General features: G+C 49.1%; 83 protein-coding genes across 83 annotated transcripts; 46 read left to right on the top strand and 37 right to left on the bottom strand.

The window, feature by feature from the left end:
- Positions 1–8,579: 8,579 nt before the first annotated feature.
- N7473_004482 (uncharacterized protein) lies at positions 8,580–10,310 on the bottom strand (the record flags this gene model as incomplete). The annotated part of the gene is made up of 3 exons (XM_057150422.1): positions 8,580–9,519; positions 9,574–10,033; positions 10,103–10,310. The coding sequence occupies 3 exons, from the start codon at positions 10,308–10,310 to the stop codon at positions 8,580–8,582; spliced, it is 1,608 nt and encodes a 535-aa protein (XP_057010532.1).
- Positions 10,311–10,432: 122 nt separating this feature from the next.
- Positions 10,433–10,840, bottom strand: N7473_004483 (uncharacterized protein; the record flags this gene model as incomplete). Its single annotated transcript, XM_057150423.1, has 2 exons — positions 10,433–10,618; positions 10,721–10,840. The coding sequence occupies 2 exons, from the start codon at positions 10,838–10,840 to the stop codon at positions 10,433–10,435; spliced, it is 306 nt and encodes a 101-aa protein (XP_057010533.1).
- Positions 10,841–12,432: 1,592 nt separating this feature from the next.
- N7473_004484 (uncharacterized protein) lies at positions 12,433–12,729 on the top strand (the record flags this gene model as incomplete). Its single annotated transcript, XM_057150424.1, has 1 exon — positions 12,433–12,729. The coding sequence occupies one exon, from the start codon at positions 12,433–12,435 to the stop codon at positions 12,727–12,729; it is 297 nt and encodes a 98-aa protein (XP_057010534.1).
- A 6,325-nt stretch (positions 12,730–19,054) lies between these two features.
- On the top strand, positions 19,055–19,354 carry N7473_004485 (uncharacterized protein; the record flags this gene model as incomplete). Its single annotated transcript, XM_057150425.1, has 1 exon — positions 19,055–19,354. One exon carries the CDS (start codon positions 19,055–19,057, stop codon positions 19,352–19,354), a length of 300 nt encoding a protein of 99 aa, XP_057010535.1.
- A 5,214-nt stretch (positions 19,355–24,568) lies between these two features.
- Positions 24,569–24,901, top strand: N7473_004486 (uncharacterized protein; the record flags this gene model as incomplete). The annotated part of the gene is made up of 1 exon (XM_057150426.1): positions 24,569–24,901. The coding sequence occupies one exon, from the start codon at positions 24,569–24,571 to the stop codon at positions 24,899–24,901; it is 333 nt and encodes a 110-aa protein (XP_057010536.1).
- A 7,842-nt stretch (positions 24,902–32,743) lies between these two features.
- N7473_004487 (GAG-pre-integrase domain-containing protein) lies at positions 32,744–34,885 on the top strand (the record flags this gene model as incomplete). The annotated part of the gene is made up of 1 exon (XM_057150427.1): positions 32,744–34,885. The coding sequence occupies one exon, from the start codon at positions 32,744–32,746 to the stop codon at positions 34,883–34,885; it is 2,142 nt and encodes a 713-aa protein (XP_057010537.1).
- A 65-nt stretch (positions 34,886–34,950) lies between these two features.
- Positions 34,951–37,539, top strand: N7473_004488 (Ty1/Copia family ribonuclease HI; the record flags this gene model as incomplete). The annotated part of the gene is made up of 1 exon (XM_057150428.1): positions 34,951–37,539. The coding sequence occupies one exon, from the start codon at positions 34,951–34,953 to the stop codon at positions 37,537–37,539; it is 2,589 nt and encodes an 862-aa protein (XP_057010538.1).
- A 17,520-nt stretch (positions 37,540–55,059) lies between these two features.
- On the top strand, positions 55,060–55,381 carry N7473_004489 (uncharacterized protein; the record flags this gene model as incomplete). The annotated part of the gene is made up of 2 exons (XM_057150429.1): positions 55,060–55,269; positions 55,331–55,381. 2 exons carry the CDS (start codon positions 55,060–55,062, stop codon positions 55,379–55,381), a joined length of 261 nt encoding a protein of 86 aa, XP_057010539.1.
- A 77-nt stretch (positions 55,382–55,458) lies between these two features.
- N7473_004490 (ankyrin repeat domain-containing protein) lies at positions 55,459–56,670 on the bottom strand (the record flags this gene model as incomplete). Its single annotated transcript, XM_057150430.1, has 1 exon — positions 55,459–56,670. The coding sequence occupies one exon, from the start codon at positions 56,668–56,670 to the stop codon at positions 55,459–55,461; it is 1,212 nt and encodes a 403-aa protein (XP_057010540.1).
- A 2,006-nt stretch (positions 56,671–58,676) lies between these two features.
- N7473_004491 (DUF3435 domain-containing protein) lies at positions 58,677–61,873 on the bottom strand. The gene is made up of 5 exons (XM_057150431.1): positions 61,259–61,873; positions 60,953–61,202; positions 60,575–60,897; positions 60,085–60,476; positions 58,677–60,020 (listed from the first exon to the last, which is right to left on the bottom strand). The coding sequence occupies exons 1-5, from the start codon at positions 61,585–61,587 to the stop codon at positions 58,861–58,863; spliced, it is 2,454 nt and encodes an 817-aa protein (XP_057010541.1). The 5' UTR covers positions 61,588–61,873; the 3' UTR covers positions 58,677–58,860.
- A 3,758-nt stretch (positions 61,874–65,631) lies between these two features.
- N7473_004492 (uncharacterized protein) lies at positions 65,632–67,032 on the bottom strand (the record flags this gene model as incomplete). Its single annotated transcript, XM_057150432.1, has 1 exon — positions 65,632–67,032. One exon carries the CDS (start codon positions 67,030–67,032, stop codon positions 65,632–65,634), a length of 1,401 nt encoding a protein of 466 aa, XP_057010542.1.
- Positions 67,033–67,638: 606 nt separating this feature from the next.
- Positions 67,639–68,735, bottom strand: N7473_004493 (uncharacterized protein; the record flags this gene model as incomplete). The annotated part of the gene is made up of 2 exons (XM_057150433.1): positions 67,639–68,588; positions 68,651–68,735. 2 exons carry the CDS (start codon positions 68,733–68,735, stop codon positions 67,639–67,641), a joined length of 1,035 nt encoding a protein of 344 aa, XP_057010543.1.
- Positions 68,736–70,467: 1,732 nt separating this feature from the next.
- Positions 70,468–71,826, top strand: N7473_004494 (glycoside hydrolase family 43 protein; the record flags this gene model as incomplete). The annotated part of the gene is made up of 1 exon (XM_057150434.1): positions 70,468–71,826. The coding sequence occupies one exon, from the start codon at positions 70,468–70,470 to the stop codon at positions 71,824–71,826; it is 1,359 nt and encodes a 452-aa protein (XP_057010544.1).
- Positions 71,827–72,317: 491 nt separating this feature from the next.
- On the bottom strand, positions 72,318–73,666 carry N7473_004495 (TauD/TfdA dioxygenase family protein; the record flags this gene model as incomplete). The annotated part of the gene is made up of 5 exons (XM_057150435.1): positions 72,318–72,622; positions 72,684–72,888; positions 72,989–73,225; positions 73,293–73,387; positions 73,441–73,666. The coding sequence occupies 5 exons, from the start codon at positions 73,664–73,666 to the stop codon at positions 72,318–72,320; spliced, it is 1,068 nt and encodes a 355-aa protein (XP_057010545.1).
- Positions 73,667–74,106: 440 nt separating this feature from the next.
- Positions 74,107–76,585, top strand: N7473_004496 (putative MFS transporter; the record flags this gene model as incomplete). Its single annotated transcript, XM_057150436.1, has 8 exons — positions 74,107–74,679; positions 74,778–74,873; positions 74,928–75,045; positions 75,108–75,194; positions 75,255–75,460; positions 75,526–75,621; positions 75,699–76,101; positions 76,224–76,585. The coding sequence occupies exons 1-8, from the start codon at positions 74,437–74,439 to the stop codon at positions 76,583–76,585; spliced, it is 1,611 nt and encodes a 536-aa protein (XP_057010546.1). The 5' UTR covers positions 74,107–74,436.
- A 520-nt stretch (positions 76,586–77,105) lies between these two features.
- On the top strand, positions 77,106–79,395 carry N7473_004497 (uncharacterized protein; the record flags this gene model as incomplete). The annotated part of the gene is made up of 4 exons (XM_057150437.1): positions 77,106–77,494; positions 77,587–78,090; positions 78,220–78,703; positions 78,796–79,395. 4 exons carry the CDS (start codon positions 77,106–77,108, stop codon positions 79,393–79,395), a joined length of 1,977 nt encoding a protein of 658 aa, XP_057010547.1.
- Positions 79,396–79,527: 132 nt separating this feature from the next.
- N7473_004498 (glycoside hydrolase family 13 protein) lies at positions 79,528–81,607 on the bottom strand (the record flags this gene model as incomplete). The annotated part of the gene is made up of 5 exons (XM_057150438.1): positions 79,528–80,035; positions 80,105–80,443; positions 80,543–80,945; positions 81,022–81,289; positions 81,389–81,607. 5 exons carry the CDS (start codon positions 81,605–81,607, stop codon positions 79,528–79,530), a joined length of 1,737 nt encoding a protein of 578 aa, XP_057010548.1.
- Positions 81,608–82,235: 628 nt separating this feature from the next.
- Positions 82,236–83,936, top strand: N7473_004499 (Sulfite oxidase; the record flags this gene model as incomplete). Its single annotated transcript, XM_057150439.1, has 1 exon — positions 82,236–83,936. One exon carries the CDS (start codon positions 82,236–82,238, stop codon positions 83,934–83,936), a length of 1,701 nt encoding a protein of 566 aa, XP_057010549.1.
- Positions 83,937–84,766: 830 nt separating this feature from the next.
- N7473_004500 (uncharacterized protein) lies at positions 84,767–86,139 on the top strand (the record flags this gene model as incomplete). Its single annotated transcript, XM_057150440.1, has 5 exons — positions 84,767–84,864; positions 84,940–84,962; positions 85,018–85,084; positions 85,137–85,782; positions 85,918–86,139. The coding sequence occupies 5 exons, from the start codon at positions 84,767–84,769 to the stop codon at positions 86,137–86,139; spliced, it is 1,056 nt and encodes a 351-aa protein (XP_057010550.1).
- A 696-nt stretch (positions 86,140–86,835) lies between these two features.
- N7473_004501 (uncharacterized protein) lies at positions 86,836–87,686 on the top strand (the record flags this gene model as incomplete). Its single annotated transcript, XM_057150441.1, has 2 exons — positions 86,836–87,111; positions 87,186–87,686. The coding sequence occupies 2 exons, from the start codon at positions 86,836–86,838 to the stop codon at positions 87,684–87,686; spliced, it is 777 nt and encodes a 258-aa protein (XP_057010551.1).
- A 528-nt stretch (positions 87,687–88,214) lies between these two features.
- Positions 88,215–89,400, bottom strand: mep20 (uncharacterized protein; the record flags this gene model as incomplete). Its single annotated transcript, XM_057150442.1, has 3 exons — positions 88,215–88,234; positions 88,305–89,114; positions 89,172–89,400. The coding sequence occupies 3 exons, from the start codon at positions 89,398–89,400 to the stop codon at positions 88,215–88,217; spliced, it is 1,059 nt and encodes a 352-aa protein (XP_057010552.1).
- A 1,299-nt stretch (positions 89,401–90,699) lies between these two features.
- Positions 90,700–91,179, top strand: N7473_004503 (uncharacterized protein; the record flags this gene model as incomplete). The annotated part of the gene is made up of 1 exon (XM_057150443.1): positions 90,700–91,179. One exon carries the CDS (start codon positions 90,700–90,702, stop codon positions 91,177–91,179), a length of 480 nt encoding a protein of 159 aa, XP_057010553.1.
- A 2,999-nt stretch (positions 91,180–94,178) lies between these two features.
- N7473_004504 (A4/G1 family peptidase) lies at positions 94,179–94,994 on the bottom strand (the record flags this gene model as incomplete). The annotated part of the gene is made up of 1 exon (XM_057150444.1): positions 94,179–94,994. One exon carries the CDS (start codon positions 94,992–94,994, stop codon positions 94,179–94,181), a length of 816 nt encoding a protein of 271 aa, XP_057010554.1.
- A 3,446-nt stretch (positions 94,995–98,440) lies between these two features.
- Positions 98,441–98,686, top strand: N7473_004505 (uncharacterized protein; the record flags this gene model as incomplete). The annotated part of the gene is made up of 1 exon (XM_057150445.1): positions 98,441–98,686. The coding sequence occupies one exon, from the start codon at positions 98,441–98,443 to the stop codon at positions 98,684–98,686; it is 246 nt and encodes an 81-aa protein (XP_057010555.1).
- Positions 98,687–99,182: 496 nt separating this feature from the next.
- Positions 99,183–99,564, top strand: N7473_004506 (aconitase family protein; the record flags this gene model as incomplete). Its single annotated transcript, XM_057150446.1, has 2 exons — positions 99,183–99,191; positions 99,262–99,564. The coding sequence occupies 2 exons, from the start codon at positions 99,183–99,185 to the stop codon at positions 99,562–99,564; spliced, it is 312 nt and encodes a 103-aa protein (XP_057010556.1).
- Positions 99,565–100,343: 779 nt separating this feature from the next.
- Positions 100,344–100,749, top strand: N7473_004507 (aconitase family protein; the record flags this gene model as incomplete). Its single annotated transcript, XM_057150447.1, has 2 exons — positions 100,344–100,407; positions 100,541–100,749. 2 exons carry the CDS (start codon positions 100,344–100,346, stop codon positions 100,747–100,749), a joined length of 273 nt encoding a protein of 90 aa, XP_057010557.1.
- Positions 100,750–101,364: 615 nt separating this feature from the next.
- N7473_004508 (uncharacterized protein) lies at positions 101,365–101,748 on the bottom strand (the record flags this gene model as incomplete). The annotated part of the gene is made up of 1 exon (XM_057150448.1): positions 101,365–101,748. The coding sequence occupies one exon, from the start codon at positions 101,746–101,748 to the stop codon at positions 101,365–101,367; it is 384 nt and encodes a 127-aa protein (XP_057010558.1).
- Positions 101,749–103,610: 1,862 nt separating this feature from the next.
- On the bottom strand, positions 103,611–104,571 carry N7473_004509 (copper homeostasis protein CutC; the record flags this gene model as incomplete). Its single annotated transcript, XM_057150449.1, has 2 exons — positions 104,412–104,571; positions 103,611–104,283 (listed from the first exon to the last, which is right to left on the bottom strand). Exons 1-2 carry the CDS (start codon positions 104,489–104,491, stop codon positions 103,611–103,613), a joined length of 753 nt encoding a protein of 250 aa, XP_057010559.1. The 5' UTR covers positions 104,492–104,571.
- Positions 104,572–107,108: 2,537 nt separating this feature from the next.
- On the top strand, positions 107,109–107,480 carry N7473_004510 (MlrC C-terminus superfamily protein; the record flags this gene model as incomplete). The annotated part of the gene is given in 2 exon segments (XM_057150450.1): positions 107,109–107,353; positions 107,372–107,480. The coding sequence occupies 2 exon segments, from the start codon at positions 107,109–107,111 to the stop codon at positions 107,478–107,480; spliced, it is 354 nt and encodes a 117-aa protein (XP_057010560.1).
- Positions 107,481–107,578: 98 nt separating this feature from the next.
- Positions 107,579–108,675, top strand: N7473_004511 (M81 family metallopeptidase; the record flags this gene model as incomplete). Its single annotated transcript, XM_057150451.1, has 2 exons — positions 107,579–107,686; positions 107,737–108,675. The coding sequence occupies 2 exons, from the start codon at positions 107,579–107,581 to the stop codon at positions 108,673–108,675; spliced, it is 1,047 nt and encodes a 348-aa protein (XP_057010561.1).
- Positions 108,676–108,944: 269 nt separating this feature from the next.
- N7473_004512 (F-box protein) lies at positions 108,945–110,805 on the top strand (the record flags this gene model as incomplete). The annotated part of the gene is made up of 2 exons (XM_057150452.1): positions 108,945–110,405; positions 110,467–110,805. 2 exons carry the CDS (start codon positions 108,945–108,947, stop codon positions 110,803–110,805), a joined length of 1,800 nt encoding a protein of 599 aa, XP_057010562.1.
- A 3,800-nt stretch (positions 110,806–114,605) lies between these two features.
- On the top strand, positions 114,606–115,835 carry N7473_004513 (pepsin-like aspartic protease; the record flags this gene model as incomplete). The annotated part of the gene is made up of 2 exons (XM_057150453.1): positions 114,606–114,925; positions 114,980–115,835. 2 exons carry the CDS (start codon positions 114,606–114,608, stop codon positions 115,833–115,835), a joined length of 1,176 nt encoding a protein of 391 aa, XP_057010563.1.
- Positions 115,836–116,768: 933 nt separating this feature from the next.
- On the bottom strand, positions 116,769–117,706 carry N7473_004514 (Endoglucanase-5; the record flags this gene model as incomplete). The annotated part of the gene is made up of 3 exons (XM_057150454.1): positions 116,769–117,404; positions 117,490–117,555; positions 117,635–117,706. The coding sequence occupies 3 exons, from the start codon at positions 117,704–117,706 to the stop codon at positions 116,769–116,771; spliced, it is 774 nt and encodes a 257-aa protein (XP_057010564.1).
- Positions 117,707–118,564: 858 nt separating this feature from the next.
- On the bottom strand, positions 118,565–120,010 carry N7473_004515 (putative endoglucanase; the record flags this gene model as incomplete). The annotated part of the gene is made up of 1 exon (XM_057150455.1): positions 118,565–120,010. The coding sequence occupies one exon, from the start codon at positions 120,008–120,010 to the stop codon at positions 118,565–118,567; it is 1,446 nt and encodes a 481-aa protein (XP_057010565.1).
- A 2,607-nt stretch (positions 120,011–122,617) lies between these two features.
- On the bottom strand, positions 122,618–123,031 carry N7473_004516 (uncharacterized protein; the record flags this gene model as incomplete). Its single annotated transcript, XM_057150456.1, has 2 exons — positions 122,618–122,953; positions 123,020–123,031. The coding sequence occupies 2 exons, from the start codon at positions 123,029–123,031 to the stop codon at positions 122,618–122,620; spliced, it is 348 nt and encodes a 115-aa protein (XP_057010566.1).
- A 2,463-nt stretch (positions 123,032–125,494) lies between these two features.
- N7473_004517 (uncharacterized protein) lies at positions 125,495–126,307 on the bottom strand (the record flags this gene model as incomplete). The annotated part of the gene is made up of 1 exon (XM_057150457.1): positions 125,495–126,307. The coding sequence occupies one exon, from the start codon at positions 126,305–126,307 to the stop codon at positions 125,495–125,497; it is 813 nt and encodes a 270-aa protein (XP_057010567.1).
- Positions 126,308–127,957: 1,650 nt separating this feature from the next.
- On the bottom strand, positions 127,958–130,415 carry N7473_004518 (fungal specific transcription factor domain-containing protein; the record flags this gene model as incomplete). Its single annotated transcript, XM_057150458.1, has 2 exons — positions 130,127–130,415; positions 127,958–130,000 (listed from the first exon to the last, which is right to left on the bottom strand). The coding sequence occupies exons 1-2, from the start codon at positions 130,196–130,198 to the stop codon at positions 127,958–127,960; spliced, it is 2,115 nt and encodes a 704-aa protein (XP_057010568.1). The 5' UTR covers positions 130,199–130,415.
- A 3,247-nt stretch (positions 130,416–133,662) lies between these two features.
- N7473_004519 (glycoside hydrolase family 28 protein) lies at positions 133,663–134,924 on the top strand (the record flags this gene model as incomplete). The annotated part of the gene is made up of 3 exons (XM_057150459.1): positions 133,663–133,899; positions 133,988–134,407; positions 134,466–134,924. The coding sequence occupies 3 exons, from the start codon at positions 133,663–133,665 to the stop codon at positions 134,922–134,924; spliced, it is 1,116 nt and encodes a 371-aa protein (XP_057010569.1).
- A 551-nt stretch (positions 134,925–135,475) lies between these two features.
- N7473_004520 (putative flavin-containing amine oxidasedehydrogenase) lies at positions 135,476–137,168 on the top strand (the record flags this gene model as incomplete). The annotated part of the gene is made up of 3 exons (XM_057150460.1): positions 135,476–135,532; positions 135,601–136,956; positions 137,010–137,168. 3 exons carry the CDS (start codon positions 135,476–135,478, stop codon positions 137,166–137,168), a joined length of 1,572 nt encoding a protein of 523 aa, XP_057010570.1.
- Positions 137,169–137,221: 53 nt separating this feature from the next.
- On the bottom strand, positions 137,222–138,929 carry N7473_004521 (uncharacterized protein; the record flags this gene model as incomplete). The annotated part of the gene is made up of 4 exons (XM_057150461.1): positions 137,222–137,422; positions 137,481–138,542; positions 138,614–138,707; positions 138,766–138,929. 4 exons carry the CDS (start codon positions 138,927–138,929, stop codon positions 137,222–137,224), a joined length of 1,521 nt encoding a protein of 506 aa, XP_057010571.1.
- Positions 138,930–140,054: 1,125 nt separating this feature from the next.
- On the top strand, positions 140,055–141,649 carry N7473_004522 (M20 family metallopeptidase; the record flags this gene model as incomplete). Its single annotated transcript, XM_057150462.1, has 6 exons — positions 140,055–140,150; positions 140,246–140,429; positions 140,484–140,682; positions 140,752–141,144; positions 141,203–141,330; positions 141,414–141,649. The coding sequence occupies 6 exons, from the start codon at positions 140,055–140,057 to the stop codon at positions 141,647–141,649; spliced, it is 1,236 nt and encodes a 411-aa protein (XP_057010572.1).
- A 462-nt stretch (positions 141,650–142,111) lies between these two features.
- N7473_004523 (Zn(II)2Cys6 transcription factor) lies at positions 142,112–144,079 on the top strand (the record flags this gene model as incomplete). Its single annotated transcript, XM_057150463.1, has 4 exons — positions 142,112–142,145; positions 142,258–143,197; positions 143,262–143,568; positions 143,636–144,079. The coding sequence occupies 4 exons, from the start codon at positions 142,112–142,114 to the stop codon at positions 144,077–144,079; spliced, it is 1,725 nt and encodes a 574-aa protein (XP_057010573.1).
- Positions 144,080–144,226: 147 nt separating this feature from the next.
- On the bottom strand, positions 144,227–145,048 carry N7473_004524 (DUF3237 domain-containing protein). The gene is made up of 3 exons (XM_057150464.1): positions 144,796–145,048; positions 144,665–144,745; positions 144,227–144,610 (listed from the first exon to the last, which is right to left on the bottom strand). Exons 1-3 carry the CDS (start codon positions 144,975–144,977, stop codon positions 144,394–144,396), a joined length of 480 nt encoding a protein of 159 aa, XP_057010574.1. The 5' UTR covers positions 144,978–145,048; the 3' UTR covers positions 144,227–144,393.
- An 892-nt stretch (positions 145,049–145,940) lies between these two features.
- On the bottom strand, positions 145,941–146,804 carry N7473_004525 (formyltetrahydrofolate deformylase; the record flags this gene model as incomplete). Its single annotated transcript, XM_057150465.1, has 1 exon — positions 145,941–146,804. One exon carries the CDS (start codon positions 146,802–146,804, stop codon positions 145,941–145,943), a length of 864 nt encoding a protein of 287 aa, XP_057010575.1.
- A 1,320-nt stretch (positions 146,805–148,124) lies between these two features.
- Positions 148,125–149,741, top strand: cbhB (putative 1,4-beta-D-glucan-cellobiohydrolyase; the record flags this gene model as incomplete). The annotated part of the gene is made up of 1 exon (XM_057150466.1): positions 148,125–149,741. The coding sequence occupies one exon, from the start codon at positions 148,125–148,127 to the stop codon at positions 149,739–149,741; it is 1,617 nt and encodes a 538-aa protein (XP_057010576.1).
- A 3,237-nt stretch (positions 149,742–152,978) lies between these two features.
- On the bottom strand, positions 152,979–153,917 carry N7473_004527 (putative catechol dioxygenase; the record flags this gene model as incomplete). Its single annotated transcript, XM_057150467.1, has 1 exon — positions 152,979–153,917. The coding sequence occupies one exon, from the start codon at positions 153,915–153,917 to the stop codon at positions 152,979–152,981; it is 939 nt and encodes a 312-aa protein (XP_057010577.1).
- Positions 153,918–154,679: 762 nt separating this feature from the next.
- On the top strand, positions 154,680–156,035 carry N7473_004528 (lactonase family protein; the record flags this gene model as incomplete). The annotated part of the gene is made up of 2 exons (XM_057150468.1): positions 154,680–155,040; positions 155,206–156,035. The coding sequence occupies 2 exons, from the start codon at positions 154,680–154,682 to the stop codon at positions 156,033–156,035; spliced, it is 1,191 nt and encodes a 396-aa protein (XP_057010578.1).
- A 536-nt stretch (positions 156,036–156,571) lies between these two features.
- On the top strand, positions 156,572–158,233 carry N7473_004529 (putative alpha/beta hydrolase; the record flags this gene model as incomplete). The annotated part of the gene is made up of 1 exon (XM_057150469.1): positions 156,572–158,233. The coding sequence occupies one exon, from the start codon at positions 156,572–156,574 to the stop codon at positions 158,231–158,233; it is 1,662 nt and encodes a 553-aa protein (XP_057010579.1).
- A 279-nt stretch (positions 158,234–158,512) lies between these two features.
- On the top strand, positions 158,513–159,894 carry sitA (TOR signaling pathway phosphatase SitA; the record flags this gene model as incomplete). Its single annotated transcript, XM_057150470.1, has 4 exons — positions 158,513–158,666; positions 158,734–159,148; positions 159,211–159,542; positions 159,605–159,894. The coding sequence occupies 4 exons, from the start codon at positions 158,513–158,515 to the stop codon at positions 159,892–159,894; spliced, it is 1,191 nt and encodes a 396-aa protein (XP_057010580.1).
- A 4,307-nt stretch (positions 159,895–164,201) lies between these two features.
- Positions 164,202–165,404, bottom strand: N7473_004531 (retrotransposon gag protein; the record flags this gene model as incomplete). The annotated part of the gene is made up of 1 exon (XM_057150471.1): positions 164,202–165,404. One exon carries the CDS (start codon positions 165,402–165,404, stop codon positions 164,202–164,204), a length of 1,203 nt encoding a protein of 400 aa, XP_057010581.1.
- Positions 165,405–167,485: 2,081 nt separating this feature from the next.
- N7473_004532 (uncharacterized protein) lies at positions 167,486–167,909 on the bottom strand (the record flags this gene model as incomplete). The annotated part of the gene is made up of 2 exons (XM_057150472.1): positions 167,486–167,633; positions 167,695–167,909. 2 exons carry the CDS (start codon positions 167,907–167,909, stop codon positions 167,486–167,488), a joined length of 363 nt encoding a protein of 120 aa, XP_057010582.1.
- A 1,018-nt stretch (positions 167,910–168,927) lies between these two features.
- On the top strand, positions 168,928–171,079 carry N7473_004533 (putative phenol 2-monooxygenase; the record flags this gene model as incomplete). The annotated part of the gene is made up of 6 exons (XM_057150473.1): positions 168,928–169,437; positions 169,519–170,403; positions 170,465–170,639; positions 170,698–170,814; positions 170,881–170,956; positions 171,028–171,079. 6 exons carry the CDS (start codon positions 168,928–168,930, stop codon positions 171,077–171,079), a joined length of 1,815 nt encoding a protein of 604 aa, XP_057010583.1.
- A 2,925-nt stretch (positions 171,080–174,004) lies between these two features.
- On the bottom strand, positions 174,005–175,252 carry N7473_004534 (uncharacterized protein; the record flags this gene model as incomplete). The annotated part of the gene is made up of 1 exon (XM_057150474.1): positions 174,005–175,252. One exon carries the CDS (start codon positions 175,250–175,252, stop codon positions 174,005–174,007), a length of 1,248 nt encoding a protein of 415 aa, XP_057010584.1.
- Positions 175,253–180,991: 5,739 nt separating this feature from the next.
- Positions 180,992–181,940, top strand: N7473_004535 (aromatic alcohol reductase; the record flags this gene model as incomplete). The annotated part of the gene is made up of 2 exons (XM_057150475.1): positions 180,992–181,021; positions 181,080–181,940. The coding sequence occupies 2 exons, from the start codon at positions 180,992–180,994 to the stop codon at positions 181,938–181,940; spliced, it is 891 nt and encodes a 296-aa protein (XP_057010585.1).
- A 42-nt stretch (positions 181,941–181,982) lies between these two features.
- Positions 181,983–184,870, bottom strand: N7473_004536 (flavodoxin and radical SAM domain protein). The gene is made up of 2 exons (XM_057150476.1): positions 184,678–184,870; positions 181,983–184,584 (listed from the first exon to the last, which is right to left on the bottom strand). The coding sequence occupies exons 1-2, from the start codon at positions 184,703–184,705 to the stop codon at positions 182,258–182,260; spliced, it is 2,355 nt and encodes a 784-aa protein (XP_057010586.1). The 5' UTR covers positions 184,706–184,870; the 3' UTR covers positions 181,983–182,257.
- Positions 184,871–185,561: 691 nt separating this feature from the next.
- Positions 185,562–191,424, bottom strand: N7473_004537 (putative pectin methylesterase; the record flags this gene model as incomplete). The annotated part of the gene is made up of 4 exons (XM_057150477.1): positions 185,562–187,408; positions 187,462–187,558; positions 187,611–188,584; positions 188,646–191,424. The coding sequence occupies 4 exons, from the start codon at positions 191,422–191,424 to the stop codon at positions 185,562–185,564; spliced, it is 5,697 nt and encodes a 1,898-aa protein (XP_057010587.1).
- Positions 191,425–193,929: 2,505 nt separating this feature from the next.
- On the top strand, positions 193,930–195,586 carry N7473_004538 (uncharacterized protein). The gene is made up of 2 exons (XM_057150478.1): positions 193,930–194,481; positions 194,542–195,586. Exons 1-2 carry the CDS (start codon positions 194,054–194,056, stop codon positions 194,975–194,977), a joined length of 864 nt encoding a protein of 287 aa, XP_057010588.1. The 5' UTR covers positions 193,930–194,053; the 3' UTR covers positions 194,978–195,586.
- Positions 195,587–195,633: 47 nt separating this feature from the next.
- Positions 195,634–196,797, top strand: N7473_004539 (uncharacterized protein). Its single transcript, XM_057150479.1, has 3 exons — positions 195,634–195,741; positions 195,795–195,887; positions 195,942–196,797. The coding sequence occupies exons 1-3, from the start codon at positions 195,694–195,696 to the stop codon at positions 196,689–196,691; spliced, it is 891 nt and encodes a 296-aa protein (XP_057010589.1). The 5' UTR covers positions 195,634–195,693; the 3' UTR covers positions 196,692–196,797.
- A 288-nt stretch (positions 196,798–197,085) lies between these two features.
- On the top strand, positions 197,086–198,731 carry N7473_004540 (putative dipeptidase). Its single transcript, XM_057150480.1, has 3 exons — positions 197,086–197,333; positions 197,445–197,657; positions 197,735–198,731. Exons 1-3 carry the CDS (start codon positions 197,108–197,110, stop codon positions 198,640–198,642), a joined length of 1,347 nt encoding a protein of 448 aa, XP_057010590.1. The 5' UTR covers positions 197,086–197,107; the 3' UTR covers positions 198,643–198,731.
- A 53-nt stretch (positions 198,732–198,784) lies between these two features.
- N7473_004541 (NUDIX hydrolase) lies at positions 198,785–199,435 on the bottom strand (the record flags this gene model as incomplete). Its single annotated transcript, XM_057150481.1, has 1 exon — positions 198,785–199,435. The coding sequence occupies one exon, from the start codon at positions 199,433–199,435 to the stop codon at positions 198,785–198,787; it is 651 nt and encodes a 216-aa protein (XP_057010591.1).
- A 734-nt stretch (positions 199,436–200,169) lies between these two features.
- Positions 200,170–202,406, top strand: N7473_004542 (putative FAD monooxygenase; the record flags this gene model as incomplete). The annotated part of the gene is made up of 4 exons (XM_057150482.1): positions 200,170–200,307; positions 200,364–201,381; positions 201,439–201,675; positions 201,739–202,406. The coding sequence occupies 4 exons, from the start codon at positions 200,170–200,172 to the stop codon at positions 202,404–202,406; spliced, it is 2,061 nt and encodes a 686-aa protein (XP_057010592.1).
- A 360-nt stretch (positions 202,407–202,766) lies between these two features.
- N7473_004543 (putative nonsense-mediated mRNA decay protein Upf3) lies at positions 202,767–204,831 on the top strand. Its single transcript, XM_057150483.1, has 2 exons — positions 202,767–203,137; positions 203,215–204,831. The coding sequence occupies exons 1-2, from the start codon at positions 202,890–202,892 to the stop codon at positions 204,719–204,721; spliced, it is 1,755 nt and encodes a 584-aa protein (XP_057010593.1). The 5' UTR covers positions 202,767–202,889; the 3' UTR covers positions 204,722–204,831.
- Positions 204,832–206,973: 2,142 nt separating this feature from the next.
- N7473_004544 (Zn(II)2Cys6 transcription factor) lies at positions 206,974–209,285 on the top strand (the record flags this gene model as incomplete). The annotated part of the gene is made up of 5 exons (XM_057150484.1): positions 206,974–207,367; positions 207,433–207,638; positions 207,705–208,090; positions 208,143–208,733; positions 208,802–209,285. The coding sequence occupies 5 exons, from the start codon at positions 206,974–206,976 to the stop codon at positions 209,283–209,285; spliced, it is 2,061 nt and encodes a 686-aa protein (XP_057010594.1).
- Positions 209,286–210,630: 1,345 nt separating this feature from the next.
- N7473_004545 (FAD-dependent oxidoreductase) lies at positions 210,631–212,148 on the top strand (the record flags this gene model as incomplete). Its single annotated transcript, XM_057150485.1, has 4 exons — positions 210,631–211,038; positions 211,093–211,816; positions 211,874–211,952; positions 212,016–212,148. The coding sequence occupies 4 exons, from the start codon at positions 210,631–210,633 to the stop codon at positions 212,146–212,148; spliced, it is 1,344 nt and encodes a 447-aa protein (XP_057010595.1).
- Positions 212,149–212,929: 781 nt separating this feature from the next.
- On the bottom strand, positions 212,930–214,600 carry N7473_004546 (Aldehyde dehydrogenase; the record flags this gene model as incomplete). The annotated part of the gene is made up of 3 exons (XM_057150486.1): positions 212,930–213,159; positions 213,228–214,429; positions 214,542–214,600. 3 exons carry the CDS (start codon positions 214,598–214,600, stop codon positions 212,930–212,932), a joined length of 1,491 nt encoding a protein of 496 aa, XP_057010596.1.
- Positions 214,601–216,498: 1,898 nt separating this feature from the next.
- Positions 216,499–218,500, bottom strand: N7473_004547 (acyclic terpene utilization AtuA family protein; the record flags this gene model as incomplete). The annotated part of the gene is made up of 3 exons (XM_057150487.1): positions 216,499–218,016; positions 218,079–218,413; positions 218,467–218,500. 3 exons carry the CDS (start codon positions 218,498–218,500, stop codon positions 216,499–216,501), a joined length of 1,887 nt encoding a protein of 628 aa, XP_057010597.1.
- Positions 218,501–219,089: 589 nt separating this feature from the next.
- Positions 219,090–221,500, bottom strand: N7473_004548 (MRX complex nuclease subunit; the record flags this gene model as incomplete). Its single annotated transcript, XM_057150488.1, has 2 exons — positions 219,090–221,416; positions 221,488–221,500. The coding sequence occupies 2 exons, from the start codon at positions 221,498–221,500 to the stop codon at positions 219,090–219,092; spliced, it is 2,340 nt and encodes a 779-aa protein (XP_057010598.1).
- Positions 221,501–222,187: 687 nt separating this feature from the next.
- N7473_004549 (F-box and WD domain protein) lies at positions 222,188–225,667 on the top strand (the record flags this gene model as incomplete). Its single annotated transcript, XM_057150489.1, has 2 exons — positions 222,188–222,530; positions 222,600–225,667. The coding sequence occupies 2 exons, from the start codon at positions 222,188–222,190 to the stop codon at positions 225,665–225,667; spliced, it is 3,411 nt and encodes a 1,136-aa protein (XP_057010599.1).
- Positions 225,668–226,303: 636 nt separating this feature from the next.
- On the bottom strand, positions 226,304–227,984 carry gel2 (1,3-beta-glucanosyltransferase gel2; the record flags this gene model as incomplete). Its single annotated transcript, XM_057150490.1, has 4 exons — positions 226,304–227,503; positions 227,568–227,667; positions 227,770–227,900; positions 227,976–227,984. The coding sequence occupies 4 exons, from the start codon at positions 227,982–227,984 to the stop codon at positions 226,304–226,306; spliced, it is 1,440 nt and encodes a 479-aa protein (XP_057010600.1).
- A 1,213-nt stretch (positions 227,985–229,197) lies between these two features.
- On the bottom strand, positions 229,198–229,923 carry N7473_004551 (TOM complex receptor protein TOM20; the record flags this gene model as incomplete). The annotated part of the gene is made up of 3 exons (XM_057150491.1): positions 229,198–229,412; positions 229,492–229,737; positions 229,866–229,923. The coding sequence occupies 3 exons, from the start codon at positions 229,921–229,923 to the stop codon at positions 229,198–229,200; spliced, it is 519 nt and encodes a 172-aa protein (XP_057010601.1).
- A 673-nt stretch (positions 229,924–230,596) lies between these two features.
- Positions 230,597–232,891, top strand: N7473_004552 (exocyst subunit EXO84). The gene is made up of 3 exons (XM_057150492.1): positions 230,597–231,026; positions 231,113–232,391; positions 232,464–232,891. Exons 1-3 carry the CDS (start codon positions 230,633–230,635, stop codon positions 232,837–232,839), a joined length of 2,049 nt encoding a protein of 682 aa, XP_057010602.1. The 5' UTR covers positions 230,597–230,632; the 3' UTR covers positions 232,840–232,891.
- Positions 232,892–235,782: 2,891 nt separating this feature from the next.
- N7473_004553 (NAD(P)H-dependent flavin oxidoreductase) lies at positions 235,783–236,835 on the bottom strand (the record flags this gene model as incomplete). The annotated part of the gene is made up of 1 exon (XM_057150493.1): positions 235,783–236,835. The coding sequence occupies one exon, from the start codon at positions 236,833–236,835 to the stop codon at positions 235,783–235,785; it is 1,053 nt and encodes a 350-aa protein (XP_057010603.1).
- A 411-nt stretch (positions 236,836–237,246) lies between these two features.
- On the top strand, positions 237,247–238,197 carry N7473_004554 (class I SAM-dependent methyltransferase; the record flags this gene model as incomplete). The annotated part of the gene is made up of 3 exons (XM_057150494.1): positions 237,247–237,268; positions 237,357–237,470; positions 237,530–238,197. The coding sequence occupies 3 exons, from the start codon at positions 237,247–237,249 to the stop codon at positions 238,195–238,197; spliced, it is 804 nt and encodes a 267-aa protein (XP_057010604.1).
- A 459-nt stretch (positions 238,198–238,656) lies between these two features.
- On the top strand, positions 238,657–239,472 carry N7473_004555 (uncharacterized protein; the record flags this gene model as incomplete). Its single annotated transcript, XM_057150495.1, has 1 exon — positions 238,657–239,472. One exon carries the CDS (start codon positions 238,657–238,659, stop codon positions 239,470–239,472), a length of 816 nt encoding a protein of 271 aa, XP_057010605.1.
- A 127-nt stretch (positions 239,473–239,599) lies between these two features.
- Positions 239,600–241,851, bottom strand: N7473_004556 (putative ABC transporter; the record flags this gene model as incomplete). The annotated part of the gene is made up of 2 exons (XM_057150496.1): positions 239,600–241,077; positions 241,137–241,851. 2 exons carry the CDS (start codon positions 241,849–241,851, stop codon positions 239,600–239,602), a joined length of 2,193 nt encoding a protein of 730 aa, XP_057010606.1.
- Positions 241,852–242,540: 689 nt separating this feature from the next.
- Positions 242,541–244,239, top strand: N7473_004557 (acyl-CoA synthetase; the record flags this gene model as incomplete). The annotated part of the gene is made up of 3 exons (XM_057150497.1): positions 242,541–242,823; positions 242,884–244,016; positions 244,075–244,239. 3 exons carry the CDS (start codon positions 242,541–242,543, stop codon positions 244,237–244,239), a joined length of 1,581 nt encoding a protein of 526 aa, XP_057010607.1.
- A 1,394-nt stretch (positions 244,240–245,633) lies between these two features.
- Positions 245,634–247,348, bottom strand: N7473_004558 (uncharacterized protein; the record flags this gene model as incomplete). The annotated part of the gene is made up of 5 exons (XM_057150498.1): positions 245,634–246,230; positions 246,286–246,540; positions 246,595–246,992; positions 247,057–247,101; positions 247,159–247,348. 5 exons carry the CDS (start codon positions 247,346–247,348, stop codon positions 245,634–245,636), a joined length of 1,485 nt encoding a protein of 494 aa, XP_057010608.1.
- Positions 247,349–248,969: 1,621 nt separating this feature from the next.
- Positions 248,970–255,873, bottom strand: N7473_004559 (bifunctional carbamoylphosphate synthetase/aspartate transcarbamylase; the record flags this gene model as incomplete). The annotated part of the gene is made up of 3 exons (XM_057150499.1): positions 248,970–249,026; positions 249,084–255,070; positions 255,168–255,873. 3 exons carry the CDS (start codon positions 255,871–255,873, stop codon positions 248,970–248,972), a joined length of 6,750 nt encoding a protein of 2,249 aa, XP_057010609.1.
- A 1,300-nt stretch (positions 255,874–257,173) lies between these two features.
- On the top strand, positions 257,174–260,578 carry N7473_004560 (uncharacterized protein; the record flags this gene model as incomplete). The annotated part of the gene is made up of 2 exons (XM_057150500.1): positions 257,174–257,474; positions 257,547–260,578. 2 exons carry the CDS (start codon positions 257,174–257,176, stop codon positions 260,576–260,578), a joined length of 3,333 nt encoding a protein of 1,110 aa, XP_057010610.1.
- A 970-nt stretch (positions 260,579–261,548) lies between these two features.
- Positions 261,549–264,272, top strand: N7473_004561 (uncharacterized protein; the record flags this gene model as incomplete). Its single annotated transcript, XM_057150501.1, has 1 exon — positions 261,549–264,272. One exon carries the CDS (start codon positions 261,549–261,551, stop codon positions 264,270–264,272), a length of 2,724 nt encoding a protein of 907 aa, XP_057010611.1.
- Positions 264,273–264,836: 564 nt separating this feature from the next.
- N7473_004562 (synaptobrevin family protein) lies at positions 264,837–265,573 on the top strand (the record flags this gene model as incomplete). Its single annotated transcript, XM_057150502.1, has 2 exons — positions 264,837–264,874; positions 264,946–265,573. 2 exons carry the CDS (start codon positions 264,837–264,839, stop codon positions 265,571–265,573), a joined length of 666 nt encoding a protein of 221 aa, XP_057010612.1.
- A 1,710-nt stretch (positions 265,574–267,283) lies between these two features.
- On the top strand, positions 267,284–271,589 carry N7473_004563 (putative C2H2 finger domain protein; the record flags this gene model as incomplete). Its single annotated transcript, XM_057150503.1, has 2 exons — positions 267,284–271,187; positions 271,288–271,589. 2 exons carry the CDS (start codon positions 267,284–267,286, stop codon positions 271,587–271,589), a joined length of 4,206 nt encoding a protein of 1,401 aa, XP_057010613.1.
- Positions 271,590–272,004: 415 nt separating this feature from the next.
- Positions 272,005–272,226, bottom strand: N7473_004564 (dolichyl-diphosphooligosaccharide--protein glycosyltransferase subunit 4; the record flags this gene model as incomplete). Its single annotated transcript, XM_057150504.1, has 1 exon — positions 272,005–272,226. The coding sequence occupies one exon, from the start codon at positions 272,224–272,226 to the stop codon at positions 272,005–272,007; it is 222 nt and encodes a 73-aa protein (XP_057010614.1).
- Between the last annotated feature and the right edge of the window lie 80 nt (positions 272,227–272,306).

A 272,306-nucleotide genomic window follows, 5' to 3' on the forward strand; every position in this document is an offset into this window, starting at 1 on the left:
CATTTAAATCATTTCAGACGAAGCCACGATATGGGTTATAAAACAGGACCTTGACCTTAGGTTGGCATCCCAGCCGCCTCAACTATCCCATTTCCATCATTTGAATCGTTTCTCATTTCCACGTCTCACCAAGTTATGTCTTATTCCCAAGATTGGGATCGTTTTCCGAACGGGATGGGTGTCAATCTCGCTACCGAGGCTCGAATCTGCTGCGGAACTACCAAGGCGGCTGCGCCATGCAAGAAAACTCCATCAAATTCCAAGATTTCAAGACTGGGCAACAGCAATTGGCAAATCTCGCCGCACAGCCATTAGAATTCTTGACATTACGATCCACCTTATGTGATATCGCGAGGAACTTTCTCTGTGCCAGATGGCACCGGCAGCGACAGGCTGACCAGCTTGGTCAGCAGTGGTATGAGGCGGTCGTGCGGAGCCGGGAACATGCCAGACACACGTCCAAAAGCCGCGTCGGAGCTCCTGGGGCCACATAGGCCATAAAATCGGTTCAAATTAGCGTATCTCATATAAGTAGCACTGTCGCATCCTGCTTGTCCTTTGCAGGTATTTCAATCTGTGAACAGATGCTTACTCCAAGAAGTCAATCTAAGCAAGCAACAGAAACTGCTTATACGTAAACAGTTGAGAGTATCACTAATTAAATCGCCATCGTGGTTATACTAGATTCTCATTCAAAAAATCTCGGGCTCATTTGAATATGCAACAGCATCATTGTGACTAGTAGACGGCTGGCGAGACTAGCCCATCGTATATTCGACAGATTCTATCGCAAGAATGGAGTCTCAGTCCGTAGCGGTGACGCTCGTAGCTATATTCCCTTCCCAGGCGCAACTGTTTTGTTTTAAGTTTTCCATTACAGTACAATAGTGCACTCATCATGTCCACCCATTTTGCAGAGATTCTGGGAGGAAATACCGGTGGAGATACAAAAATGCATGATATTCGAGATGCCGCTGGATTGACTGAAGAATCATATGCTGTGCGGGAAGCGGAACCCCCTCTGGTTCCGAGGAGAGAGCAAAATGCGTAAAGTACTTCTGGTCAACCAGTCAGTCAAAAGACGTTGGCATCATCCGAATTTGTGTTCTCACCGGACACTGGTTTTCCTTCGATCCTGACCCTCAACATGCGTCATCCATCCTCGATGCCCGCAATTCGCAACCCACCACAGACAAACAACTCCTGCCGCCACCGCTAGTCGGTCTCTGGACAAGCCTCCACACCAATGGAGACTACTCGAGTTGCAGACATCACCCAGATTGGCCCACGCTATCATGCACCGGATAATCATTGCCCTAATAATCCAATATACTTTCTACATGGCATCCTATGGAAGAGAATGCCCATCCTCGAAGCTCAGCGGGTGATTGAAGGCTACAAAATCCTTTACGCAAACAAGGAATACGAATAGGGAACTCTACGAGCAAGCAGAACCATATAACACACAAAGCTCTTGAGAAGATTCTAAATCTGTATGGATTCTTTGGAGCAGGTCTTGGCTTCTTCGAGTAACTCCCTCGAATACTAGTCTCTGACACCGCGAAGAGGTGCCTGCATGTGGTCAGAGGATCAGGACGAGCACCGCGGCGCCGCGGGTCACCTAAACGAGCACAAAATTGATAACGCAGGGCTCAAGGCTGCATGGAAGCTCAAAATTATACAATCACAGGGCTCAAGGCTGTGAGGGAGAACTTGTTGACGCAGCGGTCTCCTGCGGAGTTCAATTCGTGACGCAGCGCCCCCCTGCGGAGTCTCTTGGTAACGCAGTTGTCACTGCGGAGTCTCTTGGTAACGCAGTTGTCACTGCGGAGTCTCTTGGTATCGCAGTTGTCACTGCGGAGTCTCTTGGTATCGCAGTTGTCACTGTGGAGTCTCTTGGTATCGCAGTTGTCACTGCGGAGTCTCTTGGTAACGCAGTTGTCACTGCGGAGTTCACTTGATAATGCAGAGCCCGTCCTGCGAGAGAGCGCTTTTCTTACTTCAATGGGCTCATGCCAGCGAAAGCCAAGACTAATTATAAGTCAAGTCTGCAGGCAGACAAGATGACCGTGACTGTCTCGGAGGACGAGGATGGAAGTCCTGACTTTCCTAGACCGGCTGAAGAGCGTCCTTTTATGCATTTTCGCCTACGGATGCTCGTAGCTGCCAGGTATGCAAAATCTATGGGAGAGGTGGTGGACTGCATTGTAATTTCGTTGGAAACGCTTGTTTTTGCTGCCAGTTGAGGTTCAACAGCCGTTGAAGCATGCTTTTTCGGCCAACCTCGCCAATCTCGCCAAGCGCCCCACTTCGAACCGTGGCGTGCATGAATCTAGACGGGACCACCCTTGGAACCAAATCTTCGCAGTTGCATCTCATATTCAAGATGTTTACGGTGAATCACCTTCAACAGTCGTTGAAACGAACGTTGAAAAGTGCAAATAAATTTTGAGAAAATCTTGAGAAAACTTTGAGAAAATTTTGGCAATCAGAGTTTTTCCTGGGTCGTTTTATGGACTACCTGGATGGCTACACAGGTACTCGCGGATGATGTGTGGATTGGACGTTTCCCTCTCGGAATTATTGTCAGTTTATACCACTCTCTTCCGCACGTCTTGGCTGACTGTCCGGCTGGTCAAAAGATCAAACCTGCGAACAGTCTAATAAACCCAGTCTTTTGTTATCCACCCGTGACGCCTGAGCCACAGTCGCAATAGCAAACATACCATGGCACTTTCGGCGGCGATAATTCAAATGCAGCGTTGCGGCGTGTAGAAGTTGCCTTCGATGTTTCATAGGCCGTCAGCGTCATCTATCCGGCCATTTGGCTGAAAAGCCGCATGCCTGCTGGTTCCGGACTGTCGGCGCGGCTTCTCGCGCCGCGATAACCTGAAAGCCTATCACAAGGAGACGGTAATCGCTACGTGGTTGCCCTTGATCGGATCTCTTGTGAAGGCAGATCAGGAACCAGGTCGAATTGACCAGAAGATTCCAGCATATGCTTGCTATTTGAATTCTTTTGAATATTTACCAGGGATGTCGTATCGGGTGACCTCCAGCGTCCTGACTGCCAATTCAAAACATAATTCGAATTCGATAGAGATTTCAGTACGGATATCACGATCAAAGGATGTAACAATGACTATGCTAAGCGTATAACAAAACTCGCGAGCCGATACCAGCCGGCCGTGCAACTTGTCGCTGGTAGGACGGCCGATGATCGCACCTTCGCCCAAGACGAGACGAAGAATCTCCACAACGGCTGGTGCTAGCTTGGTTGGTGATTGACGAACTGGGAGCGCCGATTGAAATATCGTTATAGAGAGCAATTTCAAAACTAGCCTTTTCATATTGTGTCTCAGTATGCCCTTTTTCAGATGTGATCTATTGACGCCGGTTCCTTCTAACACCCCTTTTCTTTTTATGGGACTTTCGACATCACCCAGAACTTATTTGATATGGCGAGGGTGGAGCTGTTTATCACCGGTTTGCCGACGACGCTCGCGCCGTCTCGACACTGATCTATCTTGCGTCAGTCACATGATCATCCTAGCTTGTTGCCCCCAAAATAATGAAAAAGACTTCAATACTCACTTCATTCGTCTAGTCGGGCAGCTCCTTTCCTTCTGCTCCTGTCTGATCGGTCTGCCCCTTCTGTTAGGAATTGGACTCGCCGAGAACGTGGTGTTGCAACGTATAGCGCAAAAAGGCACTCACTGACTGCTTACAGACTGAGCCTGATTATTCCGACTGAATTGAGTCGGTTCCGGCGACCGGCTTCTTTTAATGGGCTCAAACCGAACCCTCCGATTGTGTCTGCTCTTAGGCTTTGCAGCTGGAGACGATGCCCGACTATTTTCTGTGGGGGTGGATCCTAGCTTCGTACGAGATGAGCGCGTAGGTTTCGAGGAGCCTGTAGGTTTCGAGGAGCCCGTGGGGTCTGAGGAGTAGGTCTTTCCCTCTAAACTGTCAACCCTTTTTTGGTAATCCCTGAAAATTTTGCGGCAGCGATGTTCAGCGGCTTTCCTGTTATACTACGCTATTGTTAACGAAAGAACTCTGACGTGGTCGAGGATGGGGGGCTGTCAAAAAAGAGGATTTCTGAAATAGATTGAGGGGAAGGTCCTATCTGCTACTTGAAAACGTGCCAGCAGGAAATTTATCAGTGGCCACTCGCTCGAGTAGTGCTATATTTATTCATTCCCTGAGAATGGCTGAAGGTGGAGAATTGAGTTGAAAGTGGGGCTCTGCGGCTGGGGAAGCTTGCAAATATCAACGTTGAGCCATCCCTAGTGAATGTCCACTCTTCATAGCCGATGAATTGTACTGTACCTACGAAAACTTTTCATACCTTTTCGCCTTCGGCCGCTCGTAGCTGCTAGGTATGCAGAGTTATGGGAGAGATGATGGACTATGCTGTAATTCCGCAGAAAATATTTCATTTTTGCCGCCAGTTGAGGTGATTCAATATCTGTTGAAGTATACGATCTAGAGGTTGCAGCCAATCTCACAAGGCACCCCACTTCGAACTATGGCGTGTGTCGATCTAGGCGGGGCGCCCCTTTGGATCCATAACTTGATAATTGCCTTATATAGTGAAGATGTTTAGGGAGAATCACCTTCCACAGTCGTTGAAATGAACGTTGAAAAGTGCAAATAAAGTTTGAGAAATGCCTGGCGAGAAGAAAATTCCTAGGATATTTGGTAGGCCGCTTGGATGGCATTACGGTATTAGTTGGTTCCATTTTGACCACACCAATGCATTAACTGGAAATACTTCGTCACTGTTGTTCACCAGCTTCAACGGTTATACGCATCACTGATATCTATTTACGTACTGGAATGCGGACTGACAGATTTTCTAAAATAGGTCCGCAACTTTGCGTTAGCTATACTTGGCTTATTCTGGCGTCGGTGATGAGTTCAGCGTTGGGTCGACAGTAAAACGAGGGCCTTTGTTTGTGCTGGCAGGCCGAAGTGTCCATACCTATAGGTTCATGTAATCGAATTAGGGATTATTTCTCGGTTCTTGAAAATGTGATTGTTGAGTCAAATTTGAACTGTGAACAGAAAGAACCGGGTAAACCCTGAAGCTCCAATCATTTCATTGATCATAGCCCTCGAAGAGGCATTTCGAGGTCAAAATTTATTCGTCAATCAACCCTTTTTTAAATGATGCCATGTCCATAAACTCATCGCGGCTATTTCTACACTACATGAGCTTGGCTACTCTGGCGAGAGTCTCAAGTTGGTATTCTAAGCGTCACTCAAATTAACGAATATTGAAAGTAAATATGATTTCAACGGGCCTCAGATTTGGATAGCTACACGCAGAATTACGATAACGGTTGCCACTGCTAGTAGAAAGTCAAACTGGTGCTATCAACCATATGAGGAACGGGACAAGTCGAGATGTCTATAAATACCCTCTACTCCTCCGGTCCTTTGCTCTAGTTGTTCGGACTTGACAGCGCCACACACTACTATCAGCAGACAGGCGATGAGTTCTCCTTCCACTATTCATCACCCCTTAACTCTTCCATTACAGTATACTGATACAGACAGGACTGTCGGACAGTTCCTTTGACAATACCGCGTGAAGATACACTCCTCTTTATTGACCGTCTGGTTATCATCTTGCGTTGTCCTGTTTGAGCTGAGAAAGCCAACGAGAAGAAATTTGGGCCTTTTGAAAAAAGTCCTGTTTACTCGAAATGTCGCGGCTGCCCAGTCAAGTTGACCCCTTCGCTATCAAGACCCGCCTTCATTTTCAACAGTGCAAAAACGGGACTATGTTCGGGTATGTGCCTCGTTCCCCTTGCCTTGCCTGACACTAATCTCGAAAACTCTTTGTACGGCCTAGAGTAGTGTGCATATGACCTGAATACACAAGTGCATGGTATGTGGAAATCCCAATTCCCGACGACCACCAATCAGTTAATGACTGGCAGAAATCGTATGTTGTGCCTCAGAAGGACATCGCAAGCTTTCGAGCGCCGCCATAAATGATCGATATCACAAAGCAGAAGCTTAGACACTATTTTCTGGCTAGCGGCACTGGTAGTATGTGACATCGCGTCACCCGTTCTGCCAACTGTGAAACCCTGCGACTGGGAATGTGCTCCAAGAACGGGACCGGGATAGAGCTCGCCCCGGTTTGTGAATTGTTTGAAGCCACTCAAAGCCCCATGATCTGAAACCACACTGCAGTCAGCTGACCGACCGAAATAGGGAAACAACCAAAAAATGCCGTCGTCGTCGAATCAGAGACGTGGCAGTTGGTCTAATCTGTTATCTTCCGAGTTGCCCCAACAGCGTACGTACGGCGGACTGATGGCGGATCGTTCCTGAGCGCTGCCACACACTCCAACGCAACAACACATTTCAATGAACTTCGAACCGTTAATCGTTTCTCGCACCATTCGCAAAAGGAGGATCCCGCGCCGTGGAGACAATAGGGTGCAGATCACCACCAAGCAGCTGCGATGGCTCGTCGACAACACCACTCGAAGCCCCGTCAGAGAACCCACGAAATCAGAACTGGGGTCAAACGCGAATAGCACGCCTTCAAAACTGTCAATGACAAGTGGAAGAAGTGTGAGCGCATCGGAAGCAGATCGACGCGCTTCCCCTCCTTCTTCCTTGTCGCGATCGCCGGCCGCTGCGGGAGCTCGCTCTGCGAATCTCGGACTGCGGCGAGCCGCCAGCGACTTGGCAAAGACCGCGACTGCGTTCGATTTCCTCCGTTTATCTTCAAAACAGTGAAGACGAGGATAAGAATGCCTTCGGCCGGTACCTCCGTTAGTCCTTGGTCCAGCAAACAGTCGCATCCGAACGGCCTCATCGAATGCGGCTGCTACCAGGATGTGCAATGGCTTCCACTGGCACCACCAAGACCAAGTATGGCATCTGGTTCGAATACTCGGGGCCGACTGAGCCCGCATCAACACGAGTAGTTACACGAATCGGGTAACAACACCAAGCGGCCAAAACACAGTCGGAATCATTGTTCACCCTATCCCAATAATAGTCTTTGATCGGGAAAGCGTTCAGGCGCAATCCATCGAGAAGATCGTTGACAAGAACGAGCTGCTGGAACGAGACTTCAATGGCATGGTTGAAAGAGGGGTACAGCGTTTAGAATTCGGGTCGCTGGGCAACTGGTTCGGCTCAAATCGAGGTAACAGAATGGGTCACGACAACCGCATCTAGTAGGCTAGGGGTACATTGGAACTGTTCATCGCGGTCATCAAACTGACGAGGTTCATTCGTTGGTTCGCAATTCAACCACCTGTCCTTGCCATGCAAGGCAACACCATGAGGTTGACACTATGCCGGTCAAATGAACGTCAATGCTGCCCGCCAGGCATGGGGACGCAATAAGATGTATCGACCAGCATCCGACAATAGTCCTTCCGCCAACTCGACCCTCCTGAAATGTGAGAGCTGAGCGTATGAATGCTTCAGCTGCGCGTGACGAAATCGCGGGCAGGAATGGAGGCCCTCATTATCGATCACCAGACTCAGAAGCTGGATATGCCGGCTCATCCAAGGAACCGTCGAACCCCGCGTACCGAAGGCATGTCCGCCACAGTGCGTGACAGATGTCATAACAGACTCTGCAAAGCGGCTCAGTCCGATTTCGAAGCCTAATCCATGCGAACAGAGGGATCTCGACCTTGTCCAACCGACAGATCCCATGGACCTGACAGCAGTCGAGATCTGTGCAGCCGACTTCCAGATCCTTCTGGTTGAGTCTACCTTCTGTCAGTGTCGCTTCACGCCTCGGACGAGCGTCAGCGGATTGGCGTGGCTACCCTTTGGGACACCGTTCTCAACCCCAAGTGCTTGCCAGGATCACTTCTTACCACCCAGAACGTGTCAGTGGTGAATCAACTCTTTCAATCCCCTAGCTAATGACTGGCAGGGAGGAATGAATTGGAAGAACAGTACCAACACATGGAGCTCGCAACGTTCTGCGAGCTGTTCGCCTAGCTTCGCGTGACCACGGTTACATCTGCACGCCATCAAGGCAGAGCGGAGTGCTTGCGGCTCACCAAGACAAGATGAAGGACAGCAGAGCCCGCTGACTTCCAAGAGACCGAGAATCGATATCGTGATGGCGAGGAACGCCCCTTTACCCCCCCAAATCAACACCACAACCGCCGTAGATGCCGGATTCCACCGCCACCAGTCACACCTGTTAGGGCCGGAACTGCTTCAGCAGCCTGCAATCCCACCGCGGGATATAGGGCCAGGCGGGAGGTCCAGTGACAATGTCGAAATGACGCAGCTTGCACCCCAGTGGAAGTTCAACCAACCTACGGTCTTGAACAATGTATATTTAGCTCCACGCGCCGCGGGTAGTGTGTGAGAAAAATCTTTCGAACAACCAACAATGAGCAACTAGCTGCCGTTGATATTGCAGCTGCCACTCCCCAGCATCTAAAAGCACTACTCAACGTCCAATACCTGTGCGTATTGTTCGTGAGAGAGTACTCTCAGAAACAATGTGGTGCTCCGAGACAGTGACACACCATGCCAATGACCAATTAGCTTCAAGTTGGTGCCTCTGCTTGTCAATTGCGGCGAAGGCCAAAACCATTACGGTCTGGACGTCCGCCGCGACCGCCGCCAAAGCAGTCTGAGTTCCGGCCACGCTTGCCGCCAGTGCTAGCCGCAATGCGTCGACTGATCGCCTTGGATGAGGAGCCAGCACCAATTTCGATGTCTGGTTCCTCGACAACCATTCCCGACTGAATGGGACGACCTCCGCTGCCACCGTACTTCGCCGTGAGGAGCCATTTGCGATCCACATTGGTAAGTCGCTCGATCGGAATGACGCTGATGCCAGTCTGATAGTCGCTGCAGTCACGCGGGCCGAAACCAACGCCCCACCGGGTGCAGAGTTTCATCTCGCCTGAACGGAATGATTCTCTTCCTTCGCGAGCTCTCACCGCATCCTGGCGGCTAATCATCTTAACGAACGCATGACGCTTCTGAGTGTTGACAATACAGGTCTGAACGACGCCGAATTTGTTGAAAAGGGAACGGAGGTGAGCCTTAGAGGAGATGCCACTGACGAAGAGGGTGCGGCTCAGAACCTTGATGTTACCCGGGCCGATGGAATAGTCCCACTCGACGAGCTTGGAGCCAGGCGAGGGGAGATTATGGTCTGTCCGCAGCGGGGACTGAGACAGGAGCTTCCAGTGTGGAGGGCTACGTTTACGGTATTCGTTACTCTGACGACTTCCAGCATCGCGAGTATCGCCCTGGCGCCTAGTGGAATCACTGTAATACTGGTCGTGCACTGGCCTATCGTGGCGGCGAGGCGGCGAGGCAGAGTGACGTCGGTCCCAACCGGGCAGGTGAGAAGGACGGCCGTACCCAGCGGGAGGAGAGCTAGAGTGGTCACGATCCCTCCTGCGAGCACGATCGACACGGTTCTGCACATCCGGGTGGCCCAGGCTACCAGAGCCCTGGCAGGGTATCGCGCTAAATCCAGGAAGCTGAGCGGGGCTGGCAGCACCTATGGTATCGGCTATAGTGACGAGTTGCAGGGCCGCAGCCTACTGGTCCTGCGAGATGCCCTGCTGCGACAGTAATTGCAGCAGGGGAAGCTGCCGGGACATCGCGTTTCTATCTATCGCCGGAGCGGCGGCTGGCCACTGCGGAAGCATTGCTCCCAATGGGCTCGGGGTCTGGCTATGGCCCCGGGGTTGCGGCATGGCAAGGTTCTCGCCAACACCACCAAAAGCGGCAGATGGTTTGACTATGGCGCCAGCACTAGCACCAGCACCTGTGTATGGGTTAGCCGTCGAGGGTGGCAGGAGAGATGAATCGACAGATGAGGCGAGATGCAGAGCCGCGGCTGATGGGGTTAGGGTAGCGAGCGGGTTGGTGGGAGAAGCAGACGTCACCGCGCTCTGTTTAGCTATATCGGCCAGCGGCTTGAGTTCGCCGATGGTATCTGTTGCCGCGGGCGAGCTATTGGCAGGCTTGAAGCTGCGCGGTGAGCCTTTGGACTGAACGTCTATGAACCATGCCAGAAGCGATTGAATCAGAAGACGATGAGGGTAAAGATCCGAAGGTGGGTACTTACTAGTGGAGCGTTCAGTTTCTCGCGGAATGAGTTGAGCATAGAGGGCGGGAAGGAGCAGCAGCACTCCCAGATGTCGACAAGCTTCTTGATCTTTTCCTACAGAGTCCAGAAAGGCATACGTGAGTGATAAGATCTGCAAAGCAATGAAAACGCAAAAAACTGCCAGCACCATGTCCAAGGTTGAGCGGTCGCGGGAGAATACGGTCATTGGGCGCGATTGGCACCCAGAGGCCCAGCCCCAGCCTGAACATTCACGCCTAGTGTATGCGTACCTTTTGATCTACGGGGCATTGTCGATGATGTCGGTCATTAACACGGGCAACAACTTGGTCAATCGATCGACACCACCAGCGTAGTCCCATCCGGCGCGGCGCTTCGTGGAGGCCGGCCAGCCTTGCGAGTGGCGTCCACCCAATGCCGGGCTATAGAGTCGACCACATAGAGAACGCCCAGCTTGTGGGTGGCTGGAGCCTTCTTGAAGTGGGTGTAGACTTTTTGGATGAGAGCGGGTTCATCCTGGGGTGCAGGGTTAGCATCTCATCAACTTCATCTCAGCCATCTTCACAGTCTCAACCATCTCAACAATCAAATATCTCAGGAGTAGGGAACGTGTCCTACTTGAACATTGGCGGTGCACAGTCTGGTGATACTGTGAACCTTGGAGCCTGTAATCCCGGGAGGCTTCAAAGCCAGCATGGACCGAAGGTAGCTATCCAGCTCCGCTACAGCCGACGACATGATGGGCTCGCGCGAGTCTCCGCGAGACAGTAACGTTGCAAACAGCGAAGATCCTGGCTATGTGTTCTTCGCGGGGCGGTGTTATGTGACTCTCTTAAGGCGGTCTGTAGCAACCAAAAACAGAAGACGGCCGGCGGCGGTTCTTCTTGCGAAGCGAGCAGAAGAAAGAAAAAGTCAGTTGTCCAGGGGAAAGAAAATCTGTAAGCCATTCGGGTGTTGATTTGCGACCATGTTCCATCGAGCACGAAATATCTTGTCGATCGTTGCAACTCCTTCAAGCTACAGCACGTGTATTCACTGTCGAACCAGAGAATCTGCCGCCTTCAGCTGGAATAAAGCACAAGCAAGGAGAGCAGAGACTGCCGAGGGGTTGCTGAAACAAATACGCCGGTCGCGTGAATTACGAGGACAAGGAGTGTATGAGTGTAGAGGTACGACCTATCGTTTACTGTAGAGATCTCAGGGAGGTCCGTCCTGCCTGAAAGGGGCGAATCGGCGACGTATTTACGGTGTAGGCAACCCGTGGACGGGGCGATAAGAGAAATTATGGAAATGAGAGGAGGGGGACTCCGTCATAACCCCAAATTCTACTAAGTACTTATCACGTGACACATGAGCACAACCTCGATCCTGCTGAAGACAAGTTGATTCTGAGCTTCAAAAAATGCACACCTATTTTATTGCCGAGCAGAAAAGTGCAGAGAATTCTGTGTCCAGTGATATAGATTTCACCCGAAAAATGGTTCTGGGTAGCTGTGGGAAGCCATGAAGAGGAAGCCATGATGGTGCAAAAGCTGGCTGTCCTGAGGGAAGCGAACACAGACTGTTTGCTAGTAATATATAGAGCTAACATGGATGCTGGGCCAAGGCTCATGAACACCAAAAAAGATTCTCCAGCTTTTTTCAGCCGTTCCAAACCTGACATTGGTCCCAGGAGCCCAATGCTGCTTCCAGGAGCATAGTGAATTGTCGCGAGTGTTACGTGCCAGAAAGCAGATCAAATCAACTTGTGCATTTCAACGAAAGTATCAAGACTGGAGAGGGAAAGGAAGAGAAGAGAAGTATCTAGCTGGAGTTTCTCTCCTGAAAACTTCCTGTCTGCCCGATCGGGCAGCCTTGCCTGCTGTGGCCATGCCTCTCAGGCCAACGCAATTTCAATCGCATGAACATCTCAGATCGTCACAGCGAGGAACAATCCTGTTGGGCTACAGGAACGCAGCGGAGACCAGGATTCGCCACGCAGACTCCAGGGAGCCTCGCCTACCCCGGGAACATCTAGTCTATTCCCTCCTGTTACCAAATTGAGGGTTGCTCCGTGGCAAATACGTTTTATAAATAATCTCCGACCTTTCATAGATTTAGCTTAGGAATGGAAAGGCGACATGAATAATTATTACTCTTGAGGATTTCCTACCGAATAAGTCACAGGTGGTTACCTAGCATGAATAGCGTGCTCTAAATTGGTACTGTACTGGCAGGTATTGTGAAATTTTAATCCACCCAAGCTTCTTTGTTGCGTAGCCAGCACCGGTAAAATGTTGGAATTGAGGGCAATCAAAATATGTGGTATAGTCGGAAATCCCAACGCCGGGATGTCCACGTTGGCTAAAGCATGTGGAACCGTTCAACATCAAAACATCAACACCTTCAACACCATCAACACCATCAACACCATCAACACCATCAACACCATCAACACCATCAACACCATCAACACCATCAACACCATCAACACCATCAACACCATCAACACCATCAACACCATCAACACCATCAACACCATCAACACCATCAATACCATCAGCACCATCAACAACATCAACACCATCAACACGTCAACACATCAGTACCAGTATCAACACATGACCAGTCTTTCCCGCTATTCATAATTGCGTGTGAAATAAATTAGACTGCAGTAGTCGGGTTTCTCACCTACTACTGCAAACGGAGGCTGTTGACCGAATTCACTTGACACTTGACAAACCGGAAAAAAGTCATTCCTGCTGGCTACTTTATTATTCTGTTCACGTAGTCCGATGGATCAGAGCGGTAAATGGGATGATAATGGCCGTAAGCAATTAGAGAAGTACAGCAGTGTACCCTGCATAGTTCAAATTAATATACAGCAACTTCAGACACTCGCCATTAAAACATATTGAGCATAGTAAAATTACGTGAATTGACACAATAGGTGCGATCTAAACGGATGGCGGAGCCCCAAGCATTTCATAGCAAATGCTTGTGGCCCTATGCCATGCTTTGGATGGTTGGACCTTGGGTTATTGCAAAAGACCGCCTCGCTATCGGCGTGAGAAGGGAGCACCTCGTGTTGTCTCCAAGAGCCTGTTATCTCGTTGGGCTGTATTCTGGTTGAGCAAGACTAGATATATTACCACGTAGGCTTTATGATGAAATCATATGCTGAATAGTATTCAAAGTCTTTGAAATGCCTTGGCTTTTCCATCACCCAAAGCGTACCTGAAGATTCAATCACTAACATACATTGTTGATCGCATTAAATAAGCCGTCTTTGCTCACAGACCCAGTGCACATAGTTCCAGAGCTTGGAAAATGATCGATTCTCTCGTCCATCGCGACTCGGTGAATATGATTCATGAGCTGCAAAATAATAAGCTTTGAACCAAAGAAAAAGTGAAGGTCTTCTCATACCATATGACGATGCTTCGGCCGACGGCAGTTCTTGACTCTTGACGCCATCTGGCGCACCCTCAGGAATGTCATAGAGCCATCGTCTAACATTTCCGCAGCTGCTAGAATCACTGCTCGAAAGATTGCGTCGTGTGGTGGCTCTCAGACGTCGGGATTTTCCCCGGCTCTTTGAGGTTGTCGCCCGCCGCGACGGTCTAACGCGACCAAGGCGACGTTTTCGTAGGATATGATATTTCTTCCCTCGTAAGGATTCAACCGACCGTTTCACCCCAACTTGTTCCAAATAGGCATCAGGGCGAGCGATCCATGGCAGTTCGCTGTTCTCCTTTAACCAGGGAAGAAGGTTATCTTCCTCCCGTTTAGACCATGGTGTTGCACTGCGCGAGTATATGGTGATAATCTTGATCGCGATGGTTAGAGGCTGGCTGGTTATGACAACAAATAGAGGCAGGTAGGTAGGCTTTGTTGAGCTTTAATCCACTCGTTTCGCATAAACTAATGCCCGCTGAGCAACGGAGCGCCGCACAATTAGGTAACATATTCCGGCTGTTTGATTTAGGCCAACTAAATTGATTGACAGAACCCGTTTCAACGTTGATAACACAAGTAATTCTTATCATTGCTGAAAAGAACCGGGGGGACGTACTCCAAACGCCTTTGCTATAGAGGTGGAGAATGTAACGTTAAATATACTTTAGGTCGAACCGTGGGACTGAGAACAAATCATTTGTCATGTTGATAATTGAACATCTCAACGGTGAAACGAAGAGTTTCAAGTTGGTGCCATTCGACTTCATGCATATATGGCTCTGTACCTTGTGGACACAATCTGGTTGCTGTCTAATAGGACGAAGTGCACGTTGAGTTTGTGGGACTATCAACGTTGACCTGAGAAAACTTCAGACGGTCTTAAACTGATTACAATATGCGGTGCTGGAAATGGAAAGTTTGGAAAACCATGGGATTTTTGGCTACAACTCAATGGGCAAGAGTTGTGAATTAAAATCAAAAAAGTCAAACACTGTAGCTCGATTTAAGAATCTATATAATGGCCCTCATCTCAACAACGTGAAACAAGAGCCACGCGACCTCTTCCCCGGTTCTAGACGCCAACATGGGAGCAGTTCGAAAGTCTACGTATTCCGCTCGACGGCCCGATTTTCGGAGACAACTACAACGTGCCCTGAGCCTGTCCTCTTTCGAAACAGAGGATACTTATAGTACGTCTAAGTCATCCGCTGGTGACACTGCCGAGGACTAGCTATCAATTCACTCGGAGAACGATGGATCTAGCGTGCAAAGCGGCAGTGTTGGTCGTAACTACGAGGCCTAGATTGATCCTGCGTTGTTTTCGACTGCTCGAGATGTGGAAAAGATTGAAGGTCAGAGAGATCTTCCTGAAGATCGCGATATGATTGCCTTGGAATGTGTTGCAGAGTGAGTATCCCAGCCGTGACCTTTGAATTACTTGCGCTAAGATTGCATTTGGCAAAGGCTAGATGTCCGAATGAAGTAAGCCAACCTTGGGTGCATTATCTGAGGGAATTTGTGCGCTAAATGTTGATATAGGAATGTGGAATCCTCCATGAATAACCAAGAAAGCTTGAATGAATTGGTCCGCGGCGATTTGGCGAACATCCTCAATCGATTGGCTATTATGGAGGAGAAAATCAGCAAGGCTGATCCAGACGAGAAACAGGCTTCTTCGGAAAATCGTCAGACTGAGCGAAGACGGGTTTCGAGGCGATGAACGAGACCTGTTTCAGTCACCAGCCTTTTGCTGCGCCAGGGATTGATCTCAATAATGGTGACCTCGCTACTTTGTGATTATAAAGGACTATCATACATTTTGCTTCCAGACAAATTCGAAAACAGTTTCCCCCCAGACACATTGACTTTCCTTTCTTTCTCAGCGCCCCACTCAGATTGCGCTAGTCTAATATTGGCTAGACTAAGCCCCTTCCGTGAGGGATAACGCCGTATCATTGGCGGCAGGTGAGTCTAGAACCCGAACTAGACGCCCATGTGGGTCTTTGGGAGAGAAAGCGTCTGTCTCTGGGGGGTAAACTGTTTTCGAATTTGTCTGCAAAAGACTAGTAAAAATCGACAGTTTAAGTGAATTGACGTTCTGAGTATGGTATTCGCCGATAGCTGATCTATAACAATATTGCGAACTCATGCACTGCATCTAGAACACGAACCCTTGTAAAAAGGGTAAAGGATGAGGTATCCGGAGAACGGCGAGAAATGCAACGGGAGTGAGGAAACTGTATACTGTACCACAAAACTTTTACGGGATCGTAAATCCCGGCCGATCATGATTACTGTCGAAAGTTTGAAAGTGTTTTAGGTACTCTGCTGGGCGGGGAAGGCTGGACTTTGCCTATGATTTCTGTCAGTGCTGACCCACAATGTGCATCGAACGCTCTGAGGAGAATCTGTGAGCCTTAGCATCTCGGTGGGCCAGACTCAATTGAGTTTTTGGAGTCATTTGATACGAGGGCCAGACCGCGAACCTTGATCGGCGGTGGCGCGGAATATCCTCTGGGGAAGAATTTGTTATTGCGGAAGAAGTCTAACCAAGGATGAAAAAAGTATGGGTACGGGCCTAGCGGACCCCTTTACTAAGTTCCCCCCGTGCGGCCCGAAGGGCAGGCTTTTTCAAACGTGGGGTGGTACCCACAACCAGAATGTTATGCGTTATGCATTGTCTCTACATAGTATAGTTCTAGAAGGACTGTGGTCTATGTAGATTTCTGATATCAGAATATGTCGGCTTTCTGCTAGATAAATCACATTCAAACCTTGGAAACTGACTCAACGGCAAGATACAATCGCATCACAATTTTAGCTATTCACCCTAAAGCAAGGGTGGTTTTTTAGTTTGTAGTTGTTGGCTCTTGGTGGGGCAGAATGGAATATTCGCTCAGTCCAGAAATTTCCGGTAGTGAAGTAGAAATCAGAGGCTCTGGTGCGCTCCCTTGACCAGGCCACGCCCTATGCACCACTCCGGCACCTGGCAAATAGGTAGCTAGCTGTTGGTTTTGAATCGTTTCCACACTCCTCCAGAACTGCGTGGCAGCTGATACCAGGTCACCGTGTGCCTGATATATCGCCGGCTGGATATCATTCTATGCCACTTGGCCCTGCATGGTGGAATTGAAAGACTCAAGCTGCTGTTGCAACTGACCAACCTCCATTTGTAATTTTTTTGCTTCGCCCGAGACTTTCTCGTTCTCCGCCAGTACCTTTCTCAATTTGGCTATCTCTTCTGCCTTTTCTATTTGGAGCTGCTGAATTTTCAGTTCGCTCTCGGTCCTGGTCCTCCCAGGCCTTGCAAAGCTCCTTCTGAAAATTGCTCGCCTGCTTTAAGCATTGTCTGTGAATTGACCAAATGTCTTGGCTGTCGTCTTCTCGAGGTCTTTTGTGTGGGGATGACAACTTGTAGTCAAAGTTAACATGGGATCAAATATTGTGAAAAGGGCGAGCAAAAGGCTACTTTTAATTGAAGGATTCAAGAAACCGAAGAAACCTACCTGATCCGTAGCTGAGCGCTTGACTGATCGCAGTACACGGTGTTCAGCGGTGTCAGAGGCAACCGATCGTCGCGAATGAGCTCTTGCTAATTCGCTGATTTTGCAGTCTGAGTTTGATCTTAAGCTACCATTCTCACTCTGCGTAGACTTAATGTGGGGTCGCATCGTGGAATTTCAGCCCAAGGACAATTGGAAGCTCGCGAGTAAGAGAAATAAAGACGATAGTCGCTCCCCTTAATGGGGAACTGATCGATTATATATAGGCGATCATGAACAAAATATGAAACATGAGACGCCCCTGGCTAGAATTCAGGTCCTACAAATGCTGAATTAATATCAAAATGTTGCGCCTTGGTGCTATTGAGACAACTCACCGATGGCTAAGAAGACGTTAGTGCAGAAGCTAAATTGATGCTAGCTAAAGAGAAATATGACCCGCCTGCAGAAACATACAACTTGGGGGAAAAGCATGCAAAATGCACACTACTATTCCGAACCTGATGGGGAAAATCGCTACACCTCACTTTCATTGTGGTCAAAATGACCTTACAATGTTAGCAAAATGACTCACTAAAATGATAAAGTCACAGCAAATAATTCCACTATAATGTATCTCTGTTTGAACCATCCGTAATATGGAGCCTGGCGTTGAATTCACCTAAGTTCTTTGTTTACAACAGGAACTGTTTCAGATTAATGCTACACTAACCTAAAGCTTAACACCCGCAGGCCTATCTAGAGTATCTGCTAGATTTTGACTCTTGAATGGAGGTAAGATAATCAAAGGTATGATGTTTCCTCTGTGTATCTGGTTATAATGTGATGATCGAGGGACCTGGCGTGGCAAGAGAAATAAGGAACCTCTCTTAATTTAGGAAATTCCACAGCAGCAACTTGATTTATCACAAAGCGTATTGCTAAGATTCGGTTCGTAAACTATTGAAATGCCGTAAAAGAAGATTTCCTTAATTAACGTGCTGAGTTCACGTTAAAGGGCATGACTATAGCAACGCCTACGTAGCCACAAACTGAAAGCCCCTGGCCCGGGGTAAAAAGCTAGCTCCCTCTATTTTGGCTAGTAAGAAGTAGATTTACCGCAAGCTATTTTGCAGAGGCTGCGCGCTGCCTGGGTCTTGCTGGCTGTAAAGGACTAGAGTGGGTCAAAATGCAAAGACCTTCGTTCTAGAAGTTTCCTTCCAGATAACAGCACCCCAAAGCCTAAAACTGTCAATAGGAACCAAATTGACTTGCCCTCTAGGCTATGTAATCTTTTTTAGTTATGAGATTTCCTTAGACAGAATGATTTGTTTCGGAGAGTCTGGGACGGCTATGACCAGGGTACCAGTTACCCACCTTGAGAGGCCGGAATAAGTAAGAGTCGTGCGTGCTTGACTTCTCAGGACCTACTGGCATCAACCAAGACGTACAAGTCTAAATTCAAAGCCGTTAATTCCTGGGAAATATGACTTAAAACAGCGTGTTCCGTGGATCAGCTGTAGGGATTTGTACCTGCATTATTTGTCTATTCTATTGTTGACTTATGGGTTGTTGGAACAGGGGCATTTCCGCCCACAAAAGTGCGAACACCGTCATTGACAAATATAATTCCAATGATTGCTCACCCATGGATCTCCAGGAAAAATAACTTTTGTGGCTTTACTCAGGCAATTCCCTATCAGGGTCACCCAGCTCTTTTTCTCCAAACCAAAAAACCCCTTAGACTCGGAGTTTTCACAAGTACTGATTCGCAGAGATTCGATAGGATGCGGAGTAAATTAATCGTACTTATTCTCATTCATCTTGTTCGTAAAGCGAAATCGCGCGAATAGAGGACATCATGACTTTTGAAGGTGAACTCCCGTCGGATATTCTACAAATTGAATTCCCTTCTTGTCGGATTATGTCACACAAGCAGGTATAATAATAATCTGGCCATGACATGATATTTCACTTGATCTCGTTTGTCTCAGTTCACAGCCCTCGTCTTTTCATCCCGTCCTACACTGCCATGGACACAATCATTACCAACTTGCCGCCCAATGTGGGAACCATCCTCATCGAGAATATCTCCATTATTCAAATTATATCCATGCTTTCTATCGGTGCCTACAACGCCCTGGAGACGGGAATTGCCGTGTTCGACTTGTTCAAACACTACCGCGGGCTATATTTCTGGAGCATGCAGGTAGCATCATGGGGCATACTGGTCCATACGATCCTAGCTATGATACGATTTCTATCTCAGTCATCCAACCTAGCCATGTCAATTCCATTCATTTTGGGGTGGTATGCCATAGTGACTGGATAGGCCGTGGTACTCTATTCCCGCCTGAATGTGCTCGCGACTGACCCTATGAAGCTCCGCTGGGTGCTGTGGATGATTGTTATAAATTTTTTCGTACTGTATATTCCGATAACGGTACTCTTCTACGGTCTGAATAGTGGTCAAAGCGTGTTCGCTCGACCGGCAGCTATCTATGATCGGATCCAGGTGACCGGATTCTGTATACAGGAATTCGTTCTCTCCGGGGTCTATATTCATCAAGCGCTAGAACAAAGGAGCATTAAGCGAGACCTACATCGCCAAGACGACCGGAAAATCATTCGTCATTTACTTTGGATTAATATTCTTGTTGTCCTGATGAATATACTGCTGCTCGTGGCCGAGTACAAGCTTCATTATATCGAAGTCAGCCTCAAAACCGTGGTTTATAGTATCAAGTTGAAGCTGGAATTCACGGTCTTGAATCGCCTGAGAAAGCTGGGATTTATATCACCTCCTCCTCTGGCTCATCAAATACCCGAATACGCCCGGCAAGAGAGCGACGTCAATCTAGTAGGACAATCACGCCTCTACTCACGCCAAGAATCCAACTCCGAATTAGTGCATACGGAGTGTAGGATCAAGGTGCTACCTCGTGTCTCGCAGCGACCTAGTATTTATGCCAATCATAAGGCTAAGTGCGATGCTCAATCTGACGATACGAGAGTCCGGGGTGCGATCCCGTCTTTAAATTAGTTGACGGCTCCCTCAGCCTACTCCTCAGATTAGTTAACCACGTCCTTGTCTACTCTGGAGTTGAATCTTTCAAACTTTACGTCAAAATTTAACGTATAGGTCTTGATTTGACGTAGTTAGAACTTTTCTCCGGGTAGAGACTCATAACCGAATAGGTCTTATGTTAGAAATTTGATTAAAGGATGCTCCTTATACCAGGTATTTGACGCTACATTATATTAATTCTTATAGCATTGATCAATATGAACGAGGCGTTAGATCATAACTCATTCTCGAAATAGGTTTTCTACAACGCCTGGCGTATTGGATTCTGTGAAGATATATAGAAGCGGGGTTTGCCGAGTCTTATCCCGTTGATTTATCGGGATCGGAGCATACATAAAATAGCCGGGAAGTCCTTAGAGACAAAGTATATTTGTTTCTGTTGAGGTTTCAGCAGTCTTCGATACCACTGAGGCTTCCTTGATATATATTATGTGACTGAGAACTTCTGTCGAATCTCAGTCTTCCCTGAGACACGCTAGCTTTGTATAGTAAAGCGGATATTTAGGAAGCGTGTAATAGCACGCTTCCACTCAGGGGTTATCTTAGTTTGATGACACCTTCAATATTATTCAATTGCTAGTATATGCTATTGCTCCTCCTAGATCCTATCCCTCATCTTCACAGTTTCTAACAATATGAATTCATCAGGGTACAGCCTGCTATAACTAGTAAAGATGAATCAAAGTCAAATTTCAAAAGTCGAATAACAGGCTGTGCTTGTCTTACAATCGGCGGTTCTTTTCCGGTACGCGAGAGTACGTCCGAATTATTTCAGCTATCCCCTGTCGTTGCTGCTTTTGTAAAACTTTTATGTGGAGTGGCGACAGGGACTGACAGTGAATGCGACTTGATTGTGAAGCTTTCTCGAAGAAAGCTATGTGGCATTCCTCCGCCTCATCGCAGTTGTCACCTGCATCGGGATAGGCAGAGAGCGTAGACACCCCCCAAAATGCTATATCCTGATTGACGGAGACTATAGCGTAATATTTTTGAGAACAGTCGAGATTAGCAAACGTGACAGATGTCCGGCTATTTGAAACTAATTGTTGTCGACAGCCACAGAGTGCCTTCTGATCCGGAAAGCAAACTAAGATAGAGTGATCAGCCATGGAGTCAACCATTGGTCAGGTGGAAACATGTGTCTCTTGGAGTACCTACCTGAGTGTCCATGAAATAGCGATGAATCGATAGCATCGCAGGTGTCTCTATGAAGTACGATATGATACTCGGGTTTAGAACGATGCGCAAAAACCGGGAATTCGGACCCTTTGGTCGTCCAGATGACTGACAGTTGAGCTTTTCCAGATTTGTCAATCGTCACGTAACGGGGCATATAGCAGAGACTGTTTCTTATACACCGAATAACCCAATTCTGAGTGGATATCGGGAGAGGGAGTTGAGTGTGCATCACAATAAGTGCCTTCCGGCAGAGCTCTTCCAGAAGATGATCGCATAGGCCACTGGATCGGGGCAAATCCTCCTACGCTAATTTCGACGCAGTGCAAGGAAAGATACAATGCAGAATAACAGAGTTTTGCCAAATCGGGTCGACGTAAAGGATGTTATCGTCGGGGTGGTAACTTATTGGTACCAAGTTATTCCGTCTCTCCAAACGGATCTCTATATCAGGTAACAAACCGGAAAGGACAACTATGGTATGTAAAACCAAGCGTATCTGTTGCGTGGACACGTTATGGGGATCTATTGATTCGTCGCTTTGTTTCTTTGGCTTCCTGGGTGTCGATGTGGTTGAGATCTGACGGAGTCCACGAGAGGGTCTGGGAACTCGCTTGAGAGAAGTATAGCATAATAATGGTTCCTGTCAAAGAAGCATGAGCTGAAGGATTGACTAGATTACTCTAAGCCGTGATTGCAATCTCACCGTAAAGAACGCATTTTTTGGGCCGAAATGCTGTGCGATAGATAAGTGAAACGGATAGGTTAGGAGCAACATAACTGATGCACTCGGGGACCTTTTGATCAAAAGTTGCCACATTAATGATAGCTGATCTCGGTGTAGCGCTCCGAAAGACTGAAGAATGTTGATACGGCGGACTAAAATCGAGAACGGATGTTCTAGCCTGTCATTAATGGTGCCAATAAGATTGAAATACACGATCACAGACACTAGGGGTGGGTACTTTGTCTCGGCTTACCTCGAGAATGGTCCTGGAATAGCAAGCGTTTTTCCGTGGCCTGGTTGGACTGAATAATTCTTCGGGGCAGGATTCTCAAAGTATTTCGGAAAGACCCTTGCTTGTACCTGTTCATCCGGCAGAGAAGACCTTTCACTGGGTTGGAAATAGCGGCTTTTATGGAGAGGCGGTCGAAATAAATCATCATCTTCTGCTCTTGCGTGAACTAGTCGAGAGAAAGAAAAGGGTGTTCAGAGCGGCACACTATTCCTAAATCGTAACCCCTTAGAGCTCTATCACTGATCAATCGCTCTAAGTAGACTGTCATTTGGAACCTTCCGAGGATTGAACGATACATCCAATTTTGTGGTTGAGAATCGGTAAGGGGAGCACTCAAACTAAGGAGATTAATATAAGATTCAGTTATCCGGCTGCTCAGGGTCTTACTATATATCAAGAAAAGAAGACCGTGAATAATGAATAGGCCGAAATAATAATTCGTCCAATCCAACGCGTGATTAGAGATTTGCGGTATGTCTTGTCCACGGGGGGCAACAGTTTTCAGAGCCTATTCTGCCTGTTAAAGTTGAATCGGATAGAAGAGAGCTGAATATTACTTGATCACCTTATGTGTCGTGAAATTCCAGAGCAGGGTTCCTATAGGCGTCGGCTTTATCTAAGTTCCAGAAGTGCTGTGTAGGCGTGGGAATTCCGTCAGATAAGTGCGGTGAAAAGTTGTTCACCGTATCTTTCAACGCCCGATCAGTGCCGTTGAGGAATAACAATAGTTTATCGCCGTTGAATATCTGGGGCCGTCAACGTGCAAGAAGTACGACAGGGCCTTAATCCAAAGTGATCATAACCAAAAGCTGATTTGGAATTTCACGGGATAGCAGATTAGAGACGGTAAACCTCAACGGTGTGTACAAGACTGACTATTGCCTAGGAGAGCACTAAGTACGGACAACATCTCTCCTTTTCGCCGTTGCACCTATACGTTATTGTCGATTGTAATTTTCTAGGTGGGTTAAAAAGGCAAAAATAGTTCTTGGGAGACTCTAATTACAGGGATACGGCTTGGATCAGTCTTCCATCTGCAGATCCTCTGGACTTTCGGTTGCTGTCTTCCCCGCTGTTACTTCCAAAACTTGAATTGCCTTAGCAATTCTGACTTATGAACTCAATAGCTCGTTCCTCAAATTGCTGTTTTCGAATGTCGAATTTTCTAGCTCGTTGCGAGTGTGAGAGAGGGCTTGTTCTAGTCGGTTATTTTCGGCCTGTGACTAGTTCAGATATTCATAAGCGCAGCTCAACTCTTCTTTCAGCTTGGAAATTGCAATTTCAAGCCGCAAAATCGTTTCTGTAAAAGAACTCGAACATAGTCCTGCGATCTGACCCTAGATTTTAAAGTGTTAGAAACCACGCTAACCACTCTGGAAGAATCTGGGTATGCCTTATTCGCTTTGTCCTTTGCCGTGCCCTTCAAGACCTGCACAGGCACCGCTTCCAGAGAGCGCCCTAACTCCTCGCAGATAGATTGATAGAACCAAATGTTGCCGCTACTAAGACTTTTTTTCAAGAGTGCGGCACTCGTGCCCGTGGCTGACCAAGAGTAACTATTACCTAGGAGGGGTTGCAACCGGACCTGGCCAGGTGCTATGGTGAGACCCAGTCGCTTATCCACGAAGAGGTTAGCAGTAATTTGAGAATTATTATGAGATCGAAGCTTACAGATATGGGTGGACATGGCCTCGCGATACCTGATTCTCAAGAGTGCTCGCTTAGAACTACTAGCTCTAGTCATTTTGGCTTTCCGATGTAACTGATGCTGTCGATGGGTAGCAGGCAAGAGCAGCTGCAGGAACACATCATAGTTTTATAGAAGCTTGAAGCTATTAGATTGGCTCTAGATATGATAGTGGGCCTATAATCTTACCACTTACCATCGCTTTTCCTGTCCCAACTAACGTTTAACCGTTGAATACCCGTACTTTCCTGACTGTCGGGCTGAATGGCCCTCCGACCTGATAGCCCCTATCTCTAGGTAGCACACCTCGAATGAATGAGGGTAGTGTACCGCATAAAAGCCTGTTGCTCTCTGGTTTGAGACGTCATTTTTATTGCTGAAACACTCGCTATATGTCACAGTCAGAAATGATATTCGGCAGAATTGGAAGCAAACAATTCAAGCTTAGCTAGGTTGGGTGGTTTCCTGTCTCTCGAATATATATAGCAAGATAATTTCATCTTCGTCTCTTCGCTATCGATTCAAGTCGTGATGTCTCCTAGTACTCGCTAGGCGCTTCGAAAGAGCGTAAATAATATGTCCGACCCGGAGAAAGTCCCGCTACTGGAGCCATCCAATAACGTGAAGGAACTGGAAGCAACCGAAGATGAAAACCTTCAGAGTCGGTATCGGAACAATGGACGTGACTCCAAGTCTTCCTACTCAAACACTCAGACGATGATTCGAATGCGCCTTCGTCCAGGGCCGAATGGGCCACGTCTCTCCTTTCCGACCGTCTCTAAGGAAGGGACTAAGAAGAAAAGTGGGTTTCAAAAGATCCGCAGTCACGTCGAAAATACGAATCCCGAAGAAAAACGACACGATTGGATGAGACGACTGCGCCCAAAGCCTCATCGCTGCGCCAGCTAGCGACCGACGTCTCCCTCGACACACAGTCTATCCTCTCTTTGAGTTTGGATGTATTACAGAAGATAGTTTGTATTGGTATGTGTACACAGTTAAGACAGTTTATGCTTCTAAGCAAAAGTTGATTGATTCGTATAGGATAGATGTGTCTTCCAAGTCCTCATCCAAGGCCCCTGAATCCATGCGGCGGGAGCCGCAGCTAGTAAGAATACGTACAACATGTCTTTGCTCATTCTGATGGGAGGATATGCCCGACATTTTGGAATGGTCGATTCGACCCATATGATAAATATGATTGGATTGCTAGTCTGGAATTTTAGAAAAGCTCTTATGATTTGTGTAGGTCATGTTTTGAAGCTAGCTAAATTGGAATCATTGCTTGCGCTTTGACTACCTTGCTTTCATCTTGAATAAATGTGTGTTGCTCTACAGTTTTTAACATGCTGAGCGGCCAGATTCTGCACTTTTTCCTTTGCAAAGATCCATAGGACGACTTTGTGAAATTCATGACAAAATATGAAAGTGATCACAAGGTATTTCAAGGTGGGCAAATCACCCGCACGATGAATATAAACAAGCTTTCCAGTAATTGAGATGACCGCAATCAAGAGAGGTTTTAATTGTGGTGAGAGGGTGTCAAACAGAACAATCTATCAACTTCGCCACGTTGTTCTACCCTGGAAATAACCCACCCCACTTGTGCCCACAGTAGAAGCACACTCACGCGCATTATCCGAAGAGGGGGTGCTGAAAAATTGTCCAAATGGCGATTAAGACAAGTTGGACCTGGTAAAATCAAAATTAGAATCACGTAGACCAAGCATCCATTTCAAGCGAACTTACCTCCAGTGCAATAATCCATAGCTTCCAGACGGTCCCAATAGCTGCAGTAGTGAGCAAAAGCAGAACCATGACAGAGACATACAGCGCGATCAGTTGTACCCTGGCTCGACCGTCTAGCGCTTGGCCAACCAACCACCAATACCAAAATGCCACCCCCAAGTAGTCTAAACACAGAATATACAGAATACCCCAGTGTAAGCGGTCCCAGTAAAATATTCCAGTGATAGCCATAGCCGCCTTTACAACACTAGACAATGTGGCGAGTATTGGGCATATGACGAGAACACATCCAGGCAGAGTTGGGAGCCGTCGTTGTTGGAAATCAATTCGAAGAAACTATGACTCGATTAGCCCGCGATTCAAAAGTTGATAGAATGGTCAGACATACCATTTGCAGGGTTGGGGGTATAGCGCTCATCTGAAGCAGGACTTCCCGCCCCACCGGCGCTTTGTCGGCCCAAAAGAGCCCTGCTAAAGTCGCAGACATAATGCAGGATAAAGTGTTTAAGCTCACATCCGCCTTGAAACGTGTCCAATTAGCTTTGAAATGGAATAGAAGGTATAGTCTGATCAAATGCATCAATGTCAAGAAAGTCACTAGGCTCGACGCGGTAATGGAGAGGGATATCATGGCGCCGTGACCACAGATCTAATGGTTTCAATGGGAACTGACTGTATAGGAAAACTGGATGCATGGCTGCAAAGCTGTGTTATTTATCCAAAGGAGCTCGACAGTCTCCTAGGAGGACGATAGTCCCATCCATGATCAAATAGATGCATTTTAAAAACTGCTGGGCATCTCATGACAGTCTTATTTGCGCATTCCTCAGGAAGCTGGCTGACGCATTATCCAGGATAGAAGCCGCGGGAGATCAATTTAATACTATGCCGCAAAAATGACAGATAGTGAGCAAAGTGAGCAGATCATTGAGATGAGATTATTTAAAACGTGCTGCTCCCTGAACATTCCCATCCATATATTTCGATCCGATGATCCCGTCTCCCAAAAATATTTGTAGCCATGAGGCTGGCTCTTTCAAAGATCAAAGAAGCGATTATATCATTATCGGTTCCCCAGATTTACGGTGCTGTTTCTGTCGCGATCTGTCTGACATGGCTCTCTTGTGCATACGGGACTCTTCTTGTGGGGTGGTGCTGGAGGAAAGGGAAATACATCCTCTGGCCCCGTCTTCTCTCTCATGTCCCCGAGGCATGGCGCCAGACAGGGTATTTCATTGGGTGTGTGTGTCTCAGATGGATTGACATCAATGACACGGTCCAAGGCTTGTTTGTGGCTGTGCTGTTGGCTACAAACATTCTGGTTTTGGTCTTTGGTGCTGACTCTTGGCACACCATCATGAGGAGAGCTGGGCCACTCGCCGTAATCCACCTGGTCCTATTATGCTTTGGAATGCATTTTGGTCTACCGGCGGAAATTCTCCGTATGGAGAGAAACACATTTGCTTGTTTTCATCGTTGGATCGGCTTCCTTTCAATGGTTCACTCGATCCTCCACGCATGTTTCATATTCGAATCCCCCGAAATCATGACAATAATACGACCGAGCCAAGTTGTGGCGATACTTGTGAGTGATTGTCCTGTAATTGAGAGGCCCCTTTCGCAGCGCTTACTAACCTCAAGTAGGCTACCGTAAGCTTTATCCTAGCCGGAATCGTCACCTCCAGGTTTATCCGAGCGCATTATCCGCAGTTTGCCTTGAAATGTCACTACCTTTTGATATGCTTTATGGTCGCTGGAACGGGTCATCACCTTATACAGAAAAATTCACCTTACCGTTGGATACTGCTTGGGGCTATTTGTTGGTGGTTAGTTTGCACGGTGTTTCTCGGCCTACGAGCACTGGTTGCATATCTACCCTGGAAATCCCTAAGCACGGCAGTCCGCCTCTCTGCGGCTGACGGTATTCTTTGGATGGATTTATCAATAAAATCGAATCGACGATTCAGTCCCGGTCAATACATTTACTTATGGTTTCCACTGGCCGGATGGCGAGCGCTTACCTAGTATGTCCTGTGTTATGTCTCTGTTTGCGAATTCGAAGGTCTAAAAGAAAAGTGGAACATCCATATGATCGTTCGACCCCAACGCAAGCTCAACCGAGCCCTTTACTATCTTTACCGGCTGCAGCGGACACAAAAGGCTTTTCGGAGGCAACCTGTCGCGGTCTTTGGGCCGTACGGACGCTCACTTAAGCTGTCCTGTTATGGAACAATCATCTTCGCCTTGGAAGACATTGGTCTTTTCCGAGCACTCCCCTACATTGAGATGCTTCTTCGCGTAAGTTGCCAAAGAAGAGCTATGGTGCGTCGGGTTGAAGTTCTTTGGAAACGTGAGAGACCTTTTCGTAAGTCAGGCGAAGTTGACGAGAGTTTTATGGGAGAACTCACAATTTGAATAGATAATCCCGAATGGTATAAGCAGTGGAGGCAGCGGATGTTTGATACCGACCGGGATTATTTTGATGTAAGTAGGCCTAGACACAGACCTTGGGTTCACTACTAACGAAAGCCTACGAAGATTCTGCAATTTCGAATTTTTTGCGAAAAGCCCAGCTTCGAGAGCCCGTCTAGTTAATGTCGACGAATAGGAAAACGATTATGGATATATACTGGTGCAGTGGACTTTGAGATAGAAATGAGGCGGTATGTTGACCAGCAGCGTGGAAAGATAGCAGTCATAGGTGTGTAACTTGCTATGCACTTTGCGATTTACTCGGTTGGTTAACAATTGAATAGTCTGTGCTGGTCCAGATACTAATGTGGCTGTTCGAAATGCAGTTCAAGTGCACTTTCGGGGATCTGCACGGATTTTTGATCTGGATATGGGACCGAATCATAGCTGGTCGAAGGAAGAACATGCTGGGAGAAGCAAGTCGTCGGGTCATCGTTATGGAGAATCTGCTTAATCCGAGTTTAAGGTGGTGTATGGCTGGGGGAGGGGGGTCATTGTTCGCAAAAGTTCGACATAGTCTTTTATTTCTATCTAAATGATTTTATTACTTGAAGTTCAGATATGCTCTGCTTTATTTGTTGGCGAAGTCTCCAATAAAGTAAAATATGCAATTATAAATCTTCTCGTATCATGATGTGTGTAATAGAGAAGTGAGTTACTTGAACTAGCTGGCCATTCTTTGGCCACGCAAAATGGCCTAAAACAGTAGGAAAGATGAAGTTCCTCAGACAATTTATCTAGAACTAGTCGAGTTGGATAGAAGAATGATACTTATCCAAATGACATACTTCTCAACAGGTGACATTCAGAGAAAACTTTCAATAGAACGTGACAAATATAGCTAAATCAGGATCACCTTTGTTTTCACCCATTTTGAGCCTCCCCTAAACAATGCCTCTTTTTAATTGCCCTGTAGTGGAAACCAATTTCTCCTAACCAGTATGTGGACCATTGAGTCTGCTGTGGCTAATAAAATCATTGCTCAAGACATTCGCGACGCCATTTCATCGAACACCACCCTCGAATATGAAACGAGACTGAACACGAGAATCAAATGCATGATATGAAGACTTGGGTTCGAGTTTGGCGTAGCAATAATTCTCTCGAAAGGTTCCAAGAGGTAGACAGCAGCGCCCAACGTGTTACTGAGCACGAAACGCCCAAAAGCGGTGGCTAAAGACGAGCTCTCGGTCACGGGCTCTGCAAGCGCGTGCATTGTTGGAACTAATGCAAATAGAACGACGCAGACTATGTGAAACGGCAATCGATTTGGGGGGATTTCGGTGGCTATCTCCTCTGTGGCTGCGTACTCTGGCAAATTCCCGAGAGCCATTATGGTGAAAATAATCATATATCCCAACTGCAGAAGAGGCTGTGCGGGCAATAAAATCACAATGGTGGGAAGAGCTGCTGTCCAGACGAGAAATAATAGGCCACACCATGTGATGTTCTTTTGTTCTTGAGCTGTGCGAACGTTAAATAGGTTAAACGCTCGGTGACAGAAAACACACAAGCTCTAGAGCATGACGCCACTGCCAAATGCAATCATTGATAGCGCTATTGGGATGGATTCTTGACTGGTAGGAAAGCGAAAAATAATGAATTGACACAGGAATATGGAAAAATAGCCCAAAGTGAAAATGCTTAGCATACAAGCTAAAGCAGAATCAAAGAGGTTCTGTACGTCGAAAGTTTTTATGGTGGAAAGAGTAATGACAGGAAGGAGTGGCCTTTGATCGAGATCAGAAGTTAAATCGCCCAGATTTATAGAAGAATTTGGTAGGCCTCTGGTATATTGACAGAGGAAAAGATGAGACTGCGGACCGCAACTTTTGAATCCACATCAACGTTGGATTGGTGAAATAAGCAATCTCTCTGAGATACGTAACTAGTTAAACAGTTTTATTACCTACACTGTTGCTCAACTACATGAGATATTGTTGTATGGCGCCCCTTCTGGGCGACAACTATGTATTCAGGGTCATCTATGGCACATTTGATATGTCAGGAATCCGTAAGACTGATTCTCCTCAGTTGATCAACCCGACACGATGGAAGATATTGAAGAAATCGTGCGGAGAATGGGACGGCAACAGACGGAAAATATATACTACCGTGAATGCTACGCGCTCTTTAAACATCTTCAAGATGCCACGCAACAGACCGTCAACAACTTGAAAGAACTCTACGACGGCTATTATCACTCTTCGTCAAATGTTCATGAGCGCCTGGCAGATTTGAGAAATACAGTTTGTGTTTTAGTGCGAGATGCCTGTTAAGCCCAACGAGAATGTGAAGATCTTTGCCGAAAGCGTCTATCTCTTTCCGCCTGTGATGCATTCGGATCAATGGCAAAAATGTGTGATCCGTCTGAATCTCAAACTGGGCGATCAGGAGACGACCGAGACCGCCGACAGAAACGTGCAAACTAGCGCGGTTGGACATTATTTACGCTTCTATGTACATTCTTCTCCTGTACTATTGCCTCAAAAGAGCAACCAGTTATGTAATGCTCGCGCTCGGTAGTACTGATCATTGGAATCGCAGGGCGACTTTTCTTGTTTGAGAACAAAGTGCAGAAAAACAACCGTTCTGTGACGTAGAAAAGATCAGATCCCACAAATAGTATTCGACAGGGGCATTGGGTGCTCAAATACAACAGCAGTATAGCTGGATCAGCCAAATGACAAGGGCCCCAAGAGAGAAAGCAGTTGCTAGCCATGTGGCCACATAATTCTGTGTTCCAATAGATATCTGTACACCAATATCCGCCACCGTCATCTTAGCACACGCTACGATAAGAGCGTAAAGAATGGACGAGCCCACTGTGGCTGCTAAGATAAATAACGAAGAAACCTGAGTCAATTAGTAGGGGTCAAACAAGTCATTAGAGGAACACCTACGAAGCTAATGACGGCAAGAAGTCTTCCTCCTTTCAAAGAATAAGCTTTGCGACAAGCAACGAGGGCTGTGAGTGCGTTTGTGACAAGTGCTGTGATATACAGCCAAACGATCGTTCGTGATAGTCGATGGTAGCCTGAAACCCGTCCCCAGTCGACCGTGGGCATGAGTCTGCGTACATCCGTCATAAGAGGACCAAAAATAGTTGAAAAGTCGAACGTGAAAGCTGTGCTTGGATGTGAACATTGTATTTTGGACCCTTCTCGCTTCATGCAATAGCCCCAAAGACCCACGGAGTAGTATTGGAACAACTGAGAGGACAACTTCTGAGCCTCTTCTTTCATCTTGTCATCTGCATCATGTATGGCAGCAGTCGTGGTTGTGGATGCACCTTCGGCGGCGGCAGCTGCGTTGTTAACCGCGCCGCCCATGACATTGTTGTGACTGATAACCTCGTCTGGGATTTCGGCTTTTGGTCTCACATCAATATCATGCCGGACGAAGTTTGTGGCGTGTTTCAATTGTGGAAATCCGGTCGTATTCACCTGGGCTGGTCAGCCTATTGTAAACTTTGGCAGGAGGAAGTTTGCTTGCCTTCAAAAAGTATAGGGATTCCGGGGCAGAGGGAGAGGTGCACGCGATAAAGACGACAATTAGGCATATTAGAGAAGCAGTCGACAGGGACAGTGCCAGGGATGAGACCGCTTGGTCAAGTCTTTGACCAGGGAGCTTCATCGTTTACAGATCTCCCAGACTACTGTAGCGGCAGGTTATCACGTTAGGCTTTGCTGGTCGTTCTGATGTCTCTGGGCTTAACTTAGATAAGTTCTCAAGCAGGGGTGGTTACACAGATGATATTTAGATATTTATAGTCTTATGTGCTGGCTACGTTTGCTCAGCTCGCAGTAAATTTGAAGCAATTAGCTTCCTCAGTAAAAGGGGGTCGGCGTTTGGTGAGCATACAGTACAGACCGAGAGCCAGTTCCTGAATGCGAGGATATAACGAGTGAAAATTGACTGTTAGAAGCTTGTCAATTTGAGAATATGGTTCATTTATAGATTGCTTTAGGAAGCAGGATTGTCTCATGTTATGAAGATAGCCTCGTTTAACTTTGTCTAGAACTATGTGTCGAACTTGGGTGGTATTTTACCACTAGCAATATGCTTATTCATCGAGTACCCACATTTCTTTGGTCTTTTGTATGTAGTCGCAGGTATATTGACAACATCGGAGTTACGGACGTGAAGTCTGCTCCGTCGCTGATCCCATGGGGGTACTTCAACAGAGCCCCCCGCTCATGTTTAGGGAAGAAGAATCAATCCACTCGTTATCTCTCAATTCGCTAGTTCTCATACGGATGCATACCCGTAGCTGATAGTTCGTCAGTTATGAGCCCGAATGCACACTGGTAGAACCACAAGATACACCTTACCGCACGAAAGCTCTGTATCTTGCCAGTGAGAGGCTTTCATATACCCCTGATCGTTCTTGTTCCGCCACGCGGTCGGTCGCACGAGCTCGAAACGAATCCCTGAGGCTCCACGCGAGCAAGAGAGCCCAGACTACACGTTTCCCGCCTCAACACGACTTGAGAAGCCACAAGAACCCATACAAAGTTATATGCGAAGATGTCAAACGACAAGCAAGGCAAAGGATCGGATAGTGTCCCATGGGACCAGCGTCTTCGGTCAAAGCCACAGTGGAGGGTATGGATCGATTATATCAAATCGGCAGCGGTCTCGGAGGGAGTTTGGCAGTACATGGACCCGGACCTATCAGACGACGAGGTTAAAACACTGCCAAATATAGAGGACCCTCCTACTCCTGAGATGGTCAACCCCGACGTCTCGGATATCGCAGAACTTACCGATGAGGAGTACAAGAGATTCAACCGATACACTACCCAGTGGACCTTGCATCGGCCCATTTGGAAAGAGGCATGGAAAGGCCTGAACCGACTCAACGATAAGATCACCAGCAGTGTCGCCACAGAGCATCACTCTCGCCTGGTTGGTTGCCGTACTCCGAGGGAGAAGCTTCTGAAACTGAAGGAGAACTTCGCACCAGAGGAAGATACACGGAGAGAAGAACTTCGCCAGGCATGGAGAGAGATGATCCGATACAAGCCGCGAAGCACTGTTATCGATCAGTGGCTTGACAGCTGGACGAATCTATATGATGAATGTAAGGCAGCTGACGTCCCTGACGTGGTATATCGACCAAAAGACCCTATCCGAGATTTCCTCAGGTCGACGAGAACACTCGATGAGTTCTTCTACTCCACTTGGATGAGGCAGGTCAAGCTCGAGACTCCTACCTTCCTGCACGTTATCGAGGAGTATCGGAGAAGGCATGAGGAGCTTAGCGAATCCAAGAAAGGTGGAAGCAGTGCACTTGCTATGTATGCGAATACGACGCTCTTCGGTCGAAAACCTGGGCAGTCTGGTCAAAACCCTTCAAGAGATGAATACCGCAAGAGATGCCCCTGTGGAGGGAAGGAGCACCACTTCTCGGAGTGCCCTTATTTCGTCAAATCAAGGAGACCAGAGGGTTGGAAGCCAGAGGGTCGCATCGAGAGGAATATGGACCGTTTCATCAAGATGATGAGCCCGTCTGATCAAGAAGAGATCAAGAAGCTACGGGGATCAACCGAAACTGCCCTAATGCCCTCGTCAACGCAGTTAACGACGACATCACCGACACAGGCGAAAGCCGTTCAGTTCGCTGCAGCAGATGAAGAAGACTTCCCACACATCAATATGGCTATGTTATCCGTGAATATCTCACCGTATGTGTATCACGCTGCTTCGCTGTATCCGCTGAAAAATGCCTGGATAGTTGATTCAGGAGCGAACGTTCATATCTGTAACCGACGTGACCGTTTTGACTTCCTGGAAAACGATCACTTCAAGATATCCACTGGCGACGGCGAATCCTCGATTGAGGGCGTTGGTTCGGCGAGACTCACAGTAAGGAATCCTTGGAATGGAAAGCAATCGGTTACCAAAATATCCAATGTGCTGTATGCCCCAGACTTCCACACGAATATCCTGAGTGTCTCGGAAATCAAGAAGAATGGGTACTTCTTCAACAGCGAGATCCCCGCGATCACTTACCGCAGAAAGGCAATAGCGCATTGCGCAGAACTCTATGGCCTATATCTCTTGGAGTACAGTAAGGCCTCTGCACTGGCCTTTCCCTCTCTCAAACCGTCTGCGAAACCCCTAGTATCAACTGCAACACCGGCGCGGTGGCATCGAAGACTCGGACACATGTACGACCAGCGTGTTGAGCGCCTCGCAGAGATGGTTGATGGCATTGATATCAAGGGAAGAACTGAGGAAAACGCTGAGAGCAATCCAGAGAAGTGTGAACCCTGTCAGCTAGCAAGAGCCAGGAAGCAGATCTCTCGTCGTCCAGCTGGTCGTACCCATATATATGGCAAGTTCGGCAAGGTTCATTTTGACCTGATTGAGATGGATGAAGCGTTCAACGGTGATCGATGGGTATCGCACCTCTACGTCGAAGGGATTCGGCTTCATCTAGCAGCGTCACATCGGAAGAAAAATGGCTGTCAGCAAGCGATCAAGTACTTCGTTGCATACCTGATAAATCACCTCAAGATGCCCCTCAGGGCGTTTCATACCGACAACGAGCGATCCGCTGGCGAAACGGTCTGGGACTACTGCAGATCGATGGGATTCGTCGTTGAATTCATCGTCGTTGATACCCCTGAGCAAAACAGCTTCGCTGAGCGAGCTGGGGGGTGATTATCGGTGTGGCAAGAGCTTTCCTGACAGATGCGGGCTTACCGAAGAATCTCTGGCCAGAAGCGATGAAAGCGGCGGTTTATATCATTAACAGATCGCCCACGAAGCTGCCAGACGGTCGGTGGATCATCCCTTGGTCGGAGGCCTCGGAGATCGATGAGAGCAAGCCAAAACCTCGCCCAAACCTCGCTAACCTCCGGGTATACGGTTGTAAGGCGTATGTGCGTCGTTACGGGCTACCGCGAACCGAGAAGATGCAAGAACGCGCAGAGATCGGTTATCTTGTCGGTTATACCGCTTCAAATATTTGGAGGGTGTGGTTTCCACAGAGAGGTGCTGTCAGAGACGTTCGCGACGTTGTATTCGATGAGAACGCTCGCTTCGACCCAAAAGACCTCGAAGCACCGCCAGTTAGAGATGTGATCGAAGCTATGCCATGGTCAATTGGGGATGATGATGAGGAGACTTACCAGCCATTCTCTATACAAATGGGACTTGAAGAGCTCCCACCACAGCAGCAAGGAGGCATTCAGCAGCCTCAGCAGGAGTTAGCGGACAGGAGCACTGCGGCAGGAGCAGGGAAACCACAGGAAGCAGTTTCCTCACGCCCGCAGGCGGATCAACCGATAACACCCTCGCCGACGCCTTCGGTGGGCGTCCCTCTACCCCCTCCGGCAGTAGGGAGATCGACTGCATCAATTCAACCACCTGGAGCGTTCCCTCATGATGTCACGCCTACACCGGCGTTAAGAGAAACGCCAAGGTTAACAGCAACAGATCTAGCGACCTCTGTAGCACTAGACCCGGCTACACAGTTGCAACAAGAGCTGGAGACCTCTCAGACCACAGAGATTGAAGGGTATCGCCCGATCGGTGCCCTTGCGCCTAGAGATATCAGTTCGTCGATCTCGAAAGGGAACATCGTCACCGGCAAGAGGAGAAGAGGCCGTGAGGACATTGCGCAGTTCGTATCGCTCGAAGCACCTGAAGAACACCATTATGGCGCGTTAGCAGCGTTCGCAACAGGCCTAAATCCTCCACAGCAGTACCGAAGACCTCACCGAGACGACTTACCCCCAGAGCCAGAGAACTGGTATGAGCTGATGAAACACCCTCACCGCGATGGATTCGTCAATGCAGCGCATGAGGAGGTTAAAACACTGGAAAGAAAGGGCACCTACCAAGAAGTGCAGCGACCAACTGACCGTGGCGTCCAGGTCTTGCCGCTGAAATGGGTGTTCACGTACAAATTCGACAGCGATGGATTCATGATCAAATACAAAGCAAGAATCTGCGTGCGCGGAGATCTCCAGGCCATCACCGCCGAAGAGAAGTATTCCGCTACCTTAGCAGTTCGCACGGCTCGAGCTATCTTCGCCCTCGTTGCCGCTTTTGATCTTGATACGGCTCAGTTTGATGCTGTTAACGCATTTCTGAACAGCCTGCTTGACGAAGAAGTCTATGTGGAACTGCCTCCTGGACTATTCTCTGGTAATAGGAAGATGAGGTGCTGGAAGCTCCTCCGAGCACTGTACGGTCTGCGGAAGTCTCCACGCCTCTGGCAGCGAGAGGCCTCGCGGATACTCACGTCTCTTGGTCTCACAGTCGTTCAGGAAGATCTCTGTCTCTTTGCCACCGATGGAGTTATCGTTTTCTTCTACGTGGACGATATCATCGTTGTCAGCCACCCTAGTCAACGCCAGAAAGCTAGTCAAATCTGTCAACAGCTCCGACTGGCCTGGGAACTCAGGGAAATGGGCGAAGCTCAGTGGTTTCTGGGTATTCGAATCGTCAGGAATCGTCAAAAGGGCGCTCTCTGGTTATGTCAAGATACGTACATCACTACTATGGCTAACCGGTACCATCTCACTAGCGAGAGACGTTACGAGACCCCTCTACCGGCGACGACCCTGGAATATTTCGATGGAACCGCCACCGATGGCCAGATACACGAGTTCAGTGAGAAGGTCGGATCTGCACAGTACGCCACTACCATCACCAGGGTAGATTCTGCCAAATCCACCGCGGCGCTAGCTCAGTTCCTGTCAAATCCCTCACCTTCCCACATCCACGGTATCAACCGTCTCATCGCATACCTCTACCAGACGAAGAACCGAGCGATCTGCTTCAAAACGCCTACACCAGGGGAAGAGACGCAAGCAGTGCAGTTCTTTAGCGATGCATCATACGGCGATAATCCCGACCGGAAAAGCTCAGAGGGATACATCTGCCTATTATTTGGAGGACCGGTTGACTGGAAGGCCTCTAAGCAGAAGACCGTTACTACCAGTACTACCGAAGCTGAGCTGCTCGCTCTATCGGAGGCAGGAAGGTCACTTTGCATGTGGGCGCGTCTCTTTCATACTATCCGTTTCTCACCTGGTCAACCATTATCTCTGCGCTGCGATAACCAGCAGACCGTTGGACTTTTGACGAAAGAGACTCCCCAGCTGCGCACGAAGCTTCGCCATGTGGATATACACCATCACTGGCTCCGTCAAGAGGTTCAAAATAAGCGGATACCAGTTGAATGGGTACCATCAGCGAATATGGTGGCCGACGGCCTTACGAAGCTTCTTCCCCGGCAGAAGTTCGTGGAATTCGTTCGCCAGCTAGGCATGGAAGATATCGTGATGACCGCCAGCGAGGTGTAGCCACTTTCCACCTGTGGGCACTCGCTGAGGGGGTGTGTCGAACTTGGGTGGTATTTTACCACTAGCAATATGCTTATTCATCGAGTACCCACATTTCTTTGGTCTTTTGTATGTAGTCGCAGGTATATTGACAACATCGGAGTTACGGACGTGAAGTCTGCTCCGTCGCTGATCCCATGGGGGTACTTCAACAGAGCCCCCCGCTCATGTTTAGGGAAGAAGAATCAATCCACTCGTTATCTCTCAATTCGCTAGTTCTCATACGGATGCATACCCGTAGCTGATAGTTCGTCACTATGCAGAAATTAAACAAGCTTTATCTGCTCGGCCCGACTGGGAGAGCGCATCCCATTATTGATCTAAAGTGGATGGAATGGAGCGAGATATTCAACCGTTCTTTGTTATTGAAGTTGTCACACAACAAAGGCTTGCTGGATTTCAGTTGATTGAAAATCTTGCATTGTAGCTGCCGGGACAATTCTCAGCCGACCGATGCTCGATGTCGCAGACGCTTCCCGAGAGCCGATCCGTCGTCTTGAATCAGTGCCCCGGGGGATCCAACGGCCGAAGATTGCGCTCATAACTTGATTTAGTACATATGTTGTAAAATATAAAAGGAAGCCTGATTGCTTTTCTCAAAAGGGCCCCGGTAGAGGATGAAGCTGATTGTAAATCAACCTAACGGGTGGTATGAGCCTATTCTTCGGGATAAGAGCGCATCCCGCAGCGAATACTAAGACAGTGAGGTTGGAGAGGAGAGAGAAGGAAGAAGCGCTGGAGGTACGATCAACACTTCGGCCTCCGCCAACCAGATCGCTCAAAACTAACTAGCCTATCTCGACGCGGTTCCCCAGTGTCATATAACGCTACATATAGGTACTCGAGAATTGATTCCGGTGATGCGGCTTGGTTCCGGATCTGCACAAGCCTCAAAATCACAACAGGACAAAATGGCCGCCAAGGTGACAGGCGGGCTGTCGCAACTGAATGATCTTGTCAGAACATGGAGCAGCTACTTACAGCTGCCTCCTATTGGTTTCCTTCGTCCCCCGCCTTTCTTGGTGTTTTGTATGTAATTACGGGGTTCCGAGACAACACTTTCAAGTCACTCTCAAGTATCCCATGGATCCTCTAAGACACGGAGGAATTAGTCCCATCCACATATCAACTATGGACTAACTCTGCAGTTGTGTATTTAACATGTCCTCTGCGTGCCACTCATTTTATCAATCAATCATTTTAATCTTGAATTGGTTCCGCTGGATCTCATTCGCTAAATATGCATACTAGTCCATACACTTTTAGCTTGTGCTGATAGATCTCAATGCCAACGTATACCATGTATCACACCCTAGGTGACGATATACTTTCAGTAGGCTTCTTGTCTTAAGCTACCGGAATATGAACGCGGAGGGATTCTGCCGAATAGATCGTGTATATACGTAAGAACATTTATGGTGAGCATGAACACGCGCAGAGAGGTTATGAATGGATCTTTTTGAATATACGTCGGCCTGTACTGTAGTGAAGGGGGTTAGGTGGGGCTTGATAGTGAGGTGAAAAATGTTAGACACAAAAGTCAAGAGCAATTCCTAACATGTTCTTGAATCGATGACCTCACTATACCAGCATGTACTTGAAGTCAAAAAGCATGGGTAAATTCAAGCACGGTGGAAATCCGGTATCGGCGATCCGACGCCTGTTGCGCCTGTTTTTTGAAATCCGTCGTATGGTAATTTTTCACATTTCTTCAAAAAACACAAAAGCGGTAGGACTCAATTGAAATACTTTAGTACGGCCTAAACATAAGCGCATCGCAAGAAAGCCTCTGTGCACCACGGCACTTCCTACCCGCCTGTGACCACCCCAATGTAGGCCACGGAAATATGAAAGTGTAGAAGTGGCTATGCAAGTCACTCTCCAGTATAGTTGAAGCAAATCGTCAAGCTTTATCCTACCAATCTAACCAAAAAGATTGGACAATCCGCCAAAAAACGGCCTAATAGGATAGTGTCGGAGCAAGCTGCGACAGTAATGGCTAGTAATCCTAATAGGCGAATGAGGTCGAGGATAGGAGCAAGCGGAACCAATCTTGGATGCAAAGGTTGATTGATTGAAGAAAGAACGAATGTCCTGGGGTGAAATACCCCATGTATGGCTAAGGTACGCGGTGTTACGACGTCCGCAATGCCGAAGATACCAAATTACTATACAAAACATACGAGAAAGTGGGTCACTGAGTATAACCCCTGTTCAGGCGGTAAGTTACCACTCCATGTCTCGACGGATAGTAGTCGGGATCGCCCCACTGAATGCACAAAGAAGCTCCCAGTTGCCAATGGCAAGCAAGTACACGATCCAGTCAAGGCTTCGCAACATTCTGTGAAACCGCCTATTAAGAGAACGAACACATATCGATGAATTATCGCTTAACACTTTTTCATTCCTGAGTTTGAGTCATCTCTTTCGGAAGATGTTGGAGGAGGCTGCAATAAATAATCGCTGTTCATATGATGCAGGATGTGAAGCACCAGTCGTTGCATGTGCACTTGGGTGCCGGTTGGGGGATTTTTTAACCCTGCAGTAGATATATATCGGAACAACAGTAACACCGCCGTATATCCCAAGCCCGAACGTGGTTTGTGTTTTATGGAATCGCTAAAATGTGACCTGACTGCGTCTGTGTTGTTCGGGTCATCTAATTTCAAATGCGAATCCGACGACGAGTCTGCGTAGAGAACCATCGATAAGAATCGCAGGGAGCTTTGGTGGACCGTCTGAGCCAGTCGCCTCAGAGCTACTTGCCTCCCCGTTCTGAGAAAGCGTGACCAGCTAATTGATCGACTTTTGTGAGGATATGGCCAAGTAACACCAGGAACTTGTCTTTGAAGAGACGTATTCCCATTCCACATGCTGGTATGATTCGTGGTCAGCTCAAATTTATCGGGGATCGAAACTCGAAAGGGTGCTTGGGCTGTCGGTCGGGTGGTGCAGAGTGGGTCTTCCGCCATCCTCCACATCACGCATACAAGGAATCTCAAGAAAGTAATTTCATCACAACCAGCCTGCATTGAGAAATACGGGGCCCAGTCCATAGTGTTAGGTTTGACATAGGTCGAGTTGCGCACAGACGACGTGGTGCAAGATTTTGTGAACTTGTAAATGTGCGAAAAACGTCACGGTGTGAAGTGAGATGCGACAAGCCTTTTAAGGACGCGAACGAACCTAACCGTCTACCGCCACATCCGCACAACCATCAATATCGCCTATTTATACTAGACTTCAATGACGGTTGGATCTAGCCTTCCTCAACATTCTTTGAAACAGGCAACGTGCTAGAAGATAATCTTCCGGCCTGCAAATTCTCGCAAGAAGCCCAGCTGCAAGTTTAATCTGAGGTGCCTCCAGTTAAGAAAGCCATCATGAAGGTGAGAGCTGTTGAGGCGTTGAAGCTTCAACAACAACAGGATTGACGTGTGTTGAAAGTTGTTTCATCGGCCGGCATTTTAATGCTGGTACGGGGACTTAGAAAAGGCCCAAGCGCAAATAGACATTTGTTGGCACCTGGAGTCTCCACACATAAATACGACAGAGTCAAGACATATGGTCAACTACAGAAAACGACTCCCCAATGGCTACTTCTCTGAGTCGCGTTAAAAAAGAACAGTTGCGGAAACGTCGAAATAATCTCTTGCGCCGCCATAATGAATTTTGGCTTCTATATGCGATAAAAAGCTGGCTTATCATGGAAATGCCAGACGGGCAGATATTCACGTACCATTCCCATCCTGATAGTGCACCTCCTAGTCGTGCGAAAATCGTAAGATGGCCACTTTCTAGGGTTGATTCGGCCTTACCGCTGAAGAGATTATAGGAGCAGCAATCCAAACCAACAGGACGGAAAACACCACGCGATTATGAAGCTGTGGGACAGAATTCGCCGCTAATCGAACAAAAGCCTTCCACGATCGAGCCGCTGATCCGACCGGATAGCATTTGGGACCGTCTGGCCTGGTACATACAGCAGAATGGTATTTCAAAAGGGGGCTGATTCCATTGGAGTAAAGGTGTATGTCTTTGACATGTTTTCAGAGGCAGTGATACTAAACATTTCAAATGTTTGATGGATCTTGGCTTTGTTTTCTATGCTGAATTGGGAGTCGACTTATCTTTCTGAGCTCTTTTAGATACTAAGAATATTGAAAATATTTTCTCCTCCAGACGCACGCTTTCTTTCCTAGTATCCCACTCTAATTATTCTAAGCCAGATAAGCAGAGGCTAGACGTCTCTGAGTAGAGGCTAGCTGGGTGGCTGGCCAAAGGGCCCTCTTGAGGTTCGACGATCCAGGCCTAAACTGTTGGTGCATCCTGGGGAATCTTTTTCGTGCAAGATTTTAGTCGAGATTCAATGTCTATCTAATTACTGCCCTTTAAAGCAGGTAAATCCAACTAGTTTCATGACAGGAGTCCTCTATAGTCTTAGCTGATCCATTATGCATCACTCGAAATCAGCTACTCGTGGTGGCGGTGTCGGGGACGAATGTGTTCACTTCGCGACAATTGAGAAGCTGGATCGTGTCCCAAAGAGCGTTATGTAACTCGGTCAACAGATATGATAAAAGTATGACTAGTGGACCTACTAGAAAACCCATGTGGCTCTCTGACCCTTGCATATCTCGAATGGGAATAATGTGCTCGCGGCGACTCCTGAAATTAGCATATGGCTTACCTAGGTCCGAGATGTTCATACCCGATGATGCAGATGCTTGCCCGGCTGTTTCACTGGATAGGAAAGCTAATTGGCGGTTAGCTTGCTATATGAGAGAGATCAGATTCACTCACCGCAACGATAGCAAGAAGCATAATTCCCACAACCAAATTCAAGACAATTGCTATGATCTACTACCTAGCGGGTCTCTGGGAAATGGTATAGGCTTGTAGGGGCAGACCTAGTGAATTTATACAAAGCCGCGCAATAGATTTCGGATTACCGGCCTTATAAAGATGCCTTCAATATCTGGGTGTAGTATCTTTAAAGAGGCGGAGTTATAAAGGGTCTAGTAAGGATGGGCTGTCCTATAAATATTTAGCCCTCACCTTCACGAGGAGCTTTCGCTTATAAAGAGTAGATTCTCTATGAGACGATGACCCTTTGCAAAGCTTCCGATCTTATCTCTCAACTCTAGCAGATTGAATCAGTACGGTCTCTCTTGTACGATATAATATAAACGATGGTAAGAGATGGTAATGACAAAGATGGCGCGAATGCGACTGTGTTACACTAGAGCAGTGCTGATAGCCGACTAGGGTCTCCTCGAGTATCTCTCCTATTCAAAGCCCAGCATCTTATATTACGAGAAATGCAAGGTCTTTTGGAGAATTGTTGCTTCCACTTCCTCCAGCAATACCTGCCACAAGAATCTCTCGCCCACGGATGGACCTGTCCAGAAGCTGTTAAGCTACATAAGGCTTTCTGGTTCTTGGTAAGACTGAAGAAAAACCTACAGTCATAGTCACAACCTATTTATACAATCATTGCGACGATTCGAAAATAGCGATATGTGATCCCGAGCATTAGACACGCTGCCGTCTACCGCACCTGGTAAGACTCCGCAGCGTTGTTAAAAATGTGCCGAGCCGCAGTGCTTTTCACTAGGTCTCTTGGCAGTTTCAAGAGCTCCAATTCGCTTCTGAAACTGTGTCATTTTCTACAAGACCAGCTAGTATATCTAGACTTCCAGTCTACGCAACTGGAATGCAAGATCCAAAATTTGATATCTCTGTATCATAGGTTATCGTCACGATTAACTTCTCGTTAGTTAGCGCTACTTCCTGAAGCGGCGAGAAGGATTTTGCAACGCTATAACGAAGATTCTACTTTGAAAATTGAGAGGTATTTACATAAATCTTTCTTGAAAGTCGGATGTTTTGTTAGCTTAGATTAGTCTTCTAGCCGGGGTACAATCAATGGAATAACAACGTAATCTGCAAAGCTAAGCCTACCGGTCGCTTATGTTCGCCGAGATCTGATGCTATCCCTGAATCCCAGATTCCAGACTCAGCGATTTATCGAAAAAACCAGCTTTCATAGCTATTCAGTTAGTGAATCGTTATTCGTCTGTATTCCGTATTGTTCTTTCTATTAGTTGATTGCCTCGGACTTATTCGTATGAGATTTGTTAAGCGCGATCTGCAAGAGAATAACGGCTCAGATCAAGCGCGGGTCTTTGGCAGGGACAGCGGCGGGATTGAAATAATACTCCAAAGCTAGGGTTTGGATAGTGTCTATTACCGTATCGGCAAGTTAGTGAAAAATCTGGAATAACTTCCTATAGAAGTCGTTCTTACGTTCTTATTAGTTGTGTTAGCGCAGCTTTTCATCTTTTAACTACAACAGAGTTTGCGGAGGGCTATTTTTCTAGCGCCGTAAGCGTAAGTGAGTAGTCTCTAAGGCTATCGTGGATCTACGGTATTTGGCTAGGTGATAATCTAATACAGTAATCTCAGGCCTTATACCGGCGCTAGGAAAGTTGAGCGGCGGGGGGTTTATAGGTAGTATCTTAACTAAATTAGTATTCCGGCTGTAGATGCTAGGGGCACTGTATCTATGATCTGTGATTTTTGGAGTGGACATTTTTTGCTATAAGAAAGCGTGCAAGTAATCAATTAGATATAGTGGGTAATAGCGTAAATAAAATGTACTAGATATGTTGAGCAGCGCGGACAGTCTTTATAGATGTTTCAGTGCGCCTATGAAACTGCTAACTAAAAACAGTTAAGTTGTTGAGTAAGGTAGAAGGTTTATTAGGATCTGGAATATTATTGATAACAATCGAATTAACCTTTTGCGAGATAGAATATTAATAAACCCTCGAGACGTTAACCACTAAAGACGGGGTTTTGCAGTGGGAATATGCATTGTCGCAGAAAGACCTTCGGCGTTGAAGCAAAACAAAAAGAGCGTCTACCCTCCCCCCTACCTACGTACTGTGATTGGCCCGCTACAAACATTACGGTTACATTTTTCTTCTTTTTGATAACAATTCCTTAATTTGTATTCGGCGTTTCTGGCCTCGCATATAGTAACAGCGCCTGTTCGGAGGCCAAACGGGCATTTAATAATCGGGACGGCTAAATAGAGTGTAGGCTTTCTAATTGGCCAAGAGGTTATGCACGGATTTTGGCATACCCCTAATTCGATGATGGAAATCCTTATCAGCAATTTCAATCGTGATTTCTTCTTCTAGGCTATACACCTAAAACGTAATTTCCTTGCGGAAATACCCACAGCCTGTACAGCAGTCTTAGAGGTCTACGTTGCCTAAATGCTCGCCTATCCTAGTTTGAAATCTCGCTGCCCCGGGAAATTCCGTCAAAACGTGATAGACGATTTCTGCCGACCGTGGGTGGGTACACAGCACGGAACCTCGACAGTAAAGCATCCCTTGATTTTTAGGAAACTTATCTATTTCAAAGAAAAATGTTGCTAATACGAGCATCGTTCTGACTAGCTCGTCCGACACGGTAAATACCAATAATAACAACATCGGCAGCTGCGTGATGTCGTCTAAATCAGGGAGCGGGCCGGGGATGGCTTGATCTAAGTGGAGTACGTCGGATCGGGCGGACAGTGGGAGATAATTCAAGGCTTCCGCAAATCCCTGTGCCCTATCCATATATGGTGAGTGTAAAGTGGCTTGAATCAGTCGAGGCAGAGCACCGTCATAGAGTTTTCGAAAGCGACTTTTTAGGGGCCGGGCCGAGGGTGATGAAAACCCCGTTCCCACCGATAGGAGCAAGTCGTGCTTCTTGGCTGTAGGCTAGATAACGCTGGATTCTCGAAGCGCGATCGCCAGGGGATTGTTGGCTCGCACCCCTCTATCCTGCAAACTGCCTAGGCCAGGTAGGGTTTAGGTGGAAAAGTAACTTGGTTTAGTTAGCAACATATCCGTAACATTGTGAGGGGGAGGGGCTTACAATAGTGCGGCTACGCTAGATGCTGCCCTGCAGACTGTGTTAGCGGCTTCCTTTATAGCAGGTTCGTATAGGGTCTCAGTGAAAGCACTTACGCCTGCTATAGAAATGGGTTTTCGAGCTCGCCCCTAGGTGTCCAAAACTGGTAGGCCGCATTAGGGTCTCGCTAGCCAGGACCGCGATAATTCGCTATAACGCAGGCTTTTCCGTCTGCAGTACGACTAGCTACAACAGCGACTCGACATCTAACCGGCGATGCTCTGGAGACATCAAAGATCCGACGGTCTGGTCTTACGGTATCTTGAAGCACTTCAATCAGCCCCTGAGCATTATATCGGCTGCCTTTGAAGAGGTTGAATGCTGAGCTAATCTAGTGTAACCAACGGAGCAAGAACGGTATGCTATAGCCGCGAAAGATCTTTCGTGCTAGTGTCGGAAATTTTTGGAAACAGTCGGTGACAGAAGACTAGTTAAGGAATATTTCTATGGCTGTTAAGGCCCCTAAGAGGTCTTGTGAGCGTTACTTGTGCAGATAGTGAAACTTGGACCTACCGACACTAGTTCCAACACAAAGATCGACTATTTCCCTAATGGAAACCCCTAGACGAGTCTTAAGAACTATAAGAAGACCAGGTTGAATGATACCTCGAACTCCGCCGCTATCGAGGCTAAGGATGATGGGATGCTTGGTCGGTGGGAGTTAGCGGAACACAATACCACACTCGTCATTGCAAATCGGGCACCGACTTAGCTCGATATGGTACTCGGCTTGGTGACTTGGCTTACCGAAAATGGTCAAATAATTCTCGCAGATACTATGCTGATATAGTAGTATATGCTCTGGTGGGCGAAACAAGCACACTAGGCAGACGGTTGAAGAGACCGATTGCCTATATTGCTGATAGAATCGCTGTATACAGTCCCTCCGAATTATCGCAGACGACCTCAAAGGGGTTATTTGTGTGACTAGATTCTCAAAACAACGAGTAATTCCTATAGAACCCTCTGCAGAGTAGTGGCATAATAGCGGTTTGTATGTTTCCTCGTACAAAGTCGCAAAGACAATAGCCGGTAGGAACCCTAGAACAGTTAGCATTTACACGGCGAATATAATCACGAGATAGAGACTTACTATGTATACCCGGTGGATAAGCATCTATGAGAAGCGCCGAAGCAATGAATTCATTCCTTTGTTCCTGCGACAACGAAGGGGCTGTAAATTGATTAAAGTGTCGACGGACGTGGTTGACTTAGACATAGGCGGGAGGAAAGCCTTAGCGGGCGATTGCTAACAGATCCAAAGAGCCCCGATTAGAGAATCGGGCTTTATCCGTGAGGTTCGCTTTCTAGAACGCATTCAGATAAACTGCAGAGAATAAGCGCCTTTCCCTTTCCTCCTTATCTCGAATTTGTGTCAGGCGAGCTTAGAGGAGCCGGCGAAGAGGCTCGAACATAGCGATATCTGACAAATCACTCCTTCGTCTCAGATCGAGAAAGATAACTTCTTTAGTCTCCAACCCAATCTCCACTATATTTAACTCTATAGTTCCCGAACTTGAACTTTCTTGCCTCGTCAGGACAATAACAACGCGCATAGATGATATTACTGGCTGTTTCCCAAACGCTAGGCGCCGGCCAGGTTCTGCCAGGAACTCTTGTGCGGCCCTCCTGTCTAACACGGAGTCGATAAATAAACATATAATCTAAGTCTAGGGTAGTAGAAGCTACCCTTAGATGATTTGTTGCAGAGCTTCTAAGGATCGCGATAAGTCTCCTAGTAGGACTATATGCCTTTTGCACGATGTCTTAGTAGATTAGGAAGAGGGTTTGCTACGTTGACCTTTGTATTTGTGAAGCCCTAGATTGCTTTCAGCGAAAAGAATAGGGTTTTTGGAGCAGGTCGTATTAGTACTAATATAGAGATTCACGAGACCCGTACTACCTTATCGAGTCATATTGTTTAGAGGGAAGAGGGCACGCAGAGCTCGAATTCGACTTGGCCCTCCGACAAAGTAAAGGAGGTACGGACATTGAGATTTAGGGTGCGGTAATCCCTAGACAAGCTCTTCGAGTCGGGAAAAGTCAACCAAAGACCAAAGTCCGTCATCATTAACAAGATCTAGCCACGCCGCCATAGAGATTTATACATAGATTATAACGGGATATCGTCTCTGCTTTATAGCAGCTATAAGTTTCTAAGTCAGGTTATAACTAGAAGACTTGAAGAATCAATTTTTTAAGACGGCTTCAATAGTGACTTCCGGAGCGACTATTGCGTTGCACCCGTTTTCTGATATTTGTAAAGTCCTCATAAACCCTTCCATAGCAGGAATCGCAGATTCTAAACATAATCAAAAACTTGCTTACATATAAATTCTGGATTCCGTAGGCCTCCTTGTGATAAATATCAAGCTTTGTGCCTAGAATCCTGACTAAATAACTTGTATATAATAAGGTCTTCATCGGAGATCATAACACGCTCCCCTACTATCCGCGATATCTCGGTGCAAAGAACTGATAAGCACTGCATTGCAGAATCTCGGTATATAAAAATGCTTGAAGAGGAAGAAAATATGGAGGTGCGATACAACCTTACGATCAGTGTCGCAAACTAGGCTCTTCTAGCTGGGTATCTTGTGGTACCTGGCACTTTTACCACGTTGTAAGGGTCGAGCCAGATAGAAAAAGTATTGAATACTAATAGCACCGGTCGTGCAATCCTTCACACTATACAGAATCCTCCGCTATTAGTCATTGTATATATTCTATTTGCAAGCGGGTTTGCGGCTTTAGTTTAGCTATTGCGTCAGCCTAAGCTTCGGATGAATTACGTATAGCTAATCAACAAATTATTTATATAAGTTTACTACCGATCGGTATATTGAGTTAGAGCTGAATTAGGTCAGGCCAATATCCTTGAATACTGCTGCTAGGTTGCTTACTACGCTTATCAACGTGTGCACATCTAAGGGCCGGAACTAGTCAGTCATAGCTATAGCAATAGTCGTCGTGACAGGGTCGACGATAGTGATTGTCTTAACCCTTTTTGTATTTTACAAGTTTTACTTGTTAGAAGAGGTTAAAAAGCAGCATAAGATACTCACGCACTTTCAAATTCAGAACCGTCGGAGTGTTCTCTAAGGCTAAGCGGACGAAGAACGAAACTTGGCGGTAGAGTCTTTTCCGTTTATAATGTCTATTAAGAAGCGAGAGAGAAATTTTAATTTAAACTTAAGACAGCAGTACCTCTAGTAAACATATTGCATTACACATTCTTATAGCTTTCAGTATCTGTAGTGCTGTATTCGATGCTCTAAACGTGATATCGTTCCCGGTCTACTTTATAAAGTCACGTAAATAATCTTGAAAACACACGCTCAATAAGAACTCCAACTGCGCAAATTTTAAATAATGAATTATACTAAACTGTACAATGCTACTTAAGCTAAGCATTTAACTTTTATGAATCTTGAATCTATTTATCGGGTTACAATTTCGAGTGATCGCAGTGATAAAACCGTCTAGAGGAGCATGTACTTTCCGTCGTGTACGAATCGGGCTGTACAAAATCCTAGCGACTAATACGAGTGCTTAGCATTTGCAACGGCGATCTTGTGTAGCGGTACAAGAGTAAGTCATTATTTTTCTAGATTAGCTGTCACTTCTGAAGAGTATACCTCAATATTTCTGGTAGGGGTGGCAGAAGCTTGACGGGTTATGAAGGACACGGAGCTATGTTTAGATTATTTGCACTGTCAGGTTACAGAGATGTTCTAAAAACATCTGGAGGAGGTGGTATGCCTCAAGATTTGCTATATGATGGGGATGTCAATTTTCTTGAGTTCATCTGCTTACAACAGTTCCATTTGAATTGCTAGCGATCTGTGGATAAGATATAAGCCGCAGCTACTTGTATTGCAATGCGTGTTCACCGATATCAAGATCTTGGAGTTTGTACACAAGAGAGATATATGGACTTTATGATCACCTCACATTTGATTAACGAATTGGATAAATTACCAAGAGTCCGAGCTAGCAGCAACAAAGTATGTTCGTACTACAGTATTCTGTAAATATTTGAAGCGACTCTTCGAATATATAATATGCTACAGAAACCCAATGAACATTTGATTCAATCACTCATTTGACTATCGAGGTTCTCATCATGCCACCACCGCACAGCTCTATAAGCGGTATCAAAAAGCTAAGCAAAGGGAAGCCGAGAGATTCAGGTCTTGAACAGATCGAACTAGCAGTAAATGAAGGAAAATTACACCCCGCAAAGGCTGCAATGGCTGTGGATCAAGCAGTTTTGTCTGATGCTAGCAGCCGACATGAACAACACGACGACGTTGGGCACGAAGGTCAGAGCAGTTCCTATGCTAGTGAACAGTCATCCTCTACAGCGCACAAGGCCCCTACCGCAGCTACTATAAAAGCAGGAGACGACAGTGATACCGATATAAGCGAAGTAGACTCACACTCGGGAGCTACTGCCGAGACATCTTTGAGGGGGGTGTCTCGTGATAGAGTTAGGACTACCCTATATAGCCAAAGAGACGACACTTTGCAGAACCACGACGATCCAGCCTCTGAAGACAGTGAAAGTCTCGGCCGCTTAGATCCACTGCCGGGCCCTTTATCTAGTCAGCTATCCAACAGCACCCCAGTCCACGACGATCTTATTGATAGATGGGGAACTTTCCGCGGGTCGACGTTTGTGATTATCCGATCTAGACCACGTCAATCGGCTATGTATAGATTTAAATATCGCCCTAATTACGAAAATAAGGAAATACGCAATATCTCAGATAAAGAATCTCGCATTTCGTCACTAAGAGACAAGGATAGCTCCGGCAAGAAACACTAGCGGTATTCGCGCGATAACGTCGAGGACATATATAGGGTGACCTCCGAAGTGCGTAATCCGTACAAAGAGTACAAGAACCCTCCCTGTGTTTGGGTGAAGATCAAATAGAAAGGACTGATCGATAGGGACTAGGGGAAGGTAGTTCGCGGCTGCTCTTGGATTCCACAATTAGAGTTTACCCGGTTCTGTAGCGGCAAGCGCGCAACTATAGTCAAAATACACAAGTTTTGGGATAAGCAGGAAAAACGTTATCAAAAGTTTCTAGAGAATGCCGATAGTGGGGTATATAAAGACCGTTCTCCAACTCCTTGTCTACTAGGGCTTTCGTCGAATAGTTCCCACACTCGGCGATCCACCTCACGGCTCTAAACACCGGAGAATCGCCCCGAAGATCCCGGCCGGCATCAAACTCGGACACTATCGCGCTAGAGTGTCCCTCGAAGTTCCTAGGTCAATCAGACGGATTCTCACGGGTCCAGTAACTACGAGGGTCTTTCCCTATCCAGAGAGACCACTGCTGCTCCGAGTTCCTATATCCAAAAAGTAACAAACGAACCCGGAGCCGAGTCCCAGGAAAGTCGTTTTGTACAGACATAGGAAGAGTTTGTGACAGAAATAGCACAGGAAGAGAATTGGCAGGAACTAGATAAGAACGATAGAATAACAAAAAGGGCCATAGCGAAGGGTTCATATTATATCTACTATAAGACAGTTGCAAGAACCAGAAAAGCGTCTCCGACCGAGCGTGCCCCCGTGACGGGAGCCCCGCAAATCCCTGTGCATTGAAAAAAGAGCCTACGCGCTGTGCTAGAGATCTAATAAGTCGATTACTTTTTCTGAGCAAACTTTTGCTTTCAGTTTTGATTCTGTCGCTTTTGTGCACAATAGATAGTTTAGCTAGATTGACCTAATACGTATATGTTACAAGTGATTAGAAGATCTACTCTGATTGATGAATCCGATGTCAAGTGATACGTAAGTTTTTTGGGAGGAAATCTGCGCCGCAAAGCGCGCTTTACCCAAATCAAGGAATAGGCATGATAAACGTAGGAATATTGAGATGGTAGCGAGGGTGGATTTACGCCGCAAGGAGTATTTCGAGCAAACATCAGAGCACAAAGTCGTGAAGTTGTGAGTGATGAAATGGTGAAGTGGTGAAGTGGTGAAGTGGTGAAGTGGTGAAGTGGTGAAGTGGTGAAGTGGTGAAGTGGTGAAGTGGTGAAGTGGTGAAGTGGTGAAGTGGTGAAGTGGTGAAGTGGTGAAGTGGTGAAGTGGTGAAGTGGTGAAGTGGTGAAGTGGTGAAGTGGTGAAGTGGTGAAGTGGTGAAGTGGTGAAGTGGTGAAGTGGTGAAGTGGTGAAGTGGTGAAGTGGTGAAGTGGTGAAGTGGTGAAGTGGTGAAGTGGTGAAGTGGTGAAGTGGTGAAGTGGTGAAGTGGTGAAGTGGTGAAGTGGTGAAGTGGTGAAGTGGTGAAATGGTGAAAGTACGCAACTCCCTGATAGTAAATCGATATTCCAAGGTGTTAGTGCTAGGGGATTTTCAAATTGCTGCTTTATGTCCCTGATAACAAGGGCAGAACCTCTCATAGTCAAGCTCGTGGCTCGAACGTGTAATAGTATCTCTTCATGTTCGATATATACATTCAAATATCGTAGTAACGTTAAGTCACAGTCTTGGAGGATCTTACATAGCTTAGTAGTACCGCACTACAGACAATTTCGAAATCGGTTTCCCCTCCACACACGCGCTTTCTTTCTAGACGCCCCGGAACCCGCTAACGGTCTGGACCTAAATCGTTTAAGTTCACAAGGTCCTGTCCAGCCAATCACGCAGCTAGACTCTGCTCAAAGTGGCCTAGCTTCTACTATATCCGGCTTGGAACTATCGAGGTGGGAAAGAAAAAACCGCGTACTTGGTCATGGTATGACCCGTACTATTCCCTCTGGAAATAGCTGACGGGTTTTAGGATACAAAAGTTCCTAGGAACCTTTATTGATTTTCGAAGAAGGATTGGCTGCTCGAGATGAGGCATTTATCTCCGAAATAGATTGTTTTTGGTGGACTTTCAATAGACGAGAGCAAAGCAAAATATAAAATCATCATCAAGTTTTGAGAAATCCAAACACGTGTTCGTAAGTGTTCATTGTGTGTTGATATTAAACAATATTGAATCCTTGCGCATTGTATTCTTAAAGATCCTAGGAATCTGGGGGCGTAATTTGAGCTCAGGTTGTTTCAGGTTGCCTCCTAGGAGCCAGAGGTTAAAGCCATCCCTGGATCCGCCTCTGCTTAACGGACCGTTGCCGAATTTGCAGTATATAATCCTTTATTCGCAATTAGTTGCGGTCTTTCTGACAACATGTTTCGTTTTCTTTCGTTATCTCTTTAATCGGAGTCACATCTCATCAGATCACATCGACAATGCTCCTTCGACTACCCCTCGAACTATTATTTCGTGTGGCAGACTATCTCCAGTCATCATCTGCTATTTTTGCACTAACTGGGTTGAACAGGTATTCGAAGGCTGTGTTCATACCAATACTACTGCGTTTCAACGTCTCTCACCAGGAAAGCTCAGCTTTGATCTCGGCCAGTCAGCAGAATATACCGCAATTAGTCGCAAGCTTGCTGTCAGATCATTCTGGAAATGTGGACACGTCGGACGCACGATTTCGCACTCCAATTTATCACGCAATCCGAGCAAGCCACGGTGAGGTTGTCAAATTGTTGTTGGGACATGGTGCGGATATTGACTGGCTCAGAATAAGCAAAGACATATTGTACGTAATCTTGCTCAGCTGCGGCTCCCGCCGCACAGATTCAGGGGCATTGGACGAGGACCTGGAATACCCATCTATCATACACGAATCAATCAACTTTTGCTTTGGCATAAATACTGTCCACTTAACTGTGTACACAGTGCCTAGCTGGTGATACCAACAGCATTAATTTGATCAGATCGCCGATTCTACAACAAACGCAAACCAGAGCAAATCAAGCTTAGAAAATTCAATATCAAACTGCGCTTATCCTCTCCCGTTGATATTATCAACCGCCTCCTAGGAGAGGACGATAGAACAAATTAATCCAATTTAAACGACTCTTTATATAGAGATATGACACTCAAGGTACGCTTTCCTACCGTTCGACTAGAAGAAATGCAACATGATCAGTAGATATAAATATGATACCTTCTTTCACCAACTATTTGTGCAAACACATCACTTCCCTCAAAGCGTCATGAATATGATTGTATTCTAACGGCAGCAACAATTAGGGAGGTGGGGAACTCCTGTGTACAACGCGCTTGATTTTACATTCGAAGTAATCATTCCTATAGAATGATCGGACAAAGGCGCAGAAGGCACAACTTCCGTTGGTAGACCGAAATGAAGGGTTGGAATACCCACGCACGGGGGCTCGTTCTCATCAGCAAGATTGATCACATGAGGTGGAATCTCAACAAACTTCCCGGGTTCTGGGAAACGAATAGCCACCATCTCTCTAGTTTTGCAGCCGTTGATATTGGCGATAAACATGGGCGGGAACAAGGCTTCAGGCTTCTCAAGCACCACAGGCTGGTCGTTGCCAATTACAGTAATCGGCGCACAGTTCATGTACATTTCTCGATTGCCGATACGATTGAACCATGTCCAAGCCAATGTATATTTTCCAGGTTCAATCCCTTCAGGTATCCTGAAGGGAAGATGGAGGAATTGTCGGAATCGGCGCCCCCAACAAGCTGTCCGGCTACATTTGCGGGGCACCCTCCCTCGAACGACTTAATAACTTTCCACTCAGAATCTTTTGTCGGAACACGATCCTTGGTAAGACTGATTTGGCACGAGCCGCCTCCATGGGTTATGCTTCCTTTGAGTTTCAGTACCTGATCGTCCCCGATGCGGTAGGTTGCTTCTCCAGAGATTTCAAATGCATTTGGACGTAGCTTACAGGGGAAGTCACTTCCATCTGCAGCAAGAGGCGAGTTGTTGAGAGTATCTTTCCCGTAGGGTTCTGGCTCCATTACTAGCAAATGGGCATTGGCCCAAAGAACAACCACCCCGAGTGTGAGATAGTGTTTAATGATCATGGGGGAATATGAAGACGCTGGGAGCTTCGAGCAAAGATTTTCCCAGTTTTGTGAGAGTGAAAGCACTGGAGGTAGAACCTTGCCTCGATTATATAGGATCTCACTGTAATCCAGTGGATGTCGGAGCGGGACATTCTCCATCAAAGAGAAAAACTTTTCAAGCCATCATTTGTCTAATTCTGAAGGTCAATCAATATTGAGATCATGTACAGTATTCAACTATTCGAACTACATGCGTATTAACCTGTTGACTTCTTTGGTTCAACGCCGGGTAAGTTGATGAAACGGTGAACAAAAAGCTGTTAATACAGATTGCATGACAGGCTAGCTGAGACACGTTGAGCAAAGTTTATCAACGCATGCCCGAATGAAATCTCGAAATATTGAGCTTTATGAAAGAAACTATGATCTATGGCAAATATCGATCTTTAAACGGTGTTCTTCTCAACCGTCTAGCTACAGAAGATACGCCTGTAGAAAGTATGGTGGCATCCTCACGATCCAGTTGCAAGTTATTTCCAAATTTAAGCACATAAGAACCTTCTGTGAATGTCCTCTTGATTACATCTACCGTGGATTTGCTATCATAATGAACGTCAATTTCAAGTCAAAGACCGTTTCCACACCCTCTATTGATCAAAAGACACGGAGAAGAAGAAACACGCTCTTCAGGAAAGCTACTGAGTACTGCTCAGAATGCTTTGCAGATATCCAAATGATTATTCGATTGAAGAAAACCGGAGAAGTTTACATTCTGACATCGAAGTCGAAAGGCTGGCCACTTTCCGAGACCCAATTGGTATGAATACTATATTCACTCTTCTTACAGACTTATTGCATTCTCACTAATAATATCACAGGAAAGCTATTACCCAATGCCCAAGGTGCAATTCATCAACACGGAGTCGTGAATGTGGCAGAACATTCTCAATTTCTGATCTTTGCCTTGTTTTTGTACAACCTTTTTGCTCAAACATGGGATCTCTGTCTAGCTTCTTCTTTCCCATTGAGCATACCTAACTGCTTGATTGTTCCAAGCCTCTGCAATTTTTCGACTGGCCAAACTGCGGCCCATCATTTTTATAATTTCGGTCCTTGTGACCCAGCTGCAACCACCTGGACACAGCGCGTGATCTGTGGGCTCTATCTCCGTCCACTCGATTTTGAGATAAGTCCTTGGTGCTCGTTGGTGGAAATTCTCGGTTAAATCTCCCATAGAAACAACACCGACAATGTTTTTGATGTTCTTCCATCCATACTTGCGGCGCTTAAATCCGCGTGAATCGAGAACCTTTATGTTGGGGATTCGACTTTGAGGGTCTGAAACATCTTGCAGCGCCGTAACATGAATGCACCACGTAGGATGTACAACGTACGTACACATATCGATTGGACCGAGGCGTACAATGAGCACGATAGCTCTTCCGACAAGAAACCATGCATCGGTTCGTCGATATTCATCCCTTGAACATACACAGGCCAGACGAGTGAGAAGCCTGTCGTCGCTCTCTCGCCGTTCCCATGTTCTCTGAGGACTAGACTCTGTTGAAAATCGGTGTGCGATCTCAATATGTTGGTTATCCGGATCGATGTCTCCGACGCGCTGTGTAGGATTACCTGGGACTGGTTCGGAAGGCTCCGTTTGACTGTCCAGGAGCTCAGACGTATGTAAATGGGAAAGGTAATGTTCCGTTTCCAGACCCACGTCTCGAGGATCCGCACCACACTGCACCAGAATCGGGCAGAATTCCTTTGAGGTGTTGAAAGCATGTAGAAGTGCTTGATTAAGCTGTGGTTGGCTTGCCAAACGTCCTAGTTGCCGCAGTAAATCATGTTTTTTCCGGCTCTTCCCGATCATGATGTACTCTAGCGCAGATTGACCAAAGGAGTTACGGATGGCAATATCGGCGCCGCAGTCCATCAAATATAAAATGATTTCCTCATCGCCTTGATAGCACGCGTCCATGAGAGGCGTGGAGAAGCGATCTCTGCGATTGATATCAGCCCCGACACGGACGAGGGCTTGTACAATGGGCAAGGAAGCCTTTAATATTGCATAAGACAGTGCAGTATTGTCACACTCATCACGCTGATCTATGTGAATCAATTCTTTTGATTCTTTCATGTTCTGAAGAACTTTGCAGATGGTTTCAACAGTTTTCGTATCCTGCTTCATAACAGCGATGTGCAAGGGGGTCATTTTCATGCTATTTGTGTCGAAAATTGCGCATGGGCAGCTTCTCAAGTAATGATCGATCGCTTCATGGTGGTCACGAGTGAGCCAACTTTGCAGTATTGGCCAATTGCATTCTGCACAGTCACGAACAGTCACTCGGAACACATCTTCGGGTAACAGATTTCTTGCGTGGACTGCCATGAGCGTATCGATATCTCGAAGTATTGGCGGTTCACTGGAGATGGCACGCTGGATTATGCATTGTAGCCACCTTTTCGGCCATGGATAGCGCATGAACAGTTTTGTGAGAGTCTCAAGGTTCTCAAGGCTTGGTCCGACTTCATGCTTGAGGAAATCCGTAGATGCCAAGAAAAAATCCCATCGACAGAATACGAAAGAGATAACATCTTTCACGGGGAGATAGTCTAAGATATCGTAGTTCGGCAGGAAGCGACAAGATGTGTGCTCTTGAAGAGTCTTTGGCCCTGCCTTGCGCTGTACTGCTACCACATTCACTCGGCGAGAACATGGCACCCTCACCGTCTTTGTGAATGGAAGAGACGGTTGATAAATCCATAAACTTCAGAAAGAATTATGAAAGATCTTCGGGGGAGCTGAATGTTATAAATATTATGAGCCAGCAAAAGCGCAAATATTGTTGATCGTCCGCAGAGTAGGGAGGCATTCCTGGCAGCTAAAACCGGAAACTTTACCTCAGATATCTATCTAACATGGACTCAACTTGACGCAAATAATTAACCCCAATCTTGAAGGTAAACAAATGGTTTCCTTTCCTTTTTCATCTAGCTCATGGCTCTTCAATCGACAGCTGGCGATAGCGGTACGTAAGACGAGGTCTTTTTTAAAAAAAGTAAAATATGTTGAAGCAAAAAATGTATCGATCAATGGCTGATCACTACTTTGATGTTAAGTCGTAGTGCTGAAAGTTAACTTACACAGCATCACAAATATACGGGTGATGTAACAATCTATTTCATGTACGGCCATGAGAGAATATTTTTCCTCGAAATGCTCAGGGTGTGCCTAGGGTGTGCTCGGGGTGTGCTCGGGGTGTGCTCGGGGTGTGCTCGGGGTGTGCTCGGGGTGTGCTGAGGGTGTGCTGAGGGTGTGCTGAGGGTGTGCTGAGGGTGTGCTGAGGGTGTGCTGAGGGTGTGCTGAGGGTGTGCTGAGGGTGTGCTGAGGGTGTGCTGAGGGTGTGCTCGGGCTGTGCTCGGGCTGTGCTCGGGCTGTGTCTGGGGGTGTGTCTGGGGTGTGTCTGGGGTGTGTCCTGGGTGTGCCTAGGGTGTGCTCATGGTATGAATTGTCTTAAGGCGTGAAGTTTTTCGTGCGCAATGTTGTTGCTAAAATCCCCGAGAACACCCGGAGCCATGAAGGGTGTGAAGCTTTGAGCCACGCCGTTCTGGTCGACAATTATAACATAACTAGTCAATGCGGAGCCTCGTAATGGCAATCAATACCGATGTTCATATGACATTCAGTTGATGCTGCTACAATTTGAATCAAATTTGGAACCCTGCATTAGGTTTTTCTAACACAAAATAGATTTGACTCATCTGTGTTCTTTACACGGCTTGCGGTGGAAAGTTACGCAACTAATAACTCTGGACCTGGTATTCAAAAGACACTGCTATGAAATATTTGCTCTCTCTTCAGACTCCGAAATGTAGTCCAACAATTACCTTCTCTCAACGTGTCAAGTACCTCCAAGAAAGTACACCGTACCTTCGAAGTGAACATATACGATCGATTCCAAAGAGCACATGCCGAATGGGAGCGGGAAGCCAGCACAGTGGAGATCAACCACCAATTTGAGAGTCATAAAGGTAGTTCTCAGGATTGCAAGAAGTGTGAAGTACCGGATGAACCGCTGAGAAAAGACTACTTTCCTGAAGAGCCTCGCAGTAGCCTATTGAGTGAAGTTCTGGCCTCCGTGATTGGCGTGGGAAACTTGGATGGAGTAGGTGGTGATTCAAATGCTCGCCGTCTCAAGAAGATTCGGCGCAGCTAGTGCTATAATTTGCCGGTCATATTATTGCTTTGATTTTATTACTACAAGTCGTTATTAAATATCTTGGCTACGAGTGGTCATTGTGGACTTTTCTCAAAATCAAGAAGTATGCGATCAAATATCAGTATGCTGTTCACGCGTGGCCTCGCTTTGCAAGACATATTTAACCAAGAAACGTCTAATATTTATGGGAGGGGCAGGCCCAGAGCTGGTAGGGGTAAGCAGGAGACAATTCCATGCACTCTTTGCGCGTGGTTCAGGAGTCCTGATTTGGACAACAGCTTTTCCCCGCAAATGTTGCACTCACAATGCATGTCATTTGGGAACGGCTTGATATGCTGGTTGACGAAGTGTCGGCTGAGGGACCCAGGGTTCTTGTACGTTTGCAGCCGTTTGCTTTCTGGCAGTTTAGCCTTACCAAGACATATAAAGCATATCGTTGGTCTCTCTTCTCGAGATTTGACGCAAACAGAAGCGATGGCTTGAGAAAACCTATCGTCACTCTCATCTGAAGGGGTAGACTTTTGTCTCTTAGGCAGGGGAGAAGCAGGTGGCGTATCAACAGCATCGACAGAGCGTTTTTGCGACGCACCAGGCCGCGAGGGAGCACCCTCTTCCGCATCACAGACTGCAATCACTGCATTGATTGCAGCGATGCGGCGTTCGTATTCTTTCGTGACCGTTGTACCCGGCATAGTCAGGATACTGTCAATGAGCGTCATATGCTGCGGTGTCATGTAGCCAGTTCGCTGCAATGCACCCATGACTTCTTCGTCGACAACCTTTCCAGAAAGTTGCCGCTCGCTGTCGATTACTGGCTGCTCATTCTTGTACCGCTCCAGGTTCTCACGAATCAAGCGGTGCTTTTGCCGCCTCTTCTCGTTTCGTAGTTGCTTCACTGCGCGGTCATACTGCTCGTCTGCATGATCGAATTTTTGACGTAACTTTTTCAAGCTTTTCTCCTGAGCCTTCCTCCGCTTGCGGGCGGTTTTGGAAAGAGTCGCACTCTGCGGATCATCACCGAACTCTCCTTGAAATGCGGCCTCTGCATCTTCATAGGTGCGCATCTTAACGTCACGAATCCGCTTTCTCGCCTGTTTCGTGTCTTCCAGGGCACGCACGCGGGGGATATCGTTGATACAGCTTGAATCCTCAAGCCGGTAGGGCCTGCGAGGGTCGATGGACCGACTCATCGAGCAGGCAAACCGCATGAGTTGTTTCTCAGCGGGCAAGCCCCGGACAATGGCCTGCGCATCTACGTGGATGCCCACACTGTAGTGCCGCACAAAAGTATCAATGCTTGCGTGCTGCAGCATGACGTTCTGCAGTTCATTCGATACATCCGCTGATTGAGAGGACGGCATTAGCCCAAAATTCTCTTAATGCACTCTTAATGCAGGGTCACTCACGACTATCGTTGAACGCTTTTGCTGCGCCGTATCGGAGGCAATATGGCTTCGCGACTTCCGCAAAGCCAGTAATCTCACCACCTCTTTTCATTCTGTAGCCCAGCCATCCCCGGGTAAGTGGCTTTTCTGGTGCGAATCGAATCCCATCCGCTTCCCGCAAAGCTTGGCAAAACACATGCTGATCCATGATTTCGTCTTTCAGCTTTAATTCCTGTTCACCGAGACCATGTAGGACCCGAAGACGGTACAATTTCTCAGGGCAGTCCAGCACAGGGCTATCGGTGGACAGACTTTTGAATGCGCCAATTCTAAACAGAATACCCAGCAGAAAGACATGAGGACTGAGGACCAACGTGGGATCAAAGATAATTTCCGGAATTGGAAACGCCTCTCTGGTTGAAAAATGATAAGCAAACGGAAGCAGAGACGTATGTAACTGAACGGGGTAAGGCAAGCGCAAGGAATGGTTTAGCGAGTAGATGTTACTTACGATTCTTTAGCACCAAGAAATGCTTTTGTGAATTCCGGTCTCAGGTAGATGAACAGTCGAGGACGTCCTCCGTTTGGATCCCGAATCAACGTCAATTTGAGATCCCGGAAGCGGAGTTTCAGTAGCGCCCCCGGACGGTTGCCGGTGATAGCGGCCAGCTGGCAGAAAAGGAGGAGTTGTATCCGATACCAGCCACAAGGAAAAGTCATCTCTGTCGTGGACAGGATCACTCGGGCAAACTCAGCTACATCCTCCACAAACATAGTCGCTTTCGGGCGTTTTTTGAGGGACAGTTTCTTCTCCGTCGCAACTATCGCGAGCACCTATGGAACGTCAGTCGCGTACAATTGCCGATATTTATACTCATCAGGATCTCACGTCATGGATCTTAACTTGAATATCTTTGCTGAGGCCATGTCCAACCTCGGCCTTGTAGATCAGATGCCACCACTTCCAGAATGCGTTGAGTGAGCTTTTGGTTTTCAGCCCCGGGGTCCGACGTCCATCCTTTCCCCGTCGCTGGTCACACCGCCAGGAAAAGAGAGCCTTAAGGAAGCGGACAGTCTCCTCTGTATCGGAGACCCAGGATAGACATTTCACCGGATCGCGCTTTGCGCCCTCACAGAACCTAGAACAATCAGCGACTTGATTCCCGTACGCGGGAATGCTGCAGGGATGCCTCACCTATCCCAGAAATCTTGCGTCTCATCCAACCTCTCTTGAGTCTTCGGGCTGTACCGTTTCTGTCGGAGCTGGGAGACATCAAGAGCCTCGGCCTCCTGGAGGTAGTATTCTGGTGAAAGCTGCTCCTTTTCATCTTCCAGTGCCAGTTCATCTTCGAGCTCATCGTCCGATTCACTGTCAGGGTCTGACTCCGATTCGCTGCTATCGTCGAAAACGCTAGGTGCGGTGGAAGAATCAGAGTCGGACGCGCTGTCCGAGAAAATCTCGGGCAGGCCTGAGGTAGTATCGCTCTCATCGTCGGACGGAATAGGACAAGGAGGAGAAGGCATGGTAGCGGAACGCCGTGTGCGATCGGAGAGGGGCAGAAGGAGCAAGGACGAGTCGAAGCACGAGAGAATGATCGAGGCTGATACGATTTCACCTGGAGCAAACCACCGTTGGAAACCCAAACCGGGGACTAGGGGAGTTGCTGAAGAGCGAGGGAGGACTGTCGGTCGGGGGCCATGGTGGTCGATATTTATGGAAACTTGGGGAAGCAGAACCGTTCAACAGAGGAGCCAAAATCGCCCCCCTGTGCCAGAAGGATGGCGGAGGGTGAGCGAGGATGGGTCGCTGCGGCGGCTGTGGCACGAAGGGACATCAGTCGATCAATGGGGCCAGGCACCAGGCACACCAACGCGAAGCACGGGTGGCAGTAAAAAGGTTGGCCGTGGGCTTTGGCACCCGTGACGCCAAGGCCGCCCACGGTGAGCGAGCGGCCTAAAACGGCGTCAAAAGCGGCCGTTTCTGGCCTCCCACTCACCGTGTCATGCTTATTTGTAGTAATACTTTTCGCTCCTATAGTTAAAGTATTAGTTACGTTTCCTGTCCTCTCTAATAGGGTTTAGGTAATCCTTCGTAATTATATTCTTATTAGTCTAAGGCTTTTAGGACCTTTTATTATCTTAAGTTCTCTTAATTAAATTCTTTTTTCGTAAAAGTTTATCTATAATTTCTGTATACTTTCGCTTTTAATTCGTCTTTAATCGCTATAAGTCTTAGAAGTAATACACAATATTAATTATCTCCTTACTTGTCTCTAGGAGTTTTATAATATAGTAGCGGATATCGTTTTAGAGATCGTACAGAAGTTTCGCGAAGAAGGAAAGGGCTCTCTCTTTTTTAGCTACCTTAAGAAGTAGCGCTGTAAGGTATCTAAGTAGGTATAAAACTCTTATAGGTCCTTATCTTTTAGCTAATAGGCCCTTTTAAGCTAGCCTATTACTTTAGATTAGAGGCTAGCTACGTTTTTAATAAAGGTTAAGGTCTAGTCCTTAAAGTAGGGCTAATCTTCTTTAAGGTTTTAGTTAGTAATTAGTAACTTTTCGTTAATATATCAGTATTATCTCTACTAACAGGTTATATCTATATAGCTTAGTACTCTAAGAATTTAAGTCCGACTATCGTAATAGCGCCTTAAATCTCCTTCGAATTGCTGTTAAAGGTGTCGACATGAGTGGGTGCATAAGCCCCCAAGAGAGTGGGTGCATAAGCCCATGAGAGCTATCGAACTTGACAGAATGCGACGGAACGTCCACGTGACGACGATCTTCAACGATTGACATCAACAACTTGCACACATGACGAAAGAGCTTCAACACTCTATATTTCCTCTGATTTCTATGAGATTCTAGTCTGACGTATTGCCTTGATTTCATGAAGTTATAAATATTGCCTGTTTTCCATAGCTAGTTGAATCAAGTTTAATGATTGTGATGAAATTGGAGCATTCTTCTATCATAAGTTAACTTCCGATTCTGAGCCGAATCGTACGACCTGACTTGACCTATACGATTCTTCGCCAATCGTATACTGATTTGACCAACCGTGCACACTCGCTTGCTTGTGCACGCCGAAGGATTTATGCTGACCTCGTAAATCCGACAAAAGGTCTAGGAGCTATTCTTGTCGTTATTGTAGTAAAGAGTTAAGAGTAAACGTAGGAATATTTTTAAGCTTAATATCCTAACCCTTTCCTAATAATTCGTAAGGGTCCTGATATAGGTTCGACAGAGTTTCGTCTAGGTTTCGTCCTATAAGCTATAATCTGAGCGTTTCGGCTTAGTCTTGTAAATCTTTGAGCCTCTACAGCTTTTCTATAGTAGCTTAAGTAGCTGCGAGGTTGGCATTAAGGTCAGTCAGGGTTAAACCCTAGTCGGTCGTAATTAGGATTTCTTCCGCGATACGGGGAGGGTTCGTGCCCCTTCGGTAGAGGGAGTAGAACGGGTCCTTAGTGCCATTTCTCCTAGGTGATCGAAGAAGAAGAAACAGAAATTGTAAAGATATACTCTATAAGTCAGGATAGAGGCCTGTCAATCAGGTAGGAGAAATAGAGCCAAGTCAATAGTGTAGAAAGGTCAAGAACTGTTTCTTGAGGATCGCAAAACCTCTTCAACATAGGTCAATTTATATACAGTCTCATCACTCAAACAGGAAGGAGATGTATCCTTAATAGGGAAATGGGAGCGGGGTGAAACACGAGGCTTGTGTAACCTCTGTCAAGGGTGTTCCTTGCAGGAGTTCGTACACGTACTGAAGCCGAAGCCCCAGCGAACCTCCACAGAAAGCCTGCCGGCTTATCAGGTCCGGGAAGCCTGATGCACCAACACATGGGGAAGGCCCGCCGGCTTATCAGGCCCGGGAAGCCTGAGGCACCAACACTTGGGAATAACCTCATGCCAGGATATATCATAACACACTTCGTGATTGACTTACTTAGCGCGCACTTCTGGTATATTCTATAAGATACTTAACAGGACCCGAACCCGACGTAAGGCTTTGTATAGTATCGGTACAGTTGCGAGATACTCTTGGAATCCGCAGTTAGAATCAGGCAAGTATAACCCGTGGACATTCTAACTCATAGTGACCAGTCGGCAACGCGTAACACGAAGCCCCAGCGAACCTCTACAGAAAGCCTGCCGGCTTATTAGGTCCGGGAAGCCTGAGGCACCAACACTTAGGAATAACCTCATACCAGGGTATAGCATAACAATTAGTAAGCTCTGCGCGCGCTCTCTTGCGCCTAATTAAGCTTATACAAGAGGATTGCTGCTAAAGAATAAAGCTAGTCTTATCGAAATTGTAGATATTATACGTTTTTATCTGTTTGATTACTAGTTTAAGCGCACTAAACTAGTTTTGCATTATCGCTATAGACGCCGTTGCTCTATCTAAGCTAATATGCTTATTAGTAATCAGGCAGATTTTAGGGTCAATTCGCCTAATAAACGAATAGACCTATTAGTAATTAACTAGCTTAAGCCGAGGAGGAAGGGTTTTAGCGTTAGCTAACCGCGGAAGGATTACTAAGGTTTTTAGTACGGTCGTATCGGGATAATCCCTTTCGTATTAGCGCCAAAGAAGCAGGTTTGCAAGATCCTCGATATCCTTGCCGTTTAGCTTGATATTATAGCGTCTTAGGCTATCAATTATACGTATAATTGCATCCTCTTGAGCTCTAGTAAGCAGGCGTAAGCGGTTCTGGTTGCCAATCTTTGATGGAAGACCGATTAATCGTCGCCGCAGGCGTTGGTAGTTTACGCGATACTCGCGCGTTAATGCAGATAAATTTTGATTTTTACCGCTGGTATAGTCTTCTAGAGCGCGACTGATGCGAGCCTCTTGTTCAGCGTACGAATCGGCCATATTGGTGGTTGGTAAAGAGAGTAAATTGGTGGGAAATTGGAAGATTTTTTCATTGGAAATTGGACCACCCTAACCCGTTAGGGCTCAACCACGTATCGAGGTTACTAATGGATGTGCCTCGGGAACCGGTAGGGGGTGGTCAGTGCCACGGGTACCCTGTAAGTAAACAGGATAGTAGAAGGGTAGATGGGTTCTTGAGGGAGGTAAAACCTCTTCAACATGGAGCAATTTATATACAGTCATATCGCTCAAAACAAGAAGGAGATGTATCCTTGGTAGGGGAATGGGAGCGGGGTGAAACACGACGGTTGTGTAACCTCTACAGGGCCTTCCTTGCATGAGTCCGTACACGTACTGGTGGCGAAGCCCCAACGAACCTCCACCGAAAGCTTGGCGGCTTACCAGGGTTATTGTGGCCTGAGGCACCGGCACTTGTGGATAACCTCTCATGTCAGGTATATCGTAACACGTGAGCAGGCTATACCGTATAGGATGGGATAATAGGAATGATCCAAATAAGATGATATGATAGAAGGGTAAGAGTAAGATAAGATGAAATTAAAGGGTGGTAGGCAGTTTGTGTGATGTGTGTGATATCGTGTGATTGTGATTTTTTATTTTGCGAATATCAAAATCAGTATCAATCCACCACCATCATCATCAGCAACTAGTGAGATGGTATCATTCTATAAAATATATGAACGATTCTGCTCGATAATATACTCAATATGCAAATCACGCAGATGAAAACTAACCCCCACAGCCGAACATAAAGGCTCAAGTTCCGCCTTAAAGTCCGCAAACTGCTCTAACATGGCAGGTAAAGGACGAGGTTTAGCGTTAGATTCCTCAGTCGACTGATGGGTATGCATCCAGTTTCCCTTGACCTCTAAATAAGCCAGGTTTGGACAGCCGTACTTCTGTCCTAAAAACAGGTCTTTGAACGCCTCGACTAGTCCAGTTGTATGTTGCGTCTCAAGACCATCAAGAATGAGTCTTTCCAGCGACAGAGGCAATACATCACTGAATTCCCTCCCTGATGTCTTATTACGGTCACTCCAGCCTCGATCACAGTCTAGTAGATGAGATAACTGCAGCCGAAGTTCCTTCAGCGCACTGAATCCCGCGAATGATCCGACGTATCCATAGTCGTGACTCTGGTGAGCGGTATAATAGTTGGTGCACTCGTCGGTAAGTGTTAACTTCCGCAAGGTCTTCTGATGTCTATTCAATGGCGGGCAGTATCTCGACACGTACATCCCCTCCTGGTCCGCGGAATTCGGGTTATCGGAATGCTCCAAGATAAAAGATTCGAGGCTCTTAGGTGCACCAATCAAATCCGCAAAGCCTCGTCGAGAACAACTGGACTTGAGGTGGATATGAGTGATGTTGGAGTATCGAAGATTTTTAGGCACATAGCTGGCAGCATTGAAAGCTTCATCTTCGGCATAATCGTCATCAGACGTACCACCATCGCATATCACGTGGCCATAAAAGCGGCGTAACGAGGGAAGTCGAAGGATTGGAAGAAAGTGCGATGAGCTAAGGCCACCATCTACCTCAGAACACAAAACTGTGAGATTTCTTAATTTAGACAGAGCAGAGCCCTCTTCGTCGGCGATCTGAGCCATCCACTCGAGAGTGTGGTTTGAAAATTCATAAATCTGCAGGACCAGATTCTCCAGATTAGGCAAGAGTCCTAGAAGCAGAACATTCCATGCGTCATTCTTCTCTCGATTCTGTAGTTCCCAGTCCCATGCGGATAGGTCGTCGGCGGGTCCCAGTGCTGATTTCAGAACCGGCAGGATCACCTGCCGTTCATATCGCACGCCGGAAGTCGGCCGCCAGCCATAGGAGACACGAAACGTGCGCACTTCTTGCGCTAACTCTGGCCTGGATGAGAGTGTGTGCACTAAATGACTTAAATGGCCATTGCGATGCTTTATCAGGTCGAGCGAAGTAAAAACTTTGGGTAACAAAAGTGGATAGAAAGCACGACAACAGGAGGCGAGCCGCAAAGTATCTGTGTGGCTGTCAAAATAGCTTGCTATCGAGAGCAGCAGCTCTGCTGGTAATGTAGGGAGCATCCTTCTTTCTGAAAGGGGGGCTTCTCAGTTGAAAGCCAGTGAACATGGTATTTATGGTTAGTTAGAACAGGATTTTAGAGATTGGCCAGCAGGGCAGCACCAGGCGTCCGATCCTTCGCCAAGCCTCTGCCCTGCAAATTTTCGGTCGCACGTGGATCTGGGGATGTTCGATTCCCCACCAAATATTAACAAGTGGGAACATCTGCTACAGATATTGATATTCGCAAAACACTAACTCCCTATTCGTACCACACGCCAATTTTTCACCCTTTCAGGCAAGGCCCTTGAAATCATATGACCGATCGCCGTAATTAAATCCAAACATCATGCGAGCCTCTCTTATAAGTTCCTCCTCGAGACTTTACAGAGGATAATTAAAGTACCCTAGAACAACTCTCGGCGCCTTGGTAGGGCTGTGCCTAAAGTTCACAACGACTGGATTAAATTTACTAAATATCCATACGGAATGATACACTACGTGTGGTTCCGTGCAGGAAGAATATCCGAAACAACTATCCTCAATCAGCTGCTAACACGATGCGGTATTCCGTGATGAATTCATTATTAACATTGGATATTCTCTCCACTTGGATCTTGCCTGATAATTTAGCTGAATTGGGTAATAAATTTCCACAACTCCCCAGGAGTCCACGATGAGCTAGAACCCGCATCGTTAGGCAGTGGCACATGATCACCGTCAAATGGAATCCACCAGACAGGATGTCCCGATGAGCAGCCTGAATACACGGTTTTGATGTGTGTCCCACTACCAACCGCTGGCTCCGGAGGATTTTGTGCGGTACAATGATTGTCCCGCACAAACGTATCTCGAATGCCACGACCGAGGCCGATGTTGAGCACCGAATCGTGGACTCCATGCTGCGCATAGTAAGCCACTGGCTGAGTGCCTGGACTGCATCCACTGAGATTGGCCCCAGACATCACAGCAACTCCACGGAAGACGTTGGGTCGGGCACACGCAAGTGCATATGACATGGATCCACCATAACTCCATCCCATGGAGTAGACTTGATTTTTGTCGACGCAGAGGTTATTCTCAACATTTGCCACAATTTGGTCGTTGAAGGTGATGTCCTGACCATTGGTGTTGGCCCAACCGTTGTCAATTCCTTGCGGGGCGACGAAAATTGCAGAGTTACTAGATAAGGGCAGTACCCCATAGTAGGATCCTCCTGCAACAGCTTGCATGTCGCCTCCAAGCCAGTGGTAGCCGAAGATGAGCTTGTAAGGCTTGTTTTGATCATAGCCCGAGGGAAGAGTGAGGATGTACTGACGCTGTTGGCCGTTCACAGTGGTAGTATACGTCCCACTGTTCAGCGTCGGGACCCTACCGCATCCCCCGGAGAGATTAGTTGGGAGACTCGTCGTGGTGGTGGTGGTCTTTGTTGTCGTTTCCGATGACGTGGCGACAGCGGTCGTCAAAGTGGTACTTGGCATGCAGTTTCCAGCGAGACACTGGGAATACCATGCATTCTGAGCGCTGCAGCATGCCCCTGCGACGCATTGGGTTGCCCCAGTCCAGCCATTGCCACCACCTGTAGATGTAAATATGAGATTACACGATCAAAGAAGTTGATGAAAAGCTGGGATCACTCACATTGGCCATAGAGGGTTTGTTGAGCTAGCGCAGGGGTGGCTATGAAAAGGAATCCTCCCACCCAACTGTTTCCCGTAAACTTCATTGTATCTCTATAAAGTAGTCTGTCCTGGTATTGTGCAAGAGGGAATGAATGTCAAGAAGAAGTTGGGGAAAATACTCTGTCTTATTTATGGCCACAAAAGTTTGAGGGCGATTGACTTTATACTTGATCTTTCTCATCACACTTGGCAATTAAAATAACGGCTAAAGGGAATGTCTTAGAACTCTCTGTATATCTTTTTGCTCTTGCATCTTTGTCGCTCACGGTAGGCTCCATTCTAAGTCGGCTGAATATGTGTTCCTGCTCGGAATACTCAGTCTTAATTCCGGCGGGGCATACAATCGGACTAGAAGCCACAAATCACTTCGTGAAACATGTATGGATATTTTGAACAAGGATTAGTATCTCCTCTTCGTGTTCGGCAATACAGATAATGACTGAACTGCCGCGTCAAAACTTTCTGCAAGCTACAGCCAGTCAGCTAACCAATTCTGCAGCTCGGGCCGAAACGCCACAGGGGAAGAGGGGGGGGGGGGGGGTTTCAACTAAGTGCAACGCTACGAAGACCACTGTCAGATTTGTTCAGGGGGTGGGGGTCATCGTGATTAGTTAGATTAGCCTCTACCAAGGATTTAGTCCTGTTTACCACTGTTCCGGGAAAAAGGACTTGTTCGAAAAATTATCCATTTCCACGTATCGGTTTCACCACTTGGAGTTCGATATGGAAATATGCTTAAACTATATCTATAAGCCACGGACCAAATACTCCGTGGCTCCGGGTAGAACTAACTAGTGCAACGGCTGCGTAGTCCATTTTGGTTTGACTCGTATATGCGATGTCAGACCCATTTGCAAAGAAGCCGAAGCTCATCTAGATGTAGCTTCCACTTTCATCAACGGCTGATGCGTAGAAGATAGGCTGTGGCTGTGAACCATGTGAGTGAAGCCTTGGACTGACGTCCATCCGGACTTGGGAGTGCGTGGGAAGTAAGTTATCTTAAATTCTAAGTCAATCGAGGCACACATTCAGGGCACAATCTGGCAGCGAATTAACCTACATTAGCCAGAAAGAATTACCCACCGGACTATTGCCTCTCTGGAAATAATATTGAAATGGTCTCCACGTCAATTGAATCATCCTACTTCTCTCTCTAGATTACCACATCTTGTAGAATACCTAAGAACTTGTGGAGCTGAATCTTAAGAGTAGGCCTCGGTGTCCACACAGGGTATCAATGAAGCAACCAATTGGAGTGATTATTGAAAACCTTTCCGGGAGATCGACATCATGAGCGTCTCTGCTTGGCCGAGCGCTGTGCGGAGAACCCTGAATGCCAAGAATGTGGAATGCAACGGTCATTGTTCCGCGCTTTTCGCGAAAGATGTCAGCTGCTCTCGCAAATATAAGGGTCTCGGGGGCCGAGCGTTTGCCTTGCCTGCTCTTCACAATCCATTACTGCATGACCCGGCTAAATGAATATAGACGAGGCCACTGACGGTACGTGACACTTAATACTGCTTGAAAACGGCGCTGTCGGGTCTCTTCTCGATGTGAGTACATGGCAGTCAAAATTGATTCTGTACACATAGCCTGAATTCTTAGCCTAATAAGAGAATATAAAGATGCCAGTCGACTGGGAAGAAGTGTGGGTTAGAATAACAAGTTCATTCCGACTGGAAACACTTGACTCTGAGAAGGGCATTCGATATGAACTCTAATATCTCATCTTGCTGCATATCCTACAAAGTTAACGCGAAAGAGAAACATATTTCAATGGCACTCAGCAGTGCTTTTAAAAAATCTTCCCTGCTGCTCCTCGGATTACTTTCGTGCGCAGGGTTGACCAGAGCCGACAATCCAATTGTCCAAAATATTTACACAGCGGACCCGGCACCAGTGGTTCACGATGGTCGCGTTTATCTCTTTACCGGACATGATGAAAATGGATCAACGTATTATACTATGAAAGATTGGCGTCTGTTCTCGTCGGCAGATATGGTCAATTGGTGGCACCATGGCTCGCCGATGGGCCTGCCCACCTTTAGCTGGGCTGATCTCAATGCATGGGCTGGACAAGTTATTGCTCGGAATGGAAAGTTCTACTACTACGTACCAGTTCGCCACAAACAAACTGGCACCATGGCCATCGGGGTTGGCGTCAGTAATAACATCACTGGTCCGTACAAAGATGCGTTAGGACATCCTCTTGTCGAAAATAGCGCGATCGACCCTACAGTCTATATCGACGATAATGGTCAAGCCTATCTATACTGGGGTAACCCTGGTCTATGGTATGTGAAATTGAACCAGGATATGATTTCCTATAGCGGAAGTGTCACCCAAGTCCAGCTTACAGTCGGAGGATTCGGCAAGCCAAATACCGGTTCCAGCGCTGTCAGCTCATTTGATGAGGCACCCTGGGTTTATAAGCGAAACGGCCTTTACTATATGATATTTGCTGGCAATTGCTGTTCCGAGAACATTCGATACTCGATTGGTTCTAGTATCACTGGACCCTGGACGTACAATGGGGTCATCATGCCAACACAGGGTGCCAGCTTTACCAATCACCCGGGAATTATCGATTTTGGTGGCAGGTCATATTTCTTCTATCACAATGGGGCCCTTCCGGGTGGGAGCGGTTACACGAGGTCTGTGGCGGTCGAAGAATTTACCTACAATTCAGACGGCACCATACCCCAAATCACGATGACTACAGGTGGTCCGAGGCAGATTGGAACTTTAGATCCGTATTCCCGCCAGGAAGCGGAGACAATTGCTTGGTCCAGCGGCATAGATATCGAAAGTGCCAGTGATGGCGGTATTCATGTCGCCTTTATCAACAATGGTGATTATATCAAGGTCAAGGGTGTTGCATTTGGCAATGGTGCCTCCGGCTTTACTGCTCAAGTTGCATCCGCAACGAGCGGTGGAACTATCGAGCTTCACTTGGATAGTAAGAGTGGTACAGTTATTGGAACCTGTGTTGTTCCCTCAACAGGAGGCTGGCAGGTGTGGAAAACTGTGAATTGCTCGATCAAAAATGCGCAATCCACGCACGACCTGTTCTTTGTTTTTACCGGCAGTGGTTCGGATTATTTGTTCAACTTCGATTGGTGGCAGTTTAGCTAATACAGGGGTAGTGGGCTGATGAGAGAGGAGGTCTAAACAACTTCGCGTGCTCTCGAAGGGGTGCTTCGAGAGCCATGTCACTACAATGATAATGAAACGGGTTTTCATCGTGGACCTCATTGAATAGGTAATTACCAATAAATAGGAAACGTCACATGTGTGTACATGATAAGTAGATAATTAGGCGGCAAGGCCAATACCTGTCTAATCGGGCTAAAGACGTTAGCGTCGGAGGCCATAGTTATCACCGGAAGCAGCGCTCTTTTTACACTACCACCACTTTTTGATAGCTATAGGTCTTTCTCTCCTTCACTTGTATTTACTATTTGAATTCTAAAATGTGCCATTTCTTCGGGTTTTCTGTTGTCTAAATCAATATATACATGAAGATCACGGCAGGGCGACAAAGTTGGAAATGAACGACCTCAGAGCCCAACTAAATTATCCGAAACAGACCAGAGCAGAAGACAAATCGACCGTTCCTCAGATCCTCAAAGTCCGAGCGCCTCGCGTCTACTTTTGCTTGTGAGATCCAAGTAAGGTGCCTCTCCCAGCGAGGCGACTCGGTCGCCTGCTCGAGCTTCGACGTAGTCGTAGGTGGCGCAATGCCACATGCTGCGGTTATCCCAGATGGCCATGTCGTTCTTACGCCACTTGAACCGCACCTGGGCGTCGTGATTTTGGGTCACAAGGTTGAAAAGGTAGCTGAGGAGCATGTCGGACTCGTCCTTGGTCACACCGTTGATGCGCTTGGTGAAGCCCTTGTTGACGTAGACAGACTTCCACCCCGTCACAGCTGTCAAGTGTCAGTTAATGGAAACGGTGCACCGCAGCCAGAGGGGGAGACAACTACTCACGATTTGTTCGGATCACGGGGTGAATTGCTTGAAGGTTCTCGCCAGTGTTCAGCGGCGAACCTCGGATATCCTTTCGGATTGGGTTGCCGAGACGCCTCGCCTCCTCATGGAAAAAGCTTGCATCGTGCGTAGCTGTCAGGCCCTCGAGGAACTTTTGCATGCTAGGGGACAAACGGTCGTAGATTTCATAGCCAGATGCCCAGAGCTGTTGACCGTTGGTTAGAATTCAAAGCAGAAGTCTATTGCCAGGCGACCAGTGATCTGCCTTCAGGCTCAGGAGTTTGGTATTTGGGTTGAAAACATACAGTGTCACCTCCTGTCTTGGGAAGTGTGTGAATCTTCAGCATCGCATAGTCTGAGGGGACCGGTTCGAATGAGATATCAGTGTGCCAGCCAGCACTGGCAAAGCGGCTAACATCACTGAGCTGATGAGTGAGACCACCGCCCTTCTTCTGCTTCTCACTGCTGATAACGCTGATCTGGTCACCGAGCTCACTGCCCTCCTCCGTCAGCGGGTGGACATGTAGGCCTGACGACTCGGGCTATGGAAGAGTGATTAGCGAGGGTATCTCTCTACAGATCAGCTCTACTGGGAGAGGGGCTCCTTACACATCCAGCAACTTCTGTCAATCGGAGACAGAATTGTTTCATCTCCTCCGGGGTCACAACCTGATCACGAAGGAAGACAACTCCACGTTGTGAGACTAGTTGCAGAATAAGTCAATGCTCTCAGGAGTATGGAATATGGAATACTTACTGATGCTGGCGAGATCCTTGATCACGGCGTCATCTGCCGAGAGCAGTTCAGTCACCTGGAGACCTTCATACTCGCGACCAATGACGGGTGTGATGTCTGCATGGGTGAACCTCTCCAGCAATCCTGAATACACCAGCGGCTCGAGGCATCGGGTCTTGGCCGCGGGGTTACCACCCAGGATCTTAGGCTCAACTGTACTGGTCGAAATGGTCTCGGCGGAAGGCATAATGTAAGAAAAGTTGCAGACAATTGTATGATAGGGAGTAGTTGTTGTGATTGACACTTTTCTGTCTCTGTCGTCTAGGTGCAACCTTCTCAATTTATCAACGAAGCAGATTTCTCCCCAAACTGACTGATACAGATGAATCCGGATGGGAGAAGCCGATCATGGGATGCAACCTTTGCTCTTTGTCCCTGCGTTTCTACCTCCCACTCTGACGAAGTCCTTGGCAAGCCTATTTGCCTCATGCCGGAGAAATTCTCGGAGTTGAAACCGGAGCGTGCGATTGGAAGGGATGAATGGGCCTCTGGTGCCTGCCCAATGGAAACTCTTGGCCTGGAGGTCACGTTAGGCCACGTGCCATCAAGGATATTAGTAATCTGTGGTTCGGCCAATAGAATCACAGGCGGGATGACCTAGGCCAACTTTCGCATAGGCTTGGTAAGAGATTCGCCAAAAAAACTTACACTAGAGGGTCTCTGGGGCCCCGGATTTCCATGAGGTGATAGATGAACCCCATGAGGTGATGTAAGAACATTGAGGAAACTGAGCATCAGCAGAGTTCAAGAGGCGGGAAGTGGATACATGCACTCTGAGCTGCCTGGAATGTGAACTTCCTTTAATGCACCCAGATTCCTCATGGTAAGACTGTAATTCACCAGCATCGCAAAGAAAAAACTCTCTCTCTCTCTCGCTCTCTCTCTTCGGTCATCAAGATCGGGAATCCTTTCTTTAGCCTGCCGCTCAAAGCCTCCCGTTAGTGTGGCAACCAGGGCATGGAGCAGAGAAATATCACCGAGAACCCCGACATGGACAAGGTCTCCGTCGCACACGTCTTAGACGTCTCGCATGTCCTGAAGGCAGAAGTCGGTCGGGAGAGACTTTCCGATCGGCTGCCTCCGCACGAGTCCTACGAGGGCCGCCATCGGTGGGATCCCGCCCTGACCTGGACCGCCGATGAAGAGCGCAAACTGGTCCGGAAGACGGATTTCTACCTTCTATCCTGCCTCTGTGTTATGGTGAGATTTTTATCGTCGCTCCTTTGCAGGGTTTCTTTTGTCTTGCCACCAATGGAATATATGCAATGCCAAGTTACTTACAGTCTTTGGAAATCTAGTTCTTCGGTCTCCAACTCGATCGAGGCAACCTATCTAATGCTCTGGCCGATGACCTGCTTAAGGACTTGAAACTTACAAGCGATGACTACAACAACGTAAGAGGTTTTCTTCTTACTGCTGCGGGCAGGGGGCTAATCTATGCAAAATAGGGCACCACTATTCAGCTCGTCTGTTTCCTGGCGGCTGAATTCCCCGTCCAGATGATTACAAAGAGGCTTGGGTTCAAGAGGGTCCTGCCCACGATGATGTTTCTGTGGGGTGTTGTTTGTAGGTCCACCTCCCTACGAAGCACATGACACGAGAGGATACGGTGCTAATTCGATTAAAAGCTTGGGGGCAGGCATGGATCACGAATCGCGCCAGCTTCTACATCACTCGGGCACTCATTGGTCTCTTTGAAGGCGGATTTATTCCAGGTACAATGAACACCAGGTAAAACGTCAAACAATAGATACTAACTCATGGTGAATTCGCAGGTGTTATCTTGTTCTCAACCTACTTTTACACGTCTAAGGAGCTCTCGACCCGTCTGGCCGTTTTCTGGTCAACTCTGAATGTTGCTCGTGTCATCTCAGCGCTCCTCGCAGCTGGGATCCTCAAAATGAGAGGCATTGGGGGCCACCCAGGGTGGTTCTGGCTATTCCTTTTGGAAGGACTCCTCACCTGTGTGATTGCAGTGGTGGTGAGTGTTACTTTTGTCAATGGCATCATGATATGGATACGTATCGCTCACAACATACACTGCAGGCCTTTCTATGGCTTCCTGCCAGCCCGACCCAGACCAAGAGCGTCATCTGGCGTAAACCCTGGTACACCGAGCGAGAAGAGGCCATTATGGTCAACGTAAGTCTCTTGTTATATTACTCCATACTTTACAGGATTGTCAATATGAATAGCTCTCTGACGGCATTTTCGCTTAGCGCATCCTTCGCGATGACCCGGCTAAGGGACTGACGGCCCTCAAAGAACCCGTCCGTTGGAGCAACATCAAGGAAGCCTGGATGGATAAGTCCATGTGGGGGCTCTACTTCATCGGCCTGGTCGCCTACATTCCTGCGACACCCGTCCAGGGCTACCTTACCCTTACGCTAAAGCGCATTGGCTTCACGACCTTTAACGCCAATATGCTGACGGTCCCGTCGGCAGTCCTGCAGATCTTCACAATGCTCGCCATATCGTTCAGCAGCAATTATTTCAACGATCGGGCGTTTCACGTCATTTTTGGAGATTTTTGGATAATGCCTCTTCTCGTTGGCCTCCTCACGCTGCCTAACGGCGGCAGGGACTGGTCGCGCTTTACGCTCGTGACACTTATATCCGGTTGTGAGTTTTTTTTTTTTCTTTGAACACCCCCTCCCCCCCCCCCCCCCCCCCCCCCGGGTCCTACCAGAGGACCCGCCGCCGTACTTTCAAGTCCCAAATTGGCTGACCGAATCCATATACAGATCCTTACTTCCACCCCATCGTGTCCTCCTGGATCTCCGAGAACAGTTTTGACGTCAAGAAGCGGGCTATCACGGCCGCTACCTACAACGTCATTGTCCAGGTCGGCTCCCTCATTGGCTCCCAGATCTACCGGGCCGACGACGCGCCGTACTACCATCGCGGCAACTCTGTGCTACTGGCCATCTGCGTTTTGACCCTAGTTGTCGTTATTACTCAGCGTGAGTTTTTGCGACACCTGAACCGGAAGAAGGATGCGGCGTGGAGCGCCATGACCGTGGAGCAGCAGACGGCGTACCAGAACGACATTCCAGCTCGGGAGAAGGATGGAAACAAGCGAGTGGACTTCCGCTTTTCATACTAGGGTCAGAGTAAAGATCACGGAGGACATCGTAACAGGGACTCGGCTGTGCCATATGAATTGGGTCGGTCGATTGGGGGCCTTGGTGAAGGGTTGAAAGCGGCAACTGTAGATAGCTAGTCGGCATTGATATTTATAACCGCAGTCCTCTTAACAATTTCTTGCATAGGAAAAACATTCGACCTTGGTGCCCATGATTTGGGTATTCTGTGATGGCCAGTATTAGTGGCATCTATGAAATTTTTGTATCTCAAAGTATCTATATCTCTCTCTCTCCTCGGTGGTGCGGAACCACACGATTTACACCCCTTTAATTCATGATTTTCTTGACGGGCATGTCCTGCTGGGCCTTCGGCTTCCATTTTCCACTTGATTGAAGGGCTTTGATAGGTCGCCACCACTCGGCGTTCAACTCTTCCGCGTCGCACAAGGCTAAGCCCTATTTGTGCTAGCACTTCCGAGTGGCTAGCCCGTTTCTACCCTCCAATAATCTCGCCCTTCCCCGCATCCGCTAGAAAAGACAATGCCGCAACCTACAAGAAATATAATTAAATGGGCCTGCGACGCCTGCAAGCTCCGCAAGGTCAAGTGCTCAAGTGAGTCGCCATGCTCAGGCTGTGTGGCTGCTGGCATCTCATGTACCTTCAACAAGCGTCCGTTGGTGCGAGGCCCAAGAGGCTTGCGTGCTAAGACGATCCGGCGGATCACTGCGACTCAGCAGCAGCAGCAGCAGCAGCAGCAGCAGCAACAAGAGCAGGATTATGGCTGGTGTGATATCGCAGGGAGTCCTAGTGGGAGAAGGCCGGGTCAGATAACACCAGCGAGGTCGTCCAGTACACCGTCGCCATCCAGTGATACCCACGAAGTCACAACCCCTGGTTCAAATGCTCTATCCTCGACAAATCGTACTAGGTAGGTGGCATCCTCTCATATGCCTCTAGACAAGCATGATCTTGCGAAGAGACCTAAAAACGAAAGAGGGATCCTGCTAACCAACCATACAGCGACGAGCCCAGCCGGACATCGACATCATCCCTAGTCCTGCGACTTTGCGTCTACAGACTGCGCTTGTTCCCGGTATGGCCCATTGTTGACGTCGAAGAGGTCATGGGAAACATTCACCGCGATCCGAACAACATGGACGCCTATGCCCTGGCGAATGCCATTGGGGCTGCAACCATCGCCCAGCTCAAGCTAGATAGCCCCGAGAACGGGGATATGGCGACGGCGGCTTCGATGGAGGCTGAGTGCCAACGGGCCATTGAGCTGCTCCGAAAGGATGGAGGGGACTCTACTATGAATGTTAATGCCCTGCGCGTGTCCTTCTTCTTACACGTCTATCATGAGAACCGATCGCCGGGTGGGTCGAGATCCTTGCTTTACCTCCGGGAGGCCATTACTATTGCCCAAATAATGGGCTTGCACCGAGAGGCAACGTACTCTTCATTGTCGACCCGCGAGCAGCAGATGAGACAGAGGATCTTGTCCTTGCTATTTGTCACCGAAAGGTAAGGTCGATCCACGTTTCGCTGGTCGAAATTGCCAACTACGCGAGGTGTCTGAGTACCTGGCCAGGCCTGACTCAACTATCTCCCTTTTCTGGGTTGGCTTTTTGACTGATATCATCTTTTGCTTAGAGGGGTGGCGATGCTTCATAAATTGCCCGTCATGCTGCGATACAATGCCCGCTTCATCAACCTCGACGAAGCCGACGACGAGTCCCATGTCTTACCTGCATTCAAGAAGCTCGTGAGTCTCTTCTTAATGTTTGACCAGTCTGGCGCTTTTGATATTCTGCATACCTCAGACGAGATTCAGCTCCCCCCATACGAAGGCATGCATGCCCTGAACCGTAACAGTTTCAGTCTGCTCCAACATCAGCTACGAGAGGCCTCAATTCAATTGAAGGAGACTAATGACGTTCAGATGGCGGACATCTGCGTCACGACCCAGTGGATGCAGGCCATCTTATGGAGGGCATCGATGCGTCGCAGATCTACTCTTGACTCGTCACAGCAGCATATAACCTCACTCTCGCATCCAATCCAGATTGCCAAGGATTTTCTCGAAACAATGTCTCACCTTCCTAGCTCTGCGATAGAGGCCCACGGACCAGCCATGGTTAGCAACAAAAACACCCTGAATGAAGATGAGAGCAAGCTCAGCGTCAGATGACTAACTGCAAGGCGCACACATCTGTTTCGTATATATAGGAGTACAAAATTTATGAGATTGCGAAGGCCGTGACTGACTCGGTCACGACCGAATTCAACGGCCAGCCAATCTCACTCGATATCCCCAGGGAGATCCTCCTCCGGCTCCAGAGCAAGCTGGCCTCCTGTCGTGGAGGTAACAAGGTTCTCCTGCCACTGCTGCATGCTCGCATATCAGAAGCCCTGCTTCGTCCTAGCCCGCGCATCTACAAAATCTCCGATTATGACCCCTCGTCGAAGCCACTATCCGGAGAGAGAATGCTATATTCAAGTCAACAGTCCCAATCCGTACCTCTATCAAATCCACCGTCATTACGACCCGCAGAAATTTATGAGCAGCAGGTGAACACAGAGGGACAAGAACTCTCACAATATACCACTGATATTGTCCCGACATTACGAGTGGTGAGCTGGGACCACAACATCCCCGACATACTGCTTTCCTCCGATCAAGATCCATTCAACCAGGCGCAGGTTTTTCAAGGATCTTTCGGCAATATTGAATCTGCGGGGACTGTGGAATTTCTTTTTGCCAATAACGCAATTTGGGATTCTAATGAGAGCTGGGACTCGCAGTTCACTGGCGCGGCTTCGGGGTAGAGAGAGCGTACATGTGAACAATGTTAGTGATATACCCACTCTGATCGGGTTTTGGCTGGACTTTAAGGATATGAAGCCATGTAATATAGTCTTGGAGTTTTGGTCATATGGAAGCTAGAGAATACGGCTTGGCTATTCCGTTACCAACAGGGCAATGGCCTCAAAGGGCTCCAACTGTACCTCGGGCCCCTGAAGACCCTCTCGAGATCGACCAGTCGTTGTCAGAATCACCTCTTGAACGGTAGCTGGAACACCAACCCATTCAACCTTCTCAGTTGAAAAGTTGCACACCACTAGGACCCGACCTTGAGGCGCCGTCCGTGAGTACGCAAAGATCTTGTCGTTATTCTCGTCTACGAGATCAAAGCGCCCGTACACGACAATGTCCTTATACCTCTTCCTTGCCTCTAGGACCGATCGCCAGCAATTGAAGACCGAGTTGGGGTCTTCAAGCTGGGCAGCGGCGTTGATGATGGTGTAGTTGGGGTTGACCGCCATCCAGGGCTTCTCAGCGGAGGTAAACCCAGCGTGCTTGCTTGAATCCCATTGCACGGGGGTGCGCGCATTGTCGCGAGACTTTTTCTGATATTCCCGCCGGAACATTTCCCGCGTTTCATAGTCGGCGTCTTGACCTTTGAGTCTTTCTGAGGAGTCAGCATCTACTTCAATAAAACCGGTAGCCTGGTCACCAGATAGCTTGGTCACGAACCTCCAATGATTCAAGCAGTCTATGTCCTGGTATTCCTCCATAGGCCAGTCTTTTGGCACGTTGTGCATGCCTAGCTCCTGGCCCTGGTAGACGAAAGGAGTGCCAGCCTGTAGTCCGAGGAAGACTGCAATCATCTTGGCGCTCTGAACGCGATGTTTGGGGCTGTCATTGGCGAAGCGGCTCACGGCCCGCGGCTGATCGTGGTTTTCCATGTACAGGGCATTCCAGCCATTGTTCTGGTACATGAATTGTTGCCACTTGTTGACCGTTCTCTTGAGATCCAACAGAGACCACTGGCCGGGGAAGAACTTGCCGTCTGCTCCGTGATCAATGTCCATGCTATGTCAATTAGCATTCTGACATTTTCAACACTGAACGTGGGCAAGGCCCCGCGTTTTTGTCCTTGCTATAGGAGTGATAGGGGTTGACAGCACTTACAGCTCAAAATGGAAAATCATGTTGAACTCGCCTCGGTTTTCCTGAACGCTCTTGATGATCTCCTTCGTATCATGGACGCATGGCATCTCGCCCACGCTGAAAGCATCATACTCTTTGAGGATTCGTCCCAGCTCCTGCAGGTACTCGTGGAGTCGCGGCCCAGCGGCATAAAACTCAGACCCCGGGAAGAAATCGCTGGATGAGTCTGGAAACTCCGTGCCCTTGCTGATGAAGTTGATGACATCGAAACGAAAACCGTCAATTCCACGGTCGAGCCAAAACCGCATCGTCTCATGCACCTCTTTGCGAACCGCAGGGTTCTCCCAGTTCAAGTCCGGCTGTTCCTTGCCATAGAGGTGGAGATAGTATTCTCCGGTGCATTCATCCCATTCCCACGTACTCCCTAAATATGAAGATTAATTTAAATAACCCATTTTCCTTCGTGGCCCTTGGAAATCTTTAGGATAAACTCGACGTACCTTGAAAATGGCTCTGCCAATTGTTAGGGGGCTGTCGGTTGCCCTGAGCATCAAACCGGGCAGGCTTCCAGATGTACCAGTCACGGTATTTGTTCTTGACAGAACTCCGCGACTGTTTGAACCATTCATGCTGGTCACTAGTATGATTCATGACGAGATCCATGACGAGCTTCATGCCTCGTTCGTGGAGCCTGTCCCTCAGCACAATTACGTCCTCAATGGAACCATACCGTGGATCAATCACACGGTAATTACTGATGTCGTATCCCTGGGAGTGGAAGAGTTGCATTAGTCAAGGCGAAGAATGGAAGACTGGCTTTTTGCGCCGCAATCGTGTTTCCGTCTGACGATGGTATGTGAAACTAACCATATCAACTTGAGGGCTCTCGAAGATGGGTGACAACCAGACGACATCGATGCCCAGCGTCTTGAGATAATCGACCTTGGAAATGACACCCTTCAAATCTCCTGTGCCCGACCCCGTCGAGTCCTTAAAGGAGGCAGGCCATATCTGGTATACGGAGGCCTCCTTCCAGCTAGCCCGCCGTTGCTCGGTCGGGGGGTCTTGGACTTGATGTGGTGACATGTTTTCCTCTACTGTAAGACTGATCAAGGCACCATCAAAGTTTGGAATAAGTCTTGTCTTCTTTCGTGGTATGCAAACACGGACTTGAGAGTCTTGAACCGGCGAGGTGGTTGTTACGGGAGAGGGGGGCCGACCTGAGATTCCCTCTAAGTAGTTAGCCTCAAAAATGACACATCTTATGAAATGTCGACCGATGTTTTCTCCGACTCGTCTTTGGGTGGGCATGAATTGTGTGGGTTTCGGCGTGAATGAAGATGGGCTGTTAATGTGGAGGGCTACATTGTGTCCGAGAATTTCTCCGTTCAGAGCGTTACCCCAGAATATTGAGTCTGTATGTAGTGGACCATAGAGTAGAATGTGGGGTACAGAACTACACGCCGCCAATAGCCGAGCCCGCAACTGCTTGCGTCTCACGTGGGTTTATGAAGTATGCCCCTGGGTGGCAATCGCCGATTGTTTCAATCGCCGATCCAATGATCTCCGAAGGCGCGAGCTTCCATCCACGCGAGAAAATATTACAACATGGAGGCGAGAGACGCTCAGGAATGTGTCTGGTGGCTGAATACACTCTTCGATACTTCAACGGGTTGCGAGAGTTGAGATCTGGACATATTGCAACTACTCACGGATGCTCACGATCATGCCGCTCAAGTACACCATCTCCAGCCGTCTGCTAGCACGTTTAGAAAGCTCCTGCTGGACAAGCTGTGCCCACCATACAAGAATCCCTCGTCACCTACCCCGACCAACAGACCTGGGAGGGATCAGGCACTATTCGCATCATGCACGCCCCAGTCCTAAGCCCAGTAGGTCGTGGGCTTTCCTCGCAAGCAGAAGTGCCATAGCTGTTGGGATCGCTGCCGCCTCCCTCCAATTATTGAGCGACGACACATACGGCAAACCTCAGGGCAAGGTCAAAAAAGCCAAGATCAAAACATTTCGTTTGGCTGAGGTTAAGCAGCACGACGGATCATCCAAGAATCCCTGGGTTATCCGGGGGACTTCGGTGTACGACATTACAGACTGGGTCCAGGCTCATCCCGGGGGTGAAGTGATCTTAACCGCCGCGGGAGGCAGCCTGGAACCCTACTGGGACATCTTCACAATTCATAAACGGGCAGACGTCTACGAAATCCTAGAGCAGTACAAGATCGGCGAGATAGACGGTCTTGATTTGAAGGATGGCCGGGTACCCCAGGACGCCATCATCGACCCATTTCAAAATGACCCGGAACGGGATGCGCGACTCTTGACCCTGACGCCATGTCCAAGAAATGCAGAGACGCCAGAGGGAGGTCTCAGAGATTTCATTACCCCGAATGAGTTGTTTTATGTCCGAAACCATTTTTGGGTCCCCGCCGTGGATGGAGAAGAACACAAGATCACCATCGAGCTGACGGACGGGAGTGAGAGGACATACACTGTCAAGGAACTAAAAGAAAGATTTCAGAGGCACAAGGTCACGACTACGCTCCAGTGTGCCGGGAATCGCCGCAAGTCCATGACGGACGGTGCAGGGCCAACAAATGGCCTGCAGTGGAAAGCCGGTGCCATCTCGACTGCCGAGTGGGGAGGAGTCAAGCTTGTCGACGTCCTCGCCGACGCTGGTCTGGATATTAAGAAGCTGCCAGCCGATGCTCAACATGTCCACTTCTCGGCCATGGAGGCGTACGGAGCGTCCATCCCTATCCGCAAGGCCATCGATCCTTGGGGGGATGTCCTGTTAGCCTTTGACATGAACGGGGCCGAGTTGCCGCGAGATCATGGCTACCCTGTCCGGGTCATTGTTCCGGGCACGGTTGCAGCACGCAGTGTCAAGTGGCTATCTCAGATCACGGTATCCGAGGACGAGTCTCCGACCCAGTGGCAGCAGCGCGACTACAAGAGCTTCTGCCCAAGCGACGTCAAGAATCCGGACTGGCAAAAGGCTCGATCGATACAGGAGATGCCCGTCACGTCAGCAATCACACGCGTTGAACCTACCAGGGACAGCAAGGGTGAGGTGGAATCCATCTGCGCAGAAGGCTATGCATACTCGGGCGGAGGGCGCGAGATTATCCGTGTGGATGTCAGTATCGACGAGGGCAGGACATGGCACGAGGCTGAACTGTTGGATGATGAGGCTCAAGTGAGTGGAAGTAGGGCATGGTGCTGGAAGCGTTGGAGGTACAAGGGGCAGGTTCCCTATGATGGCAAGGCATTTTCTGAGGCTGTATTGGTGGTCAAGGCCACTGATGAGGCATACAATACCCAGCCACACACTTACGAGAGCATTTTCAATGCGAGGGGCAATCTGGCGACGGCATGGGATCGCGCAAAGCTATCGTGAGAGAGATGGATCGTACACAGCAGCATTGAGCGACCTTGACTTTTTTTTCTGATTCATTGTTCTCCATCGAAATATCTTAGCTTTGAGTCACCCTCTAGGCTGCTTTCTGCGTCAGCATTCATTTTTTAGCATAATAATACCTTTGTTTTGAACAGCATTTTTTACTGAAATTTGCATGAAATTGTTGAGACTGCTTTACGTGGAGGCCCAAATTTCAGGAGTTCTACAGAACCCGATTGTAAATCTTTGTCGAAGCCATACTCCGTCAATTTCCACCTACCGCCATTATTCTAGGGGGCTGGGCAATCTCTCCAAGACAGCTTTCAGAATGGAATGTATTCTCAGGGCCTTTGCTGCCTGATTTTCCAGGCTTATTTCTATTGTTCATGTATTCTTTAATTTGTTTTAGAAGTTGGTGATTACTGTAATCTAGACCTCGCCACCTCCGCCCGTTGAGCAAATTAATGGCCACGTTGATTAGAAGCGTAGTATATCCACAACCATATTCCTAGAACGTATTGGCGTGCTTCTTTCTCATCACGACTCATGAGTGGAAATCCTACGATGGGCACCCCGATACTCCGCTACTCCGAGAATTTCACCGGCGCACTGGATTGGCCTAACCGCTCTCGGCCCCCGCGTCGCACGGCCCGATGTTTCTTTTTAACCAATAACCTTGGGTCTTTTTTGAAGCTCCGTACGTCGCCCTTTTTTCTTTTTCTTTCCCTTATCCTATTCATTCCACAGCAAGATTTCCAGGCTTCACTTTGCCAAGTGCTCGAATCTCTCGTCAATTTCATTTCTTAGCCAACAGCAAATCCCAGACAGATATGGCGTGGTCGGAACCTAGGAACACGGGTATGCAATACCGCAGGCTGGGGAATTCGGGTCTCCATGTCTCGGTTCTAGGCCTCGGGGGGTGGCTCACGTATGTTGACTCTCGCTTGGCGCTGGCTGTGAATCGCAATTTTCAAATTTCAAAATGCTGACGAGATTGTTCTAGATTTGGAGGGCACGTTGAGAATGGTTTGTTTTGAGTCTGATCCTCCATGATGCGCCAGGCGGAAGCTCACTGAAATAGAAAAAACCATTGCTTGCATGAAGCAGGCCTACGACTGCGGTATTAACTTTTTCGATACCGCTGAGAGGTGAGTTTGACCGTGAAATCGATGTCGATGCGAGTCAACTGACAGCTTACAGCTACGCGGATGGTCAGTCTGAGATTGTCATGGGCCAGGCCATTGAGAAGCTCGGGTGGAAGCGCAACGACATTGTCGTGAGCACAAAACTCAACTGGGGCGGTGCCAATGGGGAGGTGCTCGTCAACAACCACGGACTCTCCCGCAAGCACATCGTCGAGGGCCTCCAGGGGTCTCTGAAGCGTCTCAACCTCGAATACGTTGATATCGTCTACGCCCACAGGCCCGACCGGCTGACTCCGATGGAGGAGACGGTCCGGGCCTTCAACCACGTCATTGAGCGCGGTTGGGCTTTTTACTGGGGAACATCCGAGTGGTCGGCGGACGAGATTGCCGAGGCCTGTGGCATCGCCCGTGAGCTGCGCCTGATCCCCCCAGTGGTCGAGCAGCCACAGTACAATCTGCTGGCTCGAGAGAAGGTCGAGGGCGAATTTCAGCGCCTGTACAGCCGGTTTGGCCTCGGCCTGACCGTCTTTAGCCCAATCAAAATGGGCTTGCTCAGCGGCAAGTACAACAACTCGCCTGATCAACCTCCCCCAGGATCGCGTTTTGCCGAAAGCAACGACAAATTTAGCAACATGGTGAGGGACTCGATGTATGGTAACGATGAATGGAGGCAAACGATCGCCAAGGTGATCAAGCTCAAGGTATGTGCCCGCTGATAGCACCATCTGGCTACTTGTCGTAGCAGAGCAGTCTCTCTGCCTTGGTTTCTCTCGTGACCGACGTGATTCAGTTCTGTGATCCAATATTCCAGCAGACTAAGTACTTTCTCTCTGTAGCCTATTGCCGATCAACTCGGGGTCACGCAGTCGCAGCTAGCGCTCGCTTGGTGCCTTAAGAATGAGCACGTTTCTTCGGTCATCACGGGTGCATCGAACCCCCAACAGATCGTCGAGAACGTCAAGTCACTGCAGGTTCTCGATAAGCTGACGCCGGAGGTCATGGCAAACATTGACGCTATTGTGGGCAAGATTGAGCTTGCTCCGGCGAGACAGGACTGATCGGACTCGCCATCCGTCGAATTAACAGGGGTATGAGTATGGGTAAGGCCGAGGTTATAGAAAAATCATAAAGTATCTTTGCAGCTTCCAACCCTTGGAATGGTATATGTACAGAACCAGGGCAAATGAAATCAGCATCTCCAGGACAGAATCATGAACCGGAATTTGTACGAGTTTCTTTGCTCAATGGTACCTCGTTGTAGATAATATATATCTGTGCATTGCCGGTACGTCTGCCTTTTCTACTAGCGCCTTGCATTCTATAGATATACTACGAAGATATTATCTATGAAGTAATCCATCATTTATGTGCCAGAGTTGTTTTCCGGAGTCAGAGCTTCTTGTGTTAGTCGCGCTGGCTGGAAGTCAGTGGAATCGTACGGCAGGACCATGCATGAAAGCCGTAATGTAGCAGGAATCTACAGCAAATGAATTAAAATCATCATCTCATCCAAATATTGTCAATCCTCCCTCTAAAAATGGCAACAAGAGAGTTTAATAATTGATCAGCTGGGGATTACTGCATTATCGTTTCACTTAGTTTTGGGTTGAGCCCAGCAACTGGTATACAGTACGTAGGTGGTTGGTCCACTCGGTCACATGACACTGACAAAAACTCGTCCGATCGACGCGCTGATTTAAAGAGACTACCAAGATTTCTTTCTGGTCACTTCATGCGATTCTACTCATACTAGTATGTCAAGCCACAGAACTCACACTAGAGTTGCCGGCGCCCCGGACTATGATAATCCCCAGTTTTGGGATACCAGATTTGCGACCGGTCAGGATGTCGGCGAATGGCTCAACTCTGGAGAAGCTTTGGTTGAAGCTGTCTTGTCAGACTTGGAACACCGTTCTGGCTTCGATGAGCAGACTCCACGCGTCTTGCACCTTGGGCCGGGTGTCTCAAAGCTGGGCCCGAAGTTGCGAGATGCTTGCGTTCAGCGGCAGTGGAAGGGACGTGGTATTGTGGTAAGTGTTGGACAATCCATTAGGTCTTGCCTTGCGTTATACCGCGCGGCCATACTGACCATTTTTATATGAAGAACGTGGATTTTTCCGCCGAAGCTGTTCGTCTTGGACAAGATGCCGAATACCAAATACCTCCCGACCAGGCCATGGCTTGGCACCGCGCTGATTTGCTCTCTTGGGACGATGTCTCCAGCGTGTCTCGCTTCGCACCATTTGACGTGATTATAGACAAAAGTACGAGTGACGCGATCGACACTTCTGACACTCAGTATTTTACCGTGACTGATGACATGTCTCGTCTGTGCCCAACTATCAAAGAAATCCTCTCTCGGAAGCCCTCGATCGCCCCATCGCCAGTGGAGGTACTTGCTTTGCACCTAGTCCCCTTGAGCCGCAAGGAAACTACGTGGATTGTATTATCATATTCCAGCCTGCGATTTGATAATCGCCCATTTCTCGAAAGATATTGGTCGCTGCGATCGCGCATACCTTTGAAAGCGCCACCAGGGCCCGTGTCTTCCTCTGCCTATACCCCCGAAACTTTCCATTGGCTCTACATCTTGGACCGGAAGTAACTTTAGCCGCATTTTGGGCAAGGTAATGCCGACGATGACCACCTTCGTCAGATCAGGGATCCGTCTGGAGCGCGTGCCGACCATTGATATGGATTGCGGCGAGTCGCCTCCGTACTGGCGATTGATGAAGCAATTTTCCGGCAGCATAACACGTCATCTTGATATACAATGATCTGACAACCAATGCTTACCCGCTGTCTGTCTTTCCGTGGAAATATATCCAAGATGTGTGGTCTACCAACAACGCTGAGCCGATCTACGCCATTGAAGTCTACTTCCTTTGGAACCGGGTGAAAATTGAGATAGTTGGACCAATCGAAATGCTCTTTCAGATTCACAGCAGTACGGGCGAAAACCTTCGATATACTTGGATGCTCAAGCATCATGTTCGACACGTCACGCTCATCATCCTCAGTTGATCTTGATCCAGTCCATGCGACACAGGTCTGCACCTCCTTTCGTGTCTCACACGTCCCGCAACCCCCCCGTATCCACTCAACTCTCCACTCTCACCTTCACGAACCCAGCTTAGCAGCCTAAGTTGATTGCTATCGCTTGAATTAGTCTCTGGGAGGTCCAGAGGATAGGGGAAGTATGGGGTAACCAGAATGGACTTACCGTTAGCGTACAGGGCATACGTGTCTGCGTTCATGATGGCGTCGCTGGTGCTGAGGGCGGTTGCAGCCGAGTAACCATATCCCAGGTCGTCGGTGCCGGGACTATAGACGGCCGGGGCATGAGTGAACTCGTGCAGGCTGGTTGTCGCCTGGTCCTGGCTGTGACAGCTGCTCGCCAACGCCGGCAGCTCGGAATAGTAGATGTCGCAGTTTGCAATGACATTCTGAGATGGCAGCGTGTAGGCCAACACGTTCGTCTCACAGTATCCGAGCACATCAGTACAATAGTACTTGGTGCCCCCAGAGGTGGTCGACTGGGCCTCCCTAGCGACTGCCTGCAGACGAGCAGCCACAAGCTGGCGGGTCGAACTATCTGTGGTGTGGAAGTACTCAGAGAACTTGGACGCGGAGCCGGATTGGGCTGCCTTCGCCGCCGCTGTTGCGAGGGACGCGGCGTTCCGAAGGGCCCGTTCGAGGGCTGACTTGCGACTCGAGTTGCTGCAGCTCTCCTGAGTGCGCCGGTTGAGTGGCTTCACGGCTTTGTTTACACGGGATGCCTTCACTGCATCGACTTCAATCTTGAGGTCGTTCGAGTGATACGGCAGATAGCCGGAGACGGCTCCCTCGTTCACTAGAGGCACCAGGCCGCTAGAACGCAACACCACAGGGCCACCGTGTGACAGATCGCTAGTTGCCGCAATGTCGAACTCATCCTCCAGAGTCTCCCCGGCAGCCAGCGTTGTGAGAGCTTCCGATGTGAGACCCTGAAGCTTGAATCGGCGCTTGATGCCTTCGAATGTGACCTCGTCATCTAAAGGCATATCAGTACATTTATGGAAAGGAAAAATAGAACGACAGTCAGTCATACCGTCTTTGTAGACTGCGACCTTCTTCACTGGTGCACTGTCGCGGAAGAAGTTAAGGTGCACAAAGGTAACATCTTCATTACCAGTGTTCTTGACCACAGCTTTGATGCGGGTATCGCTGACTTGGCTCAAGGTAACATCCAGACCGGATGCTTGCTCGGCCTCGACCGGCAACGCGTACGCGTGTTGTGCGAAGGCCAAAACGGCAGCGGAGAACACTGTAAAACGCATAGTGGATATTGCAAGATGCAAGTATTTGAATTTATCTTTCAAAGGATTCTTCTCGGCTGTTGACCTTGATTTCGGGCTTGTTGGTACTGATACACTTAATCATCGCGGGCAACATGCTCTGATTTATAGATTTCTCGGAACCTTGAGCATCCTAAAACAATGGACCCCGCTCCTCCGAAGGCATCATGCCGTTGAGACTTGAAGTGATCGCCAGCGAGAATATCTAAAGAAAGAAGGTAGTATCTTCTCAGATCTGATCCAATTGTTTGACTCGCATACAGGATGGTGGAAGCCCCAGACGGGATCTCGTCAGTATCCCTCGATATCTAGAGATATCGGTATATTCCCTGAAGATCACTCTGCGTTGAAGGGTCACTGAACTGCCTTGGCCCGGCGGAGGCCCGTTTCTGTCACCATTACCCGGACTTCAAGCGTTGTTCGTGTTTGGCTCCGAGGGGCCTCCGAGTCTCTAGGGAAAAAGTTGTCTTTTCCATTGATTGGTGTGATATCTAGCCTGGCGAGAACCAAAACCCGCGATGTAACAGCCCGTGATCAATCTGAAGTAGACCGAAACAAATATGGGGTTATACTCCAGCACGCATTATGCATAATAGATCTAGTCTGCAAGATCGGCAGAGGGACTCTGTGTTTCTGACTGGTTCCAGCCTTGCTAATATCAGACGGAGGCTACCCAATAGTCTCTACCCAATAGTCTCGTTGTCTCCGCTGAGAGGCTTGCCAAGCCACCGGACCCTGCATCATTCCCGGACTCCGACGCCAAGATACCACCCAAGACTTTCAAATGTCTTGACTGCAGATAATCCACCCCAGTCTCAGCCATCTCAATACACTTACTAAGGGTGTGCCCCGGAGATATCCTTGATATTCTGCCCCGCAGCCTGACCTCCACCATAGGATTTGTCGGCTGATAAGAAAGTGTGCCAAGTCCGGAGGGGAGGGTTACACGCAGACTCAGGCATGAGTTGGAATTATATCCTGCTGCAGATCTTGGCGCATCAGAAGCTGTTTTTGATTGGATGGAACATGGAAGAACCGGGAAGGATGTGATTGAGTCCCGGAGAAATCGACGGCTTTGGCAGCATCCGAGATGGGGGATGTCTCAATAGACGAGGCAGCCTAGCCTCAAGCCCGGGATCGTTAAAGTATGTGTAGCTTAAGAGCTGCCACCACAGGGTTATAAAAGACCGGCATTTCATCCGTGTCATGAATTATGATAATCGAGAACAATAACGTTACTGCAGACAACATCACTCCTCATCTACCTCTATTCTTGACGAAATGCAACCGGGTCTGGGGCTTCAAGTCACCCTGGCTTGCCAATTGCCGACCCTCCAGGCGCAGTCATCTTTCACACTACCCGTCAAAGTTTCTGTTCAAAATCTTGGGAGTGACCCTGTGACATTCCTGAGATGGGGTACCCCGTTCGACGCCCATGCCGCGGTCTCGGGTGTGTTCGAAGTTCGTGATACTGCCGACGGGACAGTTCTGCCTCTAGACGTGCTCAAAATATCCCGCAAGCTTCCGGCGTCTGCAGGGGACTTAATAGAGGTTGCGGGAGGCCAAACAATTGATAAGATAGTCGAGTTACCAGGAGTAAATCTACAAGAAGGTCATGGCTATTCTATTATTACGCAAGGCATTTGGCACGCCATATGGAAAGCGCCACGGGTTGATGTCACTGCATCCCAATTATCGGACTTCTCAGGGGCAAGCCGCGGTGAGTTTCAGTCAAATGTTGCACTTGTCAATATTGAGTAATCGGGGTATTTTGTGATTGGAATTGAATCAACATGGATATTGACTGTGTTCTTCAACCCAAACCCCACCCACTCTAGAAGGGTCCAACATCATGTGCCATAGAGCACATCAATGGTCTATATTTTGCGGTCTATATCTTGTCAGCCTTTCTCTGTTTAATTATGTTTTTCTGAGCTCCACATATTTAAACAAAATTGAGCGAACCGTCTCATCACTAAACCATCAGTGCTTTTCTCATCCTGGTAAATGCGGTTGCCTTCGGAGCTTGAGTATGGATCGGTTCACGCAGAAGATTGAGGGCGGTACTAGTCATCAGATATCACCAACGAAAGATGCGCAAGACGTTTTCAGGGTACTGCAAAATGGCGGGGTTGCCATCATCCCAAGTAATGTGGGATATGGAATTGCTGCCATAGACCCGGAAGCTATTCGTCACATATTTGTGGCTAAAAGGCGCCAGCCACATAAACGCCATGCCATGATCGGCAACTACGATCTTCATAAACAAATTCATAATCTCTCTTCTCGAGAGGCAGAAATGGTTAGACTATTGACAGTGGATCTGGACCTTCCCGTTGGGGGGGTCGCCTCGTATCGTCCAGACCACCCGATCATACAGAAAATTCCGCACGATTTATTGGACGAAGCTCTATCAACGGAACCGCGGCTATGCTTGTTAACGGAGGGGAGTTCCAAGAAGAGTTGTCTAAGCTAGCAACCAATGCGGAGCTCCCATTGCTCGGGTCATCGGCAAATTTGACGGGCACGGGAACGAAAGTAGCTGTAGAAGATATTCAACCTGAAATCAGGGCGGCAGCCGATATTATTGTCGACTATGGACGACAAAAGTACTCCCATCCACGTCCTTCGTCAACAATGATCAATTTCAACGAGCTGAGAGTGCTCCGGTTTGGAGCTTGCTATGAAGTGATACAAGACGCGTTTTCGCGCTTCTATGGCCTTTCTCTACCAAATGACCCCGGCCGAGATATTTTATTCTCCGGTCATTTGCGGCAAGATTGCGATTCCAATTGAAGAAAGGGCCCTGCCATTTCTGAGAGGGAAAAAAAGATAGTTGGACTTTGACTTGCTTCAGATATAAAAGTAATGACTCAAGTCTCATATAGGTGTGAACAACGTATCATCAAATAGAACACAGGCCAACACATAAGCTGGTATAATTTATCGACACTTATGTCTCAATTTACGTTGCTGTTGTGACACCGCAACCATCAGGTCCAATCTTGCTGCATTCTAGAGATAATTGTTTCAGTGAAGTTCCACAACAGACTGCTATCATGAGTATGCCAAGCTGCTCCGGTCCAAAAGGAGCGTGAACGACCTTGCCGATCATTCAGACTTTGGTAGAAGCCACTGCGAATCAATTCAGAGGACACGCGGAGTGCATATGGCCCATGGTTTATTAATGCTTCAAACTGAGCATGTTTCCCTGGAATAGCTCGGCTGGTCTCAGCGATTATCTGACTTTGAACTTGCGCAGCGGACATAGAGATGTTACTACCAAATTTGACACCTGTTAGAGAGGACCGAGTATGTATTGGACCGAGCGTATATGTGGTTGGCAATCTTGGAAGATAGAAAATGAATGGATTAGTAGCTCTGTTAGAAAGAGTCGTTTTTTGAGCGATCGGTGTATTCCGAAGAACACCGCTGAAGTAGTCCGTATGTTTGAAATAAGAGAACAACCCGGTTTCTTCGTTGTCTAAATCGAAACCTGTCAAGATAGCTGGTTTGGGGGGAATCTTAAAGAGGAATTGCTTGATCCGAAGCAGTTTTTGGCCGGAAGGCGTGGCGACAATGGCATGCGCATGTGACCCGGGATTATCACGTTCCATCGCTACAACAGAACTGCTTAAGAGCACACTATTCGTCGTCTGCAGATCTACTAATGCCTTCTCGTAAACTTCATGGTTGTTTTGCCTGACGGTGGCTAGAAAGCCAGATGACAAGCTGCGCAGCATTTGAGGTCCGAAGCTCTTCATTACATAGAGCGTTGGTAAGTTCAAAATATCGCCAATTCCTTGATCAATTGTCCATATGGACGGAATTATAGCAGTTAGGTTGTGATTGAGCGCGAACTGTCCAAATGGACGCAGTAGATCATCTGGTACCGACAATGGGAAGATGTATCCCCCATCAAGGAAAATCACATTGATTGGCGATTCCATTTTTCAAACGTTCTCTCGGTGGCATTCAAACTAGCTGGGATGTGGACGGGCCGGCCCGTTTGGAGATCGATACTTGGTAGACACGAGTTGAAAAACAACTTGGTCAAAGGGATATCAAGGCGGGAGAAAAACTTATGCACCAGAGGTAAGTCGTGAAACGCCACGACGCCAAGTTCGATTGTGGACGAACTGACGGGGTCATGATATGTAGGTGTGTGTCCCCCTAACTAAAAAGCCCATCAACACTACAGCTTAAACAAAATCACCAGCGTCGTTGTGTCACAGCCACTCGTGGTAGGAGACTGGGTGCCGAGGTCGTACAAGCATGCACATTTGTATCTCCCGGCAGGGTGTGCAAGATCACCTCTCTAGAGCTTTGCATAGTTTCTCATGTACCTTCATCAACACATTCAGATGACTGTCCGAGATCGCGAAATATCTTTTAAGGAAGGAACAGACATTTATTAGCGGTATACCTGTTGCCGAAATTCATTCAAGGTTAACATTTTAAGTAGACCAGATCTGTTGCCCCAGTGGGTAGGTAAACACTACCCGATAGACTTGATTTTTATTTGAACTTAAGTACCTAGCGGAAGCTAGAGGACAGAGGAGAGTATTGGAAGAGAATATGAATTTGTATGCATTTAGAACTTCCAGTGAACTCGAGAGGAAAGGGGTGGGCTGGGTGCAAAATACTCCGAATGCCTCTTCTCGTCAACATAATGTGCACCATAACTAAGTTAGCCATTCATTCTGCGCTTACTCATTCACTCGCTTGCTGAAATTCTTGGCCCCAATCGACTTCTGCAACTAGACATACTTTACGGTCACGCTGTTGGAGGTAACAGAGCTGGAAGTGAGAATGTTGTTGTTTTGCTTGATGTCGATGAGGGTAGCACCGGATGGACCAACGGTGGAACCACCGTCAGTAGCCTCAGCACCAGAGAATGTAACAGTTCCAAAATTGGCAAATGGAACGAGGGAGCCGCCGGACTCGAAATCTTCGACAATCCATTCAGCATTGTACTCGCAGAGAGTACCATCGACCCCACCATTGAAAGTGTGGGTCACGGACTTGCCGGTAGAGACATTCTCAACTGTGGCGGTTCCAGCAGTCGTTGAAGTAGCATCGACAGTCACCTTAATCACGTTCCCAGCGGCGATACTGATGCCGCTGAAATCATAAGCATAGTCAGGATACCACTCATACCAAGCGTCATATGAGACAGAGCTGCCTTGAATGCAGAAATCCACTCCGGTCTGCAAAATGGCGGTGCCACAAGTATCTCCATCAATACCAACCCATGCGGAGGCACAGTATTGAGTACTCGAAGAACCCCCAGACGGCACTTTGGGGGTGGGAACGGTGAATTCTGCAGTGACAGCGGTGTAGCCAGTGCCGATGAGCACAGCACCGGCCCAGTTGGAGCTGTATTGCTCATGCAAGGTCTTGTTCAGATGAAGAACCTCGTTGGTACCTGGCTTATAAGGTGGGTGGCTTTCACGGCCACTGGCGCGAGCAAGTCGGCGAGCCTCATGACGTGCCTGGCGCTGGGCAGTCAGGGGCGCTGCAATGGCCGCAGTAGCAAGCAGCGAAGTGCCCAAGATGGTGGTAGAGAACTTCATGGTTTCAAATGTGCAACGATAGAGAAGGTTCAAAGCTGGAAGATGTGATCTGTGTTCGAGATAGAGAGAATCCTGTGAGGCGATGGGGAGGTGGGAAAGGAAGACGAGGAGGATGACCTCGATTTTATATAGATACCAAGGCACCACTTCTTTTGATAACAACGGAAACGGGCCAAATTGGCCAGAGGTTCTTCTGCATATCCCCTATTTCGAATCAAATCTGTGGATAGCGAAGCTGGCGCCATGGGACTATCGGGTCGATGCAACATCATCAGCAGCAAAGCAAGACAATAGGTCAACGGAAGGAAAAGGATCCAGGCCTATGTGATTAGTACCGTCACGCCGTCGGAGACCGATGATTTTGACGGCCTAGCCTGGACACTGTATCGTGAGCCGGTCTGCAGAGATCGGGGCAGAACGTATCTAGTGACTCTGGCTCACATGAAGGGGTCATCGCGATATCGCCGGCTCAGACCACACGGGTCATATTGTTTCGAAATCCAGGAGCATAGAATAATGCCATTTAATTTCCAGATGATATAGCAATCTACGAGTGCATACATGCACAAAGGCCAAGCCAAATGGGGCTGTGAGCTGTGGGCAAAGTCATCATCCGGTAGATATCACTATGCCTGAATACTTACGGAAAAGGATGAATAGACTCCCGACCTCCACTAGTAATGCATAACCCCACCATATGCAAGATTTGTATCGGACAAAACCTGCCAATAAACGGATTGATGCACTTGGTCAAGGCTTGTTTGAAGAGTGCCGAGAAGGTCAGCCCCCGCATTCGTCAAGGCACATGGGGCTAGCTAAATGGAGCGTGTAGCGTTGCCATTCCATCAACTACTGGGAACTGTGGTGAAGATATCACGGAGGCCCGACGGGGACCCATGCCTGAAGTTATGATAAGGCGGCCGTCAATTTTAAAAAAACCACGACAGTGGACTTTTTGAAATGGGTCTTTTTTAGCGGATATGACCATGTACAGATGAGCCGGGGCCAACTGGGTAACGATCGACCATTCTGTTGAGGATAACGCAGGTGATGTGCGATAAGCGACGCCGATGCAATGTTACGGTGGCGCCAGGGCTAAATGCGCCTTCAGTGAGCCACGGGAAAGATGTGAGGGCCAAGCTTTAGACAAGCAACACTGCCGAGGATGGAGCGGGAGCCTAGATGAGACAGGAATACCTGTGTCTGAGATCGGAAGATGTTTAGATTTTGCCGTTACTGACGATCGCTCATATTTCCGCCTCCCGCGATATGAATGTGTGTGCATCAGAGAAGGCTTGCTGAGGGGCTTCTGCTTGCCGTGGTCTCTAAAGCCCGTCCTTTGGTGCATTGCGAGTCCTGAAGAAAAATCAGGGGAAAGTCAGCCCCGCGCGACGACCAGATTGGGCGCCACGACTTAGTTGGTGTGGTCCAAGCCCGAACACGCTAACTTGGTTCGAGCATCACACCCGAAACCCCGCGGCCAAGTCACCAGTGGTATGTTTACGGATGATCAAGCGATGCCCTAGACCGGCCCATAGGTGAACTGTGTCACGAGGAGTCCGGATTCGCGTCGCATGAATAGCGATCAAGCAAGATTTCGGAGAGGCAGGTGAAAAGTAAGAAAAACTATGGACTCACAGGGTCAAGATAAGGATTGTGGAAACAATAGGGGGAGGTAAACCTTGAACCTGAAGTGTAAGCCTGACTGCCTGAGAAGAAAGACAATGACGGAACAACAAGGCCCGTATGACTAAGAATGTTGCCCATGGTGCATTTTTGGTCTAGCGGTAATATGCCCTATCTGTGTTCGACAGACAATAGTAACCTCAGGCACTAAGGCACCTGACGGAACAGAAGCAGCAGTGGACCCCGGAGGAAGGGATATAGTTAACTAGTTAACTTAGTAACTAACTAACTAGATAACTTAAGTTAAGTAGTTAGTTAGTTAACTAAACCCGCATGTATTAGTCATTATTGTGCCCACATGAATTGCCAGATAGTTAGGGGCTTTATAGCAATTCAGACTTGTTGATATCCAATTGGTGTGCACTATGATTTACCAAGCAGTACTTCCGTCTGCACCCAGGCAGAAACTCTAATGCTTAGAGTGGGGCCAGTAGGTAGCATTGAAGGTAACTATTGATCGTGGGAAGCACTGGTCTTGACAGACAGGTCAAGAAACGGATCAGCTCAAACTGCAGTAGCAAAAATCTATCGTGACCGATAAGGCTACCGGGGCAGGATAATCATGGCAGAAAATGCACACAACACCCTCCCCATGCGAAGGCTTTGGGCCTAACAGGCAAATCGGACAAATACCAAACAAAGTTGAGACTATTCAAATAAAGAGAATGAGAAAGGTATCCTTGAATTAATTCTGATAAAGACTATCAAGAAAGTATGCGAAGCGTACTGTCTGTCGAGGTGGTATAAACCCCCTTCTATATGATACTTGCAAAAGACATGACCGCCAACGTCCGGGACCGAGTTATGAAAAACGAAAAGTTTCAGGGAGACCAATTTGACCTAACTGTGATTCGCCAATTGAAGGAGCATGAGTTTCTTCTGGCTGATGCATCAGGTAATTCGGTATGGGGTTGGGGACTTTAGGATACTTATCACCATACATATGTGCCAGATTGTGCTTATAACAGCTATTTTGGAGCAGGCCAACACAGAGAAACGAATAACTACAAAGTGCAGATCACTACTTCCAGATACCTTAATTCTGAATCAAGCTATTTCATACTTTTGTATCCCTATTCTACCTGAACATTCAACCCAGGAAATTCGTTTAGTGCAGCTAAGGTAAGGTTAGCTTGGATATTTGGCGAACTGAAAGGGTAGGTGACTGCTAAGGTACCGCCTTGTACCCTTTGTTGTACCTTAGAGGGCCCACCGCGCACAGGGCCGTTTTCGGCCTGTTCCCGCCTCGGCGAGATATTGGACTTTTGTCAGCTGCATAAATAGATGATAATACCAGTAGAGTTTCCGCCTGGTATTGGTATAATTATAAAAAAAAGGTGCACTGATTGAAAGTCAACCAGACCTCGAAAATGACTCAACTTCGGGGGTCTCGTATTGCTCAGTTGATTGGTGTTCTATATCAGCCACGCAATAATTCCATGGCGGTTCCTAAGGGTAGGTTCATGTCTCCCATTGTCCAAGCTTTGCAGTGGACCGCGTTCACTGATAGTGTCTTCCCCCGAGAGGCAAATGCTTTGAAGGATGTGCTTGAGATTTGTCGTCGGCCAAGTGATTTCGGTGGATTGAATATATCCGAGAGTTGTCAACTAAGCCCAGCACCGAAAGCTGAGATAATTTTCTTGTCGTCGGCGTGGCTAGAGGCGCTGAATTCAGCAGATAGGGCAAAGGGTCTCCCAGAGCCGATTGGATGACGTCCTATAGGCCGGCGGGGAATGGCACTTAGCGAGAAGATATTTGCCATGAATGATATGGAACACGAAGGGTTTGTTGTTCCCGGGGATCTGATTCGAGTTCAGGTGGACTGGGTCATCGCATCTGAGGCATCCTGGACTGTAAATGAGAAGAATATTGTGCTTGATGATACATCAATACTGAGACCGCAACACCAGGGAATGGAGAGAACATATGAACTCTTGTGGAACCAGGAATATTCCGGAATGACCAATTATGGCTTGCTGGAGACCATGGCGTTGACCCCAGAGTAAATCAGCTGCCAAGAGTGCAAGCCATGATTAACGCAAGCGAGCGCGCAGAAAGGGTATTCAAGATGACAGACTACCAATGCCTGAATGTGGGGATCCCATGAAACCAATCTTAATAACCAATTAGCACAACTAAATAGCTTTATAGTATACCATTCTGCTTACAGGGTTCTACAGGGAGCGTGCGCAGCCTGGTATGGTGGTCGTCGGATCGGATTCGCATACATGCTCATCTGGTGCCTTGGAATGTCTTGCAATCGGATTGGGTTCTGCAGATGTCACTCTGCCTCTTGTAACCGGAGAGACGTGGTTTTAAGTACCAGAGTTCATTAATATTCGTTTGGTTGGGGTTCCGCAGCCTGCTATAGGCGGGAAAGCTATAATCCTGTACATTTTACAGCAGCTGAAGAGAAACACTGTTGCCTCTGATCGAATAGTTGAATATACTAGACCAGGTGTTCAGCGCCTTTCTTCGGACGCGAGGTTTGCAATCTGCAACATGACTACGGTACGTCTAGTAAAATATGCGCCGCTGGTCACTCACTTCAAGGATTTGGATTGACATATTTACGCAAGAGTTCGGTGGTGTTACTGGCATTTTTGTACCAGATCGAATCACACTGAAGTTTGTGCAGAAGCGCCATTTAGTACGACACAGGAATTTGAACACCTATTTCAAGCCCGACGATGACGCAGTGTACGCTGCGATATATGAGATTGATTTGGGAAACGTGAGGTCATTCTTGGCTAAATATCCCAAGCCCGATGCTGTTGTCCCTATTCGGGATTTCGAGGGAATGAAACTAGATGGATGCCTTATTGGCGGGTGTACGACTGCAGAAGAGGATTTCATTCTTGGTGCTCTCGTCCTAGATCAATAGTTGAGACAAGGGAAAAGAGTTCAGAAAAGAGGCGTGAGAAAGGTCGTCCCGGGATCAATGCCCATCCTCCACAAATTACGCAAGTTAGGGACTCATTCAAATATATGAGAATGCCGGGTGTAGTTACTGTGTGGGCATGTCAGCCGACCAGGCTGGCTCTGGGGAGGTTTGGCTGCCGTCCAGAACAGAAATTTTGAAAACAGAATGGGAAAGGTAGAGAAGGATCGAGCACATTGCTATGGATTCGCGTGACTAACCATAACCAAATAGGGCCAATCGGACATCTTGCCTCGGCCGCGACAGTAGCAGCATCTTCATTCGGGATGAGAGTGACTGATCTGCACGACTTGCTTGCAGCAATCGACCCCAATGTTTGGAGTGAATTCAGGAGAGTGGAAACAAGTGAAGAGCAAAGTATACTCGCTGAGCTCTAATATGTGGAGCCGTATGGAACGCTTAATCCAATCCCAAGAATATCTCAGCAAAAGCTAGAGGGGTTTACTAATCCTCCGTTCTATCAATACACCGCAGAGAATATTGCGACAAATATCTTAATCGGTGCGATCCAAAGGCTCGGTGACTTTATTGATACAGATATTGGATGGCAATTCTCGTTATCTCACGTGGTTTACTTAACAAATCAAATATTGACAGATCGAGAAAAGCTCGCGATAACAGAGTTTCTTGTGAGTATGATAGACAACAAAAGCAGTGGAATTCATTGTCTTCAGTATACACATCCAGTGTTTTGCGATCGTGTTGGCTAAGGGTTCAACATCATGATTGCCAGTAAAGGTTTTGGCTGTGGGTCATCGCGCGAACAGGCTGTAATGGCTCTACTTGGTAAGACTGTATATCTAGTTCCTGGTGCGAAATAACCTTGCCATACTGAACAAAATTTTACCAGGGTGCGCTGTTCAACGTGTTATTGCAAGATCTTTTGCATTAATTTTTCAAAGGAATATGCCAAATCTAGGGCTATTGGGAATTACTATGGCGGATGAACAATTCTTCGAGACTGCAACGGAAGGAGCTGATGTTCCTATCGACGTTGATAAACGCACCTTAGAAGTTGCTGAGAGAAAGTTCCAATTTCAATTGAGCCAGATGGAGAAGGAGCTACAGACCACGGTGGCGTTTCATCCGCAATTCAACTGTTTGGAAACAAAGTTTTCGAAGTCATGATGAGTTCAAAGTACTCTGGAAAGGGCGAAATGGGAATAATGCCACCGGAGACACTGACTGAGCTTGAATGATAACTACAACACTTTGAACTCATGGATAATGGGATGGAATTAGTTGATACGCAGCTTCTGGATATAACCAAGCCTATTTATGCTCTGTAGCCTATTCAAAGAGGGATACTCTCTAAAGCGTTACTAAAACAATCAAATTTGATATGCGAAGCGCCGAACTGCTCTAATGATCGATTGGGAACACAGACCGGGATTGTAAGCTACAAAAATACCTCTCTAGGGCCATTCTGCGCAGATTATTCCACCGCATGAATTAAGCATAAACTTCTCGCAGCCTTCTATCTCCACGTTTACATGATATTTTCATTGACCTCATTCTTCCTCATAAAGCGTTCTGGTTTTTGATATACTACAAAGACTTGTTGCATCCCATCTTGTTGAGTATATCAGTTGTTAGAAGTCCGTTGCAAAGATGTTAAATATGATTTGATTAGTTGACCAAAAACTAGATACAGAACATCAAAAAAGGCCCGTTTGTTGAAGTGGACTCTAAGCAAGACATAAGCTGTTGTCGGCCAAAGTTTGCTCCATTAGTTTAGTTCAATTAAGCATGGCAGTTGATAACGGCGCCAGTGACATCGACAGGAGTGGCAGCACTGGGATTTCCATCAAGATCGAAGTAAGTGTGTTGAGCTGTGAAAGTGGTGACAGTAGCTCCGTTGTTCTTGAGAACACAGCTAATGGTTTGGGGGAACGCCGTCAGCTGGGCAGATGTGGCCCGGATCTGACCACCCGATGCGACAGATGAGGTACCAAAGAGAGATGCGATTGTCTTATCAGTGCCATCTGCAGAGAAAGAGGCACCTGCATAGGCACCAGATCTATCGTTGGAGAGGGCAAATGTCACAGATGGGGCATCCCGAGTCTCGAGTGGTGCGGCAGCAATGGTTGCGACCAGGAGGGAGCAGACAGCGATGACAGACTTCATGTTTGATGTTGGCGGGCAAAGGATATTTGATGGGGTATGGGACAGGATGGATTTCTAATAATTGATGTTTGAAGAGGTGGTTTGGATGCTGAAAAGTTGAGGGAAAGTCTTGGACTTTATACTTCTGCTCTTGGGCGATTTCGTTAGCAAGAGTCATAGCTGAAGTCCATGGAACCTGTCTAGTAGCTCTATTATTAGAGCACACGCGTTCATCTTTACGGCGCCCAACTACGATGGTAATTCTCAGCTCGATGAAGCCCATGAGTTAGGCAATCCTCGATGCGGGAGAGAACCCTGTCTTGCTCTGATATCTTTCATAGGCTACTGAAGGAACGCCTCGCGCCACCATCAGTAATTTAGGAATGAGAGTACCCATTAAATGTCAGCTGAGTCCAGGAATCATTCATTGTGCCTCGATATCCCACATTTAGCCCATTCAGGTGAGCTCCCCAATAGTGGTTCAGAACATTACGTAGGATAATAACAGCCTACGCAGTCGGATGTAGTATTTTGGAGGTACTTTGTGGGGTTAAAACAAAGCCAATCATCATTTTGTAACCCAGCTCTTTGACCAGTAAGGATTAATTCAATAAGATGTCATCATCCAGAGCTATAGTCCGGTTGCAAGGTTCCGAACTGTACTCGATGGTGCTTCATACCGAAAGAATCAAGATTGAGCACAGAAAACCACCAAGGATATCGACAATAAATGCGAACGCTTGTTATTTTCACGTTCTTTCCTATCATTATCCTGCATCATGAAAAAGAAACTATGTTTATCCTGATCTTTTAGCGGAAGGCGAGCGATAATCCTGGGCTTGGCTCCCTTCTGATCCAGAACGAAAATGAATGAGCTCTTTCGGTAGGGCATATTGTGGGGTTAATTCAATCTTACACACATGATGGCAAGTAAGAGCACAGACACAGGATATACATGGTTAGTACCCGAGTTGACAAAGTTGCCGAACACGAAAGTAAAAAGTAAGACACTGAGCCCGCGATGCGGGCAGGCAGGCAGGTCGATGAGCCCAGGGACTCTCGTATTCATTCGAGATGTCTTACAATCCGTGGTTCTCCCTCAGCATACAATGGAGGAAGAATAGCGTTATGCATCACTCGGTAAGACGGCAGTTGAAGGCACTTATGCCGAGCCCTGTCGGTGCCATAGGTACCTCGTGTATGCAACCGATGAGCGCATTATTTCCAAGCCGTTATTTTCCGAGCGAGTGAAGTAGGCTACAATTTTACATGAGGAGATCAGGCTTCCAGTCGAGGGTGTAAGAAGCCGATCAAGGGCCAAGTAAAGGTCAAGCGAAAGATGAATATCGACGTGCAAAATGATCTTGCTGCATAATGTGTCGCGTCACGGGACTGGATACATGAGACCAGAGCGGGGGGCTGAGTGTTAAGACTCGAGTCCGTTGTGAGGGTGGTCTTGGTTGATGACGTATCGCATTTTTGAATCAATCTATACGAATGATCTCGAAGAAGCTGATCGATTATGTATTGTTGGTTTTTTTTTTTTTTTAAACGGGGCATTCGGAAATCTACAGCTCACGTACAGGGTGGTCAGTCTTTCCTTTGTCTCTCATAACGAGAACAAGAACAGTTCGAATGATCCATGAATTCGAGACATCCTAATCACACAGAGTCCAAAAGTAGCAGGTGTTCACTGGCTCGTCAACTATTTCCCGATCCCATGTCTTACTTCTACATGCCCCACGTGTCCCATACGATCGCGTCCCGATTTCGTGGCTGCCGCCTTGCCGAGCCCCTTTGAGGGCTGACAGCCGCTTACCAGATTGGTCAGCGATTCTGGAACTCGTCCAACTCGGACCTGCCAAAGTAGGTCTTTGCAGTCCTTAAAGGTGGTAGAAAAGAGCACGCTTCAAATCTTGAACGGCCGTTATAGAAGCAATCTCGCTTGAGGAGGAAAGCCCACTCGAATGAAAATTGGTTGCAAGTGTTTTCTCCCTCAGAACGCCAATGTTGGTCGACCTCACACCTCCACCAACAATCACCTCCAGAGCTCGGCGGCCCGCCTGAGGATGGGATTCGGGATTGAATGACTGGCGATTCACCAGGTCAGCTAATCCATCCATGCAGTCAACGGCATTTGTGCTGGAAGGGCCGCCACTGGTGAGAACCGCAGCAAAACCACATTCCCTTATGTCCTCCAGAGCAGTATCCCAGTTAGACTCGGGAATACAATCAAATGCCCGGTGAAAAGTACAAGGCTTGCCACCCGCCACCTGGACGAGTTTCTTATTCCTGGCAATATCAACCCATAAATTCCGATCGGTACCTCCCTGATATGGCGTCTCGTGGAGGATACCAAAGACAAACCCATCGGCTCCGGAATTGTTCATAAGTTGTAGTGTGGCTTTCATCGTTTCGAACTCATCCTTGTCATAACAGAAGTCTCTGGAGTGTGGACGAATCATCACGTATACTGGGATGGACACTCGAGATTTCACCGCTTGTAGGACTGAAGGATGAGGTGAGAGTCCGCCAGACTGGTAGTCTTGGCATAGCCTGCAATCCCGTCAGGACAGTGGTCGGGCACACTTTGGCTGCAACCAAATTTTTAGAGCAGCCCGCAATAATAGGCTGGCATCGGTATGGGCAATTTTTGAACGACGATATGTCCTAAGGCCACTTACTCGATTCGATCAGCACCCCCTTGAGCAGCGTTGACTGCAGACTCTTCGTTAAAACAGGCGATTTCCAGCAACAGCCCCATCGCGAAATTGTAGAGCCCCTCGAGGGTTTTGAACTGACTTTTTCTTCCACCCGCAGAATAAAATCTACGGAACAAAGGTGGAAGACGGAAGGCAATAATAACAAGATGTGTGGGGAGCCTCCGTACAAACTCCCAGGGCCAGCCTGAGGCCCGAATCCGGCTTATTCATCCCCTACACTCATGGATGCCCGCCCTGTGATTCGCTCACGGCCCTCAGCGCAGCCTTAGCCTCTTCGTGACTATTGGAATCGTTGGATAGTCCTGTAATTATTTCACGATTTTATCATGTCAAGATTAAGCTCAAGAATCGTCATCATTGATAAGCAGGCCTGTGTTTTAGGTAAAAAGATTAAATCAACTGGAAAGACTGTTCAAAAAAAGGAACGAAACAAAATGTTTATGATCCTGAGCACAATATATTCTCATTCCGATACTGCAAACCTCTCCGCTTGGCCGGACACATGATGGAATCAGTAACGAAAACCACCGGGTAGGGCTGGTACTTAACATCTTACACCGGAAATAACACATGGCCATTGCAATCCTTGTGCCAGGATTTGGGGATAGTAAAAATATCCGCAGATGAGTCCCACCTTCTGGGGAGACAAGGTCGTGGTAGCCCGTAACCTGTACCGTCTCTTGATACTCACCCGCCCAGAAATCACTCAGATTGTGCAAGCGATGGCTAGGCTGCGAGTTCCCAACTTTCGCCAATTGAATATCGGCGTTGAGCTGTTCCTTTACTAAATCGGCATCCAATTCCTTTTCGCCACGGCGGAGAAGCTCTATATTCGGTACCGAGGAATGTTTCTCTCCTTCAAACAACGCGTCAATCTCCTCCAGCGTTTTGCCTTTCGTTTCCACCCAATAATAAGCCTAGTAAATTCAGTTAGTATTTTCATCGACACTTCACAGTCAAGCATACGATCAAGCCTAGAATAACCACATCCCATGATGCATTGATCATATACATCTTCCACCCAATGTTTCATAAACCAATCGGCATGATGAAGGTGAACACGAACCTAATGTCAGAACACATGGTTAGTGCGGCCAAGGAAGAGAGGAAAGGTGCACTGACGCAAATGCATTTAACGTGAAGGATGAAAATGCTACACCATTAGCCCGAATCGAATAATTCATGATCTCCGGCGGATAGAGGTACAGTAGTGGTGTCCATACTCTGAAATATAGCAACGGACATGAAGACTCACATGAATGGAAGTGTAAAGATACAGAGCACTGAGAAGAGAGCTTGAACAAGGGATGGAGCGCGCCATGCCCAAGTCGACTGCCACTGTCCCGTTCCGAGAGTTACACCAGCGGCGACAAGGGCGCCAACACTAGAGTCAATATTAGTTTCCCTTCAGATGAGACCAGGAAGTTGTTGCTGACTAGTAGAAATCATTCAATAGACCGACGCCCCATGCGCGGCATCGGCTGGGGAAGACTTCAGACAGATATACACCGCCAGCTATACCAGTAACGGCCGCTCCAAAGCCTAGTATGATTCGAGCAATCACGAACATGGCAATATTTTGCGATGCAGTTTGAAGAATAATTCCGACGATTGTCATGCATGATCCCCAGAAAATCGCGGGGCGGCGACCCAATCGGTCTGCGATGATGCCAGATACTAGAGGCCCAAGAAAGCCTCCAATGAAAACAGAAGCCGTATTGAGCCCTGTGGTGGCCGGATTCAAATTGAAGTATTCAGTATATGATGGTAAGATGTTGAGACCATTTAACATTGATCCATCATACTCACCAGTCTTCGGCCATTAGTGCATGTATGAATCAGGTGTTTATTCTAGGATCACCTCACCGCAGATTGCACAATCGATGACAGGAGCAACAGAGCACACAGGGTGAATGTTGACTCGGGAGCCCAGGCGGGCATCCATGTCCCGGTAAGTGTCTTTTTCAGCATTTGCAAAGTGGAACCTGCCGATAGAGCAAAGTTTCCAAGTCTTTTGTCAGGCCTACCCCTTGATATTCAAGTCGTTCAAGTCGTAGCGAAGCTGGCTCTGATATATCACCTTGCGAAGTCTTGCATGGCTTCCCGGCAGTTCCATCGGAGAGAGCAGCGGAAAAGCACATATCATGAATCGATAGGAACGTTCCATTGAGCATAAGCCTGATTGGAAGACTGCTCTCCTATCATCTGTTAAGCATTCCAGAAAGATGCTTGACGTTTCCTCCTCTGAGAAGCTCTTCTTGTGTATGTACTCTTCCCTCCATGCCGTTGCACCTTGACCCAGATGATCATTTGTTACGACTTTCGTCTCCCGTTGTTCCTTCTTTTAGATTACTTGAACCTTGGGCTTTGTGCAACTGGCACACAACAATCCTTGATGGAGGAATGTGCAACATGGATCATCGGGAGTGGGAAAGGTGGGGTTGGGCATGGCGGCTTGAAGCGACGTTGTATGAAAGTGGGGGGAAAGAGAACTTTGAATGTTCAATGCTCTGAAATCGCTCAGCTCAAATGGCCCCAGAGAGCAGTGCAGAATCAGTTCATCAGAACTAACTCTTGGTTCTGATACAAACCATCGCCAATCTTTCCGCCTCCTTTCAATCCCGAGACCACTACAAGCAGACAATCCGGCCACATACCATGTCTAAACACCCAGTCATCGCGATCGCAGGTTTGGCTTGCGAAACGTCCACTTTCTCGCCAGCGCGGACGACAGCAGCAGCTTTTCACCCACGTCACTGCCGAGAAATTATCGACAAATACACCTTCCTACACCCGGGGACTCCTCTTGGAGACAAAGCCAGTTGGGAAGGTGCACTTATCGGCCATGCTTTGCCTGGTGGAGTTGTGACTAGGGTTGCGTTCGAAGAACTGGCAATGAAATCGTGACTCGACTCATCCAGATTCGTGAATCGTGCACTATCGACGGCTTATGGCTCGACATTCACGGTGCGATGTGTGTCAAAGGGCTGGATGATGCAGAAGCGGAACTGCTTCGGCGGATTCGGGTAGTTATTGGGGCCAACGTCGTTGTATCAGCTTCCATGGACCTGCATGGAAATGTTTCCCCGTAACTTGCACATCAAACAGATCTTATCACCTGTTATCGCATGGCGCCACACAAGGATGAAATGGATTACCAAAGAACGCGCGTGTCGCAATCTAGTCGACATGCTCACGTCAAAAGACTACACGGGGAATCGCCCCTTCAAGGCATGGTCTAAGATTCCGATTTTACTGCCAGGAGAGCAGACATCAACTCGGGTAGAGCCCGCCAAGGGGTCTCTACGAACTTGTTCCCCAAGCAGAAGCCACGCGGGGAGTGATCGATGCTGCAATCTGGGTGGGCTACGCGTGGGCAGATGAACCTCGCAATCACGCGGTTGTGATGGTAACGGGTTGGGATGCGGAGGTCGTCACGGAACAGGCCCAAAAATTAGCAACACACTTCTGGGATTCGCGTGAAGCCTTCCATTTTGTCGCTCCTATAGGTACTCTGGCTGGGTGTATTGAGCATGCACTCCAATCTGACCGCCGGCCATTTTTCATTTCGGACTCCGAGGACAATCAAACGGCCGGAGGCGCAGGAGATGTGACCTGGACTCTCGCTCGAGTCTTGGCTCGCGCTGAATTCCGAGGGGTGGATGGGCCTGTTGTGGTATATGCCAGCATTCTGGGACAGCAGGCAGCTGACACTATTGCTCGAGCGGGTGTTGGTGCTATCGTGACTGTCGTTGCTGGTGCAGAAGTCGACAGTATTCATGAGGGGCCAATCACCATGACTGGGCGGGTCCATGCCGTCAAACATGGAGACCGAGACGCCATTATCGAATGTGTTCTCCAGGTCGGGAGTGTTTTCGTCGTGATCACCACGCTGCGAAAGCCCTACCACCATGAGTCTGATTTTTGGGAGCTCAACCTTGCACCCCGGTCGGCGGATATCGTGATAGTGAAGATCGGGTATCTGGAACCTGAGCTATTTGGAATGGCCGCAGACTGGAGGCTGGCCCTAACTCCAGGTGGCGTCGATCAAGATTTGCCTCGACTTGGACATTGTCGAATCCATCGGCCCATGTGGCCATTCGATCAAAGCTTTGCTGAGCCCCCTGATCTCACACCACAATTGATTCCATCATCAAATGAGCCCTTCGCCGATATGTTTCAGGGCCGAGTCCTGTCGATTCCCAATAACCTCATAATGAAGTAGCAGCTCCCACGTCTGTGGTTATTTCTCGAAAGCTCCATAGAACTAGAGAATATTGAGAAGAACCAACCAGTAATATTTACTGTTCAGTGTTGTTGTTGTCTCACTTCTGAAGCTGGGGCCACTGTAGATGGAAAGGCGGTGAGACTTACTCTCTGGTGATCCATTTTCCACCTGAACTTTGGAGGGTTGAACACTTCCACCAAATAATACAACCTTGATTTCTCTTGACTTCCTCTCCCACAACGCATTGGAATTCTCTGACAAGTAATATGACTGTCGGTCCATCTCTGGCAGATCCACTGGCCATCTTCCCGCCCGAGATTGTCCTTCGCATCCTGGAATTCTCTTCCATCTCAGCACTCGCCTCCCTCCTCGCGGTCTCCAAGTCTTGGCACCAATTTATCGACGTCACCCATCAACAAGCCATTTACGGCGCCGAATCCAAGACAACACAACCACCCGGTGGCTCTCGCGATTTCACCTTCCTCAAAGATACCTCCAGCGTCTCCAAGTTCTTCGACGACACTTCATCATGGAAAGATCTATGTAAGCGCCAGACAGTGCTTGCTCGCAACTGGGCTGCGCGGCGACCGGTTAGCCACGAATCGGTTCTACAGATTGGCAATGACCCGGTCTGGCGCTTTCGGGCCGACTTCAAGCGGCGATTCTTCATTTCCACCTCTCATGCGGGTGGGCTGAATGTCACAGATATGGATTCGGGTCGCATCCTCTGGCGCCTGCCCTCTACCTTCGATCGCGACGAGGACGCCGTTCGCCCCCATGCACATTTGGAATATCAGGATGGGATGGCCGTTTTCGATCGCGAGGGGGATGCCGTCGAGGTTTGGCTGACTGGATTGGATGGTACCGCTCGAGGGGAGTTTCGGCGCATTGCGATCCTGGATCACAATTGCCAAACAAGAGGCTTTCAATTGTCTTACTGGACGCTCTGTGTGGTCTCGAGTGAAGGGCAAGGATTTGTGTATGACATGACCCAGTGCCCTCCCCTATTAACCACCCGCCTCGAAATTGAGCGAGGCGCTGTGGGTCATTTGGACCAGTGCGAGGATGCCGTGATTTATTCGATCGGAGCGAAAGGGTACTATGCTTACGACAAGAAGTCCGGCGCGTTCTTGGGTGCTCTGCAACCATCCAGTTGTACGGACAAATATCATATAAGCTCTCCTCCTTCCCTCGATGCAAGCCCATCATTGGATGGTCCAGCCGAACGAGCCCCAGATGGCCGACCCCCTCCACCCAGCGGAACTCGGCGAGATGTCATTACGCCAATCGAAATCACCAAGGGCCCTCTTCCTCCCCCGAACGACCCAGAGCACGTACGGCATGGGGAGGATGAATGGGGCGCGGGCATGTTGGATGGCGAACTGTTCGTCGGCTTCTCCCGAGCCGGTCGGGTCTTCCTGTGCTCTGACTGGCGCAAAGCCCTGCAAGACCACTCCAATCTGGCGACACACAGCTCGATTATTGAATGCGAATCCGATGGTTCTACTTTCGATCTTGGTGGTTGGTTGTCTGTTCGTGACCACCGCTTGTTATTCGAAATTCAAGATCATGTCTATGTCGTTGCACTGGACAACAACAATCGTCTTCAAGACCTCGACCACCCTGTGCGCGGCTCGTTCGCGATACTTACCAACTCGGCCCCACAGCTGGCTGTCCCTGTTAGCTATATGACACTTTGCGATGATGCGATCATGACGACGTATACGGTCCGTCTCTGCTTTCTCACCCCACATTCCCTCTTGTGAAACGTCTTTGATTTAACTCTAGCAACTACAGACCCTTGGTTGGCGTCAATCGACCTCCAATATTCCCGGCAGTGATTCGATACCGCGACGCGAGAACCCGGCTCGGATATTCCCCACCAAAGCTATCCGCATCGTGAGCTTGGCCCCTGACATTTCGAGTTCAAAGTCGGGCCGCGACCTGGAATCCGACTCCCCAATCCCAAAGGCTCGATCCGGTCCCGGCCAACCCACAGATCAGATGTGGCAGTCGCAGGCAGCGTTGTTGCAGCTGGTCAGTCTGTTAAGCGATGATCCTGGAGAGTGGGAAGACCGGGAAGCTGGCGAAGAAGACGAGGACGACGACGGCGAAAGCGAAACATAGGCCGAAGTCCTCCTCACCCCCTTTGAAAATCCAAAGATGGGAACCGGAATGGGACAGCATAACATTGGGGCAGCAATGTCCTACTCGGCACCCATGGGGAGAATGCTCGACTTGAACGTTTCTTGCCAACTCTGCCGTCTGTGTCCTCTGATGGTCGTTTGATCTCATTGACTAACTTGAAAACAGCTCTTCACACTAACCGCGACACAGGCTGTATTATACTAGACACTCCCTACCACGGAACATCCTCAATTCAATTTCAGGGTTTGATACATGGCCGATTCGAAGGATCTTTTAATCAATAGGTCTTACGCCTTCCGCCAGCAAGAACTCGTCGCCTAGGACTAGTCTCCCATCATCGCGGCCGTAGTCTTTCCCTCCTAACTCTATGCAAGCCTATTCGAAATGAGAAACGGAAGTTTTATCCATCACCATGATTCATTCTTGGCTTTCCTTTACACATTGCGGGCGAGCTGTGAATTTCAACAACCCACATTTTACGATAGCCATGAAGTCTTTGGAAACCAGTATGAAGGGTTGCTGATCTCACCTCCAGTCTGGATCCAAAAATAATTGGTGGATCCGCAATCAGTAATGATCCCGGAGAAGAAAGGCATCGTCACATCTGCTTTCTTGTTTTTCATTGTCTACTCAGCTTCATTAAATAACCTCTACATATGCTTTATTATGAGTTATGCCTCACAATCTCAAGATTCTAAGTCGACGCTGCTAATAACCTAGCGAGTGATGTGACCGGAGAATAAGAGGTAACTCTACTAGCTGTACGGATCAATCACGCAGAGCTTGCTACCATGTCTCTCCACTAGGCTGAAGCATAAACAGTGCATAAAGAGTTATCTCCGGGAATCAGGTTATGGTTACTTCGAACCGGATTCGCCATACGTGACGTTCTTGCGTGCCTCGTCCACATAGTGTGATTCCGAGGAGAAAAGACCATAAGCACGAGGGGAACCTTGGCAAGACGCAACTATCACGAAGCCTCGCCATACGCCCTTGATACAAAGGGACAAGCTCAATAAGCATCATGCAGGACACATGCGTTGTTACTAGTTCAGCCACCTTTTCGTCCGCTGCCAATTCGAGTCCTCCTACCGACCGACTCTCACGCTGGATGACCCTGAAGCGGCGGAGCCCCTATGGTAATCCGATCGGGTGGCGCTTTTTGAGGCTTGCCATCGTAGGATCCTTCGCGTATCTTCAGGTGATTTTATCTGCACCCAGGAGGCACAATTAGACAGTGTGCTTTTCAGCGAGAAATCAAATCCCGCTATCATATACGATGGTCGGTGTCAATGATAATGTTAGCGTGGTACTTTCACCCCTTCTTCATGACTAATACCCTCTCCAACCGCCTTCCGAATAGGGATTAGGGCAATACCATATGTTTCAAACCCTTCCACCTAGCCACCTAGCCACCTACCTTCCTACCTACCTACCTACCTACCATGGAGACTAATCACGAAAGATCCGATCATACCCCCCAGGCCCCCCAGGCCCCTCATACCCCTAGCCATAAAGCTAGTCGTGATCAGCGCATCGCAGCGCGTACACTGCGCGCTCAGGGGCTTACCTATAGCCAAATTGCATCAAAACTGGGCATTACCCAGCGTCAGGTCCAAAAGGCTTGCACTGATGAGAGGCCTACACCACGTAAGGCCCCTGGCCGAGGTCGAAAGCTATCAGAAGAACAGCTTGATGAGATAATCGAGTTTATCTTATCTTCGAAAGAGACACGACGGATGCCGTACTCTAGGGTTATAGAAGAACTACAACTCCCTATTAGTTCTGTCACCTTACGAAGGGCCTTAGCTAGACGTGGATATCATCGATGTAAGGCCCTTCGAAAGCCTCCTTTGTCCGACCGTACACGAGCACTGCGTCTAATCTGGGCGCTAGAGCACGTTAATTGGACGCGTGAGCAGTGGGAAAAGATATTATGGACTGATGAGACCTGGGTTACATCGGTCTATCATCGACGGATCTATGTTACGCGTCGGGCTGGTGAGGAATTTGATGATACTTGTGTACGAGAGCGAATTTCTCGTGCACCTGGCTAGATGTTTTGGGGCTCATTCTATAATAATAAGAAAGGCCCTTGTCTATTTTGGGAGAAGGAATAGGGCACTATTACTGCTGCTCGATATACAGAGCGAATTGTGCCTCTTATCGACGGTATAGTTTCGCTGGCTCGCAATCATTTAGATCAACATCTAATTGTAATGCAAGACGGCGCACCATCTCATCGAAATCTCTTAACTATTGAGGAGCTTCACGATCGTGGGATATACCCTATCGACTGGCCACCGTATTCGCCAGATCTTAATCCAATTGAGAAGGTTTGGGATTGGATAAAAGATTGGATCGGTGATCGATATTTGAAAGACTATGATCGTAAGCTATCTTATGATCAGCTACGCGAGGCTGTGCGAGCTGCTTGGGATGCGATTCCTACAAGCTTTTTAGACCAGCAGATTGATCTGATGCAGAAGCGCTGCCAGGCTGTTATCGACGCGCAGGGGGGTCATACACCTTACTAGGCGGTAATATATTGTATTATAGTGGTTTAATTACGTGAAGTCGTAATAAAAGGGTGGCAGAATATTAGTCATGAAGTAGGGGTGGAAGTACCACGCTAACATTATCATTGACACCGACCATCGTACAAGAGCCGGCGATGCATGTCCGGGAGTGGAATTGGGCCCGTCAATGGTCACACTGAGTGTGGGTCGCCTTATCGGCCACTTCCCTACCAATGGAATCAAGGACAGATCACCCTGTGGGAGCAGAAGAACAATACATGCCAATCGGCCTGACTACCTGCAGCACCGAAAGCCGGATCGTTTGCGGAGTCCCGGCGGTATTTCTTCAGCCCATCAGGGATTAGACACAATCTATGTTAATCAATTATTCTGTGCAGCGGGATGCACTTCCGAGACAAACTATACGATATTGAGAACCATCCCGGAATTAGACCATCACACAATAGTATGAACAAAAATACCCTTTTAACGAGTACTAACAGGATGCGAAACAGTCTGCTCCGCCATGGATGTCTTCTTGACGCTGCTATGAGTAAAACTGAAGGTCTCATGAGGTGCTCAGGCCCTTAGTGCATTATGGCGGGGTATGTGATTTCGAGAATTGACCATTGGAATGAATTACCTCCTCTAGCTAGCTCTGGGACACGATGTTACCTTCACAACTATCGCCGGGCTTTAAGCTTTCCCGAAAGATGACGCTAGGTGATCAAAAGCTTAGGGTCAAAATGTCTCCACTTTCGCGTGATTCTTGAGATGGGATCCCGTGGCTCCCGAATAAACGCTGTCGATGAAGCGACTACTGGGCAATACCCGTATAGTCTTCTAACGACGAATTTGTCTATTCACAAGCATTCAATCCTCGTTACTCTATAATCTCACAGGCTGTCATGTCTAAAGAGTGTATAAACTCTATTGTCTATGGATCAAATGCATGTCAGAAAATGCGACCCTGAATACCAAAAAATCGCTTCATCACTAGACCCGGATTTCTTGGAGCCCGACGGTGTAAACCTCTGTGGCGTGTAGATCCGCGCTGCATGTTTCTAGAAGAGAGTAACATCGTCTTTTTAGCTTCCCAAATGATGCGATTTGAACCACTACAATGTCTTCCATTGCCGTGACTCCACGACAAGGGCATAGATTCCTCGAAGCATAAAGAGTCTTGGGGTCACGGCTTAAACTTCGTTCAGCAACCAAATCAGAATATCTTCTCTATACCAAAGCTTTCCGATCTTCATCATGGTCGTCTTTAGCAAGATTACTATTACGCTCGCCGGCCTTGCGTCGATCGCCTCGGCTGCGCCTGCGGTAAAGACAAACAGCAAGTTCTCGTTGAAGCAGGTCGCTCGTCCGGCTACCAAGACCACAAACTTTGCTGCGGCTTATGGTCATGCTCTGTCCAAGTACGGTGCTACTGTACCGTCCCATGTCGAGGCTGCCGCGGTAGCAAGTGGCGTCGCAACGAACACGCCTGTGAACGGTGACGAGGAATACCTCACACCCGTCACCATCGGTGGCACTACGCTGAACTTGGACTTCGATACCGGGTCCGCTGATCTGTAAGTGGCTCTCGCTCTGCTTGCCGTGTATAACTTAAGCTTATCAACAGATAGCTGGGTCTTCTCAACCGAGCTCTCTGCCTCCGAGCAATCTGGCCACTCCGTGTATGATCCTAGCACTAGCGGAACAGAGCTTAGTGGCTACTCGTGGTCTATCTCGTATGGCGACGGAAGCAGTGCCAGCGGAAATGTGTACACAGATGCCGTTACTGTTGGTGGCATTACTGCACCCAAACAAGCTGTCGAGGCCGCTCAGACAATCAGCTCTCAGTTCCAGCAGGACACCAACAACGACGGCCTCCTCGGTCTTGCTTTCAGCAGCATAAACACTGTGTCTCCTCGAGCCCAGACCACCTTCTTTGACAGTGTCAAATCCTCCCTTGCTCAACCCCTCTTCGCTGTTGCGCTGAAGCACAACGCCCCTGGTGTCTATGACTTTGGTTTCACCGACTCCTCCAAATATACCGGCTCTATTGCGTACACCAGCGTGGACAGCTCGCAAGGCTTCTGGAGCTTCAATGTCGACAGCTACAAAGCCGGTACCCGCTCCGGCGGTGGCTTCAGTGGAATCGCAGATACCGGTACCACACTGTTGCTGCTTCCTAGCACCGTTGTATCGGCCTACTATTCTCAGGTCAGCGGTGCCAAGAACAGTCGCACTGCGGGTGGATATGTCTTTGACTGCTCCGCTAAGCTGCCGGATTTTAGTGTCAAGATTGGCAGCTACACTGCTACTGTCCCTGGGTCGTTGATCAACTACGGCCCCTCTGGTGTCGGCTCCACCTGTCTTGGTGGTATCCAGTCAAACTCTGGCATTGGATTCTCGATCTTCGGTGATATCTTCCTGAAGAGCCAGTATGTCGTTTTCAACTCTGCTGGCCCCAAGCTTGGCTTCGCTCCCCAGGCATAAATTCAAACGCCTCGGATACTGTGGTTGCTCAATTAAAGGAGAAACAATCGTGACGGATTCATGTGAGCGAGTCAAGATAGCTTTCAGCATTTGAATCTATTCTGGCAATTATAAAATCCCTCGCTAACAATGTTCATCCCAATTTCACCTGTGCATTATCCATATTCAAATATTATAGGATCTGGGTGTCAATCTTCTCTCTGCATGTGCCTCCACTACTATCAAATTCTAAATGAACTTGTAATGATTATTGGCTATTTCATGTTTTCGGTCAATAGGCGTATGAAATCAAACCTCCCAAATTGTGGCAGAGAATATCTGGAACCTCTGACCCAGGTATACCACGTGGTATAGGACCCGAATACGTTGCTATATGATGAGGTCTGGGGTAGATGATGCTCAACCAGCACATTAAAGAGTCGAACAAAAAGAGAAACATTACGACGATGAGGTTGTTAAGGCTGAGAATCGGCAATGCTTATCTTGAGGTAGCCTTGCCAAATATGACCATTGAAGCTTGGCAAGATGTGCCAACACCACAATAACACTGCTTATGTTCTGTATTCCCTTGGCAATACGACGTAACAGGATTGATATAGACTTTCCAATGAGTGTTGAGAGACAATGAGCACAAGAATTGCAAACGCCAGATATAATGACCAACACGGCCCTTTGCGCATCGGAACGAGTCTAACAAGAGTGGGATATGAAGAAGAGAAGGTAGACGAGGGTGGAAGGCATCTAAATAGGGACTGGCCGATCCCAACTTCTCAACCACGAAATGGGGCTCGTCAAGTTATTCTTCTCTTGATTTTATGAACTTGTGCCAAAGAGGCTTTCATTATCTGTCTCCTAACATTGGTTTCTTGGTATTTACAGCGCACGATACACGGCGCCAATCTCCTCCATCCCTCACAGCGTTCGAATTTTCAATCAAAGGCACTGAGAATACCACTGGTTCTGCTGCTTACATGTTGATCCAGAAGCACAAGCTGTTGGGCCAGTCCATCCACTGCCACCACATTGTCCGTAAATTGTCTGGGTCGCACCAGACGCAACACTTGTAGTTGTCACTGTTGCCGAAGTGGTGGAGCTGCTCTGCGACGTGGTCGAAGACGACGAAGACGAAGAAGAGCCAGAACCGCCAGAACCGCCAGAAGTCAACCCTACTGGGGTAGTGTCAGTTTCAGTCTTTCCGTAACAGACACAAGTCTCCCAGTCTGTGGTCGCTTGACCCGGGCAATCAATGGGCTCGAAATCAACCACAACGTTGTCACCGAAAATCTCATTCTGGGCCATGATATCGAAATGGTAGCTGTACCCATATTGATTTGTTGAACCAACATTGGGGCACCATTGTTGATTGCCATTGTAGGGGCACAGATTGGTCACCATCACAATGATGCTCTGGCCAGCAGCTCCACCGGTTCCGCAATTGGTGCACGGGGGCTCGCCCGTGGAAGTCAGTTTGTAGCATTTACCGCAGCCAGCACCACACCAGGAAGCGCCGGCGGTATCGAAGAATGCCTGGGAGCCGGCCGCTGTGTAGACGCCGTTGGAGATTCCGAGCTAGAGTTTTTCCAAGATCAGTGAATGCTTTTATCAAATTGAACCGAAGAGGCCCTTCTTTGGTGGTGGTGGTTGGGTTGTTTACCTGCCAGGAGAAAAGACCAGAGCTGGAACCGCAGCCGCAGGCACCCTCCTGGCCATCATAGTACCTCTGTGGGAGATTTTTATTAGCTTGAAACTGCTCTGGTGGGCAGTAATGGCCTTTAAAAAGGGCATGTAAATGAACCTACTGTGGTGGTGGCCTTGTATGCAGCCACCAAGGCAATGAGATGAAGAACGAGGAATGCAAATGTGCCCTTCATGATCCTCTTGGAATCTGATCATGAAGATATATTTTTCTATTTAAATGCACCCGGGGGAGGGATATGAGGTGAGTATTATATACACTACAGGTGCTAGCCTCAGTAACTGGTTTAATATCTACAAGCCGATTCAGGCTGTCGAATCCCTGGTGCCTGTAGTCGGGCCGCCGGTCCGTAATAGTTCTCTCTTATAAAGGAGCGGGGTTCGCAGTCTACAATCAGAAATTAATCTGTGGTCCTGATATTTAGTCGTGTTATTGACTACGTTTCAGGAACGTTTGTAGAATTAGACGGGCTTTTTTTTTGCAACGGCCTAGTACCCGAACAGTGGCTTACCCTGGTTACCCCGGTAAAACTCACTCGCTTCGTCAAGAACCTTCATGTCTTAGCGTCGGCAAAGATCATTTTTGTGACGGGCCAGTGCCCGAGAATGCGGGGCTGAAAGGCTGAAAGGCTGAAACAAAAAAAGCTTTGGCGGAGAAAGTCAATTTCACAACCTTCATCCTACGGGTTTGAGGGCCTCTGTAGCTCTGCGTAACTGCATACATTCATTCTTGAGATATTGGTTGAGGTTAATTATTGTTGGGAGTCAGTTCATTCTATGGTAAGCCTAGGGTTTCATGAAGCGCAATGCAAATGGTTTAATATTGTTATTGGGTGGGTGTAGATAGTAAACTAGTTGACGTGGCTCCTTAATGTGACCTGCCAGCAAAGTGACATAATGGCCATGGGCCGGCGGGTTCAAGAATTCCAAATCAGTCGATGAACAGCGTGAATTTACTATGAAAATATCGACAAAAATAAGCAGAAGCCGAAGGCTTCATGTCAACTCATTCCCGATCACGCTAGATACACCATCTACAAGCACTGGGAGTACCAAGGATTCTGCGTCTGGCATGTAGTTCCGGACGCGCAAGCGGTCGGGCCAGTCCAGCCCTGTCCTCCACACTGACCCCAGTGAGTCTGAGTTGCTCCGGCTGCTGTGGTGGTTGTGGCCTTGGTGGTTGTGGTCTTGGTGGTTGTGGTGCTGGTTGCTTTGGTGGTTGTGGTGCTGGTAACCTTGGAAGTGATCGAGCTAGAGCTAGAGCTAGAGCCTCCAGGGTTGGTGAAAGTCGAGCCAATATCTCCCCAACGGATATTGGAAAATACAACGTGAGTTGTAGGGTTTTGTGCGAGGATATTGGCAGGGTTGCCTGCAGTGCTGCTGCATGGGCCGCTGCTTCCACTGTCGAGCCAATTCATGAACCCGCTGTTATCGTTCCAGATGCTGAAGATCAAGACCATTCCCCGGCCGAGCGCCTGGCCCATGGTGGTCAAGCCGCCGAAAGTGGCCGCAGAACTATCAGAAGACTCGCACCACGATTGAGTGATAGAATCCAGACCGGAGGAAGATTTCGCGTTCGCAATGACCTTGCCGTTCTGGATGTACTGTCGTCGGATCTCAGTCAGGGTACCGGTCTTAGTGCCATCGTTCGTGATGAACTGGGTAGTGATGGTGAACGGCTTAGAAGTGTCGACGGTACCACCCGGCGCCCAGTAGTTGGGCAGACCCTGTGCGTAAGGGTTGAAACCACAGCCGCCCTTGTCGCAGTCGGTGGCGCTGCAGGGATGGGGAGTGTAGGAGTTGGCCATGGAGTTCGCCTCGAGGATATCCATCTCATTACAGCAGTATCCCTGGTTACTGGTGTTCAGCGTGCCATTCTTCCAGGTTTGGACCGGGCATTGTGCATCGCAGTATCCCGAGCCATACTTAGCGCCACCTGTGTTATATTCATTCCTTCCGCCGGTGGCACTCATCTCGGAGAGGTAAAGAGCACCATTCTCACCGCAGGGCAGAGTAGACATATCGACGTCGAAGCTCAATTCACCACCGAGGAGCTGCATCATCACGTAGTCCCCATCCGAACCGAGGAGGTAAAGTCGTGGAGAAGCATTGCTGTATGCACCATTGCTCTGAACGTACTGGTTCAGGGTCAGCGTGCCCCCAGACGCAGTCACACCAGCGGAGGTATAGTTGGCTGCTTCAATGACACAGTTCTTGGCACAGGTTGCTTCATCGGGGCACAGGGTTGTGTTGACACCAGAGGAAGTCGTGCATGATTGATCGCCGCCAACGGTGTGGATCCATCGGTATCCCCAGTCCAAGACGACCGAAGTGTCCTGCGCAACACACCCGCCGGCTGTGGAGCACTTCCAGGTGGTGAGTGGAAGATTTCCAGGATCTGATGTGGCTGGCTGTTGCGCTTGGATGAGAGGCAAAAGGGCCAACCCGACCGCGGCAATGCTCATCCTGGTGGACGACATGATGTTCACTGGTAATTGAGCAAAATGAGAAACTTGCAGCCCGTGCAATACTCGAGCAGCGGCCACAGGGGTATTTATACGGACATCATCCCGTCGGCCCTGTGGTCGTGGATGGGGTCGGTAGAGAGTCCCCGAAAGGATGCGCTCTTCTTCAACGCATAGTGCCAACGGTTTACGCCAGGGGCAATCCCAAAAGAGCCCGGGGAGTTTTGGCCATCGTGTTGAAGAAACTCGGCTGTAACCATCTGACGGGCCGCTGCTCCGAATCTGGGATAGGCTCAAGCATTGCAGTCAATAATTGCCGGTGAAGAAGCCAAGTCCCCGTACCCCGCATCTCATCCCGGCTGGACCCCTGGCGGTCGAATCTCCGTGTCTGGGAAAACAACGATGGCCATGAAGGATTTACTCCTTGGGGTTAAGCGGGGTGGCTTCATCACCTGTATTCACCCGCAACCGAGGAGTCGCTAGACCCTGCATTTCGATGAAAGTTCCGCCAGACCATACAGAAGCAGTGGAAGGGCAGGGATTATTGATCTCCTAGGATCTTTTGTCCCTGAAACAGAAGCCGGTGGAGAAAAATGTCGGCCATGCCCTTCGTAACACGGACCAATCTGCCGGTAGATGGGTTCAAACAGGCTATACAAAACACAATCAACAGAGAATCTTCACGTGATGGCAAACGATGCGGATCGACCAGTCACATGACCCAGAACTGGGTAAACAAACCAAACTAGGCAACTTGAGGTCACGAATGTTAGAACTTAGAAACCTGTTTCTTTTCTGTCCTTTTTTTTCCCTTCGTTTTTTCTGTTGGGATCAAGTTAAAATAGGCGATGCAGTGGTTTCTGAGCCAGTAGAAACAAAACTTCGGCAACATGTCCCCTGCGACTTTCAAAAATATACTACAACCAAAGCGAGCTGTACCGATGTTTTTTGCCCTATCCCTCATCCATGTATCTGTTTGCTTGCTATAGCTGTGGCAATCCTGGAGTTTCAAGGATTGAAACATTTCCCCCTACATCTCTAATAACCTTTTCTGATCATCGCATACTGCAGATGTCAGTTCCAGAAGGGTTGGCCAGATACGGCTAATACAATAAAGTTCAATGTACCCTACAGAATGCGTTGAATGGTTGATTTGGGGCCTGGGGCTCCGATTATTTTCTCGATCTCAATATTCAAAGACAGAAACGCCGAGTCGTGCTAGTTACTTTGTCGTTACACTACGTGGTGTCGAGTTATGTCCTCGCGTATTTCTATAGATGAGAAGCTGAATTCAGCATGGGCTAGTTAGATGCGATGCAGTCCCGGGGCTTACGTACTCGATCGTCCAAAGTAGCTCGACTAGGACGAGAATAAATTTTAGCAGCGATTCAAGATTATCAACGCACTATTTTCATTTCTAGGAATAATCGTTTTTTCATGCCGTCTTTTTTTTCGCCCTTGAAATTCTCTTTTCGTACTATTTTGCCAGTTTTGGAAGCATCGGCCCCGGAAACACGGAAAACACAGCGGATCCAAGGTTTTCAAGGACAGGTTGTTCAGGCATCTAAGACTAGCAACATCTGAGCTGCACTGAGAGCCACAAATCCAGCTTCAAAAATTCATGTTGCAACGCTCCAAGTTGTTTGAATAGAGCGCTGTTGCCGTTCGAGGAAGAGTTCCTCATCTCTTTGCGAGTCGGACATCTGAAGACTGTTCAAGTCATTTTTGATGCCGGTGAGACATGAACAAGTATATTGAATCCACTGGTACCCTTCTAGCCTCTACCGTGCGGCATAACTACCAGATTCTTGTTGAAGTCGATTCGTGACTCAGAATTAATCAAAAATTGGGATTTATGGCCACTAGTAAGTCTTAATAGGTGTTCCCGTGCTGTACAACCAGGACCTCAAGAGACACTACATATTGCTGCCATTCACAGTGACCTAGACCGAGTGCAGCTGGTGCTCGAACTTGGGGTCAACATCAAAAAAATACCATTTATTTCCATCATTCCTGTTGCCATCATGAGTGTACCCCTGCTCTTTGGGCAATCACCTAGTCATTTAGATGCGTTAATGTTGTTTTCGGAACACAATTCGACCCGGAGTCTGTCGGGTGGGGAACTGTTGAGGGACAGCGTTTGACTGAACGCATAGCCAACTTCTCTCGCTATAATCAGAATCGTGTCAGCTTTATCAATAAATTATACTTTAATAGCAACATTCCTCTTGTGGAAACTTCGGATCTTTTGCCCCTTTGGCTGTTCATGCCTAGCTATCTAACTATTCACTGATACCTCCGCGAGTTCCAACCGCGTACCCAAACACGAGGTCCAAACCGTCAATAATTACTCCAGGACAATAAAAAAGCTTGGCCCTGGTAGCAGAGCTTGGCACAAGGAGCAGCACCCCACTACACGAAAAGTATCAAGGGCAGCCTGCTAGGAGACTTGAAGAATTTGGATTCAAGTGCGTTTCCGCGTTTAATACATCTATACGAATTTAAAGCCCTCTCGATACTATGCACATCTATCCACTGTTCTGATCTAACTAGCATCTGAGGCATATCACGATGGATACGCTCTATAGCGAGCAAGGGCGTATCCGGTTCTGGCTAGCGTCCTTAGACACACTCAGCCTTCAGGCTAACAAGGGTCACATCTGCCTCAAAGCACTGCTTCTCGCCATCCACAGAAAAGGTTCCGAACAGACTCGAATCATCGCAACCGGAAGCTGTGTAAGTGTTGAGAACGGTGGATGTACCGTCGGCACAAGACCCAGCTTCGACGTAAGCACTGAAGGACTTGATGGGGAAGTTCTCGACGTTGATGCATGATCCAGCGTAGGCGTTTGCGGCATCCACGCTAGGAGCGGTACAGTTGGTGTAGAAGTATCCAGCGTAGCCAACAGTGGGATTCGCAGCTGCGACGACTGCAAGGGCAGAGAGAACGCTCACGATCTTTATTATATTGGGATTAATATTGGTCTCTTTATACCAGGCTGTGACAAAGCTCGTCTTTCATACCTTGTTCATCATCTTGAATAAAAAAGAACGGCTGTATGACCAGTATGTTTGTGGTGTGGCTTGGAATTGTTGATGAACTATTCAATCATCTCGCAGCCAGGTTGCCGCCTTTTATGCTTTTCTGATAATCTCAATTGTTCCGTAATCAGATCAAACAGCAAACCCCTCATTCCCCACTGAGTTCTCGCAGCTGACACGTATTGGATGCTATCTAAGCCGAATTGGAGATAGTCTATCGTCGTGACCATCTAGCTGCATGAAACAATTACGTATGCTGCAAGCTACCCACCCTCCCTCCTGCATGAGTAAGGGATTTCCAATCCACCGGTATCCGTTCCGACCAGCCCGTTGAAGATAGGCTTTAGATTTCTCTCGTCAACTTGTTCCACTGACGGATGTAGATGGAGCCCGCATATTTTTGATCACAACAAGAGTCACCGCACGATATCACAGCTAGGAAATGATCTCTTGAACAGTGGAGAAGGTGTAGATATAGGAGTGTAATGTTACGTAGTTAGGATATATCCAACGGCCCGGGGTGATATGCCTTTGGCTGATATTATTCTATGGACGGATTCCGATGTCTTGTTCAGGGATTGAACTACCAGGAGCCAAGCGTATCCTTACAGCAAACTGATGACAGCTTAGTCTTGCCCATTGCGCAGCCTAATGTAACTTCATGCAGAGTCATTATAGCCCAACTACAAGTACGCTTCTCACAGTGCTAAGCCCTCACTTTAACCTGGATCAATTCTGGTCTCCTGCAAAGTGCCTGCAGAGCGATACTTTATACTAAGGAGCCTTAGCTTTGATTCTAGCTAGATTAGGGATTTGTATGTCCTCTGGAGCTCCGCTGATTGGATAATACAGACAGTGGATTGCTGCCCTGCCAAGACAGTCAGCACTGTCTTGGCAGACGCGTAGCCATTGTCTTAGATCGGTCTATGAAAGACAGACCCTTGGACATGAGGGTCCGGGGAGTCAGAGTAAATGCGTGTCTTGTAAATCCCGAGGGGGCAGGGAACACAACCAGTGTAGTTTGGGGTATCCACCAATCTATGGAAAACAGGAGACCAGATATAAAAAGAATATTAAAATCCGTGAGCGACAGCTGGGAGCTCAAATAAGCTCTTGCTCCCATGCTAGTGCTGTCGGCAAATTGGCGGGAACGGACTTACCCGAACATTTTTCGCAAGGGAATCTGGAATCATTTTTACTCTACAAAACATTGCTTGACCAAGCACATTAATTGCACCCTTGTTTCTCACTAAAAGTCGCTACAACTTCGCAAGAGCAACACGCGAAGCTACTAGCTTACCGACCCACAGGTAAGCCGACTGGGTGTTCTTTGGCGTAGGCCGTGAATTTCATCAAGTATAAGATTCCAGCTCATATTGTAGTAAGCATTACGACCTTAATTCAGTCCAATGAGAGATCCACCTTCCATATACGGTATCAGAGTGAATGGTGGGGCGGGGATCGGAGCGAATCATTTTTCCGCAACAGGGACTCGGTAAGTGTACCACTGCTTGTCGGACTCTTCCACGCAAGGTCATGCATGATTGGTAAATTATTGTCATGCATTCAATTCAATTTTGCAACATAGACGTTTTCCCCGATACAGGCCGTGCAACCACGGATAGAGAAGTGCGCGTGTGTCCCAGCATAGAAGTAACTGTCTTCGGCTCCTGGCGCGACACACAAGAATGGGAGCAACCAGGCGGGACGGTAGAAAGTATGTAGACTTACCCTCACATATGATTGCCTAACTCGAAATAATGTATCGACACTGATGATCAAGCTCCGGCTCCGGCTCTCCGCACGGGACAAGTCAAAGGTCATAGATATAACCCCATAGGGCCTTGTGCGAATGTAGTACACAACGGCTGTCTTTTCATCAGATAGGAGGCAGTCGATTGGCTCAGGTAGTTATGCCCCAGAGCTGAACCTCAGCCGGGTTTATCCCTTTGCATTAAATAATTTTCTGTCTAAAGCATCAGGGCTTACGTAGAGTGAAGGCCTCTGTGCCTGCCAACGAAGCTTTCTGGTTGTACTTCCGAACCAGACTAGTGATTTAAGCTCAGCTTCTTTTTCTGGATCAGAAAATTCCGTTTCAACTTCCAACCATAACAGTAAAATGCTAGACGCACTAAAATTCTTCAATTGATTTTCACCTCCATATGATTTTAGTAGAGCACTAATACTTCTCAGTTTTGATGAAACTAGTCCTAGTGGTTATGAATTTGGTGCGAATGTATGGCGAACCAGCGATAGCTGTCATAATATCAACTTCAAGGGTAATCTTGACTCCGGGCACGGCGACTGGTGTGGCTCTCTCTCTTGTGATAGTACAGCCTAAAAATGAAGAATGAGATCAAGGTTGGAGACATAAGAAAAGCTATGGTAAATATTTTATGATGGAGCCTCATAAACGTTCCGTTGTCCCACTTGATGTTTGCGTTCACTAATCCATTCCTAATCAGCCTCCTCCATGATCAAGACTGGATGCCTGCCCTCAACCCTGAGTGTCTCTCCGCCAACTTCGAGACCCATCCTCCATTCTAGCTGGTATTCTCGTTTGATATTGTATGTGATGAATGTCGGGACTTCAGAAAACCGGAATTGGTCGTGCTTGAGTTTTAGACCGAGCACCTCTCCTATATTTAGGGGACTCGAGTTGTCGTCAATCGTCAAGGCCAAAGGAGTGCCATCAGTTGACAGATAGTTGTTCAAAGGAGATTCTTTAGACCGGACTTCAGATTGAAATTGATCATTATCCATCTGCTTTTTGTTCTTCGGCTTTGGATATTCTGCCAAAACTGTCGATCTCTTGAAGTGGTTCTCGCGCACAACTTCAGCCGCCCCTATAGCGCCCGTATCAAAGGCTATAGTACTTGTTATCGATCTTATAACAAGAACAAAATTTTTTATCCTGGTAATCTGGGGAAAGTTCACAATGGCCTTGCTCGTATCCGACCATTGTGGTATTGCTCGTATCTCTAGTGCAATAGAGTAAGGACTGTCTTTTTGAAGAACCGAAGCTATCCTGGTTTCCAGGCAAAATGTAAGACGAGGAGCTCCAGAGACGCCTAGGATCTTGGCGATCTGTTGTTTTGTGGAAATTTTCGCATTTTCCATACCAGGAGTGAGACGAGTAGAAGTGACCGTATAAGATTTTCGGGAGATTAAATTGAAGTCGAAATCAGTTATCGGGAAAGGGGATGATTCACATCGAATTTGAACTGGAAACCGAGCGATGACGATCTTAGAGGTGTCGGAATTCGTCATTGTAGCCTCTAAATAGTACTCAACAACTGCAAAGGTGGGACACTTTCCAGTAGTAGTATTTTTAAAGTCAAATGACGGTGGAAGCGCATGTATGTTGGCGTAGGATAGGGGTAGGTATGATGCCTTCCCGAATGGATGCGATCTCAGAATGATTGGATCAGGATGCCTGGGTATATCGATTTCAAAACGCCACTTCCTTTCGTCTGGATAGGATCTTTGGATGTGTAGAGCGCCTTTAAAAATTTGATTTCCATCCTGAGAGAACAGGTCCAGGCTGCTAGAACATGAGGCATAATCGCTGCAGAAGAACTTGGTGCTGCACCTTCCGTGAAGAGAGATCCTGATTCTTGTTTCAGTGTCAACCCAGGGCGAGATTCGTGACACATAGCCAGCGATTCTTTGGCCAGGGCGGAATGATTCAGCCAAGTCGAGGTGAATTGAAAGATCAGGACTGTCACAGGCCAAGGTTCTCGCCATTGCACCGCAACTGTTTTAATACAGTAGCCTGTCAGTCCCCGTGCTCCTGTGACTGGACTAATATATTGATGCTGGAGCAACTTGCCAAGGTTATGAATAGATCATTCAGACAGTAGAGTGAAGTAGGCGATGTAGAGGACTGCTTAATGAGCACTTAGGAGAAATGGTCAATCTTTATACTGGAAAAAGCTACGAGATGCACAGATTATGTACAGTGGGTTTTGAAAATTTTAAGCCCATTCAAAATAAATTCCGAGGTATCGGAGTTGATAGTCGCTAGGCATAATGGATGTGTAGTATTTTGAAACTCGGTAGGTAGGCATCTGTTGGAATAGCTACCTAGAATTCAATTAGGCCCGATCGGGGCTGAGGGTCGTTATTGATTGAAGTTAGTATGAAGTGGGCTTGAATGATTTTTTATTGAGTCGGAATAAATATGCAATTAGTCGGGATTAATATGCAGGAAGTCGGAATAGATATCATTAGGTTAGGACATGTATGTAGCCAATCATGAACATGGAAAACCTCGGAGTTATGTCACGTCAATTCCGCAGCCAACTAACTACTTTAGGTGATAGTCTGAGTTGATACCATCACATACGGGCGAACGCGTAGTCAGGTCAACTTCTCAGCACCACAATAAACTTTCCTATTACCAGGATATTCTCCTAAATCTATAGAATTGATTAAAGAGCCCGAAAATTCTCCGAGGTAATTTTGAAATCAATTTATTCTATCTTTATGTAGAGATATAAATAAAGTTTTCAATTACCTCGTTCACCACCGTGTTGGACGCTCGCCCGCGGACTTCCAATCTCTAGCAGTTTGTATCAACCCCACCTGCCTTTCTATCAGTATTTGAATCAAGTATTGTGTTCCAAATCACAAAGATCAGCCACATAGATGAAATATTAAGATAGTATAAAACGGGGCGAAGTACGCACTATACTTTGCTTTACTCGAAGTTATCCAAGTAGTTAGATCGAGGTCATACCAAAGGCATGGTGATCGTAAATGGATGAGACGCGACTTCTGTTTACCAACAAAACAAAATCACACCATACTGAATGATGGTCGAGTTTTGCAATTCGAGAGCATAATTACCTGTCTTGCTATGGTAACGGGTTTGAAAAGCCGTGTAGGTATGAAATGGCCTGTGAGCTTCCTTCTATTTCACAGTATCCAATCCAGGTCATCGGTGCTCTCCAGCCACAGCCTGAATGCATGATCTGGAGCTGACACAGGTGCACTCATCCCGTCATTCAAATCGTCTGTCATCGGATAGCCATCGGGTACAAATAAGTTGGGAAACGGATCGTTGTTGAAAACACTAACACCTAGCTGCTGTGTTGACATAGAGGAGTCATGGTTACGTCGATCTGCAGTATTCGGAGGACTCAGAATAGTATCAAGGACCCGAGAGATCAGCTTTCGGCCGCTTTCACAGAGTTCTCTGTCTCCAAAAGTTGAATCCAAATCGCTGAGATTAGCTGTGAATACACATAGATCTTGGATTGTCTTGCTCCGAGGCAGAAGCGGCTCGTTGGGATATGCTGGGAGCCGTTCCTGCTTAAGGAGTTCCATCGCTAGTATCACCGCGCTGCGCAGTCCATGTACTGCTAGGAAATAGATGAAAGATGTTGCTGCCAACATTTCCACGCGTTTATACAGTCGCATCACATTACTCAGAATTATCTGTGCCGTGTGAATTAGTCCAGCCGGACCGGTACCGGCTTTGCGCATGAGTACGCGGTGTAGGAGCAGGGAATTCGCCTGCGGACCTTGACGAAAGACATTTTGAAAGTGTAGCTCGATAACATTCTGCGTCTCGAGCCCGAGTGTGTCTCTTAAGTTCACCATCACTTGAGGAAGAGTTGCCCAATGTTCCTCTGTCTTGCATTGGATGATTTCTGCATTTTGCCGCACCTCATCTGGAGTAAAGTTTCCCAACGAGAGCTCCAGGATGTCTTCTCTTCTTTTCATGAAGCCGATAGAAGACCTTGTCCAAGACACATGGCGAATCTCTCCGTCTCGATTGTAACCCTGCTCGTCTAGTTTTGCAATAGCAATGGCTAGCACCTGTGGGTCCTCCGAAAATAAGTGCGAGTCTATCAGATCAAGTGGCGGATCTAAATTGATATAACGATACGAAAGTCGTGGTGGGCGACCTAGAAATGTGGCTATGCTGATCTCTGCCATGTAGATCATTGCTCGAAGTCGTTTGTGTAGCTCGGCGAGGAAAAACGGAACATGAGTATCGGCCTTAATCTCTTGGTGAAGCCCCATCGCAAGGAGGGCGCTGTTCAATTCTGCCCCGATACAGTATGTTGTGTAACAAGCTTCCCCCTTGGTATATTTAGTGATGTTGTAATACTCAAAAAGGGCGCAGATGAATGTATTATCCAAAGCACCACATTCACGGCAAAGTCCGATACAAACGTCAGATACTTCAGTCATATAGCTCAAGAGCGATTCTCGATCCACGTTAAACTCTTTGAAAAACGGATCGGATGAATTTGCCACCATAGCATAGGTCCCTATGTAGACAGCAATCATGGCGATCACTCCCCAGCGTATATTTTCCCCGGTGGCAGAGTAAATCCACTGTCTTGCCGTGGTTCTGCCATCAAAAGCTTGCGCCGTTGCAGTGTTATCACAGAGCAAATGACATAGCTCCCGTATCTGCTCAGGGTTCTGAGTTGACAATGTGTCGCCATGAGTGAACCACAATTGTGATAGCCATTGTCTCACAATGAACTCTCCACAGTGAATGTCGATACATTCAATAGACAGGAAAAACAAGTCGATGCCACGGTCTATCATTGCCCTATTCTGGAGAAAGGAGAGAACCTGGCAACCACGAGTTATTCTTTCCCACGAAATAAGTTTCTTGTTGACAGTGGTGTTCCATTCTAGGGAAGGAATGCCGAGTTGTGTTAAGTCCTCTGTCATAATAGATGCGTGTGAGGTAAAGCCAAGGAATCCAGGCTTGCCTGCCCAGGTCTCCGAGAAGTCAGATAATGGAGGTGCCGACCCTGCACGACGTGGCAGTGCAAACTTCGCTCGGTCATTGTAACCTTGTGAATTGAGAACAGCCTCTGTTTCATGGCCTCCATGAGGTTGTCCAATTGAAGAGCGAGAGACAGCGCTGCTTAGCCGTGGTGGCGTCAGGGCGCTGGATGCTGTCGCCGTGGTCGTGGTGGCTTCTTGCCGACACTTGTGAGACAGTCTACGTTAGCGGAACTTGCAAAAAGCTTTACTCCTCTACTTGGATAAAGTTGGAGAGTGTACTTGCTTACACGCGTAAGAGGATTTGGGTGATAGTAGCATTCGTCAACACACCGTCTTCTTATACATCTGCTGCAAGGAATACTGTGGTCGCACGCGACTTTCGACTTTCGACATGGTTCGCATGACTGCATCTTGTGATTTCGGCGGTATTTGGCAATAAGAACTCGATTCGTACGTTGTACTCTTATCGGCCGCCTGGTAGTCTCCATCTCGGCGGTACTGTACAAGCAGGAAGAAGAGGGGTAAGGGAAATAATATTGAGAAGGTGCTACAGAAGTAACATCAAAGGAGATCAGAGCATGAACCGAGAGGGAGCCTCAGAAACAAAGTTTCTTGTAGCTACATCAGGTGATGGAATTAATAATCGACATTCTCAGGGGACAATGGGACCTTCAGTTTAGTTTCAGGCCAGCTTTCAGCTTTCACCGCCTCACTCAACTCATCCCTCGTCACATGAACCCCTAGAAGGCTTAGTATGTGTCTTGCTCACGTGACTTCGATCTCGTCACCTATTGGGGCTATATAGTTCAGCCGAGAAATGCCTGGATCAACCCAATTCGCGTGGTGACTTGAAAAAGTTACCTTTCTAAATCACGTTTGGAGGTAGCGTGACTAGGGTCCACGCAGTAGATAGCGTCCTCGATCAGATGAGTGACTAAAGTATATATAATCTGATTATAGTCTTCTTCAGATATTTGGAGTGGACACCCATCAAACACAAGGTCCATTTCAGTTTGACTAGCCTTTGCTATATATTCTGTCCGGAGAACACGTAATTTGTGTGAGAAATTTCATGAGTTCCATCAAACTGCCAAACCAGTTCTCTCTGGAGCCCTCTCCATGAGCTTTACTACCTTCTCCTTCTCGTGCTTTGAAGCGTAGTCCAACATCTCATGAATAATTTATGGTCAGAACAGTGTGCGATTTATTAGTCCACTTGCAGGCTTTCAAGCTTCTACCTACAATTAGTCAGTGAACCAAAATGGGACACAGTGATCGTACTTCGCTGGAGATAAATTGCCAGAAGCAGGCAAAGAGCGAGAAGATAAAGCCCTGCAGAAAACGAAAAAAGAATCCAGGGAAATTTACCCATCCTGAAATAGACCCGCTCTATCTCAGAACTTAAGTGCCCTATGTAATTTCCCTTCCAGCATGTATGAGCTGTTATAGAATCATCAATACCTGAATTCAAAATGAAGATAATTACGGTACCTCGCCATAATAAGCTGCCCAGAAACAGGCATATACCACAGAGATAAAGAGCAGCTGCGAAAGCAGAAGCTCCTTTCTGCCCTCAACTTAAAGCCCCGTGTTTCCGTGAACACCACATTGCTCGTCCCCCAGCCACAAGGCATAGGATAGGAAAGAAGCTGGCTAGATCCATCATATCAATTAAACAGTAGTGGGTTCATAAGCGACAGATCCCGACCATGAACAGGTTCGCTCGTAAACGTATCCGTGAAGCGCACCGAGAGCCACAGCAAAATAAAATCAAATCTGCTGAATATCGCGCTCTTATGATATGAATACGAATTTTTCTGGGAGGTTCCAGTAGCTCGAAAGCCTCGTAAGTGAGTATCATAGAACCCTAGGTGGTAGCTTCCTAGCTCGAGTGTCCTTGTGTGAGAGTAAGTGGGTCTTACGCGTAAGCAAACTGTTTTCCAGCAACCGTAAGTTCCAAATGATCGAGGGAACTAGACAACCAAATTTCTGATACGTGTTAGTTCAATTTGAGCGAAATCAAAGTTGTGGAAATTGATGACTGAGACACGGACTTTACTAAATGTCATAGAAAGTGTAACGCAAGTTGATGGAGGAATACTAAACTCGCATTCATCCGGTTTTGAGCTGAAATATTTCAGGAGAAAACAATTAGTATAGCGAGGTGAGAAAAGCCTGTATACATGAACTGGTGCGTCAGAATATGCTACATTCCCTGAACAAGCTAAGTGACTACCCAGAAATTACGGTTGTCAGCTGAAATCCAACATGACAGCTTTGAAGCTCCTTCCGAGGGATGTTGTGGCTGTCCCTTGGTTTTACCTCAGATAAGTCAAACGAAAAGCTTCATACTTTCAGTTCATTATCATGGATGCCTATGGAATGGAGAACTATCATATGGTGATTCTCTTGTATCTACTGGCATGCCTATCCCAATACATCTCTGGAAGTGTCTGGAAAGGGTTCCTTGGATGAGCACAAAATGCATCGATAAAATCGAGAAATCTCTTCTCTTGCATTTCAGTATCTTTGCCTCTCATGATAACTTCAGAGCGCGGCTTGAAAGCATAGTCAGTCCTCTTTTATAGGTGGTACACAGAACAGCTCTCCTATTGGCGGTGAATTCACAGATGCCCGAATCGACCACCCCGTCTCGATGAGATTCAATTTTGATTCCCCAGCCATTTTAATAATGAAAACCTCAGTCGTAATAGGGCTTTGTCATCGAGCTCCAATGATTAACTTAGACGTCTCTTTGAACATATAACTAGTCCCAATTATGCGGAGGTCAGCAAGAAAGACGGATATGATTGCTTAGCTTCATCTGTCAAGACACTATCAGCACACCACGTGGATGTTTCAGACCTTGTAGTGGAAGTATTGTACGCTGGCCGAGCAATATATTCATGTTAATTGGTACGCGTCATAGTGAAATTTCACGGAACGGATTATTTCCGCTGCCGGTGGACATGGGAGATGCCTCACATTTTGTTACTGCCTTGTCGACAGTATTGGGTACATTTCATGTCTGTACTAAATAGATGCGATCCATGAATTACTGAGAGTATAGGGCTCATAAACTCCTGTATAGCAATTGCTACCTCTTTCATATTCAGGCTTTGCGCGTTCTTCAGCCCCGATTCCTCGAAGTACTGACTCCACGCCGCAGCAGCGGTCAAGTTTTTGAATGGCCGAGCCGGGACAGTGAAACAGGGGATTTCCGGAAGCCACAGCTTTCGAAATCCTGCCATCATATACAGAGAGGATAACTATTGGTGGAGAATTACGGGCTAGGCATTATTGGTCCATCAACTTGGGTCTCAGGGGCAGTCAACACTTAAGAGGCACTCTCGTCACCTCGTGGACTCATCTCGGCCCGGCGTTAGAGGTTAATGGAGCCTCGCCCCACAGCAACTGGCCTATTCAGCGGTTCTTCGTGGTCGGCCCGTACAACGTACTGTTAACTGTACTTGATAGCCCTGTAATCTTATATGGAAATGACTCGAAAGATCCTCTCGGGCTGAACCTCGGAGATCTGATTGGCGGGAGAACCTCCTCTTGGGTCATTCTGTCGATCCACTCAAAGCTTCGCATAGCTTGTCTCCTTGGTCAATATCTATAACCAACTAGTTTATGTTATTTCGTGCTCCTAGTCGGCAAGCCGACCGGTATAAAAGACCGCAGCCCAGCTAACAACGGAATCTGCTGTTTGTGTTCAACCGTTCCTCTCGTTTCTCAATCTCCCTTTCTGTTGACCAGAATCGGCTCGTTCTATTCCATCATTTGAATCAAGTCTTTCGTTGTATTTCCTCTGACTATTCAATCTCTTTGTATTCTGTTAAATAGAACAATCTATCCATCGCATCATGCCTTCCTATCTTCGGCATTTGGTCTGGGCTACCCTGGCTGCCGGCCTGGTGTCTGCGGCTCCCACCCCCTCGCGTGTTTCGGATCTGACCAAGAAGTCGTCCTCCACCTGCACCTTTACCTCGGCTGCTAGTGCCAGTGCCAGCAAGTCCTCCTGCTCCACCATTGTTCTCAGTGACATTGAGGTGCCTGCAGGTAAAACACTCGATCTGACGGACCTGAAGGACGGAACCAAGGTACGGCCCCGAGGGTCAACCCCGAACATCTATCCCCCACATCTCATCAAATCCTGTGGTGTGAATCCATTTCTAATGGTGCAAATAGGTCATCTTCGAAGGCACCACTACGTTCGGTTACAAAGAGTGGAGCGGTCCTCTCATCAAGATCTCTGGATCCGATATCACCGTCGAGGCTGCCGATGGCGCTGTAATCAACGCTGACGGCTCTCGGTGGTGGGATGGAGAAGGCACCAATGGTGGCAAGACCAAGCCCAAGTTCTTCTATGCCCACTCGTTGGACGACTCGACCATCTCGGGCCTCTCGATCAAGAACACCCCCGTGCAGGCTTTCAGCATCCAGTCCGATAATCTCATTATTGATGGGGTTACTATTGACAATTCGGACGGTGACGATAATGGCGGCCACAACACCGACGGTTTCGATATTAGCGAGTCCACGGGCGTTACCATCAAGAACGCGGTTGTCAAGAACCAGGATGACTGCATTGCGATCAACTCCGGCGAGGTACGTCTGATTAATAAACTGCATGCGAAGGGAATGTGGTGCTAACGAAGTGCAACAGAACATCTACTTCACGGGAGGTACCTGCTCTGGTGGCCATGGTCTCTCGATTGGCTCCGTCGGTGGACGTGATGATAACACCGTGAAGAACGTAACTATCACCGATTCCACCGTGACCGATTCAGCCAACGGAGTTCGCATCAAGACCGTTTACGATGCCACTGGCTCCGTTAGCGACGTGACTTTCTCCGACATCACGATCTCTGGTATCACCGACTACGGTATTGTGATTGAGCAGGACTATGAGAACGGCTCTCCGACTGGCACTCCCACCAGCGGTGTTCCCATCACAGATTTGACCGTCAAGGGAATCACTGGCTCAGTGGAATCCGACGCAGTTGAGGTGTATATCCTCTGTGGTGAAGATGCCTGCAGCGACTGGACCTGGAGCGGCGTGGACATCACCAGTGGAAAGACCAGCAGCAAGTGCGAGAATGTCCCCTCTGGCGCGTCGTGCTAAACAAGAAACACGGGCGATAGCGAGGAACACAACGTGTTGCGCGGATTTCCTGGCGCAATTCTCCTTTAGATATTTGATAGGGTCTAAATTAGGTCAATAATAATTCTTCGTGATCGTACTGTGATTTTTCCCGCCTCCCGGAAGACCCCCTGGGGTGTAAACCACTCTGGGGAAACGCATAAGGAACCTGTATTCCCGAGAGAACCAGATCGCCAGACTTAGGTGAGATCAAGTAAACTCCCATGGATGGCCGATCGATCGACGGCAAGTCAAGCTTGTTTTCACACTAGCGATTTGGGTTTGGGGAACGACGGGGCTGGATGGTTGGTCCCTGAGCTGGTGATTGGCTCATCGTGTGGAATGCTTGGACGTGACATCACCAACACGATCGATAATAACGAACGCATCTGATCAAGATTTAGCCAGGGATATTGCCCGATAGTTATGTGGCCGATCTGCCCAAAGTTTGACACTTTTCTTCTTCTCAACTGGAGAAGATGTCGAAAATTTCCAGCAATTTCAAAACACCGTCCATCGCTTCCGAATACAAGATGCCGGGCGATCGCAACAGGAAGGTTGCCATTATTGGAGCCGGCGCAGCTGGCATGGTATGATATTCCCTTGTGTCAGCGACAGATGATGAATTTGATCAGTTATTGACGCTGGATGTTTGCAGTCTTGTGCCGCGACTTTGGCGAACCACCCGGACAAGTTCCATGTGACTATGATTGACACCGACTCTCACACGGGTGGGCAGGCGACATCAGTTTCCCTAGATGAGGAGAAACATGGCGCAAGCTGGCTGAACGACGGAGTTCAAGGCGGCTCTGCCATCTTTCGCCATACATTTCGATTCTTTCGCCGCTACGGCTATGAGCCACAGCAAGTCAAGCTTCAGGTTTCGTTCGGCAAAGGACGAGACAACTTCTGGACAAATGTATTTCCCAGTCCTCTGGTTGATCAGCATTCTCGAGAAATTAAGAAACTCGGTCGGGTTTTGAAATGCATCAAATATCTGATGCCGATCCTCGGTATCATGCCGGTTAAGGTCATCCTTCGCCTTTTTCGCTTCAGCGATGACTTTAACAATAAGATGGTTTTGCCACTTCTAGCACTGTTCCTTGGTACAGGAAACCAGACCCCGAATGTATCGAGCGTCTTGTTGGAGCGCTTGTTTGACGATCCTCAAATGAAATTGTGGGAGTATGACCCCGACACGCTGTTGCCAAATCTTCCCGAGATGTACACCTTCCCCAACCTAGGGAATTTCTATCGAGATTGGGCAAAAGATCTCACAGCAAAAGGGGTGGATATACGACTGAACTCCTCCGTCGCGATTCTGAAACGAGGCAAAGAAGGGGTAGTTCTGCAAATCGAACGACACAGCGGCGATGGAGACCAAGCAGAATCAGCATATCCCCCCGAGACATTTGATGAGCTTGTTCTTTGCTGTCCAGCAGACGAGGCCAAAAAGATGCTCGATCGAAATGCCACCTGGCGTGAAAAATATGTTCTTGGCGGCGTGAGATTCTTCAATGATATCACCATCACCCACTCCGATTCGGATTATTTCCAGAAGATCTTTGAAGCTCAATACGACTCCGCACTGTGCGCGCTGGCCACAACAAAGGAACGAGCAGAGCAACTCGAATTTGCTGGACAGCAGCCCCGTTGTGAAAAAGATGGCTGGGTAGGGTTCCGACCAATGTACTTCACCCACTCATTTGAATCAGACCCAGATATGATTGAAATGGGCTTTGATTGCTCAAACTACCAGCATCAGTTCCGGGAGCGTCTCGGTGCAGGTAGCAAGCCTCGCCCTCTGAATGAGCATGTATTTCAGACGATCTTTTTGAACGATCAGCAGAAAGACATGTGGACATGGAACGACATCGATCCTTCGAAGATAATTGCCCGAAAATGGTGGCATCAATTTGGCCACCGATGGCAACATTACTTACGTGTCGTTCCGGGGATGATGTTCATCAATGGCAAGAATAAAACCCATTATGCGGGTAGCTGGACTATGGTGGTGAGTCTTACCAAGAAATGGTGAAATTGAATTTCGATACTAACAGTGTCTAGAATATGCACGAGATTGCCTGCATCTCCGGTATCGCTGCAGCTTATCAATTAGGTGCCGAGTATGACCCGTTTGACGATTTTGCCGAAGACTTCTTCGCCAAGTACCTACTTGTTTGTCATGGTACCCGCTACAAAAGAGGAAAGAATAAGCAGACTTGAGAGAAATATGGGGTTGTTAACATTCATAGCATATTCAGTCCACCTTAATTTATTTACAACACGTATCGGAAGCTTTCTATCTCTCCATCTGTCTTGTTGGACAGCTCTTCCTGTAATTCCTCAGCCTCGGTCAATTCCCGTGGCGATCCATACAGCTGGTCCCGGCGACGGTTCTCCCATACGTAATATACGTAGAGACAAATCAAAAAGAAGATTCCAAGGACCAGACCAGACATGGCGGCCTTGATACCAGTCTATCGAGTTGTTAGATATGTGGATCAACAGGGTCAAAGATAATATTAGAGTACTCACAGGATAGCCGGGCTTCTCCGAAGGAATGAAGAATTGGGGGCCCACAATGTTACCAATACAGTAAGCCACAAACATTAAGGCACTGACGGTACTCTTCTTGGTAAATCCGGCAACGTTCGAACTGATGAGACTCAGCGAGAGGGGAATGTTGGCGGCAAAGACTGCACCCAAGCAAAGACCAGTCATCCTACCCGCACGGTTGTGACTGTCAAGCTTCCAAATGAGGATCATTCCAATCACCGAGACGAATGCATTCAACATCATCATGAAGATTCGGCTTTGTTTAACATAGGTCGCAAAGCCAGAAGTCAAAAGCAGGAAAACAAGCTGAGCAGCACCGAGAGGCATCTGGATCAGAAGAGCCTTAAGGTTGGAGAAACCAAATCCAGCGATGATGATCGACGAGAAACTGGTGATACCTCCATTGCAGAAGTTGACACACAGAGTGTAAAGGACTAGGAACCAGGTCTGAGGATCCTTGATGGCCATCATGACTTGACTCCACCTGAATTTACCCGTGTCCATCACACCGGTCTTGTTTGTAAGGGTGCGCTGAACCGCAACGGATTTCTCCGTCTTGTTCAAGAACATAACCTTGACCGGCGAATCGGGAAGGAAGACAAAAAGAATCAATCCATAGCCAGAGGTGATAGCGCCCAGAACCAAGAAAAGTAGCTGCCAGCTGGTCACAGAGTTGTTATGGATCAGACCGATTCCATACGCAACCAGGCCACCAATCACTGATGCGATGGAGTTTCCAACGAACCAGGCTGCCTGACGAGCAGGCTGCTCCTCTCTCTTATAAAACATTCCAGTGATCAGGGCAAAGCCGGGGGCAATCGAAGCCTCTCCCACTCCGAGGAAGAATCGCGCTGCCATCAGGCCGCTAAAAGAGGTGCATGCAGCATGGCACATAAGAATACCACCCCAGAGGAAGACCGCGATACTCAAATATTTTCCGAGAGGCAGACGAACAACGAGGTAGGAACTCGGCCAACTCCAGGTGAAATATCCAAAATAGAAGACTGCCGACGCCCAGTTGTATTCTTTGCCCTTGAGATGCTAAGTATGGAAAATGTGCCATTAGAATCGATTGTAAAATCAGAGGAGCGTGGTAAAGGGGGGAAAGATACCAGGTCTTGTGTCAAATTGAATAATGTAGCTTGGCTAAGGGCCAGCTTATCCATATATTGAAGCATGTAACAGAATCCCATCAGGGGAATCAGACTAGAGTGCGACTGTGTAAGAAACTATCACACCGAATAGGAGCTTTGGAATCACATACTAGAGATCAAGTTTCCAGAGAACTTTCCGTTCCATCTCAGGAGTGGTATGCGTCTCCAAAACCTGGCCCAAGCCCACATCCCGAGGATCAAGATTAGATCGGACCTTGACCATATCGAGGTCAACATTACTACCCCCGGGAGGGGGCGCGTGTTCTTTTTCCATGTTGATAGCTTGACGGGAATAAGTGTGAAGAAATTGAGAAGCTGTCTGGGAGAGTGGATGCAACAGAGTGAGATATCAGGTTCTAGTATGAGAATGGTAACTAGTTATAATGAAATTGGTGAAATTGGTGAAATTGTTCCTCTGGACATCCTCGGGGGCGTTGTATTTAAACCTAACGATGAATATCGTCGTTTGGCAAAATGAACCCGGGGAGGACAGTAGGGGCTACTGCACCTCCTCCAAGCCACCGTGCGGATCCTTAGGAAGTCAAATCCGCGACTTGTTATCGATTATCGCCCCCAGGTTCGCGTAAATAGGGCATTAATGGTTGATGATTTCTTTAGTCAAGAGCGGAATCCGGGGGCGATAGTGCGCGCCTGCAGGGTGATCGGATCGTGTGTCAGCGGTTGATAATATCGGCAATGGAGCAGTGGCGCAGGATTGCGGTTGATTCTAGATGCCAACACCGCATGCTATACGCCGTGAAGGAGAAGGTAAAATTCTTGGCCTAAGTGTGTCAGTATCAACGTTGCTAACGCGGGATCCGAGATTAGAGTCTCAGCATCGGCAGTCTAGCCAATGTGGACGGTCCGTCGGCAATCAGCCCCAGTTTCTCTATTTGCCCCCTATCGGCAAATATCCACTTGGCAGCCATCAACCACATATCAGTCGCCGTTCAAAAACAGTGGATGCGCGAGGGACCCAAAGCAATTGACCAAACATGATTAGCAACTGCCTCATATTCACGGGCTCACACCGTGTTCTCTTCTCAGTATCCTCTCTACCCTTCTACCCCACAGATCCCAATTCCTGGGGGACATGACCCACCATGCTCTCTGATACTGTATTCGTCGACTTGTACTTTGCCGACGACGCTTGGAAATCAATCTGCTCGCCAAACCGGGAAACTCAAGCTCGAATTCCGCTATCTATCGGCAAACCTCCGACTGAAAGATCCAGGGTCTTTCTTATCCCCCCGCTATGAGGCGAATTAGATAGGATACCTCGGATGTGACGCAGTGGGAACCCCTCCCTGTCGCCATTAAATATGGACAGGTCTCCGCTGAGGGGCTTGAAAGCCTTGTTGCATCTGTATTTTCTCATTTTCGGTCTTTGAAAATCAACATGACTGTCACAAGTGTAGGCATGGAGGAGGTTCGAGCGGCCGTTAACGTTGCTCTGGATGAGCTACGAGAATCGCTACGAAAGGTGAACCAGGAGGTATGTGAAAAGTGACTTGCTCAAATCGTTGATTTCTACTCGAGAAATTCAATCTCAGCAGATCACTAACAGACGCTTTTCGGGGCAACTTATAGATCTGGTCAAACCCCGAGCTTGCGTACGAAGAGCACCATGCCCACGATACCATCTGCACATTTCTCGAAAAACAGGGATTCACAGTTACTCGCCATGCATATGGCCTTGGTACCTCTTTTGAAGCATTGAGTGGATCCGGTGGTCGCCAGATCAATTTCAATGCGGAGTATGATGCCTTGCCAGGTACACCACGCCGCCAGCAGTCCACTTTTCCCCTGTGCTAAGAATATCGACTAGGTATTGGACATGCCTGCGGACATAACCTCATTGCCACTAGCAGTATTGTTGCCTTCCTGGCTCTGTCATTTGCCTTGAAGAAGTTTGGCATTCCCGGGCGAGCACAATTGCTGGGCACTCCCGCGGAGGAGAATGGCGGCGGCAAGGCCGTGCTTATTGATGCAGGAGCCTACAAAAATGTCGACATCTCCCTTATGGCGTATGATCTACCACTCCTCTGACTTGCTGATAATTGAATGGTTTCTAATCATGCTAACCCGATTTTTAGTCACTCTGGGCCAAAGAAGCTGTTCCCCGACCAAGAGCCGTCCGACGGAATTGCGGGCACTTTGATGAATGCACGCAAGAACATCCATTGCGAATTCAGCGGCAAGAGTGCTCATGCTGGAGGTAACCCTTGGGATGGTATCAATGCGCTGGATGCCCTGGTCACATCGTATAACAACGTTGCGGTTTTGCGCCAGCAGCTGTTGCCTGAGCAGCGTGTTCATTGTGCCTTTATGGATACTCCCAAGGTCGCCAACGTCATCCCTTCACATACCAAGGCATTCTGGCAGGTTCGAAGCCCCTCTCTTAAGGGACTCAACAACCTGGTTACCAAAGTGCGCAATTGTATTGAGGCGGGTGCTCTGGCGACCGGATGCTCCGTGGAGATCAAAGAGTAAGTTCATTATCATCTGTGGTCAAGAACTTTGCAGACCACTAATCAAACTTGTTAGGGAGGAGCTCTATACCGATGTGCGGCTCAATGATATCCTGTGTGAACGGTATCAAGTTCATATGGGGGAGTGGGGCCGTAAGGTGCTCAAGAGACATGACAAAGTGTTGACTGCGTCTTCTGATATTGGTATGTGTTTCTTCGAGGTGTTGTATACAAGAGATATACCAGAATTGGGATGAGCTAGTACTGATATTCTGATTACTATTCAGGAAACGTCAGCTACGTCACACCTACCTTGCATACTATGTTCGGAATCCCCACGCCCGAAAACACATTCCCCCATCATCCCACATATACTGCCTGTGCTGGCACCGATGAGGCACATGAAGAGGCATTGATTGTGGGCAAGGCACTGGCGATGATTGGATGGGATATGATCACGAATGATACCTTGTTCGAGACGGCGCATCAGCAGTGGAAAAAGGAGATTGAGCGTGATGATTGAGGATGATTATACCCTTCTCTCAAAATTATGAATGTATATACACCTTTCCGATATGGATCATATGCCGTATACCCAGTACTATGGCTGACCGAGGTTGGAACTGTCAATTCCAAATATAATTTTCTTTGATATAATCTCTCTATAGTTACATCTCTTGTTAGTTATAAGTTAGTCATGACTCAAGTTAACTATTTCTGCCTCAGGCTCCCTACAACGGCTCAACTTCGGCAAAGAGCGGGTTTCCGATTTCCGTGGTTTCCCCCGCGTTATCGGCCATATCACCATCAACCCACGGCCCGCACGACTCTTCTTCTCTTCCGATCCTTCGATCTTGTCGATGATTTCATCTCCCGCCCTTTCCAATTTTCTTGTTCCCCCGTCGCGCTCACTCCCCGCCTCCCTGATGACTGCACATTGATCTCTCGAGATCTACTGACACGCGAAGGAGGGGTTTGATTCTACATGTCCGGACGGAACGCGCCGCGCTCGAAGAATGGTTGGTTTTTGTCCTCCCCGCTCATTCTTTTTCCCCAATTTTCAAATGCCGTTCCAAGTCTTCAAGTGCCGAATTGACTAAAGACCTCTCTAATTTTTATCTCTTTCACCAGGTTGCAGTACCTGCCGCCGTCGCAAGGTGAAATGCGGCGAAGAGCGCCCCATTTGCATGCGCTGTTTGAATCTGAATCTCACCTGCGAATGGGGGGTGCCAGTCAAACGCGGGCGGAGCACACAGATTCGACATCTCCAACCAGCGCCAACGAGCACCCCCGATCAGATCATATGGCCTACATCTGCTACATCTGAGCTAGGCGACGCGGTAGCTCTGACACCGGATGCTCTGCTCAATGGCCTGTCACCGATCTCCTGGCCAGGCGACTCGCCGCTGGTAGAACAGCCTCAGTCGACCTCATTCTTCCCACCATCTGCTCCCGCTCCATTCGGGACTCCTCTATACCCGCCGTTGAGCGTTAACGAGATCGCCTGTGCCAACTCCCTCACCCTCACTGAACATGACCAAAAGTACTTTCAATATTTTCCCTCTTCCTCAATCATCTACTACTACATGAAAGGATGGCATTGGAGCAGCTTCTGCTACCTGTATCAGGGACCTGCTGCTACTAACAAGGTGATTATGCGAATGTTTCTCGCAATGGCTGCAAGTGATATGCATCGACAGGGCCTAGTCGTCAGATCACCCGGTCGGCCTACGGCCGAAGATCATGGGCGTTATCATTACAGCCTAGCTGTCAAGGAGTTCCGACAGCTACTTGAAACGCCTCGGCGGAGTGTCTCAGTCGAAGAGCTAGAGATTATCTTCGCCACCATGTTTCTCATGGTCACGTACGAATGGCAGTTTGGGCATTCTGTCCGCCATCTCCAGTTACATCTTCATGGGGTGCGATCACTCTTGGAGTCGCACCCGCAGCTATTTCGTCTCAAAGATGTCAATGATGTCTTTCTGTCTCCGGAGGCCGAAAGCCCATCCTCGGATGATGTCGCGATCTCCAAGGTTTCATTTATCCCGGAGCAATTCTTATTGTGGATACTGTGAGTAATATAAATCAGAGTTTGGCTTTGTTGGATTGCGCACCCGGCTTATTCATAGCAACAGATACATCGATGCATCTTGCCGACCGATGGGATTGACCGAGTCATTGTATGATTATGTCGTTCAATCCAAAAACCCCGCCCTCCATCCAGATCACTTGCATCGCTGTGCCCGTCTGTGGGGCCGCTGCTTTTGGGGAGAGCAGTACCCGGACCAGGAGGTTCTGGATGACATTGAAAACTACAGAGCCTTGGAGCTGTTGCATGCCGGTTTCTGTTTCCGCCATCGAACCTGGAAGGTCCTCGTAGACTCTGGGGGGACGTCCGACACTACCGAGTCCCTTTATAGCGAGATACTCTCTACTCGCGATGTATGTTATTGACTCTTCCCGTTCCGACGAAGTTCAAGTTGCCCCCGAACTAACATGACTTTTCTAGAAATTTTCTGATCTCTTCATCACAGCAAAATTTGCCGGCACTGTCTCGGCGCGACGGACACTCAACACGATATATATGGCCGTGTGCACCTTTTACGCGCAGGTCATTCTACATCGCCGGCTCCTCTGTGTTGAAAGCCTTCCTGCGTCCCTGCACAGGCAAGCCACGGCCGGTATCGTGGACATTGCCCGAAAGCAATTTGCGTCCGATCCTCGACTACTACAACGCTTGCATTGGCCTCTTTTGATGGCCGTCATCGAGACAGACGATACCAGCCACCGGGTGTGGCTCCGGCAACGGCTATTTGAGCTTCGTGACTCCTCCCACTCGGAGTACATTTGGGCCAACGAAGTGGCCGATCAGATCCTGGCTCAGCAGGACTTGAATCCAGGTTGCTATGCGAATCTTGCGGGGCTACTCCTCCGACGGCTTCATGTGCAATGAGGCAGTTACCAAAAAGAAGTCATCTGTATATCTAGCTGTAATGTTTCTGTAGATTTAATAAGTGCGGTGATACCCGATAATGATGATGTGACAAGAACTATAATATGCGACCGTATCCCCATCTCGATATGTATCTCGTAGCCATTGGCCCTAGGCTATTTGACGAGCGCAACACAGTACCCCTATAAATCAATCCCATACCAGGAAAGGACCTTTTCGGTCAGGTCTCTCTGCGTTTCTCTTCTTCACCCGAACTCTCACGCCTTGGCAGTCGGGCCAGTCACCACGATCGAGGGAATGAATGACGTCGGTGTTCAAGGATCATTCTCCAGGAAATATGCGTCGTAGGCGACTTCTCCCTTGGCTCGAGTAGCTCTCCCAATGATAACTCGGTCATTCATCCACTTATACTTCTCATGTCCCGTCTCGATTTTCACATGGAGATGGAACCAGTACTTGCTGGGGTCGACGGGTCCTCCTTCCATCAACGCTTTCAGCACCTGTGGAGGTCCAGCTCGAGTACCTTCGGTTCTATCTTAACATCAATGACTGATCTGCGATATACAATTGTGAGAGACAACCTACCGAATATACAGAAGCGCACCGTCATCGCTTTTAATCACATAGTTGGTGTTGACATGTGTGGTTTGATTATCTTCCACGAGCCTAAATCATGTCAGACAAGAAGTTGACCAGATCAGAATCATAGAACTTACATAAAATCCGCTCCTCCTGGAACAACCTCTCCATTAAAGTACGGTCCTCGCACCGATCCCGACATGATCGGTACGCAGCGACGCCGACCGTAAGGCCCATTTCCAATCTCCATTGGCGGATCTACCGCGCAGCGCAGCGTGAAGAGATGGGTTAACTTTGGTGGAGGTGCAAGGGTTTCCATTTTGGATATTTGTGAGGTTCAAGAAGAGGGAGATATGTGAGTATGCGAGAGAAGAAGAACGTGGGGTGATGATATGGACCTAGGCTGGCGTTGAATGTCTCCACATTACGCGGGGAATTTTCCGCTGGGAGATTTCATGAATCAATTGCCGGGTTTTCCGTGAATCTCACTCGGGGTGAACAGCGAGAGCTGTCTTTGACTTGGCTAGATCGGAAGTTATACATACACTTGCTCTGGTTCGGAGCATGGAGAATCTTCGTTTACCAAGAGGGTTCATCCAGAACAATAACCACCATATATGCATAATTTGGTGTCTCTTCCCGTCCACAAATATACTGGACGAGTAGCAATAGCAACTTATCACATTCTTTTCTTTTTTTCAGTCCCGAAGAACCTGCCGAGGGGATAGTTAACATCATCTTCAAAACAAGCTCCTGGAATGAGGCTCCACCGTGCCGCCGTTTGCAGCCATCAGGAAATTGTCAATCTATGCCCGTTTTGGTGAACTTCCCTGAGCGCAAGATCTTCTGGAATACCTATCATTATTGGAACGCATGGCAGTTGGTTAAATAAATAAAGTTCCGGGAAATATACGGATACAAGCGGTCAAGACAGTTCATTTTCCCAGCCATGTCGCCTATGTTTTAGAATGCGGGTTTAGAAAGCATGGATCGTGTGAATATATATTGCAGATAGGTACCTGAAGAATTGGTAGCCGGGCACTCTATTCTGATCTCAATAAAGAATTTTGCAGGTCAAAGCCACGTCCAATTGTCTCATAGACATGGCATTAAACAAAAGTCGATTTATTTTCTTCTCATCCCGAAGTCTTCCTGTCGTGATGGTCTATATACTTTTTTGTATAGAAAAAAACCTGTCCACGCTGTACATATCGCGGGATCAATAAAGCTCGACCGCGCAAACCAAAAAAAAAAAGAGTGGGAACCCAGATCAATAACGCATCTAGTTGAAGACAACAGTCTTGTGTCCATTGAGCAGCACACGGCGCTCGGTCACATACTTGACAGCAGTCGCAAGCACGTTGCTCTCGACGTTACTGCCAGCATGGGTGAGCTCCTTGGGGCTCATGCCGTGGTTCACACGCACGACATTCTGCTCGATGATGGGACCCTCATCGAGGTCGCTGGTGACAAAGTGGGCGGTCGCACCGATAATCTTCACACCACGGTCGTAGGCCTGGTGGTAGGGCTTGGCACCCTTGAAGGAAGGCAAGAAGCTGTGGTGGATGTTGATGATGCGTCCAGACATGGCCTCGCACAGCTTCGGCGACAGGACCTGCATATAGCGGGCCAGCACAATCAAGTCAATCTTGTGTTCCTTCACCAGCTCCAAGATACGGGCCTCCTGCTGGGCCTTGGTGTCGGCAGTGACGGGGAGGTGGATGAAGGGGATGTTATAGGTGGCGGCGAGCGCGGCGAAGTCGGGGTGGTTGGAAATGATCAGAGGGACTTCAATGTTGAGCTGGCCGGTGGACTGGCGGAAGAGGAGATCGTTCAGGCAGTGACCAATCTTGGAGACCATAATCATCACGCGGGGTTTCTGGGTGGTGGGGTGGATCTCAAAGTCCATAGAGAAGGACTGTGCGGTCGACTCAAAGGCAGCGCATAGCTTCTCTAGCTCGGGGACCTCATCGGTCTCGGAGGCAGGCACAAACTGTACGCGCATGAAGAAGCGCTTGGAGGTGAGATCGCCGAATTGGGAGGAATCGATGATGTTCAGGTTGTGCTGGACGAGGAATGCCGTGACGGCATGGACGATGCCGGGGCGATCGGGGCCCGACAGGGTGAGGATGAAGCTAGGGGCCATGGCGATGTTGAAATGGGTTCCTTGGAGGCAACGGTGTTGAATCCGCGAAGCAAGCCACGAAGCAGGGAAGCAAGTTGATCGATTGAATGTGTTTCAACAAAAAAGCGAGTTAACGGAAACCTCAAAATCGGCAAAATCCCACATTCATCCCACCGCCGATCACGGCGCTGACTCATCGGAGCTGCGATCGGCCCCACTGCCTCAGAAAGGTTAAACCACCTTAAAAACCCGCGCTAAGCCGTTTACGGACTATACGGGGATTATGCACAGAGTCACAGGAGTATACGAGAGTATTCTTCTGGTTATCCGGGGATGTGATATACTTCAATCGCAAATCAACACTCCACTCTTGCGGTAGTAGGGTAGTATGCATGTTATTATAATTAGCGAATGGCTATATAGTATCTATTCTAGTATAGTCCATATTAGGTACCCTGTAGTATTGAAGTCCTATTTGTCGAATCTATACACTGATTCCGTAGTATATACTTCCCACTGTTTATTATATATAATATTGCTCTCCTCAATTCCTCTACGATCTACCTACCCCCGCCTTCTCCGTCAATCCGAGGTCCAACCCCTCATCCCTCAGAATTCCTCACGCCTCCCCCTCCTCCCTTCTCGGTATTAGACCAATCTCTCCGACCACGCTAATGTGCATGCACCCCTGCAAGTCCAAGGGTACATCCGGGGTTTAATTGCCGACTTTAGCCTGCAGAACACGAGTGCGAGCCCAAACACCAGCTCGTCACGGACAATCTTTTCCTCGCTTAGCCCGGTCATACTATTATAGTTTTTGATCATGTATCATGACCCATGACCCCGCAACCTTGGAAGTATGTCTGTATCACGTTCGAAACGGATCATTTAGCCGCCTCTATTCCCCTCGCCAAAAGAGGATAGCTCATTCTACTCAACAGGCACCATCCATTCCCAGGGTCACACTCGTCCCAGCACGGAAGACAGGCTTCTTCACGGGGCGCCTCCCGAGGCCCTGGGGGAGATTAGGTCCCCCTGCAGGAGGTGACCTCATTTCGTCTGTGGCAATGCCCGCAAACTCTGGGGAGCTTCCTCCGTGTCCGCGGAGGGTTTGGCTACATTGTTCCCGTTTTGTCCATTCTATGAATCCAATATGCCAATGTGCAGACGGTGGTACGGACCGCCACGCCGTAGAGGTCAGTTGAATGGCTTCGAGATCCACATCTCGAGGAGTATAAGAAGCCCTATATTCGATCAGATTTCCTTCATCCTCACTCCTCTCTATCACACACAATCCTTTCAAAAACATCTTGATCATTCGATCTACAATCCTCCAGCAAAATGAAGGGATCAATCTCCTATCAAATCTACAAGGGTGCCCTGCTCCTTTCGGCACTCTTGAACTCTGTCCAGGCCCAGCAGGTCGGCACTCTGGCGACTGAGACTCACCCATCTTTGACCTGGTCCAAGTGTACCGCCGGTGGTAGCTGCACTTCCGTGTCAGGCAGTGTTGTCATTGATGCCAACTGGCGCTGGGTTCACTCCACCAGCGGCTCGACCAACTGCTATACCGGCAACACCTGGGACGCCACCCTCTGCCCTGACGACAAGACCTGCGCGACCAACTGCGCTGTAGATGGCGCCAGCTACGCCAGCACCTATGGTGTTACCACTACTGGTAACTCCCTGCGTATCAACTTTGTCACCACTGCTTCGCAGAAGAACATCGGCTCTCGTCTGTACTTGCTCGAGAATGATACCACCTACCAGAAGTTCAACCTGCTGAACCAGGAGTTTACCTTTGATGTGGATGTCTCCAACCTGCCCTGTGGTCTCAACGGTGCCCTCTACTTCGTGGACATGGATGCTGATGGTGGCATGGCCAAGTACCCCACCAACAAGGCCGGTGCCAAGTACGGAACTGGTTACTGTGACAGCCAGTGCCCGCGTGATCTCAAGTTCATCAACGGACAGGCCAACGTCGAGGGATGGGCCCCCTCCAAGAGCGATTCCAACTCCGGCATTGGCAACCACGGCTCTTGCTGTGCTGAGATGGATATCTGGGAGGCTAACTCCATCTCCAACGCTCTTACTCCCCACCCTTGCGACACTCCCGGACAAACTATGTGCACTGGAGATACCTGCGGTGGAACCTACAGCAGCAACCGCTATGGTGGCACTTGCGATCCCGACGGTTGTGATTTCAACCCGTACCGTCAGGGCGCTACTAGCTTCTACGGTCCTGGCTTGACCGTTGACACCAAGTCTCCCTTCACCGTTGTGACTCAATTCATCACTAACGACGGTACCTCCACCGGCACTCTATCCGAGATCAAGCGCTTCTACGTGCAGAACGGCAAGGTCATCGGCCAGCCCCAGTCCACCATCGTTGGCAACTCTGGAAACTCCATCACCGACGCCTTCTGCAAGGCCCAAAAGACCGCTTTCGGCGACATTGACGACTTCACCAAGCACGGCGCCATGGCCGGTATGGGTGCCGGTTTCGCCGACGGCATGGTTCTCGTCATGAGTCTGTGGGATGACCACAACTCCAACATGCTCTGGCTCGACAGCACTTACCCTACCAACGCCACCTCGACCACTCCTGGCGCCAAGCGTGGTACTTGCGATATCTCCTCTGGTGACCCTACCACCGTTGAGTCCACCAACGCCAACTCCTATGTCATCTACTCGAACATCAAGACCGGTCCTTTCAACTCGACCTTCACCGGCGGCAGCACCGGCGGTAGCTCCAGCTCTTCCATCACCAGTACCAAGACCAGCACCAAGACCACTTCTACCAGCTCCACCTCGACGACCACCTCTTCTGGCTCGGGCAGCACCACTGGTGCTGCTCACTGGGCCCAGTGCGGTGGAAACGGCTGGACCGGTCCCACCACCTGTGTGAGCCCGTACGTTTGCACCAAGTCCAACGACTGGTACTCTCAGTGCCTGTAAATGATCTTGAGTGATCTTCAAATTTGGGGGGAGAAAAGTGGTGCCGGAGAGGTAGCACCTGATATGATGGAGAGACGAGGCAGCAAAGAATATTGATCAAATTGTTCGCTTGTTGTACTTCTTGATCTTACCAGTTTGTCTTCTTAGTGTTCATTTTTTTTTCCTTTGTGCTAGAGGATATGAGAATACAATCGATTTCTGCTTCATTTGATTCCACTTTCAAGACTAGTAAACTGAACTCCCCCGCTCTTCGCTTAGGCGCCACGGCGCAACAGCCTTAATTTCGGTTGCTTGGCAGATTTGCCATCTCCTTGTTTTGAGCTTGTCTATTAGATCAAGTCCAGTCATATGCTTAAGATGGAAAAAAGGAAGAGAAGCTAGAATATCCCATGTCGAAATCATTATCGACGGAAAAAAAAACTACAGAATCAAAGATACCCCTTGCCACACCCATCCCATCTGCAAGTTCCTGATCCCTCTTCAGGCACATGGCAGTTCTTCATCAAATTGACCACTCCGACCAGCCAATCGCAACACCAGCCCCAAAAGCCACAGTCAGCACTAACACCCACGCTGCCAATCCCACAACGGTCCTCATATGAGCCGTAAAACTTCTGTTTCCCCGGATTGCGCGGGGTTCGGGGAGTCCCTGTGGCGTTGACCTGCGAGATCTCCGACTCGTGCAAAATCAAGGCAAGGACGCCACCATGCGGAGAGACCTCCGCGAGCGGCTACAGCCTACAATGCTCACTATTTCAAAAGCGTTTTGCCGAGAAAAGTAAGGTTTTGCTGCAACCATCCTCTATATTTCCTTGAAACTTTGATGGAATTGCATTGTTGAACCAATTAGCGCCAAGACAGGACTGCAGAACTCGGCACTGACCCTTGCGGGGATTGCAGAATTATCTAATGAGGTCGGATGTAATAAAAAATGATGGGGAGTTTTCATCTTGATTATTATCATTTTCAAGATCGTTTCGATAAGAAATGGCTAAGCATCAAGTGATAATCACTCATGAAACAGGAACCTGTTGATCATCGCCGCACTGGTGTTGGGCTCGCAGTTGTTCTTCTGGCCAGGTGTTCCAATGACCCGCAGAATGAAACTACTGTATGTGAGACCGATGGACGCCAATAATGATTCAATGAAACACTGAATACCCTGTCAATATGCATCTCGTATTCATCCAAGTTGACACTTTTCCTAATGTGGAAGTCATTTGAGATTATCCGTGCTGCGGGACGAGAACGTGAGCAGGGGTACTCATCCCTTTCGCTGCTATTTACCCCGATGTCGATTTAACGCTTTTACTACGTTGTGCATCCTCGTTCTATGAGATGATGTTTCATCAACCTGCAGGGCCTTTCAACCGCTGAACCTCTCGAGTGTATTGCGTCTTAGATATCTGCGGCTCTTTAGGCCTCTATCTACTGGATTTCGATCCCATGACCAATTGGGCTCAAAAGGGAAGAGACTAATGTCGCATGTTAGTTTGGATTCATTCCTCTCTTGCTCCTCCATCGTCACCCCTTTTCTGCTAGTATCAACAGCCTAAATTGCATCGGCCGACAATTGGAGATTTACTTCGAGACTCTGTCCAGTATGGCCTCTGGCAAGCATGTTCTCAGGGGATGATTTATGCAAGCTAACTAATGCTCACAAATCAGGTGCTTCCTTATAAAAATGGATACTATCAAAGCCTCAACTAATAACTATGGGGATTGGGGAGCGATATTGTGGGGATGATGTAGTCCCCCCCCCCCTCTTCTCTCCATGTTGAGCCCAAGCCAGGCCAGTCTCTGGGATCTCGACAGAGTATAAAGCAGCTTGCCTCCCTCCCAAGTACCAGCCAATTGAGATATGATTATCCTCTTGACGCTGCCTGTGTTGATGTTCCAGTGGTTGCCTCTTTCTAAGAGGACCATACACTAAAGTCTATTGTTGAATCCCATCCGATCGGTGAACTTCCAACAGTCTGCGCGACATGTGAACAAACTCATCTCCCTGGAAAAGCCGGCGCTTCCTTTATTGGAGTAGAGAATATCCAGAGCTGCCTCGCCCATCGTTGTCTCGTCTCGGTAGCAAGATCAAACCACTCCCGCCCACCGCCGGCATCGTCGCAAATCGCCACAACCGACCGGGAAGTAGTGGCAGCCGAGGGTGCCGATGGGGCGGCAAGGACTTTATCCCCCCGAGTGGGGGAGATCTGGGAAATTTGGAGTCGAGGGGAGGTAAGTGCCGTGCCACGAAAACGAGATGAGACAGGATGGGGGATGCTTGCCCTTTTGGAGGCTTCGGTGTAGATGTGCAAATCGGAGAGGATATGAGCGTTTTGGTGGGTTTGTGTTCAATTGTTCATCTTGTTGTGTGATTTCTACCGCCTCACGCGACCAGCGAAAGAAGGCGAAACTTAGTCAGCACCAAGTAAATTCTACAATTCGAGAATTCGAGCGATTCATGTCCATTTAGTTCATCATAATCCGGTTTGAAGTCGACTCAATCATAAGATATGCACCCATTCCATCAATTATATATATTTCGACTGGAGATACATAAATTCGAAGAGTAGCGACAGCTCAGACGCAAGTACCTTGACGGAGTCTTCCAGATCGACCAACTTCAAACTCGATGCGGAGAATCCGGAGAACGACCTGCCGTACAGACTTTGAAGCACGCGACATCAACAGTAACAACCAAATGAATAAAAATTAAAATGAACATGCGAACTGTACATCAAGAAATGATGTCAACAAACATCGGAAAATAAGCATATTTTCCGGGCTTGTGATTGGTCCAACTTAAAAAATGATGTGCAGGGTGCACTGCAGCTGCAGGCGGATTCCCAATAGTTAATCGTCCCCCGGACGCCTCCTGGGGACTATGGCAGAACCTGGTTAATGTAGATGGGGCTGGGCTGGGTCAATGGCCTGACTACTACGAGGCTAGGTCTTATATGAAGCTTTATCAAGTCAATGCTAATGCATGTTTTATCTGTGTCATATGGTTCTTTCGTATGCACATCAATCAAATTTCATCTCATCTGGGTCTTTTTGCTGAGTACAGTACATGAGAATCAATGAACCCCAAAGACAACAGGAGGTTTTAAAATCACAAAATGAAAAGCCAAAAATAAATCGCTAAGTCCACAAATGCAAATGCTAGAACAGATCGTCTCAGGGACAAGATGGTGGAGAACTCCACATCAGCCCTATATCACATCACATATTGAACGCTCTTTACAGCTTGTTGCCCATAGCACGCTCAAACGAAGACTTGGGGGGAGCCGAGTTGGGGTTGGGGTGGTGCTTCTTCTGGGCCATGGTGACGTTGTACTCCAGGTCGAGCTCGGCCTTGGGGTCATCAGTCTTGGGCTTGAAGTCGACAACAAGGTCATCCTTGACAGCGAAGACAGAGTCGATCTTCAAGTGGGGGTCGGTGCTGGGGTAGATCTGGTTGATGACAGTGGCGTAGTCGGGGTGGGTGATCATCAAGTGGATGTGAGCGGGGCGCATGGCGGAGCGGTCCATAAGGTTGAGGAGGACACCGGCGGGGCCATCAGTGGGCAGAGAGTAGGCGGTAGGGTGGTAGCAGTACCAGTAGAACTCGCCGTTGGCGTTGGAGCGGAACTTGCCACGGAGGTTGTTCTCACTCTGGTTGGGGTCCTGGAAGTCGTACTGGGCGTTGGCGGAAGCCTGCCAGATGTCGAGGACGGCGCCCTCGATGGGCTTGCCGGTCTCCATGTCGGTCAGACGACCGTGCATGTAGGTGACGCGACCGTTCTCGAGAGGGTCCTGGATGATGCTGTCACCCAAAGCGCGGAAGGGAGCGTTGGGAGACCAGAAGGGGCCGAGAATGACGTTGGAGGTGGGGGAGAGACCCTGCTCGGTGACGATCTTGTTGGCGATCTCATCGACGAGAGACTCGAGACCGATCACATCACAGCAGCGGTGGCCCTCGTTACGGATGGGGGTGCTGATGGCACCAATGGAGTTGATGAACTCGACACCGAGCATCCACTCGGCGGGGGTGAGCTCGACCTCACGGGCAAAGTCGTGGATGTGACGGATGAGAGCACCGAGGAGGACACGAGCACGCTCGGGGGTCTTGGGACCCATGGCGTTGACCACCTGGTCAGTGAAGGTAGGGTCGAAACGGTGGTTGGTGGAGGAAGACATTGTGAAGGTGGTGGTATATACTAGAGAAGTATAGAGGATAGGGTATAGAGTGGATCTGGGGAAAGTCGATCACAAGAGACGGGGTTGGGGATGAGGATGAAGAAAAAAAGAAGGTGACCACGAGATGAGCAGGAGGCTTTTATAAGATCCATCGAGGACAGCTCCAGATCTCCAATGGTTCCATGTGTTCCATGTGTTCCATAATGGTTTTACCCCAGTTTGTTCCGATGGCAAAATAACGGAGAGTTGCGGCGGCAAGTCAACAGACAGAGAGTTCACTAGAACTCTGTCAACTCTCGGCCAACTCGGCAGCAGCCCCCCGCCCAACAGCCGATGGCCCCGGGATTGTGTTTTGCACAGTGCCGGTTGGTCAACTGCCTGAACATTCACCTTTACACTTCTCAGAATCGCCACGAATGGAGTTGGGCAGTGGATTAACCCGGGGTTCAGCCACTCATAGCCATGCTCGAGGCTGTTCAAGGTTGAATCATGATGGAATGAGCCCAGGTATTGTTCGTTTTTCCACCCCCCCCCCCCCAAGACTGGCCTAGACAGCCCCCGAAAATGGTCAATCGCATCGGTCGGAGCTACACTCTAGTCCCTACTGTACCCAGCACTATTGGAGTCTATACGCGTGCCGCCCCTCGCTGCCGGACCCCTCGACCTCCCCGCAACTCCACCAGCGCATAGACGAATCCCGCCCGGCTCAAGATTAGCGACGGATATAGTCTGTATCCTTCGCTCGGGATTGTTCAACATCGTATGATCCGTTCATTGCGCTCGTGGGCTCCTGCCTTTCTCAATTCCTCTTACCCCATCACTCCAATTTCCCTCCGTTCGCGATCCTTCAGTACATCGCCAACCCTCGCCATGAAGCATCATTTGATGGTCGGAACGTGGGTCGCCCCCGGGCGCATCTACACCGTTCAATTCGACGATGAGGCTCTGACCTTAGACCTGGTCAAGAAGACCGATATTCCAGAGGCTGAGCCCATCTCGTGGATGACCTTTTCCCACGATAAGAAGACCATCTATGGAGCGGCTATGAAGAAGTGGAACAGCTTTGCCGTCAACAGCCCTACCGACATTGTTCACCAAGTGTCGCACCCGGTCGCGGGTCACCGTACGTACTTGATCTGCTCTTCCCAGGATGCGAATGCGAAAAGGAGCTATTGAAGAGGCTCGAAATATTCTTTTTTTAAAGAAAACAAAGAGAATTATGCGGGGGCAATATCTTCGTCAAATTGCTTGCTATGACTAACAAGATATCTTTTTCTTCGCAATTCAGCTCTCGCTGCCAGCGCCGAAACCAACACCCGCGCCATCTTTGTGCTCGCCGCCCACCAGCCTCCCTACAACGTCTACGGCAACCCCTTCTATAAACACGCCGGCTTTGGCAATGTCTTCTCCGTCAAGCCCGATGGTGCGCTCGACACCAATGTCCAAAACTACGAGTACGACCCCAACACGGGCATCCACGGCATGGTCTTCGACCCTACCGAGACCTACCTCTACTCGGCCGATCTCCAGGCCAACAAGATCTGGACGCACATCAAGGATGCCGAGACGGGTCAATTGACCCTGCTGGACTGCCTCGAGGCGCCCGCCCCCGGTGACCACCCCCGCTGGGTCGAGATGCACCCCAGTGGCAAGTACCTGTATGCCCTAATGGAGGCCGGAAATCGTCTGGCCGTCTACGTGATCGATGAGCGCACTCACAAGCCCGTCTTCACCCACATCACCTACCCTCTGCTCCCCTCGGGTCTCCCACCCCGCAACAAGTACCGCGGCGACGTCACCTTCACCACTCGCAGCGGCGAGTATCTCTTCGCAACCACCCGTTCCAACCACTTCGACGTGACTGGCTACATTACCGCATTCAAGCTGGGCCCCTCCGGCGAGATCGAGCGCCAGCTCTTCATCAACCCCACCTCCACCAGCGGTGGTCACTCCAATGCTGTCAGCCCTTGCGACTTCAGCGATGAGTGGTTGGCGCTGTGCGATGACCAGCTGGGTTTTGTCGAGATGTACCGCTTCCGCGACGAGAAGCTCGCCCGTGTGGCCCGTGTCGACATTCCCGAGCAGGGCTTTGGCATGAACGCCATCTGGTATGATTAGACGAATATTATAACACGAATGTTTATGGTTTAGAGAAGAGAGGACAAATGCATATATAGAGCTGATCACTGTTGGGGTTTTCATGGAGCTATATTCAACCTTGAACAACTTGAAGGCGCATGAGAAAGATGGGATTCAAGAATAATAGCATTACCAAGAAATTCTAAATGAATATACAACCATCTAATAGTCGCGCTATACACCTTCAAAAATGGACCTTTAACTTGTTATTCCGGGGTTTGATGTTTGATCTGAACGTGGAGGGGAACCCCAATAAGAAGTCGAGGGGCAAAATCGGCAGTTTCCATCGGGTGCGTGTTGCTTTCTTCCGGCTGAGGGGCACTGCCGGTTTCTCCACGAAAAGCGAAAGACCATGACGATGGGCTCCGGAACCGGGGAAAACGAAGGAGAGAGAGAGATCATAAAGTTATCGGAGACTGAGAATTGATAACCTTCTTTCCTTCCTTTCCTCCTTGTGATCTCCTTGCCCATATCTCGGTATAATCTGTATACTTCGAGAGCTATATACCCCCACCATGCCGACCCCAGGTCTCCTCTACGTGACGATGCAGCCGCAGGGCTCGCTGCCCGATGCTCAGTTCCACGACTGGTACAACACCGAGCATGGCCCTCTGCGCCTGCGTTTGCCCTTTGTCACCAACGGCTTCCGTTTCCGTGCGACCGACGGCGAGAAGCCCGAGTATGTGGCTCTCTACGATATTACCGACATGGACGAGTTGACGCGCAAGACCTACCTGGATCTGCGCACGGATCTGATCAAGACCGAGCGCGAGAAGAAGACCATGGCCCAGATTGACGTCGGTCGGCTGCTGTACGACTTGGTCGATGAGCGCAGCTCGCCCAACTTCCGCCCGTTGGAGGACCAAGCCGATACCGATGCCGAGACCCACGGAAGCGTCCTCGTCGCCGTCACCACTGCCACTCACCCCGACCCCGAGAAGCAGGCCGAGCATGACCGCTGGTATCGCGAGGAACACTTTGAGATGCTCTCTCGCGTGCCGGGCTGGCGCCGTAGCCGTCTGTTTGTGACTTCATCCATTGACCCCAAGGCTCCTCGTGAGTCGCTCGCCCTCCACGAGTACTCCCCCGTCAACGGTCTCGGGGGTGATGTCCACAAGGCCGCCATGAACACCCCGTGGCGCCAGAAGCTGCAGGATACCGTGGTCACCTCCAAGAAGCGCCGCGTTTATCAGTGGTACTACACCTTTGGTCCCGCCCCGCGAGAGCTGTCCTCCCTGGCCTCTCCAGACTGCGTGGGACCCTGGTCCTCCAACGATGGCAAGACCCGTACCTTCCCTTCCACCACTCGCCCGGCCGTCGAGTCCTTCATCACCACCAAGGATGGTGTTGAGATCCCCTACCGCTTGGAGGGTAGCCTTGACCCCCAAGCGCCTGTTGTGGTGCTCAGCAACTCTATCCTCGTTAACTGGAACATCTGGGACCGCTTCGTGGATGCCTTCTTGGCTCGCAAGGAGAACCAGCGCTACCGCGTTGTGCGGTACCTGGCCCGTGGCCGCCGTTCTGCCAGCGGCGAGCAGCCCGTCACCGTGGACCTCCTGGCCTCCGACGTGGCCGATCTCCTCGAGGCCCTCCGTGTGCCTCCCAAGGCTGCCCGTTTGATCGGCGTCAGCCTGGGCGGTGTCACCGTCCTCAACACCTCTCTCCTGTACCCCGAGCGCGTCGGCGCTTTCATTTCCTGCGACACCAACTCCTCCGCTCCCGAGTCCAACCGCAAGGCCTGGGGTGACCGTGTCGCCATGTCGGAGCAGGAAGGCTCCACCGACCCCGAGACCAACGAGCCCATCGTCGGTGAGCAGCTGGCCGAGATCACGACCCGACGCTGGTTCGTCCCGGAGTCGTACGAGACTCAGCCCGAGGTGCTGGCCACCGTCAAGGAGGCCGTGCGCACCAACAGCTTGAAGGGCTTTGCACACAGCGTGAACGCCCTCTGCGCTTACGATATCCGCGAGCGCATGGCCTCGGCCACCGTGCCCGGTTTGTTTGTGGCTGGTGCCAACGACGGTGTCCTGCCCCAGACTATGCAGAAGATGGCGGCTGATTTGAAGGGTGATGCGGAGCTGAAGATCATTGACAAGGCGGGTCACTTGCCTATGGTTGAGCAGCCCGAGGCCTTTGCGGATGTGGTGACTGAGTTCTTGAGCAAGATTGACGGCTGAATGGGTATTTATGATGGGATGATCATGTAGATAGAGAGGGTTTTGAAAAGAGATACATAGCGAGTGACAAATTTTATGACTTATTATACAAACATTAAACATATAAATTCCTCAAATGTCAACTGAACCTGTCATGTCACAAGTCACCGGTCACTAGCCACAGTCACCAGTCGACGGTCCCACTGCGGCGCCCGACGACCGCCAGCCGCGCAGTTCCTCTTCCTCCTCCCCCGCCTTCACTCCTGCACTTCCACTCTTCCTCCGTTAAATCGCCTCGCCATGACCGACAATAAGGTCCCTCAACCGGGACCCGCCAAACTCAAGCGCAATGCTGGCCCTGACGAGTGGCTTGAGGCCGCCAAGGACTGCAAATACCTCTCCGAGGCCCACATGAAGCAGCTGTGTGAGATGGTCAAGGAGTATATGATGGAGGGTGAGCAAAGAGGAACACAAAAACCGACCAAGTAGACCATATCAGACTAACTCGATCGCTCGCATAGAATCCAATATTCAACCCGTATCCACCCCCGTCACCATCTGCGGTGATATCCACGGCCAGTTCTACGACTTGCTCGAGCTCTTCCGTGTCTCGGGCGGCATGCCCGATGGTTCGGCGCTCGATGCACCCAAAACCTCTCCCTCCGTCATCACATCTGCCGACATTGAACCCCCTTCTACCATCACCGATCCCAAACTCCGCAAGAAACTCCGCGGACCCAGTTCCAACACCAAGGCTGACGGCGACGAGGAGGCGGAGGAGGAGACGGAACCAAATGCCAACCCGCACAGTCGATCGAATAGTCAGACATCAGAGGCGCTTCAGCTGAAGAGCAATTTCGTGTTTTTGGGAGATTACGTCGATCGTGGATATTTCAGTTTGGAGACGTTGACGCTATTGCTGTGTCTTAAGGCGAAGTGAGTGATGTCGACCGTCGGACAAGGTATCATGACAAATGCTTACTCGCCGGGTGATTTAGATATCCGGATCGAGTTACGTTGGTACGCGGTAACCACGAATCCCGCCAGATTACCCAAGTCTACGGTTTCTACGAGGAATGTTTCCAAAAGTATGGCAGTGCTTCGGTGTGGAAAGCCTGCTGCCAGGTCTTCGATTTCATGACGCTGGGCGCCATTATCGACGGCAAGGTGCTGTGTGTACACGGTGGACTGAGTCCTGAGATTCGAACGTTGGATCAGGTGCGGGTTGTTGCTCGTGCTCAGGAGATTCCTCATGAAGGTGCTTTCTGTGACCTGGTCTGGTCGGATCCCGATGATGTGGAAACGTGGGCTGTTAGTCCTCGTGGAGCAGGTAAGACATAGGTTCGATGACTTTTATGTATGATTCAAATTACTAAGCTTGTGCTTGTCTAGGTTGGCTATTCGGTGATCGTGTTGCAGATGAATTCTGCCATGTCAACGATCTCTCTCTGATCGCTCGCGCGCATCAACTGGTGAACGAAGGATACAAATACCACTTCACCAACCAAAATGTCGTCACCGTGTGGAGCGCACCGAACTACTGCTATCGATGCGGTAACCTAGCCTCGGTGTGCGAAATTGGCGAAGACCTCAAACCCACATTCAAGCTATTCAGCGCCGTCAGCGACGATCAACGGCACATGCCCAACTCGCGGCCGGGCCGCAGCGAATATTTCCTGTAAGATGACTGCGATATTTTGCACGGGCGTCGGCGTTTTATTGTTCTTGGGAATGGCAAATTTTCCTCCGTTTATCTTGAGGGAGGGAATTCATGAGCATTATATAATGATCTTAGAGACGAATTGAATGTCTGAGCCACTGGCTCATGAATGATCGATCATATATAGTTTGAAGAGCGAAAAATTTGTCTCGAATACGTTCCGACCGAAGAACAGCCGATGGAATCACCAAGCCTCTAGGTCCCTGTCTGTTCATGAAGTTCTGCACGCTCTCAGGAATTGGCACAAAAGAACTCATAAAAATCGTGTAAACGCGACGGCTCTTTTCTACTAATTCTCCTCCTCGAGGTTTTGAGTCGATTTACCGCGACCTAACCTTGTACATATATTCAGCTTCGCCTCGCAAGTTGTGAAGGGCTGAAGCAAGACTTAGATTCAATCTAACTAGGCCAACATGCTGTTTACAAAAAGCTTAAGGAGGGGAAGTTTATCCCGCGCGTTCTCCACGTCAATACGCCAAGGTCTCGTGATACACGTGACCTATATCGGGCACTGGCCCGTGACAATACCCCCTCCCAGCCTCAATCTCGTTAGGGGCACGACGATATGGGCTTCGGTGCCGATTTGCTGGCGAATCACATCCGAAACGGTGCCGTGCTGCGCTTCAAAGGCATCCAAGGCGCTGCAATCCTGCACTGAGTCTAGCCTTTCCCACGTCTGTTCTGCCCATCCTCTCCATTTCACTAACGCCTCGTCACGATATCCTCGCCCAATCTTCCTCCTTCGTACGGCTAGGATTTGCTCTACGTCGTATTCCTCTTCTCCGTTAACTAGTAGTGGTGGTGGTTGTGAATCGTCTACTAACTGAGATGGGAATGGGTCCGTTGCTGCTGGGCGAACTAACTCAATATGGAACACTGGGTGTATACCAGTAGGCACATCAAGTCGGACTGTGAACGGCGACGGGACGTCTACTACTCGGTATCGAGCATGTAGCCAATCTAACTTCTTTGACGGTCGCTGTGTGCGTACGTTCCGCAGATTTAGCCAAACCCAGTCATCCTTTTTGTAGATAGGCGCTGCCTGTCGACGTCGGTTCGCTTGCTCTTCTTGAAGGGCCTGCGCGGAAGCAATAGCGGCCTGGGACCAATCGGTAGCTTCTCGTAGGCGATTCACGAACGTTTCGCCTGCCTTTCGTGGTGGGGTCAGGGCGTCTTGTAGTTGCCCTGCTTCGTCAATGCCAATCGGATCAACATGGTAACCGTGGGTGAAGAAGAATGGCGAGATTCCTGTTGAAGCGGCATCACGATTATTGATTGCCACGGCGACTATTGGTAGTAGATCCTTCCAGTTATCCTGTGCGTATGTAGTGAACACGCGTAGAATTCGTTCGATCTCCTGATTGGCACGCTCTGTTGCACCGTCGGTCTGGGGATGGAAAGCAGTGGATAATCGGCGTTGAATCGATAGCCTTTCGCATACTCTTTCCCAGAAGGAACTCACAAATTGCGGGCCGCGGTCGCTCACAATCGCTAGTGGCACCCCATGATGCATATAGAAGTGTGTGAGGAACACCTCTGCTACATCCTCTGCTGTTGTATTCTTCATTCCGATCAGAATCACGCTCTTTGTCAACCGATCTGTTATCACCATACAGTTCGTTGCTCCCGTGGGTCCGGAGGGTGGTAGCCCGGTGATAAAGTCAACGGATATTTCAGCCCAGATTCGCTGGGGGATTGGTAGCGGTTTCAGTAACCCATGTTTCGTGTCTCGCCATACTGAGCTCCGTCCGCACACTGTACAGTTCCGGAGGAAACGTCGTACGTCTTTCGCCGCTCCTGGCCAGAAGAACCGTCGAGAAAGTATCGAATAGGTAGCGTCTCGCCCAGGATGCGCCGTAACGTGTGAATCGTGGATCTTCTGTATAATTCCTGTGCGTAGAACCTCGTTGTCTGGAATCCAGAGTCGCTGTCTGAAGTGAAGCACCCCTCGATCATCTAAATGGCACTCCGATAGGCTGGTCTTAATGTTCGTTTCGGCAGCGATTCGGCGCTCTCCCGTTAGCAAAGCGTTGGAGATTCGTTGGTAGATCGAGTCAGACGCCCTTGCCTTTTTCCATTCTGTCTGAAGTTCCGGTTCATCAAAGAGGGGGATATCTCTTTCGAAATCGATCTCCTCACTGGGTTGGCTGTCGGCTGATTGAAGTTTTAGCCGACCCGTTTTGATCTTGACCCTTTTGAGTAGGATTCGGAAGCGATTCGACAGCCTTTCGTCAGTGATACTCTTAGGCATATCCTGACTCCGTCGTGATAGTGCATCCGGCCTTACTGCAAGCTTGCCAGGGCGATAACGGAGGTCAAAGTCGAACTCTGTTAAGAGGTCTGCCCATCGCATCTGCCGTTCGTTGAGATGTTGTGCTTTTCCGAAGTATCGAAGGTTTTTATGGTCCGTCACGATAGTGAATCGAGGCACCATTTTCAGCTCAGGTCTCCATTCGCGCAGAGCACGTATAATCGCTAGAAGCTCCTTATCGTGGATCTCGTAGTTTGATTCTGCTGGGGATAGCTTCTGAGATAGGTAGGCGCATGGCCGTAGCTGCCCGTCGGGTCCATATTGCGATAGAACCGCACCAGTTGCCCAGCCGGAGGCATCAGTTTCTACGACTGTTTGACGATCCTCTTCGAAATGTGCTAGGATTGGTGCGTTTATGAAGAGCTCTTTCAGTTCCGTGAAGGCCTGTTGGCAATCGTCGTCCCATTTGAATATAGCGTCTTTCTTCATTAGCCGTGTTAAGGGTGCCGAAAGGTCGGCGAATCGTGGTATAAATGGCCGGTAGAAGTTCGCAAACCCAATAAAGCTTCGCACATCCCGTATAGACTTCGGTCTCTCCCATGCCCTAATAGCTTCCACCTTCTTTAGATCGACGTGAATCCCCTTTCCAGCCTCGACGATAAAGCCGAGGTACTTCACTGAGTCCTGTTCGAATTCCGATTTCGCAATGTCACATTGGAGGCCAGCGTCCATTAGTTTCTGCAGGACTTCGCCGACCTTTCGGCGGTGATCCGCTAGCGTCCCGTTAGTGTAGATAATTATATCGTCAACGTAGGCCGACACGAAGTCATCTAAGTACTCCCGCAGAGTCTGATTGATATACCTCTGGAACGTTGCTGGTGCGCCAGTCAATCCGAACGGGGTTACGTTCCACTCGTAGAGCCCGTATCGCGTCCGAAATGCAGTCTTCCATTCTTCTCCAGGGTGGATACGGATCTTATGGAAGGCTGCGATAATATCGAGCTTTGTGAACCAGCGAGCGTGGCCCATATTCCGTAGCGTCTCTCGAATCAGTGGTAGGGGGTAGCGATCCTTTACTGTTCGTTCGTTTAACCCCCGATAGTCAACACAGAATCGTACGCCGCCGCCTGGCTTCCTAACTAGCAAGATCGGTGCTGCCGCAGGCGATTGGCTTACACGTATGAAGTTCTTCCCAAGCAGGTCTGTTAAGGTCTTTCGTAGGTAAAGAAGCTCTTCCTTGTTCATGCCGTAGAGAGGGCCATATGGCGGTGGCTCTTCGACACCGTTTCGATCGCGTTTCAGAGGGATTTTATGATCGATTCCTGGCCGGTGTGGAGGCAGCTGATCGGCTAACTGTTGGCTAAAAGCGGCAAGCCATTGCCAGTAGTGTTTCGGCAGTTTGTCCTTTGGATCGAGGTACTTCTTTGGTCGTAATGCCTTCTCGATATCGTCTAACGAAACCCTACCGATCTGCAAACGATTTGCATCCGATACGCTCCGTACAAGCTGTTGGATAGAAGAAGCTTCTGTCTGTGCCACGCGTAGCGCCTTCACTCCAGGGGGCCCGATAGTGCGATCCGCGCGGTTCCAACATCTTGTCCGCTCCCCAGACTTTGTGAAGATGTCTAGGTATCCTTTCCGTGCTGAATATCGTCCGTTCACGTCGTGTAGCCATGGGTCCCCAAGTATCATACTGTCGCTTTGGGGTCCGATGATATACGCAAACACGCGGCCTTGTTGCTGGCCGTGGACGTCGAGGTCGAAATGGGTAATGTGGGTGATTCGGTACTGATCCGGCACCACCCCGTCAAGGACTCGTGGCTGTATCTCAATGCGCGGGAGGTCGAGCGACTGGACTAGAGACTCGTTTACCGTTGCATAGCAGCGGCAGCCGCTATCGACGAGAGCTTGTGTAAATTGGATTCCATTCACTCTAGCATCGACTATAAACGGTAATGTCTCACGTTCCAGTAGCTTCTCGACCCCCTTTTGCTCCTGCTCGCGACTTAGAACAGGAGCTACTCTTTTCCCGATTCATCCTCAGTAGTCACACTCTCGTCGTCAGAAGCCGTTATTACTGAATCTAGGTCACTTGCAGGCTTCGACTTCTTCACTTTGACCGTGCGCTCCTTTCCCTTCTTGCTCGAGGTAGTAGCGATACGTGTACCATTCGGCCGTTGTGCCGGTAGGAGCGCGCACCTCGCGATAAGGTGTCCAGATTTTCCACATCGTAGGCATTTCCCTTCAGCACGTCGCCGATCTATCTCGTCCTGACTAACCCATTGAGCTTGTCTCGGCGTTCCGCTTTCGGGTCGGCGGTGTTTCGTGTGTGGTTCGGCACGGGTTACCGACACGGTCGGTGTCCAATCCATTTCATCGCTATTTTGTCTAGGCGAGCGCGGACGACGTGTTCGTTCCTCTTTGTTGATATTAAGGGCATCCATATCTGAGCTGATCTCGTGAAGCCGGGAGATCAGGTCCGCCGAGGTAGCAGGGATGCCTCGATTCATTAACGCATTCGTCATGGTCTTATTGAGCGCGCTAAGAAGGATCTGCCTTTTTGCCTCGTCGTGCCATTCAAGAGCGTCTGCATCAGCGAATTCCTTTTCTAGTCTAGGAAGGAACCTAGAAAAGCTCATGTCTTCTGGTTGTCGAATCTGGTGGAGTCGTCTTGCTGCGCGTGCTTTGATATTCGGGTCTCCGTAGATATTCTCAAGGTGGCCGAGTAAGGCTTGCGGTTCGCCAGTGTTCCGGCGGAGTTTCACGAAGGTTCCAGTATTCTTCCAGGCGAGCTTCTCTAGTCTAGAGAATACGTACATGAATTGGTCTTGAGGGGAACCGATAGCTTCGCCGTCCACACTAAGCTTGTTCTCCATCGAAATGCGCCAGGTTGGCCAATCGCTCGTGCTTCCACCGAATGGTTTTGGGTCCGGGAGACGTGGTTTCGGTCGGTGAACAATCTCTGTTCGTGGGGGAACCGGCACCGATTCGGTGGCTGATCGTGCAGGTGTCGCCTGCCCTTCGTTCGTCGTGGTTGTCGTTATGGCTAGTGAGGCCTGATGCTCCAGCATTGCCTCGAGGCGACGCATCCGCTCCTCTTGAGCAGCATCTTGCTGGTGACGCCGCTCCCTTTCTTCGTTCTGCATAGCCTGGGTCTGTGCTATCTGCTGTAATAGCGTTTGCGCCCACCCGGGAGGGCTCGTCGATTCCTGGTGCTGCATAGCGCCTAGGGGTTGTGTAGCGTGCCGGTAATGCTTCGGTCGCTTTTCGTCCAATGTTCCAGTGTGCCTAGGAATTGAGATCTTCTAGGGCTTTCTAATCCGTCTCGAGCGCTGAGAGATCTATGCGCGAGGATTCCGTTCCGATATGTGTTCGTCACTGAATCGCTTGGGATTCAGGGGTGTTTCCAATGAGTGCCTAGGTCGCTTTCCTAGGGCTTTTCCAATGACCAATGATACTTCTAGGTGTAGAAGGAAGCTTTTTGTATGTGAAGGGCTGAAGCAAGACTTAGATTCAATCTAACTAGGCCAACATGCTGTTTACAAAAAGCTTAAGGAGGGGAAGTTTATCCCGCGCGTTCTCCACGTCAATACGCCAAGGTCTCGTGATACACGTGACCTATATCGGGCACTGGCCCGTGACACAAGTAAGGTAATTTTGAGGGGGAATATTGTGATATATTAGGCTGTAGCTACTCAGGGATAAAGCCGCAATAATAGAAACAATTCCTGCACTATCTATACGAAGTTCTAAGTTGATTTCCAATCAATTTAGACTTCGTGCTGTATATAAAACTCTACATATTCCCTCAAAAAGATAAGTTAAGTATCCTTTGTATCACACCAACCTTAATTTTAGAAAGAAAGCGTATTAATAGCTATCTTTACCTCTCTCTAGTTACCTACGAAAACTTACAGAAGATAACCGATATCGTGTGTATAATACTATCTAAAACAATCCTGCTATAATACTTGAAGATCTTCTTATAAGGTTAATTATAAGAACAAAATATAGTTAATCTAGCGGTTAACATAACTAAAATAGGACTTCAGAAGCGGCGCAAGATAAATCGGCTATATCTTACACCTAACCACGCCGCGAAATATCTTTTATAGCTCTTGCCTATCGCTACTTTATACCCGAGGATTAAAATAGGATCTTCTAGTCGCGTAAGATAACAGTTAAGCGTGAGCAGGGTCTCTAGATAACTTGTTCGAAAGGGAAACAGCTTAAGCAGTTATTTTAGGCTTAGTTCGCTAGCGCTCTACGCAAACTAGTCCTATTCCTCTATTCGGAGACCAGAATGCTAACTAAAAGGGTATTCCAGAAGAGATTATCTACGATCTCTATCAAAGAATATTAGGAATTGTTGAGACACAGCAGCATTTTACTAGCCGCACCACAAATCATAGAATATCCCTCATTATATAATCAATCTTGCTAAGAATCCTTACTATACATTACTGCAGGGACAAAATATCAGACCAAAGGGTCATCAAGAAGAAGCGCTATCAAAGTGCTCAATTGCGGAGAAACTGGCTATACAATTCGTTCATACAGGTTGTAGGGATATATAAATGATATAAAATAGAATCAGTGAAGGAGAAGCGCGTATAGTAGTAGATAGAATATAGCTGCTAGAGTGTTACAGAGGTAATGGAAACACCTCCCTGTCAACATTGATCAAGAGGTTTGTTGGCATAAAAAGTAACTCGGTCGTTCGTGATAATGGATGCAATCAAAAATCAATCCTATTACGAACCAGCATCTCCGGTGTTACTATCGCCTACTCATAAACAAAGAAATCCAACACGCCCCGCACTGACCTTTACCGCGACTAGCTCAAACGTAAATCCTAGCATGTGATTGATCAAACATATACACTGGATAAGTGATTGATAGTAGCTCACGCTAATGTAGACATGGGCACCTCACCGACTATTCCTTGGGCAGCCTGTAGGAAGAAAGTGTCAAGAATACCTGAATACCTTCGAAATACACTAGGATCACCAGGCGGTTGGCGCAACGGAATGAATAGGGAAATATCAAAAGATGAAAAGAGTATTGATTCCTGTTAATTATCTACTGGGTTCGAGGGGGTAAAAGTACCCTTGAGAATGCCTGTGACTCGGAGTTCTATATCCTAGGTGGCAAAAGTATGCCCTGAAAGCTCTACTCACAGTGGCCAGTTAGCTCCGTGTAACACGTAGGATCTAACTATTCCTATTGAATAAGGAATAGGAATTAATGACGAGTCTATTTTTCTTTTCATTTCTCCAAGGACAGTCCTACTTTTCATTATTTAGGCGGTAATATAACATGGCAACGAGCCACAACAGTAACCATGTCCAGCGTCCAGAGCACCCTTGAAATCAATATTATGACAGCCGTTGCTTGTTCGCCACATTAATGCATTGAATCCGTATCCACCATCGCTAGTTTCCTCAAAGCTAGGAACTATTAGTGTATTTTCGGCATGAATACTGGAGTTAGAATCAACAAATAACTTACTAGACCGAACATTCCGAGGTGGTGCAACCATTGAATCCCCCATAAAGTTGTGCGGCGTAGGTAGATCTAGTGGTGTAGTCGGTCAAATAGATGTTTTGATAGATAAACCCTGGACTGTTCGGCTTCGATGTGTAGGCGGAAGCGGCAAGCTGGCCACGAAAGGCACTAACGTGGCCAGCTAACAATGTGACTCCGAGGAGACTCAGGAAACTCATCTTCAATCCAACGGTAGGTCAGACCCGAGTAAAAGTGATTTTCGAAGAGTATTGGGGAGTGGGCTTTTATTTCAAGAGCTTGGAATCGTGCGCCTGTAGTTGATTACTAGCTAAAGTAAAGAGGCTGAATCTAGCTCACTCTTCCAGAGCCCCACATGAAATTACATACAACTGCCATATCGGGATAGAACCTTGAAAAGGAGAAAATTTTTCCCTAATTACCCTGAAATGTTTATGTAGAACTCAAGAGCGAAACAGCCGCTATCGAAAGCTACTTCTTGTTGTAGACCAAACCGAATTGATCAATGACGTTCCTCTGTTTCATTTTCTCCTAAGAAAGATATTTTCAATTTTCTTGAGATAGGAGATGACAGATACTCTACACATTAGCGCAGAGATTGATCACTATATAGTAGAGAGAATAAATCTATCAATCATTACTAGCTATAGAAAACCACATAACGAAGCCGTGCTTGGCTAGGAATTATGTCAGACTTTAGTAGTTAACGTAGTTAACTATAGAATGCATTTAAAGATTACGATTTGTTGTCCCGGGTGCCAAGCACGGTTAATCCACACCACGCGGATTGAGATACGAGATACCGGAAGATCTGCTCCGGTGGGTTGAGGGGTTCTGCCCGGTACGAACAGCAGACCATTCAAATGAACGGGCTCTTCGGTAGATCTGAATTGTCCATCCCGATATCCAACCCCATGGACCCCCCCCCAACCACTCACGGGGTCGGATATCCGGAGTCTACGGCACAAGAATGGCATGACGGATACCATGAGAGCCGATTTACCTTCTGTTTGACACATGCCGAGATGAAGTCCGTCAAATAAGTACTCCAGAGTGGCGGATCAGCTGCCGGAACACATCCCGAATACCCTCGGGATTGATTCCGTACTGCCATAAAAGTCGTCCCCCGCGGGGTATCATCCAGCCTATCTGCATACTAAATTATATCTATATTGAACTCGACTCGACTTGCATATCAAATTCACATCCACATTCACCATGGAAAAAGTCGACGTCCTCATTTGCGGCAGTGGTTCAGCCGGACTATGCGCCGCAACCTGGCTGGCGCGGTACGGCATCCGCTGCAAAGTGCTCGAACGCCGCGACGGACCGATGAAGATGGGCCAAGCTGACGGCGTGCAATGTCGCACGGTGGAGATCTTTGAGAGTTTCGGAATCGGCGAGGAGTTGCTACGAGAGGCATATCATGTTCTCGAGGTCAACTTCTGGGCTGATGAGGGGACTGGGGCTATCAAGAGGACTGGTCGGACGGCGGATACGCAGCCGGGTCTTTCGCATCAACCGCATGTTATTTTGAATCAGGCGCGCATTAATGGGTTGCTTATTGAGTTGATGCAGAAGTATAACGATCAGCAGATTGATTATGGGTATAATGTTACCTCTGTGCAGGTGGATAGTGCAGCGGCTGCGGATCCGGAGGCGTATCCTGTTACGGTGACTGCGGAGAAGGATGGGAAGACGGAGACGTTTGCTGCGAAATATGCATTGGTCAGTACAAACATTCTTGTTGTTGATCGAGTCTTTTTGGGAGGGGTTGTGGATGGAACATCGGACTAACCCATCTTACAGGCCTGTGACGGTGCCCACAGCATCGTCCGCAAAGCTCTTGGATACAAGATGATCGGCGATAGCACCGATGCAGTCTGGGGTGTGATGGATATGGTTCCTCGCACCAACTTCCCAGACTTCCGCAAGAAATCCACCATTCGCTCCAAAGCCGGAAACATCCTGATCATCCCCCGTGAAGGCGATAACAACAACCTGACCCGGTTCTATATCGAGCTGGCCCCGGGCACCAACCCCAAGGACGTGACATTGGAGAACCTCCAGAGCCAGGCACAGGCTATCCTCCAACCTTACGATATCGAATTCGTCGAGACAGTCTGGTGGTCTGCGTATTCGATTGGCCAACGCCATGCCGATTTCTTCCACAAGGATCACCGTGTCTTCTTGGCTGGTGACGCCTGTCACACGCACTCGCCCAAGGCTGGCCAGGGTATGAATGTTAGCCTGCAGGATGGGTATAATATTGGTTGGAAACTCGGCGAGATCTTGACCGGTCTGGCTGATCCGTCTCTTCTCGAAACCTACGTGTTGGAGCGGAAGAAGACTGCTCTCGACCTGATCAACTTCGACCGTTACTTTTCCAAGCTTTTCAGCTCTGGGGCTAACACATCTCCTGCTGAGTTCCAAGAGGGATTCATCCAGTCTGGAAAGTATACGGCTGGATTGACTGCCAAGTATGATGTTTCTCCTATCACAACTGCGTTGGAGAGCACGCAGCTTGCCTCGAATGTCGTGGTTGGCATGCGTCTGCCCAGTGCCCAGGTTGTGCGGTTCTGCGATTCCAAGCCCCTGCAGTTGATGAAGTCGCTCAAGTCGGATGGCCGGTGGCGTATCATGGCTTTTGTGGGTGATTTGACTGTTGCGGAGAATAAGACCAAGCTGAACAAGGTAAGTCCGCTATCGATTCTTTTTTACCATAAAGAGATCTTTTCTAATCCGAGGTTTACAGCTCGGAGAATATCTATCATCACCTGATAGCCCCGTTCATAGATTCACGCCCAATTTCCAGGATGTGGACAGCCTGATTGAGACTATTGTGATTGGCCACGGAAAGCGTCACGATGTCGAGTTGGAGCAGATCCCAGAAGCGTTCTACCCAGTCGCTGGCAAGAATCAAACCAGAGGTGAGTTCTCTCGATACCCATTGCTGCATACACAGTAATCTCATCTTTTCTTTACCAGATCTCCACAAAATCTACTACGACGACGAGAGTCACAACCAAGGCCACGGCCATGCATACGAGTACCTCGGCATCAACCCTCAACAAGGAGCCTTGATCATCGTCCGACCCGATCAATGTAAGTTCTTTCTCTTATCTCACTCTCGCATCGTTGGCTTTCAATTTACTAACCCATTCAATTCAGATGTTTCCGCGGTGTTGGACGTCAACGACTACGCCCAGATTGGCAAGTTCTTCGCCGGCTTCCTGAAACCCCAAGTGTAGGTGGGTGCCTCCCTCGTCAAGTATGGTGCAAGCACGCTAAAATGGCATCATCCTACTACAGGGCCAGGGCCATGGAGCATAGCTATCGCACGGCCAGTCCGCTTGAGAGCAGACTGTAGTGAATACCCCCTTTTCTTTTCTGCATTGTATATCACATTACGTATAGAGAGTTCTGCTTATCAAAACTTCATGAAACAGTTCATTTTCTCATGTTAGTCATTGTGTTTAGGGAAATAGTAACTAACTAACTAGTTAACTGAGTAAGTTAATTAGACAAGCTTTGCAAATTGCCCTCTTACAAAGTGCAAACTCAGCCATTCAGAAATAAAGTAGATGTATATGCGGTTATATAGACCGGATAATATCTGGCGGGTGGGGCTTTCCTATCTCAACTGCCGCTGCTTTTATGAGGGCGCTCAGGCTCAGGCTCAGTGATCAATCCAGGAGAGTTATGTGATAGATGACTAATGCTCAGTGATGGTTCAGTGACCGCTCAGTGACCAATCAGGACTGCTCAGTGATCACTCAGTGCTTCCTCGCCTCTTTAATGCTTTCACGTCCAATCAGCGTTGGTATCTTAGCGTCCTTCTGGCTCTTCCCAAATTGGTCTGGCCTATAGGGTTATTTATTCTGTGAACACTAGCGCGCCTATGTTTGAAGCTGAGTGCCTCCATTTAACCAAAGTACTGTATTCCTACTATTTGTTATGATATACCCTGGCATGAGGTTATTCCCAAGTGTTAGTGCCTCAGGCTTCCTGGACCTGATAAGCCGGCAGGCTTTCTGTGGAGGTTCGCTGGGGCTTCGTCATCAGTATGTAAACGAACTCCTGCAGGTGAAAGAGCTTCAACACTCTATTTCTCCTGATTTCTATGAGATTCTATTCTGATGTATTGCCTCGATTTCATGAAGTTATAAATACTGCCTGTTTTCTATAGCTAAATTGAATCAAGTCTGACACTCTTTTTATTTATATAAGAGACCAAGTGTCAGATTTACGCTGTGTGCATAAACCCTAGGGCGTGTGCTTGTAAGCGCACACAGGTCGATCGAATACCACGATTATGGAAGAGAGACGAAAGTGCAATAGAGGTGGGTCGGCAGCGAACAGGTTGAACAGTGGAGGGTCAACACAGTTTAATCAGAATTGCCTTGAACTCTATTGGTGAGTGAAAATGGTGTCAAACTTATGACATTGTCGTCAAACTTGTTTTATTTTGCTAGGAAAACAGGCAGTATTTATAACTTTAGGTACATAGCAGAATGTCACAGAAAAAGAGTCATGAAAGTCCGAAATAACATGGGGGCATACGAGAGTGTTAGGAAACTCGTCGCTCTTTCCATTTGGTGCAGTAGTTGATAATCAGCATCGTATATCATGAAGTGGTGTATAGGGATGCAGATTTATGCATCCGATTGCATTAGCGCGCATACGCATGCATGCGCTCGCTTATTGCAGGGATATGCACACACACACACGTTGACACCAAGGCCTACCTAATAGTGTAGCTCCAGTCTAATACTGTATATTACCTACCTGACTACTACCTATCTAAGACTGCCGACCCCCCTTTCTTGTGGATAGTTATTCTTCTATGATTGTGGGTTCTTGGCTAAATCGCACAATCACGACCCGACCTTATTAAGAGAGAGTTCTAGGCCTACCTGATTGTATAGTAGTCTAATACTGTACGCTGCCTACCTGACTACTATCAATCTAATACTGCCGACCCCGTCCCTCTATCGATCGCTTGACCTGACCTATACGATTCTTCGCTGATCGTATAATGATTTGACCAACCGTGCATACTTGCTTGCTTGTGCACGCAGAAGGATTTATGCTGACCCTGTAAATCCGACAATATCATACCGAGAAGGCTATATATCGCTGTAGGCTAGCTAGCAACTGGCTAATCTATAGTAACAAGGCCTAATTGCTAAGGCCACGAACCTAGGCTTAGCAACCCCAGCTATCTCGCTAGCCGAATTGGGTATAGTCTACCCGCTAGCCCTGGCCTTAGCATCCCCCATCAAAAATTTCCCAGCCAAAATGGCACCCTTAGGGTAAGGCCCTTCCACGGGATAATCCTAGAATATTATACGATATTTAGATAGAACACACTATCGGATGAAAAGATCTAAAAGATCCGACCAAAAAATATCAAGATTTCGGGTACTTAGGGGGGGGACGTATCAACTCGTCCCCCACCTTGCCAAGACTTTTTTTACTATGGTACCCCCTCCCGGGGACGGGCCCGAATACCTTTAGGGTTACTATCGCGTCGCAGGGAAGGCAGAATAGGGGCCTATGAGGATGTCTGTCAGCTTTATCTTCAGATCTGTCACCTTAAGAAGGTATCCGCTTTAATGGGCCTCGGGAGCGCAGAAGCTCGTTTAGAATCCTCGCCGTCCTGACAACGAGTGCTAGAGCAACGGGCAAGGTGCAGACCGCTGAAGCTAGTAGGTCACACGGACAAGACAATCGAAGGGGAATGGATGCACCCGAGGTTGAAAGGGGTCGAAGTCTATGCTACACTACCACTGAAATAAAAAAAGGCTGGTTTAAAAACACGACCATGCCATCAAAATATTTGTACGACACTGCAGGTACTAGCTCTAGTACACGGCGTTCGTTACTTCTCTATTGGGTGACTGGGCAGACGTTACACTTCTGCAAATTTACGAGCATGTCGGCAAGCGGCTTTATGCTGCCGTTTGACTCGTTGTCTAGAAGCATTTGCCGCCAACTTATCCACTTATCCTGTCGAGCGACCACCTCCGAACTCGGTGGTGAAGCTCGGATACTCGAAGAAGATGTAACCACAGGAGTGGACTAGGCCACCGAAGCGCTGAACAGGGGTAATATGCTCTCTCCGGTGTGCCTGGAACACTCATTTCACCCCTCAATTACCTTACACGGACAGTGAAATCTTAATCATCATTCTCTCTGCGTCATACAGTTTGGAGTAAACGCCTGTTCCGACTATAGGAACAACAAGCGAGTGAGTAACATAAGTCGTAATATATTATACATAGGTCATACATCACTGAGATGATTGAGGTCTTTCATGAGACGGGGGTTTGGTGGGAAGGTCTGATATAGCATCGTATGCCGAAAATGCGGGGAAACCGCAAGTAGCTGGTAACAGGCTTCCCATTCCCATCGTCAAAGAAAATCGATCCAGTCGGTCGCCAATATCATATGACTCGAGGTCAATGTCTTCTGAATGTTTGTTAGCAGAAGATTGGGTCGTGAGACCGACTGGGGTCTGTGGGATCGTGGAAAGATAGAGGGCTTGGTCATCGTGGTTACCACCATTGCGAATCACCAAACCGGACGATTGTGACAGAGTAAAGCATCTTGAGATTGTTCCAAGGGTCGCCAGCAGATGGTCGAGGAAGGCGACAGCCGAGGCGACTCCTTCGCATGTTCCCTGCACCCAGGTAGTAGCATACATCGAAGGCATCACTCCAACAAAATGAGGGGATGGCTCTGTTGATGATAACATGCTCTCAATTTGAACCAAATACTCCTTTGATTCTGATATCTCGGCTATCAGGGAGCCCAGATTGACTGTCGACGCGGGTGCGCTTACTGTGACCAGTTCGTTGGTTGCTGCCAGATAGCCAGGACATTTGGCGACCTCGCTGAAAGCATAGTCCGTCATCTGACCTAGCAGACTCCCAAGTCCCCCTTTATTTTCCGCTCTGGCAATCTCTTCGTTCATAGATGTGCGTCTCCACTCAGGATCGCCCAGAAAGCAAGGAACCCCATTCACAAATGCATCTGCGATCAAGAAAGGTCTCCAAGCCATCAGCATTGCTCGTCCCATTCCCTGCTGATGTGCGGCAGAGCCACGGGCACGCATGAGATGTGCGATACCACGCGCATGGACGATCCAGGAACGGTGACTATTACCGTCTAGAACCTCGTATCCGCCGAGGAGCATTGCAGCGGCCAGTGTCTCGTCAGCAAGCGCTGCCGGTGACTGTAGGAGAGAAGCCAGATTCTGGATTCCCCGACCGTACATATGACGAGCACATAATATTGCTTGCTTGTTCCCTTGCGAGGCCCCCATCAGCAAGGTCATGAGGGCGCGCAGACTCCACACCAAGGCTGGAGGAAACGTGGACCATCCGCTCCGTAGGAAGTCCATCCACTTCACTTGAAGTCGAGATTGGACGCAAGCGTTATGTTTGGGAAAGTAAAGGTTTAGGAATGTGTCGAACGACTCCCTGGTCTGAATACTGATCGCCTCGTAGGCCAGAGCTGGGACGAGCTGTTCATCCATTGCTGCTCGGGCGTGTTTTTGTATGATGAACTGAGTTTGATCCTTGAATTGGTGCGCACGAGTATAACCCGGGCAGATCGTGCCGCGAGTGATGCACCGCTCGCATTGCGGGCGTGTCTCGTCGCACTATCAGCCATATTAGTTGATCAACCCAAACCACGTTGAGACCACCACGTTGAGACCACCACGCTAGAATGGATCCAAGCGTTATGCTAGTCTTTCTAGAGGCAGGCATGAAATGACCCACCTTGATCCTGCGGCTAACACATTGCAGACACCCTCGACTGCGGGGGACCCCGACCATGTTTGTTTGGCTCGTTCAAGGCAAGTCACTTTCTCGGATGGATATGAGCCGATGGCATGACCGCGCACTGACGACGAGAAGGCTAATGGAGGAACTCGCCTTCTAGCGCTGCGGGTGACAGGATCAATCCATCGGTCGCGGTCAGGGGTAAACATAAGTTGCATTGTGGGAACTTAAGGATTACGAGGTGAGGTTCAATGAAGGGCCAACATGCCCCACTTTAGTCCCGACACGCACACATGTGTCATGTGACTTCTCCAGCTCTGAAAGCCTCTGCCTGCCACTCATTTATCTACATATGTTGTGGTGCAAAAGGAAGCTTGATTATTTATTTCAGGGGGATACAAAGAGGCTATATATACAGTATGAAGTCCTAGTTGATTTCCAATCAACTTAGAACTTCGTATAGATAGTGCAGGAATTATCTCCGATGTTGCGGCTTGCCGGCTTCATTCCTGAGCAGCTACAGCCTCGTATCACAACAGCTTTGAGCGCTTTCGGACCCTCCCTAATACCCGGTGTTGTGTATCAGGTAAGGTAACTTCACTATCATCATCGTTGTTCTCTTCTTCATCCCGCTCAGATATCACACTTCTTCGCCGTTTACCGAGCGCTTTCTCACTTAGAGGCTGGGCAGTAGGCCATAGTAGACTTAATGCTGGATCCTCTTCTTCGTCGTCACTAATTGGATCAAAATCATTATCCTTTGTGTCGTTTTCCTCTTTCGCTGCCTATTTCTCCTAATAAGAGAGATACTCATTAATCAATATACGTTGATCGTCCTTGATGTCAGACTTTGATATCCACATAAACATCATGAGATCCCTGATTGTTTTAGGCTTAAGCGAACCTCGACGATAATAACAGATATCCCGAGCAGTATTAAAGAGTCGTTCAACTCCTGCACCGGTTGCGGGAATTAAGAGAATGTCACGTACAAGACGTGTAAGTGAAGAAAACTTATAGCGATAGTCTCTCCAGAAATTACGAGGCGTTTATATAGTTCCTGTAAGCAAGATTAGTTTAATATATGAAAACTATAATATAGTTATACTTACCCTTTCAAGATATTGCGTGAGTTTATCCTGTTCAGGGGCTGATGCTTCTTGAGACTCCTCTACATCGCATATCAGGGCAAGCTTATCCTGAGTATACACGGATAATAGAGCCTTTATGTTACGGGGAATTGATAGGGACACAACAGATTTTTACTAAGTTAACTACTGGCACAACAATTATGTAATACCCGCATCACATAATCAATTTTGCCAAGAATCATTACTATACATTACCACAGCAACTGCATTACTTACCACTATAGCAACTACATTCTATCAACTATTACTACTATAAGAGCTTCTCTTTCCCTGATTCCATTTCATATTATTTACATAGCCTATTATACCCTGCATGAACGAATTGTATGGCTAATTTCTCCACAATTCGAGCACTTTGATGGCGCTTTCTTTTTGATAACCCTTTGATCTGATGTGTTGTCTTGGTTTTGTTTCCTTTGTGGCAGTGATAATATAGGCTCAGGTATTGGCAGATACTCTGATACCTTATTATCATAATCGATTCGCCAGAATTGATGAATATCGCTTAATTGAATTGGCTGATGTGTTGATAATAAGCTAGCAATTCGGTGGGCATATAGAAGGCCTATTGTCCTAGTGAATATATTAGTACAGTTAGATAGTGGTGCTTTAGGGGTAGCTCTTTTAGCTATAGAAGCTTGATTAGAGATTAAGGATATTGAATATCGTGATGTTCTCTTTGTAATATTCGAATAGACAAAGTGTGAGCAGAAATTTAGCGTTTTAATCCGATCTTGTGCAAGATCAGACGAAAGGGAGGGTTCAGTGCCTTTTCAGTAGAGGGGGTAGAACAGGTCCTTAGTACTATTTCTCCTAGGCGATCGAAGAAGTAGAAACAGAAACTGTAAAGATATAATCTATAAGTCAGGGTAGAGGCCTATTAATTAGGTAGGAGAAACAGGGCTAAGTCAATTAGATAGTCAAAGACTATTTCTTGAGGATCGTAAAACCTCTTCAACATGGGTCAATTTATATACAGTCTCATCGCTCAAACAGGAAGGAGATGTATCCTTGGTAGAAGGATGGGAGCGGGGTGTGTAACCTCTGTCAAGGGTGTTCCCTGCAGGAGTTCGTACACGTACTGATGACGAAGCCCTAGCGAACCGCCACAGAAAGCCTGCCGGCTTATCAGGTCCGGGAAGCCTGAGGCACCATTTATACCAGGGTATTCAAATGTGTAATGGGTTGGCCTCAAGGGACTCTCTTGAAGGAGGCATAGCATGTGGCTAGGGCTCAGTTTAGGTGTTAAGTCTCAAGTGGGACTAGAGCTTCATGAAAAGCCAGATTCATAGATTACATAGAAGCCTTAGTTAATTTGGCTCTTTATCAAACATACTTTTGTTGTGCTAGGTTTCAGCATACTTTACAGAGCTCTTAGTTTACAAGAAGAGTCCGAGAACTATATTCACAGCCTTTGCATTTGCAGAAAAATGTAGGGAAACCTAAACCTGAAGGAGAAAACCCACATTAAGGCCGAACGACGAAAGACGCCTCTAGATCTGAGGCGACAGGAAATGAGAAGACCTCAATCTTTGGTAACCTAAAGCGCCCAAAGTGTTTCGCATTTACTAGTTGAATTGTTAGCTCTAGCCCAGGCCACACGGTTATCGTTCTTCAGTAGGCCAACCCTTACATTCTGTTGACCGCTCTGTTAGCCTTGGACGCGTGTTATCGTTCTTCCGCAGAAGGTACTATCACTTACAACCTATCTCGCTCTCTGTTAGCCCTGGTCGCGATTATCGTTCTTCAGCAGGAGGTACTATTACTTACGCTCTGTTAATCGCTCTGTTAGCTCTGGGGTGGTCACGCGATTATCATTCTCATCAGCAGGAGGTCCTAGGACTTACAACCTGTTGGTTGCTCTCTGTTAGCCCTGGTTATGTGATTATTGTTCTTTGACAGGAATTACTTACACCCTGTAGATTGCTCTATTAGCCATAGTCACGCAATTATTGTTCTTCAGCAGGAGGTACTATTACTTACAGCCTTTCGGTTGCTCTGTTAACCCTGGTCGCGCAGTCATCGTTCTCCATCAGGGAATACCCTCACTTACATCCTGTTGACCACTCTGTTAGCCTTGGCCATATATCATCATCCTTCAGCAGGAGGTACCATCACTTACAAGCTGTCGGTTGCTCTCTGTTAGCCCTGGTCGTGCGATTATCGTTCTTCAGCAGGAGGTACTATTACTTACATTCTGTTAATCGCTGTTAGCCCTAGGGTGGTCACGCGATTATCGTTCTTCAGCAGGAGGTACTATGACTTACAACCTGTTGGCCATTCTCTGTTAGCCCTGGTCGCGTGTTATCGTTCTCCAGCAGAAGTACAATCACTTACAGCCTATATATCGCTCTGTTAGCCCTAGTGTCACAGTCATTATTCTTCAGCAGGAGGTACCATTGCTTACAATCTGTTGGTCACTCTCTGTTAGCCCTGGTCGCACAATCATCATTCTTCAGTAGCGGATACCAGTACTTACACTCTGTTAATCGCTCTGTTAGCCCTAAGGTGGTCACGCGTTATCATTCCTCAGCAGGAGGTGCCATTACTTACCGGCTATCAGTCACTCTCTGTTAGCCCTGGTCGCGCGGTTATCATTCTTCGGCAATAGCCACTATCACTTACAAGCTGTCGGTCGCTTTGTTAGCCCTGACGTCGTCGAAAGAGGAATCTTCTTACCTCAGCGTCGGCTGAAACATCAGAGCGCCGCTCTTCGACAGGTAGTGCCATTGCTGTGGCAAACAAGAGGGTCATCAGAAAATAAAATGGCTGCATTTTTTTGGCGCAATTGAGAAAGGTTGAACGTTAGATGGAAAGAGAAAGAGTGAGTTTCAGCGATCAGCCGGAAATTAGTTGGCAGTTCCGCATCTTATACCTGGCTGACAGCATTAGGATAGGTCCACTCATGAATGGAGAATTACTAGAGTCAGCAGAATACCAGCTAATCCTGCAATTCTCCATATGCAAAAGGCCCGATGTAGCTTATGATCTTCATAGAGGGTGGATTGCCCGCCAATAAACAGTCGCGACTCTTTATTCCACCTCACAAGACCAATTGTAATCAAGGGATAATTCATTTCGCGGTTCACGCACGATCTCGGACATTGTTGAAGCCTGTATACGGCCCCACTAAACAAGTTGATCAAGAGTCCCATCGACTATCTGCAACAACATTGCGCAACTCAAGATCCAGGAACTGAGGACGTCGTAATCAGAGGGTTTCCATTAGATTATTCAAATATAAGTAAAGAGTCGCTGACTGCAAGGTTTCCAACAGCAGTAATCTGCGGCTGCAGGGGTAGTCAACTTAAATACGAGTAATCCATTGTCTCATAGACATACATTGTTAGTAACCCCGGATGGCGATCTTTCCGATCATTTCAGGCTACTGAAACTAGCTTGACTAGCGTCGTATGTTACCAAACTCTATCTGTGCCCTTCGCTACGCTGCGACCCACCCACTCGCTGAGCAGAGTAGCGCAGCGCACGGATACTCCGTACTGGGTCCTGATTCAGGCCGGTTCGTCGTCCGGAGACTTCTTGACTGGATCCGGGTCGAGACTGTGCGATCTCCAGTAATCTATGGATAGTTAACAAAAAACTGCTGTGTGTGTAACAATTCCCTAAGCAGCTCCGGCTGATCAGGGGCGTGCTCAATTCTACTCACTGAGCAAAAGCGGCGAGGGGGTGAGCACTAGAACGGAAGGAGGGTTGCCAGACCTTTCCAGTATATATGTAATCAGCGGAATTTAAGAATTGATCTGATAAATTTGTAATCCATTTGGGAAGAGTAATATGCAGAAGATTACGAAGATTAGGAATGTGCTTTCCAATCTCAGATCTTCATGGTGCCATACGATCGCGCCATCGGCCTATCGGCATGTGGAATTTGCCGATTCCCCCGGCGGCTGATACCAGTCAAACAGAGCAAACACACAATCTATTGAATTTCTCCGCTACTATTGGTCAGTCAATCAATGCAAACAGGAGTATTGCAAACAGGACATATCTCCCGCATGGCTACTATTGGCCACTGCAGTGACTTCTGCTTTATGTTTGGTCAGCCCGCGACGGGAGATTTCCACTTCTGCTCAATAATGGTGTCGGATGAGGTGATAAAGCATGGCATTGATGACACGTCCGTCCATGTCGCGATCCAGGTTCATGATAGAACAGAATGCCACAGAGCATATATATATATAAGCTGTAGATATCACTTGCAATGTTAGCTCATTCTATTAGACTCTCCTATCAATTCCAAAGATCAAGACTTGATCGAGCAACTTCCAATCCACTCAAAAACGCCTTTCAGCACTTCTAAGTTCTATCCAATACATCATGGCAATTACTCGTGTGGCCGTGGCCGGTGTAAGTTCTATACAACTCTCCAACCCCTCTCATATGATCTATTTCTAATTTCTCACAGGCCACCGGTAACCTTGGACCCGCTATTATCACTCAACTGCTTGAGGCCGGATTCCAAGTCACCATCCTAAGCCGTTCAAACTCGCACCAAGTGGACTCACGCGTTCAAGTCCAGGTAGTCGATTACAACTCCCTGGACTCCCTCGTCACCGCTCTCAAGGGCCAAGATGCCGTGGTCAACACCCTCAGCGTCGGCATCGTCCCCCAAGATATCCACCTCCGTCTCGTCGAGGCAGCCCAAGCCGCAGGCGTCCAGCGATTCGTTCCCTCTGAATTCGGCGGCGACACGTCAAACCCGCTCACATCTCAGCTACCAGTCTTCGGAGACAAGGTCGCAGTTATCCAGAGACTGCAGGAAGTCAGCAAGCAGGACAGCGCATTCACCTGGACTGCCGTGGTTAGCGGGCCATTCTTCGATTGGGGTCTTGAACGTAGCTTTATTATCGACCTCAAGGGGCCGTCTACTCGCATCTTTGATGGCGGGGATGTCCCCGTCAGTAGTACGACATTGGCTGGTGTTGGACGAGCCGTGGCTGGTGTTCTGAAATATCCCGAGGAAACTAGAAACCGCCACGTTTTCGTTGAGGAGGTGCAGTTCACCCAGAATCAACTTTTGAAGTTGTCTGGAAATGAGGGTAAGATTCAACGGGAGGCTGTCAAGACTGAAGATTTGGAGAAGCAGGCTTATGAGGCTCTCAAGCAATCTCCACCTGATGGAAGGACATTTGCTACCAGTCTCATTTTGAGGGCTGTTTATGGTGGAAATTATGGAGCTTTGTTCACCAAGACCGATAATGAGCTGTTGGGTGTGGAGAAGTTGTCGGAGTCTGATGTTGCGAATATTGTGAAGAAGTATGCTTGAATAGGCAGATATCTCATAAGTAAACAATTGATGAAATGAAATGTGAGGATAACCCAGTAACTAATATTGAGTCAGTTTTATACTATAGCCGAGTTTTTATTCTTCTCGTAATTCTTTTTTATTTTCGGAAATGCTGTAGTGGCATGTAACTGTCAAAGCAGACAACTTTGTGGTCGAATCCGGGTGCGAGAAGGTGAAATTATCATAGTTCATCAAGCACCAAGTCCTAGCAGGGAGAGGGGTATGCAGGAATATCTTGAATGGACATCAGTACCAATTCAACCCTCGGGGCGAGAAGCTTTTATTAAGAAAGCTTTTCAAAACGTAATGGCAGTTCCAAGAATTTCCTGAGCTTTACGAGCCCGAGAATTGGCATCACGGCCCTTTCGGAAGACCCGCTCATCGTCGGGATTGAAGCCGCCCCGGCCCCACAGAGCCCACTCTTCCGTTTCACGCATGTAATCCTCAGGTCTGAACGAGGTGCCGTCCTCCTTCTCCTTCTCGAGCAATTCAAAGAAGCGGTCATAATCAATACGAGTATGCCACTTGCCATTAACGTTGAATCGCTCCGAGGCAAGCAAGACACAGCAACTGTGAGCGTGCTCGGCAGCAATCCCGTACTTGAGACCGCGTCGCTGCAGCTCCTCATTCAGAGCAACGACGAAGGCAGATACTTCTTCGTAGAAAGGCACGTTCTTCATAGTCAGACCGGCGCCTGCACTGGTGCTGGTTCCACAGAAAGTGACACCCTTGATCTCGACCAAACCCGGTAAGGCCTTTTCAACCAGGTTGGCATACCCAATTACTTCATCCTCGACATTGAAACCCTTCACAAGGGTCAGTCGGAAGACGGTCCGCTGAATATGACGCTTCTCCCGGAGGATGTCCAAACAACGCTGGAATCGCTCCCAGAAATCTCGATGGAGCGGGCGGTCGATTTTTCGCAGACTCTCACGGTTGCTGGCGTCGATAGAGACGTAGAGCTGAGTCACGCGGTGCAAAGCCTCCAGCTGGTCAGGATGCTGGGCATTGCAGACCAAGAAGCTGGAGATACGCTCCACGTGCAGCATGTCGAGGAAGCGGTTGATGTGAGGGTAGAAAATGGGCTCGCCAACCAGACTCAAAGCGCAGTGCCGAATTCGCATGGCTTCGGCGAACCGCTCAGCTCGCACACCTGGCACACCCTTCAACATCTTGATCTTCTTGTAGTGGCCTTCCTTCACACCATCAAAAATTAGCTCCGGTGAGTCGACTTTCCATCGCCAGGTAGTCCCGACGGGGTTAGTGCCGTGGCGCCAGCAGAAAATACACTTGTTACTGCACGACAGCGAAGGTGTAGCCTCCATGCAGAGGTGAGATTTGATGCCATAGAAAGAGAACTTGTAGCATGATCCACGTCCACGCAGCGCGGACTTAGTCCATCGGCAGATCTTAACGCCAGAGTGCGAGCCAACAATTGTATAGCCCTGCTTTGTCAAAGCAGCATAAGTCGGAGATGTCTTCGGAACCATCTCCTTTGCAGTGGGCTCCGCAGACACAGCCTTGCCTACAGTCGTAAAGTCAATTGGAATCGGACCAGCCGAGTCCCCATTCATCTGGATATCCTCAAGATCGACCATGGTCGAAGTTGTCTTCTTTTTGCTCCTGGACTCGTCATCCATGTCCTCTAAATCCCCCAGATCCTCTTCGTCGCTCTCGACGGCATCACCACTACCCGGAACACCCTCTCCAAGACCTCCACTCTCCAAGATATCGAAGATGGTATCCTGGAGTCCCCGAGACCACTCTTTCAACGAAGTCTCTGCATCACTCTTAACATCGCCCATTCCCAATGGGTACGCTCGCTTGCGACCGGTGAGTTTCGCCATCCAGCGATCGACTTCTTTCGCCTGGGAACAGAAGCCTTCCTCCTCAGTGGGCCACTCCTCCTTGTCACCAAATCCAAAGACCGAGTAGCCCGCCAATTGGGATAGGGGCGCAGTATCAATACGGAAATCATTATGGATCTCGTCCAGGTGACCCAATAACATGTTCAGGACCGTATCGATGTTATAGGTGGGAATCAGAATGCAGTAAAGGTAGCGAGTACCGGGAGAGGTCGACGGCGGCTTAGGAGCGGCAGCAAAGAAATCGTCAAAGTCGATGTACGAGATATCGTGGATCTGTGGAGGCAGCAGACCATATTCGCGCTTCTCCAGATCTGCTCGTTCCTGTGCCGCTGCACGCAGATCCTCCAGCAGCACATTGGCATATCGTTCCGTCGTTGTCGTCAACGAGGCAAAGAAAATGACAGGTTGGATAGACAAAGGGTGACTCTCCTCATTATTCACGCGGCGACCGGAGACAGTTTTGGCGGGTTTCTTGCCCTGGACACGCTTGGGACCGGACGTGGACTTGGGAGGTTCATCATTGGGAGCGAGCTTGCCATTGTTTGTGGGGATCGATAGTGGGGGTTGTTTCTCGGTCGGCACCCGGGGAATTGGGGATTTTTCGGGGGACAGACTGCGAGGCGAGGACGGGATCGAGGAAGAGGTCGGGGTCTTTGATCGCGACTGGACTTTGCGATAGGCACGAAGGGCCACGAAAAGCGTGCAGAGGGCAATGAGGAGGGGTAGCCGGTAGGTATGCCAGGCGGCCAGTAGGCCTTGAGGAAATGGTCAGCATGCATTCGTAGGTTCCATTTGCTACAGATTCGAGGGAGAGGCAGGAGAAGAACTCAATCGATCAGGAGACTCACCGTCCGTAGTGGTCGGCATACTAGCCATCGCAGGTATAAGATTGATGATACCCACGAGGGGCGAGGAGAAGAATTGCTCGAACAAAAGAAGGTGGTGGAGGAAAGATAAAAGGGTCAAGCGATCAAAGCGAAGAGGCACAAACAAGCGGAGCCAGTGGGACTGTGTTTCGGACTTGGGGAAACCCGCCGCAAGGCCAAAAAAGTGGAGGTGAACCAAGTAGGGAATTGCTAAAGCGACGATACAAGATTATTACTAAACACACGATATACACCTATTTAGGGTTTAGCGCTGTGACTGTGTTACTATCTCGTAATTAGAACATCCTTGTAGTTGTTCAAAAGTCTGAGTCTGCAAACCAGAGAAATGAACCAACTTGACATGCTTCAATCACTCTTTTTTGAAAGATCTTTTTAATTGTCTTTCAAATCATCTTTCTTGATAGCACAGATACTGTTTCTGTGATGACTAGAAAATAGAAAAGTTGTGTAATTTGAATAGAAAGTAGATTAAAGTGAATATTCAGTGATTTCGTTTGAACTCACTAATCTCGAGGATTTTTTCGACCAGCGTACTAGCGACAGACGACAGTATGACAAAATCACATGATCTCGATTCATGAAGCTATTCGAATGGATTATGAGAACCATATAACCTATTACACGCTTAATATTATTATAATTATACGCAAAGATGAGGGTCTATCTACTACTACTTGATTTGGAGGAACAACAAACATGCCTCATGTATAAAGTATTGGAAGATTGAGCCCTCACCACTTCGACAGAATCTCCTGGACACCCTCCTCCATCCACCCAGCCAATGGCGAAAAAGGATTGAAAGAGACGATACCAGTGCTGATATTAGTGCCGCACAAACAAAACAATCAAGAGCACTTTGCCGTCTTAGTCGCAACCTCCGTGGTAGTCGAAGTCGTCTTTTCCACCTTGGTTGACGTCGACGTGGCACGCTCGGTCACAGTCACAGAAGGGTGATTCGTCACGGTCGTGATCTTGACCTTGGTGCTGGTCACGGCTGGCAGGTTAGTCGTACTCTTCACCGTGGTCGTCTTGGAAGTGGTGATGGTCGAGGCGGGAACTGTCTGGGTACTCTTGATCGTCGTCATCTTCAGGCTGACTGTTGAGACGGTCTCACCGGGAAGTGTGCTGGTGGCGGTCTTTGCTACCAAAGAGGTGACAGTTTCGGTGACTGTGGACGCCTTCAGAGTCGTCGTTTTGCCAATGGATGTCGTGTCCACCACTGTGACGATGGAGGTAACTGCCGGGATGGTTGTCGTCGACAGCTTGGTGGCCACGGATGTGATCGTGGCGGTAATGGTCGAGGCCTTGAGTGAGACCGTCTGGGTCGTGATCTCGGCGATGATGTCCGTTGCTATGGGCAGGGTCACCGTCACAATCTTAGTCATATAATCGATGTCCGTGGTGTAGGCCGTGACAGTGGCTGCGTCGCCGCGGGGTAGGATATAACGCTTCTTCCTCATCTTCTGGACTGCCTGCGCCGCCTCGCAGCTCAGGGTCGTGGTAGTCGTCTTCGTCGCCGTTTTAGTCGATGTGGAGGTAACCACTTCGGTTGTGGCCTTGGTTGTAATAGTAGTTGTGCCTCCATTTCCGACTGTCACCGTGAAAGTCAGGGTAGTGAGGCTGGACTTGGCACTGACCGTCTTGAGGCTAGTAGTGGTTTGCATCTCGGTGCTGGTCACTTTAGACGCAGCAGCGGTGACGGTCAAAGTGCTGGTAATAGTGCTCTTGGTAGTAGATGTCGTTGCCTTGCCGGTCACCGTAACTGTCGAGGTAGCGGTAGACTTCAGGGTGGAGGTTTCCGTCCTCACAGCTGGAGTAACTGTGCTGCCAATATCAACGGTTAAGATTGAAGTCTTGGTCGATGTGATGGTCGGCTCGCTGATAGTTTGCGTGGAGGTGATGGTCGTCTTTTCTGTCGTGAACTTGGACACGACATCTGGGGAGATGGTCACAGTAATGGTGGACTTCACCGTCGAAGTACGGTCAACTGGTGTGATTGTGCTGTACAAAGACACCGTTGAGGTAGCCACTATGTCAATTGTGGTCGTCACAGCCCCAAGAGAAGATGTCGAGGAACTGGTGGGCACAGTGCTAGTGGAAAGAAGCGTTGAAACAACCGAGGTAGTGGTGGAGTTGCTGGTTCCTGCAACAAATGGAGTGCCCTTTATATGGGTAAAGACAATCCAGCTGGTGCTTCCAAAGAAATTGTCCAGCTCAAACTGAACAGCGCCAGTGTTATTCAGCTGCGTGGCAAACGAAGCGCGTCCCGAGGTGCTGGATCCCGGACCATAATTTCCATATTCGGCGAAAGTAACACCAGATGTCTGTGGGCTCGAGGAAGACCATTCCTCCCATCCAGTAGCCTCAACACAAGAGTCAAGATAAGAATCGATGTACGCAACGCGCGCATATGAGTTCCAAGGCCTGCCAAGGGAGATCTTCGAAAGGGATCCAGCGCCGGTAGCTGGAGTGATAGTGCACTGGTCGAAGACGAAACCCCCGGCAGCGGTGCTGCTGGAGCGCTTATCGGCCGTGAGGTTGATATCATCCTCGTTGGGAGAAATTGTCGTGTTCAGGAAGTAGGCTGCGCCACTACCCCAAATCATATCGATGTTACCCTCTACGTAGCCATTGCTCATCCAGAGATAACCGTTGATGAGTAGAGCGTCTTGGTTACCCTTGACTTGACAGCCTTTATATTTTATTAGCGTGGATCAGAGATACATGAAGCATCGGATGACTTACCATAGAGACTGGCGTACTTGCTTGACTTCACAGCGAACCCGAGAGTAGCAATATCCTTTGCCGTGCCATTGTTGTTCACAAAGTTGATGTTGAAAGCCTGCCACTGGGTTAGTGCTTTAGAAAAAGAACGCAATCAAAAAGATAATCACCTGGAGGTAGTTGCCAGTAGCATACACAGTGGCACCGTTAGAGTTTGATTCGTCTGCTTGGGTATCAATACCATGGTTATACTGGATAGTGACCTGGTTGTTGGAGTAGTCGTAAGTCGACTCCGAGTAACCCATCAGAATGACAGTGCCAGACTTGTTAAGGACAAGCTGTTCCTCATATGTTCCCGGATAGATAAAGACGGTAGGGGTTATCTTCGACGAGGTAGGGAGCGCATCCAGAGCGCTCTGAATGGTATCGAAAACAGTCGTGTTTGTTCCGAGACTGGTCTTCGAGACAATATAGGCTCCAGAAGGAGGGGTGGTTCCGTCGTACACTGTAGTAGCCGTAGCCGAAGGCGTAGCAGTGCTTGTGGGTGTAGACGTGACGGATGCCCCTGATACCGAGGTAGGTGTGTCTATAGACTCCCAATAGGTCATATCAATCCAGTCAGTGGAATCCATGACAGTCTCCAAGGCATAAGTGTCTTCCGTGAGCAGCGTGGCATATCCAAAGGCTTCACGTGCAGCGACATTACTTTCCCAATTTCCAGGACCGGAGTTGTTGAATTCAGCAAAAGTAATGTAGTCGGTGCGAGGGTCCGTAGTCGACCAGACCTTCCAACCCGAAGGGTTGATGACGTCTGAGATATAGGAATTCTTGACGACAACCAACGCATACTTGGAATAAGGACGGCCCAGGTACACAGTCTGAGTAAGATCAATTGTAGCATCGGTTGCTGCAGTGAACAGAGTTTGATCGAAGATGTAACCTCCGATCGCAGAGGACGAAGCTCTGCTTTGAGCTGTGATGGCGGACTTGGCTCTCTTTGCTCCGATGGTACAACCCTTGAAGTACGCTTTGGAGTAACCCCAGATGAAGTCAATCGCACCCTCGATGTACGATGACTCGTAATACTGATATCCCGTTGTGCTCCCAGTCAAAAGGGTGTCTTGCCAGCCCTGAAAGTATACGCCTGTGTCCAGAAAGTTAGGATTATCACCGGGTCCGGATTGACAGGAGATTGTGCGTCATACCATAGAAAGCAACGTGATTTCCATATATGGATGCCGCCAGGGTCACGTAAGAAGATTCCGAGCCATCAAGATTATCCGAGTTGATGATATTCACGTTGTAGAAAGCAATCTTGGTCGAGGCTGTGGAAACGGTGGCAGTCTCAGCATCCGAATGACCGGTTGGCAAAGGAGAGACAGAAAGTCCACGGGAGAAGGTGATTGTCACTTCATTGTCGGCATAGCTCTGACCAGGATTTCCGTTGATATAGCCAATGATCATGACTGGGCCATTACGACTAATCGAAGGAACCTGCTCCTCATATGTACCAGCGTACATAAAAATCACCTGAGTGGTAGTGTCATCTGGGAGGGAGGCTAGGGCATCGGTGAGGTTGCTGTAGGAACCGTTGACGGATCCAGACACGCTGACCAGAACGGCACCCGACGGGGGAACGGTGCCACTGGATGGATGAGTCCATGTGGCAGTGGCTGTAGATGTCGTAACGATGGTCGATGTGCCAGTGGAAGTCGATGTGCCAGTGGAAGTCGATGTGCCAGTGGAGCTCGTGCCACTGGCACCACCAGTCAAAGAATAGGAAGGCTCGTAATTGTAAGCATCCATGTCAAGCCAAGCAGTGCTTCCAATGAAGTTGGACAGGGTGTAATCCTCAGCCTGAGTAGCGGTAAGGTTGGTCGCAAAGGAAGCGCGACTACTCGACCAGCTACCTGGCCCAGTGTTGTTGAATTCACCGAAAGTGACATAGTCAGTTTGAGGAGAGCTTGTAGACCAAATATTCCAACCGGCGGGATTGATGTGCTTGTCCAGGTATGAGTTCATGTACACAACCCGGCTGTACTCCGAGTACGGTCTGCCCAGGTAAGTGTCTTGGTAGGTGCTCCCATAGGTCGAGGTGTAGGTGACAAGACAGTTGTCGAAGACATAACCACCGGCTGCAGTTGACGAGGATCGACTCATAGCCGTAACACAAGCGCCCGGTGTGTTTGTGGTAACGATAGACTGGTAAAAATACGCGGTGGAAAAGCCCCAGATGAAATCGATGGAGCCCTCGACGTAACAGTTCGAGAAGACCTGAGTACCCTTGTTGGCAAGAAGTGTATCTTGATAGCCAATGAAGGAGCATCCAAATGCTTGCACGTTACCATAGAAGTCAGCAGCAAGCGCGGCGGTATTTGTGGTCTTAGGATAAGTGTTCTTGAAGTTGATGTTGTAAATGGCCAGGCCCTTGCCGTCGCTGTTTTTGGCATTGACAACCGGGGTGGTCTCGTCTTCATTTGCGCTAGTCAAGACGCCTTTCGAATATTCCACGGTGACAGTGTTCTGGGTGTAATCATTGTCGTATGTGGTCTCACCGCGGAGAATGGTCTTTCCGGTACGAGTGATTGAGATTTGCTCGTTGTATGTACCACTCATCACGTAGACTGTGTATTCCTTTCCGTCATTGGGAAGAGCAGCGATGGCGGCAGTGATTTTCTTGTACGGTCCAGCGGTTGGGTTTACTACAAAAGTGGACGTCACAGCAGTGGATGTGGAGGTAATGGAGGAGCTCGTGACCACCGACGAAGCAAGGCCTGTAGAAACAGCCGATGCCGATAAAGCGCCGGAAGTGACAGAGATTGTTGAAGTAGTAGAGCTCAAGCTTGTGATCACATCACCTGCCTGGATAGAAGCCAAGACAGAGCTATCGATCCATTGTGTATCAGATGTGGCGTAGCTTGGATAAGCAGCCTCAAAAATGGCACTGATGCTATATTGCAATAAGTCCGAGGCGCTTAGGAGGGAGACATATCCAGCCCTAGTAGCAGCGTTGCTCGTGTAGGCCCCGGCACCGGTGTTGTCGTATTCCGCAATGTTGTTATATCCATCAAGAGTCGTGGCATCGTTGTGAGCGCCGGAAGCAGCAATTAAACCCCCCAGAACAGAGTTGCGGTAGAGAACTACCATTCCCGGGCCATTGGCAGCACCAAGGTAGACATAGTTGTTCGATGCGCCCGGCTTTTGCGTAACAGTGACACGGTCGAAAATCACGGTGGAGTTCCAGAGCTTTGCCGAACTGTCCTTGGTACCTTTCATGTAAGCCAGAATGGCGGAACTGTCGACGGGGACAATTTCCGTGTCGTAGATATAAAGATTTGCTCCACCATAAATGACTTTGTCTAGGGCTTCAATGTATGAGTTGGAAATAACACCAAGACCAACGCTAGCCGTGATTCCAAGGGTTCCAGTGGACACCATCTGACAATCGTAGAAGGCATACTTGTTTCCCTTCAAGATCATGGCACCAAAGGCAGACGCGGTGTTGACAAAATTAACATTTCGGAAGTTGACATTTTGGGCATTATTGTTAACTGTGAGAACAGTTCCCGAGTTGGTGATGACGACCTGATTTTGCAAGTAATCATCTTTTGCCGTAGTTTGGCCAACGACAGTCACAGTGGGCGTCGCGGAGATAGTGATACCTTCAGTGTACGTTCCAGCGAGGACAGTGACGCTAGGGATTGCATGACTTTGGGCATAGGAAATGGCGGCCCCAATCGCGGTGAACTCCCCACTACCATCTGTTGCCACGGTGACTACGGTTGTCGACGCTGAATTAGGAAGCCCGTTAGTATAGACAGCTTGATCTTCCTTGTGAGGAACCTTACTGTACGAAGTCGTGGCGGAAGTCGAAGTGACAGTTGTTTCCGAAATGAATGCCGATGTCGTAGAATATACCGGCTGAGTCGATATTGCAGAAGCCGTCGCCAGGCCGGCGAGACCTAACAGAGATGCAAACAACATTCTGTTAAGCCCACGGAGCTATGGAGAGGTGTAAACAAAAGATATCCCAACGCTCCTTTGTTGTATGCTATGTCAGAGCCTGTGGCTAAATGGCACCTTGGTCGTTGATCATCGGAGAATCTTTTGATCCTCACTGCGTGGTGAGATCTTATATTTATCGCTACAGGAGAATAATAGGTATGTATGGCGAGAATCTTGGCGTTTCCCCACCGCCGCTAACTTATCGATCAAGCGCTGAAGCAGAAACAAGCGACGGGTTCGCCAGAGCAACATGAGGGGGCTCTCGGCTTTGTCCGAGCCAGCCGAACGTCTAGATTGATACATATCCCAATATCTGGAGTCTCAAAGATGTTGTGAGGCTCCACTTCTAGATTCTGGACTAATAGTTACCATCAATACTCTGACCACGGACCCAGTACGCCATTTAGCCACATTTCGTTCATCCAGATTGATTTGGGTACTGAACCTTCCAAACCTCAACCCAGATCTCACTAGTCCAGAAATGTAAATGGGGCCGGAACTTCCAGTAGTAGGCATAATCTCCGTCCACCAAGAAGTGCAGCGAAAATAAACATAATGAAGGACACCGTACGCAAAGTTGACTACAGATGCTTGTCTTTGCCAAGACTTTTGATACTTGAAATTCCCACCAATCGAGTCGGCCAATTTGTAAATAGGCCCGATGTCCAAAATTAAGCATTGATGGTGAAGTACATAGGAGAATTTTCCTCCGCGCCCTTGCCTCAAGCTAGCCAACCCGGATGACCCTCATACTCGTTGTTTTTCACCACACTCTGAGGCTATAGAGTTGCTGGTATCGCTTTAACGCATTAGTACTGCACGATTGACAATTTTTACAGTATATAACCGGGTGAAGTTCCATGAATTATAGAGAGGTAAGACTAATCTGTCAAGGTGAGATATAAGCCCGCTGGGGGTGCACTAGTGATTTTTATCGTCAAATCTGTGGCCGGAGGTTATACTGATCAGTGATAGCCTCTCGATGGTTAGCAAACGCGATACCTTGGGGTGTGGCTGGCCGGATAATCTATTTCCATCCAATGCATGCCAAAAGGGAGACGATTTCGCAAAATCCAGAGCCAAACCGGCTAGATGGCATACAACGAGCTATACGCCCGACCGGCCGGAACACCGCGGGTGTTCCTCGCAATTTCTGACAGGAGTTGAAATTAAGATAACGGTAGATAAAGACGACCTGGCAGCAAATACAAATTCAATTGTGGATCCAGGTGGTTCGTGAATAATTCCCGGATCGGCTAAAATCACCACGTTTTTCTTTCTCCATTGCTGGCTGCTGATTGGCTGCCGCGGAATTTTGAGGTATTTTATTTCGCCTCAAAGTGGCCCTCCGCTCGTTATGATCAAAGTCGAGAGTGAAACTCGAACCAACCTTGAAAGAAGCTGATTAGCTGCTATTAATTCTTAGCTTTTTCTCGCTTATCCTTACATGATTGTTCCTTGATTACGATGTCATAGGTGATAATTACAATGACGGAGACATGAAGGTTCTTCTATGTTTAAGAACAGACTATGAAAAGTGTCAACATGTTCCGGTGCTCCTCGTATCGGAACATGCGGTTCGCATCTTTGATTACGGTAAGGGAACTTCATCCATATAAAGATAGCTTATACGCGTCTTTAAAATGGCGTGGAGAATAGTGGGCTCCTAGGAGCAATCTCTTTAGGGGGAGAGGGTGGTTGATTAAAGGTGTTCTGGTGCAGGTGCTCAATAGAGAAATTATGCTTCGTCATAACTGTTGATATGGAGCAGATGAAGCAGGAATTAGATTAATTGAAGCTACGAAGGAATCTCAGATTCGCAGGTGCCCCTCCGGGCACTGTCTGATCGCCGAAGAATGGGAAATTGGGACCGCGTCCGAATGTTGATACAATAGCCTATTTATTATGTTTGAAGACAATCCATGCACCTTTGTGGCTATACAGTGCTATAAGTAAAATAGGAAGGGCCTTCCTTTATCTACACTTGGTGATTTTACTTATGGCACTGTTTAGCCACATAGTCTAATGTGGTACGGAACTACCTTAACTTGTATGATTGTTATTGTTGTTATTTTTATTCTCATTATTTTGTTCTTATGTCTTCTTCAAGTAGATCATTTAGCGAGAGTTATAGGGCTGTTCCGTTTCGCAACTGTAGTATAGTGTAAGTTGGACACTAACCAATGTTCAAAATCATCTTTGTAATCGCGAGTTGAACGATAGACTAAAAATTGATACCTCGGCTATGAAAAGAAACTATTTGAAAGACTATTTGAAAGACCATTAGAAAGACCTTTCGAAAAACAAGAAGTGTTAGCATGTCTGTTGGTCGCTTTCTCTGGTCTCTATCTAGACTCAAGACTTTTGAACTGCCACTGTATTTTTCATACATGGCATTACGTGATCGTAAGGGTCCTTCCTAGTGGGTTGGCACAGACCTTGGTGAAAATATTGTAATCCGTAGACCCTTCCGCCGCAACATCACGTAAACTTGTCAACCCCTTTTCCTGGTTGCCTTTTTTGTCCCTTCATCGTTCACTCATTGCGATCAATTTCTTTCAATTTCTTTTCAACTGGCCCTAGTCACTCGTTCTAATCTTCCAGCAAAATGGCCTCCGTCACTACCATCTTCCGTCTCTTCGCGCTATCTGCAGCTTTGGGTCAGGTGACTGCTTCCTTCAGCCTCAATGTCTCTGGTCCGAATTGGGACTACACGACCAAGGATTTAGCAGATACGACCTCACAGGTTTGCAAGGAAGCCTACAGTGCCAGCATCAATTGTGATGAAACCTTGCTCAAAATCGTCGCCTCCATGGATCCTGACTTCAAACCGCAATCTTCGGACTTGGAAGCTATGTGCACCACGACATGCAGTGATTCCTTGTCCCAGTATGTCAAGAAGGTCAAGGCTGCTTGTGGCCTCCATAGTGACCTTGCTGGTGTAGCGAGCGGGAATCAGGAAATTTATCAGGCTCTTGTGGCCACGGTGGGCGAGGTTTTCCAGTACAAATACGGCCAATCGTGTGCCAAGAATGGGTGAGTTTAGTACAACTTCTAAATTCGCTCAGTGTATCTATATGCTTAAAATCTACACAGGTCTGATTACTGCTACTTGACCTATCCCAAGAGCGACGATTGGGCCAGAACCGAGTTCCCCTGTACCGATGAGTGTGCAGTCAAATTTTACCAAAATGCACACGAGCAACGGGGCTCGGCATATTTCTTCAACTACTTTGCGCTTTGTAGACAATCGTCATACTGGGAGCAAACATTTGCCGGTGGTTGGGAAACGGTGGTGCAATGTGGCGACGGTGGAAACGATGTTAGCTCTGTCAGCACCAGCACAGAGGGAAGTTCGACAAAAGTTGATGGCGTGATCTCATCATCGACCAGCTCTTCTACGACCTCAACAGCAAGTGCATCAGCAACAACTTCCGCTCCGGTTCGGTCTAGCTCTGGGACTGCTTCGCCCACAGCCACCAGCGGTGCTTTGAAGCTCAGAGCCCCCTTCGTCTTCAATCTTTGGGCATGAACGCTCAATTCGATATTTTGGGCGTATTGCTTGGAATCTCAGTCAGGACTCGCTTAGCGGTAGCGAACGCCTTACTTCTCCAGTCAGAGATTCTCGTTATCCAAACGGTCGATGTCTCAAGCCGCCTTCAGTGTCTCGTCCGCACAGCTGACGATAATCTTCTCTATCCGGTCCCAGGTCTCGTTAACCATGTCTGACACTTGACGGAAACCCGCCAGGCAGTTTCGTTTTCAGTACGGATCAGATGGACGGGTGATGCTTTTGATCGTAAAATCGGACTGGATCCTATCTGTCTACTCACCTCTGAGAGACGGGCGCTGAAGAGGTGAGCTAGTCAAGGCTACCTGGTTACTTGAGCGAACTAGACCAGCGAATCCGTCAGCAAAACCTCTGGAATGGGTCAAGTTGGCAAAAAGGAGGCTTAAAATGGGGTCAAGAGGAACCGTTTTCAGCGCCTGATTTTACGTTACTATCCACCCGTATATTTACTGTATATGTGTTCGGTCAGCTATCTCTAATACTCCTTTTTTTCGTCTCCTTGACACCAAAGAGTCAAACTTCTAGAAAGTCGGCCGCTATCAAGAATGGTGCCTCAGGCACGCTACTGCCTAATTTTCATAGCATCAACACTCCCCGCCGTTTGCAGGTTTTTTTTCCACGTAATTCTCTTTCACACCCGTCTTCGACATAGCCTCGACTACAAGAGCTTTTCCTTCATGGATCCCAAAACTATTTGGATATGTTCACCCGACTTGTTCCTATTGGTGAGGGTATAGCTCCGACCGACATGGATGGAACTGATATTATCCCATTTTAGGAGCGATGGGACGAAAATTCACCACTCTCTCTAGACGCCCAACGGGAAAAGCTTTTTACCGAGTATGTGAGCCTCGGAATTAGGGGTCGCAAGGTATCTCTCCCTCGAGGTGTTTCGTTTTACGTGCTGTGCCTGATTACCTTGTAGCCCTACCAAGACCAGAAGAAACAGCGGGGCATCTCCAAAGCCTCAGACCTGACTCCCCAAGAACAAGACCTCTTGAGTCGCGTGCGCCATTTTCCTACTGAGAGGCAAACCCCAGCAGAGAGGCTGTGGCTACGCACATGTTATCAGCCATCATCGGATGCCGCTTTCTCTCGCATCGAAACTCATCTAGAGCTGAAGGGCGGGATTGAACCGATTTTGAATGATGCATCTTTGTACAACTTCGGGCCCGATTGGCAGAAAATCTTCATTCTCATGCCGCAACTCTTGGAAAGTGGACCTGCCGAGGAGTACGAGCAGCGCGTGAAAGAAGCTCTTGATTCTGGAATCGAGGCCGAGGCTGAAGATGCGGAACTGGCAGAGGAAGATGGCTACGATCCGGACGAGGACGGGCTACCATGGCCCTGCTTTTACGGACAATACCATATGGCTCTGATTATTGGCCGCATCTACATTATCGATGCTAAGACGCTTGCCTCCGAGGGCCGGAATGCAGGTAAAGTGCTGGCTGTGTGGTATGATGAATGCGGGCGGGTGATTCGCTCATATCGCCAGACAGCGGACAATGCAGCTGACTATCATTATTTGGACGATTGCTACTTAACTGAACATGCGTGTTGGGCGAATGCCACGATAGGCAAGGAGTATCAATGGGGGGCCTCATTGGGTCCGCCCTATGGTGAGGACAGTAGCGAGGAGGATGAGAAAGATGGAGAGGAATCCAAGGAATAGACGGTCGGAGGGTCTTTTCTCGGGGAATTCGTTGTTATCGGAATCATCACAAGAGCTTTTCTCAACAAATTTATCGAGTTAATGTAAAAGATTTTGAAGATAGAGCGATCTTTAATTAAGGGGCGTTCATTTCACAATTAGAAATGGCGACATCAGTCCATCACACTCGTGGTTGATACTAACGGGGAATAAAGTCACAAAATTCTGAGAGATATCCGGAGGGCTTGACTTCGGAGAGTAAAGAATCCGTGGATATAAGTTGAAGTTGTTTCTTTGTTTGTCCCCCTCGTCCTCTTTCTCCTCTCCCGCATTATTATTGCAGCGTTGCAGCGTTACAGTGTCTTATCAGCCGGAGTCGATCGGCTGCCCCAACTTCTCCCTCACAAACAACTCTCCCACCTTCGCACACTGCAGCGATGGACGAGAAGACTTCATTACAGGATCTCCCTTGGGAGGAAGCAGCTCCAGCGAGCTCCACGGCTTCTTCCACCCCATCTAGATCCTCCATCCGAAGCTGGATTCTGCTTTTCAGCGCCCTGGTGGCTAGCGGGTGGTTCCTCTGGCCCCACTATTGTCAACATACTCGTGTGCACACCATCGAGGATCGAGTGCAACACATTCTGTCCAGCACTCCTTTGATCGGTATGATCACCCGAGGTTGATGTCATTATTGCTGTGCACATAATATTTCAACAATTTGAATTATAAAGTCGAAACTAAGCATCGCATGTTCAAACTAACGATCACTTCCAGACGGCCATGATGACTTCCCCATTCAAATCCGAGCATTGTTCCATAATCACATTAACACGCCCAACTTCACCGAGACATTTGTCCATGGTACTCTTCCAGGCCATGTGGATCTGCCTCGTCTGAGGAAAGGGCACGTCGGAGGCACCTTTTGGAGTGTCTATGTTCCCTGCCCTGCAAATTGGACGGACTTTTCCGATGAGAACTACGCGCCCAGTAAGTAAAATGGGTCGTACTGACTATGAAAATTCATTCCTATCTTTGGACCATATTTAACTGACATATATAAATAGGCGTCCGCATGACCGTGGAACAGGTTGATCTCATGTCCCGCATCCAGAAGGCATTCCCAGAGGTCTTCTCAACGCCCCCTAATGGCACAACAGCCATGGATGCATTTCGCCAAGGCAAGATCATCTCTCCCTACGGCATCGAAGGATTGCAGTCGATTGGCAACTCAATGGCGCACTTGCGAATGTTCTATGACTTGGGGGTATCCTATGCCACGCTAACCCATAACTGTCATAACAAGTATGCCGACGCAGCCATCGTCGAGCAGCCGAATGGTAGTCTGAAAATCGCCACTCCTCTCTGGCATGGCGTCAGTCCTGCGGGCCAGCAGGTGGTGGCCGAAATGAACCGACTGGGCATGATCATCGATCTGGCCCACGTCAGTGTCGACACAATGCGCGATGTACTGGGCGCAGGCAAGACCGAATGGACGGGCAGTCGTGCCCCTGTCATCTTCAGTCACAGTTCAGCCTACGCTCTGTGTCCACACCCGCGGAACGTACCAGATGATATCTTGGAGTTGGTCCGCCAACGCAATTCGATCGTCATGGTCAATTTCTCGCCCGATTTCATCTCCTGCCAGGCCTCTGGTCGTGATGACGGGATTCCGAATGTGGACTATGCCCATGCCACCATTGGGCGGGTTGTCGATCATATCATCCACATTGGTACCGTTGCGGGCTTTGACCACGTTGGCTTGGGTAGTGATTTTGACGGTATTCCGACCGTGCCCAAGGGACTGGAGGATGTCTCCAAGTTCCCGGATTTGATTGCGGAGCTTCTTCGTCGCGGACTTACCGATGAACAGGCCGCCAAGGTGGCTGGGGGTAACCTGCTGCGTGTCTGGAGAGAGATTGATCAGGTGGCTCTGAAGATGCAGGCTGAGGGGGTTCTTCCTGCGGAGGATTAGGAGAAGAATTGGCAAATTGAGAAACAACCCAACTGAGGGCTTTCGGTCTATCTGTATACACCTGGTTATTTACAGGATTTTTATTATTATATCGATAGTAGATACTCCATGGCTGTTATCAAATATTTCACATGATCCGGGTTCACACAGCAGCCTTGTTCTGCTGCTCCGTAAACAACGCAAAGGCTCTCAGGATATTCGGCCCTTGATGTCCCTGCATCGGCAACGGCAGTTGATATTTGCCCTGGCGTGTCTGGAAAGAATGCTGCACATCTTCCTCAAGAGCCCAGTCGAACGCCTGATGTTCCGTTGCCTCCAGCTTCACGGGAATCTCATCGATCCCCACAGACTGGAAAGTCCCATCAGCCGACTGTCTCCTTGACTCATGCACCTCGACGATAAAAGAGTATTTGATAATCCGAATCCGATCCCCATTAGTACGACGGGTATGCATCCAGACATCAACAGCGACCAGCTCGACGAACCGCGAGACATGCAGCCCAGTCTCCTCGAAGACTTCACGCACCACACCATCCAGCAACGTGCGATCCTCGTGAGGCTCGGCTGCCCCGCCAGCACTCTCCCAGCAACCAGGCATGGAATCGGTCATGGCTCGCTGGAGCAATAAAGTGCGTGGCGGGGACCCCGCTTCGTGGGATGTGGGAGTTGTCGCCTGGGCGAAAATGTAGCCCCCCACGGCGAACGCGTCAAATTCGGGTCGGGCTGCGATGAAGTCGGTAAAGGGGATGTTGAAGTACTCCAGATGTGGGGCGACTGTGTAGGGGGGTGTCATGGTGGATAATATTGTGATTTCTGTTTGAGAGTTGTTTTGAGAGTGAATTTGATTTTGACTGATGAGATTAGGAGCTTTTCGCTTTATTTATCCTGCCCATTCGAAGACAAGTGCGGCTCCTTTGACTTAAGCCCCTCTTCCCATTTAGTCACACAGCCTCATGACTCACCCGATACGAGGCTAGACAGCTGGAGTCAAGAAGAGAAAACTGTTTCAAACTATGATACTTATTCGGTTCTCACCTCGTCCTATTTGAGAAGGCTTCCTCAAAGAACTGGCTCTCACCGATACGAATATTTGTTGGTGGGATCTTCCGATCGGCCATGTTCATCCGATGGGGAAAGCAGAAGTACTATTTTGCAACCAAGACTAGCTGACGGGTTGATAGGCTAAGTAGTCCCTGAGCTCTCCATTATTTCGGACCACATTCTATCATCCGAATCGGAAGTGCCTTTCAGCTATAGCCTATAGGAAAGATGATCATTTGCCACTCCAGATAGTTTGCGGGATGCACCTGGGGAAAGGTTCAACGGTTGGCAGTGATTGGCAGAGAGGGTCTCATCCCCCACAACATCTCCGACATCCACGTCGGCTTTAACCGTTCGGATTCGGATTGGAACAGACGAGCTATCGTGTATATAAGTGTGCATGCAATATGACGGGAACAGCCTTCATGCTGGTGGAATATCATCTTTCGATTCCAACAACGAGTCCCCGTACCTGATTCAATCACCATGCCTGGTACTCTACCCCAATCCGAGGACCATGTGGATGTCCTCATTGTCGGGGCTGGTCCTGCTGGTCTGATGCTGGCAAACTGGCTGAGTCGATGCGGTGTCAAGACTCGTATTGTGGACAAGCGAGGGACAAAGGTAAGCCATGAATCTTGATTGCAGCATTGTACACCCATACTGATCTAGTACAATAGATTTTCAACGGCCAAGCAGATGGTCTGCAATGTCGGACACTGGAGATCTTTGACTCGTTCGATTTTGCAGACCGCGCATGGCGTGAATCGAACCATATGCTGGAAATTTGTCTCTGGAACCCTGATGATCAGGGCCGCATTAGAAGATCCGATCGAATCCCCGATACCATCCCCGGAATCAGTCGATTCCAGCAAGTCGTGCTGCACCAGGGCCGCATCGAACGCTTCTTCCTCGACTCGATCAAGGAACACAGTGACATTGTAGTTGAACGGGGTGTACTACCCACAGCATTTGAATTCGATGATGCCAAGGCAGATGACTTCAACGATTATCCCATCAATGTCACGGTGCGCACCCTCTCAGACGAGGAATCCACACCGCAGCAACAGCAACAACACCACAAATCCGCAGTCGGAAAGGAAGAAACCGTCAGTGACGGACTCTTCCGGAGTAATCTGGCAGCCGATGACACGGATGATCTCATTCGGGCCGCCGAAACCAATGCCCGAACCGACCAAGTTGAATCCATCAAAGCCAAGTTCCTCGTCGGCTGTGATGGGGCACACTCCTGGGTCCGTCGTCAACTGGGCTTCCAGCTCGAGGGTGACTCCACAGACTACATTTGGGGCGTACTCGACATCGTACCCATTACCGATTTCCCGGATATTCGCCAGCGTTGCGCGATTCATTCGGCAAATGCAGGCAGTGTCATGGTCATTCCACGAGAGAACAAGCTTGTTCGACTGTACATTCAACTGCAAACTACGGAGCATGCTCAGGCGGGTGGCAAGGCAGATCGGTCCTGGATCACACCGGATATTATCCTCCAATCGGCCCAGCGAATTCTGCACCCTTATAAGCTGGACTACTCCTACTGTGACTGGTGGACGGCCTACCAGATTGGCCAGCGCGTGGGTAACCAGTTCTCGCTGAAGGAGAGAGTCTTTCTGGCAGGTGACGCAGTCCATACTCACTCACCCAAAGCTGGTCAGGGTATGAACGTGAGTATGCAAGATAGTAAGTTACTTCAAAGTATCTCGAGATAGAGAACGAGTTATTAATCGCTCGACTTAGCATACAACCTGGGATGGAAGCTCGCACATGTCGTGAAGGGCTACAGTGACGCATCCATTCTCAAGACCTATCAGTCCGAGAGAAGAAAGATTGCTCAGGATCTTATTGCGTTCGATCACCGTTTCTCAAGACTTTTCTCGGGACGTCCTGCGAAAGATATCATGGATGAAGAAGGTGTGAGCATGGAAGAGTTCAAGAAAGCCTTTGAGAAGGGCAATGAATTTGCCAGTGGTATTGGTGAGTACTGAGTGACATCATGATAAGGAACCATGAGGCATCTTATACTAACGTTTCAACCAGCGGTCAACTACGGAGCCAGTGTCCTTGTTGCGAAAGAGGGCAACGTCGCAGAACAAGGAGACGGCACTGATGTTGCCAGCCAGGACAAAACCACCCGCGTGGTCAGCAAGCCCCAATTGGCAACCAAGATCGACATCGGCAAGCGTATGCCAAGCTTCAAGGTCTTGAATCAATCAGACGCCCGCCCCTGGCATCTCCAAGAGCTATTGAAAAGCAACGGCAAATGGCGAATCGTCGTCTTCCCCGGACAACTAGGCCTCGCCCCAAACATGGAACGCATGCAAAAGCTAGGCGCAAGACTCGGGGCCACAGACTCGTTCATCCGTCGCTTTACACCTGCCAAACAACCGATTGACAGTGTGATCGAAGTATTGACCATTCACCCAGGCCCGAGAGCAAGTCTCGAGCTCTTGGATCTGCCAGAGGCCTTCCATCCATACAGCAAGACTATGGGTTGGGATTATTGGAAGGTCTTTGTGGATGATCAGTCTTATCATGAAGGTCATGGTCAGGCTTACGCTAATTATGGTATTGACCCCGTGAAGGGGGCGAGTGTTATCTTGCGTCCTGATCAGTATGTGAGTTGGGTTGGGGAGGTTGATGACTATGATGATATGGAGAAGTTCTTTTCGGGCTTTATGAGAGTTCAGACTGTGGGGAAGGAGTGAATTAATGGAGATGGCTAATATTTTCTTGTAAATTTGATACGTTAATGGAATTTTTTGATGTTTTAATATTCTTGTCATACTGGAGGCGGACCAGGCTGCACAGCGAATCTATGTCCACAAAATTCGACTTAACAATCAATTATGAACTTACCTTTGTAAATTATGCAAGATTAGACACTCTCACTTACTGTCCATGTTACTTTCAAATTAATACAATCAATCATTGAGGTTCTACTCCAGACTACAGGCCGTTTGAGACAATTTATTGCTGCCTCAGGAATAAGGCTGACTCAGCCCCCTCCGTTCGGGCTCCTCACTCGGAGTGAACTCACTTGCTAGCAAGCTTGACTTGCAGCGCATCACGGTCCTCGAAAAGAGTGACAAGCTCTCATTCAGTGTCACCTTACAGTGGCTTTCTTCTGACCGATCTTGAATTCTTAAAATCACCCTGCAACAATCAACCTACTACACACATCTTGCGACATGACCCAGCCCGCCGCTGGCAGGGCCACTGCCGGCGTGCTTCAAATCCCAGTGGCAGCTACGCAAAAGTCGGCGGCGCCTGCAAAGAAGACTCCTAAACCTCCTGCGGCGCGCCTCAAGCTATTGATTCGCCGTCTACCCCCGGGACTGACCCAGGCCGAGCTCGAAAGTGCCCTTGGGCAGGAATGGAAAGTCGGTGCGGGCAAGGTTGACTGGCTTCAATACAAGCCTGGCAAGGTTTCAAAAGAGTAAGGAGCCTCAGGAAGTGTCTGCTCACAGTGGTATCCAGCCGACATATGCTAACCTTGAATTGTTCTCTGTTCAGCCCCGCAAAGCCCTCTCGTCCTTCCCGAGCCTACATCCACGTACTGTCCAACGAACATGTTGGCCCGCTATCAGATCGAGTACGCCAATCCTCCTTCCAAGATGCGAGTCACACCTCCAATGACCCAGTGCTTCTGGGCCCTCCCACCCTGGAATTCGCGCCTTACGCCAAAACCCCGGGTAGTCGCATGCGCAAAGATGCCCGTCAGGGTACCATTGACCAGGATCCGGAGTTCATAGCTTTCCTCGAGAGCTTGACACAACCCATCACGAAGCCAGCCACCGTCGACTCGATCGAAACCGAGGAGAAGAAGGCTGCAGTGGTGACCACCCCGCTTGTGCAGTTCATCAAGGACAAAAAAGCGAGCAAGGCGAAGGAGAGCGCGGCCACCAAATCCTCCAAGCGATCGGAGAAGGAATCCAAGCAGGAGAAGGTACAGGCGAAGAAGCTTCTCCAACGACCAGACAAGAAACTTGCTCCCGGTCCTCCCTCGGACGAGAAGTCCAAGGGAGAAAAAGCAGGCAAAGAGTCTGGCAAGGCAGCCAAGGCAGCGGCTAGCGGTACATCTACGAAGGGAGGCAAACCAAGCACCTCCAGCACTACAAAGGAGACTACATCTGCCGCTGCATCTGAGCGGAAGAGGGAACGAGGGAATGTCGCCGCGGCGGCCAAGATCCTCCAGCGAGATCTGGGACTGTCACAAGCTCCAGCTCGACGACGCGGAAAAGGCGGAGCGAACGAGACAGGCTCTACTAAGAACGAGAGCTCACGAGAGTCGTCTGTCCCGGCGTCCGAAGGCGGCAAGAAGGATACCCCGGCGAAGCCAGCTAAGAATGCCGCCAGCTCAACGAGAGCCAAGGACAAAGACGGCCGTGAATCACCATCCTCTCGAGCATCTGGCACCGCGACTCCTACAGCCAATGCGCCTGCCCCGTCAACAAAATCAGCCAAGGGAGCCAAACCCAAGGCGACCACAAGCCCGACTCCGACTGCAACCCAGGCCTTCCTCAAGCATGCCAATGCTTCTCAAGGTGTGACCGAGGCCCTCTTAGAGGCAGCGTTCACGCCGTTCGGCACGGTGACCAAGGTGGAGATTGATAAGAAGAAGGGCTTTGGGTATGTGGACTTTGCGGAGCCCGAAGGCCTGCAGAAAGCCATGGCAGCCAGCCCGGTGTCCGTAGCGCAGAGTCAGGTCGTGGTGCTTGAGCGCAAGGCCAACCCTGGAGGAGAGAAGTCACGCAAAGGAGGAGGCGGCAGCGGTGGTGGTCGAGGTGATGCGGCGCAGCCGGCGAAAGGGGAGAAGGCCAAGGCGAGTGCGACTGATGGGAACGGCACGATTAGCGGAGGCGGCGCTGGAGGTGGAGGAGGATCGTCTCGTGGGTCTCGAGGAGGACGTGGATCGCGAAACAAGGGTGCCAAGGGAGGTGATGGATCGAAGGGAGGGGCTGGCGGAGGTGCTGCTGTTGCACAAGCAGAGAAGAGCGGAGGAGGCCCGGAGGCGAAGTGAAAGAGATGGGACATGGGGCTACGAGATACTGGACATTTTAGAGCAGCTTTAGGCCTGACGAGAGCATGATACCCTTAGTACTGACGCAATGATATGCCATGATAAATTGATCCAGACACATCATAGATGACATCCAACCATCTCACAATGTCGCCATATATCAACACGGTGAAGAAGCTATACAGGTGTTTACAGAGAATGTTTACAGAATAGTTGATTCAAAATTTGACAAGATTCATGATAACGGAGAGAGGGGGATTTCATTGGAGTTTAAAATAAAATAAAAGTAGCGATATAAGGGGGGAAAATGTCACATGTAAGGCTCGAATCTGCAGTCACAAAAGAACGCTCTTGGAATTTCCCGAATCCTGTCAGGTACATCCGTCGCTGCAACACCAACGGCGCGCCTTTAGCACTCGGCCAAGGACTTTTGTTGAAAATGACAAGCATTTAAACAAATATAACCTACGCAAAGTTTCAGGCTCGATTCACAAACGCCCGACTCCTTGGATTGTCATCTCCCACATCAAGGAGAAGAAACAAAGAGTCAAGGCACCTTTCAGACCTCCTCGACACCCACCAGGACCAGCCGACCGAAGTCAGACGCCGAGACCAGGTCAAGATCATCACCACTCCCTGGACCAACATGCAGACGCCGAAGCACGCTTGTCAGTCGAGGCGGGAGTCCAAATGGCTTCACTTTAGGGCATCGAGGACATAGCAGTCATCAGCAAGGGTGAAGATTCTGTGGCTCGTTTAAAGAGCTTAGAAGTGGGACGTCTACTCTAAAGTGATTCTTTGAACTGTAGGAGAAGGCAGGTTAGTAGATGTTTCATCAAAATGGTTGAACAGCGTCTGTGAAAAGACCGCTGTATGGGGGTGGGAGGCACATACGTAGAGTCGCTTGAAGAAGAGAAAATGGATCGGGGGGCCAGGGCCTTTTATAGTTGCTAACGGTGGGGCCCGACTGGCGCTAGTGGCTAAGCGATGCTGCCTCTGTTTGCACTATTTGTCTGGAGCGGGACGGGCGGTGTGCACTTCCAGCCAGTCATATCTCATTAACCCCTGAATGGTGGGTCCCTTCACGAGACCTGCGGCAGAAAGGATTTTTCTCTTTCTTGCGCCTCGTCTAATTGGTCAGAGCTTCTCAATGGAGAGAATCTAGAGCTTCCATCACCATAGAACCCCATTTTTTCTTTTCAATTTTGCAGTTTCAATTATTCACACCGCTGTCAATTTTTGGAGTAGGTTACTGAGACTCGGAGTACCGGAACTTGCCCGGTGGTGGTACTGTTCGGCTTGCCGACGCACGGTACGGAGTATCGGAGTATCGGAGTAGACCTTCACCACTTTGTCATCTACTGGAGTGGACAGTCTGGACGCAGATGGATAGAGGGGATAGAGATTCATGCTTCTCATGGATGAGATCAATGGCATGCAGGAGGTATATGCCAGATATAGTGCTAGGCATTCAATTGGTGGATCTGCCATTTCGACACCCAAGTGGACTTTGGTCAATTGCAAAATATATCTGCAAGAACTTGACATCTAGTTCAAAGAATCAATTGGGTAAATACCTACTTGAATGCTGGTATTACTATATGCGACTAGTCAAGCTGAGAAGAGGCTAGTTCGAGGTGGAGACCTACACAAAGCGTTGTTTCAAAAGGTATGAGCATACGCTGCAAATTTGGGCGTGGTCTATGCTTGACATCCGCAGAAATATATCCCGGGAACACTATGTACGGAGTACAGAGGGTCGATCAGCTCAACAGGTATAGTTAGACAACCGGCAGCTCTCAAAGTCTCCCAATATATCCTCAGTCATCATCTTCAGGTTTACCAATACGCATAAAAGTTCATTGTGGCAAAAGATCCCAGATGTATGCAGCTGTCGAGATGAACATCCCGAAAGATCAAGGTCACGTGCCACATGGGCGGGACAGTGATGGAGGGTGCCAGGATATTCAGGCACCCATGGCATTCAACGACAAGATAACAGTCTCTGAGATAAAAAAATATTCGATATGCCAATCTCAGCGCAATCAGACTCCTACTGTGACCCAGTGATAGCGATCTTGCTTCCGATTGGAACGCGATGCTGTTAACGTGCTGACACATCCTTGCAAGGGGGTCGGGCCGAGCACCACCCGACACCCCCGCTGCACTTGCCATGCCCCCATTTGCCATTTGCGGGGATTTGACTGCCTGTTGGACCCCGGACTCTTGTCCAAACCTCTCTCTATACCATCATGGGACGCCCAAAGGTCCTTCCAGCGAACCGCTTGCGGGCCAACACCGCCTGTACAGCCTGTCGCGCGTCTAAGAAACGATGCAGCGGCTCTTTCCCATGCACAAATTGCATCAACAAAGGTCGCGGTCACACTTGTATTCCGTTTAAATCGATATCAGCCTCGGAGTCTCGTAGCCGCCGTCAATCAACTGTCTCCCGACAGCCTATAAAAAGTACCCCCACGGCATGGAATGAGCTCAACACAAATCTACAAAGCCCTCAATCCTCGCAGATTCAAGATGCAAGTCCCTCCGACCGACACATTGCACGTCCAATCGAAGCGGGTTCGAGATCACCAGAAGCTACGCATCGCACCCATCCTCGCATGTTGCGGAATCTTCAAGGAGAGAGAGGTAAGCATGGATGAAGTATTAACAGACACCAGAATCACCAGATCAAATTCTAACGACGATCACAGTTTATGTCGGCAAGGCTGCCTCGCTGTCCTTTCTCCAACTTCTTCGTGAAACTGTCACTCAACATATTGGACCGTCACAATTCTCACATAACTACAGGAGCGAGGATATGCTAGAGACGGAGGCTCATCATGATCCACTTAATTTCTCGGAAGAACACTGTAGTGTCGAGGCCAAGCGCCGCTTTATTCAAACGTTCTCCATCGCGGTAAGGCCCTGATCCGACCCGACCGACCATTGAGGCGGCTACGGCACTACTAACGCTTCATTATAGACGAGTGGCTTCATCTATCTGGGATACGATATTGAGGCACTTTTATCCGATCAAAGCGAGCCGAAGACTAGCCGCGAAGAGATTCATGCAGCCATCCGCGATCTGATGATCGCCATCGGAGCCCAGTCATGCCCTGATGAGCCGGAAAATGTCCAAATAGAGCGATTCTTTGTTGAGCGTGGTCAACGCAGAGCGTTCGCCAATATGCTCGAAGATCCTAGCTTGGATCTGGTAAGGGTATTCCTGCTGCTGTCCTTTTACATGTTCGGAGCATGTCGTCGAAACGCGGCGTTCATGTATCTGGGTGTGGCTGCTCGGGCAGCCGTTGCATTAGGACTTCATGTAGATTCTTCCGGTTCTCTAGACAGGGATGAACAGAAAGAGAGGCAAGAATCATGCCTTGGTAGATATGATATGAGCCCGACTGACTTTCAGCAGAACTAGACTCTGGACGAGCCTTTGCGTGATTGATCTCCTGGCGAGCTCGATCCTCGGCCGACCCGCTGCTACTGCAGGACTGCTTCCCGGAAGCCGCAGAGACCTGGATATAATGATGAATACTACGGCTGAAGTGGGCTTGATTGCTTCATATCAGCTGTCTTTGATTGTTGATGAAATCACAAACTGTTTATACAGCGAAAAAGCCGCTTCGATCGAGAAGGCAGGCCTGCTCCTGGCAAAGCTCAACCGCTGGAGCGACCAGTTACCAGAATGCCTCCGAACTCCATCCTCTAAGAATGAGGATTCCGATGCTGTACAGGAACGCATCATCGGGAATATGCATGTTGCATGCTCTTATCATTTTGCAGTTATCCTCGTTACTCGACCTTTTCTCATTTCAGCCCTGAGCGTCCGGCTGGCCCGGGTGCACCAGGCTTTTTCCTCCGATGGAGCCAGCGAGCTATTGGAGGAAGATCCGGCTCATTCGAGACTGGCGGCAGCATGTATTGACTCGGCAGTATACATGCTCCAAACATGTAAAGAAATTCATCAATCCGAACTGCTTCTTCGGCAAATGTGCCTTTTGAAGTATGATCCCACCCCACGCCGCCCCCGTCTTGATTAAAAATCACAAAAAACTGACATTTGACGTACAGAGCCTTCGTGTTTGCAGCAGCACTAGTCCTAGGCTTCTCAATGTTCTCCCATCGCGATGTCGACACCGAGATCGACAACGCATTCACCGGCGCGCTATCCATCTTACAAATGCTAGCACAGCAATCCGCACAAGCAGCCCACTATCTAGAGATCCTCACATTACTCCAAGCAGCCGTGACACAACAACGACACCGTCTATCATCTCAAGCACGCCAACGACGGAGTCAGTACGTCAGTCGGATCTTCAGTCTGAGCGATACCCCGTCGACACCCCGGGTGCAAAGCGTGGATAACGGCCGAGCTGGTAGTGCGACTCCACTTCTGGTACAGGGTGGTCCCTTTTACCCGTGGATTCAAAATGATGAAGGGGCTGCTATTGCTATGCCGCCGATCATGGATGGGGCATTTCTGGATTGGGAAGGGATGGAGTTGCCGCTGTGGGATAGTTTCCCTTTTACTGAGCCAGGCTCATCTGTATTATGAGTGATGAATGAATCTGGGGACGTTTCCAAGATAGTGTCCCAAGGCTATGAATTTCCTCTACGAAGGGTATAATGAAACGATGGATGAGAAGGACATGTATTGAGCAGCAAAACGAGAAGACACACCAAACTTACAATCAAAGCACGATCATCAACATACTATCAATCTAAAACATATCCCTCCGGAAAAAAGGAAGCCCATCAGCCGACAGATAGCGAATCCACAGATAGACCTTATTCAACGCCAAACCACACATATCCCCAGAACCATGAAACTCACCAGTGACTTTGATCGAATAACAAAGACGAGACTCGCGCATTATTGACCAAGGCGTAATTTTGACATCCCCTTGACTGATCTTATCCTGTATCAAGCCGAGAAGGTCAATGTCACTCAGGTAAGCATCCTGAGGGTCAAAGTAGATATTGACGTACCGAGTTTGCATGTTCGGGACTCGGTGATGAGATGAAGGCATGGCTGGAATTGGATTAGTGGAGATAGTGGTGGATAGTGGTGGAATGATGAGTTTTGTTAGGGAACTTAGGGGGAAGAGGGTAGAATTGGAAGTTGATGATGAGGAGAATATTTGAGAGAGGGCTTGAGGGATTGATATAGTTGTCTATAGATACAATGGGCTTTATAAATAGACATAGGCTTTGTTTGTATTTTTAAGAACCATAAATATTTGTTCGAGGGTCTTTATTTGATGCTTTATTCGAATTGGGATTCATAATGGTCTTCGCTTAGTTTCTTTGACCTTGACAAAGCTATTGCCCTTCACGAGGCCAAGTTCAAAGTACGAGGCGTCCGTTCCATTGGCGAGATACACCAAGGACTGTAGTATGTATTAATTTGTCAAAAATTCTACAAAGCAGTGATTTGGACGAGTCACACTATTCTTAGATCGAAAGAACTTAGTCCACTAGAAAGAACCCATTGACTCTTTACAGACATGCTAATATTATCAGACTCCCAACGGGATTCTTTCTATCGAGAAACACACTTTGGGCGCATTCATCCAAACTGATACTATCGATATCCGACCAACTCTTATCTCCCATTCCGTTAACGTCCGATCAACTTTATTCTGGTCTCTCCTCATCGTCATCACCCGCAATCCGACGATAAGCGGTGCGCGGCCCGCCCTCCCAGCGATCCGCTTGTGCACTTTCCGACCGATTCTCATGACCAGACCAAACAAGATAAATGAGATCAACGACCACCAGTAGATCAAACAATTAATTATTCTTCAAGAAACTCACCTGAGTTCATCAGAACACCTGCAATAATCAACATCACCGAAAACAACCAAATCCAAATCACCAAATCCCAAGGAAGGAGCATCATGTCCGGCTGGAAACGCCTAAATGTCGGCGTCATTGGTGGCGGTATCGGCGGCATGTCCGTGGCCATCGCACTCCGTCGAGCAGGCCACGACGTGACGATCTACGAGAAATCCGATTTCGCCGGCGAGGTAGGCGCATCGGTGTCTTGCGCGGCGAACGGGACTCGCTGGTTGCACGAGTGGGGCGTTGATATCGCCAAGGGTGACCCGGTCGTGTTGAAGAAGTTGATTAATCGGGATTGGAAGACGGGTGAACCTGTTAGTGTGTATGATTTGGATGATTATGAGAAGCGGTGGGGGTATGTGTACAACATGTTTCATCGGCAATATATGCATTCTATGTTGAAGGATTCGGCGTTGGGGGAGGAAGGGGAGGGTTCGCCTGCGAAGTTGGTGGTTAATCATCGGGTATGTTTTTTGCCAAGGATCGAAGAAAAAGGTGTGCTAATGATATTGGTATAGTGCCGTGATATTGATATGAAGACAAGCACGGTCATCTTCGAAAATGGTGTTATTGCACACCACGATCTGATCGTTGGCGCTGACGGTATTGGCTCTGTTGTCCGAGGCATTCTGGGTATCAAGCCTGAGAAGCGCCCCTCCGAGTCCAGCTGCCTTCACGCCAACGTCGACACCGAGGAAGCAATCCGACTCGGTCTGGTCGACTATTCACAGGACAGCGCCCTCGAATACTGGGGTGGCCAAGAAGGCAAATGGGACAAGATCGTTCTCTCCCCCTGCAACGGCGGCAAACTCCTCTCCTACTACTGCTTCTTCCCCCGCGAACAAGGCGATTACTCCACCCAAGCCTGGGGTTCCGAGTCTCGCCCGACCGAGGAACTCCTCAAGCCTTACCCTCAACTGGACCGTCAAGTTTTCAAGCACCTCGCTATTGGAAAGGAGATTCAGCCCTGGCGGCTGTGGGTGCATGATCCTTATCCGTACATTCACCGGGCGAATGTTTGTCTGTTGGGTGATGCGGGACACCCGATGATGCCTCATCAAAGCCAGGGTGCGTGCATGGCTATTGAGGATGCGGCTGCGCTGGGAATTTTGTTCAATAAGAAGTATTTCAACGGTGATGTTGCGCAGTCGCTGGAGGCTTATGAGCAGGTGCGCTTGCCTCGTGCTACAAGAGTGCAGGCTGCGGCTGCTAAGGCGGCGTATAACATTAATGAGAGAATTGGTGAGTATCTGAGTACTCCATTTGAATGGCAGATTTTACTAACGAGGATTATAACAGGATTCTCCGTCAACAAGGATACTCCCACATACAAGGTCGAGGATCCAAAGAAGGTTCTCACGATCGAGGAGATGAACTCGTAAGTCATCACATACTCTACTCCCTTTGGTACTATTGAAGTCCGTTGCTAATGACAATCCAGATACGATATGTACCATGACATCGAGGAGAAACTGGCTGCTATCCGTGGTATCAACTACACCGACAAATTTGTCTGCGGTCTCCCCATGGGATTGGAACTGCCTAATGGCATTATCGTCGGGGCCGCAGCATGATATGATTGAATAGATCCTTTCTGCTTGATTCAGCATGACCAAAATTGTACATACATCATTCATGGAGCATTGAGAATATATTCCTAGCCTTGATTTTATTGATATTTTTTATCCTATTCAGGGTTCTATTCCACTACGTCCAATTAAGCTCGACGAAGCATTAGCGGCCTTCTTCGATCGGAGACTTGCCTAGTAACCTAAGATTTGTGATTACCCGACCGAGAGATTGGACGACTAACATGCCGATCGGGTATTTCGAAAATTCTCATCCAATATCCTTTTTTGACTCGATGGTCCCTGGCTGACTCGCTCGTGTATCTATCTTCCCTCGGTGTATCTCCTCCCGAACGGATTCAAATGACCCGGACCCGCGATACCAACTTTTCGCTCTCGTCCGAACCATCCGAGAACCAGGGATGGCAACACGGCAAAAAGCCGTGATTTGGCTCGTGTCTAGATATACCGAAGACAATCTGGTTCTCTATGTAATTTCTCCCCCAAATAACGATGAATTTTGAACAAGGGACCACGACTTGACGCGTTGTCGCGACTGCCCCGCTGCATTTACCCCGCCACCAAGCCACCGTCAGAACTAAAACGGCATAGACAAAAAGATGACAAGACCAGACAAATACAGTGTGTATGTATCGAAACCTCTCAAAGAAGGTGGGTTGCAATTTTGGTTATATACATTTCAGAATATATAGGAAATAAAGAAAAGAACAAAATGGTATTCATATCCTCATCACTTCATTCGCTCGAAGAGTTTCATGCCTCTCCTTTAAGCGAACAGAGCATCGCCCAGACGGTAGTGGACGGTCTTGACCTGAGTGTAGTTCTCCAGAGCGTAGGAGCCGAGCTCACGGCCCAGACCGGACTCCTTGAAGCCACCGAAGGGAGCCTGGTAGGAGATCATGTTGTAGTTGTTGATCCAGACGGTACCGGCCTTGAGGGCGTTGGAGACACGGATGGCAGTGTTGACGTTCTTAGTGTGGACGGCAGCGGCGAGACCTAGAAGAAAAAGAGTTAGTATGAATGTTTCACCCTAGAAGATGTAAAGTAGATATCCGATGACATACCGTAGCTGGTGCTGTTACCAATCTTAATAGCCTCAGCCTCATCCTTGAACTTGGTGACGGCAACGACGGGTCCGAAGATCTCCTCCTGAGCAATCTTCATGTCGGGAGTAACGTCAGTGAAGACGGTGGGCTGGATGAAGTAACCCTCGGTACCGTGGCGCTCACCACCGACAGCAACGGTAGCACCCTCCTTCTTACCGTGGTCAATGTACTCCATGATACGGTCGAACTGGAGCTGAGAGACCTGAGGACCCTGGAAGGTGTTCTCGTGGAAGGGGTTACCGAGCTGGTTCTTGGCGGCACGCTCCTTGAAGCGCTGAATGAACTTGTCGTAGATACCCTCCTGAACCAGCAGGCGAGAACCGGCACAGCAGCACTGGCCGTGGTTGAAGAAGATACCAAAGTTAGACCAGGAGATGGCGTTGTCAATGTCGGCATCATCGAAGACAATGTTGGGGGACTTGCCACCCAGCTCGAGGGTGACCTTCTTCAGGTTGGACTTGGCGGCGGCCTGGAGGATCATACGGCCAACGAGGGTGGAACCAGTGAAGGCGACCTTGTCGATGTCCATGTGGCTGGAGATGGCAGCACCGGCAGTGCGACCGAAACCGGAGATGACGTTGATGACACCGGGAGGGAAGCCGGCCTCGACGATCAGCTTGGCGGCGTACAGTCCGGAGAGAGGGGTCTGCTCGGCGGTCTTGATGATGACAGTGTTACCGGCGGCGATGGCAGGACCGATCTTCCAGGCCCACATGAGGATGGGGAAGTTCCAGGGGATAATCTGACCGCAGACACCGACGGGCTCGTGGCGGGTGTAGGTGAGAGTCTCGGTGTTGGTGTCGATAGTCTGACCTGTGATCTTGTCGGCCCAGCCACCGTAGTAGCGCAGGCAGCCGGCGGCAGCGCCAACGTCACCCTTGGCCATGGTGACAGTCTTGCCGTTGTCCAAAGCCTCGATGGAGGCGAGGATCTCAATGTCACGCTCGAACAGGTCGGCCAGCTTGGTGAGCATGCGGCCACGGTTCGAGGGAGTCACGTTGTGCCAGTCACCCTCAAAGGCAGTGCGAGCGGCCTTGACGGCGATGTCGACATCCTGCTCGGTGGCCTCGTGGACGGCGGTGATGACCTTCTCGTCAGTGGGGTTGATGGTCTCGAAGGTCTTGCCCTCGACACCCTTGACGAACTCGTTGTTGATGAACCTGTGAAAGAGAGAAGACGTTAGTCACGAAGCTATGCATAGGAAAGAGATTGGATGAACTGATAGCCAGGAGGCGAGGAGGCCACGTAGGAAGAGAAGGGGAGACAACATACAGGCCGAGAGGCTGCTCATAGGTGACGTTGGGGGTTTTGATGGTAGTGGAGAGAGACATGATTGCGGATATGCTAGGAAAGGGTATCACAAAAAATCGACGACGTAGAAGGGAAAGGGGAGAAAATGAGGGGCGAGTGGGTTTATATACTTTAGAACCTCTCTCACTCTTGATCAATTCTTCGGATTGATGCTTGGTGCAGGTCCCCAGTTAATTGCGGGGGTTCGCATGACCGAGGGGAGGACCAGAAAAGAGTGGTACAGTACTTTTTGGTACAAATACAGCGGTAATGATGTATTGACCCCACTTTGAAGGTCATCAACTGTATTCTATGGTATTGGATGGTATTCAACCATTTACAGTAACCAGGCAGTTGCAACTTGGGCTGTAATTACCACTGTGACCATACAATGCGGGTCCGCACAGCTATCGAGTGGCGGATCCGCGTACCGTGCAGGTTTGGGGGCGTTTTAGCTGCTTCCTACAGACTGGACAGTACTTACAGAGTCCTGCAGTCCTGCTTGCTGCTAGTCTGCTTCTACCGTAGCGAGGCCCATCTTCGGCCTTGGTTTCGCTTTGAGTTGGACCGAGGGATGACAGGCCCCCGATCATAACCCGCACTTAACGGATTTATGCCTACTACAAAGTTTCCAACTTGCTCAATCACAAGTCAATCTACACAGTAGTACACTGTCCGATTTAACGATTATCAAGCATAAGAGTCTAGCTACCTCCGCGGTCTCTCAACTCAGTGCGGTGCCGAGGAATCACCCTCCGCGCCCCCTCTCTGCAGGCGCAGGTTTTACTGCATCAGGGCAAACCTTACCAGTTCCCCTCCTCCGGGATGAACCTAGTCAAGCATAACAATAACCAAATTATCACTAATGAAGACCACCGAAACACAACGAAACTCGGACTCCAAGGAGCGGGACTGGATGGCGGGGCGGAATTGTGGGCCGGCGGTGCATCATCCTCGAGGTTAACTCGCCGAAACGGACGAATGTCTCCCCGGTTACTTGCGGAGGGGAGAAGAGGGGAAATTATGGTTGCTATGGAAAGGATACAAGATTATTATTGGATCTGTTGCGGAGAGAGGTCATGGAGCTCCAGACCTGATAGATCATAGAACTTGTTACAATAGAGAATTTCTAGTTACCCTACCAAGCTCCTCATACGAATTACAGACTTGAAGTTATAACTCCAAATTGAAAGCGCTCTTGACCTCTAGTTTATTTAAGAATATTCAAAGATAAACATAGGAGATTAGGGGAGGTACAAAACAAGCTAACAGTTTCACCCTTGACTAGTCGTCTTGCCCCTCCCGCTCTCGAGCCGCTCAAAATAAGCTACTATTATTCCAACCTAGATCACCATGTCCGACGGAGTAGTACTATTTTAGCTATTGACTGGCCAACTACTCACAATTAGCTATTCTTAGTGGATGGAGCACCATCATAATCCCGTCCTTGAAATTAAACCCACAGAACACATATGGATATTTGGATTCCTTCTCCAACTTGAATAATGGAGCTCGTTGGGGACTAACAGACCCACGCCGTTTGGCTCACGTCGGCCGAGAAAAATTACCCGACCCACTCTGTTTTATGGCCTATTGGGGTAATTATCGGGTAAACCAAAGGTTAACATTGGCAGTAAAAGGCAAATAATCTTTTCAATATTGATCACTCGCCGTGCTAGTTGTGCTAAACTGTTCTAACTACTTCATCGACATTGTTAGAGCCAACACAGAAGCGGAAGCGGAAGCGCCAATCCGCCCTAAAGAAGGACATCGGAACGACGAAGTCTTCTAAACAAGCAAATGAATGAGAGCCAATGAGTAAAGAACCCGGAAGCTCGGAAATGAAGACAATTCTCGGCAGTTCGTAGATCTGCCCAAAGCATAAATACACCAGGGTATACAGTATGACCTATACTACCCGCAATCGCACCCTATGCAGCTATAGCTTCCCCCGATTCAAGAAGCGCACGGGAAGATCAACAAGTCGGCTCCGTAAGTATTCCGCCACATTCTTACCCAAAAAGTCCACCGTCGTCGTGACCCCAACCCCGCGATCCAGATGGTTCTTAAATAAGAAATGCACTGCCTGTAGACCTGGTAGCTCGAATCGATCAATCTCCATCCCAGGCTGACTATCTCCCAAGAGCTGGCGTGCGGTATCAACCGAGAGCAATGACCGCAACCATAAATACTCGTCGCGGTGTCGCACCCAGAAGCCGCAGTTTGCATCTGACCCTTTGTCCCCGGAGCGGGCATGAACAATCCATCCGAGCGGGCCTCGGACCGTGGGACCAAAGTCGTTCTTGACATTCACCGGCTTGTCATTATTAGTGACTGGCTGTGAGGGTTGTTGAGCCGGGTACGTCTTTGTCGCCGGTGGAGGGGCGATATCAAGGACTCGTGTCTTGGCCGTGGGCTTCCACGGTAGATGGACCTGATGCTGAACGGCACTTTGAGGCAGCAAAGTCACGTAATACTGGAAGATAGCGCGGGGAAATCCCTGACGTAAATCCAAGTGGAAGGTAGCTCCGGGATAGCCCTGCATGATATTGTCGGTGATGGGTTTGAGGAACCGCGTGGGTGCCAGGTCCTCTGCCCCCTTTGCTTGCACCACGATACGCAAGGGCGCAGTGGCACGGTTTTGATTAGGTGCATCTGATAACGAAGATCCCAGAAGGTCAAATTTCAAGGACGTGAAACGATCCGAGAATGGGGCGAGGAGCCGACGGATCTGCACTTCCAACATGTGGGCCTTGGCTTCGATATCCAGACCGGTCAAGAACCACCATGCCTCTGCCTGGAATCCACCACGCGCTGTGATGCCTACCTTGGTGGTTGGTGGTGGAGGTCCAGAGCGAACTCCATGTAAGGACACTCGATTGACGCCCCTCTGTTCGAAATGGATTCCATTTAGGACCGCGGTGACATCAGAGTTGAAGTACCAAGGTCCTTGGATCTCGTATAGCAGCTGCGAGGTGCATGTATCAACCGTGACAGCACCACCAGTGGAATGCGCTTGCTTGGTGATAACCACATCGCCCTCGGCAGAGATCTCAGCGATGGGATATCCAATGTTAGCCCATCCGTCACCACCGTGCTCCAATTCTTTGAACCCAGTAAAGTTGCCCCCGCAGACATAATTACTACACTCGATCAAATGACCGGCCACGAAAGCGTTGGCTAATTTATCCAGCTCATGACGCTGCCAGCCATGGTACCAATATGCTGCACCGATAACGGGGGAAGCGTCTGAAACTCGACCACAAAGCACAATATCTGCACCCTCAGCGAGAGCTGCTGCAATTCCCAGCCCACCCAGATAGCACTGGGCATAGATGGGCTCGAAGGACCAGTCGGCCAGTTTCTCGCCCGTGTAAATATTGCGAAAGTCTGACTTTCCACCCGCAAGGGACTGTTGAATGGCCGGTAATACTTCATCACCAGATACCCAGGCAACCTATCGCATTATCAGTATGCTGTCACTGGAATGCATCCAGCAAGGTGTCATTGAGTTCTGACCTTCAAATCCAACCCCTTTGCCTGCACCATTTTCATAACCACCTCATATAGCCCCTTTGTATCCGTGACTCCAGCATTGACAGCCAACTTGATCCCATACTTGGCCAAATCCTCCAATGCCGGCTCCAAAGCCTCCAAAAACGACAGGTCATAGGCCGGCGATGCCCCAGCAGCACCATCAGCGACAGTTCCCTGGTCCACCCGCCGCCCAGCAGCGGTGGCCATATTGAACTCGCTCATAAAATCCGCAATAATCACATCGACAGGATCTGTCGGGTAATACCGTGCAAATTCAGCAATGGCATGGCGACGGTCCGAAGCAGAACCCGATGCCCCTTTGCATAAAGTTAGCTATTGACATCCTTTGAATCGTAGAAGATTGACGTACCTGCAATGCGAATTGGTCGACCGGTGAATGCCATTATGTTGTGTATGTGATTAGCCTTGGGATAGGCGTTGGGAAGGCCAAAATAACATTTTAGGTGTAGTGAATGCGGAGTGTGGAGATCTTCTTGGGGAAGTTGGGGGAGACCGAGGCAGCTCGGCTCGACGAAATTGCGGGGTTACACCAACAAACCACCATCTGATAAGAACTGAACTATAAAGTACAGAAAACCGGTGACTTACAACCACGGCTACTCTTGGAAATAGTTGAGACTCACTCAAGGACTTATCTGACAAGTTTGGGGTGGGGTCGGCATGCATGGGCTTCGTCCTCCTTGCATGGCATGTTTAACACACGGTTATTCGCGGGTTGAGCAGCAAACTACCATTTCAGCTTCAACTGGGCAGTGGCCTACGAATTAGTACAGGGGTTCGTAATAAAAACCGGCGTTTTGTTATGGAAGCGCAACGTATGAAAAGTACCATCTTTCTAGAAATATTGATTCGAAGTCAATGAATTCGCTCAGAATATCAGGATGTCATGAGTGTAAGAGTTTCCCCCGATAAGACTGAGCTCCAAGAACACCCTGAATGCAACTGGATAAAGAGATCGCCCTTAACCAAAGATCACCGCCGACGACGTGATGTAGAAGTACTCATTGGCTCGAAGGCATCATCATCATCGTCGTCGTCGTCAATGCCATCGCTAAGGACGCTGACGTTCCGAGTTGTGCGAGCAGCCCGTGATGAACGTGCTGAGCTAGCTTGGGAGGCAGCAAAGTCTAGGGTTGTCTGAGTTGGTAAGGCAGCTCTGCCTCGGCGTGTAGCAGTACCACCAACAGTGGCCGACGACGGCGCTGGTGAAGCGGCCGCTCGGCCCCCGCGACCTCGAGTCGACGTCGTGGTTGCAGATTTGCGTCCTCTCGAGGCGGTCGCAGCACGAGGTTGCTTCACGAATAAAGCTTGCGAGTCATCATCTTCCTCAGATATGATGTTAGCATTTGCGTCGTCGTCATCATCCTCTAGCATAATGACATCCTCCGATTCATCGTCTGAGATGGCTTTCTTCTTGCGTCCTCTAGCTGGAGCCGCAGCGGTTTTGGTTGCGGCAGCCCGGGAACTCGCAGCAGCTCCCCGACCTCCCCTCCCTCGACCGCGGCCACGAGTAGATACCGTGGTAGTTGTGGTCACTCTGCGTGAAGGTGCGGATCCATCTTCTCCAGCCTCTTCTGCGGCGGGATCCCCACCCTCGTTATCGGAATGAATGAGGGCACCAGGTTGATCCTCCCACTCGCCATCAAACTCGGAATCCCAAGTATCTGGCTTGGGCTTGAATTGCTTCTTTCCACGAGTGCGTTTCTTGACTCCTTTGTTAAACATGTCTTCCATCTGTGTGCGATATTTTTCCATAGCATTGACAAGAGAGCTATGCGCTCGTTCCTCGTCCTCCACATCATCTTCATCACGATCCAAGCTCATGAGATGCTTAACTTGGCCCTCGAGGGAATCATTGACAAACATTTCCATCGCATGCTTATCGTCCTTGTCAATGAATTGAGCCACGGCATCGCCAAAGGAGTTCTGAGGGAGGATGCTAAGGGACTGCGATGCAAGATATTCCCTGACCAGCTGTTCCACCTTCACTGTATCCAAGGCGGCTAGGCGTGAAGCTGCAGCTTCATCGACTTCAGCGTCAGCCTTTCGAGAAGACGAAACGTTCTTCTTCTTCCTATGGAATTGCACCACGTCATTAACGTTGGCGACCTTGCCCACAAACCGATTTGAAAATCTCTGCGGATTCTCGCATTCAAAGCTTCCACCCTCAGGGGTAGATATCTCGACACGAAGTCGTACTAACGGGAGAGGCGGTTCGCGAGGCTCTTCATCGTCATCTTCATTCTCCTCACCCTGTATCCCTTGGGCCTCACGCCATTCTGTATTGGCTTCTTCAATCAGTTCCTCAACAATCGACATGAGGAATCGGGTCACTTCTGTCCGATTGCCCTCCTTCCGAGCAAACTTTTGAGCGCCCTTCTCTTCCGACAAAACGATTTCTCGCATGACAAAAGGCCGAACTGATTTCAATCGAATAGGTTCACACTTGAATTCACGGCCAGTAATACTGACGATGGACACCTGCTTTGTCACAGCCTCACCAGGGACCAATGAGGTAGCGACCGAGGACCCGGGCTGCATGATATGAAACTTGGTCTCTGGGTTGAGCTTTGGGTCGATTAAACACTCATGTTCGTGACCCCAGACGACCAAGTCCATGAACTCTGGGAGAAAGTTTTCTGGTAGGTATCCAGTCTCAGTGTATGCGTGGTGATTCTGATGCACCGACATCAAGTTGAACCAGTCACTCTTCTGCACAGACGGTTGGAAGAATTTGACCTTGCCGTCCCGAAAAGTGCGGAACAAGCGCTCGTCACGTACGTTGCTCATACCGTAAAGAGCAAGCTTGGTACGGCCTTTTTGGAGCAAGACTGGTTTAATCTCGATGTTGTCCGACTCTGGAGTTCGCCCGTAGTAATTAAGTAAGCCGGAGACCTGCAAGAGATCGAGTGCAGCTAGATGACCCTCTCCGGATGGGTCATCGTGATTGCCATGGATGGAGAAGATCGGGATGGCAACATTCATATCGAGATCCTCATAGTTGACATGATTGAATGCACCTTGAAAGGTCTCGCTGGCATCGCTGAGCATCTCCAACTCGCAGGGCTTATCACCAAAACAGTTCATCCGGATCGAGCGCATCACCTGGTACATAGATTTTCGAGACGGCTTATTCTCGTGGAAGAGATCTCCAGCGAGCAGGACCATATCAACATCGCGCTCCTTGGCAAGGCACATGACCTCGTGGAAGCTCTTCCAGCTGTCATCTCCACGAATGGGATCCCGCTCATTGTAACCGACATGGTTGTCAGTTGAGACAAGGATGCGAATGGTTTCCGCTTCGCAAAAAGAGTCAGTTTTAGTTTCACGATCACTAAGAAATCGATGACTTGGGGGCATAGCCACTCACCGCTGTTCGACATGATGCCTAATCGACTCCAGGTTGCTCATCCGGCGAGGAATGTTGGAAGGAACGGAGACCAGTGAGACTGGATAAAATCTCCGGCGACCCACTATTTTGACCTGATAGTAGCCTCAAAAGCAACAGAAGCGTTCGGCGTCCAGCGTCAACCGCAACTTCTCCACGTCGAATGGAAGCCGTTTGCTGAGCCACACGCGATACTTCGCGTTATCACGTGCCACTGAACGCGTGAAAGGCAGACTAATAGAGGCCAAACGAGGAAGGCGGTGTGACGAATATATTGACTCCTCTTATGTCATCACTACCTCGTTCAAAGTACGATGAACAGTTGAATTGATGAGGTTACAAGATACTTCATGGGTTACTAATTTAATATCTGGAGAATGGAAACTAGAAAAATTCAAGAGAGAAGAGAATTGTAACAGAACCATCCCCCGATCCTACACCAGATACAGCCATCTATTACCATCAAAAAACCCTTCAGCATTTCTGCCGGTTGGCCACTCCGCGTCGCCTTCCGATTCTCCGCTTTTCTCCTGCAGCGCGCCGTCATCCTTCTTTTCCCTCCTCAACCCATCGCTTTCGCACCCTTTTTATTCACTTCGATTCGTCTCACTTGTCTCGACTGACCCAGGTATACTGCTGGCTCAGTCGCTCTCGCTTTTCAGACTTCCCTTCAAACCTTTTTATGCAATCAGAGCCTACTGCCGTATCTCAACATACACCCCCCGTTGACTCATCCCAATCCTGCCCCCACCCCATCCAACATGGAAATGACTTCGATGATGTTGCAGTCTCTGGCCTCCTTCACTCAGAGGAGACTGGAGACTGTTCAGCACTGGGACCTTTCCCGCCGGGAACCAACAGCGCGCTCTTGAGCGATATAGACTCTGCCCCGCCTTCCTCACCTGTCCAACGAGTGATTGAGTACGAGAATGCTGGAACCCCGAGCAAGAAGAAAGACGACACGGACTTTCAAGTCTCGTCATTCGAGGGCCACTCCAACTTGCCCTTAGAGACGCTCCCAAATGGTATGCTCGAGTTGAGGACCCCTCACCTAAATGGAACCCTCGACTAACCCCCTCCTCCTCCTCACGCAGAGGTTCTTACCCACATATTGTCGCATTTACCACCTCAGTCTCTCTCGGCTATCACGCTGGTATCTCGCCGATTTCATGCGCTAGTCACGACTCCTCATGCCTGGAGAATCGCATTCTCTCGGTTCTTCCCGGGTCCGCAAGCTGCAGACAATGGGCGACGCGCTCCGACGAACCCCGAGGATTTGATATCCGATAGACGATTCTTTGCCAGACTCACCGCGCTAGCATCGTGGCGCAGCGAGTATATCCTACGTACTCGTTTGATGCGGTCGTTGTCTCGAGGCAAACCCGCTCAGTTTCAACCCTCCAAGAGGCAAGGTGCTGTCCGCTCCGCGACCTCGCGCAATGGCAGTGCCGTGGCAACATATACCTCGCAACTCTTATTCCCCGTGAGCCATATTCACGGATCCTTCAGCAACTCGGAGAAGGAGCCCAATTTCATCCATGGCGCATCCGAACAGGGGGTCGCATCCGCCAGTGATCCCTCGGCTGTCAAGGTGACTACTTGGGGCATTTCCGACCATCAAATGTTCCGGCACTTCGCGGATAGCTTCCCCGGTGATGCACCATACGGGCTTGGAGCCGGTGATATGATCGGTGTTCCCAACTCTATGGATGTAAGTCAGCCATACGGTATGATCTATGGCGAGGGCTGCCCGCAGGGCCGCAGCTACTTCATTTCAACCTCGGAGCAGCGCGGTCGCTTCCTTGCCCCCTCGGAGTTGGGCTCTCATCCTAAGTTGGGAATTCCTGCCGTGAACATGATTACCCATGCTGTTTGTTCAGTTTGGATAGCCAAGTCACCCTCAATTCTCAAGGCGACCGGTGGTCTCATTGCGATGATGACTGGTTCGTCTTCGGGTATCCTCTCTGCATATGCCATGGGTCCCCACCCGACCTATGAGAAGAGGTATGAGCGCGGCCAGGTAACTGCCAAGTGGGTTCTCAGCCCTGGTGTGCCTATAATTGGTATCGCTGTGGATGATGGGTATTCGACTAAACGTCATGCCCAGCGGCGCATCTGGGCGGTTGCACTCAATGCCCTAGGCGAAATATTCTACTTGACTGATCCTCCCAAGCAACCAGAAGTTCCATCTACAGCTAAGCTGAACGCTGAGCAGTTTGATGAACTTGCTTGGAGGACTGGTAGAACTGTTCGCTGGGAGCTGGTCGAACTGAGCCGGCGTACCGCACGTCCGGACCCTTTTAATCGAGATCCAGTTGATGGCAGCTATAGCCCGCGCTCTTCGTCGGATTCGATGCTCCTTGAAGAGAGTCAAATTGCCGCGGAGACCAAGGAGATCGAGAAATTCCTCTCTTTCAAGCCGAAGCATTTCCGCAAGGTATGTGAAGGATGGAACATGCGCTGCGATCTTCAAGTCGACTTTGCTGGCGATGATGGATGTGGATACGGCGAATCAGTTGTAGTGATTGCCCGTGGCGAAGGCGAGACTGAGAAGGCTTCCGTTCGGCGATATGTTCGCGTTGTATCGAAGGCCGATCTCAAGTCGTCGCCATCAGCGCCAGGTGGTTCTACTCCCTCCCTGAACAAAGTCCCCACGTCTCTCTTTGGCGGTCTTGTGACTTCTTCGAGCTCGACCCCTACGCAAAGCTTCCCGCCGTCTCGATCATCAAGTCGGTTCGGTGAACAAGTGCGTGCACTACACACTGAATGGCGGATCTCGGATTTCACATTCGGCGATCGAAAGTTTGTGGAAGTCACCGCCACCGCGATCGATAATTCGATGTTTGCGACAGTCATTGCACAGGAAGACCCGTTGTTGGCAATGTCGGGAAGTTCTTTCTCCTCCGCCACGTCCTCGCCAATGTTGCCCCATATGGAACAACCGCGCTCGAGTCTCGAGGTTCCCGGTCAGCGTGCACGGTACCTGGCCGTCGGGACTGCTAATGGTGGGGTCTTTGTCTGGGATATCCGTGCTTCTCCTGCACAGAGTCCAGATGTTATCAACTCGATTGCCCCGCTACGATTCATTCAAACCGAATCTCCGCAGGTATCATGCGTGGCATTGACATCGTTGTACCTGGTTCATGGCGGCAACGATGGCCTGGTGCAAGCCTGGGATCCCCTAGCTTCGTCCACGCGACCAATTCGGACAGTCAACTCGCGCTTCTCTTCTCGTGCGCGACGCCGATTGGTACAGGCGGAGGCTTCCATGCTCGGAGTTGGTAGTAACTACTTTGCGACCGGGGCGATTTGTCTGGACCCAGATCCAACCATCCTCCGTGGAATGGTCTCACTGGGTACCCATCTCCGCTATTGGTCGTATAGTTCATCGGGCGCAGATCAGTACAAGTGTAGCAAACGCCGCCTTCGCCGTTCTCAACGGGGCAGTAATGGTGCTGCTGATGGTCAACGCTTCACTACTAGCGGACGAGGTGCTATTCGCGACTTTATCGAGGATGAGCGGATTGAACTAAAGCGACAAGAAGTTGAAATTGCAAAGGAAAGAGCGCATTTGAGTGCTCGATTCGGTGTCGACCTTCTCGGCCCCGATATCGACGAAGAGCAACTTCTGCTTTACGCACAGCTTCTGAGCGAAGAAGCTTACACTGCGGGTGGAGACGTAGCTAAGCGCGATGGGGTTGAACAGACTGCCATCGCCAGCTCTGCCACTAGTACCTCCGTGAGCGATGCTATCGGGCCAAGTTCCTTCGGTCTAGCCGAGGTGTCGTCATCTTCTTCACCCTACCAAGACCCGGTAGAGGAGAGTCTTGATGACGATCTCGCCGAAGCAATTCGCCTCAGTCTACTTGATGAGCAGTCCTCGTTCCCCCCAGAGGATCTGACACCATCAATTCCCATCAAGTATGCAAAGGGAGTGCACAGACCCCGCAATTCATCACCTGGTCACAATACCGGACCTGAGAGTAGCCAAAAACAGGAAATGGATGACTTGGAATTTGCCATCCAGCTCAGTTTGGCCGAGGACAAAAGTCGCGGCGATGTGACCGGCGAGGAATGGGAGGAATTCCCAGCCCTGGCATCGGGACCGTTGTCGTCTTCTCAGTCCTCTGGCAAGGGTAAAGGAAAGGCGCGGGCGTGTTAATTGACCGTGACATTAGATTTCGAGTTGACTTTTGGTTTGCTTACATTTTTGTTGAATTTTCTGATACATTTTATCTCGATCTCTCCTGCTCTGCCTTGATGATGCCTTGACAGGCTCAACATGAAGGGGAGGACGAATCGATTGGTTGCGATCGCATCATTGCATTAATCTTTGTTGTTTTAGCTATTCCTCGATTATTTTGAGATTTTTTGAATTTTCTTATTGATTCCATCTACTCCAAGCATCAACCACGTTAGATAATACAACGGCGTCGAATCGGCGTTTCAGATTAAGGCGTGTGGATTTCGTCACTAGTATTCATCCCTTTTAATCGTCCTTTTACTCATCTTTCGACACTGATTGGAAAACGGGTCATGGATGGTCATTAGGGAAACAAGTAACATTGACTAGTCATGGACAGACAATTGTCAAAAAGAGCATGACATTATCGTTGACTCCAACGAAAGCATGTGCAATGAAAACCAAATAAAAATTAATCACAAGAACAGCCAACCTTGCGTCAGAAGAATGGGATAATTTGTACAAATCGAGGAATTGGTCACTCGAGAATATCCGATTCTGTGCCCTCTCATGATTGATCCCACGGGAAGAGAAAAACACTCAATGGAGACTTATTTACAACAGCGAAGCAAGCAGCATGAAGACACCACCCAGACCACCGAGGGCAATGGAGGGGGCACCGTTCAGAGCAGAAGCAGCATTGGAGTGGGTGGAGGTACCCGAGGAAGAAGAGGAGGAAGAGGTACCGGAACCAGACGAGGAGGAGGAGTTTGAGGGAGTGTTGGACTCGCCGTTGGCCAGAACCTTGAGCTTGATGTCGGTGAGTTCCTTACCGGTGTAGTCGTACACCTTCTGGGAGAGAGTGGTGGCAGTCACCGAGACCAGAGAGCCGGAGGGCTTGTTGGGCAGACCGTTCTTGATGTAGTCGGAAACCTTGGAGGGGGCATCAGGCAGGTTCCAGGCGTTGTAGAAAGTCGAGTTGTTGATCAGCGAGGAGCTGCAGGTCTCCGGGTCGACACCGGTCTGGGTGCTGTTGCTAGCGGAGATGCGGCTCATGTCCAACTTGCTGAACTGCTTCTGGAGGTTGTCGTAATCGATCAGAGTGGTGATAGTACCGTTGTCATTGACCTGGACAAGGCCATACTCGTTATCTTCGAAAGTCCACTCGTAGACCAAGCCACCGGAGAAGGCCTGGGTCATCTCTTCGCCGTACAGGGCTTGGACTTCGGTGAAGACACGGGGCTTGACTTCGTTGCAGCCATACTCGGAGAAGAAAACGGGGAGGGTGGCGTTGGAGAAGTCCTCGGTCAGGACGTTGTAGCCGCTGGACTTGTAGGAGGCATCACCGCACCAGGAGTAGGAGTTGAGACCGAAGAAGTCGGCACGGGAGCTGGTGGAGTTCTTCAGGTCGCACTCGAAGTAGTGGAGAGTATCCATCAGGATGTCACGGATATCGGCAGCCGAGTAACCGACGGGGATGGCGCGGGAGGACTGCTTGGCGATGTAGTCCTTCATGTCACGGACGACGGCACGGACGTAGGCGGGAGCGAGGCGAGTGGCATCCTCGTTGATAACTTCGTTTCCGGCAAAGAAACCGAGAACGTTGTCGAAGGACTTGAAGGCCTCAATGACACCAAAGACCTGCTGGTAGTAGGCGTTGGTGTAGGTGGTCCAGGGGGCAGTGCGGTCCAGGTAGCCGTTGGTGAGGGGGGAGTTGACATCGAGGATCATGTAGATACCAGCGGCATTGAAGATGGAAGCACACTTGTTGTGGTCGAGAGTGGGCTCGAGGTTGTAAACACGGATGGTGTTGATCTAGTTTGATAGAGTTAGTTGGTGGGTCAACATGTATAGGGTTTGATGGTGGTTGAGATCTTACACCCAGGCGCTGCATCAGAGCGGCATCGCGGAGGCAGACATCAGGATCGCTCAGAGGATCCTTGTCCTTGGTGAAACCGGAGGAGCCACCAGGCTGGTAGCTGTCGCATACGTCAGTTTTTGATTCCGATATTTATACAACGGTGCGCGAGGGTTTCGCGCGTGGCCGCCACTGGAATGCGGGGACAGGGGGTGTGTCTCACTCAACACCGAGAATCTGGAACCGGTCACCGGTCTTGGAGTTGACAAAGTCCTTGCCCTGGACCTTGAGGGGAGTCACAGCAGCGGCGGAGCCGGCGAGGGCACAGATGGCCGTGAGGAGACGAGTGTAGGACTATATAGAGATAAATGTTAGCACTCTGCATTGTGTACTATGTATGCGCATTGCGCAGGGCTGGAAGTTCCATACAGAAACCATCTTGAATAGATTCTATGTCAGACGGAGGAATTGAAGGTGATAAGCAGAGAATCTAAAAGTCGAAAGTCGAGAGAGCTGAAAGAGCGACAGCGCAGTGCGCGGGAAAGAACGAGTGGCAGGCGATGCGAAATCGACCAAAAAAGAAAACGAGTGCGACACGCGACAAACGAAGAAGGGAAGTATATGCTCCTGCGACAAAGGCTAAAGAAGAAGAGAAAGAGGAACCCGGGAAAAGGAGGCGGGTTTAAAATGAAACGAAAGAGGCCAAGGATCAGCGGGGGAATTGGGTCAATTGGCGCCCAGCAGTGGCACAGTGGCACAGTCAGACGAGACACAATGAACTGTGAGACTCAAAGTGGATCCCAGGGGAGTTCAGGGTCACTCCAGTCAGGGACTCAGGGCCCAATAAAAGAGGAGAATCGGAGGGGTCAATTGCTGAAACGGGTCTTAGTCTGGTTTTTCAGTGGTTGAATCAGAGACCATTTAGCCTAGTTTCTTGGGGAATTGAAAAGGAACAAGAGACCCAATCGAGAGGATCGCTAATGATCTCATGTCTGTGCTAACTATGTAATAATAACAATTCTGTAGAATGTGATAACTAGTCCAGATAGTAATCATACATGATACTGCTGTGAGTACTGAATATACCTAATATCATCCTACATGATTCATGCACACATTTATAATGTCAAAAATCGTCTTTTTCATTGCGCTCTAAAATACAGGCCGTATATCCATTCCCTCTTCGCCTCCCCCTCAATGCCCGGAGGGGAAAGGAGACCATGCAGAAAACAACAAAAAACAGAAGACAGCCTCAAAAGAGATAGAACCGACAAAAAAAAAGAGGACCCCGTGTTGCGCGGAAAGTCATGGCGCCCAGAAATACCAAGGCCGCTGATGCCACGCCGCTTCCGGCCAAGACCCAATAGATATACACAGTACAGGAGAACCAAAGGAAATTTTGGGGAAAGGGGGAGAGAAAAAGAAGTGGAGAGGGGGAGGCAGTGTCGAGGAGAGCTCATCGAGAAGAAAGCTAGAGACTCGAGAGAATGGGTGTGAAAGAAGGAGACAGAGGACAGGGAGATATTACAGGCGAGACGGGCCAGGAACTAATGTCCAAAAGCCCGTCCGGAGTGAGGCATCCAGATATCCCAGACCGCCAAGATCCGGGTATCTAAACGACCCGAGAAGCCACCATGCAAGAATGGTGAATTTACTCAACACCGTGACTATCGGCACCGGCAGCGGGGCCTTCGCCAGTGAACGAGCCGCCCAGGTTCAGGGTAGTATCCATGGCGACCATCTCAGCCAGAATCTCCAGGCACTCCTTGGGAACAGTCTTATCGTAGATCGAGATCAGATCCTTGGGCTGGGGGTAGACCTTGAGGGCCTTGTAGAAGGCAAGAGCAGCCTCGATGTTATCAGTGCCTGTCGCAAAAGAAGGAATTCCAGTTAGTAATCCATTAACCTCAATTTCATCATTCATTCACGACTGTCCACCACTTACCCTCAGCACAAAGGCCCTCGCCCTTGGCAACCTGGTTCATGAAGTAGGACTCCTTCTCCTCCAGGTCGGCGGGGAAGCCCTCCTCCTTGGCGCGTTGCACAGCCTGCTTGATGGAATCACGCTGGGCAGCACCGTGGGCTGCCTGCTCTTCCTGGACAGCCTTGGCGAGCTTGCGGTTGTTCCGCTTCAAGGACTTGCGGAACTCGGGGTCGGTCTGTCGCTTGTGATCAAAGTACACGGCGTAGGCTATGCAAGGAGAGAAAGACGCGTCAGTTATGAAGATGGAAAGAAGCAACTGGCAGGATCAAACGAAGCCAGAATGATGGTTCCAAGATAGTTGCCAAGTTGATGATGGTAATGGCATTGGTTCTTACCGAGCAGGCCGGTGATGATCGTGCCGGCCGAGGCGGCAACCAGAACAGATGTGCGCATGTTGGATATGGAAGAATATGTGATTAAAGACAAACAGAAAGCGACAGATTCTAGGACCTGACAAGAAAAGCGATGGGGATAAGAGGGCAAGTGACGTGAAAAGAAGCCGACTGGGGAGCTGTTTCGGGCGTGTTTGGGTGACGATAAATTTGAGGGAGCCGGAGGATTTACGTTCTTCCGTCGGCGTTTCTCTCCCCGGCTGGTATCAACTGGTAACAATGTGTATAAGATTGGAGAACCAGAAGAATGATGAGCTAGAAGTATGGATACTGTAGATAGAAGAGGGAATATTCTACTAAGAGCATGATATATCCAGTAATAATTTTGAAATCCAAAGTGAGGGAAGACAGACATATACAAGACGGTTGATCCATACCTGGACTATGCCTGGAACTTGAGCATATCTAGAATCTACTGTATAGTAAAGTATAGAATATAAAGAATAGATTTGATCAATTATATTGATACAATTATACAGATTTGTCTAGATCTTATTGGATATCTACACAAACTTCAAATACTCCTTGATGGTCCAGACTTGAATATGTCCTGTGCACTCCTTCACTGTATACTTCGTCATCATGCGCTATGCCCCTTTCGGTCCATCTCCAGGCCCGACCGGTGTTGTTAACGTTTCCTCCCTTTCGACAATCCTCCAGTATCCCCCTCCTCCAGCTTATCTGTCTTCCCCGCCAATTGCCCCTTCATCATGGAAGGCCGAGGCTTGACTCTCCGGAGTAAATCTCGTCGCCAAAGACCTCAAATCAGTGCTCCCAAACCCATCTCCGGCCCTCTACCCCCCAACACCCGAGCTCCGGATGCTCCTCAGGGCTCCGTCCCCGCTGGTCGCGAGCGAGCTCCCCAGAGCGAGGCCACCTCCGATCTCGTGAAGCGCCGGTACTCGACCCGATTCAATGCGGCCCCGGACTTTGATGCGAGTGCGCCTCCGGTGCCAGCACTGCCCACGCAAGCACCCGGTGGATATGGAGGGCTAGGAGCTCCAGCGGCAGCTCCAAGGCAACCATCGCCAGCGGATGGCGCATCCACCTCGCCCAAGGTGGATTTGAATGCATTGCGAGATCCCAGTCTACCAGTGGAGCGATGTAGGTATCCCGCGTCTGCTGTACTACCTTCAAGTATCTTGAATCAAGAACCCTATGCTGACAGGTGGCCCCCTCTTCCCTCTTAGATGTCGCAAACTTGCTCGCCAATGCGTCCGAGGAAGATATTCAGAAATACCAGGAAAGCTTGCGCAAAGTGAAGAACCGAACCTCGACCGATCTCCAACAGAATGTCTACCAGAATCGCACCCAGTTCATCAAGATCAGTAAAGAGGCGGAGAAGCTAAAGGATGAAATGCGCACACTCCGTACCCTCATGTCGGAGCTCACCACTGCCCTGGGACAGACTACGGTGGGCAACACGCCCAACCCCATGTCCCCTGCAGATGATCAATTTCCCAAGCGCAATGCAAACCGCAGCTCCGTTGCCAACCTGGAAAGCATGTGGAGTGTCCAATTGCAAACGTTGTGGAAGACGGTGGAGGGATCCCAGAAATTCTTGCCGGCAGTCCCCGGACGGCATATTGTGTTGGAAACAGGCAACTGGGCTGAGCTGGACTCGGCCACCTGGAAGCCCAAAAGACCAGTGCACATTGTCTTGTTGAACGACCACTTGCTTGTGGCCGCCAAGAAGCGCAAACGAGTGGATCAGAACCAGCCCAACCAACGGGGCCCAGTTCCCACCAAGCTTGTCGCGGAACAGTGCTGGCCACTGCAGGACATTGACATGATCGACCTGGCCGCGAATCTGGGAACAGGCGCTGCCCGAGAAGAGGCACTGGATCGTGGTATTGCCAATGCGATCAGCATTCGGGTGGGATCCAAGCCATTCACTTATCGGCAAGACAAACGCGATACCTCAACGAAGAATGAATTGCTAGCGACGTTCCGTAAGACCGTGGAGGATCTGCGGCGAAACTTGCGAACCGAGACCGAGGCTGCGAGTAAGCCTTTGGAGGCATATGGGTACCTCGCCGGGCGACACTTGTCGTATTCCCAAAAGTCAGAACCGTTTGATCTCGCAGACGGCCCGCGCGATAAATCTGACCTGCGCATCGATGTTGATGGCAAACAGCAGAACCTCCGCTGGGTGGAAGGACAGGTCGACGAGTTGGATATTGACATCGCCTTGCAACATTTCGAAGCCGCTGTGGCCAGTATTGAGCGATTGCGGAAGCTTGCAAAGGGGCTCAAGGGGAATACAATTGCGCAGGAGGTGATCAATGTTAAGGTTGATGGACGAGCGACGCGACTGGCTGGCGTACTTTCACGATCGTTGGTGGAAACGCACTCGTTCCCGGGAGCGACCAAGACCAACGTCAATTGGCTCAGCCGCCTGGGTTTCGAGGATCAAGCGCGTGAGACATACCTGAAGGCACGGTCTGATGTGATTTCTAAACGCATCCGGTATGTCCGCATAACTAACACACCTCGGTCAATACTTCCTTGAATTCTGCCGAACTAACTTGTATCGAATAGGGCCTGTGTCTTTGAGGGTGATCTGCCACTTTACATCTTCCAAATCTCCTTCGTCTACTTCTCCCTGATCAAAAACACCATCAGCATCTACCAGCAATGCTTCCCCAGCGTGATGACCAGTTCTTGCATCCGATGGGCGAAGACACACCTCGACGGCTTCAATGCCCTGCTCAGCCGTCAGCTTAGTAGTGTTCAGCGGGGCACTTCTGTCTGGCATGAATGTCTTGACATTGTGCACGAACATGCTGCCCTATTGAACGAGGTCGGTGTTGATTTCACCGACCTCGTGGCTCGAGGGTTGGAAGATCAAAGTGAGGATGGGTTGCGGACTGTTCAACCGGGTCAATTGGCTGCGGCTCAGCCTCCTGTGATCTAGCGATCTACTTGGTGCTATGAGAGTTATAGCTATATTCGATAATAACATGACGATTTTGTTTATTATGGGCGCGTAAGCAGGTCTATCTCTGGTTCCTATCTCTAACTCTACCACCGCATTTCCCAAGGTCAATTGGTCTTTTTGGAGAGACATCCATTTGGAAAGACATCTCGAAAGACATCTCGAAAGACATCTCGAAAGACATCTCGAAAGACATCTCGAAAGACATCTCGAAAGACATCTCGAAAGACATCTCGAAAAAGATGAAGACAGTCGTGTTCCCGTCCACCTCCCTTAGCTACCTAACGCATTTCCTTTTTCTTTTCTTCAATTCTTCGACTTCCTTTTCCAAGTCGCCCGAGCCGTCCTCCTCTCCTGCGCTAAACCACTGTTCCTCGTCCCTTTTCTTCCGCTTTCATTTTGGTTTTGGAAGACTCCCTCCCACTTTTTCTCCGCCCACTCCTTAGCCTCGTGTAACCGTGTTCGTGGCGGTCTCACGGATCAGCATGTAGGAATTCATTAGTAAGTAATTTCAGTCTTTCACTTTCCACAGTACTCCCAGTTAAGCCCCAACACTGCATCTAGATTTGTATTTCACTTACTAAGGTGAGGAAAAAGAGGAAGAAAAGGAGCACGAGGTGACAGGTTCCTTTAGTGGGCGACATCTTGATGTTTCCTTTTGAAAAAAAAATAAAAAATAAAAAAAAAATAAAAGGGTTGATCTTGCTCTCGACAATGTTGGATATGACTTGAGACCAAAGGGAAAGTGAAAGAGAGATAAGAGAAGATGAAAGACGAGCTAAAATTTAGGGGTGTATCCCTCTCGGTCACTACTCCCTGATGTAACGGGTAATTAGAACAGGTACAGCAGGCGGTGACTGGGTTCTACTGGTTCATGCTCGATGAAGGATTGTCAATGAAGGATTGAATTTTGCTAAGTAGTAACAAGTACTCAACAGCATTCTCTTTGAGTCTATTTTCATTAACCCCAAAGCCGGACTCTCGGAAAATCTCCATACTTTATTCAAGGATAGCAAAAACCTGCGTATGCTCATAGTAGGGCTTCTGTAGCCATGAGATTTAGTTGATTGTTCAGCATTAGCATCAGCCAAAAAAGAGTATCGTCATTAGAGCGAGAGCGTGGGCGTGGGCGGCCTTCTGATGAAGACGAGTGAGAAACTGGCGATTTACGTCTAGTTCTCTTCGCGGCGGCTTTTTTCCTTCGCGCCATGAGCCGATGGCGCTGATATTGCGACCAGATGAAGTTAACCCCCTTTCCATTTATTGGCTCTTGGTAAGCGATATGCCAAAAATTCGAACCTATTGAATAAACGGCTCTCCATTTTTGTATTGTTGGTCCTTGAGATAGGAGAGGTTGCGGCCCTGAAACTCCTTGTGCAAGTTAGGTACCACCTCCTCAAAAGCATGTGCGCGGACTCTAAGCCGTAGCAGGGTGTTTGCGTACCTCGAGGGTTACCATAGGGCCAGAGTCTAGAGCATGCGCCCTCCACAATGGATTCTCTTTAGTAAGACCAGAGTCAAGATTAATCCACCTTGTCACAATGAGTGCTATTTTGGATTCAATTTCGACGATTTCGAACTCTGAATCCGTGTTGCAAAATCGGCAATTGCGAGTCAAACAGGCCTGCCTCTCCTTGAATAAAGTCCTCACAATGTGGATGACAACCCCAGAACCGCGATGTAGACATGGAACAGAACACTTCGATAACAGGTTTAATTTTTGTGTAGCAGGAAATAACTCGTCCCGCGCTCTGACAAGCAATATTTCTTGCAACCTGACATGAAGACCAGGAAGCTTCGGATATATCTGTGCTTCTCTCGAGAAAAGCAAGATCATATCGGGGGAGATTTGCCTGACTTGGGTGTAGGACAGAGAATCGGTGCTAATCCCTGCTTTCGGACCGTAGTAGAACCGCTTCATGGCAAGTTTGAGCTGGAGGAAAGAGAGCCGGTTTCGTATATACATCGAACTTGCATGAGTTATCATGATAAACGATATTCCAAACCACTTGTCCACACACGGTAGGAGATGGTTTCTTTCATGCTGCAATCCACTCAGACCAAAACTTTCAGATACATCATATCGATGGAGAACGTTGCAAATATTGTAAGCAAAGTATTCTGGAGAGTCTCATTCTAATCTGTTCAGTACCAAGAGTTTGTCGTTCTTTGTGAGAGGAGACTGCCGGTTTAGTTTCTGTAAAGATAGCTCACGAAGTCGATGATTGCGAACAGATAAGCAAACAAGGTCGACAACCGAAAGAAACTCGGATATTGACAGCAATAGTTCTGGGGGAGTCCGCTGAGTGTATTTGTAAGGAAAGCCTCTGAACAGGATTTAACATCCTTGATCATGTTTTGTGGGCACTTGAGGTAGCGTTTGAGACGAGCACTTGAATATTTCCTTGTGATGGTGTAGCAGGTGGTATTGGTGAAGTCAAAAGCGCGAAGCGAGGTAGAGAGAAGGTGTAGAAAACTAGGATATTGATTATGCGGGACTTATGAACTAGTATGAATTAAACCGACGCTTCCAGATTTGGTATTCTTATCCATGGGACACTTCACATTATCAGCTAAACTGTATAATTGTCCCATTCTGCTTTGGGTAATTTGACCTTTTTCGTGGCGGCCCCAGCCCAGATTGGATTAGTTCCATCATGAATGATCCCCGCGGCCCTCGCAGGATTTCCAATTGATATAGAACCGGAGTCTTGATCATCTGAGAGCAGATAGTCTGGGCCCCTCGAATGGAGCCCCTTCGTTTTGAATCAGATTTGTGTGAGATTGGACCAAAGCATGAGACCAACGGATTGGATGACAGACCAATGAGCCACATACGGGATGTTTGACTCCGATTACGCAGGTATGCCAGGCTCTTGTCGTTGCTATGCTGTGCAGCTAGTTAATTGCTACATAACTAAGTCAATACTCTCCGACAAGAGATCCAATTCCTTTCCTGACATCATCTCGCACTGTCCGAACAATATCGCCTGCCATCTGCATCGTATTCACCATGCCAACACCCGTCCCGGCCCATAAACTGCCCATGTCGTGAACATCCAGGGACTCAGCTCCAGGTTCATTCATTGCCGAGGACAACCACTTCCGAATTTGATTAATATCTTCACCTGATACATATCGATCGTACACCTTATTCCGGAGACATCGTCCATCATAGGTCTTTGGCCAAAAATTGGGCCCCCACATCTCGTCAAACACCCGCGATCGAGCCGTGGCTTGTCCGCCATCGGAGGCCTTAAAGATGGCATCACGATAGATTCGTGGGATGCGTGTTTCAGGCGCTGATAAGAATCTAGTTCCCATCACCACACCAGATGCACCAAGTGATAGTGCGGCGGTAGTGCCTCGGCCATCAACAATCCCGCCGGCCGCGATCAAGGGAATGTCGCTAATTCCATGCTGCAGGAGTGTATCTGTAACTTCGGGGACAAGGCTCACAATACTAGCTCCATCTTGATGACCGTGACCTCCGGCATCACTCCCTTGTAGGACCAAAGCATCGGGATGACAGGCTTGGGCAACGTCCAATGCTGCTTTCACGCTGCCCAACTGAACCCACACCTGCGTTTTTGGGGATGCCTGACGAATTCCTTCGGTCCATTGTTGAAGTTGATTTGTCGCAGCGAACGAAAGCCAAACAACGGCTGGTTTGTGAGTCTTGAAAAGCCTCATCCATGCTTCCATCGGGGACCCGAAAACTATCACGCCAACTCCGATTGGTAAAACTTGCGGATCGGGAAGAGTCGCCATGAGGTCTTGTAGTTTGTCACGCGCGACCTGTAGCTCGTTTGAAAGTTCGTGCATGTCATCCAAGAAACCGATTTGACCGAGTCCCCCAGCACGGCTGACGGCAATGGCGAGTTCGCTGAGTGCTGCGCCGCTCATGGGAGCGTTGGCGATGAGTGGTGATTGTACCCATGGGAGGGTTCTGTTGAAGATGTTGCGAAACGACATTTTCAAGCTAGGGAATCAAATGAGATCTTCCAAAGTTCGCGGGAGCTCAATTAATACGAAGGCCTATCTTATACTTATACGAAAATGTGACCAATGAATGATTAGATTTCGAGGCATCAGATCATAAAATCAAATGCCGAGTGGCACTACAAGGGCTCTCATTGGCTGAGGAGTATGTATATGATAGGCTGCGAGACCAATCGCCGAATCGGCCTTTGATAGGGACAGAGGAGAAAGGCCCCGCTTTTTTTCGGCAATGAGATGAGAAGATCATGACTGGGGTGGTTCTTGATTTACACTCCTCCAGAATCTCATGCTGCAATCAAATCGACCTTTTCTTGAACCTCGGAGATATTAATCATGTCTTCTTTAACCTCACAATGGGCGTGGTCTCTTTTTGAGCCTACATTAATGCTCAAGTCAGCTATCTACCGTACGTCACCACCCATTCCTCTCATATAGTGCTTTCTATTGGTTGCTTGAGAAAATCGACCGAGTCCGAACGACTAACTCGACACCAGACTATGTGAAAACTGTCGTATCGGCTGTAGCAAAGGGAGATATACCCTTGTCAGCCAGTCAATGGCAACAGATACGCGGAACCGCATTCTCGTCGCTTTGGCTTGAATTTTCTGGTATGCGTGCATTTTCCAAGTGATTGATCTCTCGTTCTTGAGCCTAATCCACACTGCAGCTCCCAAGCCTCCGGGTACACCTCCATCTATTTCAGCGGGACTGATACCCCCGATCCTGTCTCAAGCAACGGGGGTCGTCTTAGAGGTTGGACCCGGGAGTGGCTCGCAGATGTCATCTCTCAAGGGACCCCAAATAACCAAAATATATGGTGCCGAACCCTGTGTCGATCTTCATGAGAAGCTTCAGTCACAAGCCAATGACCAAAATATGCAAGATCGGTATCAAATTCTTGCCGCAGGCGCAAGTACCGACCAAATTGTCAAGGAGCTTCTTCGCGGCGGGTTTATCACCTCTTATAGCGAAGGAGATACTCTGTTCGACACCATAATCTGCGTTCGAGCTCTATGCAGCATTTCAGATCCACAGACTGTAGCCTCTGAGCTCTACAAACTTCTCCGCCCAGGAGGCCGCATGTTGATTTGCGAACATGTGGCAAACCCGTGGACCAAGCCGAAGGGAAGTATTGTGGCCCGAATCGTTCAGCAAGTATACATGATCTGTGGCTGGGCATTTTTCATTGGCGATTGCCGTTTGAACCAGGATACGGCTCGAATCTTGATCAAGGCTGCGGAGGAGGATGGTGGATGGGCAGAGAACAATTTGGAGATAGCTGCGTCATTCTCGACATTCCCATACTTGCATGGTGTGCTGGTTAAAAGAACTTGAATTGAAGCCAACTAACCGAAAGGTTTAATGAGACCTGTAAATCACTGCTTCTCTATAAACAGAGATTGTCTCTCGAAGCTCTCATTCAATTGTTCATGCGTTGAGACCAACTGAGAAACAACTCCAAAGCTACCAAGGAAGACGATTTCAGAGACATCTCAAAAGAATGAAAGGTCAAGCCTACATGGAGAGGTATTCTCTCTGGCATCTAGATTGAAAGATTGAAACTTTTGGCTTGGCACTGTGTAAGCAAAAGCCGGAAACTCGCCGATTGTGGGATTTCAAATCCCGAGCGATAAGAACTCGTTTCCTCTCTTCACATACCCCAAGTTCGGAGGCTACGGATAGTGACGTATAAATAGCACCGGTCCTGTCACACTTGCACTTTGTTTTACTCCATCCAATTTTCTACCGAAAACCTGCCTCCGAATCTCTACCACAACCTCAAAGTTCTATACAATGACTCACCCCACCATTCATGCCGAATTGGCCTTTTACCAAGCACCGCAAGACGGATCAGCTCCATACAATTACGTGGGGGAGCCACCACTAGGAGAGCCATGGCGCAACTACGGCAACGATGTTCGTACAGTTCCTATCCACGACATCCGAGGGAAAGAAGATCAGTTCTCCCTCGACCGGGACGCATTTCAAATCCTGAACGATATCACATCGTCAGCTACATACGAAACATTTAACTCCGACGACTCCATCCGGGAGATATACTACCCCGAGGTGGAACGGCTGCTCCTTGAAACGGTTGCCGGTGCCCACACTATTATCTTCTTCGATCACACTATACGGCGAGCAAATCCCCACGCCGTGCGTCAACCAGTCAACCAGGTCCACGCAGATCAAACCGAAAGGTCTGCTGAATCCCGAGTACGCAAGCACGTATCGGATCCAGAGTTGGCCGAGAAGTATCTAGGCGAACGATATCGGATCATCAATGTCTGGCGACCAATTAACGGAGCCGTCGAATCTTCGCCCTTGGCATTTGCCCCTGCAACAACGACTGAGGAGGAAGACTTTGTTACGATCCAACATCGGTATTCTACTTTCAACGGGGAAATCATGGGTGTTAGATACAACCCCAAGACTGAGTGGAAGTTCTGCGCCGGTGTAGATGATAACGAGAGGATTCTTCTCAAATGTTTTGATAGTCAAGATGGAGTGGCCAAGCGTGTGGCACACACTGCATTTGTTGACCCTAATACTCCCCCCGAGGCAAAGGCGCGAGAGAGTATTGAGGTTAGGGCGCTGGTGTTTGGATAACTGCAGGATAACTTCATATTCGTTCAGGTAGATGAGGATTGATGAAGATGATATGGAGAGTCCATTATTTACATTGAGATTCTAATCATAAAATAGGGTATAGACTGACTGTACATCGAGATCACGTCTATATCGTGTAATATCCAAATCTCTCAAAGTCGTCGTTACTGACATCCTTGGAGTTTGGATCCACGGTGGTCTTCTGACTCTTTTGTACGAACTGCTCTGCGGGAGACCACACCAAATCCCAGACTGCCGAGTCACTCAAAACACTGGAATCCCTGAGCATGCCAGCGCGGAAATCGACAGGGTCTGCGCCCAGGCCTAGCTCGGATGGCAGGCGCATATAATACCGTACACTATCGGGGATTTCCTCCTTCACGTGGCTGATCAGGACCAACGCCTGGTCCTCGGACAATCCGCGGTGTCGTAATGGGATGCTTTTGGAGATTTTCGGGCTCTCAGGGGTTTCCCCAGTTTCAATGAACTGCAAGCACTTATCACGTTGCGAAGCTGTCAGGCCTGAAAAGGGTTCGTCAAGAATGACAATGTCCGGTTTATGAATCAAGGCTCGCAGGAACAGCACAATTCGCTGCTGAGCAGTGCTTAGCTCACCAAATTTGATGTTATCAGCGTACTCAACCTGGTATTCCAACGGCATGTAGAAGTTGGTGGCAGCTTTTTTTGACCGGCGCGATCCATCCGGGTCAAGGTTCGGGAACATTGTACCGGTAGAGACCGATGGTGGTTCTTCATGGACTGCATTAGGATCAAGCTCGGCCTTGAAAGCTCGAAGCGCTGCGCTCACATCCAGGTCTTTCTCATGATCGAGCTCTGGCTTGGACAGGAAAGTCTCCGCAAAGGCCGACTCAAGAGCCTCGCGCACTGTTAACTGACGTGGGAAGAAGGCATGAATTTCAGGTGATGAATGGCCGAGGCGAGATTGTAGTTCAAAAATGGAAATGCCGGGCTTTCCCGCCTCAGGAAGGCGAGACCGACCAAACAATTTAATGGGCTGTGAGTATGTTTGGGGATGGTCCGATGTGATCAACGACAGCAACGTCGTCTTCCCGGAACCGTTCGCACCCAGGATTGCCCAGCGTTGACCTCGGCGCACCCGCCAGTGAAGGCCGTCTTTTGTTTCGTCATTCACTTTCTGCTTCCAGTCACCCAGTACGACCTTGTCGCCGTACTGAACACGAACGCCATCCATTTCAATGAGAGCCTCCCCACCCAATGGTGCCGGGCCATGTGTGGAAGACTTTTTGGTCTGGTTCAAAGTGAAATCCTCGAGTAATTGCTCATCGAGGTTCCCTGATTCCAAATGGGCACGGAACTCAAGCAACTTTGCCTTTTTGTCAGAATCCTTCGGAATTCGGTGTCCTTTCACTGGCAACTTTTGCCATGCTTCAAGAGTGGAGTAAATGTCCGACTTCGTCCCCTGTTGGAGGACCTGGTGAGCGTTGCCCACCAGTATTATATGAGAGATCCAGTCTGGCACCCGATCTTGAGGGCGAAGTGCCAGGACCAGCCGTGGTGATTGTTTCCCTGCTAGTCGATGGAGCAGGTTTGAGATGCTTCGGGCAGTGGCCGGGTCCAGTCCCACTAAGATTATAGTTCAGTCTTAATCCAATTTCACAATATGGAACCACATGACGACTTACTGAAAGGCTCATCCAAGAGCAACAATTCCGGCTTCTCCAGCAAAGCCTTAGCGATACGTGCCCGCCGCGTCTGTCCGTTGCTCAGGTTTGCGACTGGCATGTTAAGCAGGGACTCCAGGTGCAGATCAGCGACAACTTCCTTGAGTAATTGCTCATCCTTCAAGGTCCCATTCTCTTCTCCCTCTGGAGGATTCAAAGATGTCTGACCGCGCAAGAATTGCTCCACCGTCCAATCAGTCTCCTCGCGAAGACTTTCGTAGCGCGCACTCAAATATGCGCCACGAGTTCCTCCAATGGCAACAGAGCCTTCGCCACTGAATCCAATATACTGAATGGCATTTCCGATAATGCGTAGCCGGGGGTCCTTCGCGGCAATTTCATCGGAGAGGAGGTAGGGATATGATCGGGCAGTGGGAGGGATCGAGATGTGATGGCCACGGAAAATGTCGAGAAGATCCGTTCGCCCCGAGGGTCCAATGACAGCCCAATGCTGCAGTGAGGATTCGCCCTTCTGAGAGGTTACAACGTCGGAGGGCAGAGTAAAGTTGAGGTTCGGGTAAAGCGGGAGATTGGTTGCAGCGTTGTCTTCGGTCGGATATTGCTTGTAGAAGGTTCCATTTTCGATGCGAACGAGAGGTGCTGAGGAATTGAAGCGCACCGCGCGGAAGCCAGCGGGCCGTAGCGGACGAGCCCGCAGGGCTGTTCGAAACAACATGGTTCGTCAATGGGAAATGTCCCAATTCGGAGGAGTTCAACGAGCTTCGAAGCTTCAAAAAGGCTTCCGTCATCGGAGATTCGGGGTTAACGGGAGTCACGTGCCATCTTTCCTTTGGATGAAAAGAATCGAAGATCAGAACTCGACAAATTAAGCTTAAAAGAAGTTCGAGTTATAAGGAAATCATCTAATTTTACCAAGATCTTTAGGCATATGCTTGGCAAATGTTATATTTGCAACATCCATCCTGCCATATGGTAGAGTATATCGAGTCCTGACCCAAGTGTCCAAACGCAATTGAGTAGCTACCTCTCTTTTTGTGCAATTTTTATTCAACACTAGAAGAATTGTAAAGAAACAATCCGAATTTGAAATGCTCAACCAATTTACTCCAAACCCAACAGTTTTGAATATCAATTCTCGTCGGTGCTACTCGCGACCGATCGGAGTCTACAAGTACACGCCGATAGACTCCACCTCGGCCCCTCGTCGCGTTAGATCGGCTAAATTCATCGGATTCCGATCGCCTAACACCCCTTGCGACTTTCTTTCCATAGCAAATTTCGACCCAGTTCGCGTCAGAATAGTTCGTCTTGAGTGACCACATGCTATCACATTGATTGCGGGTTGATTCGCGCCCAATTCACCGTTTCGTCCTTGTTTCCATATACACACGACCCTTCCCCGCAATGCCTATCCCTTCGCTGCCACTTTTTGTGGCGGCACAGCAGAGCGCAAAAGATGACCCCGAGAAAATCGCAATTATCGATGTGACAAAGAAGGAATCGTACACTTTTACACAGCTTCTTGAGGATACGGCCGCCCTCAGGAAACATATTATTGAAACTCTCAGATCGACGTCATCGGGAGATCTCAATGAGCAGCGAGTGGCATATTTGTGCCCTGCTGGGTATGACTATGTTGCCACGAGCTGGGCAATTTGGGCTGCAGGCGGAGTGTGTGTACCACTATGTAAGAAGAAGTCATCTCTCAAGGCAGATGATTCATTGCGTACTAATTGCAACTAATTAGGCACGTCCCATCCAATCAAGGAGCTTTTGTACACTATAGGCGACTCAGATCCCTCCCTAATCATCATTCATCCCGCTTTCGAGAAAGTTGCGCCAGCTCTCCGTGAGGCAGTGCCCACTGAAATTCCGTTCATCGGCCTCGACCCTTTCACCCGCTATGACAAACCCTCGCTGCCGCCTTTCTCTTCGTCCTTTTCGCTCGACCGGAGAGCCTTGATGATCTATACAAGTGGTACAACTTCAAGTCCCAAGGGGTGCGTGACAACACACGAAAACATCACTTTCCAAGCTAGCTGTCTCGTCAAGGCATGGGACTATAGACCTTCCGACCACTTGATTCATGTCCTTCCACTACACCATGTCCACGGAATTATAAACGGACTCACAGCCAGTCTTTTAAGCGGTGCTACAGTGGAAATGCACCCAAAGTTTGACCCGAAAGTCATCTGGGAGCGCTGGCAGAACCGCGGCTCTTCAACCATGTTCATGGCAGTACCCACGATATACTCTCGTCTAAACGATTACTTTGACGCCCACATCCGTGGGACAGAGAGCGAGAACTCGGCACGAGCCGGTGCAAAGGCTTTACGTCTGGTTGTCAGCGGATCGGCTGCACTTCCAACTCCCATCAAAGCCAAATTCGCAGAGATTACGGGTCAAGTCCTGCTCGAGCGTTATGGCATGACAGAGATTGGCATGGGCATAAGCTGTGGATTGGAAGTGGAGAAACGCATAGACGGCAGCGTTGGCTGGCCCTTACCAGGTGTACAGGTCCGTCTGACAGAGAAGGAGACTGGTCGGATCATCGATGCAGTTGACGAAGATGGAATGATTGAAATCAAGGGGATGAACGTCTTCCGTGAATACTGGAGGAGGCCCGAAGCTACTGCCTCGGAATTCACTGCAGATGGATGGTTTAAGACTGGCGATTGTGCCCTCCGTGATTCAACCGGCGCATACTTTATTCAAGGTCGCGCCAGTGTCGATATCATTAAATCTGGAGGTTACAAGATTTCTGCGCTTCAGGTGGAGCGTGTCATGCTGGCATTGGACCAGATCCAAGAAGTGGCTGTCGTTGGGCTGAAAGATATCGAATGGGGAGAACGAGTCGCTGCGGTAGTGAAGTTCCGTCAGGTCAGTCCCAGTTGGTTTCGAACAATTCTTTCGGTTTGCTAAGATATACATACACTAGGGCGCCGAAATGGAGTTATTGGCTCTTCGTACCGAGCTCAAGAAGGAGTTGGCGGCATACAAAGTGCCTTCTGTTCTGAAGACCGTTGATAATATAGAGCGCAATGCTATGGGGAAGGTAAACAAGAAGGTCCTGGTTCAAAAGTACTGGCCAGACAATGCTTGATCCTTGGACCGAGTGCTGAAAGGCTATTTTGCCAATATATAGACAAATAAACAAAGACAAGTGGGAGAATTTCGCCTTGATTCTGCCTGTGTACATGTTCGGGATGGATTTGTCCCTTGTCATAATTTTCTTGGTTCAATAAATGGCCCTATGTTCTAGAACTTCATCGATCAAAACAATAGCTGCGGGCAAAATTTATTCTAATTTACCTCTCTGAACAATCGTGCATATATGTGCCGGTTCGGGTGTCAAGGTCAGCTAATTCGCCCCCGTACTTACCTGGTCCGAATTCATCTAGAGAAACGCAGCTAATTGGAAGACGATACCAGTCTATAATTCGGCACCGTTCTTGAGCCGGGTTATGTTTAAATTGGAGCACACGAAACGAGCTCTGAAGGCCCTTCGGGAAACAGGCATACATATTAAAGATGGAGACTCACTGCCCCAAACAATCACCCGCACGTTCAAGCTCGGCCCATTCAACTGTTCCTATCAAGAATCGTGAAGGTCGGATATGGCCCCATGGAGATATTAAGACGATAATCTCCTTCTGTAAACAAATAATCCTTCACCCCAGGTTTTTTGTACTTCGACAACGAGCTGACCACGGGTGGTCCAATACCAACACATTGTAGGGTTCCCAGTGTGGCAAGCTAGGTCAATTTGGTCACCCGGCTCAATTGACTGTGGCGGATCAGTGAAGTGACCGACTGCCGGTCTGAAAGTAAACGTATCATCGGTCTGATTGATAATTGTGTATGCTGTATATGTAGGAGGTTGAAGTTAGCGTCGTTACAGCGAGCTTTGAAAAGAAGCTTTTCAAAGAATACAAGGTTCTTACACGTAGTAGAGGACATTTTGGAGTTGATTTCGGGAGATTTGCTCAACTTGAATATGGAAGTGGGATAGGAACGAGGAGAAGGCTGGTACAATCAAGTGTTTTTTATAGTTTTCTCCGTTGAGTAATAATGTGCTACCTCAGCTCACCATACCATAACCTTTGAGGGTCTCTCGGCTAAACTACGCCTCCATGAACTGTCACGATCTCTACTGGCTTCCTGATTAGACGAGAGACCCCGCACCCGCCGTAACAAGCCGCTTAGCGCGCAATGATCGTAACCTGGATGGGATTCTGATTATCAGTAGACGATGTCTTTATTAGGAACCGCCTGCGTCAAGGAGGCTGGCTGAAGAATGGGTCGTTCACAGACTCTTTTGCCTGTCAAAGAGAAAGGCAAGGCATCAACACATACTTAGATCCATCGGAAAAATCCGAAGAGCAGCTATGGAGAAGACGACTAGTAACAGCTTCGAGAGAGGTCATAAAAGTAAAGCATTTGCTGGTATATGAGTCTTCGCTCGCTAAACCTCAACTATTTGACCATGCCACCAATTCAGGTCTGGAACACCCAGCGAGGGTCACGGTCACCGAGGAACTCTCCTTCCGCGTCTCCAACATCGCCCATCAACGGACGAAGACCTTTCTGCTCCCTTTCAACCGTTTTCTGGGCATTCGCTCGCTTGAGGACCCACCAAGTCACCGCGACGACGATAATATTAGCCACCAAATACCCAAGAGCAAAACCATGTCCCAAGAAGAACCGTGGACTTGTCTCAGTTCGATACAGCTGTGTTCCAAGCACTGCTCCAAGATTTCCAATGGAGATTTGAAGGGCGTTGGCGATACAACGTTTGGTCTGTCCCGAGACATTATTTGCTGGCCAAGATAGCACGGTAGCAACGGCGGGGTAGATTCCTGCAGCGGCGAAGATTGTGCCTACATAGCTAACCCCAGCTCGGTGCTGTGAGAGCAAGATAATGTAGCCAATACAAGCGAGAGCAGATCCGCCCATGATAAAGGGAGCTCGTCGGTGTGTTTTCTCAGAGAGCACGGCGACACCGACGGTCATCCCAGTGGCGATTGCGTAAGGCGGAACCGTCAGCAGCTGAGCTTGTGCAGCACTGTATCCCAGCTCTTTGATGATTGTGGGCTGTGAGAATGTCAGTTCTCTGATAGCTGATCTCAATGACCAGACGGGGACATACCAAAAACAGAGAAAGCGTATAGAGCGGCAGGCTCAACGAGTGAAAGCCAAGGCCATATAGCCACACCTTCGGATCTTTGAATGCATCAAGTACCGCGGACCAGGAGAAGGTTTCATCGCGAGTGGAATCGTTATCGTTTTTCAAGCGGAATTGGATGAAGTCTCGCTCCTCCTTTGTCAGGAATTTGGCCGTCGCTGGGTAGTTGTGAACCCAAAAGTAGGCGATCACTGACACAGCAATTGTCAAAAGTCCTTCCTAGATCATGCATCAGTGGTTAATAAATCATATTTGCGACATGATAGGACATACCAAAATGAAGATCCAGCGCCATCCCTTGTATCCACCCACGCCATCCATGTGTGCGATACCCCATGCAAGTATACCACCAAAGGCACCAGCCAACGAGGCCGCAGAGAAAAACAGAGCAACCCGGTAATGCTGCTCATTGCGTTTATACCACATAGAAAGATAAAAGACCACACCAGGGAAAAGACCGCTCTCGGCAACACCGAGGAAGAAGCGAGAGGCTAGATAGCCAGGATAATTCTGGACCACTCCCAAAAGGGTTGCGACTATTCCCCATACCAGCGTGAGGGTTGGCAACCAGAGACTCGGTCTGGTCAACTTCAAGACTGTATTTGCTGGAACTTCAAACAGAACGTATCCAATAAAGTAGAGGGTGAGACCGGTCAAGTATTGGTCACCCGCTGTGAGTTACATCGTTCTTGGTTAGCGCGAGGAATCACTTAGTCGCGCTGGGCTGATGCATACTCATTTTGATATCGGTCGTCATTCCTTCCAACCGGGCATTTCCAACTACAGCAGCCAGTTAGCACTGACTCATTTCTGATTGGGAAGTGATGGTAAACAAACCATTGCTGCGGTCCAGAAAGGACAACAGATATAGGAGGGTCAGGGGTGGGAGCAAACGAAGATCCAGCTTTCGAAGCAAAGATTTCTCGTTGATGCCCGCAAATTCAGCGATACTACTAGAAGAAGGCGACGTTGCAACATTCCCAGGCGCCGCATAAGCGTCGGTCTCCTTCTTTTCGGCAATAGACATGGCGATATGGAGGAAACGAGAAACCGGGGGATAAGGATTTAGTTAGTATCCACGGATGAGCCGAAACGAAGGGCCGGCATTCTTCTTGTTAAGTTTTCAAGAACAAGGCAGTGGAAATTAGCTTTTACGAAGCACATCATTCGCCGCGTGCTTCGCGCGATATGCCACGCGAGAACGAGAATCGATACGGAGTACTACTTGATCGCTACCAAGACAGATCTGGCGGACGGTGTCGAGTTACATCATGCTACATAGCACACTGGCACCCGGCCGAGAGATACTGGCGGGAATCAGGGCAAATAAAAAACTCCAGGGGTTCTTGATTAAATTATTATTGGTCCGCCAAGGTGTGAAGTCGATGAGCAACGAACCGTCCTGATGGTGTCATCAACGGGTGGTTGATGGATTGCCTTAGTTGTCAGGGACTGTTTATAAGTGGGTCCTGTGGTGGGTCTGGTACAAAACAAAGTGTGGAGAGTCAAGTCAGAGGTTAATCGCACGATACTTGCGCTTTCGCGTGACAGACTATACTATGTTCGGATATAGGAGATGAAAGATACATTGAGTACCTTGAGTGAGTACCTTGATATTCTATGATACCTACTAAGCCTTTCATCGAAGATGTTATAGTAAGATTCTATATGTCAGAAACCCTGGAATGTTATTAAGGATGCCTTATCAGTCACAATTCTGAACGATAGACATAAGGAAACCTTAGCCATTTAAAATGGTGTTTCACAAGACCTTTGGAAAGATCTTTCACAAATGAGAAAGTTAAAGCATATGTATTTACATAGTAAAACCGTGTCTCTAGTCTAGACATCAAGGAATCTAGATGTACCCGTTCTCCACTAGATCCAAAAGGGGCTTAGTGCGTCGTGTGAAAGCAGTTGGATGTTGTTGTGTGATTAGCCTCGGCCTTCTTTCCCCATACTTGTAGTTAATGTGATGGTTATCGAGTCACTGTATCAAATTTAGTTCAGGTCAATTGTGGTTCCGAGTAATCTCTAGTAAACTCATTTACAATATGTACGTTGAGCGCACTTGATTCGCCGGTTTCAGTGTGGTATTGACACCAAAACTACAAATGTACTCACTTTGAATGCATGTTTTTAGATTTGGAGAAAATTAATAGAGAAAATGAGTTTGTGATTTCACAGTCAATGCCAATGCAATGAAAAAGAGAGAGAAAGTGGTATAGGAAAGAAAAGTGACCCGATGATGAACCCCGAAACCAAACCAAACCCAAAGAAACGCCAAGAAACAACCCAAAAACAGACCAAACGCACACGCCACGCAAATGACACAAAACGTAGACATAACACATAACACGTAACACATAACGTAAATCTCTGAAATAACCACCTAATATACAGACATACACAGCACGGGGTCATCATCGAATTCATGAAGAAACGGAGATTGTCTAATCTATACAACTCAACGTTCTATCGAGGCAGCTGCTGCACCTACGAAGATATCCAGACAGAACGGGCAGAAACTTTTGAAAGCAGAACAGGAAACAATGGAAGACATGAGCTTGCGTGAGAGAAAATCGAATGGCGCGCATTTTGGTTTCCCGGTCTCAGAGGGGAATATAATAAACGGCGAATGGGAGAATTTAGGGAGCCAAGACCAGGGCCAGCAGCGCCATGCGGCAGTACAAGCCATATCTCATCTGTAGTCGAACTGTCAGCATATCTTCTGTGATAAAGGGCAAGGGGGTGCATCGTACCTGGCGGAAGTAGGCAGCCCGCTGGTCGAAATCGACCTCCTCGGCGATCTCAGCGTTGCGAGGCAGAGGGTGCAGAACAACCATGTGGCTCTTGGCGTGCTTCAGCAGAGCGTTGTCAATGATGAAGCTGTTCTTCAGACGCTCGTACTGGGCGAGGTCGGTGAAGCGCTCCTTCTGCACACGAGTGGAGTACAGGATGTCGGAGCGAGCAACGATCTCGGGAGTGAGCTCCTCAGACTCGCAGACCAGCTGGCCAGAGGCCACGATCTGCTGGCGGACCTCCTCAGGCAGAGCCAACTCCTTGGGGGAGACAAGCTGGATGCGAACATCATAGAACTGGAGCAGCTTGATCAGGGAGTGGACAGGGCGGCCGTACTTGAGATCACCAGTGAAGGTGATGGTCAAGCCAGTGACGGTACCAAGCTCCTCGCGGATGGTAAACAGGTCCAGGAAGGCCTGGGTGGGGTGCTCAATGGAACCGTTGCCACCGTTGATGATTGGAACAGGGGAGAACTTGGCAGCGACGGCAGTGCTGCTGGGCTCGGGGTGGCGCAGGACCACGGCGTCAGCGTAGCAGCCGAGAGTGCGGAGGGTGTCCTGGAGAGTCTCGCCCTTCTGGGTGGAAGAGTGCTCGGTGGCAATGGGGATGGTGCGACCACCCAGGCGCTGCATAGCCGCGTCGAAGGAGGCGGAAGTGCGAGTGGAAGGCTCGTAGAAGAGAGTGGCCAGGACACGGCCCTTGAGGATGTCAAGAACACCGTGGCGCTGGACACCCAGGCGCATCTCCTGAGCGACAGTGAAGAGCAGGTGCAGGTCCGAGCGAGTGAACTGGTTCACGGACAGAACGTGCTTGCCGCGGAAGGTAGAGCGAGAGACCATCTCAGACAGAGAGGACGACATCTGCGAGGTCTGGGGGTACAGAGGTGGTCCAAGCTCACCTACAGCAGGGACAGCAGCATCCAAAGCCCGAGCGCGGGCGTGGCGGCTGGGGGTGGTCTGGCGGTCCAGAGCGCTCTCAGGGCGGACCATGGGAGTGGTGGGCTTGTGCACAGGGGAGCTGGGGATAATGCGGTGGGCAGACATGTCGGTACCCTTGACAGCGTCCTTGGAGAGCGCACCGTCGAGGCAAGAGGTCTTGCCCTGGAAGACAACGCGCTGGACGGAGCCACGCATCATCTTGCCGTTGAAGGGAGACCAGGTGCCGCTGGGGCTCTGGAAGAGGTAAGGACGGTCAATCTCGATCTCAAGAGAGGAATCGGTCTGGTCGTGCAGCTCGAAGATCTTCTTGGGGTTGTCGTGGAGACGAGCAGTGATATCCTCAACAGTCAGGCGGCCATCGGCGACAGCGGTGAAGAGCAGAGGAAGCGACTCAGCAATACCGACCTCGGGAGAGGCCTCCTTGCCAGCAAGCTGGTAGGGAGTGCTGCCAATGGAGAAGACATCAATGGTGCTCAGGTGGTCCCACAGAGCCTTCTGGTCCTCAGCGGTGGGCAGAGAGTTGCAGGCAGGGAAGTCATCCTGGGACAGGAACAGGGAGAAGATGGAGACATCGCAGGTCACCATCAAGCCCTTCTCCTTGCTGAGAGCAATGAGGCTGATGTCCTCCTTAGAGGTCACACTCATGACGTGGATGTTGCGGCTGTGGAGGCTGGCCAGCAGGAGGATCGAGGCCAGATCAGTGCCCTTAGCATCGGTGATCAGAGGCTTGCTCGAGGGCCAGACTCCGAAGTGGTTGGTAACAGTGGCCACCTTGTTGATGTTGCCAGACAGGTGGTTGAAGGGGATGAACAGAGAACCAACCTCACCAGTCACCTGGCCAATCTGGTCCGAGTTGTCGGCAGTGGCAGCAACGGACAGGTTGAAGTCGCAGTAGGACTGGTCCTGGGCATTCTGCTGAACGATCTTCAGGTCGCTGGCCTCGGTGATCGATCCCTCGACACCCACGGGCATCACGCGAACCATGCTGAAACCAGCGGCAATGGAAGCCTTGGTGACCTTCTCGAAGTCCTTGGAGCCAAGGGAGGCAAGGCCGGGAACAAAGGCAGCGATGTTGATCAGGCCGGGCAGTACCACGGTGCGGTGGCTGGTCTGGAAGTCCGAAGTCTGAATGTTCAGAGGGTAGTGGCGAGCAATGGCCTCAATCAGGATCTTGGCGTTCTTGACGTTAGTGACCAGAGGAGTCTGGTAGTCAACAGCCATACGACGAGTGCGGTAACCCTTGGACATGTAGTTGGCCGGGCGGCGGAAGCGGTTGCTGGACGGCAAGTTGATGTACAGGTCGATCAGGTTGTTGGACAAGTGCTGGGTCAGAGAGTACTCGGACTTGATGTCCTCCTCCTCGCCGGGCAGAACCTCGAGGTACTTGACAGGAACACCGTTCTCCTTCAAGAAGTCGGCAGTACCAGCAGTGGCGAACAGGTTGTAGTCAAGCTGATGCAGCTTCTGGATGGAAGGCAGCATCTCCAGCTTCTCCTTGTAGGAACCAATGGAGAACAGGATGTTGCGCTTGGGCAGACGGAAGCCAGTGGACAGCAGAGCCTTGAGGTAGGCCTCGTACTTGTCACGACCGAAAGAAGCAACCTCACCAGTGGAAGCCATCTCAACACCAAGGACGGGATCAGCACCCGACAGACGAGAGAAGGAGAACTGGGGGACCTTGACACCGACGTAGTCCTTCGGGACGCTGATGGGAGGGTACGCCTGGAAGGGAATGTTGATCATAGCCTTGGTGGCCATCTCGATCAGGTCGACACCCATGACCTTGGAGACGAAGGGGAACGAACGAGAAGCACGAACGTTGCACTCAATGACCTTGATGTCGTTGTCCTTGGCAATGAACTGGATGTTGTAAGGACCAGTGACGTTCAGAGCGTTACCGATCTTGCGAGTCGCCTCCTCAATGCGACGCACAGTCTCAGCGCTCAGATCCTGGGGAGGCAGGATGAGGGTAGCGTCACCAGAGTGGACACCGGCATTCTCAACGTGCTCCGAAATGAAGTGGCCGACCATGACACCGTTGCGGGCAACAGCATCCATCTCAATCTCCTTGGCGTTCTCGATGTACTTGGTGATGACAACGGGGTGCTCACGAGAGACATCGGCGGCCTGGTTCAGATAGTTGGCCAGGTCGTGCTCGGAGTAGACAGTGTTCATGGCAGCACCCGAAAGCACGTAAGAGGGACGGACCAGCACAGGGTAACCGACCTTGTCACAGAATGAGCGGGCCTCTTCAATGCTGGTCAACTCCTTCCAAGCGGGCTGGTCAACACCAATACGGTCAAGCATGCGAGAGAACTTGTAACGGTTCTCAGCGCTGTCAATCATCTCAGGGGAAGTACCGAGAATGTTGACGTTCAGGCGGTGCAAGGGCAGAGCGATGTTGTTGGGGGTCTGACCACCCATGGAGATGACCACACCGCTGGAGGTCTCGAGCTGGTAGATATCCAGAACGGTCTCGAGGTTGATGTTCTCGAAGTACAAGCGATCAGCCTCGTCGTAATCGGTACTGACGGTCTCGGGGTTGTAGTTGACCATGATGGTTTTGTGGCCCTGCTCGCGGAGAGTGCGGATAGTGCGCACAGAACACCAATCGAACTCGACAGAGGAACCGATACGGTAGACACCAGAGCCCAGAACCATGATACCATGGTCGTCAAACTTGAGATCGTGCTCAGAGGCATTGTAAGTGAGGTAGAGATAGTTGGTCACAGCCGGGAATTCGGCAGCGACGGTATCGATCTGCTTGACGATGGGAGTGATACCAGCCTCAACACGCATGCGGCGCACAGCCAGCTCGTTGGAGCTCAGGAACTTGGCGAGCTGTCGGTCGGAGAAGCCAAGCTGCTTGGCCTGGCGGATCATGTTGATGGGCACAGTGGTGGCGTTGAAAGTGGACATGGACTTGCCGAAGTCGCTCAGACCCTTGAGGCGGCTCAAGAACCACTTGTCAATGTTGGTCAGCTTCCAGATATCGTCAACACTGTAGCCGGCAGCCATGGCGTTGGCAATGGCGAACAGACGCTGATCGGAAGGAGTCTGAAGCTCGGCCTCAATGGACATAAGAGCGTTGGTCTCGTTGAATCCCAGGTTGTGGAAGTCAACCGAGCGGATGGCCTTCTGAATGGCCTCCTCGAAGGTGCGACCAATGCTCATGACCTCACCAACAGACTTCATGGAAGAGCCGAGCTGGGTAGAGACACGAGTGAACTTCTTCAGATCCCAGCGAGGAATCTTGACCACACAGTAATCGAGCGAGGGCTCGAAGCAGGCGCAAGTGGACTTGGTGACGGAGTTCTTGATCTCGTTCAGGGGAATACCCAGACCCAACTTGGCAGCAATAAAGGCAAGCGGGTAACCGGTAGCCTTGGAGGCCAGGGCGGAAGAACGAGAAAGACGGGCGTTGACCTCGATAATGCAGTACTCCTTGGAGAAGGGGTTCAGGGCGTACTGAATGTTACATTCACCGACAACACCAAGGTGACGGATGACATTGACAGCAGTCGTGCGCAGCATGTTGTAGTCCTCGTCGGAGAGGGTCTGGGAAGGAGCAACAACAATAGAGTCACCAGTGTGGATACCGAGGGGATCGAAGTTCTCCATGTTGCAGACAGTGATACAGTTGTCCTGGGCATCACGAACAACCTCGTACTCGATCTCCTTCCAGCCCTTCATACTGCGCTCGATCAGGACCTGGGGGCTGACAGCCAGAGCCTTGGTGCAGAGTTCCTTCAGCTCCTCCATGTTGTTGGCGAAACCACTGCCGAGACCACCCAGGGCGTAGGCAGCACGCACAATGACAGGGAAGCCAATGTCCTGAACGACACGCAGGGACTCTTCAAGAGTGGAAGCGGAGGCAGACTTGGCACACTTCTCATTGATCGAGTCCATGCTGCGAGCGAAGAGCTCACGGTCCTCAGTGGTGATGATGGTATCAATGGGGGTACCAAGGACCTTGACGCCAAGCTCCTCAAACTCATCCTTGAGTTGAATACCGACCTGGAGGGCAGTCTGACCACCGAAGGTGACGTAGATGGCATCGGGACGCTCGTGCTTGATGACCTTGCGAACAAAGTCGGCGTTCACAGGAAGGAAGTAGACCTTGTCAGCCAGACCCTTGGAGGTCTGGATAGTGGCAATGTTGGGGTTGATCAGGATGGTGTAGATGCCTTCCTCCTTCAACGCCTTGATGGCCTGACTACCAGAGTAATCGAACTCTCCAGCCTGGCCAATGCTCAGACCACCACTGCCCAGAACCAGAACCTTCTTCACGTGCACGCGAGGGGCGGCCTTGATGTTCTCGGCCTTGACCCCACCGGGGAACTCGACGGGCTTGGTCAGAGCCTCGGGGGAGGCAAGGGTGTTCATGATGGTCTTGATGAAGACATCGAACAGGTACTCGGTATCCCGAGGACCGGGGGTGCTCTCGGGGTGGAACTGTACACTGAAGAAGGGGCGGCTGGTGTGACGGATACCCTCGTTACTGGCATCGTTGGCGTTCACAAACAGCTCCTCCCAGCCGTCCTGAAGGCTGGAAGCATCCACAGCGAAACCGTGGTTCTGGGAGGTGATGTGACACTTGCCAGAGAGCATGCTGGTGCAAGGAATGTTGTGGCCGCGGTTACCGAACAGCATCTTGGAGGTGGTAGCGCCGACGGAGCGAGCGATCAGCTGGTGACCGAGACAGATACCGAAGACTGGTGTCCGGGCATCCTTCAGGGTTTTGGCCAAGTTGTTGATGGTGGTGGTCAGGGTGGCGGGGTCACCAGGACCGTTGGAAACGAACAGACCGTCGTAGTCCTTGCCAGCCAGGGTGGGGAAATCGTAGTCCCAGGGGACAACCATGACCTCGACGCCACGGGTAAGCAGGCAGCGCAGCTGGTTATATTTCATACCAACATCCAAGCACAGAACCCGAACGGGGCGGCCCGAAGGGTGCTTAAGGGCAACATCGGCTGGAGGAGTGTAGAGCTTGGGCTCACGGATGGAGACTGCCAAAAGAATGCTGTCAGAATCCTGAAATTCCAATTGATTGTATTTCCTTTTCCAAATTCACAGAAAGGGCCTAGGTTTAGATGGTTCACTCACCCTCAGCGACAAGGTTCTTCTTGTTGGGATCCACCCACTCAATCTGCTCAAAGTGCGACTTCCAGTCCTCACCCTTAACACCGCTAGCGACGCCATTGGGCTCACCAGCCTTCTGAAGAAGCATGCGGCCCAACATACTACCCTTTTGACGGATACGCTTGGTCAGAGCACGGGTATCCACGCCATGCATGGCAGGGACGCCCTCCTCCTTGAGCCACTGACCCAAGGAGGACGTAGCCAGGAAGTGGGAGAAGTCCTCGCCAGCGTAGGTTGCCACCACCAACCCTGCGACGTGGATCTGACTGGACTCAAAGTATGTGGGGAGCTTGAGCAGATCATCGATCTGCTCCCGCGAGGGCACACCGTAGTTACCGACGAGGGGAAAGGTGATGACCAGGATCTGGCCGCGGTATGAGGGGTCGGTGATGGACTCGGGGTAACCGACCATACCCGTCTGGAAGACCAATTCACCGGCCATACTCTTCTCCGCACCAAAGTTGTAACCCTGGTAGACGGTGCCATCCTCCAGCTCGAGGGCGACGAGCCGGTCAGTGCCACCCCGGACGGGGATCGAGGCCGGGGTGATCACAGCGCCACTGATAGCATCCATTGTGGACAGGTCCTTCTTGTTGGTGTAAGCCACTGCACCGCCTGATGTCGGGCTGGTAGGCAAGACTGGCTCCTCGATGGAAGCAGGCTGGGACATCGCAATTGGCGAGGAGAAAGAAAGAATGAGGGGATAAGTCCTCTCGGGGACGAATCTGGTCGAGTGCAGGTCACTCTATCACAGCATCCACCAGAAGGACTTTTTTTGTGCAGATTTTCCTTTTCTGGGGGAGGGGTGTTTCACAATTGTGAATTTTTTTTTGGAGGGGGAGTAGGGTATAGTGAAGAATAGCAGCTGCAAGAGCTGGGGAATGAAGAAAGAAAGAAGAAGAATGAGTCGAAATTGGCAGAATAAAATTTTCGTGGCCGAAGACGGGGGCCCACCGTGGACCGGTTTCGGTGGTTGGAGGCGCTCTTCACCGCCTCAGAATTTTCCATTATGACGATGATCGCGTGGGAAAAAGACCGATTTGGCGAGGGGTTGGTTCGTTTGTTGAGAGATGGGAGGCATTGAGTCATTTCTTCAGCTGGATATTGGATTGTTCTGGCCATTAGATATTTCTATGAACTGGATATTGGACCAAACACCACAACTACTAGATGAGACTCGTGTCCTACCCCTCATAGCTTTTTCCCCCGATCAAATCGCCCAATTTATCGGCCTGCAGAGTGCAGGCGGTGAGAGCCGATAAGGCAGATCGTGCAGAAGAGGCTCGAATGATCATTGCAGGCTTGCAGGTATTGTACAGTAGTCGCAACTCTGCAGCTAGAGAGTAGGATTTTTATTTCCTTCGCCTAGTCGCACAGACAAATACCTCAACAGCTTCATACCAGTAAAGGTCAACAACAACAAACTCTATAGAAACCCTATCTTGCCCCGTCTGTGCACTTCTCGCCTGTGATAGCCACTCAGCCCGAGGAGCCACAATCCAGAAAAATGGAGGAATGTGTGGTCACCTGAGACGTACAATGACGACAGGGCCGCTTTTCTGGACGACGGTCGTCGCGCTTAGAGCGACTGCTGCGGTGCTAAGGGGTGTGTGGTACTAACAGTCTAACCAAGTCGAACTTAGTGGCACTTGGACGGGAGACAACCCGATTGCCCTCGCCGATCGGCGCGAGCTCTCGACCACTGGCCTAGAGGCCCTCGGGCGCGTGTGATTAATTGCGCTATCTTCGGTCGCTGCTCTATTTTCTATTATTTCACACTTGGGCTTACCCAGACGGTCTGTTATTTGATTTGTCTTTCCTTCTTTTTACTACTCAACTGGTCTTTGCTCTTCCCCCACACACGCCATTAGACACTAGCCTCAACTGCCGCCATGCGCTAAGCACCAACCAACCAAAGTACTTCTCCGTACCGAGGTCATGCTGATACCCGAACCTATCGGTCAACAACCATGCTAGCTTCTTTGCTGCGTCCAAAAGCCCGGCGCCAGCAGATTGATCAGACTCCGTTTTCTTTCTCGTCGCCGCTAGCACCCAGCGACAGCTCCCCATGGTATCGAGCAGCACGCCGTCGAGGCGCACAACGCGCGCGACGGGCCGGAGACAGCGAGTATGAACACGCGCCGGAGCTCCAAGAGATTGACGAGGACATGGACCAAGATTGGGTTGGGGAGGAGGATGAAGAGGATCACGAGGACGATGGTCCCTTGGAATCAACTCCGCTCCTCCCCATATTCTCGGCGTCGCATCTCGGTAGGTGTTTAACCCGCGACGTGCAGAGTCGAATTGGTTAGGATCCAAGTCTAACGAGATCTCCTCCCGTAGATGCCCTCCCCGTGTACGACCTCACACATGCGATCCGTCCACTAATCGCCTCCCGATGTGAAACCACCTTGACCTGGGACCAGCTGCGTTCCCCGCAGGTGTCTCAATTTCTAGTCAAGCCTATCCAACAAAAGCTCATGTCCGCCCACTTTTCGCGAGCCACACTCTATGCTTTGATGGCCAACTGCCTACAGTTCGAAAAGGAAATTCATCTCAATCCCGGAAACAGCGGTGCTAGTCAGACTCGGGCCATGGTCAGCGAGCTGCTTGCGATTAAGCTGCTGAGAGAATACACAACCAGAGAATTGATCGATGCCCTGTCGTACGAGTTCTACCCCCTCCAGGGTCAAGATTCGACCACTGCATGGGCTTCAGGTCTTCAAGGGAAGCGATTGGCGGGAACGGGTCGCGTCTCCTGCCTCGAGGTCGCCATTCGGGCCCAGGCGAAGCGGTTCCTTGCCCATCCAGTGGTGGTGCAGCAATTGGAGGCGATCTGGGCTGGAACCATTGTCTTCCACTCTGCGGCTGATCATCTACACCGGCGAGCTCATCAAACTGCTGTGCGCGGTGCAATGGGATACGGAACCTCGGCAGATTTCCGTGGCGACCAGACACCTTTCCCGGGGAACGCGACGTTCCGTCGATCGGTGACTCTATACAACCCACGAGATGCCTCACTATTCAAACTCTCCCGGTTGCGAGTACCGCGCTACCGCCAGTTCTTGTCCACGCTTTCTTTTGCAGTCCTGTTGGGTCTTTTTCTAGCCGTTCTCCAACAACGCAGTCGGCAGATTACATCCCTCGAGGTCGTTTTCTGGTTCTGGAGTGCGGGCTTCATGCTCGATGAGATTGTTGGTTTCAATGAGCAAGGTTTCAGTCTTTATTTGATGAGCTTCTGGAATTTGTTCGACCTGGGCATCTTGCTACTGCTGGTTTGCTACTATTGTCTTCGGATTTACGGCACCTTTTTAACCTACCCGAGAAATCGCCTGGTTGCCAATCAAGCATACGACGTTCTGGCTGCCAATGCAGTGCTTCTGTTCCCTCGCCTCTTTTCAATCCTCGACCACTACCGCTACTTCTCGCAACTGCTGATTGCATTCCGTATCATGGCGTCCGATCTTATTGCGGTCTTCGTTTTGATTGTCATTGCCTGCAGTGGTTTCTTCGTTGCCTTCCTGTCCTTTGGATCGGACAACTCTCCAAACACCGTGGCCTACGCCTTGTTCCAGATGCTCATGGGATTTACCCCTACTGCATGGGCAATGTGGGAGGAGTATAACTCACTCGGCAGAAGCATCCTGACGGTCTTCCTCTTCATCTGTCACTTCGTGGTAGTTACTATTCTTATCACCGTTCTCACAAATTCCTTCATGAGAATCGTTCAAAATGCGAACCAAGAGCACCAATTCTTGTTTGCTGTCAACACAATCTCCATGGTCAAGTCCGATGCACTCTTCTCCTACGTGGCCCCGGCCAATATCATTGCCTGGCTAGTCACACCGTTCAGGTATCTGATGCCATTCCGCCAATTCATTCGACTGAATCGGACGATCATCAAGATCACTCACCTCCCGGTTCTGTTCACAATATGCTTTTACGAAAAGATGATCCTAAGCTCCCAGGTGGTCGAGCCGATGGATCTTGTGGAGGCAACCGCCCGCACGGAGACCCCTGGGCAGGCTGAAAATTGGCGACCCAGCCGGTTCCGTGCTTTCAGTAATCGGGCCCGCCTCGTGCGAGAACCCTCCGTTGCGACGTATCAGAAGGATCAGGCGCTCGAGGAGGTGTTCCGACGACCATTTGGAGATAAGCGCCCAAGCAGCATCCGAGATCGCCAGAAAAGCACTGTCATCAAAGATTGGATGCAGGAAATTGGCTCCGGTCCGGCTCATACCCCAGACGAGCAGGATTCGGCTGCGGGTGACCTTCTAGAGATTCCAGTTCGACGGATGCGATTCCCATTCCGAAAGTCCTTGACAGGCCATGGACGTGACTTTACGGAGACGACTCGTTCTGTGGCATCGAACCCTGAAGATCGGACTAGCCGTATGGCCAGTCCTGTCTTCCAACACCATGGGCGAGAATCAATTTCACCCAGTCGCACTCGACAACTCTCCCATCACACCGATATGGAAGGTGACGATGAGCTTACCAGCGACGACGACCATGATTCCCATGACAAACAGTCTGATAAGGGTTCTGGCAGTGATGACAAACTAAGTCCGATCGGCAACAGCGAGAAGACCACCCCCAAATTCTACAGCTCTCGGCCATCAACGGCACGAGTCTTATCCCGTCGCGCCAGTCCTACACGCCGCCCAAAACACAGCCGAACTGTCTCCGGGGCCACTATGCTCTACAATCCCATCGGGTCGCCAAACTTGGGAACCGATGGCCAAACCACGCCTCCGAGAGATGATAACGGTTCTTCCGACGGCGAAGATCGCCTGCCCTTCGTGTCTACATCCGTGGACCAAGGCACGATTAATCGGGCAGCCCTTGCCCGCAATTTAAGCTTGAACCCAATGTCAGTCCCCAAGATTGATGGGCTCTACTTATCAGATCGACCTCTCTCCAAGCGCCGCCAACGGTCGCGGTCGCTGCTGTTCGACCTGGGATCTGACCTGGGCGACAACAAGGCAGTTGCTGGTGCCTTTGGCGGTGCTGTCCCATCCAGCTTCAATACTCAGCTGGCATTTGCTACTGGAGGCCTCCGCCGTGACGGCCCCAGCCAAGCACAAACCCAAGACATGCTGAGCAAGCTGGTGCTAGCGCGGATGAATAATATCGAAGAGGGCTTCCGGGAGGTGATCAAAGAAGTCAAAGATCTCCGCCTCGCCGGGTCCAGTCGCAGTCGTAGCCATAGCCGCAGCAGGCCGAAAGAGATGCGCCCCCTTACCGCTCGGGACAAGAAGAAGGTTACGGAGAAGAAGGATTCCAAAAAGCGAAGACCTAGCTCGGCAGAGAACCCGTGGGGACAGGACCAGCGGAATAAGCAACTGGCCAAGGAATCCCATTCGAGTCAATAAAGACTCCATTCATGCCAATATCCTTTTGAGATATGTTTTCCTTATGCACTTGCATCACCCATTGTACACTTAAAAATGGGGCGGCTTTTTGAACTTTGCTCTTGTTTTGCATGGCGCTTTGCATTGTTTTGTGTTTCCTCCAGATACCATTGAGATTTCAGACTTGTTCATGTAGACGACACCACTGCATTGACCATGTTTTATCCTCCACCCATGATTAGCGTTGCTTAGCCATGTTAGATTTTAAGGCGGTTTATGATCAATGAGGCTGGTATCCTTGTGCCCCACTACTGTAGTGGGGCATGAGACTGTCTACTGTAGCACAGTGCATTTACTCCATCGACTCAGCAAAACATAAAGAACGGGATGTAGTGCCTCTCGGGTACATGCAGAAAGCTCTAGTGCACGGCCACTTTGACTTTTCATCCATGTAATTCTTAAGTATCCTTTGTTCTTTTCTGTTTGCCGGTGCGCTTCTTATCGATTATGTCTTGCACATCCTAATAATCCTGCTGAATAGCACTGGCTTCAACAAAGATTGAAGGAATGGCTCGCCTAATCAACACTTCCAAAGCCTGGGAAATTCCCAAACTAAAGAAACCCTGCAATGACCCTTGTTCCTAGAAGTCACACTTACGTGGCTAGTGCCCAACCATAGGCAGCAGTTGTGCAGTAGTCTAGTGTTGAGCCTCATTGCCGCTCAGCCTCACACCCCTCATTCCCCCCTTTCGTCATTTCTTCTTTCTCGCGCACTTGGCTTCACTATCCACTCCCTTTTCTCTTTGATAGCCACTGGAGATCTATGTGCTGGGCCGTCTTCTTTCGTCTTCGTTTATTGCTTCCTTCCCGCATGGTTCGCTGTCTCATCAGCTTTCGCTTCCTTCCTTGCTTTCGATTGCAAGTGGTGTGTCTAGTCATCGACCGACAGCTTTGAGACTCTGATTCACAATATCTCCTTCCACCAAACACCATGGCTTCAAATGAGGATCCAACTCTCCCTCCTCCGTCTCCCGTCTCACCCTGGCATGGAATCACCCCCGAGCGCCCCTCAGCTGGTTCACCTACAAACACCGACTCTCGTCCACGCCGGTCTTCTTACACCTTCGAAAACACTGATACTCCTACTACTCCTACGAAAACCATGCTACCACTACTATTGCTGAACGATGCGGATACTCTGGTGTTCATCGATCCCGCTCCAGAGGACCGCTCCAAGAACAATATCCTCACTCCGAGCATTCCCCACCGGGTTCACAGCGAGAAACTCTTAGCCACAAAGTCAACACACTTCCAGCGGCTTTTCAGCCCCCGATACCAAACTCGCGTCCGAAAGCGCCGAGGATTTGCCGACAATCTTCCATCGGGCGTCAAGTATGTCATCGATCTAACTCCTCCCACCATAGATGAGGATGCCATCCTTGTTCTGACTGAGGTATCCTGTCCGGAGGGGATCCTTACATGGGCTTCACGCCTGAAGGAATGGAGCCTGCCGCCTTCTTGTGTCGGGGGAGAAGATGAAATGGAGGTGCGATCAGGCACCCCGAAGCGCGCTGTGGGTCCTAATAACACGACTTTGGCTGCCAATGAAGACGACGCTCTCTATTCAAACGTCTTCGGTGGAGAGGATGATGGCTTGCAGCTGGATGAAGAGGACTACCTGTTCCGGTCTCGACAACCCGCTCGGGCTGCTTTGCCTATGACGTACTCCGCCAAGCGCCATCGTGAGGGCATTGAACAGATTCTGCATGTCCTAGAAGGCTTGAATGTAGCGCTGGATACACCATGCAAGCTGTGGACCTTCTTTGCAGTCGCCAAACTTCTCGATGTTGCAGATGTCCCCACAGTGAGCGACCATGTCATGTCCTGGTTCTATCACGCTTCGAACATCCGATTCCTCGAGGTCCATCCAGAGATAGCATACCGCGTGTCCTGTGGGATCAAATCGGGCCCTCTCTGTGCAGATTCGTTTGTTGGATTGGTCGGGGACGAGGCGCTTCTCTACATCATGCGTGAGGCAAGTCTAAGGCCGCCTAAGTCATGGGCACCTATTCTTGACCGCAGCCGCATTGCCGACTTCCTGGATGATACCGAGGTGCAGCGCATTGAATATGCCAGCAAGAGTTTCGCCGACAAAATCATCGGCGATTTCTTGGATTTGGCTGGAGCCAACATGCCATGGATGGCAGAGGTCGATGAATTCGAAAAAATCAAGCAGCACCTGCGAGACTTTCCGGAAGATGAAGAGCTAGTGAACCAGCTGGTGACTGAACTGAAAGATTTCATCCGCTCCCGGATCTACCGCGTTCTATGGAACACGCGAGACCCTCGTCGATCATGCAATATCACCCCTTCCGACCAAGCTCTCGGTGACGTGAACAAGTTCAATCGACCACAACTTGTACAGCGTGTCATTGGCAGGCATTTCTGGCATGATCTCTTTCGCCTGGACCTTGACTCGACTATTCTTCCCTTGATCGACTGGGACCATAAGTCGGTGGCTGAGATTGGCAATGGAATGACTGCTTTCCAAGGTCATGAAAATGCTTCGATACGTTCTGTTATCAGACAAAACGTCGAACAGAAAGTGCGAGAATTCAACATGAGCGTCAGATATCAGGTTTCCAAAAATGCGTTCTGCCCTAGCAGGCGCAAAGCACTGGGTGCAAACGGCACTCACTTCTCTGGCCTGTCTGTCTACATGCGTAGCCCATTTCAAGCTGCTGAGCCCCCCGCGCCGATCGACGGTGGACACAACAAGCCTTTGACTCTCAACTTACGAGACCCACAATCTTTGCAGCCAGCTCAAGGAGAGGGGAGTTCAACTGCAATTGACAAGCCAAGAAGTTTGGTCCACCGCCCTCATCTTTATTCTTCTGATGAGATTGAAGGACGCTCCTCGGATAGCGTGAGCCCAATTTTCCCTCCTATGACAACGACTGCGACCACGGCCCCAGCGATATCAGGTTCGTCTTCGAGTAGTACTAGCACCCCATCTGACGTGGAGGAGAGATCCTTCGACCTTGGCCGTTTCTTCTCCGGTGTCACCAAGTGGATAAATCAGCTCTCGCTGACTTTGCTATTCCCTCACGGCTCCGGAACCGCGGCACTCGAAGCTACCGACACCCTGTTCTCGTTAACAGATGAGCAGTTTCGATTTTTGCCCCTCTGGGCAGGTGGTAATGACGACGGATCGGGGGGCGTCTTCACAGATCAGAACATCCCCGTCATGGAGACAGGGGGCTTTTCGGCGCCGGGTCCTGCTGTGCACACGGGGAGTGTGGCTTCAACCAATACGGACAGTTCTATGAGTGATATCGGCCCGGATGACTCTCAGTCCACCGTTCACGGAGCATCTCACCATGCTACGTTTTCTCACGCTTCGGATCTCTTGTCCGTGGATTCCTTCGGAGGGCCATCTCAGGAAAGCCACAACGAGCGGAGTCAGGCAGGGGGACATGCGGCTTCTGTACCTGCGTCTGCGTTCTTTTCTGGTGACGATGATGATTTTGATGTTCTGAGTAACGGTAGTGGCACTGTGATCATGGGCTCGACACGACTCTCGGACATTGATGATGACAACGACATCGATATCGATATGGAGCATCCCGATATTGATGATGATGATGACGACCATGATGACCATGACGACTACGATAGCCATGATGACAACTTTGAGCTGATTGAACCATACTGATGTCAATCTTCTGGGTTTCTATTGTTTCCATGCTTAGCTGTCTGTTTTCTTTCATGTCTAACGAGATATTATTAGCCTGGATCTAACGAAATCGAGCATGGAATGTGCATGAAAAGCTCTGTCCATTGATGTATCTTCTATGATCTTTTCATCGGTATCTTTCCCTTTAAGTCAGGTACCAATATGCAGCACTTCATCACAAAGACTTTTCTCTTTTCTCAAAGGCCTCTCAGTAAATTCACCTCAATATTTTCTAGCAGAACAAGATTGAAACACATATCTAGATCAATTTAAATAGTCTGAGATAGCAACTAAGAGGAGAAATGAGCTATAGAGCAGCGTCTCCAAGCAGACACTATGTATTCGGTCTTATATACTTCTCAAACAGGCTCTGATTGGTTGGGCACCCGCATCCTGATATCATGACTAAGCATGTTCACGGGGCCCCGGCCAACCTACGTAACTGCTCGACGCCTCCATCCTCCCGACACAACAGTGACTTCCACATCGGATTCACTCGAGTTCGACACATCTTCACTATTTTAACTACCAGAGAAGGCCATCATGTCTTCCTCCTCAAAATCCCCGAGCTTCCTGCTCTAGTGAGTGCACCTCCATCGGCAAGAGATCATCCCCCGAACAAGCACTCTGACTATACTCCAACCAAAACCAGCTCATGCATCGCCCATCGCTCTACCATCCTAGCCGAACACTCCTCCCCAGGGTCCTCTTCCACAGCCGCTTCCTCCCTGGCTTCGATCATCCTCCCCAAGATCACCCACGACAAGTCCCAGAAATTGACATACACCCATGAACGCCTGTTCGTCCATTACATCGCCGACTCGCCCGCCGGCGGCGCAGTCGATGACCAAAGCGGCCGTACAGAGCCGGACTCCTACGCACCGCTGAGCTTCATCGTCGTGGCCTCCGCCGAGCAGGGCCGCCGCATTCCCTTCGCGTATCTCCTCGAAATGAAGCGCAAGTTCCTGACGACTTACCCACCCTCCAGCACAGATTACTCTGCGCTCCCGGCATACGGCTGCGCAGCATTCAATTCCGAGCTCCGCTCCCTCCTACATACATACAATACCTCTCCGCCGGCAGACTCGCTTGCTTCGGCTCGTCGGGAGATTGATAGCGTTCGTGATATTATGACAGAGAATATTGAGCGGGTGCTCGAGCGTGGGGAGCGGATTGATTTGTTGGTTGACAAGACGGATCGACTTGGGGGAGTGCGCATGATTTCCGCATTCGCAGCCGTGGTTTGCGGCGGCGGATGTGGTGGAAGAATGTTAAGTTGATGGTTCTGTTGGGTTTCGTGGTGGTTTTCCTCCTATACCTTTTCGTGGGTATGGGCTGTGGACTGCCTGCGTGGGGGAAGTGCGTTGGCCACAGCTCCTAGGAGAAATCTCCATGATTCGATTTCGATTCCAGCGAGCGTAGCACCAGCTTCGTCCTTTTTCCCCTTCTCTTCTTTTCTGTTCTTGTGTCTACTTTTTCTCGATTGATTCCCTAGCTCTGATGAGTTACGATACACGGTTGATGCTGTCCGCTCACTTTTCGTTTTGAGGTTTAGGCATTTTTCAGCATGATTCTATGTGTACATTAAGTTCGATATTCAGTATCCGTTCTTCTGTCTTGATCTTCGTTCGGAAATATATAGTATTTTCTTGGTATTCAGATTCCCGAGTAATATTTTGAAGATTGGGTAATTTGCGTAGCTGTACGAGTCCTCATCTGAGACCTTATGCCTTTTTTGTGGTTTGTATAACTGCAAGGTAGCACTTATTCGCTCAGAAGGATAAATAAAGCTCGAACAGCCTAAATACTACATAGAGTGAAGCTGGGGAGTGGCCAGGAGGCACTACCTAATATAAGGTCGGCATATCTATAGGAAGGACATAGACTTCTGTAACTCCAGGGCTGGATCCTTATCTTGGCAGGCCGTGTCAAGTGAAAGGGAGATGCAGATTACTTGAGATAAATAGGTGACAGCAAGTTGAACGAACCAAATAAATGGTAATTGAAAATAAGTTTCTATCTAGTCTAAAGAGATGTACCTCACTATCAAACTCACATCGTCCCAGCCCGAAGGCATCGGAGCGAGTCTGCAAGCGAGACAAACCCAGCTGATCGTTGACCAGTTGATCTGAATCTGTATCTTTTATACGCCACTCGTTTACCTCTTCAACCATTTAGGTCCGTCGAAACGGGATTGACGAGGAGATAATTAGGCGATTGTACTAGCGGGGAATCCAAGAACAATCAAGACCTTTGACACCGAAGCACAAAGGATGAACTTTGAGATTGAACTCAGGGCTGCAATTGTTTCGAACGGGGTCTTCAAAGATGAAGAGGAGGTGCAAGTAAACGGAAATAGCATTAATTTCCTCCATGGCGTATTGTGCTTGTTGGAGTGTGGTAGCCAAAGTCGGGCTGGGCGTCGTGTATCCGTCAGTGCGATTGCAACGAGCATAGTTCACAACGTTCCAGGGGGAATGCTAGGTAGATTAGTGATGAAAAGGGAGTCGGGCTGGAAGGATCGAAAGCGATCGAGATTGTACATCATGACAGCATCATATCATGAATTGACCTTGGAAGAGGATAAGGAGTTGGAAGGAAAGAAGGAGGGACGGTGTTGTTTGGCTGTGGGAGAAAATTACGGATCATTTAAACATCACATGACCAGATGGGATTGGAGCCGCGTGACCCTAAAGGTTTGATTGGTGCAAGAGTAAATGCTCCACTGTTCTTGGACGTGGCTACGCGGGTTTTGGTCGATTGTTCTGATGTTGTCCTGGCGCGACGCTGTCTTGTGCTGATTTGCATTGGCTGCTGGAACACTCGCTGAGCCAGGCGCATCCAGTTTTTTTGGTCGACTCGACCTCGGCGATTCTCCGATTCATAATCACGAGTACAGTCGCATCTTACGTTTCCCCTCTGCCCCCAGCGTCACTGACTTCCATCTGGCCTTCAGCAATGATCCCTTAGCGACACCGCACAATTTTGATATGTCCCAGGGGGAGAATGATGATGACTGGCTGCAGAGCTTCTTCCCTGGATGGAGAGAGGAGGACCAGCATCAAGGAAATCGCAATAATGGCGGCCCTGATCAGACCCATCACCAGAACCCGCATCCCGCGTTCGCCGATGCGGCGCAGATGGCCCAGGCTGCCCACGCAGCCTACGTTCGATTCCAGGAATCCCGATCACCTCAAGCGCGTGCTGCGCAGATGAGTCAACCAGAACAGAACTCTGCGGCATACTCCCAGGGAATGGATCAGACCTTGTTCCGTTCTCAATTACATAGACACTCCCAGCACGAGCAACCTCAGCAACAGCCCCAAACACAAGTGCAACAACAGTATCAGCAACAAGCTCGGCAACAAGCTTTGCATCTACCTCAGCCACAGCCTTATAGACAAGCTCACGCTCAGCTTCTGGCTCAGCACCAAGCCCGGGAGCAAGCGGAGCAAAAAGCTCAAGAGCAAGCGGAAATCCGGGCTCGAGAACAGGCACAGCGAGATGCTCAGCGGCGGGCGGAGATTCAGGCCCGGGAACAGGCGCAGAAAGAATCCCGAGAACAAGCGCCGCAGCAAGCTCAACGACAGGCGGAGCTTCAGGCTCAGCAACAAGCTCAGAAGTTTGCACAGTGCCAAGCGCAGAAAAGATTGCATGAGCAAGCGCAACAAGCGCAACAATACGCGCAGCAACGGTCTCTGCACCAGCCACCCCAGGACCATCGTGACCAGCTACAGCAATACTATCGAGAGGCCCAACAGCACTATCAAGCACAGGATCAGGCCGATTCCCGACCCCAGCAGGATCGCCCGCACCAGCAGTACCAATATCGAGAAGCTTCAAACCAGCATCAATACGTGAGGCCGTCTGATATCAACCCGCCTGGGTCATATTATCAGTCTAACACCATCAATCGGTCTTACACTCCTTTGGCGCCAGTGCGGTCTCCAGTGCCCACTCAAAGATCGGCTTCGGGGCCAACCCTGGCTCAACCGTCCCCTACAACATCGCAGAGCCCAGTCGAGGTCCACTCCCGCTTGTCTACTGGGGAGCCTCTGCACAAGACTTATACAGCGCCAGATAGTCATTCTTCAGGCCAACAGAGTCCGTTGTTGGCGGCGCCGCCTACTGAGGCCCCTCCACATGATCCAAATACACAGAGGAACAGTACACCGCAGACTACACAACAAAAAGTGTCCGAAACACGGCCTCAAACGCCCCCTCGAGCATGTAGCCAGTCTCAGGCATCATCAAACCAGCCGGAAGCCTCAAGACGAGGCTCCTTCCTCGAGGATGCAGCTCTTTTCAGCACCAAGTCACCCCAGAAGGATCCATATACGTCGTCATCTCGCAGTACTCTTGGGCCGCGAGCCAACACTTTAAATGTGGCTGCATCTACGGCTAACGCTTCGGCGCCAACAAAGCCACCATCAGTCTCACATTCACACCCTTCGCCTAAACAGAGAACTAGCGCCGCCCGCCCAGCTTCAGTATCCGTTCCTCCCTCATCATCTGCATCTGAGCCCATGACTGGGCCTGCACAACTTCGTACATCAGGCTCGCCTCCGATGACCAACTCCACGGCTGCGGCTGCTGCTTCCGATCGGGCTACTACTAATAGGCCTCCTATTGGAAGTTTTGCAACATTTGCTAACATCAAAAGCCCCGCTGTGCCACCCGTATCCTATGCGGTACCGCAGGCGCTCAGGACCTATGCGACACCACAGATACTCCAGGCGTATGCCGCTTCTCAGGCACAAAATGCACCTGCTTCTTCTCAACCATCTGCTCAGACAGGCCGCAGCATCTCCTCTAAACCGATTGCAGCACCTTCCACATCTACAAGTGGGCGTAATTCACCATTGTCTTCCCAAGTCAAATCTATATCTGGACCTCGGCGAAAGAAAGGCAGGCCCCCCATATATCCTGATGTTGTGGGTCCGGACAATCAATCAGCAGGACCTGGAAGAGCTGGCGACAGATGGAAGGTGTTTTCACAAACCAATCCTTCTCCGAACGGGATACCCAGTCAGTACCAGCCAGTGCTTTCTGGCTTTCCTGTTCTTCGGGATCCTGCCTCTGCCTCTGCTCGGGCACCGGCTCCTCCGCCATCTTGGAGACCTCCCGCGAATTCTGCTTATCCAGCATCGGGTTCTACGCCGCCCTTGGCAAACAGATATGAGCCTGGTCCAAGCCAATCCGCCACGGGCGCCGGGGCGATCTCTCCAACCCTGCAACCTACCCAGGCTTATCAACCTCAACCGGCTATAATTTACACGTCAGGTCCTGTGCAGCCCCGTCCAGCTTCTACGCAACCACCACCTGCTAAGATGCGGAAGCTGGATGATAGCTCCAGACAGCCTGTGACACCGTCATCAGGGACTTTGAACTTGGGTCAATACCTCCGACAATCCCCAAGTCGGAGGCATATCACATACCGATCTGACATTATCGAACGGATGAACTCCTCGGACGTACTGATCAAACTGGAATATGACCCAGCCACTATTGCTCGGGATATCTTGATTGTTGCAGATAAGCACCCGACTGAGAAGAGCCTCAACCATCATCTGCATAGTCTGCGCCAGAATTTCCAGGCAGTAGACTATTCTTCAGATTTGGCCAGTTTTCGGTGGGACATTGTGGATCCTTGGGTCAACTATCCGCCATCAGTTGAACAAGCAGCATCCAGGGTTAATCAGATGCCTGCAAGTTCGGTATCGAGGCTTGAGACAGTTTCTTGCCCGCCCAGCTTTCCGCCCAACCTTCCGCCCAGCTTTTCGGGGCCTACGAGCCCTGGTCAGAGTATGCCCCACGGGTATGCACGTGATGTCCCCACAGCCCCGCTTGCGCGTCCCGCAGAAAGTCGTCCAGCCTACAAAACCAACACGGGCATCACCACCATTACAGGCACAGCCAATTCAAGCCTAACTGGTTCAAACCTAAACAATTCAGACTTCACTGGTACTGGCCTACGCACTATCCCCTCAGGCTCTTTCAGTTCAGGCAAGTCCGGTGTAGGTGTGACTAGCACAGGTGTGACAAAGACCAACATTGGCCCGAGCTATCCTGCCTCTTCCCCTGCACTGGCATCCACGACCACATCTACATCGACAACTAGCTCTCCGCCTAAATCTACCCCAAAGCCGGCACCTACACCGCCTTCGGCAGTGGACTTGAAGGCGTTCGGAGCTTTGCCTTCCAAACCTCCCTCTTATGACTCTCCTCTTCGCCCCACTGCACAACCTGTTCCATACCCTCTTCCCTCTCTTCCTCCAGCCTCATCTCCTCCGAGGGTGTATCCTTCAGTTCCATCATCCTCAATTGAGTCTCACCCTCCAGTCTCAACTCCCGTCTCAGCCACAGTTCCAGCTCCGGCACCTAAGTCTTCACCTAAAAAATCAGTGAAGTCAACACCGGTGCCACCGTCCTCATCCTCATCTGCTGCTTCTCGTCCTCTGTCCAAGACACCTCAAGGTTCATCACAGTCTCCTCGGGGCAAGGCTCCCCGACAATCACCTCTACCCAAAGGGCTACCAGAGCCCCAGGTCGTCATTCCTATTTCTCCACAAACGATGGCGCCCCCGAAGAAAAAGCCCGGTCGCCCACCTCAGAAAGACATCCAGGTTGAGGTGGCCATTGACAATCGGCCTACCACTCAGTATCCAATCTTCAAGTGCAAGTGGACCGGGTGCCAGGCAGAGCTCCATAACCTGGAAGCTATCCATACTCACATTCTGGCGGTCCACATTCCCCACCACATCGTCTGTGCCTGGGATGTCTGCTCCGATAAGAACCTTCGCGCTGCTGCTGATATGTGGGAGCACGTCCGAGAAAAGCACATGATCCCCCTGGCCTGGCAATTCGGGGATGGCCCTTCGGCCTCGGCAACCGGTGAGGATTTTGACCTACTTGCATCTACTCCTTTGACCTGAGATGATTTACTTTTGTCAATTTGGAAATTGAACACATGTCTGATGGGATTGGATTCTAGCGGCAGATAGCTATGAACAACCTGAGCTGTCCGGCCAAGGACGCCAGGACACGATGACTCTCCCAGCGGATCGCGATTCCGTCAAGATCTTCAGCCGCATCCATGGCACGCAGACGAGCAAGCAGAAGGCCGAGCTGATGGAGGAGGGTGGACGTCGGTGGAAGGAAGATGCTGGACCCGACACGGACACCAGCGATCGACCACTTTCCACCCCACTCCGATTGATGGCCAGTAGCCACACCGAAACGGCTTACACCATGTCTGAAGTGAGGGTGGTGATTAGAGGGGCCTCAATGGAATGAGGCTGATGGACGATATCTTTCTGGTTTGATACAGCCAGTGTTGTCGACAGGAAGAAATGGCGTTTTGGGAAACGATCCAGCGAATCTCTACATAGCAGTACCCTCACAAAGAGGAAGCCACAGCGATACTTGCTTAGTCGGCTGATCCATGCATGAACAAATGAATCAAATAATTAATGAGATCCAACATCCGAGTTAGTAGCACTGCTTAGAAGAATGTAGAAGAAGAGTCCAGAGAGACAAGAGAAGGCCAATTGGTATTTTGCCAGAAAATCATCAACCGGCGTGCTGCTTGTATTATTATACATGCGTTGTATTCGATCAGGTGTATGGTTTCCATTCATCCTGCCTCTTTGCTATCCGCATTGCCCAAAATTAACCCTAGGATCTGGAATCCTGCCCAATCCATTGATACTCATAGTGCATTCCCCGTGGTTGGCGCTGAGGTGGTTGTGCTCTCTGAAGATGTTGGCGACGTGGCCTTGACTGTGGCGCGGGCGGGCTTTGCGGAGGTGTTTTCGGAAGACTCCTTATCGTCGCGGGCATTGACATCGAGGAAGTGGTAGAGAACAATCATCATCATGGCGCATGAGCCCAAGAAGATGGCCAAGCGGTAGAGATCGCCGTCGGAGATCATTGTGGAAGGAGGTGGAGGTAGAGTTGGGAGCAGTTGAAGAGCCGAGGAACGATTAAGGTGGACTGGCTGGACGACGCGCG

Source organism: Penicillium subrubescens (assembly GCF_028828155.1).
Source record: "Penicillium subrubescens strain IBT 31985 chromosome Unknown utg000003l_segment0_segment0, whole genome shotgun sequence".
Classification (NCBI taxonomy): domain Eukaryota; kingdom Fungi; phylum Ascomycota; class Eurotiomycetes; order Eurotiales; family Aspergillaceae; genus Penicillium; species Penicillium subrubescens.

Coding starts and splice junctions, on each gene's coding strand:
- N7473_004491 (XM_057150431.1), bottom strand. CDS start 61,587: ATGCCTTCTCCTCCTTGTCCTATTCCGTCCGACGATGAGAGCGATACT. Junction 60,477..60,574: donor TTTCTTGGTGCTAAAGAATC/GTAAGTAACATC, acceptor TTTTTCAACCAG/AGAGGCGTTTCCAATTCCGG. Junction 60,021..60,084: donor AAAAGCGTTCAACGATAGTC/GTGAGTGACCCT, acceptor CCTCTCAATCAG/CGGATGTATCGAATGAACTG.
- N7473_004524 (XM_057150464.1), bottom strand. CDS start 144,977: ATGGAAACCCTTGCACCTCCACCAAAGTTAACCCATCTCTTCACGCTG. Junction 144,746..144,795: donor CCAGGAGGAGCGGATTTTAT/GTAAGTTCTATG, acceptor GACATGATTTAG/GCTCGTGGAAGATAATCAAA. Junction 144,611..144,664: donor GGTGCGCTTCTGTATATTCG/GTAGGTTGTCTC, acceptor ATGTTAAGATAG/AACCGAAGGTACTCGAGCTG.
- N7473_004536 (XM_057150476.1), bottom strand. CDS start 184,705: ATGGCTAGTATGCCGACCACTACGGACG. Junction 184,585..184,677: donor TATGCCGACCACTACGGACG/GTGAGTCTCCTG, acceptor CATTTCCTCAAG/GCCTACTGGCCGCCTGGCAT.
- N7473_004538 (XM_057150478.1), top strand. CDS start 194,054: ATGGCCTCCGTCACTACCATCTTCCGTCTCTTCGCGCTATCTGCAGCT. Junction 194,482..194,541: donor CAATCGTGTGCCAAGAATGG/GTGAGTTTAGTA, acceptor AAATCTACACAG/GTCTGATTACTGCTACTTGA.
- N7473_004539 (XM_057150479.1), top strand. CDS start 195,694: ATGGATCCCAAAACTATTTGGATATGTTCACCCGACTTGTTCCTATTG. Junction 195,742..195,794: donor CACCCGACTTGTTCCTATTG/GTGAGGGTATAG, acceptor ATCCCATTTTAG/GAGCGATGGGACGAAAATTC. Junction 195,888..195,941: donor TCGGAATTAGGGGTCGCAAG/GTATCTCTCCCT, acceptor ATTACCTTGTAG/CCCTACCAAGACCAGAAGAA.
- N7473_004540 (XM_057150480.1), top strand. CDS start 197,108: ATGGACGAGAAGACTTCATTACAGGATCTCCCTTGGGAGGAAGCAGCT. Junction 197,334..197,444: donor GTCCAGCACTCCTTTGATCG/GTATGATCACCC, acceptor GATCACTTCCAG/ACGGCCATGATGACTTCCCC. Junction 197,658..197,734: donor CGATGAGAACTACGCGCCCA/GTAAGTAAAATG, acceptor ATATATAAATAG/GCGTCCGCATGACCGTGGAA.
- N7473_004543 (XM_057150483.1), top strand. CDS start 202,890: ATGACCCAGCCCGCCGCTGGCAGGGCCACTGCCGGCGTGCTTCAAATC. Junction 203,138..203,214: donor CCTGGCAAGGTTTCAAAAGA/GTAAGGAGCCTC, acceptor TTCTCTGTTCAG/CCCCGCAAAGCCCTCTCGTC.
- N7473_004552 (XM_057150492.1), top strand. CDS start 230,633: ATGGAAGGCCGAGGCTTGACTCTCCGGAGTAAATCTCGTCGCCAAAGA. Junction 231,027..231,112: donor CAGTCTACCAGTGGAGCGAT/GTAGGTATCCCG, acceptor CTTCCCTCTTAG/ATGTCGCAAACTTGCTCGCC. Junction 232,392..232,463: donor GTGATTTCTAAACGCATCCG/GTATGTCCGCAT, acceptor TGTATCGAATAG/GGCCTGTGTCTTTGAGGGTG.